Raw genomic sequence first — 279,273 nt, 5'->3', positions numbered from 1 at the left:
AGGGTCTCTTGAAGATGCAGAGCCGCAAGCAGAGTCCTCATGGAGGTCTGAAGCCTGAATTCATGCAAACTGCGTCATCTGAAATACCTCAATCCGAAATGGTAATGTAAAATAGCCCTGGCTGGTGGAGCCACAAGGCTCTTATAGGAAGCAACTAAAATTAAAATTATTCTGGCTGGTCGCAGTGGCTCACGCCTGTAATCCTAGCACTTTGGGAGGCCAAGGTGGGCAGATCATGAGGTCAGGAGTTTAATATCAGTCTGGCCAATATGGTGAAACCCTGTCTCTACTAAAAAATATAAAAATTAGCCAGGCGTGGTGGCACATGCCTGTAGTCCCAGCTTCTTGGGAGGCTGAGGCAGGAGAATCGCTTGAACCCAGGAGGTGGAGGTTTCAGTGAGCTGAGATAATGCCACTGCACTCCAGCCTGGGTGACAGAGCAAGACTCCGCCTCAAAAAAAACTTGTTTTCTGGAGAAATGTATCTTCAATTCAGGCCTCAAAAAATTCCCGCAGATAGCCAGGCACAGTGGTTGACTCCTGTAATCCCAGCACTTTGGGAGGCTGAGTTGGGCAGATCACCTGAGGTCGAGAGTTTGAGACCAGCCTGACCAACATGGAAAAACCTCATCTCTACTAAAAATACAAAATTAGCTGGGCGTGGTGGCACATGCCTGTAATCCCAGCTACTTGGGAGGCTGAGACAGGAGAATCACTTGAACCTAGGAGGCAGATGTTGTGGTGAGCCGAGATCACATCACTGCACTCCAGCCTGGGCAACAAGAGTGAAACTCCGTCTCAAAAAAGAAAAGAAAAAGAAAAAATTCCCATAGATAAAATTCCAAGGATTATAAACCACAATTTTTTTTAATTGAGACAGAGTCTCACTCTCTGTCACCCAAGCTAGAGTGCAGTGGCACAATCTCTGCTCACTGCAATCTCTGCCACCTGGGTTCAAGTGATTCTCCTGCCTCATCCTCCTGAGTAGCTGGGACTGCAGGCACACACCACCACACCCGGCTAATTTTTTTGTGTTTTTAGTAGAGACAGGATTTCACCATGTTGGCCAGGTTGGTCTCGAACTCCTGACCTCAGGTGATCCACCCGCCTTGATCTCCCAAAGTGCTGGGATTAGAGGTGTGAGCCACCTTGCCTGGCTGTTCTGTCACCTTTTGAATGCTTTGCTACTTAGAAATTTCTTCTGCCACATACTCTAGATCATCTTTCTCAAGTTCAAATTTCCATAGATCTCCAGGGCAGGAGCAAAATACCCCCAGTCCCTTTGCTAAAACATAGCAAGAGTCACCTTTATTCTAGTTCCCACGAAGTTCCTCGTCTCCATCCTAGACCACCTCAGCCTGGACTTCATTGTCCATATCACTGTTAGCATTTTGGTCAAAACAATTCAGTAATTGTAATCCACATGTGTTGAAGGAGAGACCTCATGGGAGGTGATTAGATCCTGAGGGCAGTTCCCCCCTGATGTTCTCATGATAATGAGTAAGTTTCATGAGAACTGATGGTTTTATAAGCATTTGACATTTCCCCTGCTGGCACTTCTCTCTCCTGCCATTATGTGAAAAAGCACATGTTTGCTTACCCTCCCACCATGATTGTAAGTTTCCTGAGGCCTCCTAAGCCATGTGAAACCATGAGTCAACTAAACCTCTTTTATTTGTAAATTACCCAGTCTCAGGTAATTCTTCATAGCAGTGTGAAGACAAACTAATACAGGCTGTGAAGAGAGGGCTCTCATGCTTAGATACCTGATAACAAAACTTATCACAAAAGGCTAGAACAAGCTGGATATGGTGGCTCACACCTGTAATCCCAGGGCTTTGGAAGGCTGAGATGGGTGGGTTACTTGAGATCAGGAGTTTGAGACCAGCCTGGCCAACATGGTGAAACCCTGTCTCTACTAAAAACACAAAAATTAGCCAGGTGTGGTGGCATGCACCAAGTAGTCCCTGCTACTTGGGAGGCTGAGATGGGAAAATCATTTGAACCCTGGAGACAGAGGTTGTAGTGAGCTGAGATCGCACCACTGCACTCCAGCCTGAATGACAGACTCTGTCTCAAAAAAAAAAGACTGGAAAAACCAGATTTATGCACAAAGGCCATTGCAGTCTTACACAAAAAGTATTTCTGCAAAGACATCTGCTCAGCAACTGCCTGTCCAACCTCAGGCTGGCATCACCCTTTTTACTAATCTTTGCAGCCAAGGATAATTATCTCGAAACAATTATTCAATCCTCCTTGTTTTTTCTTTAAAAACTATTGTCTTTCTTTACCTTACAGGATATGCACATAGTTTACTATAGCACGCATATTGCCATCATAATGCCCTACTTCTGAATATATATCTTTTTCCTTTAGAGAGCCTCTCTGTTTGATACTTAGTTTGACATAAATGGTGTCAGAGGTGGGAGCTGAAGAAAAATCACTAACAGAAGAATCAGCAGTTCTTGGAACAAGTGTGCAGTGCTCACTTGAACCTTTTGAACTCTGCTCTCACAGCTCACTTTTTCTGCCCTGGTGAGTCTTCTCTTAGGCCAAGCCTCCCTCTTTTCAGTGGAAATCTTTAAAATATTATTCTTGGCCAGGTGCAGTGGCTCACGCCTGAATCCCAACACTTTGGGAGGCCGAGGTGGGCAGATAATTTGAGGTCAGGAGTTCAAGACCAGTTTGACCAACATGGTGAAACCCTATCTCTACTAAAAATACAAAAAAATTAGCCAGATGTGGTGGTGCATGTCTGTAGTCCCAGCTACTCAGGAGGCTGAGGCCAGAGAACTGCTTGAACCTGGGAGGCAGAGATTGCAGTGAGCCGAGATCACACCACTACTCCAGTCTGAGTGACAGAGTGAGACTTCATCTCAAAAAATATATATGTAAAAATCTGGATCAGTTCAGTTATAAGGCTGTCTTTACATCTCTTCTGGAATGATAAAATACTTTTTGTCTTTTCTGGTATAAAGACAAGTGTCTTTCTGAGGTGAGTGCTCTGATTTCTACAGAACTTTCGTTCTATCTATGAGGCACAACTTTTCTGGTGAATTCACTTTGGGTCTGCATATCTTATTTATTTAGGAGACAGGGTCTCACTCTGTCATCCAGGCTAGGATGCAGTGGTGCGATCACAGCTCACCACAACCTCAATCTCCCTGAGTTCAGGTGATCCTTCCACCTCAGCCTCCAGAGTAGCTGGGACCACAGGTGCATACCAACATGCCCAGCTAATTATTTTTGTATTTTTTGTGGAGACAGGATTTCACCATGTTGCCAAGGCTGGTCTCAAACTCCTGGGCTCAAGCAATCTGCCCACCTCAGCCTCCTAATTGATAGGATTTCAGGCATGAGCCATCATACCCAGCTTGCATGTCTGATTTAATAATGTGTATGATCTGCATGTGTGGGTTAAAATTTGTACAAAAAGAGTCTTTTCTTGGTCTTATTTTGGTTATGCCTGTCTAATTTGGCTCTTTTGGTTATTTCTGAAAACCTTCTGAAAGTGAAAATAAACATTTCAAATGGTAGATACAGAGTGGCTAACTAAAACCACCATGGCAGTCACCATCATTTAAAGCATCAGTCCAAACATCTGACCGTCTCTGACAGAATTTATAGGATTTTCTTTGCTCTTGAGGGATTAATAAGAAATGGAATGGGATTCTCAAACATTAGGGCACACCAGCTTTTCTGGGATCCTAGCCAGATACTTTTTACAGCCTGTTCTCTATACATCTTTAAACTGAAGGGCAAAATAATTATATTAAGGAAGATTCACAGTCCAAATGGTCGTTATTCAAACTCTCCAAAAAAAAAAAAAAAAAAAAAAAAAAACCCCTACAACATGTAGCGCCTTCTAAGTTTTCTATCTCCATTTTTTTTCTCCAATTACTTTAAATCTGCTGACTTTTTTACAGGTGATGAGATAAAACTCCCTGCTTACAGCATTTCAGCCAAGATTTTTTTTTAATGTCTTAAAACCTTTCAAATTAATGGCTTTACAAGTTACAACAATAAAAAATAAAATAAAAGAACAAGTTACAACAAATCCACTGATACCAACAACTTAGAAATATTTTGAAAGTATAAATTTAGCTTTGCCTGACCAACAATTCTTTAAAAGGAAAGAATAGATAAAAGCTTATAAAAGGCTATTAGATCAAACAAGTCAAAATACTAAGTACAGATTAAGAATATAGGATACATCTCTCTAGCATAAAAATTTTGCCGTAGGCCGGGCACTGTGGCTCACGCCTGTAATCCTAGCACTTTGGGAGGCCAAGGTGGGCAGATGACCTGAGGTCAGGAGTTTGAGACCAGCCTGGCCAACGTGGTGAAACCCTATCTCTATTAAAAATACAAAAATTAGCCGGGTGTGGTGGTGCACACCTGTAATCCCAGCTACTCAGGAGGCTGAGGCAGCAGAATCACTGGAACCCGGGAGACAGAGGCTGCAGTGAGCCAAGATTACGCCACTACACTCCAGCCTGGGCAACAAAGCAAGACTCCGTCTCAAAAAAAGAAAAAAAAAAATTCACTTTGTCTGCCACATAGAGGCCAAGAAGAAAAAGAAAAAAAAAAACTGCTTGGCAGATTAGTGCCCTCAAAGTAAAAAAAATAAAAATAAGCCTGCTAAAAGCATTAACTAGTTAAGCAAACCAGACCAGCAAGCAAAAGATGGATTCGAGGCTACTTGGAGATATTCTTTTGCTTATACAATACAGCTAATCCTAGTTAAAATGTAAACATTAAAATTTTAACCCTAAACTCATTTGAAACTGAAAAAAGGAAGAAAGGGATGAAAGGGCTTTATTATTGTTATTATTATTATTATTATTATTATTATAAACTGCCATGAATACTGCTTTACCCAGAGTTTTGGGTAAAACAGTTTTCAATAAAGTTTAGTGATGTGAACAGATCCCAATTTTGTCAGAAATAGAATTTGGATTAAACTGTCTATGAGAAACCAGTGAGTTTGAATTACCGCCTCATGACTAAAATTTGAAAATGAAAGCTATAAGATCTTTGTGTGTGTGTGCAAATGTTTAGATGTGTTTATGCATATGCATGTCTATTACTTTGTGTGTTGTATCTAGGTGGTGAAATCTAGCATAGTTAGCCAGAAATCTGTTTAGAAATTCTATTCACTGGCCAGGTGTGGTGGCTCACACCTGTAATCCCAGCACTTTGGGAGACCGAGGCAGGTGGATCACCTGAGGTCAGGAGTTCGAGACCAGCCTGGCCAACGTTGTGAAACCCCGTCTCTACTAAAAATACAAAAATTAACCAGGAGTGGTGGCGGGTGCCTGTACTCCCAGCTGCTCAGGAGGCTGAAGCAGGAGAATTGTAGTGAGCCAAGATTGCGCCACTGCACTCCAGCCTGGGCAACAAGAGCAAAATGCCATCTCAAAAAAAAGAAAAAAGAAATTGGCTTAGGTACATGAGTGCTCATATAAAATATATGTGTGTGTGTGTGTGTGTGTGTGTGTGTGTGTGTGTACATATATATATATATAAGCAAAAAGGTATTTGGGTTAATTACTATATATTTTATATGAGTACTCATTTATCTTAGCCAGTCTGGCCAATATGGCAAAACCCTGCCTAAAATACAAAAATTAGGCCAGGTGCAGTGGCTCACTCCTGTAACCCAGCATTTTGGGAGGCCGAGGCGGATGGATCATGAGGTCAAGAGTTCAAGACCAGCCTGACCAACATGGTGAAACCCCGTCTATACTAAAAATACAAAAATAGCCGAGTGTGGTGGCGCGTGCCTGTAATCCCAGCTACTTGGGAGGCTGAGGCAGGAGAATTGCTTGAACCCAGGATGCAGAGGTTGCAGTGAGTCGAGATCATGCCACTGCACTCCAGGCTGGGTGACAGAGACTGCATCTCAAAAAAAAAAAAAATTAGATATGTGTGGTGGCGCACACCTGTAGTCCCAGCTACTTGTGAGGCTGAGACTAGAGAGTCACTTGAACCTGGGAGGTGGAGGTTTCAGTGAGCTGAGATCACACCACTGCACTCCAGCCTGAGCAACAGAGTGGACTACATCTCAAAACAAAAAAGCATGATGAGCTATCATATACACCTGTTAGAATAGCTAAAAATTCTAACAGGGACAAAACAAAATGCTGAGCATGCAGCATTTTGAAACTGAATGTCTTGTACATTGATGGTGGGACAGTAAAAAAAAAAAAAAAAAAAAAAAAAAAATTCCAAAAGGTTATACACTGTATGATTTTGTTTACAGCAGATCAGTATACCCATCCTTGCAGCTGCTGTGAGTGTTCACAGCTGAAGGCTCACACAGCTTCCCCCTCGTCTGGAAGGATTGCCCTGGGCAGAAAGGAGGCTACCTCTTGTTCCCGAGCTTCATGTTCCAGACCCCACGGGGTCTCCACTGGCGCCCCGGCCCTAGTTCTGTTCTTTTAGAGGCAAATAGTCTGTTGAGTAAATGCATGCCGTTACTTAGATTTCCTGGCTGAAGATGTAGTTAACCTTAAGAAAATCTGACTCCCACTATAACAGGATGTTCTGCAATGACCTTCGAGGAGGAAGTGATTTCTTTCCTACTTTGGTGTCTTCCCTCACACCCTCCCCACCCCGCCAATATTATCCAGCACGAAGAAGCGAAACCAGAAGCTCCTCTTCAACTTGCGGTTCTTCTCTCCACTTGCAGTCCTTCCCACGCTGTGTCCTGATTGTAACAGTTCCCTGGACCTTATTCTATTCTGAATCCCCAGCCCTGAGAGAAGGCCTGGCACTGGGTACCCCGTAGGTACGAGTGACTTTGGGGAAGGTAGGGAGAGTGTGGAAAGGACAGGAGGAGCAGAGCAGGAGGAAGGGAGGGGCCGCGGCTCCCAGCTGCCTAGAAAGTGGCTGGAGTTTCCCTCAGGGAGGGATCGGGGCTCCTCGTGGCGCCAGCCGAGTGCAGGGCGCGGACACCAGGGAAGGGGTCTCAGAAGAACTCCCGTGGGCCTTGCGTTCGCGAACTTCTCCCCTGGGCAGCAGGCGGTCGGGGGAGAGAAGACGGAAGAGACAGCTTTTTGGAACCGTGCACGGGAAAGAGCGTTTTGGAACTGTGCCTCCGGAGGGGTGAAGGTGAGCATGGGGTCTCTCCGGGAGGCGCGTGGCGGGGGAGCGGGGGGCTGCAGCCAGATTCATCCACGGTGTTAGGAAGAACCGTGGATGAGGGTGGCCCCGTCTGAGTTCCTGGAACTCAGGACCGAGTTGGTTTCATTTCCTGGACTCGGATGGTGGAGTCGCCTGCTGGGATCTCGCACTACCCTCTGCCAAAGCCAGACGCCCAGCAGCAGTGGGGGTCGTGGAGGGCAGGGGCACGGGAGCACGTAACCTGATGTCGTCTTAGAAAAAGGAAGCCTTCAGGTTTGCAGGGAGAGAGAGGGAGAGAGGGAGAGAGGGAGAGAGGAAGAAGAGAAAAAGAAAGAAAAGAAAGAGAAAGAAGAGAGCAGGGAGAGGGGAAATGTCTGATAACCTTTATTTATTTATTTATTATTTGGAGGGGAGGAAGAAGTGAATTTGTATTGTTATCACCATTTAAAGATTTTTCACTTTTAATATTAGTACCGGATGTGGTGGTTCAAGCCTGTAATCCCAGCACTTTGGGAGACCGAGGCAGGCGGATTGCCTGAGGTCAGGAGATCGAGACCATCCTGGCTAACACGGTGAAACCTGGTCTCTACTGAAAACACAAAAAAATTAGCTGGGCGTGGTGGCACGCGCCCCTAGTCCCAGCTACAAAGGAGGCTGAGGCAGGAGAATCGCTTCAACCCGGAAGGCGGAGGTTGCAGTGAGCCGAGATCTCACCACTGCCCTCCAGCCTGGGCAACAGAGCGAGACTGTCCCAAAATAATGATAATAATAATAACCTGTTTTCTCATCGTAACATATGAACATAATCCCCTTTTTACTTATTTATTATTAGAGATGGGGTGTTCCTCTGTTGCCCAGGCTAGAGTGCAGTGGCACAATCATAGCTCACAGCAGGAACTCCTGGGCTCAAGTGATCCTCCTGCCAGATCCTCCCAAGTAGCTAGGACTACAAGGCGCACACCACCATGCCCAATTAATTAATTTTTTATTTTTATTTATTTATTTATTTATTTTGTAGATCCAGGATCTTGCTTTGTCACCCAGGCTAGTCCCGAACTCCTGGGCTCAAGTGATCCTCCTACCTTGCCCTCTCAAAGTGCTGGGATTACAGGTGTGAGCCACTGCAGCAGACCTGAACATATTCATAGTTGTTTGTTTTACATATTATAAATAGCACTGCAGTGAACATCTTAGTAGCCATCTATCTACACACAAAAACTTTTCTATAGCCTAAGTTCCTAGAAATTCAAATTGCCCAGTCTAAGTGTGTATATATTTATATTCCCTTTCTTCTCTTAGAGATCATATACTTAATAAGCCCTTAAACAATTTCAGTTATTGTAGAGTGCTTTTTTCCCAATGCTTTGCAGTTTTTAATATATTTTAATATCATACAGGCAAGTCCCCTTTTATTTTTTAAAATCTTGGTTATCCCTACTAATTTCCTGTTTCAAATGAACTTTAAGATCATTTAGTTTTAATGCCAAAATATGTCATTGGATGTTTTATTGGAACTCCATTAATCAGATTTACATTTGGGAGGGATTGCTGGGTTGGTCTGTTTTAGTCTTCCCAGCCAGAAATATAACACTTCTCTTTCTTCAAGCTTTGTTTTGTGCAATTTTCCTTTTCTTTCTTCCTTTCTCTCTCTCTTTCTTCCTTCCTTTCTTTCTTTCCTTTCTCTCTCTCTCTCTCTCTCTCTCTGGATGGAGTTTTGTTCTTTTGCCTAGGCTGGAGCACAGTGGTGAAATCTTGGCTCAGTGCAACCTCCACCTCCCGGGTTCAAGCAGTTCTCCTGCCTCAGCCTCCCAAATAGTTGGGATTACAGATGCCTGCTACCACGCCTGACTAATTTTTGTATTTTTAGTAGAGATGGGGGTTTTACCATGTTGGCCAGGCTGGTCTCGAACTCCTGACCTCAGGTGATCCACCCGCCTTGGCCTCCCAAAGTGCTGGGATTACAGGCGTGAGCCACCGTGCTGGCTGCGATTTTCTTCATACCATGCCACCACTATATAATTTATTATTTTAAATTGTTTGTCACTTCCATGGGTGGGATATTTTCCCCATTTTCCTTTCTGATTAGTTAGTGCTGAGATTTGGCTTTCCGATGAGGCTGGTAGTAAGATAATTGAAACTTGGAGCTGGGAAGCTGAAATCTGCGAGATTCCTTGAACGACATTGTCACATTTGCTTCTGTTTCTGGTGCAACAGAGGAAGTGTAAAACCCTTTGCCCTCACAATTCTCAGGAAACGGCCTGGAAGCTATCTTCTTAGCTTCTCGGAATAGCTGGGTAGTCTGAGATCTGCTCGTCTTTGTAGGAATGCCCTAATAACTATTAGCTCTCTTGCCCGATCACTTATAACTCTCAGGCAACAAAAACCCAAGTATATCGATAGCTCATTTATTTAGTTTCACTTCTGCCACTGCCTTACTCATGTTTTAAAGCCATATTGGGGCTCCAGGACAATTATTTTCTCCAAATCCATAAACTGGTGATAATACTTAACCTACCGATTTCAGTGAACTATTTTAAAAAAACCACTAACTTTGTTTTTTATTGTTGTTGTTATTGGTGGTGGTGGTGGTGGTGGTATTTTTGAGACAGGGTCTCATCCTGTTGCCCAGGCTGGATGGAGTCAGTAGCACAATCATGGCTTGCTGCAGCCTCAACCTCCCAGGCTCAATCAATTCTCCCTCTTCAGGCTCCAGAGTAGCTGGGACTAGAGGCAGGCACCACCACACCCAGCCAATTTTTGTATTTTTTTGTAGAGACAGGGTTTTACCATGTTGCCTAGGCTAGTCTCGAACTCAGGCTTGGGCGGTCCTCTGGCCTCGGCCTCACAAACTGCTAGGATTACAGGTTTGAGCCATCACACCCGACCCTAACTTTATTTTAAATACTTTGAAAACTGGTTCCATGACCTTGTGATTATTTGAATGCAATCTTCCTGAATTGCAGCATCTTCACCTGTTTGTTTTTTCAAGACAGGGTCTCTCTCTGTTTCCCAGGCTGGAGTGCAGTGGTATTATCATAGCTCACTCCAGCCTCGACCTCCCAGGCTCAAGCGTTCTCCCACCTCAGCCTCCTGAGTAGCTGAGGCTACAGATGTGTACCACCACATTCAGCTAATTTTTGTATTTTTAGTAGAGATGGGTCACGCTGTGTTGCCCACACTGGTCTCTAACTCCTGGCCTCAAGCAGTCCTTCCACCTCTACCTCTCAAAATGTTGGGATTACAAGCATGAACTACTGTCCCCAGCCAGTATCTTCATCTGTTAAATGAAAATACCCAAACCTTTGGAGGTTCCAAAGCACTTAGGATGTAGTAGGTGAGAGATCTATTGTCATCATTAGTATCATCATTCATTACTGAACTCCATGGGCTTTAGTTGCAAATAAAGCAAACATGATTCAAACTGCCTTAAACAATCAGGGAGGTTATTTGGTTGATGAAACCTGTAGCTGGGGGATGGGGTACAGTTCAGTGTCAGTTCAAACCAGTGGCTCAGTATTGTCATCAAGCGCTTAGATTCTTTCTCTCTTTCCATTCTACCGTGCTCAGGTTAGCCTCATTCCAAACTTTAGGTCAGGGCTCTGTGCTTCCTCACTCACGTTCAGAGAAGAGAGAGAGAGGTTGAGAATAAGAAGCTGGCATTGCAGCCTCAACCTCCTGGACTAAGGGATCCTCCTATCTCAACTTCCCAGGTAGCTGAGACTACAGGTGTGTGCCACCATGCCAGGCTGACTTATTTAAACATATATATATATATATATTTAGATGGTGCAACCTCTGCCTCCCAGATTCAAACAATTCTCCTGGCTTAGTTTTCTGAGTAGTTGGGATTACAGCTGTGCACCACCACACCCAGCTAAGTTTTGTATTTTTAGCAGAGACAGGATTTCACCATGTTGGCCAGGCTGGTTTCCAACTCCTGACCGCAAGTGATCCGCCCTCCTCGGCCTTTCAAAGTGCTGGGATTACGGGTATGAGCCACCACGCCTGGCCAATTATGTATGTATATATATATATATATATATATATATTTTTTTTTTTTTTTTTTTTTTTTTTTTTGAGACGGAGTTTCGCTCTTGTTACCCGGGCTGGAGTGCAATGGCGCGATCTCGGCTCACCGCAACCTCCGCCTCCTGGCTTCAGGCAATTCTCCTGCCTCAGCCTCCTGAGTAGCTGGGATTACAGGCACGCACCACCATGCCCAGCTAATTTTTTGTATTTTTAGTAGAGACGGGGTTTCACCATGTTGACCAGGATGGTCTCGATCTCTTGACCTCGTGATCCACCCGGCCTCCCAAAGTGCTGGAATTACAGGCGTGAGCCACCGCGCCCGGCCCTTATATTTTATTTATGTTATTTTATTTTATTTTATTTTTTATTTTTGTAGAGAAAGGGTCTCACTTTGCTGTCCAGACTGGTCTAGAACTCCTGGCCTCAAGCAATCCTCCTGCCTCTTCCTCCTGTTGGTGGGCACCACCTCACCCAGCTGCATTTTTCTTAAAGGACTGTTGGAAGAAACTGAACAAGTCTTTGTACTCTTGCCTCTGTCAAAATTGGAAAAATTAAAGATAGTCCACGTTTTAAGAAAAACAGAAGCATATTTATCTGTGGCAGTAAAGACTATTATCCTAGCCCAGCTCACTTCACTCATTTGAGTTACCTGCCTGGCGCCTGAAGTCCCTATGCTTTAGCAGGATATATTTATAATAGGCGAAACTGATGTAAACATATTGACCAGAAAATACAATGGTTTGCATGCAATACAAGTTTATTCCTCAATCACTTAACAGTCTATGGCAGATGTTCCAGGTCTGTGGGAAGCTCTCTTCCAAGTGATCCAGGGACCCAGGACCCTTCTTAGGGCTCCACCACCCCTAGACCCACTTCACCCTCAGCATCCAGCCAGCAAAGGGAGAGCTTGTGAAGGTGGCAAAGCTGCCCCAGTCCAAAGTAAAGCCGGTCACATGCACTCACACCCCATTGGTGAGAACTAGTCACATGGCCGCATCACGCTGCAAAGAAGGCTGGGAGATGTAGTCCTGGCTGTACCAGCTCTTCTCAGCTACAAGTCTATTATTATGGAAGGGCAGAACAGATTTTGGTGGGCAGCAAACCATCTCTATCTTGCATAAAAACGGTGAGGAGACCTCCTCAGGCATTTAAATCACAGATCCCTTTGATTCTTTCTTAGCCAAGTAGTGAATATGCAGGAAATTTGGGGATTTCACCAAATTCCATTTGTTTATTCCAGGTATGGAAAATTTGAAGCATATCATCACCATTGGCCAGGTCATCTACAAACGGTGTGAAGAGATGAAATTCTGCAAGAAACAGTGCCGGCGCCTGGGCAACCGTGTCCTCAGCCTGGTCCAGTCTCTGGAGATGCTCCAGGACCAAGGAAAGAGGAGGGTGCCCTCTGAGAAGTTAACCACAGCCATGAACCGCTTCAAGACTGCCCTAGAGGAGGCTGACAGGGAGATAGAAAGGTTCAGCAATAAATCCAATATCTTGAGGTTTCTAACAACAAGCCAGGACAAAATACTCTTCAAAGACGTCAACAAGAACCTGAATGATGTCTCGAAGGAGCTATCGCTGTTACTTCAGGTTGAGCAACACCTGTCTGTTTCACACATAAGCCAAGGAGAGTCCTGGGCACAGGAAGATCAGCAGGATGCAGCCGAAGACAGGCGAGCCTTCCAGATGCTGAGAAGGGGTAAGTTGGGTTTTTGGTGAGGAGTGGAAGTACAGCCGAACGCATTTTAGTCTCACTTTAATTCACTAAAGGAGCAGCAAGGATGAAGTTTGAGCGGTTGTAACATACTTGTAGCTCAAAACCTCTAAGATTCTTTGGCCCAGATATATGGTGGTGGCTGGTGAAATTTGGGCAAGCCAGCATTGGGGAGGTGTTTTGTTTTGCTTTGTTTTTTGAGATAGGGCCTCTATCATATGGGCTGGAGGACAGTGGCACGATCAGAGCTCAATGCAGCCTCAGGCTCAAGTGATCCTCCCACCTCAGCCTCCTGAGTAGCTGAGTATATAGGTGTACCCACCACCGTGCCTAGCTCATTTTTATTTTATTTTTTGTAGATAGGGAGTCTTGCTATGTTGCCCAGGCTGGTGTAAAACTCCTGGCCTCAAGTGATCTTCTTGCCTCAGCCTTCCAAAGTGCTGGGATTACAGGCACCCAAGAGGTCAAGGCTGTGGTGAGCCATGATTATTCCACTAAACTGAAGCCTGGGCAACAGAGCGAGATCCTGTCTCCAAAAACAAAGGGCGTGGGGGCCAGCATGAGAAGTAAATCTCCCTCCTTGACCTCAGGGCGCCCTGTTTCCCTTTCTGAGGACATGAGATCTTCCGTACTAAAACTGGGAAAGTCTAATGGAAAAAGATAGACAAACTGATAATCTCATCCATTGTTGATAGAAGGATATTTGTGCAACCTTTATCAAAATGTGAGATACAATCACACAATCTACCAGTTTCTTGAATACCCTTCTGGAAATTTAAGTATATATATTTTATTGTTGTCACACAATCAGCATGATACCAAACACATTGTTCTATTTCTTCTTTTCTCATTAAATAATCTCAAATATCCTCCCATATAAATATCCTCCCATGTAAATATCTCCCATGTAAATATCCATAGAGTTGGCCAGGCACAGTGGCTCACGCCTGTAATCCCAGCACTTTGGGAGGACAGGGCGGGCAGATCATGAGATCAGGAGATCAAGACCATCCTAACTAACATGGTGAAACCCTGCCTCTACTAAAAATACAAAAAAAAAAAAAAAAAAATTAGCCAGGCGTGGTGGCACATGCCTGTAATCCCAGCTACTCAAGAGGCTGAGGCAGAAGAATCCCTTGAACCTGGGAGGCAGAGGTTGCAGTGAGCTGAGATTGTACCACTGCATTCCAGCCCGGACAACAGTGAGACTCCATCTCAAAAAAGAAAAAAAAAATCCATAGAGTTCTATAGCTTGTTTTCCTACTTGGCATCTACCATACTGTTTTGTTTTGTTTTATTATCATACCAGCAGCATAAAAATACATACAAATACAAATACATCAAAAACAGCACAATATACCCATCATTTTTTCCCATTTTTTTGTGATAAAATATACATAACGTAAAATTTATCATTTCAACCATTTTTAGATGCCAATTCAGTGGCATCAAGTATATTCAGATGGTTCTGAAACAGTCACCACTATCTATCACCTGAAATTTTTTTTCTTTTTTTGAGACTGAGACTCACTCTATTGCCCAGGCTGGAGTGCAGTGGTATGATCTTGGCTCACTGCAACCTCTGCTTCCTGGGTTCAAGCAATTCTTGTGCCTCAGCCACTCGAGTAGCTGGGATTACAGGCGCATGCCACCACGCCCAACTAATTTTTGTATTTTTAGTAGAGACGGGGTTTCACCATGTTGGCCAGGCTGGTCTCAAACTCCTGACCTCAAGTGATCTGCCTGCCTCAGCCTTCCAAAGTGCTAGGATTACAGGCATGAGCCACCATGCCCAGCCTATTTCAAGATATCTTTATGAGAAATTCCCACAACTGGAATTACTAGGTATAATCACTGCGTCAAAGACTAGAGGCGTTTCAAATGTTGGTAGAAGTTGCACAAATATCACTCCTACCAACAATTCATGAGGTGATCTGTTTCTCTATAGTTTTCCCATAAGAGACTTTCTCACTTTTAGTACTCAAGGTTTCATGTCCCCAGAACTCCTTAGTCCTGGGCAGACAGGGATGACTGACCACTATAAATAGTGTGTTATAAATTTTCACACGTTTCTGAGTATGTAAGTTGTGATAGGTTCAGTTATGCTGTGGTTAAAAAGCAACAGCAACTCAGTGTTCTAAAGAAACAAGTTTAGGTTGGGTGCGGTGGCTCATGCCTGTAATCCCAGCACTTTGGGACACCAAGGTGGGAGGATCACCTGAGGTCAGGAGTTCGCAACTAGCCTGACCAACATGGAGAAACCCCATCTCTACTAAAAATACAAAATTAGCTGGGCATGGTGGTGCATGCCCATAATCCCAGCTACTCGGGAGACTGAAGCAGGAGAATTGCTTGAACCCAGTAGGCAGAGGTTGCAGTGAGCCGACACTGCGCCACTGCACTGCAGCCTGAGTGACAAGAGTGAAACTCTGTCTAAAGAAAAAAAGGAAAGAAAGAAACAAGTTTCCCTTCCCACGGCAGGTAGCATGGGAGCTCTCTTGCTCCTTTCTCTCTCTGCCTAATAAATCGCTCTCTGCTAAAAAAAAAAAAGAAAAAAGAAGAGAAAGAAAGAAAAGAAACAAGTTTATTTTATTTCTCATTCAGGCAAAGTACAGGCGACTCTCCAAGGTGAATGTCCTCCTTCCAAGATACTTTCTTTTTTTTTTTTTTTTTTTATATCCAAACCACCTCCCCTCAGGCCATAATGCCAACAGGTGCTTAAATATATATATGTGCTACAAAACCTAAAATAACCCAATCTTCTTTTCTTTTTTTTTTTTTTTTTTTTTCAGTCATGGATGTGGCAGAGAGGTCAATGATTTTTACTTTTTTTTTTTTTTTTTTTTTTAGAATAGGAAGGAGGAAAAAGGAAGAGAAAGAGAGAGAGAGAATGGGGAGGAGGGAGAAGGAAAAGAAAGAGGGAGAGAGAATGGGAGTATTGCTTTCTTGCCCAGGCTAGAATGCAATTTAGTAATGGGTATTGAAAACCTCTTGTATACTGATAATTATACTTAATGATGTAGTCAGGAAGGAATAAGGGAAGAAGATGACAAACAAACAGCCAACCAATATTTCATTTAAACCTATGAAATGCTATGCGATTACTGAGGAGTGATTTACTTCCAATTATATAGTCACCTTTGGAATAGGTGTGAGGTGGTAATGTATGTTTTGTGTATTTGAAGTGGAGAGTTCTATAAATGTTTATTAAGTTTACTTGTTCCGGGTCTGAGTTCAAGTTCTGAATATCCTTGTTAAATTTCTATCTCGTTGATCTATAGAATCGTTAGCTCTTCTTGTTGCATTGATCCTTTTGCCATTATGTAATGTCATTCCTCACCTCTTTTGATCTTTGTTGCTTTAAAGTCTACTTTATCAGAGGCGAGAATTGCATCTCCTGCTTTTTGTTTATTAGTTTATTTTTACTCTCTGTTTGATTGGTAAATCTTCCTCCTTCTCTCTGAGTCTTTATGTATTGTTGCATGTAAGATGGGCCCGGATGCAGCATACCGATGGGTTTTGGCTTTTTATCCAATTAAAATATATGTAAGTTTAATACCGGCGTTTGATGCTAGCTGGCTGTTTTGCCCATTAGTTGATGTAAATTTTTTATTGTGTTAAAGTTCTTTGCTTTTTGATATATTTTTGGAAAGGCTGATATTGGTTGTTCCTTTATATGTATAGTGCTTCTTTCAGAAGCTCTTGTAAAGCAGGCCTGGTGGTGGTGAACTCTCTAAGTACTTGTTTGTTCGCAAAAGATTTAATTTTTCCTTCGCTCATAAAGCTTAGTTTGGCTGGATAGGAAATTCTGGGTTGAAAGTTCTTTTCTTTAAGGATGTTAAATATTGGTCCCCACTCTCTTCTGGCTTGTAGGGTTTCTGCTGAGAGATCCGCTGTAAGTCTGATAGGTTTCCCTTTATGGGTAACCTGACCTTTCTCTCTGGCTGCCCTTAGTATTTTCTCCTTCATTTCAACCCTAATAAATCTGGCGATTATGTGCCTTGGGGTTGGTCTTCTTGAAGAATATCTTTGTGGTGTTCTCTGTATTACCTGGAGTTGAATATTACCCTGCCTTGCCAGGTTGGGAAAATTTTCCTGAATGATATCCTGAAGAGTATTTTCCAACTTGGATTCATTCTCTTCATCACATTCAGGTACACCTATCAAACGTAAATTAGGTCTTTTCACATAGTCCCATATTTCCTGGAGACTTTGCTTATTCCTTTTCATCCTTTTTTCTGCATTCTTGTCTTCTCGTTTCATTTCATTGAGCTGGTCCTCGACTTCTGATATCCTTCCTTCTGCTTGATCAATTCGACTGTTTAAACTTGTGCATGCTTCGCGAAGTTCTCGTGTTGTGTTTTTCAGCTCCATCAATTCACTTATATTCTTCTCTAAATTGTCCATTCTCGTTAACATTTCGTCAAACCTTTTTTCAAGGTTCTTAGTTTCTTTGCATTGGGTTAGAACAAGTTCTTTTAATTCACAGAAGTTTCTTATCACCCACGTTTTGAAACCTGCTTCTGTTACTGGAACACACGTGTAATCTATTAAGCCTTGTTCCGTTACTGATGAGGAATTGCAATCCCCTGTAGAGGGAGAGGCATTCTGATTTTGAGTATTCTCTACCTTTTTACGCTGGTTTCTTCCCTTCATTATATATTTGTCCGTCTGTCGTCTTTATAATTACCGACTTTCTAACTGGGTCTCTGACGTCCAACTTGTTGATTCCCTGCGCCGAAATCTGAGCAATCCACCGAGCTGGCCAAAACAGCGGTGTTAAGATTGATGGTGCTTTTCTGCCCGGGTATCTCCAGACTCTGCACCAAGAACTGGCGTGCTAAGGCACCAGCAAAACCGCCACGCCGGCCACAAGAGTCGCCCTGGCGACCCGTGGAGCTCCTCCACTGGGAATCTCCTGGTCCGTGAGCAACTAATATTCGTCTGAAAGTGTGGCGTCTTCTCGTTCTTTGCGCTTTCACTGGGAGGTACGTGCCCAAGCTGCTAATCATCAGCCATCTTGGATCTCTCCAGATACTTTCAATAATATAGCACTTTGGTGTTACACAAACTTTCCTCACTTCCAAAGCAGCCAGGTTGGAACCTTGTGCAGAGTCAATTAAATGCTCCCTCTGGGAAGTGACAGACATCTTTTTCCTTCATTTTTTAGCCAAAGCAAGTCACCCAGACACGCTTTAATGCATTTCCTATGTGTTTAGAAGTAGAAATCTGAATATTGGTGATCAATAGTAATCCCTACTATAATGACTCTAAGTAAAAAATGGTATCTCAACAGTTTTAATTAGCATTTTAGTTTTGACTAGCATGTGATTTTAATTTCTATTTTTGAGTATTCACTGCTCTTTTTTCCTGCAGATAATGAAAACATAGAAGCTTTATTGAGACGATTGGAAATCGACATGAAAGAAATCAAGGAAACTTTGAGACAGTGTAAGTTATCATGTGTTCTGCTGCTTCTGATGGCCCCCAAACTAGAAGTCATCAGTTTAGTGGGACCCCAGCCTCTCCCTCCCCCTGCATTTGTCCTTTTTCTGTGCTGGATGGCTGGAAGCAGCCCACAGGTTTGGGGATCCATTCATGGCTAGCCCCCGCTTCTGTCCATGGAATAACATCTGGAGGGGGCTTCTTGACCAGTAAGATATCTTGTAACACCTGTCAAAGTGCATAAAAACCTCTATGAATAACATCAAAGTTTCAGTTCAGTTGCTGAATTTCCAAGAAAAAATTCAAATCAAATTTAAAATGCCCATTCATTCATTATTCAACAAAACTATGAGTATCTGCTTTATGCCAGAAGCCTTGCAAAGAGGAGGACTAAGATGCGGAGGACACTGTCTTCCAGGAGATCATGGGGTGGAGGAGGGAAGTGGAAAGACAGACAGTGAACACACAACAGCAAGGTTACTGAGCTTGAACTGTGTCCCTAACTACTAGATTTGAACTGACTAAACCAGATGCCAGATGCTCAAGTGACAAGCTCTGGGGAACAGGAATAGAGAGACTTCCAGGATGAGAGGGACAGGTCTGGATGAGGGTTAAGTCTGGAGGGACAGGCGAGATTTGAAGAGGAGGGAAAGGAAGTGCATGACACCTTCTGTTAAGTGTCCAGCTGTGTCTCTACCGGTCACTCAGAGGCATTGGAGCCACTCCTCTGGGCTGAGTCCATCAGAAGCCCCAGCCAGGACCAGCTCTGGTTTATGGTGAGGGCTTTCCACTATATCAAAAAGATGCCACCTCCCTTAGTGTCCCTTCCTCTGCTCATTGACTCTTTTGTCTTCCTTCCTCCTGGGGCTGAGGTCAGATTTACCACCAAAACGCATGCAGGAGACCCTGCAAGAGCAAGTCAAGGAGATCAAGAAGGAGCAGCTTTCAGGATCCCCGTGGATTCTGCTAAGCAAAAATAAAGTCAGCACACTTTATAAAGGAGAATACCACAGAGCTCCAGTAGCCATAAAAGTATTCAACAAACCCCAGGCTGGCAGCATTGGGTAAGTTGTTTTATGTGGTTCTCTCGTGCATACCAATACTTAATCTCTATAACTCTCCAAAGAGAAAGGTGTATTGTCTCCATTTTTAGATGAGGAAGCCTGGACCCCAAAGGCTTAAATGACGTGCTCTCCACTATTCTATTAAGGAGCAGAGTCTTGACAAATATATCTTTCCACCTCGGTTCTAGAGTCTTCTTTATTCACATACATGTATTTTTTAAAAACTTCCCTTTTAACCCTGTTTCCCAGTGGCCCATCCCCTCACCAGACAGTAATTCTAGTGTGTTTTGTTTGTGTGTTCTTATAAAATGTATGCATCCATTTTTATGTTCACAACTGATAGAGTTATGTGTATGTTGCCTCCCTTCCTCACTTTTCTCACTCAACATCATGGAACATGTTCCATACTTGGAGTCCTTAATTTCTGTCTGCCATCCATGGTGAAGATCCACATTTTGCCAATTTTTTTTGAGACAAGGCCGCACTCTGTTGTCCAGGCTGGAGTGCACTGGAGTGCAGTGGTGAGATCATACCTCATTGCAGCCTCCACCTCCTGGGCTCCAGCAATCCTCACACCTCAGCCTCCCAAGTAGCTGGGACTGCAGGTGTGCACCACCACACCCAGCCAATTTTTAAATGTTTTGTAGAGAAAGGGTCCCACTGTGCTGCCCAGGCTAGTCTGGAACTCCTAGGCTCAAGCACCTCCTGCCTTAGCTTCCCAAAGAGATGGGATAACAGGCATGAGCCATACATTTTGTCTTTTTTTTTTTTCTGGTGATGGAACCTGGTCAACTTCCAACTTTTTCCCACCAAAAAAATGCCATGCTAAGTATCCCTTTAGGGACCTGTATGAGAGGTCTTTGGGATCTAGCACCAGGAAAGGAAATGATGGGCCATAGGGTATGTGTATATTAAGTGACTAAGTACTACCAGGCAGCTCTTCAGAATAGAGTGTCTATGGCTACACTTCCATGAGCAACCTCACCAACCCTTAATGTTATCCAGCTTTCTAATTATTTTCATCCTTATAGTTATAAAGTGATCAATATCTTGTAGTTATTTTAACTTGCATTTCTTTTTCTAACTAATGAATTCAAACCCTTGTTTACATGCTTTAGCTATTTGGGTTTTCTCTTCCATAAATTGCCTGTTCATATCCTCTGCCCATTTTTCCCTCACAATTGCTGCTTATGTCTTGTCTGTAGATATTTGTTTATTTTGAAAATCAAGCACTTGTCAGCTTTAGATATTGCAAGCTTTTTATTTGTGCTCTGGCGGTGTGCTTCACCATCTCTAGATCTTAAAGGCATTCTATATTTTCTTCTCTTAATTTTAGTTCATTTTTCAGGCCGGGCGTGGTGGCTCACGCCTGTAATCCCAGCACTTTGGGAGGCCGAGGCGGGTGGATCACGAGGTCAAGAGATCGAGACCATCCTGGTCAACATGGTAAAACCCCGTCTCTACTAAAAATACAAAAAATTAGCTGGGCATGGTGGTGCGTGCCTGTAATCCCAGCTACTCAGGAGGCTGAGGCAGGAGAATTGCCTGAACCCAGGAAGCAGAGGTTGCAGTGAGCCGAGATCACGCCATTGCACTCCAGCCTGGGTAACAAGAGCCAAACTCTGTCTCAAAAAAAAAAAATTTAGTTCATTTTTCTTTTTTTTTTTTCTTTTTTTTTTTTTTTTGAGACGGAGTTTCGCTCTTGTTACCCGGACTGGAGTGCAATGGCAGCTCACCGCAACCTCCGCCTCCTGGGTTCAAGCAATTCTCCTGCCTCAGCCTCCTGAGTAGCTGGGACTACAGGCACGCACCACCATGCCCAGCTAATTTTTGTATTTTTAGTAGAGACGGTGTTTCACCATGTTGACCAGGATGGTCTCGATCTCTTGACCTCGTGATCCACCCGCCTCGGCCTCCCAAAGTGCTGGGATTACAGGCGTGAGCCACCGCGCCTGGCAGTTCATTTTTCATATTTAGGTTTTAATCCTACCGGAATCCACCTTTGGATGTGATGTTATATAGGGTCAACTTTTATTTTTAGCCACATAGTCAGTTTTCCCTGTACCATCTATTAAGTGGTCTGTCTTTTCCCTGTTGATTTGTGGAACCATATTTATTGTATATTAAGTTTTTATATAGACATGGATCTGACTCTGATCTCTCTAATCTGTCCCACTGATCAATTTGTCTGCTTTTGTACCAATAACACACTGCTACTGTTTTTTTCATATGACTTTGCAGTAAGTTTCAAAATCTGGTAAAGAATTTCCTCCTCTTGATTCTTCTTTTTCAGGTTGACTTAGCTAAATAGATATCAAAGAAAGTTTTATCACACTTCTCAAAATATGCATCAAGATTTTGATTGAGACTGTATTTTTAACAGCTTTATTGAGATATATTTTACATACCATAAGATTTACCTATTTAAGATGTACAATTTAATGGCTTTAAATGTATTTACAGGCTGGGCACAGTGACTCATGCCTGTAATCCCAGCACTTTGGGAGGCTGAGGTGGGCAGATCACCTGAGGTCAGGAGTTCAAGACCAGCCTGGCCAACATGGTGAAGCCCCGTCTCTATTAAAAAATACAAAAATTATCTGGGTGTGGTAGCAGGTGCCTGTAATCCCAGCTACTTGGGAGGCTGAGGCAGGAGAATCACTTGAACTTGGGAGGTAGAAGTTGCAGTGAGCCAAGATCACGCCATTCCACTATAGCCTGGGCAACAAGAGTGAGACTCCGTCTCAAAAAACAAACAAACAAACAAATTATTTCAACAATATTTTAGGCACAAAATTTTCAGCGTAAGGCTTGTAATTTTTTTGTAAATTTATTCCTATTTTATTATATTTTTGCTATTGGAAATAAAAATTTTTTAATTTAATTTTTGACTGTTAATTGCTAGCAGATAGAAATACAATTGACTTTATAGGCTCTGAACCTGCCCCGATTCTCTGACAGACCTTGGACAAGCCCCCTTTACACTTTGAGTCTAAGAGTAAATGAACAGACTGGATTGAGTTGGTGGTTCCAGTGATCCTCTTTAATAATTTACCTGCCCATATTCCTTAAGGCCCACGTTTTGGAAGGAATTTTGGTTATAATATTTCACTTAATAAATATCCTTATCTTTATTTTATTTTATTTTATTTATTTATTTTTTATAAGACAGAGTTTCGCCATGTTGGTCAGGCTGGTCTTGAACTCCCGACCTCAGGTGATCCGCCCGCCTTGGCTTCCAAAGTGCTTGGATTACAGGTGTGAGCCACCATGCCCGGCCATTTTATTTTATTTTATTTTATTTTATTGTTTTGAGAGGGAATTTCGCTCTTGTTGCCCAGTCTGGAGTGCAATGGCACGATCTCAGCTCCCTGCAACCTCCACCTCCCAGGTTTAAGCGATTCTCCTGCCTCAGTCTCCAGAGTAGCTGGGATTACAGGCATGCACCACCATGCCCAGCTTATTTTGTATTTTTAGTAGAGACGAGGTTTCTCCATGGTGGTCAGGCTGGTCTTGAACTTCCGACCTAAGGTGATCTGCCTGCCTCAGCCTCCCAAAGTGCTGTATGTGGCTTATCCTTATTTTTATTAATCAAAGATACACACCATGGGATAGGCACTGTGACTCACACCTGTAATCTCAGCACTTTGGGAGGCGAGGTAGGCAGATCACTTGAAGCCAGGAGTTTGAGACCAGCCTGCCCAACATGGTAAAACCACATCTCTACAAAAAAAATACAAAAATTAGCCGAGGCTGGGCATGGTGGCTCAAGCCTGCAATCCCAGCACTTTGGGAAGCTGAGGCAGGCGGATCACCTGAGGTTGGGAGTTCGAGACCAGCCTGACCAACATGGAGAAATCTTATCTCTACTAAACATACAAAGTTAGCTGGGCAGGTTGGCGGTTGCCTGCAGTCCCAGCCACCTGGGAGGCTGAGGCAGGAGAATCACTTGAACCCGGGAGGTGGAGGTCGTGGTGAACCTAGATTGCGCCATTACACTGCAGCCTGGGCAACAAGAGTGAAACTTCGTCTCCAAAAAAAATTAGCTGAGCATGGTGCTACATACCTGTAGTTTCAGCTCCTCAGGTGACTGAGGCACGAGAATGGCTTCAACCTGGGAGGTGGAGGTTGCCCTGAGCCAAGATTGCACCACTGCACTCCAGCCTAGGTAACAGAGCAAGACCCTGTCTCTAATTAAAAAAAAAAAAAAAAACATACATCACAATCTGTCAGAGTATGTGCTAAACAACATGTTACAGCCTAAAAATAATAACACTTGACTTTTTAGTTTGCCTAATAAAGCCCTGTAGGTCATAAAAATACAATTCTATCAGACTATTTGAACTGTTGAAAAGATATTAGCAAGCCCCATTAATATCTCACAGATCCCGAGGGACAAATTGTGCTGCTGCAGGCACCCGAGGGGTTCCACGTGTTGTCATCAATAGCTGAGCTCATCCTGGCACCAGTTCTTACCCCCAGGAGATGCTGATACCCCCATGCCCACATACACAGAGCATCACTACACTGAGTGTTCTCTAAGGAGTCTTCCAGTTCTGAAATCCCAATTTCTCCTTTTATCCTCATAGAATGATAAGGCAGATTTTCAATGATGAGATCAAAACTGTGAAGAAATTTGAATCTCCCAACATCCTGCGTATATTTGGGATTTGCATTGATGAAACAGGTAAGGAGTGTTTCTGGGACTGACCAAGCTTTTGACTGCCTGGAATATACCTTCTGTGTTTTAATGTGTTACTTTTTTTTTTTTTAAGAACACCACAAAGGCTGAAATCTACACAGTGTGATTATCAATGTTAATTTTTTTTTAATCCCAGGATGCATGTTCTTATCTTCTTTCAGGAGAGCAGGGCTGAAGCCTGAGGGTTCATTTGCAGTAACATGACCACATCTTCTCCTTTCAGCCCGCTGCAAAACACGGGGTACATGTTTAGATGCCAGTCTGGAGGAGGGGTGCATCTTGTTCCTCTAAAACATTATAAAGCTGCCAGGTGCAGTGGCTCACACCTGTAATCCCAGCACTTTGGGAGGCCAAGATGGGCAGATCACCTGAGGTCAGGAGTTCAAGACCAGCCTGGCCAACATGATGAAACTATTTTTAGTCTCTACTAAAAATAAAAAAAATTAGCCAGACATGGTGGCAGGTGCCTGTAATCCCAGCTACTCGAGAGGCTGAGCTAGACTCTGTCTCGAAAAAATAAAAAAATAAAAAATAAAGGCAAATGTTCAGCAGTGTTTATTCTCCTGGGGGACCGCTGAGGTGCCTGGCTCAGTCATCTGTTAGCTTTGCAACTCAGGTCCATGAACGGGGATGTCAACTTCTTGTCTGAGTCCTCACCTGCCCCTGCCGTGTGTGCCCCACTCATTCCTCCCACACAGATGTACAAAGCTCCTTGTGAGCACCGTGTGAACAAGACAGACACATTTCCTGCCACCTTGGGCTTCCAGCTGAGTGAGGAAGACATTTCCCAAACAACTACTCAAGCAAATATAGAATTATACCAGGAAAGGGAGATGGAAGTAAAAGAAGAAAAAGAACTTTTTTTTTTTTTTTTGAGGGAGAGTCTCGCTCTGTCACCCAGGTTGGAGTGCAGTGGCGCAATCTTGGCTCACTGCAATCTCTGCCTCCCAGGTTCAAGCATTTCTCCTTTCTCAGCCTCCCAAGTAGCTGGGACTACAGGTATGCACCACTACATCTGGCTAGTTTTTGCATTTTTCATAAAGACCAGGTTTCATCATGTTGACCAGGCTGGTCTCAAACTCCTGGCCTCAAGTGATCCATCCACGTCATCTCTCAAAGTGCTGGGATAACAGGCATGAGTCACCATGTCTGGCCGAACATAATTTTTTTTTTAAGGTAGAATTATGACAAGCCAAGTATCATGGAGAAGAGGATGGAAATTCTGGGTGTATTTGGTCCATTCAAGGAGGCCGGGAAGCAAAACTGTAGGATGAGAGCTGGGGAGAAACGGGACTTATAGCAGAGCCAAGTCTGTGTCTGCACAGAGGCCAGGAGAGGCAGGCTGCAGACAGCAGGAGCTCCGAGTAGGGCGGATCCTCATAGTGTCTTGCTCCTTTCCACCAGTGACTCCGACTCAATTCTCCATCGTCATGGAGTACTGTGAACGTGGGACCCTGAGGGAGCTGTTGGATCGCGAAGAAGACCTCACACTCGGCAAGCGCATGGTCCTCGTCCTGGGGGCAGCCCAAGGCCTGTACCGGTATGACGGGGTGGAAAGGTGCCACGAAGGGTTGGATGGGTTTGTCCACACTCCTGATACTCCAAGAGATGGTGAGAGAACAGGCCAGAAGCCCCAGACAGTCCCCTTCCATACAGTTTTACTATTTACTCGGATTACAGATAGGAGGGAGGAAGGAGGCTTAACCCAGGGAACACCAGCTCCCAGAACTGAAGGTTGAATTTAATGTCCACACTGTACTTGTAAAGTTGGATGGGCCCTAATTTTGAAGTGGACAGATTTAGCATAAAAATAAACATATCCAATTAAATTTGAATGTTAGGAAAGTAATGAATAATTTTTAGTATAAGTACATCCTAAATATTGCATGGTATGTACTCATACCTAAATATCAAAAATATCAAATTTTATTTTATTTTTTGAGACAGAATCTCTCTCTCTTTCCCAGGCTGGATGTGATGTGGTCACAGCTCACTCAACCTCCCAAGCACAAGCAATCCTCCCACCTTAGCCTCCTGAGTAGCTGGGACTATAGGTGTGCACCACCACACTCAGCCAATTTTTAAAAATATTTTTTGTAGAGACGAGGTTTTGCCATGCTGCCTAGGCTAGTCTTGAACTCCTGGGATCAAGTGATCCTTCTGCCTCAGCTTTCCAAAGTGCTGGGATGACAGGCATGAGAGTCACTGCATCCAGCCCCAGATTTTGGATAAGCATTTCTTTTTCGTATAACTATCTCCCATACAATTTGTGGGCATGCTTGTACTAATGTATGTGTATATTAACACATGAATATATATATTCATCACTTCTCAGAAACTCAAATTTAATGGAGTGTTTTGTGTTTTATTTGGCAACTCTACCTATTCTCACCTGCAGAATCTATGGATCCTTAGGCTCAAGGTGTCCCTAAAGGTTAGTCACCCACAAACCATCTGCAGGGTTTTAACTGTAATACTACCAGTATTATTTACTCAACATTTTTCACTACATTGATTCACTTTTTAAAAATCTGAATAAAGGCTGGGCATGGTGGCTCACGCCTGTAATCCCAGCACTTTGAGAGACTGAGGTGAGTGGATCACTTAAGGTCAGGAGTTCAAGACCAGCCTGGCCAACATGGTGAAACCCTTTTTCTACTAAAAATACAGAAATTGGCCTGGCATGGTGGCACACACCTGTCTGTAATCCCAGCTACTCAGGAGGCTGAGGCACAAGAATCGCTTGAACCTGGGTGGCGGAGGTTGCAGTAAGCTGATATCACACCATTGCGCTACAGCCTGGGAGACAAAGTGAGACTCCGTCTCAAAAAAAAAAAAAAAAATTGAAATAAAGTTTTTAAGGAGGATACTTTATTTTTTTATTTGTTTATTTTTTTGATACAGAGTCTCACTCTGTCGCCCAGACTGGAGTGCAATGGAGTGATCTTGGCTCACTGCAACCTCTGCCTCCTGGGTTCAAGCCATTTCCTGCCTCAGCCTCCCAAGTAGTTGAGATTACAGGCGCCCACCACCATGCCCAGCTAATTTTTGTCTTTTTAGTAGAAACAGGGTTTCACCATGTTGGTCAGGCTGGTCTCAAACTCCTGACCTCAGGTGATCTGCCTGCCTCAACCTCCCAAAGTGCTGAGATTACCGGTGTGAGCCACCGCGCCTGGCCAAAAAACGACACTTCTATTACTACCATAAATTGAAAACCAGTGTCACTTGCCAAAAATAGGTGATCACAAATGAAACCAAGACAATGTAATTAAATTCTGGCTGGATGAGGCTGCCTGCCAGAAGCTCTGTGATCCAACCCACATTCTCTTTGTACAATGGAAATACTGGCAGAGTTAGAGAAGTTTTAAGGATACCCAACACCAAACGCAGACCTTCTCCTGATGTAGTCAGAAAGACTGGAGTAAATTGAAAGGAGAATAATTTTTTCTTTATATAATCTTGCATATCACCTCATCCCATACTTTTGGAAATATTGTCTCAGCTATTAATTCGAAGTTATCAAGTTTATTATTTCTCAACTCCCTAAACTGATGAGTTTAAGAAGTATTTTTGGTTGTTGTAGGGGACACTGTTAATATCTCTCCAAATGACTTCTGATCCTTTTTACCTGCTCCATATACCCATCCCCCACTCGGCATGTTTTGCTGCTAAAATTTCACAGCTGCAGTCTTCAGAGGATTGCCCAGGGCACTGGAACCCTTTCACCCTTACAGACAGCTGAAAGTGCCCACAAGTTTTATATCCACCTGGCCCTGCCCTCCCTAACACAGTTCATAACTATCGACTGGTGTGAGTACAAAAGGCCAGTTCCTTTGCCTCCTGTGGGACTCACCCTGAGGTGTAAGTGTGCCCCACCAGTGAGACCACCTGAGCCTGGGATTTCACCTAAAATCAACCTCTTGCTTGATTCCTTCTCTTCTCTCTCCCCATCCTGCTTCTTCTACTCCCTCACCCATTCCTTCTGTAAGCACCTTGTTTTCATTTGTTTGGGGGACTTTGGGAGGTTTTTCTGAGACAGTCTCACTTTGTCACCCAGGCTGAAGTGCAGTGGTGTGATCTTGGCTCACTGCAACCTCTACTTCCTGAGTGCAAGCGATTCTCATGCTTCAGCCTCCCAAGTAGCTGGGATTACAGACGTGCACCACCATGCTCAGCTAATTTTTTTGTATTTTTATTAATAGTAGAGACAGGGTTTCACCATGTTAGCCAAGCTGGTCTCAAACTCCTGACCTCGAGGGATCTGCCCACCTGGGCCTCCCAAAGTGCAGGAATTACAGGCATGAGCCACCACACCTGGCCAAGGAAGCACCTCCTTGATACAAATCCCTTTTACCCAAATCCTTGGCTCAGGATCTGCTTCTGGGAGAATCTGAGCTCAGGCAGACACGATGACCACAACACAAGTTGGGACACAGGGGCTTCGTGAAACCAAGGTTCTCTTGTCTGGAAGTCAGCAGGACCCTAGCTTCACATTCTGTTTTGACCTGAAGGGTCCCAACAAGGTCCAGCCAGCCAGCCATGCCTCTGAGCACTTGGATCTGCCCAGCGCTCCCCAGGCAAAGCAACACTGAGGCACCTTTGTCCTTCTCTACCTCAAGGGACCCCTGATGCCAGATTGCACGCACTCCACAAGGGATGCCATGCCTCCTTGTGCTATGAATTTCAGCTCTGCTCCATAGTCACAGCTTGTGGATCTTCAAACTTTGCCTCTGCATTTCAGTTTTTCCTGCCTATCTGTGGACAGGCACCAATGGTACTGTCCAGCCTTATCAGCCCAGTCATGGTTGTCAGTCCCTCCAAGAAAGTTTGTGTAAAGGTCACTAATACTCCCTGCCTTTGTCTGTGTCAGGCTACACCATTCAGAAGCACCTGAACTCCACAGAAAAATCAGAAGCTCAAACTTCCTGGTAACTGAAGGCTACCAAGTGAAGGTGAGTGTGCCTTCCACGGGGCTCTCTGGGTCAAACCTGCATGACTGTTTAGTGCTAGAAGAGGGGCACAGATGTCTCAGAAAGGCTTGATTCTAGCCTTAGTTTTATGTTTTATTTTATTTTATGTTTTTCAAGACAAAGTCTCTTTCTGTTGCCCAGGCTGGAGTGCAGTGGGGTTATCTTGCTCACCACAACCTCCACTTACCTAGTTCAAGTGATTCTCTTGCCTTAGCCTCCCGAGTAGCTGGGATTACAGGCACACACCACCATGCCTGACTAATTTTTGCATTTTTAGTAGAGACAAGGTTTCACCATGTTGGCCAAGCTGGTTTTTAACTCCTGGCCTCAAGTGATCCGCCTGCCTCAGCCTTCCAAAGTGCTGGGATTACAGGTATGAGCCACCACACCCGGCCTTGCCTTAGTTGTAGAACTGAGTTCAATTTTAGTTTTTAGTTTCAGAACTAAGTTTCACTTTCTGTGTGCCCACCATACGACAGACTCCATTCATGCCTCCTGTTCTGATGCCTGCCTTCCCTCACTGCCCATTTAGCAGGGATGGGCTAAAAGTCATTTCCCCTTAGATGCCTGGATACCATATCTGTGTTCCTACAACTCACAACAGAGGATCTTCTTAGGTCTAAGGAGTCAGACTCACAGAACAGGCTTAGGCCACACTTGTCATTCAGTTACTTAGAAGGATGTCCTACAGAAAGCACAGTGGCAGCAGCAGCAAACCGTTCCCTCCAGTGAAAGTCCTCAAGTCATCCAGGAGATACTCTCTTTGTCCGAGTCATAGGTGCTGGAGAAAGAGGCTCCCATTAGGTGAGGTGGGTCATCCAGTCTTAGAAGCCCATGACCTGCAGGAGTCAGCAACTCTGATAACAACCCTGCAGGCATGCCTTCCAGTGTTTCTGCAAGGGACATGTCAGTTGCTGTTTTGAAAGCTGCCACATGGCTGAGCATGGTGGCTCATGCCTGTAATCTCCACACTTTTGGAGGGAAGATAGGAGGATCACTTGAGCCCAGGGGTTCGAGACCAGCCTGGGCAACATAGTGAGACCCCCACCTCTTCAAAAAAATTAAAAATCAGTCATTCACGGTGGTGCCTACCTGTAATCCCAGCTGTTCAGGAGAGCAAGGCAGGAGGAGGATGGCTACAGCCCAGGAGGCCGAGGCTATAGTGAGCTATGTTCATGCAACTGCACCCTAGCCTGGGCAACAGAATGAGATCCTGTCTCAAAAAAGAAAAAATTGCCACAGAGCATTCCCATCAGCTGTTGACTGTGTAATCCACTTACCCCCTCTATCCTGTCCAGAAGAAGTCTAACAATCAGCAGTCATTTCTATCATCACCGGCATTACTAAGGGCCATAGGTGACATATCAGCTTTCCAGGGGAACAGAGCTAAGAAGTTCACTGGAAGTCAGATTTTCATACAGAAGAGGAAAAGATTTTGTGAACTCAATGTCCACAATTCCCAAATGCTAAAAGAATTTTAGCAGTTTTCTTTGTTTTCATCCATAGATGGTTTTCTTTCTTCCAGTGTTACGAGTGTCAGAGACAGCCCTCAATTAACAGCAGACAGGCCTTTTTTGCCTTTCAGATGCCTTTCTCCCTCTGCGATGATGACAGAAGTACTCCCAAAACAGTGTGTCTACTACTCTCATAGTCTTCAGCCTGACTCTAAGATGTGCTATTTCACCTTTCATCCCTGGTATCCCATATGGTGCTAGATGTCAGAGAATGTCAGTGCTCAGGAAACACATGAGTGAATGAATGAATGAATGAATGAATGGGGGATGAGCCATCTAAATGCCTTATCTTATTTCTCACACTGCCGCTAGATTTGGGTACCTGGCTGAGTTTGGGGCTGGCAGCCTTCTGCACACCAATGGTGCCAATGGCAGCTGTGCATGGGACAAGAACATATACTCTCACTGATTGTGCTATGGTTTTAGAACACCACATGTAGCTGGGTGCAGTGGCTCACGCCTATAATCCCAGCACTTAGGGAGGTAGAGGCAGGAGGATCACAAGGTCAGGAGATCGAGACCATCCTGGCCATGGTGAAACCTGTCCCTACTAAAAAATACAAAAAATTAGCCAGGCACAGTGATGCGCGCCTGTAGTCCCAGCTACTCAGGAGGCTGAGGCAGGGGAATTGCTTGAACCCATGAGATAGAGGTTACAGTGAGCTGAGATAGTGCCACTGCACTCCAGGCTGGCAACAGAGCAAGACTCTGTCTCAACAACAACAACAACAAAAAGAACGCCACATGACCATGCAGGGCTAGAGGGATGACTCAGACTTGTCATGTCACACCAAAGCCAAGGGATCAGGCTGACCCCCTATAGGGTCAGATAGCACAGAGGGGATGCCCCCATGACATTTTTCCATCTGCTTCTCTGGGAGAAGGTGAGCTGGGCAGTGGCACTGTGACCCCTCTCCACCCTGAGTGGAGTTCAGTCCTTGATTGAGAAAACCTTACATTTTAACATAGCCATACTGGCAACAACTACAACTTAGCAGGTCTTACCAGTGCTTTATAACCATTATCTCAAGTAATCCCCACTGCTTTCACTCCATTTTATAGAGGAGAAATCTCTTTGTGTTTCTCTTGGTTGCTGCACTAAGATAAGTTGAACCCATAACGTTAACCAAAAGAGTAGCCACAGAGACAGAAGTCACTACAGGAAATAAATCTCTAAGGCAAAAGACAATTCCCTGGCAATTGTGTGTAGCAAGAACCCCTGCCCTTTACTCCTCCACCCAAGATCTTGCTTGTTTCTTTCTGTGTCTAAGTTGCCTCTCTATCTAGCTTGCAGGATTTGAGTTAAGGAAAACACAGACTTCCATCAGTTTGAAAGCTACAAAAGAAGAGACAGAGGCAGTCAAATCTACAGCATATATCTCACCTCAGAAACTGGAAGATGTATATTATCTATATGACATAAAGTGTGAAATATACAGGTACATTCATGTTCTGTGCAGATTCTAACTCAGATGTGCAGGATGGGAAAACCCAAATCAAATTCCTCCAAGGACCATTTAAGCTCAACTCTGTTGAACAAAGTTGAGTAGTAATAAAAAAAAATCACTGAGTTTTCTGGCAGTGGCTAGAGGGACATGGGAAAGAGGGAACTAGTTATGGTTGTTCAGTTTCTTGGTTTTCTTTTAGCTTTGGAATCGTCCTCTGGGAAATTGCCACTGGAAAGATCCCGTTTAAAGGTAAAGAATGTGAAGGCTGGCTCAGCAGGGATTGGGTCCCCGTCCAATAGACCAGAAATTCCCCATCAGTGCTGCCCCTGGCAATTTGTTGTTTCCTGTGGGAACTGCCTGGGCTGGTCAGTGGAATCGTTAGAAGCTCTTGTTGTTTCCATATTCAGAGTCCCTAGTTCTGATGCCAGCCATCAGCATCCAGAGAGATGTACGAGTACCAGAGCAATTTTTTAAGGCTCTCATGTTATCATTTCCAGGCTATGATTCTGATCAGATCCACGATCTGGTGGCTGTGAAGCGGCAGCAGGAGCCACTGGGTGAAGACTGCCCTTCAGAGCTGCGGGAGGTCATTGACAAGTGCCGGGCCCATGAGCCCTCTGCACGGCCCTCTGTGGATGGTAGGGATCTTTCTGGTGTAAACAGCAAGAGCCCCATGTTTATTTCACATTTATGAAAGATTTCCTTTTCACCAGCTCTAAGGCAGCAGTTTACAATGAGGAGTGATTTTATCCAGGGAACATGTAGCAACATCTGAAAGCATTTTTGTTTGTCATAAGGCCACGGAGGTAGGATGGGTTGTGCTCCAGTCATACAGTGAATAAAGGCCAAGGATGCTGCTGGCCGGGTGTGATGGCTCACATCTGTAATTCTAGCACTTTGGGAGGCCAAGGCAGGTGGATCACCTGAGGTGAGGAGTTTGAGACCAGCCAGGCCAACAAGGTGAAACCCTATCACTACTAAAATTAGCTGGGCACAGTGGTACATGCCCATAATCCCAGCTACTCAGGGGGCTGAGGCATGAGAATCTCTTGAACCTGGGAGGCGGAGGTTGTAGTGAGCCAAGATTACGCTACTGCACCACTGCACTCCAGCCTGGGTGACAGAGCAAGACTCCATCTCCAAAAAAAAAAAAAGATGGTTGGCCAGGTACTGTGGCTCACGCCTGTAATCCCAGCACTTTGGGAAGCCAAGGCAGGTGGATCGCCTGAGGTTAGGAGTTGAGACTGGTTTGAGACCAGTCTGATCAGCATGATGAAACCCCATCTCTACTAAAAATACAAAAATTATCCAGGCATGGTGGCATGTGCCTGTAGTTCCAGCTACTTGGGAGGCTGAGGCAGGAGAATCACTTGAACCCAGGAGGCAGAGGTTGCAGTGAGTTAAGATTGCGCCACTGCACTCCAGCCTGGGCAACAGGGTGAGAGTCCATCTCAAAAAAAAAAAAAAAAAAAAAAAAGAATGCTATCAACATCCTACAATTCACAGTACAGCCCTCCACAGCAAAGAACTATCCAGGCAAAATGTCAATAGTGTAAGGACTTCCAAAGGGCATTGTTTTATCCAAAGTGGTTTGGAAAGGCAGATTACTTTGCTCCTGCCTATTTCCTTCCTTTCTTTTTGTCTGTACCTATTTATCTTTAGTCTTTTATCTCTTTTAGAGAAGAGGTCATATTATGTTGGCCAGGCCAGAGTGCAGTGGCTATACAGAGGCAGGATCATGGCGCACTACAGCCTTGAACTCCTGGACTCCAGTGATCCTCCTGCCTCAGTCTCTACAGTAGCTGGGACAACAGGCGCCACCACAGCAGGTGGTGGTATTGACTTTCTGTCTTTCTGTCTCTCTTCTTTTTCTTCTCTTTTGCTTTCTTTTTGTCTCTCTTTCTCCTCTTTTCCTCCTTCCCTGTCTGCCTTCCTTCCTTTTTTCAGCATCCTTGGGATTATTTCCTTGATGCAGACTTTTATCTCACCATGTCATCAGCTGCTCTCCTTACACTGTCCCCCTCTCTGGGAGCCTCTCTCTCTCCTACGTTAGACCTAAATCTCCCAGACTTCCCACAAAGCCCCGACAAAAGAGAGAAGGGGCCAGGCGCGGTGGCTTATGCCTGTAATCTCACCACTTTGGAAGGCCAAGGCGTGTGGATCACTTGAGGTTGGGAGTTCAACACCAGCCTGGCCAACATGGTGAAACCCCATCTCTACTAAAAATACAAAAATTAGTTAGGCATGGTGGCACATGCCTGTAATCCCAGCTACTCAGGAAGCTGAAGCAGGAGAATTGCTGGAACCCCAGAGGCAGAGGTTGCAGTGAGCTGAGATCACACCACTGCACTCCAGTCTGGGCTACAGAGTGAGACTCCATCTTGAAAGGAAAGGGAAGGGGGAAGGGGGAAGGGTTAGGGAGAAGAAGAGGAAAAAGGAACTAAAGAGCCATGAGTCCAGACTTTTGAGGCAGCTTCCAAGTATGTTCTCTCTACTTACAGAAGTCTCTAGCATGAGGACTGTTCTTCAAGTCCTTCTCACAGGTGGTTTGTTAGGAAAACCTCTCACACTACCTGAGAGATTGTCTCATCCATCATCTCTCCTCTCCCTTCATCCACATCCCTACCTTTCAGAATGAAAAATCAAAGTCACAGAATAGTTTCTGTCTGAACCTTTCTCTTCACCACCACAGAGCAGAAGCGCAGACTTAATAATGCTTCCTAAAAAATTGGTCTTTGGGGTGGATGGGAAGCCAACAGTGATTTATATGATGCCGTCCTCTGCTTCACGCTTTCCTCTATCTTTCTTCTTCTACCAGGCTCCCTTACAACCTAGGGTCCTCCTGGTATTAAGGAATCTAACAACAGAGACTAATTCACAATAAAATGTGAGTTTACCCCCTCCTATGAGATGTTTGTGTTTCAAAAGTTGATCAGGTACGAGAACTTTATATCACAAAGGCATGAGTGCTGATGGTGGTTTAGGCAACAGCCAGACCAGAGGGAATGCAGTTTCTAAACTATTGTGCAATGTAGAAATGTCTTTGTGTTTCTAACTTGGCTCTCGGCTCCTTGCTCTGGTCTAATTTTCTGTTTATTCATCCACAGAAATCTTAAAGAAACTCTCCATCTTTACTAAGTAGTGTATTGAAATCTAAACCAAGGAGTCCCCGGACAAGAAGCTGGGAGAGGCACAAACTGGACATCTCTCTCTCATATCCTTTGGCATTGAGTTATTTATGGGTGCAAGGAGTGTGCGCACTTCTCTGCTACAAATAGAAAACAATTCCAGTCATACAGGACATATCCACTTCAAATGATATTTCCAAAAATACACCTCTGACAGTAGCTTTGATAGACAGCTTGTCAAATGTATCTTTCTGGGTGTCCATACCTCTTAACAATGTAATTTGCAGCTCCTCCCATCCATAAATGACGTCTGTTTTTCCCACTCTTGAATCTGGGCTGGCATTGTGACTTGATTTATCATTAGAATGTGGAAGAAGTGACTGTGTGCCAGTTCCAAGCCTAGGCTTCAAGAGGCCTTATAAATGTCTGTTGGAACCTTACCCAGCCATGAACATGTCGAGCGAGCATGCTGGAGAATGAGAGACCACATGAAGCAGAAACATGCTTTCCTAGCTGAAGTCATACTAGACCAACCAATATGGGAGCTAACACAGTTACATGAATGAGGTCAATCAAGACCAGAAGAACCACTCAAGCAGAGCCCAGCCCAAATTGCCCATTCAAACAATCAGGAGCTAAATAAATTATTATTGTTTTAACACTAAGTTTTGGGGTGCTTTGTTACACAATAAAAGTTCCGAGCAAACACTGTTTGATTCTTCCTCTTGCCCAAAAAATCAAGTATAAACTTCCTATTCAGATATCTATACCATACCATACTTTCCAGCCTGACTTTCCAATCAGATCCCAGAGTTCTCCTACCAGAGACTGCAAACTCTAATACCTATAGGGCCTAGGAAGGAATCTAAATGGATGACTTGAGCCTGGAAGGGGCTTTAGTGAACAGATGAGCAAGAACAGCCTCTGCTCAACTCTAGTTTATACTTTGTCACATAGAACGGGATCCCAACATTTCTAGAGCTTTCCATTTTGTCAAGAGCTAGAAAATTGGATTTTTCTGTGATGTCCTTATTTTTAAAGGTTAGTATCTCATTAAAAATTATTTTAGGCAGGGCATGGTGGCTCACGCCTGTAATCCCAGCACTTTGGGAGGCCGAGGCAGACGGATCATGAGGTCAAGAGATCGAGACCATCCTGGCCAACATGATGAAACACCGTCTCTACTACAAATACAAAAAAATTAGCTGGGTGTGGTTTTGTGTGCCTGTAGTACCAGCTACTCAGGAGGCTGAGGCAGGAGAATTGCTTGAAACCAGAAAACGTTAAGTTGCAATGAGCCAGGATCATGCCACTGCACTCCAGCCTGGCAATAGAGAGACTCTGTCTCAAAAAAAAAAAAAAATTAGCTGGGCATGTTGGCCATATGCCTGTAATCCCAGCTACTCATGAGGCTGAGGCATGAGAATCGTTTGAACCTGGGAGGCGGAGGTTGCAGTGAGCCCTCACTGCGCCACTGAACTCCAGCCTGGGCAAGAGAGTAAGACTCTGTCTCAAAAAAAAAATTATTTTAATGCTGATAGGACAAACAAAATATGTCCGCATAAGAGCTGCCAGATTTTAATCCCTGCCAGACTCAAACCCACGTTTGTGGTGCTTTCATTCTAGACTTTTTTTTTTTTTGAGATGGAGTTTCACTACTGTTGCCCAGGCTGGAATGCAATGATGCAATCTCAGCTTACTACAACCACTGCTTCCCAGGTTCAAGTGATTCTCCTGCTTCAGCCTCCCAAGTGGCTGGGATTACAAGTGTGCACCACCATGCCCAGCTAATTTTTGTATTTTTAGTAGAGAAAGGGTTTTACCGTGTTGGTCAGGTTAGTCTCAAACTCCTGATCTCAAGGGATCTGACCGCTTCGGCCTCCCAAAGTGCTGGGATTACAGGCATGAGCCACCACGCCTGGCCTCACTCTAGATTTCTTTTTTTGAGACGGAGTTTCGCTCTTGTTACCCAGGCTGGAGTGCAATGGCGTGATCTCGGCTCACCGAAACCTCCACCTCCTGGGTTCAGGCAATTCTCCCGCCTCAGCCTCCTGAGTAGCTGGGATTACAGGCACGAGCCACCATGCCCGGCTAATTTTTTGTATTTTTAGTAGAGACGGGGTTTCACCATGTTGACCAGGATGGTCTTGATCTCTTGACCTTGTGATCCACCCGCCTCGGCCTCCCAAAGTGCTGGGATTACAGGCGTGAGTCACCGCGCCCGGCCCCACTCTAGATTTCTTATACCTTTGTTCCTGATGTGTGCTTTTCCTAGGATAGACTAACCCCTGCCTCTCAAGTTACTTTTTTTTTCCCCAGAAATCATTCTAAATCATTCAACAGCAAATGTGCTAGACATTGTTTCAATCACTGAGAAGACAGCAACAAAAATACATTTAGATCTTGTATTCTAGTAATCATCTCTGGTGAATAAAGTTACGGCTGATTTATTACAAATGATTATTACAATAATATTATTATTATGAGACAGGGTTTCACTGTGTTGCCTAGGCTAGTCTTGAACTTCTGGGCTCAAGTGATCCTCCCACCTTGGCCTCCCAAAGTGCTGGGATTACAGGCATGAGCCACCACACCCGGCCTTACTTTTTCATCTTTTATTTATCCTTGATTTTTTTTAAACCTAGAACATGTTTTTTTTTTTTTTTTTTGTAAATAAAAAATGCAGAATATACATATAATTATTTTGTAGAACTTATTGGTAGGTATTAGTATTTTATTTTCTTCCTTCTTTCTTTTTTCCTATTTCTTTTTCTTTCTTTTTTTTTTTTTCAGAGGCAGGGTCTGCTGTGTTGCCCAGGCTGGTCTGGAACTCCTGTCCTTGAGGCACCCTCCTACTTTGTCCTCCCAAAGAGGCTGGGATTACAGGCGTGAGCCACCATGTCCAGACACTGTTTTCATCTTTAAAATCATTTGTTCTATTTACTGTAGGAGCTACAGTGAAAAATCTCCCTGGTAGATGAATTATTCATACTCTGGCAGACCCACAATTATTATAGGTGAATTTAATGAAAAACTGATAAAGCTTAATCTTCAGGGCCTTTTAATTGCACAAAATGCCTTCCAAGTCCCTGTGCCTGATTTCTCCCAACACTTATTTATGCAAACTTTCAGATACACAGAAAAGTCAGTACAACTGTACTCTGGACAACCATACATCTACCACCTAAACTCTACAACTAACAATTTATTGTATTTGTTTTATCATATACCTATTTATCTACTTGTGCTTCTTTCTATCCATTAATCCATCCTAATTTTTTATACACTTCATTCCTAAACACTTCAGCATTTATGCCATTAACTGGAGTTTCTCTCTCTATGGGCTTTTTTATTTTTTGAGACGGAGTTTCATCCTTGTTGCCCAGGCTGGAGTGCAATGGCTCCATCTTGGCTCACTGCAACCTCCGTCTCCCAGGTTCAAGCAATTCTCCCACCTCAGCCTCCCAAGTAGCTAGGATTATAGGCATGTGCCACCATGCCCGGCTAATTTTGGTTTTTTAGTAGACTTGGGGTTTCCCCATGTTGGCCAGGCTGGTCTCAAGCTCTCAACCTCAGGTGATATGCCCGCCTCAGCCTCTCAAAGTGCTGGGATTACAGGCATGAGCCACCGCACCCGACTCTATGGGCTTTTTTTAGGGGAGTCAGTGGAGACGTACATTTTTGCTATGAAAAATTTGTGTGAAATGCACAAATACTAAAGATAGCATTTGATGAGTTTTGACAAATGCATACATATGAGTAATCCATGCCCTGTCAAGGTAGTGAACATTATGGTCAGGTGTGGTGGCTTATGCCTGTAATCCCAGCACTTTGGGAGGCCAAGGTGGTGAGTGGATCACTTGAGGTCAAGAGTTCAAGACCAGTCTGGCCAACATAGTGAAACCTTGCCTCTACTAAAAATATAAAAATTAGCTGGGCGTGGTGGCACACACCTGTAGTCCCAGCTACTTGGTAGGCTGAGGCAGGAGAATCACTTGAACCCAGGAGGCAGAGGTTGCAGTGAGCCGAGATCACGCCATTGCACTTCAGCCTGGGTGACAGAGGTAGACCTTGTCTCAAAAAAAAAAAAAAAAGTATCCCTTTCTATTTTTCTTTCTGTGTTTTTTCTCCCACTTCACCTGTTGTCCATGGTTTCTTCTCTTTTTTTTTAATGTTTATTATTATATATATATATATTTTTTTTTTAGTAGAGACAGGGTTTCACCATGTTGGCCAGTCTGGTCTTGAACTCCTGACCTCGTGATCCACCTGCCTTGGCCTCCCAAAGTGTTGGGATTACAGGCGTGAGCCACCACGCCTGGCTTGTCCACGGTTTCTTTGGTGTTCTTCTGGGTATGTCTGAGAATTCAGTGATTGGCAGAATAAGAGATGCATGCTTGAAATTTCCAGTCACCCTACTGACAACTAAGGTTTCGTTGTTTGAAGCCATTATAGTTTCAGCTATAGGAATACTCACTGAAATTACTGAATCATCTATATGAAAATGTTCTGAAGTGTCCATCCTTTTCCTTGGAGTTCTTCTTGACTCTTTTGTAGATTCCCTAGTTAACGACTGCAGAAGTCCGCCTTTTGAAGATCCGCTTGTCCACTCAGTCCATTATTCTAGCTTGAGAATAGCTCTAGTTGTGCTCAACTCTTCTTTGCTTGAGGGTTACTGGAGTCTTTGCTTTGCCCTTTAGCGGTTCTCTCTTCCCAAGCTTGAGCTCTATTTTAGAGTCTTCTTCATTGTCACTGTATCTGTTAGAATCATTACTTCCATTCTGCCTTGTATTTTCTGCTGAAGAAGAAATTGTTGACAGAGGGGTAGATCTTGATTCTGTTCCTTGCTGCCTCAGTTTCAAAAGCTTTTTCTCATATAGCTTCCCAGCCCACAATAGAACCAGGATTCACTCTGTATTTTATAAGTTGATCCAAAAGATCTTCATTAGTGAGCTCTGTTACATGCAGATCGTCTTTATCATCTTTCTGGGTTTATCTGTTTTGTGGCTTTCCTGCCACCTGCGGCCCCGGAGCGGAGACCGAGGTGGGCTCGCGCTCCCTGTGGCTGGAGAATTCCAGTGGCCCCTAGCTGTTGGCGCCTGCGGCGAGCAGCGGCCCTGGTAAGTGATTTGAGACTGTTTAGTAGCTCAGATCGACTGCAGCGGTTTGAGATGGAAGAGGTTGTGTAGGCAAAGTCTTTTGCGTGAGCTCCTCAACCTCATGAGAGGATACATATGAAATGGACTGTCTACGCCTCTTTACAGGCTCCAAAATTCAAAATACTGAAATATTTTGAAATTATGCGATTAGGTACTATACTTTGGATACAGATAACTCCTTCACTAAAGCGTTAGGGACAAGAAGCAGGAGTCACAGTTATAATATTTTCATCTCCAAAATGGACCGAGAAATCGTGTAACTTTCTCCCGCCAGAAAGTTCAAATAAAAAGCGCATTAAAAAAAAAAAAAATTCCTTCCCCTTTATTCTTCCGGGGCCGGCGCAAGGTGACTGACTTAGATTCCTGCCAATTGTAGGAGGCTTCCTTGAGCGTGGTCGCGCTTCGTCGGTTTATAAACAATCAGCCAATGAGAGCGCCGCTGCTTCAGCTAGCGGGGAACCCACTGAAGAAGAAGAGTGGGTATTGGCCAAAGCCTGAGGCTTCTGTCCAATAGGAGCATGCCTGCCAGCGGCTCTGGCGCGGAGCTTGAGCGGCTCGGGAAGTGGCAGTTGGCGTTGTGTGTTCGGAGTTCGGCTGAGGTAGCTAGAGTTTTCGGCGGGCTCGCAAGCCCGGCCGCGACCTACTGGCGTCAGGTGAGAAGGGCTCTTGCTTCTCCCCAGGCCTTGGACCTCTAGCTCCTGGATAACTTCCCCACGCCTGATTCCTAGATTGGGGTCCCGGAGACACGAGGTGGGGCTTGCGGGCGGGCTTCGGCGGCCTGAGGTGATTCGGGCCCTATGGGCGGCGCCAACAGTCGGGGCTGAGGAGCCCGAGCCCCGGCATTTTCGCGGTTGCTGAGCGTGGGGACTGGGCAGGGAGGAGCGCGGAGCGATCACGGAACGAGCGGAGTTCGCCGCTGCCGGGTCTTTCCGGGCAGGGCTGTGCGATCGCCCGGCCCCTCCCTCGAGAGCCTCGCCTCTGGCTCCTCAGCTGCGTTACCTGGTGCCAGCTATGAGCGCCGGTTACTTCATCACTTTCGAGTTAACGGAAGAACTTCATTTTTAATTTCATCAGGGAAACTGTGGTGACTTGTATTATCTCCGTTTTACAGGCGAAACAAGTTGAACCGAGAGCTTAGGAAACCCGCCTAAAGTTTCCCATGCAGTAAAAGAGCAGGGATTTGATATTTTTATTTTTTTCTCTTTCCTTTCCTCCTCTTTTCTCTTTTCTTTTCTTTCCTGTTAAAGAAGTCTCCCTGTTGCGCCCAGGCTGGAAGAGCTCACTGCAGTCTCGAACTCCCAGGCCCCAGCGGGCCTGCCGCCTCGGCTTCTTACAGTAGCTGAGACCGCAGGCGTGGCCACCACGCCCAGCTCGTTGTTTTATTTTTCTTCTTTATTTTATTTTTTTGGCCTGTTGCCCAGGCTGGAGTGAAGTGGTGCGATCTCGGCTCACTACAGCCTCCGCCTCCCTTCAACCTCGGCCTCCTGGGTTCAAGCGATTCTCCTGCCTCAGCGTCCCGAGTAGCTGGGATTATAGGCATGTGCCATCACACCCGGGTACTTTTTGTATTTTTAGGAGGGACAGGGTTTCACCATATTAGCCAGGCCGGTCTCAAACTCTGATCTCAATTGGTCTGCCTTTCTCGGCCTCCCAAAGTCCTGGGATTACAGGCGTGAGCGACTGCACATGGCCTGTTTCATTTTTCTTTTTTGGTAGAGACAGGAATCTCACTGTGTTACCCAAACTGGTCTCGAACTACAGAGCGTAAGCGATCGCCCTGCCTCAGCCTCCCAATGTCCAGGGATCACAGGCGGGAGTCTTCGAACCCGCCAGAGCAAAGATTTAAACCAAGGTTAGCCCCACTTCCCCCACCCACCTCCTCTGAACCTGTTAATTGAGGGACTTTTGTCCCCACCTGATGTGGCTTTGATTGAAACCTGAGTAACAAAGATGACAAGTCGGAGTTTAACATGTTAAGCCTCGACACTCACAGCGCACATAAAAAAACAGCATTTGTGTGACATACTCAAGGTTGGGGCGCCCAGCCCATGATCTTGCTCTAGGCACCTCCTACTGGTCCGCAGTGGTTAGGAATCCTCAGCTCCAGAGCTGCACAGTTCCATAGAACTTTCTGTGGCGAGGAAAACGTTCTGTATTTCTGCTGTCCAGTATGGGAGCTACCTGCCCTATGTGGGTTTCTACCTCTTGAAATGTGACCAGCGCAACAGAGGAACTTACTTTTTTTTTTTTTAAGACAGGGTCTCACTCTCTCCCAGTCTGGAGTACAGTGGCACGATCTTGGCGCACTGCCAAGACATCACAGCCTCAAGCGATCCTCCCACCTCAGCCTCCTCAGTAGCTGGGACCACAGCTACTAATGGCTAATTTTTTGTATTTTTTTGTAGAGACGGAGTTCTCCCATGTTGCCCAGGCTGATCTCTAACTCCTGGTCTCAAGCTAACCGCCTCAGTCTTCCAAAGTGCTCGGATCATAGGCATGAGCCACAGCTCCTGGCCGAACTTGATTTTTATTAAATAACCATATGTGAGTAGTAGCTATGAGAGTGGACAGTGCAGCCCCCTAGATTCTGCTCTTTTTGGTCATTTTCTACCCTTTATCTTCACTAAAGCTGAGTTGCTTAATGTCTCTAGAGTACATGTAGAAGTAGCTTGGGCCTTATGTGCTGACACACAATTGTTGGGAAACTGTTGTTGTACCCTAGAAACACATTGAAAGCTTTTATTTAGCTAGCCAGCTGCAGTAGCTCACTCTTATAATCCCAGCATTTTAGGAGGCCCAGGGAGGAGGTTTGCTTGAGGCCAGGAGTTTAGTACCAGCCTGGGCAATGTGGGAAGCCTCATCTCTACAAAAAATGTTTAAAACTTAAAGTATCTCACATTGTTCAGTTTGCAGACTTTGACTTTCCCACTTATTTTCACTGCTGTGCCACTCTCCATCCTGGTCCTAAGACTGTGTAGTTCAAACCTCCAGTTTTCTTCAGCATAGAGGGAGGAGGATTTTGTTTTGTTTCGTTTGGCTGGCTGGTATTTATTTGAGTAGGAGACAGGCTAACTACCTTATTGGCTTTTAACCAACCCCCCTCTTTTATCTCCATCTTTCAATAATGCCTTTTCTGGTACCTGGTTTTTACAATCCCTTTAAGTGGGAATTAGCTTGCTTCTCAATAACACGACCCTTACCCCAACCACTGTGCCCTTTGCAGGCATTTGAGTTTTATCTTTTGGCTCTGCTAAGTAGTCATCGGTCATCAGTTTCTCCTTTATGGCCTCAAAAAACTGGTCTGCATATCATGTCCTGTTTGCATTTGCGTTGTCCTGGTGTATTTATCCTTTGTTTAAAAAATGTCTGCCAGGCATGGTGGCTCACGCCTGTAATCCCAACACTGGGAGGCCGAGGCCAGTGGATTACAAGGTCAAATGTTTGAGACCAGCCTGACCAATATGGTGAGACCCCATCTCTATTAAAAATACAAAAATTTGCCAGGTGTGGTGGTGTGTGCCTGTAGTCCCAGCTACTTGGGAGGCTGAGGCAGGAGAATCGCTTGAACCCAGGAGGCAGAGGTTGCAGTGAGCCAAGATCGAACCACTGCACTCCAGCCTGGGGACAGAGCAAGACTCCATCTCAAAAAATATATATATATATCTCGGGTAGGAGGAGTTATGTTTGTAGGTTTTTAGGAATGACTGGAGTGGAGAGAGAGAGATACATACATGTGGTTTGTATACCATGTTTATTTGAATTCCCTCCATATATTCAGCCTGCTCCATTCTGGCCTCTAACCCCATCACTTCAGGGAAATTGCCTTTTTAGGTCACCTGTCCTTGCCAAATCTAGGGGCCATTCTTTCCCCCTAGTAGCACTTGACACTTAATCGTTCCTTCCTTGAAACATTCTTTTTCCAAGACACTACAGTCCCATGTTTCCTCCTACTTTGTAATCTTCCTTAACTGGCTTCTGTTACTTTGTTGTCCTTTTACCAGTAGTGTCTCTGGCTTTATAGTCCTTGGCCCTCTTCTATCATTGTGTTCCTCTATAGGTGGTTTAATCTGCTTTGGTGATTTTAAGAAGCATGACTATCCTGAAGATTCTTAAAGTTGTCTGTTTCTTTTCATCTACACTGCTACCACTCTTGCCTAAGTCTCTGTGACCTCTGGTCTGGACTCTCACAATAGCCTCTACACTGGTCACCTAGCTTGTCCTCTTGCACCCCTACAGTCTATTCCTAACGCAGAAGAAACTCCTTACCAAGGCCCATAGGCCCTTTAATGATGATGTCCTGCTGATCAGTCAAACCCATGATCATCAGGGACCTAAGAGTTTCCTTCTGAAACTCTTCTTGGCTCTTTGCATAGCCAGCTTTTTTAAATCCTTCATACCTCAGGCCAATTTTAACTCTTTTAAAGAGTACTTCCCTCACAATTGTGTCTTAGTTTGTCCTTCTTGTCTCCTCAACCCCAAATATCATAATCTATAATTTTCTCTTGTATTTGTTTATTAACATCCCACTTGCTAGAATGTAAACTCTGATACACAGGATCTTACCTGTCTTTGCCTCTCTGTCTGCATAACAGATGCTTAATAAATATTAATTGAACACCCATTTCCTCATAAGTCAGATGAAAATAAAAGCATGTGCCTTCACAAAGTAATTGAGGGATAAGTTATACTGATGTACTTTAAAAACTAGATAGTAGGAGCTGGGGGCGGTGGCTCATGCCTGTAATCCTAGCACTCCGGGAGGCCGAGGCAGGCGGATCACGAGGTCAGGAGATCGAGACCATCCTAGCTAACGTGGTAAAACCCTGTCTCTACTAAAAATACCAAAAAAGAAATTAGCCAGGTGTGGTGGCATGCTTCTGTAGTCCCAGATAGTCAGGAGACTGAGGCAGGAGAATCACTTGAACCCATGAGGCAGAGGTTGCAGTGAGCCGAGATCATGCCACTGCACCCCAGCCTGGCAACAGAGCTCGACTCTGTCTCAAAAAGAAAAAAAAAACTAGGTGGTAGGGAGGCACGGTGGCTCAATCCCTTTGTCCTGGCACATGAGGAGGCGAAGCCAGACATTGGAGACCTGTTTGGGCAACATAGGAAGCCCTCATCTGTATCACAAAACCAAAAAAAAAAAATTTTTTTTTTTTTTTTTTTTTTTTTTTAAATTTAAAAACTAGGTGGTAGTTTTCAAACTGTTGTTATGGAATTGAAGATGGGAAACATAATGAAAAGAACATAGGTGCTTAATATTTGTCAAATAGACTAATGATGGAATTAGAAATGGAAAACAAAAATAATGATAGGATAAAGTTTGTGCAGCCTTTTTGGAAAAATTAGGTAGACTTTCATTTTGAGTTAGTAACTCAGTTAAATTTGCACGTGTGAGATTTCTCTCTTTGTCCTTTGTAACTGTTAATGCTGTGAAAGATTTATATTGCCTGCTAAGATTAGATACAGCATTATATGTATTCGATTTTGGTAAATGTCCATATTCAGCTTGAGACAGAGAACTGCAGCGTGTCTGAGAGATTACTTTTAGACCCAGTAGTTTAATCCCCTTGGTTAATTATGACTATCATTACAGGACTTCATGTTTTCTAAGGGCAAACTGGAAAACTGGTTATAAATGCTTGTTGTAGAGAAGAAAGTCAATTACCAAACACTTCTGACTTAAGTAGTTAAAATCCTCTCTTGAAGCTTCTCAGTCTTAGCTAAGAATGATCTTAAACATAAATTCAGAAAGAACTAAATATGATTCTGTCAGCTACATAGCATGTTTTATCTATTTCATTAATACTTTTTACAAATATTGTTTCTCTAGTGATGGCTCAGGAAGCAATGGAATATGATCTTCAGGAACAGTTAAATCATGCTGCAGAACAGCCAGCTCCTGCTGACATGGCCAGCAGCCAAGGGGGACCAGCCCTCCTCCAGCTTGTTCCTGCTAATGTGCTCAGCAGCCAAAGGAGACCACCCATCCTCCAGCCATCTCCTGCTGAAGTGGTCAGTAGCCAAGGGGAACCAGTCACGCTCCAGCCTGCTCCTGCTGAAGTGGCCAATAGCCAAGCAAGAACACCCCCGCTCCATCCTTCTCCTGCTGAAGTAGCCAATAGCCAAGTGAGACCACCCGTGCTCCAGCCTGCTCCACAACTGTCCATTGACCTGACGGAAGAAGTCGAGGTCATGGGAGAAGACAATGTGGAGAACATCAGTCCAGGGGCTTCAGAACAACATAGGCAGGCTTTTGCTGCTAATCACAACATCCGTGCATCTTCATTGCATTCAATGAGCGGCTTCATCAGTGGGCTACAGAGACTTCATAGCATGCTGGAATTCCTGCGACCTGCCTCTTCAAACCACAGTGGAGGGCCAGTAAGAACAAGAAGGAGGATATCTGCTTCACGGAGGACAAGAGCCGGAGGATCTCAGAGGACAGACAGTGCCAGGTAAATAAATACATGGATAAGTTCGTGATCATTGCTGTACTAGCAAATATGAAACTGAGGCTCTGCCATTCAGGGACTGACAGTGTGACTTTTGGCAAGTCAGATAACTTCTGACCCCCATTTTTTCATAAGTCAAATGGAAATAAAAGTGCTTGCCTTATTTCACAAAGTAATGAGGGGATAAGTTAAACTTGTGTCTTGAAAACTAGGTGGTAGTTTGTTGGCAATCTCTGTAGATGAGCTGTTCTTCAGATTGTGTCTTGTACACCACAAATTATTTCTTAATTTGCAAGTCCACTCCACTCACCCAAATTCATTATTCACTGGCACTCCACTTAGAGGCACAGTTAATGTTCTTTCATAGTCTTTGCTGTGAACTTGCCTCTTGAACAGCTTAGCTGTCAAGTGTTGACACAGTTATTATGAAGAATAACAATTGTCTATATCCTGTCTGGTTTTTTGTTTTAAAACTGAGTCTCACTCTGTCACACAGGCTGGAGTGCAATGCCGTGATCTTGGCTCATTGCAACCTCCATCTTTCGGTTCAAGCTATTCTTCTGTCTCAGCCTCCCAAGTTGCTGGGATTACAAGGGTTTGCCATCATGCACAGCTAATTACCCTATCTGTTTTTCCAACTTGTTTATTTTATTTCACATTTGGTCTTCTAAGTGTTTTCAAAATGCTTAGAAATTTAATTCAACCTTTAATTTGTGTGTGAAGGAAACTGGTACCTGAGAGAGGGCTTTGTTCAGGGTCTCATAGCTATAGCGTAGAAGAGTTAGGACTGGTATCGAAACCTGATCTGCCTTGTTTTCTACACAGGCAAATGGAGGCAGCATCGATCAAATCCCTTTGTTTTCTCTTTCTTCTTTTTCTTATTATTTATGTATTTCTTTTCTTTTTTTTTTTTGAGACAGAGTCTCACTGTGCTGTCCAGGCTGGAGTGCGGTGGTGCAATCACAGTTCACTGCAGCCTCAGCTTCCCTGGGCTCAGGTGATCTTCCTACCTCAGCCTCCTAATTAGTGTGTGCCACCATACCCATATTTTCTAACATTGTGAAAATATTGAGATGATACTAAAAAGTAGTAGCTAGGTGATCCATTACTCATGTTTTACAAATGAGGAAGCTGATGGGATAATTTGTGATTTGATTGTGATAAGGCTGGAATTGGAAATGCGCCTTCTAAATCTAGATTCAGCATCCTTTTTCATGGATCCTGCTGATTTTATGTTGGGGCTTGCCATGACTGTAGCTCCAGTCTGTGTGTAGTACCCATGAAGGATGACAGGTGCCCAGTTCTGTGTTGACAAGTATTGCCAAGCATATTACTCTGGATTTTTTTGTTTTTAAGGCAAGAGTCTTGCTCTGGCGCCCAGGCTGGAGTGCAGTGGCGCGATCTCAGCTCACTGCAACCTCTGCCTCCCGGATTCAAGTTATTCTTGTGCCTCAGCCTCCTGAGTAACTAAGATTACCAGTGTGCACCACCAGGCCCGGCTATACTCTTGTTATTTTAAGATGTCTTGACTCACATTATAAAGGCAGGGTAAGATTTCATACATTTGTGTTAGAGGTAAAGGCACCTTATGATGCAGTCTGGGGACCCTGCCAAAGTAAGTGGGCTAACTTTCCATGGCTGAGAATTGTGAGTGGTGTCTCCAGGAACTGGCTCTCAGGAGGCCTCTTGCAGTAGTCCTCAGTCTTGCTTATCCATGCACTCATTCTTGTTGGGGGACACAGAGTGGATTCCTCTTGGTCAGGCACACTGACTTGTATTAACCAACTCATGGGTGATACTTATAAACCAGATGCCGACTTACAAAGGAAAATAGAACCACCAGAGAGCCACACAGAAGCCAGACTCTAGTCAGAAAATTGATTGATGTGGCTGAGCTTGGTGGCTAACACCTATAATCCCAGCATTTTGGGAGGCCAAGTCAGACAGATCCCTTGAGGTCAGGAGTCCAAGGCCAACATGATGAAACCCTATCTGTACTAAAAATATAAAAAATTAACCGGGTGTATTGGCACACACCTGTGGTCCCAGCTACTCGGGAAGTTGAGGCATGAAAATTGCTTGAGCCCAGGAGGTGGAGGTTGCAGTGAGCTAAGATCTTGTTACTGTGTCCAGCCTGGGCGACAGAGTGAGTCTCTGTCTCAAAAAAAAAAAAAAAAAAAAAAATTGCTTGTAGAATCTGCTCAGGGAATGATTTATACAGAATGTAAATGTCGAAAGATGTCAGTCAAGCTATTTGGCAGCCATAAATCTGTCTCCACAAAGGGAATAAACCTAAAGGTCTAAAAGGTCAGGAAATGTGCAATTAATTGGAAAAAACGTGAATTCTGGAGCCAGATAAATGTCATATTAAAACTTTTTTTCCTAAAATATGGGCTTTCCCAGGACTAATTTACTTGTAACTTCTGAATTTCTTGAGATGAATTTCTCAGTGTGATGTTTGACATTTACTCACCTGACACACTGTCCCTTGGCCACGTGTTGAAAGCCTGGGCCAAGGTGAACAACTTTTGACTCAGAGTTGGCCAAGAAGCCAAAGCTACAGAAAGTAGTGAGCTTTTTTTCCCAACAGGCTTAGCTGAGGTCACAAACTCCTTTCTTGTTTGTTTGAGGCAGTTTCATTCTGGCTGCTTGGGTCATTCATCAAATAGTGATAACACTCCTCTGTGTGATAGACTAAAGTTTGCCCTAGATATAGTGGTGAATAACACAGATCACAATACTTGTTGTCATGGAGCGTGTGGAGTCTAGGACTACAGAGGGTAAGGAAGGAGCAAAATATATTTAATTCAAAGGTGATAAGTGCAGGGAAGGAGGAGGATTTCTTGGGTTCTAAATCTGTTCCCAGGGAGAAACCCTAGCACTACTTCCTATTGGTTTTCATAGTTCCCCTTTCCCGTGTTCTTGCCTGACTTTGGAAATTCTTTGCTACATAAAAGCAATATTAAAGTGATTTTTTTTTTTTTAAATCGTCTATCACTTTTTTACTGGGTTCTATGTAGAATGTTATTGATACACATGTCAACAGCCTAACTCTAGTATGTATTCAATTAACTCCTCATAAAAATGCTTTTCTTTTTTTTATTTCTTTTCTTCCTTTTTGTTTAAAATGCTTTTCTTATATGTTTATTCTCATGGTAGCTATAGCTGCTGTTCACTCAGAATCTCAAGAAATGAGTTGGTAAACTTGGTTAGCACCGTTTAAAAAGAAAACCTAGCCGGGCGCAGTGGCTCATGCCTGTAATCCCAGCACTTTGGGAGGCTAAGGCAGGCAAATCACCAGAGGTCATGAGTTCAAGACCAGCTTGGCCAACATGGTGAAACCCTGTCTACTAAAAATACAAAAATTAGCCGGGGGTGATGGCAGGCGCCTGTAATCCCAGCTACTCGGGAGACTGAGGCAGGAGAATCGCTTGAACCCAGGAGGTAGAGGTTGCATTGAGCCGAGATCTCGCCACTGCACTCCAGCCTGGGCCACAGGGCAAGACTTCGTCTCAAAACAAAAAAGAACGCCTGTAATCCCAGCACTTTGGGAGGCCGAGGCGGGTGGATCCACGAGGTCAAGAGATCGAGACCATCCTGGTCAACATGGTGAAACCCCGTTTCTACTAAAAATACAAAAAATTAGCTGGGCGTGGTGACTCGTGCCTGTAATCCCAGCTACTCAGGAGGCTGAGGCAGGAGAATTGCCTGAACCCAGGAGGCGGAGGTTGTGGTGAGCCGAGATCGCGCCATCGCACTCCAGCCTGAGAACAAGAGCGAAACTCCAGAAAACCCAGGTGATGTCAATGAAAATGGTGCAGTAAGGAACACAGAGAATTATCTCCATAAAAGCAGTGAAACAGCTGGCAGAAATTTGTCAGAATCAACTTTTTCGTAATTCGGGAAACCAAATGCTTATAGCAATCCAGGGAATGATTATTAAAGAAAAACAGCTGCATCTCAGTGAGCTCTGTGGCATTCCTTATTCTTGTCCCCTTTTCCAGCTCCTTGGTAGTCTTCAAAACCACCTGCCTGTAATCTTAGTAAAAACCAACAGCCTGGCAGGCACCAGAGGAAGCAAAATGAGATTGGAGCACCTTCAAAGCCTCATTCCCAGAGAATTATCTTTATGTCACCTGTTTGGTGGTTCTTTGGAAAACCCTGCCTGCAAGACTACTCCTGACTCAGAGCAATGCTGAGTGTGAAGTTAAAAGTTAGCTGGGAGTAGTTGTGTGTACTTGTGAGCCTAGGGGCCTTCTTAAAGTTGTCTGTTTCTTTTCATCTACACTGCTACCACTCTTGCCTAAGTCTCTGTGACCTCTGGTCTGGACTCTCACAATAGCCTCTACACTAGTCACCTAGCTTGTCCTCTTGCACCCCTACAGTCTATTCCTAACGCAGAAGAAACTCCTTACCAAGGCCCATAGGCCCTTTAATGATGATGTCCTGCTGATCAGTCAAACCCATGATCAGGCCTTTATCTTCCCTGGGGCCTGCCTGAGACAATGGTTATTCAGTGGGACAAACAATAGACTAACCAATAAGAGGGAAAGGAAAAGCTAGGAATGAGATCAATTCAGTCATATCTTCAGGCTGCACTTCTAAGTCTAGTTCTCTTGCTCTTACATCTGCATTACTTCCTCAACTGAAGTCTTGAGCCCCTCAGTCATCCGTAAGCGTTGACATCACCTTCTTTTAAATTCCTATTAATGGTGATATTTTGGCCTCTTCCCATGAATCATGAAATTTCTCAGGGGCATCAAGGATGTGGGCGCAGTGGCTATAATCCCAGCACTTTGGGAGGTTGAGGTGGGTGGGGCAGATTGCTTGTGCTCAGGAGTTCAAGACCAACCTGGCCAATATGTTGAAACCTTGTCTGTACAAAATATACAAAAATTAGCTGGGCATAGTAGTGCATGCCTGTAGTTCAACTACTTAGGAGATTGAGGTGAAAGGTTCCAGTGAGCCAAAATCATGCCACTGCACTCCAGCCTGGGTGATAGAGCCAGACCGGTGGATCCTTTCAAAGTTTTCAGTTTACTTTGTCCAGATTCAGTTGAGGAATCACTGGCAGCTATCATCTTAAATTTTTTAAAATTTTTTTAACAGATTTCCCCCACAGCTAAGAGTCATACAACAAAATATTCCTTTTTTTTTCTGAGATGGAGTTTCGCTCTTGTTGCCCAGGCTGGAGTGCAATGGTGTGATCTCAGCTCACCACAATCTCTACCTGCCAGGTTCAAGCGATTCGCCTGCTTCCACCTCCTCGCCTCCCAAGTAGCTGGGATTACAGGCATGCACCACCATGCCCAGCTCATTTTGTGTATTTTTTAGTAGAGACGAGGTTTCTCCATGTTGGTCAGGCTGGTCTTGATCTCCCGCCTTCAGGTGATCCACTCACTTCGGCCTCCCAGAGTGCTGGGATTACAGGCATGAGCTACCATGCCCTGCCCAAATTTTTCTTTTCTTTCTTTTTTTTTTTTTTTTTGTTTTTTAATTTGCGAGGCAGGGTCTCACTCTGTTGCCCAGGCTGGAGTACAGTAGTGTAATCATGGCTCACTGCAGCCTGAGCTCCCCAGGCACAGGTGATCCTGCCTCAGCCAAGGAAGTAGCTGGGACTAAAGGCACAAGCCACCACATCCAGCTATTTTTTTGTTTTTTTTTTAGAGATGGTGTTTCATTAAAGTACTGAGATGACAGGCGTGAGCCACTGTGCCCAGCCTTATTTCTTAAATGATAAAACTTGAAAGATGGGCTGCAGAATAGATATTATGTTAACAGACATGAAAATAACAATCACCTTCAGAGCTCTTGGTTTACTGGGTGCATTGTCAATGAGCAGTAAATATGTTTAAAGGAATCCTTTTTTCTGAGTAGTAGGTCTCAACAGTGGGCTTAAAATACTCAATGAATACTCAGAAAGACTTGCTGTAAATAGATAAGCTGTTATCCAGGCTTTGTGGTTCCATTTATAGAGCACAGACAGGAAGTTTAGCATAATTTTCAAGGACCATAGGATTTTTAGAACAGTAAAAGAGCTTTGGCTTCAGCTTACGTCACCAGCAGCGTTAGCCCCTAACAAGAGAGTGGCCTGTCCTTTGAGTCTTGAAGCCAGCCATTAACTTTTCTCTAGCTGTGACAGTTCTAGATGGCATCTTCTTCCGATAGAAGTCTGTTTCATCTACATTGAGAATCTGTTTAGTGTAGACACTTTCATCAGTTGTCTTAGCTAGATCTTCTGGATAACTTGGTACAGTTTCTGTGTCAGCACTTGCTGTTGCTTCTTGTAATTTTATTTTATGGAGACAGTTTCTTTCCTTAAATTTCATGATCCAGGTTCTGCTTGCTTCCAACTTTTCACCTGCAGTTCCTCACTTCTCTCAGCTTTCACAGAATTAAAGATAGTTGGGACCTTGCTCTGGATTGGGGATTGGCTTAAGGGAATGTTGTGGCTGGTTTGATCTTCTATCCAGACCACTAGAACTGTCTCCGTATCAGCAATAAGGCTGTCTTATCCTTCATGTATTCACTGGTGTAACACTTAATTTTCTTCAGGATCTTTTCCTTTGCATTCACAACTTGGCTGTTTGGTGCAAGATGCCCAGCTTCTAGCCTGTCTCAGCTTTTGACATGCCTTCCTCACTAAGCTTAATCACTTCATCTTACTGATTTAAAGTGAGAGATACCTGACTCTTCCCTTAATTTGAACACTTAGAGGCCATTGTAGGGTTATCCATTGGGCTAATTTCAGTATTGTTTTGTCTGAATAGGGAAGCCCAAGGAGAAAGAGAGAGACAGGGAAATGGCTGGTTGGTGGAGCAGTCAGCATACACAACATTTACTGATTAAGTTCATCTTATATGGGTGTGATTCTTGGCACACCAAAATAATTTTACAATAGTAACACAAATAAAATTGACCTCATGTCACCACAACAGATACAATAATTATGCAAAAGTTTGAGGTATTACAGGAATTACCAAAATATGACAGACAAAAGTGAACACATGCTGTTGGAAAAAATGGCATCAATAGATTTGCTCAGTGTAGAATGACCACAAACCTTTAATTTGTATAAAACGCACTATCTGCAGAGTGCAAAATAAAGCACAATAAATTAGGTATGTCTATATACTTTTGAAATACATTAGTATTAATCCAAACTAGATTGTTATAAATGAAAGTATTAATTGTAATCTTAAGGACAATTGCTAAGAAAACTTTAAAATATGTAGCAAAAAATGACAAGATAATTAAAATGGCATACTAGGAAATATTTAACACAAAAAGGCAGTGATGGAAGAATAGAGGAACAACAAACACATAAAACAAAATGGGCCAGGCGCAGAAACGATTATAGGCTCATGCCTGTAATCTCAGCCTTTTGGGAGGCCAAGGTGGGTGGATCACAAGGTCAGGAGTTCGAGACCAGTCTGGCCAACGTAGTGAAATCCTGTCTCTACCAAAAATCCAAATTAACCAGGTGTGGTGGTGTGTGCCTGTAATCCCAGCTACTCAGGAGGCTGAGGCAGGAGAATTACATGAACCCGGGAGCTGGTGGTTGCACTGAGCCAAGATCAAGCCATTGTACTCGAGCCCAGGTGACAGTGCAAGACTCTCCAAAAAAAAAAAAAAACAACGAATAGCAACATGGCAGGCAAATTCTTACCAGTAATTATGTTAAATGTACATGGATAAACATTCTAATCAAAAGGCATAAATCAGCAGCATGATTTTTTTTAAGTGACCCAACTAAATGCTGTCAACAGGACACACTTTATATTCAAAGATATTAATAGGTTGAAAATAAAAGGATAGAATAATATATACTACGCAAACAATAATCAGAAGAGAGCTAGGGTTGTTATACTAATACAGATTTTAGGATAAAAGTTGTTATGAGTCAAAGAAGGACATTATATGGTAAAAGTATCAATCTGTCTACAAGGTATAACAGTTAAAAACCTATGGCTGGACACCGTGGCTCATGCCTGTAATCCCAGCACTTTGGGAGGCTGAGGCAGGTGGATCACTGATGGTCAGGAGTTTGAGGACCAGCCTGGCCAACATGGTAAAACACCATCTCTACTAAAATACAAAAATTTGCTAGGCGTGGTGGCACATGCCTGTAATTCCAGCTACTCAAGAGGCTGAGGCACAAGAATCGCTTGAACCTGGGAGGCGGAGGTTGCAGTGAGCTGAGATCGTGCCACTACACTACAACCTGGGCAACAGAGCAGGACTCTGTCTCAAAAAAATAAATAAATAAACCCTTTAGTGCATCTAACAACAGAGTCCCTAAAGGGGCTGACAAAATTGAAGGGAGAAATGGGAAGTTCACTAATAATACTAGGAGACGTCAGTACTCACTCAATACTCCACTTTTTCCCTTTATTTTATTTATTTATTTTTTTTTGAGACAGAGTCTTGCTCTTGCTCTGTCACCCAGGCTGAAGTACAGTGGCACAGTCTCTGTTCACTGCAACCTCCGTCTCCTGGGTTCAAGCGATTCTCCTGCCTCAACCTCCCGAGTATCTGGGACTACAGGCATGCGCCATCACACCCAGCTATTTTTGTGTTTTTAGTAGAGAGGGGATTTCACCACATTGGCCAGGCTGGTCTCGAACTCCTGGTCTCAAGTGATTCACCTGCCTTGGCCTCCCAAAGTGCTGGCCTTACAGGCATGAGCCACCGGGTCCAGCCAGTACTCCACTGTCAATATTGAGTAGAACACCTAGACAAAAAATTAAGGAACTGGAAGACTTGAGCAATAGTATCAAACTATGAAACCAATTAGGTCTAATAGACATTTATAGAACATTCCACTTAACAACAGCAGAATACACCTACTTCTCAAGTACACGTGAAATGTTCTCCAGGATAGATCATATGTTAGGCCATAAAACAAACCTCAATAAATTTAAAAGGATTGAAGTTATATGAAGTAGGCCGGGCACAGTGGCTCGTGCCTATAATTCTAGCGCTTTAGGAGGCCGAGGCAGGAGGATCACTTGCGCTCAGGTGTTCCGAGACCAGCCTGGGCAACATAGTGAGACCTTATCTCTACTGAAGGAAAAGAAACGCTAGGTATGGCACCACATCCCTGTGGTCTCAGCTACTCAGGAAACTGAGGTGGGAGGATCACTTGAGCCCAGGAGGTTGAGGCTGTAGAGAGCCATGATCTTGTCACTGCACTTCAGCCTAGGCAACAGAGTGAGACCCATTCTCAAAAACAAACAGCAAAAAAGAACTTATATGAAGTATGTCTCTGATCACAGTAGAATAAAATTAGTTATCAGCAACAGAAAGAAATTTAAGGAATTCACAGATAGGTGGAAGTTAAATAACACACTCCTAAATAATCAAAAGAAGAACAAGCAAAACCCAACAGAGGCAGGCAGAAGGAAATAATAAAGATTTACATATAAGTAAATGAAATAGAGAATAGAAAAATGAGAGAAAATGAACTAATCAAAAAGTTGGTTCTTCTAAAAGATCAACAAAATTGACAGACTGACCAAGAAATAGAGAAGACTCAAAGTACTAAAATCAAGAATGAGAGAGAGGACATGACTACCAAATAGAAGAAAACTTTTTTTTTTTTTTTTTTTGAAGACAGGGCGTCACTCTGTCTCCCAGGCTGGAGTGCAGTGTGCAGTGGCATGATCACAGCCCACTGTAGCCTCTATCTCCCAAGCTCAAGCATGCCTCCCCAGTAGCTGGGCTCACAAGTACACACAACTACTCCCAGCTAACTTTTAACTTCTTTTGTAGAGTTAGCATCTCACTTTGTTGCCCAGACTGATCTCGAATTCCTGGGTTCAAGCCATCCCTTCCCAAGTGCTGGAATTACAGATGTGAGCTGCCTTGCCCTCCAAGAAAATAATAAGGGAATATATATATATATTCTAAACAAGGTCACACTCTGTCACCCATGCTAGAATACAGTGGCGTGATCACAACTCACTGCAGCCTCAACCTCTTAGGCTCAGGTGATCTTCTCACATCAGCCTCCTGAGGAGCTTTGACTGCAGGCACACGCCACCACACTCAGCATCCCTTATAAATTCTATCAGACGTTTAAAGAAGTATAATAGTAACACCAATACTTCATAAACTCTCATAAAATATGGAGGGAACTTTTTTTTGTTTTTTTGAGATAGAGTCTCTCTGTTGCCAGACTGGAGTCCAGTGGCGCGATCTCGGCTCACTGCAACCTCTGCCTGCTGGGTTCAAGCTATTCTCCTGCCTCAGCCTCCTGAGTAGCTGAGGGATTACAGGCGCACGCCACCACGCTAATTTTTTTTTTTTTTCAGTAGAGATGGGGTTTCACCATGTTGGTCAGGCTAGTCTCGAACTCCTGACCCCATGATCCACCCTACCTCAGCCTCCCAAAGTGCTGGGATTACAGGCATGAGCCACTACCTGGCCAAGGGAACATTTCTTAACTGATTCTTTGAGGCCAATTTGCTTTAGGAAAGCAAGATTGGTTCAATATACACAAAAACAGTTGAGGAAAATACTAATACAATAAAGGGGGAAAATGAACATTTCAGTAGAAACAGAAAAAGCATTTAACAAAATCTAAAACCTTTTTATGTTGAGTAAAAGCACTCAACAAACTAGAAATAGAAGGGAACTTAACCCTATAAAGGGCATCAGTGAGGAACCTGCAACTAACATAATAAAAGGTCAAAGACTGAAAGCTTTACCCCTAAGATGAGAAACAAGGCAAAGAAGTCTGTTTTCGCCACTTCTACTCAACATTATACTGGAGGTGCTACCCAGGGCTTTTAGGCAAGAAAAAAGACATTCAGAGGGAAGCATTAAAACTATTGTTAAGTGACATTATTTTGTATTTGTCATCAAGTTGTGAAAGAAGCCAGATGCAAAAGGCCACATATATTATACACTGCATATGAAATATCCAGAATAGGCAAATCTATGAGACAGAAAGTAGATTAGTGATTCCCAAGGGCCCGGGGAGAGGAGGAGGGGGAAATGACTGCTTATGGATACAGGGTTCCTTTTATGTGTAACAAAAATGTTTTGGAACCAGATAATGATTATGCTTATGATTACATAACCTAAAACCACTGAACTGTACACTTTTAAATTATGGATTTTATAGTATATTAATTATATCTCAATTTCCAAAAAAGAAAAGCAACTTGATTGTTATTTCTTATTTTGGTTTATTGACATTTCTGTTTTTAAAAGGGCAAAAAAAAAATCTGTGTATTGAGTTGGACACTGAGTAGTGTTTGTTTTGTTCTAGTTAGCATTCAGTCATCTTTTTTTTTTAGTAGAAGTTCCTAATTCATCAATAAATTGCAGCCAAACTATTAGAAATAAAAATTTGTCTGTGTAAGCAGCCCCCAACAATGTTTCTGGGTAATAATCAGTATTTTATTTAGTGTCATAATTATTAAAATTATAGTAGGTCACCTGTCAGTAATTTTTAGCGAGGTGGTATGTTTTAAAGTTTGGAATGCCTTTTTATTAAAAAAAACAAAAATTTTCCCCAAGACAATCTCATTCTGTCGCCCAGGCTGGAGTGCAGTGGTGCCTTTTCAGCTCCCTGCAACCTCCACCTCCTGGGTTCAAGCAATTCTCCTGCCTCATCCTCCTGAGTGGCTGGGATTACAGATGTGTGCCACCATGCCTGGCTAATTTTTATATTTTTAGTAGAGATGGGGTTTCACAATGTTGGCCAGGCTGATCTTGAACTCCTGACCTCATGATCCGCCCACCTTGACCTCCCACAGTGCTTTGATTACAGGGATGAGCCACTGTGCCCAGACTTAAAAACATTTTTTTTAATAGAGATGGTGTCTCGCTATGTTGGCCAAGCTAGTCTCAAACTTCTGGCCTCAAGCAGTCCTCCTGCCTTGGCCTCCCAAAGTGTTGGGATTGCAGGTGTGAGGCACAACACAATTTTTTTTCTTATTTTATTATTTTTTTGAAGATGGAGTCTCACTCTGCTACCCAAGCTGGAGTGCAGTGGCATAGTCATAGCTCACTCACTGTGGCCTCAAACCCCCAGGCTCAAACGATCCTCCTGCCTCAGCCTCCTGAGTTTTTTGGATGTTGTTGTTGTTGTTGTTGTTGTTGTTGAGACAGGGTCTCACTCTGTCACCCAGGCTGGAGTATAGGCACCATCATGACTCATTGCAGCCTTAATCTCCCAGACCCAAGCAGTCCTCCCACCTTGACCTCCCAAGTAGCTGAAACTACAGGTGCACGCCACCATGCCTGGCTATACTGTGTATTTTTTATAGAGATGGGGTTTCACCATGTTGCTCAGGCTAGTCTCAAACTTCTGGGCTCAAGTAATTCACCCACCTTGGCCTCCCAAAGTGCTAGGATTACAGACATGAGCCACTGCATCTGGCCTTGTGTGTGTGTGTGTGTGTGTGTGTGTGTGTGTGTGTGTCCCTATATCCTTCCTCAGGAACTCTTGTGGTTTTTAATATAAAGTTTCATTAATTTGGCTGGGTGTGGTGGCTCATACCTGTAATCCGAGCACTTTGGTAAGCTGAGGCAGGTGGATTATTTGAGGTCAGGAGTTCGAGACCAGCTTGGCTAACAGGGTAAGACCCCGTCTCTACTAAATATAAAGTTTCACTAATTCTGTGACACAAGTGACCTCAAACTCCTTGACTCAAGCTGGAGTGTGATTTGTTATTCCAGGAGTTAGGGAAACTGAGGTACTGCAGTGGTTATTTTAAACTCAGCCAGCCAAGATAGATTTGGAGTGTTAGATTTGGCCCCAGCTCTTCTCATCATCCTAAGTTATTTTTTTGATGTCAAATTATGTTTTTTATCTTAAACTCACATTATTTAAATTTTAAAAGAAAAAGACTGTCCTAAAATGAAAGATGAAGAAATCACAGAATCCAGACCCTGTACTGTATTCCAAAATACCTTGGTCTAGGTGGCTGCAATAGCAAACATGAGGCCATATTTGGGCAACAAGGCCCTTTTTCTTCTTGCTCACCCTCCCTTTTTAGCTACCCAATACCAGCATACAGATTGCTGAGTTGTGTCCTTTAAAGATATTGACAATATGGCCAGATGCCAGTGAATTAGAATTAGCTTTTAACAGAAGGATCAAGCTCCTATGTGGGCTAATGTAGCAGTGGTTGAGTGGTAAAAGATAATATCGAGGAGGCCAGTCTCCCCTTATGTGCTATTCCTGCGTCGGCTTTCAAAGGCACCATTTAATGGCCTGGAGATGGGTTGAAGTGATAGGATTTACTTCAAATCACTGTAGATTGTTTTTGTGATAATAGTTCATTGTACTGTAATTCCATTGTCTTCCTCTGTACATAGGTTGAGAGCACCATTGGATGCTTACTTTCAGGTGAGCAGGACCCAGCCTGACTTGCCAGCTACCACTTCAGAGACTAGGAATCGTTTCTCTGATGATTTGGAGTTGTCTAGTAGTTCTGATTCTGACAGTGACAGCTCTACAGAGTACGGAGAGGTTGTTGACCAGACAGAGGAATCTGGAGCTGTCATTTCAGAAGGTCAGTATTTTATCCAGGTTTGGACTCAGAAGTCTAAAATCCATGAAGCTTAAACTTCAGAAGGCTAGAAGCTCTAGATTTGTGCTTTAACACTTTCCCTTTTCTCCCCTAAATGTTGTGGATTCCCATTTTATAGTATAGAGCCTTCACTGGCCGTAATAGAGAGATGATTTGATCTGACTTACAGCTCAGTGTAATTTGTGACCCAGTGAGTCAGTCACTTTGTGATGGCATTTTATATTCTCTTTCGCTTTTTTAGACATCTGAGAAAATAGATTTCTTTTTTTTCTTTTTCTTTTATTTTTTGACAAGGTCTGGCTCTGTTGCCCAGTGACAACTAGAGTGCGATGACAACAATCTCGGCTTACTGCAACCTCTTCCCTTAGGCTCAAGCCATCCTTCCACCTCAGCCTCCCAAGTAGCTGGGACTACCAGCACACATCACCAGACTGGCTAATTTTTTTAATTTTCTGTAGAGATAGGGCTTTTCCATGTTGCCCCAGCTCTGGTCATAAACTCCTGAGCTCAAGAGATCCACCTGCCTCAGCTTCCCAAAGTGCTGGGATTACAGACGGGAGCCACTGCACCTAGCCTAGATTCTTTATTTTAGAGAAGTTTTGTTAATTCAGCCCCCTGTTTAGACTGACACTTTCAAGTCCGAGTATGTTAGGTGTTATGCAAGTGGAACTTTATTTAACAGTCATAGGCAGAGACCCCCTAAAGTAGATGTCCTGCTTACATTAAAAACTTTCTAATCCCCAGAGGGTGCTCTTTCAGTATATTTTTTCACTGAAAGAATATTCTTCGATTATGAGTTGAAATATAATAAATCTGTAAGTTCGTATTTATATAATTTTCCAAAACCTCATTTGTCACTATCATAAGTTGTTAGAACCTCAACTCATTACTCCAAAAACTAGTAAATAATCAAGAATATGTTAGTATTTTGACTTCCTGTATAAACTGTATTTAGGACAACCAGAGAGTTGATGAAGTGTATGTTTTTTTGTTGTTTATTTATTTGTTTTTCTGAGACAGGGTTTCACTCTGTCCGCCAGGTCTGAGTGCAGTGGCGTGATCACAGCTCACTGCAGCCTTGACCTCCCATGCTGAAGTGATCCTCCCACCTCAGCCACCTGACTAGCTAGGACTACATGTACGTGCAACCATACCTGGCTAAGTTTTTGTAGGGATGGGTTCTCCCTATGTTACCCAGGCTTGAAAGTTTTCTTAAATAAAAAATTTCAGCTGATTGCAGCAGAAGCGATAGAAAAGTCGTCATTTTGTAACTCCTGATTAAATGATATATCTAGGCACAGATCATCAGTGGATCCTAAACCAGTAGGTTGCAGGGTTGATGGGTTTCTTTTTAATACAGGAACCAGGATGATACCACCTGAACCCATTGGTCAATCTTAGCATCTCAAAAAAATAGGACAAGACCATATGTGCCTCTTAATGTGCTGTAATCTGAAATATGCCACTTAGGAAGTACTGTACATACACACATACCAGCCCCCCTCCCCCACTGCCAAAAAAAAGCCCTGAATCTACTCAAGACTCTTTTCTGATAACCAGTTTGCATTGTCTGTAGAAAAAGGGGTAGAGGAACAAGGTAAATAATGCCTCAGAGATGTCATCAATCATTTACATTAAAAATGTAGAATGTTTTACAAATGGAACATCTTTCTAGATCTAAATGTATATGGAAGTTTAACATATTGTAAAGGGAATATCTCAAATCAGTGAGGACAATTTTTAATGTTTTATATAACAGTAAACCAGCATAGTATATGATTCTACTTATATAAAATGTCCAGAAAAGGCAAGTCTAAAGAGACAAGATTAGTGATTTCCTGGGGCTACAGGTGCAAATGTGAAGTGACTAAATGGACATAAAGGATCTTTGTGGGCTGCTAAAAATATTTTAAATTGGGTTATGGTGATGGTTGCACAGTGCTACATATATTGTATGTAAAAGTTAAACAATTTCAGGCCGGGCTTGGTGGCTCACACCTGTAATCCCAGCACTTTAGGAGGCTGAGGCAGGTAGATCACGAGATCAAGAGATCGAGACCATCCTGGCCAACATGGTGAAACCCCATCTGTACTAAAAATACACAAATTAGCTAGGCATGGTATCGTGCGCCTGTAGTCCCAGCTACTCGGGAGGCTGAGGCAGGACAATCACTTGAATCTGGGAAGCAGAGGTTTCAGTGACCCAAGATCGCATCACTGTGCCCCAGCCTGGTGACAGAGTGAGACTGCATCTCAAAATAATAATAAAAAGTTAAACAATTTCATGAAGAAGCAGTCAGCCAAATCCAGGATGTGTAGGACATTTCATTAGACAAATGATCTGACAAATCATTGACAGAGAGGGGAAAAAATGGGTGAGGGGGAGTTGTAATAGAATGAAAAAGACTTAAGAGACATAAGCTCATTATGGATACCTTTTTTGGATTCTGATTGGAATAAATCTGTAGAAAGCAGCTTTAAAACTGTTGGTATGGATGCCTGGGTATTCAGTGGTATTGGAGGACTGTTGTTAGGTATAATAATTATACAGTGTTTATGTTAAGAAAAAGAATTTTTATCAGTGTTTGCAGAACTTTTTGCAAGTGTAATGACATTTTAAGGTTTGTTAAGTATTCCAACCAAAAGAAAATAATGGAATGAGGGCTTAGGTGGAACAAGATTGGCAAAATATTGATTATTTTTTCAATTGAATGATGGGTACTTGTGGCTTACCTATACTGTTCTGTCTACTTTTATGTATGTTTGGAAATATTCAAAATAAATTTTTAAAAATAAATTCACTGACGGTACCTGGAGAAATTGTCATATCTTTTGCAGGAGCACTGTTAGTTAGAAATGGGAAGCTGTAGTGAGTCAGGCTCACTCTTGCTATCTTCTCATACCTGACGTATCTTATTTTGTATTTTCCCTATCCTGTCATTTTTGGAAATGACTTGGCAGAGCAACTAGCAGGTGTCTCAGCAGAGCAAGAAGTTACATCTATCAATGGAGGTGAAACCCTCCCCAAACAGGTAACATGAACATCATTTTACTTTATTTTTTATTTTATTTATTTATTTTTTAATTTTATTTGAGACTGGGTCTTACTCTCACCCAGGCTGGAGTTCAGTGGTGCAGTCATAACTCACTGTAGCCTCAAACTCCTGGGCTCAAAAGATCCTCCCACTTTAGCCACCTGAATAAATGGAATTACAGATAATACCATCATACTCAGCTAAATTTTTTATTTTTTGTAGAGACAGGGTCTCACTATGTTACCCAGCTGGTTTAGAACTCCTGGGCTCAAGGAGTCCACCTGCCTCAGTCTCCCAAAGCATCGAGATTATAGGCATGAGTCACCATGCCCAACCTGAATATCCTTTTAAATAAAAGGTTTGGGTTTTTGGCCAGGTACGGTGGCTCACGCCTGTAATCCCAGCATGGGAGGCCGAGGTGATCACATGAAGTTGGGAGTTCGAGACCAGTCTGGCCAACATGGTGAAACCTTGTCTCTACTATCAGGCAGAATATGATTAGTAGGTGATAATTTTTAGTTTTAAAAATAATGGGCCAGCTGCAGTGGCTCACACCGATAATCCCAGCACTGTGGGAGGCCAAGGCAGGCTTATCATCTGAAATAACAAGTTCAAGACCAGCCCGGTCAACGTGGCAAAACCCCATCTCTACTAAAAATAGAAAAGTTAGCTGGGTGTGGTGGCTGGTGCCTGTAATCCCAGCTACTCAGGAGGCTGAGGTAGGAGAATTGCTTGAACCTGGGAGGCAGAGGTTGCAGTGAGCCAAGATAGCGCCAGTGCACTCCAGCCTGGGAGATTGAGCAAGACATCATCTCAAAATAATAATAATGGCCGGGCGCAGTGGCTCACACCTGTAATCCTAGGACTTTGGGAAGCCAAGGTGGGTGGATCACCTGGGGGTCAGGAGTTCGATACAAGCCTGGCCAACATGGTGAAACCCCGACTCTAGTAAAAATGCCAAAATTAGCTATGTGTGATGGCATGTGCCGGTAGTCCCAGCTACTCAGGAAGCTGAGGCAGAAGAATCACTTGAACCCAGGAAGCAGAGGTTGCAGTCAGCCGAGATCATGCCACTGCACTCCAGCCTGGGTCACAGAGCGAGACTCCATCTCAAAAAAAAAAATAATAATACTTATACATCATTGTCCTCAATATGAGTTATTGACATCTGCTGTGAATTCTGCCAATCTCAAAACATCATTTATCTACTTTTTGCATATTCTGTATGCTCTTTGTGTTTTTATTTGAGTCTGGCTCATTTTTCCCAGCTTTTTACATCTTAGCTTTCTGTTATCAGCACATAAGGTTGTATTTTGTTCTTATTAATAGCTGCATGGCATTCCATCATACAAATAAATTTTGAATTAATTCTTCCCTTATCATGTAAAGCATGGTTGGTGTATGGTGGCACACGCCTGTGTTTTCTTAACTTCTTGGGAGGATAATACTTTTTTTTTTCCCAGATATAAATCATGCTACACTGAACTTTTTTTTTTTTTTTTTTTCTTTCTGAGACAGGGTCTCATTCTGTCCCCCATGCTGGATGCCAGTCATAGTTCACTGCAGCCTCAATCTCCTGGCCTCAGGTGATGCTCTTACCTCAGCCCCCTGACTACTTGGGACTTCAGGCATGTGCCACCACACATGGCTAATTTTTTAAATTTTTAACAGAGACAAGGTCTCACTGTGTTGCCAGGCTGGTTTCAAACTCCTGAGCTCAAGTGATCCTCCTGCCTTGGCCTCTTAAAGTGTTAGGATTGTAGACATGAATCACCACATGTGGACTTCATGGAACAATCTTTTTTTTTTTTTTTTTTTTTTTTTTTTAATAATAGAGATGGGGTCTTGCTATGTTGCCCAGACTGGAGTGCAGTGGCTATTCACAGGCGAGATCCCACTACTGATCAGCACGGGAGTTTTGACCTGATCTGTTTCTGACCTGGGTGGGTTCACCCCTCCTTAGGCAACCTGGTGGTCCACCGCTCCCAGAAGGTCACCATATTGATGCCGAACTTAGTGCAGACACCCGATCAGCATAGCACACTATAGCCTAGAACTCCTAGGCTCAAGCGATCCTCCCACCTCAGCCTCCCGAGTAGCTGGAACTACAGGCATGCGCCACCACACCCGGCGAAACAATCTTAAATAATTGTCTTAGAAAATATTTGTGACTATGATCATGGGATGCATAATAGTTTCAGTCAGTGACAGGCCACATGTATGATGGTTGTCTCTTAAGATTATAATACGAGGCCGGGCACAGTGGCTCATGCCTGTGATCCCAGCACTTTGGGAGGCCAAGGCAGGCAGATCACTTGAGGTCAGGAGTTTGAGACCAGCCTGGCCAACATGGCAAAACCCCATCTCTACTAAAAATACAAAAATTAGCCAGTCATGGTGGTGTGTGCCTATAATTCCAGCTACTTTGGAGGCTAAGGCAGGAGAATCACTTGAATCCAGGAGGCGGACGTTGCAGTGGGTGAAGGTCACACCACTGCACTCCAACCTAGGCGACAAAGTGAGACTCTGTCTCAAAAAATATATATATAATATATATGTATAATAATACCACATTTTTATTGTACCTTTTCTGTGTTTAGAAACACAAATACACTTACCATTGTGCTACAGTTGCCTGCAGTAATTGGTACAGTAACATGCTATACAGGTTTATGGCCTAAGTATATAATAGGCTATACAGTCTAGGTTTGTTTAAATACCTCTGGGATCATTCATTGACAAAATCGCCTAAGGCTGCATTTCTCAGAATGTATTCCCATTGTCAAGCAATGCACGGTTGTATATCCATGAGATATCTCTAGTAGAGAGATTGCTATGCCAAAGGAAAGATATATGTGTTTTAATTTTCATGGATAATACCAAATGGTGCCACTTTATATTTAAGGCAACAGTATATAAACAAGTCCATATCTCATTTACCCTTAACACTGCTTGGTGTCATCAGACATCAATTCGTACCAATCTAATAGATGAAAATGTTCTCTTTAATTTACATTTCTTTTCTTTTTTTTTTTTTTTGAGACGGAGTTTCGCTCTTGTTACCCAGGCTGGAGTGCAATGGCGCGATCTCGGCTCACCGCAACCTCCACCTCCTGGGTTCAGGCAGTTCTCCTGCCTCAGCCTCCTGAGTAGCTGGGATTACAGGCACGCACCACCATGCCCAGCTAATTTTTTTTGTATTTTTAGTAGAGACGGGGTTTCACCATGTTGACCAGGATGGTCTCGATCTCTTGACTTCGTGATCCACCCACCTCGGCCTCCCAAAGTGCTGGGATTACAGGCTTGAGCCACCGCACCCGGCCTAATTTACATTTCTTTATAAGCAAACACTTACCGACCATTGTGTTTTCTTGTAAGCTGTTTATATCCTTTCTTTGTTCTCTTTGTTTTCCTCCGATACACATGAGCTAAATATTTTATAGCTGCTATATCTTTATATGGATAGCTGCTTTTCTTTGTTTGAATGAAGGAAAAAGTATCCAAGAATTTTGTAAGCTCAAAGAGTAGTGTAGTTTTCATAGCTTATATTATATTTTGCCACATTGCATTCTAGAATGACAAGTGATTCATAGGTGTTTCAAGTTTTCTGCAGCCCTTTTAATTACATTTGTATCACCTTTTTGCACTTTTGTTCATTTCTTAGAGTTGCACATCTTCTTCAAGATTGATTTTACATTTTCTCTAATTCGAATATACTCTGATATCCATCTAGCCATCTTCCCAGAAGTCCAAGCCTCTGCCACCTTCTGCTTCTGTGGATGAAGAAGAAGGAGACACTTGCACAATATGTCTGGAACAGTGGACCAGTGCTGGGGACCACCGGCTCTCAGCATTACGCTGTGGGCATCTCTTTGGGTATAAGTGCATTTCCACGTGGCTCAAAGGACAAGTACGAAAATGTCCCCAGGTAAGGACCATAGGTAAGGACACACTAACATGTTAAGTCAGGCAAATTCCTAGAACCACTCTAATTATGTCCTATTGGATTCTTTAGTGCAACAAGAAAGCCAAGCACAGTGACATTGTTGTTCTTTATGCCCGAACCCTACGAGCTTTGGACACCACTGAACAGGAACATATGAAAAGGTAGGTGGTGAGAGTATGCCTGGCTGGAATGTTCCCTTTTGGTTCATTGTAGGTACATCTGAAAAAGGATATACGAGTCACTCGTAGTAAGGTTTTACTTGACCTGTGACTTGGATCTCTGGGGATCCTTGGCAGTCTGTCTTATGTTGTTATTTATAATTCATGTCTGATCATCTTCAGAAGAAAGTCTGCATCATTTGCCTTACATATAGCATTAAACATACAGCATTAAACAAGGATCTGGCACATTACTTAACTGTTGCCATTTTTGCTTCTCATCTCCCTGAGTCCCCCAGCAGTTCTCTATACAGAAAATTCTTTTTTTTTTTTTTTTTTGAGACAGAGTTTTGCTCTGGTTACCCAGGCTGGAGTGCAATGGCGCGATCTCGGCTCACCGCAACCTCCGCCTCCTGGCTTCAGGCAGTTCTCCTGCCTCAGCCTCCTGAGTAGCTGGGATTACAGGCACGCGCCACCATGCCCAGCTAATTTTTTTGAATTAGTAGAGACGGGGTTTCACCATGTTGACCAGGATGGTCTCGATCTCTTGACCTCGTGATCCACCCGCCTCAGCCTCCCAAAGTGCTAGGATTACAGGCTTGAGCCACCGCGCCCAGCCCAGAAAATTCTTTAAGTGAAGCTTTGTACATACAGTGCAATATAAAAAATTACCAGGATTTTGGAAGCACGTAAACAGTTGCTAGTAACACCACTCAGTATATGCTTCAAAAATACTAAAGAATGTACGCACCATTGAGAGAGGTGCAGGGACATGGATTCTCTTACACTTTACTGGTTAGGATGTACACAGGCAAAGTCATTTTGAGACGTCCTTGGAAATGTGTCTCAAAAGCCTTTGATCTAATAATAATTGCTCAGGCAGTTGTTCTAAGGAAGCATTAAAGGGTGTGTACAAAGATTTACTTAATGACACTCCATTTAGCATTGTTGAAAATCCAAGGGAAGAGGATTGCTTAGTTGAGTGAACGGTAGTGTGTGCCTGGACGGAATGCTATACAGTGTTGAAGTGTGTGTGTGTTGTCCTGTGGAAGCATGTTAGTAGTATGATCACATTTTTATGAACTAGAAAAAGAAAACACAGCTGATGCGATGGCTCACTCCTGTAATCCAGCACTTTGGGAGACCAAGATGAAAGGATTGCTTGAGGCCAGGAGTTCGAGACCAAACTGGCCAACATAGCGAGATCCTGTCTCTATTTAAAATTTTTTTTAAAAGAAAGAGAAAAATACTATAGGTAGTCACCGTACAGATTGTTTTAATTTTCTTCCTTGTTTTTACTCATTTATTCCAACCAGTACTCACTTACAGCATTTTTAAATAATGGAAGATGTATACAGAGAGGAATTTCGTTGAATAGGCAAAATCTATAGTTGTGGCTGTTAATGGGTGATTATATTTAAAAACAGTTCACTGATTGCAATAGTCAATTATTGTACTCTCCAGCCTCCTTAGAAAAAGTGAAGAATTTCGAAATGCCAATACAGACTAATAAAACAAACAGCCTTGTACCCAATTTTATCAAATCTTTATATTTGGCCACATTTGCTTTGAGCCTTTTTGAAAAGAAATAGGCTGAGTATAGTGGCTCATGCCTATAATCCCAGCACTTTGGAAGGCTGAGGCAGGAGGATCGTTTGAGACCAGCATGGGCAACATTGTGAGACTTTGTCTTTACCAAAAGTGGAAAGAATTAGCCAGATGTAGTGGTGCATGCCTTTAGTCCCAGCTACTCAGAAGGGAGGATTGCTTGAGCTCAGGAAGTTGCAGCTGCAGTGACCTGTGGTCATGCCACTGCACTCTAGCCTGGGTGACAGAGCAAAAAAAAGTCTAAAAAAAAAAAATAAAGATAAATCCGTTGACCAGGTCAAGAAGGAATAAAAGGAAATAAAATTTTAAAGAAGGAGTAAATTATAGATATAGAAGAGCCAGGCGTAGTGACTCACGCCTGTATCCAGCACTTTGGGAGGCTGAGGCAGGCAGATTGCCTGAGCTCAGGAGTTCAAGACCAGCCTGGGCAACATAATGAAACCCTGTCTCTACTCAAAATACAAAAAATTAGCTGGGCATGAGGGTGCATCATTGCTACCCCAGCTACTCAAGAGGCTGAGGCACGAGAATCACTTGAATCTGGGAGGTGGAGGTTACTGTGAGCCAAGATTGTACCACTGCCCTCCAGCCTGGGCAATAGAGCAAGACTCTGTCTCAGAAAAAGAAGAAGGAACACTAGAAGCCTTCCTGTGAACTAAGTTCTCCTTGATTTCATAGGTAACTGCTTTCGTGAATTAGGTGTTCATTCCCAAGAGTGATTATGTATTTGATCAACTACATATGTATTTGTAAATTATACATAGTATGATTTAGAAAGTTTTTATACTTTATGCAAATGTTACGTTAGATTATAATTTTTTCTTCTGTAGTTTGCCTTTTTGCTTAATATTATGTTTTGGGAGTATATCCTAGTTGATACACGTGGCTCTAGTTTTTTTCATTTCAGTTTCTTGATAGTATTCTAGTTCTCTAGTCAAAATTTATCTATTTGTATTTTATATTGGTAGACATTTAGGTTGTCTCCAGTTTTTGTTAATATCAGCCATGCTGATGAGAGTCAGGTCTAGCAATGGAATTGCTTTATTATAGGGTACATTTATTTCAGCTTTACCTAGATATTGTCGAATTACTCTTGTTTAAAAAAAAAACGAGAGATTTCTCATTTTTCTATACCCTTACCAATTTTATTTGTTTGTTTTTTTGTAAGACAGTTTCTCTCTTATTGCCCAGGCTAGAGTGCAATGGATTGATCTCAGCTCACCACAACCTCTGCCTCTCGGGTTCAAGCAATTCTTCTGCCTCAGCCTCCTGAGTAGCTGGGATTACAGCTGTGCACCACCACACCTGGCTAATTTTGTATTTTTAGTAGAGACGGGTTTCTCCGTGTTCTCAGGCTGGTCTTGAACTCCTGACCTCCGGTGATCCGCCCACCTTGGCCTCCCAAAGTGCTGGGATTACAGGTGTGAGCCACTGCACCCAATCCAATTTTATTTTTATTTATTTATTGAAATAGAGTCTAGCTCTGTTGCCCAGGCTAGAGTGCAGTGGCGCAATCTTGGCTCACTGCAACCTCTGCCTCCCGGGTTCAAGCAGTTCTCCTGCCACAGCTTCCCAAGTACCTGGGACTATAGGTGTGTGCCTCCACGCCTAGCTAATTTTTTGTATTTTTAGTAGAGACAGGGTTTCATCTTGTTAGCCAGGATGGCCTTGATCTCCTAACCTCATGATCCTTAGCCTCCCGAAGTTCTAGGATTACAGGCATGAGCTACCACGCCCAGCCCCCTTGCCCATTTTATATTAGATTTAATATTTTTTCCCAGTCTCATTGCATGAAGTAGTATTTCACCTTAATTTACATTACCTTAATTACAATTGAGGTTGAACGTATTCTTTCGTGAGCAAAAGAATTCATGTATTTTATTCATTTGTATTGGGTTGTTTGTTCCTTACTGATTTGTACGAATGTTTCGGTCAAGAAAAATTTTTTTAAAAAGACAGCGTCTTGCTCTATCACAAAGACAGGGTTTTGCTCTATCATAAAGGTCAGAGTGCAGTGGCACCATCAAACTCCTAGGCTCAAGCAGTTCTCCAAACTCAGCATCCCGAGTACGTGGGTCTACAGGCGCATGGCACCACACCTGACTCATGATTTACTAAACGGTATATTTTTTCTGTACAAGTGTTCATTGCTACTTCTATCCTACATTAAGTTTCCAGCCAGGTACAGTGGCTTACGCCTGTAATCCCAGCACTTTGGGAGGCCAAGGCAGGCAGATCACGAGGTCAGGAGTTTGAGGCCAGCCTGACCAACATGGTGAAACCCCATCTCTACTAAAAATACAAAATTAGCCAGGAGTGGTGGCATGCACCTGTAATCTCAGCTACTCAGGAGGCTGAGACAGGAGAGAATCGCTTTAACACAAGAGGCGGGGGTTTCAGTGAGCCAAGATCGTGTCACTGCACTTCAGCCTGGGCAACAGAGTGAGGCTCTGTCTCCCAAAAAAAAAAAAAAATCAAGTTTTCATGTATGAATGGACTACAATAGTCCCCCGCTTAGCCACAGTAAATATCTTCTAAGAGCCCCCAGTGAATGCCTGAAACTATAGTATTTTTTTTCCTATACATACAAATCTAAAGGTTAATTTATAAATTAGGAACAGTAAGAGATTAACAACAATAACTTATAATAAAATAGAGTGATTATGCCGATATACTGTAATAAAAGTTATGTGAATGTGGAATGTGGTCTCCATCTCTCTCTCACCATATCTCAATATTTGTGGGTTGTGGTTGATAGAAGATAATCGGAAACCATGGGAAATGAAACTAGATAAGGGGCACTACTGTACTCTTGTTCCATGGTCTTTTTGTTAATTCTTGCTCCAATATTCCAAGTTATAATTTATTGTAGCTTTAAAATATGTCCCCCCACCTTGTTCTGCAAAAGTGTCTTTTGCTATTTTTGGCATTGTTCTCCATATTAATTTTTTAAAGTTCATTTCTTAAGTTTCATGAAAAAAGCCTTTGGGATCTTGATTGAAATTGCATCAAATTTATAGAGTAACTTAAGAAGTACCATCTTTGTTGTGGTTAGTCTTTCCAGTCATGAACATTATGTAATATCCTTCCATTTATTCACTATTTTCTTGTGTCTTTCACAAGTATATTTTGCTTCATAAACGTCCTGCCTAGCCTTTTACTTTACAGTCACATGCTGCATAATGACTGTTGGGTCAATGACAGATTGCATATACAATGGTGGCCCCCTAAGATTATAACGGAGCTGAAAAATTCTGTTGTGTAAGTGATGTTGTTTTCACTGAAATGTCTTAGTGCCCCGGTTGTGGTGGCTCATACCTTTGAGACCAGCCTGGGCAACATGGTGAAACCCTGTCTCTACTAAAAATCCAAAAATTAGGTGGGCGTGGTGGCATGCACCTGTAATTTCAGCTACTCAGGAGGCTGAGGCAGGAGAATCTCTTGAACCTGGGGGCAGAGATAGCAGTGAGCCAAGATCATACCACTGTACTCCAGCCTGGGCCACAGAGCGAGACTCAGTCTCAAAAAAAGAAAAGAAAAGAAATGTCTTAACACAATGCATTACCTTTTCTATGTTTAGATACATAAATGCCACTCTATTATAATTCCCTATAGTATTCAGTATGATAACATGCTATACAAGTTTGTAGCCTGGGAGCAACAGTATCCTAGGTACATAGTAGGCTGTACTATATAGGTTTCTGTAAGTACCTTCTGTAATGTTCATATAACAAAATTGTCTAACAACATGTTTGTCAGAACATGCCCATATCATTAAGCCACACATGACTGTATTTCTAGATTGCTGTTAAAATTGTTGTGAATACATTTTTTTTTTTTTTTTTTGAAATGGAGTTTCGCTCTTGTTACCCAGGCTGGAGTGCAATGGCACGATCTCGGCTCACCGCAACCTCCGCCTCCTGGGTTCAGGCAATCCTCCTGCCTCAGCCTCCTGAGTAGCTGGGATTACAGGCATGCGCCACCATGCCTGGCTAATTTTTTTTTTGTATTTTTTAGTAGAGACGGGGTTTCACCATGTTAACCAGGATGGTCTCGATCTCTTGACCTCATGATCCACCCGCCTCAGCCTCCCAAAGTGCTGGGATTACAGGCATGAGCCACCGTACCCGGCCCCCGTTAATACATTTTTAAAATTACATTTCCTAATCAGTTATCTGATATGGAGTCCGCTATTGATCTAATTTTCTTGGTCTTGAGTCCAGCAACCTTGCTAAACTGTAATTGTTTGTGGGTTCTCTTGAATTTGCCATAAACCTAATAAGAACAGCTTTATCGGGCCGGGCGTGGTGGCTCACGCTTGTAATCCCAGCACTTTGGGAGGCCGAGGCGGGTGGATCACGAGGTCAAAAGATTGAGACCATCCTGGTCAACATGGTGAAACCCCGTCTCTACTAAAAATATAAAAAAAGATTAGCTGGGCACGGTGGCGCATGCCTGTAGTCCCAGCTACTCAGGAGGCTGAGGCAGGAGTATTGCTTGAACCCAGGAGGCGGAGGTTGCGGTGAGCAGAGATCACGCCATTGCACTGGGTAACAAAAGCGAAACTCCATCTCAAAACAGCTTTATCTCTTCCAATCTTTATATCTTTTTCTTCCATATCTCATTGGAGTGGAATTCTATCTTTGCATTTCATATTTTGAGCCTGTTTTTAGGTACATACAAAAGTATGATTGTTATTCTTGGTGAATGTGTCCTTATGTTACATTGTCCTCCTTTTGCCTATTTGTGCTTTTTCCTTATTTCTAATTGGTCTTTTGTTAGTGTTTGCTTGATGTATACTTTCACTCTTTTTAACTTCAGATTCTTTTTGGGGTTATGTTATTTGAGTATCTCATGAACAACGAAAGGCTTATTGTTTTCTTTTTAATCCAATAACCTTGGCCTTTTAACCTATCAGTTTAATCTTTTATAATTTGCCTTAGTTAAAGCACTAGATTGGCTCTGTTCTCTTGTTTTGCCTGTGGCATTTTGAGTCTTTGTTTTTTAGTAGTAGTCAAATTCCTGACAATTACTCCCTGCTTACCTCAAAACTTATTTCTGGAGAGATTTTTCTCTTTTTGTATTTTATTCACTGTCATAACATATTTACAGCAAAGTATGTGCATCATAGCATGAACTTAACTCTGCTATCTTGATGGGAAGTCTTCTCTAGCCTTCCTAATCCCCATGTGTTGCTGGCTTTACCCCTCTAGTTCCCTACTGAAGGAGCAGATGCTAAGGAAGAAGGCCGAGTTAGAATCAGCACAGTGCCGGCTCCAACTGCAGGTCCTCACTGATGAGTGCACTAGGCTTCAAAGCCGTGTTGAGGTACGTTTGTCCTTTCTAACCCAAAGAACTTTTGGAATAGGAATGGAAGAAGAATCTAAATGTTACATATATTCATCTCAGAAATAAATAGGATTTGCCAAGTTGTTTAGAAAATAAACATGACCAACTCATTATTTTATTTCTGATTAGGGAATCTGTTCAAAACTTACTACATATTTTATGATACCTATAGTCTGAATTTTATTTTATTTATTTATTTATTTATTTTGAGGCAGAGTCTCACTCTGTCACCTAGGCTGGAGTACAGTGATAATGATCTTGGCTCACTGCAACCTCTGCCTCCTGGGTTCAAGCGATTCTCCTGTCTCAGCCTCTCGAGTAGCTGGGATTACAAGCGCCTGCCACTATGCCCAGCTAATTTTTGTATTTTTAGTAGAAACAGGGTTTCACCCTGTTGGCCAGGCTGATCTCAAACTCCTGACCTCAGGTGAGCCACTGCACCTGGCCTTACAATCTGAATTTTAGAAAAAATTAAATAACCAGCCAAGAATTCCAACTTATATAAATAATTTTACTTTCCTAAATCTACCAGTCATATGAGGGCTTTACTAGGAGTTTGAAGGTTACAGTGAGCTGTGATGGCACCACTGCATTCCAGCGTGGGTGACAGAGTGAGACCCTGTCTTTTTTTTTTTTTTTTTAAAGGACTTCAAACAAAACCAACATTAAGGACTTCTACCACTTGCATTATGATGCTGGGTTCTCTTTATTTCACTTGCTTGTTGAAATACTGTAAAAACTCAGCATTTGTCTAGGATTCATGTTAACGTTTTCGTATAATGGATAAGAAATCTTTCTGTATAAGATCAAGGAATTGTGTTTGAGGGGAATATAAAATTAAAAGCGTTGTATTCATAAAATCTTTTTCATTTTAGGACTTGCAAAAACTTACGTCACATCAAAATCAGAACTTAAAGCAACCCAGGGGCTCCCAAGCATGTGTCCTGAGTGGCTTACCCTCCAGCCAGGGCCAGCACAAGTACCACTTCCAAAAGACCTTCATAGTATCTCAGGCAGGAAACTGCCGGACCATGGCATACTGTGATGCCCTGAGCTGCCTGGTGATATCACAGCCTTCTCCTCAGGCCTCTTTTCTTCCAGGTAAACAGTCTAGAATCCCAGTTTTCATGTTCTTTATTAGACTCCATGTATTTATTTCCTCTCCCTTTTTGAAAGATTCGAGACTCAGTAGTGGGCAAACACTTACCACAGCTCACCAAATTACCTTTCCCTATCAGTCCCTTGTTAATGCAAGTACCCCAGGGTGCTGCAAAGATGTCGTTACTGTCTATTGACTTCATTCTATAAATTTATTAACAAAGAGGGTAGAAATACTGATAACTGCCAGGCGTGGTGGCTCACGCCTTTAATCCTAGCACTTTAGGAGGCTGAGGTGGTGGGCGGATCACCTGAGGTTGGCAGTTCGAGACCAGCCTGACCAACATGGAGAAACCCCATCTCTACTAAAAATACAAAATTAGCCAGGCATAGTGGCGCATGCTTGTAATTCCACCTACTCGGGAGACTGAGACAGGAGAATCGCTTAAACCCAGGAGGCAGAGGTTGTGGCAAGCTGAGATCTCACCATTGCACTCAAACCTGGGTGACAACAGCAAAACTTCGTCTCAAAAAAAAAAAATAGAAATACTGATAACCATGGTAAAGCAGGAGATGGTGAAGTCCTTGATGTAGTCCAAGGAGAAGGACGTATATGTCCTATTCAACTTACAGATTCATTTTAGACTGGAAATGTTTGACAAAGCACTATTCTAAGGGTTAATTCAAGGTGAAACAAAATTTAATACTTACTTTCAGTAGTGTTCAGGTTAACAATTTCCAAATAAGAGAATTTAGGAAGTACACTGATTGTTTTATTAATACTAGGTTAATGTTCTCTCAACATATTTTGTGCTTTTTAAGCTTAATTTTAGATTTTCTAAATGTTGAAAACCAAATCTTTTCAAATGCTCAATTAAATCATTTCTAAATCTTGCGTATGTTTCTTTCTGCTATCTTCAGCATACGATTTCTGCCAACTGTGAGACCCCTTGTCTTTAGTGTGGTTTCTTCTGTTTTCCCACTTAGAGCTTCCATTCAAATGCTTCAAAATTATGTCTACCAAACTTAGGTGTATGAAGGGTTGAGTGGAATCTCTAGATTATCATAAATTTTTCTATTCACTGATACCAGGTCTGAGTTGAGAGGCTCACGCACACATACATATACATAAAGTACTTAATAGTTTTAAAAGGACATATTTTTAGGCTGGGCACAGTGGCTCATACCTGTAATCCCAGCACTTTGGGAGGCCGAGTTCATGAGGTCAGGAGATCTAGACCATCCTGGCCAACATGGAGAAACCCCATTTCTTTAAAAAAAAAAAAAAAAAAGGACATGTTTTTGTTGGTTATTTTCTCCCCCTTCAGGAATGTGAGTTTTGAAATGTCATCTGTTTCGTTTCATTTCACACAGATGTGACATATCTTGACAAATTATTTATTTTCATTCTTTATCGTTCACTCTTCTGCATCTAGAATGTCCGTGGTTCAGATGAAATATTCTGTCTCAACAGCTTTATTGGAGTATAATTGACAGGCAATAAACTGTAAATATTCAACATATACAATTTAATGAGTTTTCACATATGTAATACACCCCTAAAACCATCACTACAATCACAATAACTTTATTTTATTTATTTATACTTTTTTTGACACAAGATCTAGTTCTATCGCCTAGGCTGGAATGCAGGGAGAGGGACGTGATCTCAGCTCATTACAACCTCTACCTCCTGGGCTCTAGCCATCCTTCCCCCTCAACCTGTCAGTTAGCTGGGACCACAGGCTCACAGCACTACGCCCAGCTAATTTTTGTATTTTTTGTAGCAATGGGGTTTCACCATATTGCTCAGGCTGGTCTTGAACTCATGAATTCAAGCAAACCACTCACCTCAGCCTCCCAAAGTGCTGGGATTACAGGCATGAGTTACCACACTCAGCCATGAACATATGTATTACCCCATAAGTTTCCCTATGGCCTTTTGTAATCTCATCTGCCCCACCCTCCTGTTTCTATCCCCACGCAGTCACTGCTTTTTGTCACTGAAGATTAGTTTGCATTTTCTGGAATTTTACCTAAAAGGAATCATACAGTATTATTTTTTGTTCTGACTTCTTTTCTCTCTGCATAATTTTTTATTGTAGTGTATATTAGTAGTTAATTCCTTTTTAATGGGTAGTATTCCATTACATGTGTATACGATAGACTTGTTTATCCATTTACCTGGACATTTGGAATGGAATATACTTTTTCTTTTTTTCTTCTCTTCATGGTTATGAGGCAAGCATGGGTTGTACTTTTTTTCTTTTCTTTTTCTTTTCGTTTTGTTTTGTTTTGTTTGAGACAGAGTTTCACTCTTGTTGCCCAGGCTGGTGTGTAATGGTGCAGTCTCGGCTCATTGCAACCTCTGCCTCCCAGATTCAAGCAATTCTTCTGCCTCAGCCTCCTGAGTAGCTGGGATTACAGGCACCCATCACCTTGCCCAGCTAATTTTTTGTATTTTTAGTAGAGACAGGGTTTCACCATCTTGGCCAGGCTTGTCTCAAAACTCCTGACCTCAGGTGATCCACCTACCCTGGCATCCCAAAGTGCTGGGATTACAGGCATGAGCCACTGTGCCCAGCCTGGGTTGTACTTTTTGAAAGAAATTATAGGCCAGGCATGGTGGTTTAGGCCTATAATCCCAGCACTTTGGAAGGCTGAGATGAGCAGATCACTTGAGGCCAGGAGTTGGAGACCAGCCTGGCCAATATGGTGAAACCCCATCTCTACCAAAAAATACAAAAGTTAGCCGAGCGTGCTGGTACATGCCTGTAGTCCCAGCTACTTGAGAGGCTGAGGCAGGAGAATCGCTTGAACTGGGAGGCGGAGGTTGTAGTGAGCCGAGATTACACCACTGCACTCCAGCCTGGGTGACAGAGTGAGGCCCTATCTCAAAAATAAATAAATAAATTATAACATAGGAGAATTTTTATTTTGTTTGGCCAGGTGATTCCCAAGGACTTGCATGCTAAGAAAGGTGGACAAAGGAGCTACTTGAAAAAGTAGTTTGCATTGCCCTACGTTCACTTTCAGTGATCTGTTTCATACTCTCTTGCCTTTGACAGGCTTTGGTGTTAAGATGTTAAGTACTGCCAACATGAAAAGCAGTCAGTACATTCCGATGCATGGCAAACAGATCCGTGGACTAGCTTTTAACAGTTGCTCCAGAGGCTTACTACTGTCTGCTTCCCTAGACAACACTATTAAACTGACCAGGTGAGTGATTTGGGGAGGAAGGTGGATATTGGGCTGTTTAGTGTTGAGTAGCATGAAATTAATATCAGTGTTATGATGACCTTAGCTCTGTTTTTTTTGGTCTGAGACATTGTCTTCTGAGATCCATTTAAAATATATTGCTTTTAGACGTGTACACAGGAGGTTACAAAACTAAGTGTAGTATCCTGTTTTGTTAAAATTATATATGTTACAAAAGATGTCTAAAGCATATTTTAAGTAGATGAGAATAAAATTCTAAAGTTGGTGGAGGCCAGGCGTGATGGCTCACGCCTGTAATTCCAGCACTGGGGGAGGCCGAGGCAGGCAGATCACCTGAGGTCAGGAGTTCGATACTAGCCTGGCCAACATGGTGAAACCCAGTCTTTGCTAAAAATACAAAGATTAGCTGGGCATGGTGGCAGGCATCTGTAATTCCACCTACCAGGGAGGCTGAGGCAAGAGAATCACTTGAAGAATCACCTGGGAAGTAGAGGTTACAGTGAGCTGAGATCACACTACTGTACTCCAGCCTGGACAACAGAGCAAGGCTCTGTCTCTAAGTAAGTAAATAATTAAAAATAATAAAAAAATAAAGTTTGTGGAATGATAGGATTGAGGGAGCTTTGGTACCTGACATCACAGAGTCACCATACCAGGTTGGGACTGCTTACTCCTGGTCCTGGTCTGTTACCTGGATAATTCCGAGGAACAGAGATGTTCACCAAGCACTCACTGCCTTTGGGTACCATAATTACTTCTTTTATACCCTCACTTACTTGCTTACTTACTTATTTATTTTTGAGAGAGAGAGTCTCGCTCTGTCACTGAGGCTGGAGTATAGTGGCATGGTCTTGGCTCACTGCAGCCTCCACCTCCTGGTTTCAAGTGATTCTCCTATCTCAGCCTCCCAAGTAGTTGGGATTATGGTTGTATGCCACCTGGCTAATTTTTTTTTCTAGATGGAGTCTTGCTCTGTCGCCAGGCTGGAGTGCAGTGGCTCGATCTTGGCTTACTGCAACCTCTGCCTCTGGGTTCAAACAATTCTTGTGTCTCAGCCTCCCAAGTAGATGGGATTACAGGCAAGTGCCACCACACCCAGCTAATTTTTGTATTTTTACTAGAGACGGGGTTTCACCATGTTGGCCAGGATGTTCTCAATCTCTTGACCTCCTGATCCACCCGCCTCAGCCTCCCAAAGTGCTGGGATTACAGGCGTGAACCACTGCGACTGGCCACACCTCGCTAATTTTTGTGTTTTTAGTAGAGGTAGAGTTTTGCCATGTTGGTCAGACTGGTCTCAAAACTCTTGTCCTCAAGTGATCTGCCTGCCTCAGCTTCCCAAAATGCTAGGATTACAGGGGTGTGCCACCATGCCCTGTCCCTTTATTCTTTTACTTCCTTACAACTCAAGAGGAAAACCTGTGGCCCCCAAAACAAATGTTCTAGAATTTAAAGGAGTTACCTGGGCAGATCTTAGAAAAAATAGGGAATCCAGATATTTTGGGCGTGTGAGTGTGTTCTCAGTAAGGATTAAGGATCATATAAATGATACTCTTTACATCTTTGTCATGTATTTGATTTTCTTAATGCAATTGTAAAAGTCTTTTGTAACTCCACAGCCTGGAGACAAACACCGTGGTCCAGACTTACAATGCTGGACGTCCTGTCTGGAGCTGTTGCTGGTGTCTTGATGAGAATAACTACATGTATGCTGGACTGGCCAATGGTTCAATTCTAATATATGACATGCGAAACACAAGCAGTCATGTCCAGGAGTTAGTAGCTCAGAAAGCCAGGTAGGGAGCCACTTACTGTCTTATTATTAGGTTCATTGTTTCTTCAGAGGGTGTTCCACAGTTGGTCAGAAATCCTCACGAGAGTTTTTGAAGATCCACTTGATGTCACTTCAGAATCAATAACATTCTTATTAATAAGAGTTTATATCCATGATATTTCATATGACAGAGAGTTCTGGTACAATTATAGCCAGGTTCATAGTCAGTAATCATCTAACATGGCAAAATAGAGTCAGATCTCTGTTCAGAACCCAGCTCCACTATTTACAAGTTGTGTGACCGTAGTTGTATTTCTTAGCCCATTGAAAGCTTCATCTGTAAAATCTGGTCAACGTAGGCCACTTGCTTTAATAGCCACATGTCTAGCACACAGGAATAGAGCAGTTAAGGCTAGCCTAATAAAAAGTGATTTAAAACTTACCTAATCCAAAGGTAAAACAACTTGTTTGAAGATACTGTATTACTATTTATCATTGAATCCATTTATGAGATTGAGAAGTTTATAAAGTCAGCCCAAGTTCTGAGGATGGATGGCCACCAGCACCACTATGTCTTAGAATGGGTTGAGCCGCCCTATAGGTATAAAGTTCTCAGAAGGGGAGTAGTAGGGTCTGTGACCTGGCCAAAATGAAAAGTATCCTAAGAGATAATTTGTTTCCAACTGGATATGTTAAAAACAGAGAGCTAAACATAAAGATAACAATAAAGTAATAATTATTTACTGAAACCTATGCCCACATAGAGTAGACAGTAAAATACAGCAAGGTTTTTTTTGTTGGTGGCAAGTTTTTATTGTTGTTTTTTTTTCTTAAGACAGCATCTTACTCTTTAAGCCAGGCTGGAGTGCAGTGGCACAGTCTTGGCTCACTGCATCCTCTGCCTCCTGAGTATTTGGGACTACAGGTGTGTGCCACCACACCTGACTAACTTTTGTATCTTTAGCAGAGACAGGGTTTCACCGTGTTGGCCAGGCTGGTCTCAAACCCCTGACCTCAAGTGATTCTCCCACATTAGCTTCCCTAAGTGCTGGGATTACAGGCGTGAGCCACGACGTCCAGTAAGTACCAAACTAAAACCCAACAAGTTTTAAAATGGCAAGGAAAGAGTATTTGTATGTATTGTTCATTTTTATTTTTGTTTACTTTGATTACCTTTATTGTGACAGGGAAAATGAAATAAAATAGGCAAAGTAGACACTTTGGCAACTTTGGCGTGAAGGAGTTCACAGCAGAAATGAGTTCCTAGGAACACGGTTTGAAGGATGATATTTCTGAGAGAATTCTTGGCGTGTAGTCCTGGTCATATGCTTGCAGAAGGAAATTTAGAAAATCTAAAAAGTCCTGTTTCTGAATTTAAATGTAGCTGCTTTTAGCTGTATTTTAATTGTGGAGTCTGTCAGCTACAACTTGGAATCTTTATTTTGTTATATATTTAAGCTTTGTTTCTTTCCTGACTTTTCTTTGTATGTGGCTAACCGCATTTCCACAAACTTCACACCAGTCAAGCTTCCTAGTAAATTGTTATCTTTTTATCCCTTAAATTTCCTAGTTATTTTTCCTTTTTTTTTTTTTTAGACCATCTGGTATCTCCCTTGAAATTAGGTGCAGAATATTATATGTATACTCTTGTTTCTACAGAGAGGGTTGATAATTTTTATCAGATGTCAGAGGATAGTGACTAAAGGTGTTTAACCTCTGTAGAGGTAGGAATGTGCTTGCAGGTTCCTGGTAGAGGGGTCTAGAGCCATCCGAGTTTTGGAATGTAAGATACAGTTTCCGTTCTTTCCCTTCAGATGTCCACTGGTCTCCCTGTCATACATGCCCAGAGCTGCCTCGGCTGCATTTCCATATGGTGGGGTGCTGGCTGGGAACTTGGAGGATGCTTCCTTCTGGGAACGGAAAATGGACTTTACTCATTCGCCTCATGTGCTGCCCTTGGAGCCAGGGGGCTGCACAGACTTTCAGACAGAAAACAACTCCCGGCACTGTCTTGTGACCTACAGGCCTGGTGAGTAGTGGAATGTCCTTGTGGGGCCTCCTTTGGTTTATTTGGGAGCACAATGGTAGAGAAGAGGGAAGGAGAGTTTGATCCTATCCTTTGGGTGGCTGTGGTACCCGTCACAGGCTAACAAGATATGTTGTAGCTCTTGCTACTGTAGGAAGGATGGTGTCTCCAAACTCCCCCACAGAGCCTGCCTTCCTGCTCCTTACATGTGAGGACTGAAGCATATTCTGCCAGGTCCTCCTGGAAGTGAATTAGCCACTCAGGAGCCCCTGCAACTTAGAACAGTAGTGGAATGAGGGGGCCAGCTCATTGAGCCACCTTGAGATCACTTTTTTGTCTTCTGCCTGCCCCTCACTTCCCCTGAGAGAAAAGCCCAGATTAGGGCAGCCATGTAGTACCCGGCGTATTGTTTATTCCTCCTTATTTGGGCTGACAAAGGTAAATAAGGGGAGATGGACAACAGTGGTTGTGTGGGCTCAGCCAGCTGAACATCTCTGTCTTTGGAATCAAAGGTGGAACCCCTAACAGCAGACTATGCTTTATTCACAGCTTCTTTCTAAGCTAAGTGGCACGAATCTAAATTCCTGGTAAACTGTACTGATGGTCAGCGTTGTAAGTTTTTTCTTTCTAATTTGGTCTTGAGGTCTCTGTCAGGAGAGTGGCTATAAACTCTAGCCCTGTTCTGCCAAGCTCAAGGGAGTTGGTTGTGAATGTTCATAGTGTGTCTTTCACAGGATACTCCTTTGTCCTGGTAGATGGCCTAATGCCTGTCTGACGTATGACCAGGTGTCCCTCTCACAGGGAACTTGTTTATACTGGCAGGTACCCTTGTGGCTCTTGTCTAACCTGTGTCCAGTTTATTTCCTTTGAGATAGCGACTCTCCAGGAGAGCCCTGAATAGGAAAGAAGCTAGCTTCAGGTGTGTTGGTCAAGTGAGATGCAAAGGAGGCAGTGCATAAAACACGTGAAATAACGGAAACAGCTTACTTGATAGATCCCAAAGAAAAGAGGGCAAGCATGCTTCAGAGGGCCAATGGGAAGAAGGGGTTAGGCCATCCTAGGGGCGGGGTGGGGGTTGAGGGGAGGGACAAGTGGGCTATATTGTGAATCTCGCTCAGAGAAGAGACGTTGTAACTAGACCAAAGTTGACAGGGTACATCTGGGTTTCAAATAATTTATGCCAGCCTTAAAAACAGATGCTGAGGTAACAACTATATTTAAAAAATTTATAACAGGCAGGTGTTTAGTTAGAGTTAGTCATTAAATGTCCCCACTTCTAGTTGTGGGTAGATCTACTCATGATTTTAAGTTTTATTTGAGCTGAGAAACATCTCAGTAGCACTTCGCTCTAAAGACCCTTGTGCTCTTTGTCATCCCACAGCTCTGCTATCTCCAAGAATGTGATTTTCTGTGACTGGTGTAGAAAGCCTGGGAGTTTTATTTTGTTCTCTGGCTTTTGTTTGCCTCCCAGCAGAATTTCAAATACATGTTTCCCTTTCTGTAATAGCATGCTCTCACTTTATAAAAAAGTGCAGTCCCTAGGGCTAATGAGGTTCTCACTGGGGGAAGGGAAAAACCTTTTACTGAGAATTCTTGAGAGAGAAATCCCTCAGCAGAGGTGTCAGGAGACTGATCTTACTAAAACAGATAAGTCACTCTCAGAATTGTTTTTCTCTTAAGCAAAAAGCTATTGTAGATAACTTGATTTCTAGCCTATGGTTCTGAATTTCATTGATGCTGTGATATTTTGTTCTTGTCCTTTTATTTGTTTTGTAGCTATTTTTGATGGTTTAATGTGTTTATGGCTTTTCCATCCAAGTAGGTTGTAAGTGTCTGAGGTTTGGGTACTTGATTAATTTTTTTTGTAGCATACCCCTGGTGCAGCACTGATTTCTGTGTCCCATAGATAAAAATCATACCACGATACGAAGTGTGCTGATGGAAATGTCCTACAGACTGGATGACACTGGAAATCTGGTCTGCTCCTGCCATCCTGTACACACATTTTTTGGAGGACCCACTTGCAAACTGTTGACCAAAAATGCCATTTTCAAAAGCCCAGAGAATGATGGCAACATCCTGGTCTGTACTGGGGATGAAGCAGCAAATTCTGCCCTGGTGAGCCTGTAATTTTTTACTTTCATATAAAAAGTAGTTTTGCTTAAAATATTGGTAAGGGAAAACTTGAACATTTTTTTACAGAAGCTCATAAAGCAAAAAAGTTCTGCTATGCAATCCCACATATCCACATTTGTGTGTATGTGATATTGCCTGGTTTACATATGAGTTGTGCTTTCCATACTGCTTCGTAGTTTATTCTTTTCCCATTTCACTTCCTATCTTAGAGATGTTTTCATTTCACTATCTGTAAAGTCACCTCATTCTTTTTAACTGAGCCACAGTTCCAGGGGTCATACTGTATGTGAATCTTTAAAGAAAGAAAGTAAAGACAGTACTGACACCTCAATAAAATAATTAATTCAGGCCTCAGCTTCATCAATTCAGGATTAAACAAACAGATGAAAGATTGATGGGGAATTTTACAGTGGAAGAATCAGCCTGTCACCACCTGAACATGTTGATCAATTTTAGCATCACTGTAGGTGGGTCAACCAAAAATAATTGGGTCTTTTTGATGTGATGACAATAGGAAGCACATGGTGCCTCCTATGAGATGTCTTTTTTTTTTTTTTCTTGAGACAGAGTCTCGCTTCGTCGCCAGGTGCCAGGACGGAGGGCAGTGGCCCAGTCTCAGCTTACTGCAACCTCCACCTCCTGGGTTCAAGCAATTCTCCTGCCTCGGCCTCCTGAGTAGCTGGGACTACAGGCATGTGCCACCACGCCCAGCTAATTTTTGTAATTTTAGTAGAGACGGGGTTTCACCATGTTGGCCAGGATGGTCTCGATCTCTTGACCTCGTGAGCCACTGCGCCCAGCCTTTTTTTTTGAAACAATAATCCCTCTGTCACCCAGGCTGGAGTGCAATGGCACGATCTTGGCTCACTGCTGCAACCTCCACCTCCCTAGTTCAAGTGATTCTCCTGCCTCAGCCTCCTGAGTAGCTGAGATTACAGGCACCTGCCACCACCTCTGAATAATTTTTGTATTTTTAGTAGTGACGGGGTTTTACCACGTTGGCCAGGCTGGTCTCGAACTCCTAACCTCAAGTGATCTGCCAGCCTGGGCCTCCCAAAGTGCTGGGATTACAGGTGTGAGTCACTGCACCTGGCCGAGATGTTCATGAACCTGAGTCTAATTAAGGTTTAGAGCAGCATTTTCTAATACAGTCACACTAGCCACATGAGCACTTTAAGTGTGCTTAGTGCCACGGAAGAACTTAATGTTTTACTTTAATCAAGTTAAATTTAAGTAAACTTGTCTGACTAAGGCCACTATATTGTATAGTGCCACTCTAGAAGCTAGCGCTAACTTTCATTGACTGGAGTTGCAGGGAATAGAGGAGAACAAGTTTAATGATAGCACAGAAAGCATATACACCAGTCCAGGTTGGGGGTGTTCTCTAAAACAGCTGATCCAGCTTCCACAACAATAGTCAATGGCAGAAGAAAAAAGGTGGGAAGGTTGGGTCTGATCTAGGTTAAAAGAGACAATTAAAATTTATAAACACCAGATGTAATGTAGACCTTACTTCATCCTGATTCAAATAAACTGGATATAAAAAAAATCAGAAAATGCTGATTATGCACCAGGTATTAGATAATACTGTAGAATTATTATTATTATTATTATTATTTTTTTTTGAGACGGAGTTTCGCTCTTGTTACCCAGGCTGGAGTGCAATGGTGCGATCTCGGCTCACCGCAACCTCCGCCTCCTGGGTTCAGGCAATTCTCCTGCCTCAGCCTCCTGAGTAGCTGGGATTACAGGCACGGGCCACCATGCCCAGCTAATTTTTTGTATTTTTAGTAGAGATGGAGTTTCACCATGTTGACCAGGATGGTCTCGATCTCTTGACCTCGTGATCCACCCGCCTCGGCCTCCCAAAGTGCTGGGATTACAGGCGTGAGCCACCGCGCCCGGCCAACTGTAGAATTATTAATTTTGTTGTACATGATAACATTATGCCTGATATAAGAAAATGTCTTTTTTTTTTTTTTTTTTTTTTTTGAGACAGAGTTTTGCTCTTGTCCAGGCTGGAGTGCAATGGCGCCATCTCAGCTCACCACAACCTCCACCTCTGGATTCAAGCTGTTCTCCTGCCTCAGCCTCCCGAGTAGCTAGGATTACAGGCATGCACCACCACATCCAGCTAATTTTGTATTTTTAGTAGAGACAGGGTTTCTTCATGTTGGTCAGGCTGGTCTTGAACTCCCAACTTCAGGTGATCTCCCCACCTCAGCCTCCCACGTGCTGGGATTACAGGTGTGAGCCATCACGTCCGGCCTGTCTTTTTTTTTTTTCCCCCCCTTGAGACAATCTCACTCTGTTACCCAGGCTGTAGTACAGTAGCACAATCTTGGCTCACTGCAACCTCCGCCTCCTGGGTTCAAGCGATTCTCCTGCTTCAGCCCTCCATGTAGCTATAGAAGTGCACCACGATGCCTGGCTATTTTTTTTGTATTTTTAGTAGAGATGGGGATTCGCCTTGTTGGCCAGGCCGGTCTTGAACCCCGACCTTAAATGATCCCTCTGCCTCAGACTCCCAAAGTGCTGGGATTATAGGCATGAGCCACTGTGCCTGGCCCTCTCTACTTTTTTTTTTTTTTTTTTTTTTGAGAAAGAGTCTCTCTCTGTCATCCAGTCTGGAGTGCAGAGGTGCAATCTTGGCTTACTGCAACCTCCACCTCCTGGCTTCAAGTGATTCTCGTGCTTCAGCCTCCCAAGTAGCTGGGACTACAGGTGTGTTCTGCCATCCTGGCTATCTCTACTTTTTAATACTTTAAAATGTTTTTCTTTGCTTTTTTTTTTTTTTAAAGAAACAGTATCTTGCTCTGTCCTGGCTGGAGTGCAGTGGTGTAATCATGGCTCACTGTAGCCTCCTTAGCTCAAGCAATCCTCTTTCAGCCTCCTGAGTATCTGGAACTGCAGGCATGCACCACCACACCTGGCTAATTTTTAAATTTCTTGTAGAGATGGGAATCTTGCTATGTTGCCCTAGCTGGTCTCAGTCTCCTATCCTCAAGGTATCCTCCCATCTCTGCCTCTCAAAGTGTTGGAATTACAGGTGTGAGCCACCATGCCTGACCAATAATAAATTTTTAGAGGCCAGATGCAGTGGCTCATGCCTGTAATCCTAGCACTTTGGGAGGCCAAGACGGGCGGATCTTCTGAGTTCAGGAGTTCAAGCCCAGCCTGGCCAACATGGTGAAACCCCATCTCTACCAAAAATACAAGAAAATTAGCTGGGTGTGGTGGCAAGCACCTGTAGTCCCAGCTACTTGGGAGGCTGAGGCAGGAGAATCGCTTGAACCTGGGAGGTGGAGGTTGCAATGAGCCAAGATCATGCCAGGGCACTCCAGCCTGGGCAATGAGAGTGAGACTCTAACCCTCCCCCTCCCCGGCAAAAAAAAAAAAAAAAAAAAAAAAGGTGAGTTCCATGAGGCCAAGAGCAGGGACTTTATCTTATTGGCCCATCTGTCCCTAGATGAGCCTGGTACATAGATTGAAGGAATGGAATTTGGGCTCTATTTTCAGATCTACTTACAGGTAGACTAATTGCTGATTACAGTAGGTGAGGCTGTACCTGAACTATGTCAGGTGTGCTGACTTTGAGTAACCTTGCGAAGGTTAGGGATGGCTTGTTTTTCTCTACAGGTAATGTTCTCTCTGCATCCTTTTCTGACTTGTTTGATGATAAAGAAAGCAAGTCCCTTGGGTGAACTGATTGACTTCTGACTCCTCTCTGCTTGCTTTCTTCAGCTGTGGGATGTTGCCAGTGGCTCGTTGCTCCAGGAACTGCAGACTGCTCAGCCTGTCTTGGACATATGCCCATTTGAGGTGAACCATAACAGCTACTTGGCCACCTTAACAGAGAAGATAGTCCACATCTATAAGTGGGAGTGACCATGGTCTTGAAACCTTTCAGGCATGCTGCTGGTTAAGTTTAAATGTTGTTTGCTAGCAGCCCCAAGCAAGATCCCTGTTTACTGTCTGCAGCCTAGAACACTGGGGATCATGGTTTGTTCCATTAGTATGATTCTAGGACTCTGTGTCACTGAGACGCTACAGATTGTGTATCTGTCATGTCCACTAAAAGAGTAATTGATGGGTACTTTATCTACATTATCCATTTCTTGGGTTTAAAGCCTTCATTAACCATTATTGTTTGCGTGAAATTCTTATTTTATTTTCTGTGTGATTTTCTGGACCTTAGAGAGTGTCCTCTCTCAGTCATCTGGATGTGTGTGGGCATTAAGTGTTTTCTGGGGGATATGACACCCCACCTGAGCTGTTTTGTCACTTAGGTATCCTTGAAAGGACTAACCTTCATCTTGATACTGATTTGATGCAACATAGATATAAAAGAGTATTATTCAGTTGAACACACGAGGGCACTGTAGAACCTTATGTCTGGTTTATTTCTGACCTTGAAGGCTGACAATCTTTTAGTAACTTGTCTTATCCCCACAGAAGTATGTGATAGAGCGCATGTGGATGTGCTTTGTGGCAACAACACTTGGTTGTTTTTTTTGTTTTTTGAGATGGAGTCTCACTTTGTTGCCCAGGCTGGAGTGTGGTAATGTCATCTTGGCTCACTGCAACCTCTGCCTCCCGGGTTCAAGTGATTTTCCTGCCTCAGCCTCCGGAGTATCTGGGACTACAGGTATGCATCGCCATGCCCAGCTAAATTTTTGTATTTTTAGTAGAGATGGGGTTTCACCACGTTGGCCAGGGTGGTGTCGATCTCTTGACCTCGTGATCCACCGGCCTCGACCTCCCAAAGTGCTGGGATTACAGGTGTGAGCCACCACACCCGGCAGGAACAACGCTTGTGTTCTAGGTATGAAGTGCTGGAACATTGGCAGACCCAGTGATGGAAGCAGCTAGTGAACTAGTCCCTTTGCTAATGACTTGTGCATTAAGTTCCTAATTCTCCTAAATTGCTTTGTGAGAAGTAAGGAAAGAGGCTGGTTGTTTGAGCAGTGGGGAAGATTTTGCTTTTTCTAGCCAGCCTAGGATCTCAGGATTGATTTTATCCAAGCTAGTGCTTTAAAGAACACTCTCTATCTCTTGCCTGGAAAAGATGAGGGGTATGTCAAAGCTTTTACTTGAGTCTACCCTAGTGTCAGAGATTAGGAGCAATAACATAAAAGAGTTTACAAAATTTATTCAGACTGCTGTTGAAAACATGAGAAGTTCCTGGATGTCAGATAAGCAAAAAAATAATAAAAAGAAAAAAAGAAAACATGAGAAGAACTTGTCTGTCCCATTTTGAAAGAGTTCCTATCTAAATAAAGCCAATCCCTCAGTCTGAAGGGCCATTCATAAGTGTTTTTTATACTTTCCAGATAAAGCTTTCCCTGTATGAAGCTGATGTTTGATTCCAATTTCCTCTGATTTGCCTCCCTAACCTTTTCTTAAAATGTTAATAAAATGGCTATTCTCAGGAATAGTGTTTGGGAAACCTATGTGAATGGCAGGGAGTTACCCACCAACATTCATTCCATACCTGGATTGACCAACTCTGGGAGCGTCACTTTTCTCCAATAGAGGGCTGAGTTTATATTTTATTTTTTTGCTTTGCTCAGACTGCTTTGCCAAACCACTGACCTCAACAGAATATGCTTAAAGATATGGGCAGGTCAGTGTATGCAGTCTTATTTTCTCAAATGATTGGTGAAGAGATGTTATTGTTTTTATTATAAAACACTTCTGACCTGTCAGTTCAAGAGCTATTTTTTTTTTCTCCCCGCCACCCCCAAGATCTTTCTCTCCAACAAGGGGTTATTGCAGTAGATTTCCCCAGAGTTCCAAGTTCTAGTTGTGCCTTTTAATGACCCTTTAGTATTTTAGGACATCATTTTTTCCTTTTTTAAATTTTTTGTAGAAACGGATGTTTTACTATTTTGCCCAAGCTCGTCTTGAACTCCTGGCCTCAAGCAGTCCTCCTGTCTTGGCCTCCTAAAGTACTGAGATGATAGGCATGAGCCAGTGTACCCGGCCCCTATTTGAAGACATCTTTTGTAAAAGCTAGCTTCTTGAACCCGAGAAAAGCTCTTTTCTCAGAGGAGATATTCCTTTTGATATGTTGATGATTAAGAATGGCTGCCCAGGCCTGGAGTTTCAGTGGCAGAATAGGATTGGAGTTAAAAAACAGAACTCACCTGGCTTCAGCAGATGGCCACTGAGAAGATACAGGCGGTCAAGCCCTGGCTGGCTTCCTCTTTGGGCCTGGGTAGGATTAGGATTTGACTTGCTTTGAAGTACACTCAACTGATGCTGATTGATTGCCCTAAGAATAGGAAGCAAGGGACTTACCTATGAGAGACCTTAGGTGAATCCTAAGTCTTGCCAGTCCTTGCAGTTGTACATTAAATTTGGATGTTTTGGAAGCAAATTCATGTGACTGTGACTAATTTCTCCAAAGGAAAAAAATTTTGTCCAGCCTGGCCAACATGGTGAAATTAAAATTTTGTAATAAAAATACAAAAATTAGCTGAACACAGTGGCATGTGCCTGTAGTCCCAGCTACTTGGGAGGTGAGGCAGGGGAATCGCTTAAAACTGGGAGGCAGAGTTTGCAGTAGGCTGAGATTGTGCCACTGCACTCCAGCCTGGGCGACAGCGAGGCTGGCTCTATCTCAGAAAACAAAACTTTGTCCCCATTCCCAATCCCTGTTGCAGGACATCACATAGATGGTAATGGGGACAAGAAGAATAGATGCAGGCTTTAGTCTTCTGGGTTCCACCAGGCTGTCTGCCCCATCATATTCCTTTGCCACTGTATCTATGGTTTTTTCCCCCACTTGAGGATTTGGAGTTAAACAAACTCAAAATATCTTGTCGTTCTATGTATCCTTGCCCCTGCTTTGAAAACAGGGCAGTGAGAACTCTGTTTGTACACTATGTTTTAATGTTTCTGTTTTATGTTTTTTTTTTTTTTTTGAGACGGAGTTTCGCTCTTGATACCCAGGCTGGAGTGCAATGGCGCGATCTCGGCTCACCGCAACCTCCGCCTCCTGGGTTCAGGCAATTCTCCTGCCTCAGCCTCCTGAGTAGCTGGGATTACAGACACGCGCCACCGTGCCCAGCTAATTTTTTGTATTAGTAGAGACGGGGTTTCACCATGTTGACCAGGATGGTCTCGATCTCTTGACCTCGTGATCCACCCGCCTCGGCCTCCCAAAGTCTGTTTTATGTTTTAACGTTAATGTGAAAATAAAGACTTTGCCATGTATAATGGCCTAGTGTCTTTTGTCTCTTTGACTTCTAGAGGCAGGAACATGTCTACTACCTCTTGGGAGGGGGGTATAATCCCAGCCTGGTAGATTTCTCCCTTTTTGAAACTGAGTCTCGTTCTGTTGCCTCAGGCCTGAGTGCAGTGGTACAATCTCAGCTTACTCACTGCAGTCTCTGCCTTCTGGGTTCAAGCGATTCTCCTGCCTCAGCCTCCCGAGTACCTGGGATTACAGGTGCCTGCCCCCATGCCTGGCCTGTTTCCATATTTTCAGTAGAGATGGGGTTTCACCGTGTTGGCCATGCTGGTCTCTACTACCTGACCTCAAGTGATTTGCCCATCTTGACAGCCTCCCAAAGTGCTGGGATTACAGACATGAGCCACCTCACTGGGCCGTAGATTTTCTCTTTTTCAAACTAATGAAGTAGTTGAGGCTTTAACTTGCAGTTCTATTTTGCTGTTGCCAGTGGAAAGCAATGTATTTGCCTCTTAAGAACTATGTGTCCTGTCCAGGTGTGGTGGCTCATGTCTGTAATCCCAGCACTTTGGGAGGCTGAGGTGGGTGGATCACCTGAGGTCAGGAGTTCAAGACCAGCCTGGCCAACATGGCAAAACCCTATCTCTACTAAATAATACAAAAATTAGCCAGGTGTAGTGGCAGGTGCCTGTAATCCCAACTACTCCGGAGGCTGAGGCAGGGAGAATTGCTTTAACCTGGGATGCAGAGGTTGCAGTGAGCTGAGATCACACCCCTGCACTCCAGTCTAGGTGACAAAGTGAGACTGTCTCAAAAAAAAAAAAAAAAAAATGTTGTCCTGGTCATAGGTCTATTTATTCTCAGATCTAGGGATCTACATTTCCCATACTTTCTTGCCTGCTGGCTTCCCGCTAGTTTATTTGAATCCAAGAGACTGTAAAGTGGGAGGAAAAGAAAGAAGGAGAGCACTTGTTCTCCCTTTATTTCTTTTAGTCGTTGGTAGCACTTCTGACAGTGGCAGCAGCAGGGTTCCTGCTCAGCACAGTTCTGGCCACCTGCCTCAATTTCTTTGTTCTGTTTGAATTCAAGAATCTTCATTGCCATAAATCATGGTGCTCTGGAATTAGGCTGGAAAGGCTGAAAATGTTTTCCAGCTGAACAGCAAATGGAGTATACCAGGTTCCAGGAGAACTGAATCCATAGGTATAAGCTTACTAACTTCATGGAGCCTGGTGCTCTAAGTGAAAATGACAGAGGTCCTAGGATAGAAGTAAACCCCAAATTACTACAAAACCCAACACCGTTTTTCGTTTTTCACAGTACCCATGTTTTTGTTTCTCATGTCAGTGATTGACTATAAGTGAAATTCTGAAAGAAAGGAAAAAAAAACTTTTTGAGAGACAGGTCTCACTGTCACCCAGGGTAGAGTGCGGTGGCACTATCCTATCTCAACTGCATCCTCAAACTCCTGGGCTCTGGTTATCCTCTCTCAGCCTCCTAAGTAGCTGGGACTATAGTTGTGGACCACTGTGTCCAGCCAATTTTTTTTTTTTTGGTAGAGATGGGGTCTTGGTTTGTTGCCCAACTGGTCTCAGACTCCTTGTTCAAGCAATCCTCCTGTCTCAGCCTCCCAAAGCATTGGGATTGCAGACATGAGCCACCATACCTGACCAAAATTCTAAAAATAGACATTTGTTTGTCCTTGTCCTTAGTCAACTTATATTTGCGGGTAACGATCTCTGCTGTTTTATCTCTTTATGGTTTACTAATAAGTAATCTATTAGTAAATATATATTACTAATAAGTAATTCTTAATGTTATGGAATACTTACTCTATTTTAAAGGAGAAGAAACAGGTTAAAAATCCTATTAAAAGCCAGGCGCAGTGGCTCATGCCTGTAATCGTAGCACTTTGGGAGGCCAAGGCAGTTGGATAAACTGAGGTCAGGCGTTCAAGACAAGCCTGGTCAATATGGTAAACCCCCGTCTCTACTAGAAATACAAAAATTAGCTGGGCATGGTGGCACATGCCTGTAATCGCACCACTGCACTCCAGCCTATGCGACAAGAGCAGGACTTTATCTCAAAAAAAAAGTATAAAGGAAAATGACAAGTGATACTTAATTGAATTTTATGTGTCTTGGTCTTTCCATTCTATACTCTGTGTTACCAACAGCTAAGCAAGAGTTGAAGAGCCTGGATGAAAGCTCATTTTCACTCTTCATAGCTCTGTCTCCAGAACACCCTAGGCTGAGCCCCCACAAATTATTTCTTCTGCATTGAAAATTAAAGCAGATAGTCATACACATGATGTGGCACTACATTCTTCCAAATAGGTTCCTGGGTGCTGAGGCTGGGAACCCCACTGTCCAGTAGAAGAAAAAAATCGGTTCACAGAAGAGTCCATGATATGGGCTAGAACTGCCCAGCAGTGGTCATCAGAGAGGTCAACTGAAGAGAGGAAGAAGGCAGTGGAACTGTTGGGCTTGCTCTAGAAAGCAGAGTGCAGGGCCAGCTGAATAAGGAGCCTATTGTTGAGATGTGAGGAGTGCCATGAACCCACACTGTCCCTGAGGAGTAACAACAGGTTTATCCAGTTACGGACACCAAGCAGAAAGGCTTCCCTAGAGGTTGCACATAGGCCGCCACTAAAATACCAGGATTTGGATAAAGGGAGGGTTGAACATTGAGAGGGAAACAGGAAGTTCAGGACATCACTGAAGATACGCTTAGGAAAAAAAAAAACCTTGACCAGGCACGGTGGCTCATGTCTGTAATCCCAGCACTTTGGGAGGCCAAGGCACGCAATCGCAAGGCAGAAGTTCCAGACCAGCCTGGCCAACATGGTGAAACCCCACCTCTACTAAAAATACAAAAATTAGCTGGGCATGGTGGCATGCACCTATAATCCCAGCTACTCAGGAGACTGAGGCAGATAATCACTTGAAACTGGAAGGCAGAGGTTGCAGTGAGCCAATATCGTGCCACTGCACTCCAGCCTAGGTGAAAGAGCGAAACACTGTCTCAAAAAAAAAGTTTCTTCCACTCTTTTACCAAGTATTGGTTGAAAGGAGTGCTGCTGAAACTGTAACCAAAGGAAGCATTACGCTTCAGAAAAATCTCAAGGAAAAATACTGCAAGGAACAGTAGTCACTGTTTGATTGGGTTCTAAAGGAAAGGGTGAAGAGATTCAACCTGTTTGTGTGAAAGTTGGAGATAAACGTTCTTCTCTCAGAATATTGAAGGCACCAAAGTAGTTCTTTTTTTTTTTTTATTTCCATAGCACCAAAGTAGTTCTAGATTACAAGGATTGTTTCCTATTGAGAGATGCTGATGTTCTTGGAAAGTACATTGACTGAAATAAGTCACCGTTGAAATGGCATCAACGTGAAGCTGCCCATTCTACTGAAGTTCTGAAATCTTTTGTTATATAAATAATTTCTGTATCTTGCTTTTATAATAAACTAATGATAACTAACAAATACATAAATAAATAAACACAAGGTTCCATTGGGAGGATGGGGATTGGTGAAGATTAGAGCCACCATTAGAGACCTAAAGAACATAAGTGTGGTTCTGGAAGATGGTGGAGAGTGAAAAGTTTTCCCAACAGGTGGAGATGCTGGCTGTGCCCTTAGTCATTTCACTTTGCATGGAAGATGAGAATATATAAAGATTCCTGGACAAGGTCCAGTGGCCTGGCCTGGGGTAGAGGCATAGGGATGAACGTATGGGAGTGGGTACAATATATAAAGATTTTTGTATCTCAGTAATGCCCACCAGAAAGCCTCCACCGTGGAAGAGGCACTGAGCCACCAAGTAAGCAAAATGACTCAGCTAATTGACATGAGCTAGGCTTTAGCTCCTCCAGACCTGACATGCTGGGCACAGGAACAGAGCAGCCACAGTGACAGACATGGAAGTGACATGTGAGCTCAGCAGCATGGAGTCCCACTCACCAAGGCTGATCCAGCTACTGCAGCCTCTGAATGTCCAACTTGTCAGCAGCAGGGAACAACACTGAGACTTGTTTTTTTTTTTTCAAGACGGAGTTTCGCTCATTACCCAGTCTGGAGTGCAATGGCGCGATCTCGGCTCACCGCAACCTCCGCCTCCTGGGTTCAGGCAATTCTCCTGCCTCAGCCTCCCGAGTAGCTGGGACTACAGGCGCGCACCACCATACCCAGCTAATTTTTGTATTTTTAGTAGAGACGGGGTTTCACCTGGTCAACAAGGTGACCAGGATGGTCTCGATCTCTTGACCTTGTGATCCACGCGCCTCAGCCTCGCAAAGTGCAGGGATTATAGGCGTGAGCCACCGTGCCCGGCCAACACTGAGACTTTGATAGGCACTTTTCAGCCAGGCACGGTGGCTTACTCCTGTAATCTCAGCACTTTAGGAGTCCGAGGTGGGCGGATCATGAGGTCAGGAGTTTGAGACCAGCCTGGCTAACATGGTGAAACTCTGTCTCTACCAAAAACACAAAAAAATTAGCCAGGTGTGCTGTAATCCCAGCTACTTAGGAGGCTGAGGCAGGAGAATTGCTTGAACCCAGGAGGTGGAGGTTGCAGTGAGCTGAGATCGAGCCACTACACTCCACCTGGGCAACAGAGTGAGACTTCATCTCAAAAAAACAAAATATATATATATATATACACACACATACATATATACCTTTCAAATCTCCAACTGTGATATATGTAATTGACCAATGGCCCCAACCGCTGTGCTCTGAAACCCATCATTGTGTTCACTGTGAGGCCATACTCCCTAAGGGTTGCTCCCAGGCAATGTGTGAGCTTGGCAGAGATGTTCCCATTTCTGGGAGGGTTTGCTGCTTTTTTTTCTTTTCTTTTTTTTTTTTTTTTGAGACAGAGTCTGGCTCTGTAACCCAGGCTGGAGTGCAGTGGCCTAATCTTGGCTCACTGCAACCTCCGCCTCCTGGGTTCAAGTGATTCTCCTCCCTCAGCCTCTCGAGTAGCTGGGACTACAGGCATGTGCCACCACGGCCAGCTAGTTTTTTGTATTTTTAGTAGAGGCGGAGTTTCACTATGTTAGCTAGGATAGTCTTGATCTCCTGACCTCATGATCCACCCGCCTTGGCCTCCCAAAGCATTGGGATTACAGGCATGAGCCACTGCTCCCAGCCTTCTTTTTTCTTTTTCTTTTGAGACAAGAGTCTTGCTCTGTCACCCAGGCCGCAGTGCAATGGCACCATCTCTATTCATTGCAACCTCCTCCTCCCTGGTTCAAGCAGTTCTCCTGCCTCAGCCTCCCGGGTAGCTGGGATTAGAGGAACGAGCCACCATGCCTGGCTAATTTTTGTATTTTTAGTAGAGGTGGAGTTTTGCCATATTGGCCAGGCTGGTCTCGAACTCATGACCTCAGGTGATCTGCCCGCCTTGACCTCCCAAAGTGCTGGGATTACAGGCATGAGCCACCACACCCAGCCTGGCTTTACTCCTAGTAAGTGTTTTGCATGGCTAATGTTATCTGGAAAGTGCTTCTCAGAGAACCCAGAATGACACACCAGCAGGCAATGTCGGAGCAGACAGTGGAACCTGGCTGGGCTAAGCTGGTTCTCCTAACCACAGTGCTAAGCAGGTGATACATAGGACTGCTCCAAAAATTACTGCTGATTAAGTGAATGAATATAAAAATGACAATATTGACAAGGAGTTAATTTTCCCAGGGGAAACCAGAAATGTTGAGACTTGGGGGAAGGGCATTAACAGATAAGAAAAAAATTTCAGGGTAAAAGTGTTAAAACTTTATGGGTCAATGTTACTCTGTTTGATCTTGAAGTCTTGGATATGGCAAAGGTCAGGAAGTTACCTAAGAGAAAGAACACCACCAGTGCAGTCATGCACTAGACCAATAGTAGCCAAAGAGCAGCAGAGACCAGTGCTGAGTTAGTTGTTAGGGGTGGCTCAGTCCCTTAATCTCAGCACTTTGGGAGGCTGAGGCAGGAGGATTGCTTGAACCTACGAGTTTTAGACCAGCCTGAGCAACAGCAAGACCTTGTCTCTGCTAAAAAAAAAAAAAAAAAAAAAAAAAAAAAAAAAATTAGGCATGGTGGCACATGCCTGTAGTCCCAGGAGGCTGGGACAGGCAAGAGGATCTCTTAAGCCCAGAAAGTCAAGACTGCAGTAAGCTGCGAAGCTCTGACTGTGCCACTGCACTCTAGCCTGGGCAACAGAGCAAGAGTCTGTCTCAAAAAAAAAAAAAAAAAAATGAAAAGCACAAAAAAATTTTTGAAAATTGCTCTTGGTGGCCAGGCGCAGCGGCTCATGCCTGTAATCCCAGCACTTTGGGAGCCTGAGGCGGGCGGATCAGGAGGTCAAGAAATGGAGACCATCCTGGCCAACATGGTGAAACCCCATCACTACTAGAAATGCAAACATTAGTTGGGCATGGTGGCAGGCATCAGCTACTTGGGAGGCTGAGGCAGGAGAATCTCTTGAACCCAGGAGGCGGAGGTTGCAGTGAGCCAAGATTGCTCCACTGCACTCCAATCTGGTGACAGAGCAAGACTCTCGCAAAAAAAAAAGAAAGAAAGAAAATTGCTCCTGGTGATGCGGCTGCATGGTCAAGTTTCAGAAAAGATTCCTCTACTTTGAAAGCTGCCATAACCTTCAAATGAAAAAGATATTAAGAAATGGGAGGCCGGGCGTGGTGGCTCAAGCCTGTAATCCCAGCACTTTGGGAGGCTGAGGCGGGTGGATCACGAGGTCAAGAGATCGAGACCATCCTGGTCAACATGGTGAAACCCCGTCTCTACTAATACAAAAAATTACCTGGGCATGGTGGCGCGTGCCTGTAATCCCAGCTACTCAGGAGGCTGAGGCAGGAGAATTGCCTGAACCCAGGAGGCGGAGGCTGCGGTGAGCCGAGATCGCACCATTGCACTCCAGCCTGGGTAACAAGAGCGAAACTCCGTCTCAAAAAAAAAAAAAAAAGAAATGGGAGAAAGTGGTCTGCCCAACCTCCTCTTTTCACTTGGCACAGTAAGTGAAGGAAAGAGAAGGCTTCAGGGAAGTATGACCCTTTCAGCAACTCTCCAATAGCAAGAGGCAGCGTGACTGATCCAGTATGTCTTCAGTGATGCTCCCTGTGTGCCCAAATCATGCTTACCGCTGGAAAGGCAATTGTGAGGTCGTTGAAGGCCCCACCTCTGTCAGCTTTTGCTTGGGGATTAAATTATACCCTTGCTAAAAACCCTCCAAGAGCTTCCCTTTGCATTTAGCTTTAAGTAGATAATAAGCCTAATGAAATTGTTTTCTATTTATCCCATCTGTTCTTTGTTACTTTACTCCTATCCTTTTTGCCTTATTTTTGATTAATCAAATGCTTTTCATTTCAGTGTTTTTTCTCTTCTTTTATTTGAGACAAGAGTCTCATTCTGTTGCTCAGGTTGGAGTGCAGTGGCACAGTCTCAGCTCACTGCAATCTCTGTCTCCCTGGTTCAAGCAATTCTCATACTTCAGCCTCCCTAATAGCTGGGATTACAGGTGCACACCACCATGCACTGGTAATTTTTGTATTTTTATTATTTTTGTATTTTTATTTTTATTTTTTCAAGACAGAGTCTCACTCTGTCTCCCAGGCTGGAGTGCAGTGGCACAATCTCAGGTCACTGCAACCTCTGCCTCCCAGGTTCCAGAGATTCTCCTGCCTCAGCCTCCCAAGTAGCTGGAACTACAGGCACATGCTACCACACCCAGCTAATTTTTTGTATTTTTAGTAGAGACAGGGTTTCACCATGTTGGCCAGGTCCTGAACTCCTGACCTCAAGCGATCCGCCCACCTCAGCCTCCCAAAGTGCTGGGATTAAAGGCGTGAGCCACCGCGCCCAGCCAATGTTTGTATTTTTAGTAGAAATGGGATTTCTCCATGTTGGCCAGGCTGATCTCGAACTCCTGACTTCAAGTGATCCACCTGCCTCAGCCTCCCAAAATGCTGGGATGACTGGCATGAGCCACTGCACCTGGATTGTTTTTTCTCTTCTTTACACTTACACATTCGTGTGTTGTTTTAGTGTTCACCCTAAATTCTTGAGCCTAGCTAGTATAATCTGCGTCCTTGATTATATGCTATGTGCTATGGGAGTCACATATTTTACTTTTAGGTATGTTCTAAATCTGTCATTATGGTTGTCTAAAATAATAAGTAGTATTAATTGTCGCCATATTGACCCTTCCAGTGCTCCTACTTCTTCCTGAAGTCCTAGGCTACCTACTGGGATCACTTTCCGTCAGCCTAGGTTTGGGAAGCAGAAAAGTTCCTTTTTAAAGTTTCCTGTCTTGTTAAAGAATAAGTGTGCTAATAACTTCGTTAAGCCCTATCCTATGTAGCTGTTAAACATGCTGTGCTTACAGGCATGTAGTACATTCTATGTCCTTATACTTTAACAAAGGTATCAGTGCTGGACGTGCTCACAGGCATGTCCCAGCTCTCCATTGCTTTTACCTGTTTAGAAAAGTTTTAAGTTATTAGCCAATCAGGTTTTAGTTTAGATTGTGAGGTCTGGCTCCAGCTAGCGGAGATCAGACACAGCGATAAGGGACAACCCCAAATTTGTAAGGAATAAATGTGTCTGTTTTTCCTTCATTCAATGTAGGAATTCAATTCAATTCACTTCATTCAATTCACTCTCGTGGCAAGATGGCTAGTAAGAGTACATTTACTGTAGTCCAGGAAGTAAAAATTGCGTTGCTGAAAGATCTTTGTCTCAGTGCCCTGAGCATCTATTTCCAACACTAGGGTAATGCAAGTCAGCTGGCAATGAATTCTCTAGGCTTTTGTATGTCTGAAAATGTCTTTATTTCACCTCCTCAAGAAAAAAATAGACCCTGGCTGTGCTCGGTGGTTCATGCTTGTAATCCCAGCACTTTGGGAGGCTGAGACAGGTGGATCACCTGAGGTCAGGAGTTTGAGACGAGCCTGACCAACATAGAGAAACGCCATCTCTACTAAAAATACAAAATTAGCTGGGTGTGGTGGCAGGTGTCTGTAATCTCAGCTACTTGGGAGGCTGAGGCAGGGGTTGCAGTGAGCCAAGATCGTGCCACTGTACTCCAGCCTGGGTAGTATGAGCAAAACTCTGTATCAAAAAAAAAAAGACCCAATTGTATTTTTAAAAATGTTGTATAAACATAAAAGTCACCATTTTAACTTTTTTCTTTTTTTTTCTTTTTTTTTGAGATGGGGCTCTTTTTTTGTAGATAGGAGCTCTGTCATTCAGGCTGGAGCGCAGTGGCGCAATCATAGCTCACTGCAGCCTCAGACCCTGGGCTGAAGCCATTTCCCCACCTCAGCCTCCTGAGTAGCTGGGACCACAGGAATGTGCCATCACACTCAGCTGATTTTTTATTTTTGGTAGAGATAGAGTCTTACTATATTGCCCAGGCTGGTTTGGAACTCCTGGAGTCAAGTAGTTCTGCCTCAGCCTTCCAAAGTGCTGGAATTACAAACATATGCCACCACATCTGGTCTCATGGAACTTCTTGAATCTATAGGTTGATTTCTTTCATCAATCTGGGAAAACACATGACATTGCCTCCGCAAATATTGAGCCTGCCCTATTCTTTTTCTCCTCTCGTTTTGAGACTCTACATTTTGACCCTGTCCTGCATATCTCTTATTTTTTAAAATTCTTTTCCTAGGGCCAGGCGCAGTGGCTCATGCCTGTAATCCCAGCACTTTGAGAGGCCGAGGCGGGTGGATCACGAGGTCAAGAGATCGAGACCATCCTGGTCAACATGGTGAAACCCCGTCTCTACTAAAAATACAAAAAAATTAGCTGGGCATGGTGGCGCGTGCCTGTAATCCCAGCTACTCAGGAGGCTGAGGCAGGAGAATTGCCTGAACCCAGGAGGCGGAGGTTGCGGTGAGCCGAGATCGCGCCATTGCACTCCAGCCTGGGTAACAAGAGCGAAACTCCGTCTCAAAAAAAAAAATAAATAAATAAAATAAATAAATAAAATTCTTTTCCTTCTGGTTTTGTTTTGTTTAGGTATTTTCTGTTAACCTGTGGCCAGTTCACTAATTCTGTCTTCTGCAATGTCCTGTCTGCTGTTAAAATTATATAATATTTTTTTTTTTTTGCGAGATGGAGTCTCACTCTCTCACCAGGCTGGAGTACAGTGGCACAATCTCAGCTCACTGCATCCTCTGCCTTCCGGGCTCTATTGATTCTTGTGCCTCAGCTTTTCAAGTAGCTGTGACCAAGGCACACACCACCACGCCCAGCTAATTTTTGTATTTTTAGTATAGACAGGGTTTTGACATGTTGGCCAGACTGATCTGGAACTCCTGGGCTCAAGTGATCTGCCTGTCAGCCTCGGCCTCTCAAAGTGCTGAGATTATAGGCCACCGTGACTTGCCATCATATAATAAATTTTGAATTTTAATTTTAATTCATTCTAGAATGTCCATTTGATTTTTTTTTTTTTTTTTGAGATAGACTTTCTCTCTTGTTATCTTTTTATCTGCTTGGTCTAGCAATGAATCAAAAATTATAGAGGCTCTGGATGATGTAATTTTGCTTTCAAAACAGTTGAAGTTTTCTTCTTACAGAGTAGTGGTGGATCACCTTGATCTCATTGAAGCATGTTTTAGGCTTTATTTGGACTGGTCTATTGTAGTTTTGTGCTTTATTCTAGGGCAAGGTCCTTATTCCTAGGGTGTTGTACTTTCTCCTGGGATGTGGCCTTTATTCCTAGGGTGTAGCCCTTTTAAGGCCTCAGTTAAAAGCCCAGAGTGTTTGCCAAGGTTTTTATACGTTGGCAGGGTTTAAACCTTAACACTGATTTCCCCAGCACTTGTGGGGCTGCTGAAGCTTCTGTTCAGTTCTTACTTTCTTAGCTATTGTTTGCTTCTGGCTTTGTTAAAGTCTCATTCTGTGCATGCACAGTTAGGAGTCAGCAAGTGACCTGAGAAACATTTTTTCACCGATTTTTGGCTTTTTGGCTCTATCTCTGTGGTTTCTTAAGGGTCTGCAGTGTTTGGATCCTTATCTCACTTTGGGGCTCTGAACTCTCACCTGTGTATTTTTAGCCCAATAAAGATGGTTACTTTCAGCCGGGCGCAGTTGCTCATGCCTGTAATCCCAGCACTTTGGGAGGCCGCAGGGAGTGGATCAGGAGGTCAAGAGATCAAGATCACCCTTGCCAACGTGGTAAAACCTTGTATCTACTAAAAATACAAAAATTAGCTGGGCGTGATGGCACACGCCTGTAGTCCCAGCTACTCAGGAGGCTGAGACAGGAGACTCACTTGAACCCTGGAGGCAGAGGTTGCGGTAAGCCGAGATTGTGCTACTGCACTCCAGCCTGGCAACAGAGCGAGACTCTGTCTCAACAACAACAAAAAAAGATTATTACTTTCTAGAAGAGCTTGATTCCTCTGAGCCACAAATTGAACAGTATGCTTTAAAAAAAAATGTGAGGCTGGGCATGATGGTTCATGCCTGTAATCTCAGCACTTCAGGAGGCTGAGGCAGGTGGATCACCTAAGGTCAGGAGTTTGAGACCAGTCTGACCAGTACAGTGAAACCCTGTCTCCACTAAAAATACAAAAATAAGTCGGGCTTCATGGGCAGTGCCTGTAATCCCAGCTACTCGGGAGGCTAAGACAGGAGATTGCTTGAACCGGGGACATGGAGGTTGCGGTAAGGCAAGATTGCGCCACTGCACTCCAGCCTGGGTGATGGAGCAAGACTCCATCTCAAAAAAAATAAAGATAAAAATCTTGGCTGGAGCTTCCCTGTGTACACCACTTTTCTCAAGGATGGTAGCCTCTCATTTCCTGACTGCATTGGTTTCTTTTTTATTCCTTCCAAAGATACTTTATATGCTTCATCTAGTTTTTATGGTTTTATTTCTGTGGAAATATAAACCCTTAGTCATGTTTGAAATCAGAAGCATCCTCTATTACATGTATGTATAGGGCCTTATATTGGCCAGGCTTGATGGCTTACACCTGTAATCCCAGTACTTTGAGAGGCTGAGGCAGAAGGATCACTTGAGCTCAGGTTCAAGACCAGCCTGGGCAACAGAGTGAGACTCTTGTCTCTATTAAAAATAAATATAGGCCGGGCGCGGTGGCTCAAGCCTGTAATCCCAGCACTTTGGGAGGCCGAGACGGGTGGATCACGAGGTCAAGAGATCGAGACCGTTCTGGTCAACATGGTGAAACCCCGTCTCTACTAATACAAAAAATTAGCTGGGCACGGTGGCGCGTGCCTGTAATCCCAGCTACTCAGGAGGCTGAGGCAGGAGAATTGCCTGAACCCAGGAGGCGGAGGTTGCGGTGAGCCGTGATCGCGCCATTGCACTCCAGCCTGGGTAACGAGCGAAACTTCGCCTCAAAAAAAAAAAAATAAATAAAAATAAAATAAATATAATAATAATTAAAGAGAAAAGAAAAGACTTTATATGATCTGACTTCTGGCCAGTTCTCTGACTCACCCCACTCACTGCTTCTTCCATTCTTTTTTTTCCTCATTTCAATTCAGCATACAGGCCTTCTTTTTTTTTTTTCTTTTTTTATATTTTGAGACCGAGTTTCACTCTTGTTGCCCAGGCTGGCTGGACTGCAATGCAATCTTGGCTCACCGCAACCTCTGCCTCCTGGGTTCAAGCGATTCTCCTGCCTCAGCCTCCCAAATAGCTGGGATTACAGGCATGCACCATCTTTTTTTTTTTTTTTTTTTTTTCTTGACTGAGTCTCTGTCACCCTGTCACCCAGGTTGGAGTGCAGTGCTGCGATCTCAGCTTGCTGCAACTTCTGCCTCTCAGGTTCAAGTGATTCTCCTGCTTCAGCCTCCTGAGTAACTGGGATTACAAATGCCCACCACCACACCCAGTTAATTTTTGTATTTTTAGTAGAGATTGGGTTTCACCATGTTGGCCAGGCTGGTCTTGATCTCCTGACTTAAAGTGATCTACCCACGTCGGCCTCCCAAAGTGCTGGGATTACAGGCATGAGCCACCTTGCCTGGCCCCACCTTTTTTTTAATTTTTCTGAGACATGGTTTCATTTTGTCACCCAGGCTGGAGTGCCGTGGCACGATCTCAGCTCACTGCAACCTCCACCTGCCGCTTTTTTCTTTTTTTTTTTTTTGAGACGGAGTTTCGCTCTTGTTACCCAGGCTGGAGTACAATGGCGCAATCTCAGCTCACCGCAACCTCTGCCTCCTGGGTTCAGGCAATTCTCCTGCCTCAGCCTCCTGAGTAGCTGGGATTACAGGCACATGCCACCATGCCCAGCTAATTTTTTGTATTTTTAGTAGAGACGGGGTTTTACCATGTTGACCAGGATGGTCTCGATCTCTTGACCTCGTGATCCACCCACCTTGGCCTTCCAAAGTGCTGGGATTACAGGAGTGAGCCACCGCGCCCGGCCACCTGCCACTTTCAAATGATCCTCCCGCCTCAGCCTCCTGAGTAACTGGGACTATAGGCTGCAGCACCATGCCCAGCTAATTTTTGTATTTTTAATAGAGACGGAGTTTCACCATGTTGGCCAGGCTGGTCTTGAACTCCTGACCTCAGGTGATTCACCTGCCTTGGCCTCCCAAAGTGCTGAGATTACAGGTGTGAGCCACTGTGCCTAGCGGGCCTTCATTTTGAATGCTTATTCCCAAGTGGCATAAAGATACAGGAAAAAAGCCAGGTGCAGTAGCTCACGCCTGTAATCCCAGCACTTGGGGAGGCCAAGATGGATGGATCACCTGAGGTCAGGAGTTCGAGATTAGCCTGTCCAAAATGGTGAAACCCATCTCTGCTAAAAATACCAAAATTAGCTGGGTGTGGTGGCAGGCACCTGTAATCCCAGTTACTTAGGAGGTTGAGTTGGGAGAATCACTTGACCCCAGGAGGCAGAGGTTGCAAAGCCAAGATCACATCGCTGCACTCCAGTCTGGGTGACAGAGCAAGACTCCGTCTCAAAAAAAAAAAAGATATAGGGAAAGATAAAGAGATAAAAGATAGGGAAAGGCTCTCTGAGTGATAGCTCAGTTATGACCCCGAGAGCCTTTCCCCAGCTGCCTTTATATAAAGCCTCTCTCCTCCCCAGTCACACCATGTCTTTTATTGTTATTTTCTTCAAAGCATTTATATTATCTGAAATTATCTTGCTCTGTGTTTACTTTTTGTTTCTCATATAATCCATTTGTTTATTTATTGCCTAATACTAATGTTCACAAAATAATCTAGTTCTTGAGCAATGCCTGGCACATTAAACAACAAAATGCAGGACAGGTTCAGTGGCTCATGCCTGTAATCCCAGCACATTGGGAGGCTGAGGTGGTCAGATCACCTGAGGTCGGGAGTTCAAGACCAGCCTGACCAATATAGAGAAACCCTGTCTCTACTAAAAATACAAAATTAGCCAGTCGTAGTGGCACATGCCTGTAATCCCAGGTACTCGGGAGGCTGAGGCAGAAGAATAGCTTGCACTCGGTGAGCTGAGATAGCGCCATTGCACTCCAACCTGGGCAACGAGTGAAACTCTGTCTCAGAAAAAAAAGAAAGAAAGGAAAAAAGCTTAACAGGCTGGGTGCAGGGCTCATACCTGTAATCCCAGGAATTTGGGAGGCCAAGGTGGGAGGACCACTTGAGCTCGGGAGGCTGAGGATGCAGTGAGCCATGATCATGACATTGCACTCTAGTCTGGGTGACAGAGCAAGAATCTGTCTCAAAAAACAAAATACTAAAATTACACAAAAAAATTATAATTAGCTGGGCATGGTGGCACACACTGGTAGTCCCAGCTACTGAGGAGGCTGAAACGGGAAGAGTGCTTGAGCCCAGGAGGTTGAGGCTGCAGTCAGCCATGATCATCATGCCACTGCACTCTAGCCTGGGCAACAGAGGGAGACCCTGTCTCAAAACAAACAAAAAATGCTCATGGCTGAGTGCGGTGGCTCATGCCTGTAATCCCAACACTTTGGGAGGCTGAGGTGGATGGATCACTTGAGGTCAGGAGTTCGAGACCAGCATGGATAACATGATGAAACCCCATCTCTACTAAAAATAAAAAAATTAGCAGGGTATGGTGGTGCACACCTGTAATCCCAGCTACTTGGGAGGCTGAGGCAGGATAATTGAATCACTTGAACCTAGGAGTCGGAGGTTGCAATAAGCTAAGATCGCACCACTGCACTCCAGCCTGGGTGAGGCTCCGTCTTAAAAAAAAAGAAAGAAAATGCTCAACAGATGCCTACTGGATGAATAAGAAAGTGATGATCAGGAAACAAAGGGTACAATAAAGAGTAAAAAGAATTCTCTGTTCCTGATAGAGATAGTATATATATATATATATATATATTTTTTTTTTAGATGGAGTTTCACTCTTGTTACCTAGGCTGGAGTGCAATGATGTGATCTCGGCTCACCACAACCTCCGCCTCCTGGGTTCAAGAAATTCTCCTGCCTCAGCCTCCCGAGTAGCTGGGACTATAGGCGCACGCCACCGTGACCAGCTAATTTTTGTACTTTTAGTAGAGAGAGGGTTTTACCATGTTGACCAGGATGGTCTCAATCTCTTGACCTCGTGATCCACCCGCCTCGGCCTCCCAAAGTGCTGGGATTATAGGCGTGAGCCACGGCGCCCGGCCTAGAGATAGTATATTTTATATTGAAAAGCCAATGACTTCAGGAGACCCGAGATAGGACAACTGTCTCCATTGGTCTGGGGGCTCGTGGCTTCTGTAAGGTCTACGCTTGCCTGACCCAGTCCAAGCTGGCCAGGTTCCCAGATTTATCTCAGTTTCTTGCTTCTTGGTCACTGAGATTTCAAGATAGGCATGTGTACTCCTCCGTATCTATGGCGGCAATCTGTGGCTGCTATTGGGTTTCCTCAGTTCAGGCTGAAAGATAAGCAACTGCTGGCCTAAGATTGTCAATTTCTAGTTAAACTGGCTTAAAATAATCTCCCACTTGTCTAAACAGATGCAGACCCAGCATCGAAAATTAATGGAGTCCAGATGCGGTGGCTCACGCCTGTAATCCCAGCACTTTGGGCGGCTGAGGTGGGCAGATCACCTGAGGTTTGGGGTTCAAGACCAGCTTTGCCAACATGGTGAAACCCCATCTCTACTGAAAATACAAAAATTAGCCAGGTATGGTGGCACATACCAGCTACTTGGGAGGCTGAGGCAGGAGAATTGCTGGACCCCGGGAGGTGGAGGTGTAGTGAGCCGAGATCGTGCCACTGCACTACTCTAGCCTGGGTGACAGAGTGAGACTCCATCTCAAAAAAAAAAAAAAAAAAAAATTAATATACCCTAATGATACCTCAAGGACTTCTGGTGATGTCTCCAGGCTGCTTGACTGAAATTTATCTATGCCATGTGTTTGCTAATGAACATGGGGCTGCCTTAGTCAGGGCTCACGGTTAGCAGCAGCCTCACGATCATTTTATGGCAGTAGCAAGGGTGACTGCTGGTGGAGATGCCAACAAGCTCTCATTCCCCATGATAGAGGCCCAGGGTCAACCACAGTGGGCAATTTGTATTCACAGAACATCTTTACTCTCAGAATCTCTTTTTGGGTTCCCTGAGTTCCTGACTTCTCAGGTTCTATATATGTCTAATCCAGTCTTGACTGCTCAATTGTGGATCAGGACAGCAGAAGCTGCATTTTTGGATACAATGACCAGTGGAGATTACATATCCCAAAAGCCCTCATTCCCCAACATGTGCATAGACAGAGTGGGATAAAAGTGCATCAGGTTGGTGGGAAGACCCAGGGATTCTAGTGGCCAGCCTAGCTGTCTACAGGCTGGCAGAGTTCGTCCTGGCCAGCTCATTTAATGCCTCCTTGCAGAACTGTTAACATCTCTGTGCCATTCTTCAGTTAAATAAGAACCTAAACGCAGGCCTGATGCATGGCTCAGATTACACAGCGGATGTGAAGAGGCTTTGGGAACATATCCTCTCTCCTAAGGACAGGGAAGGGACGCTAGTGTGGGGTGCCTGCAGGTCAATAACGTTACCAACACACTGACTTAACTCGAGTCCTCACAGATGTGTTTCATTATTTTTTCATCCCTTAAACATGAATCTAAATGCTGGCTTAAAATCAGGATTCATGCACCAAGAGCTTCCCAGTTTATTAACAATACTGGCTGTGACTTTTTAATTTCCATATTGTGGGCCAGGCACTTCCCTTATTATTATTTCGAATCTTGTCAATGATACTTTACATTTGAGCTCTTGCCTACTCTGCCAAAGAGCAAGGATTATAACCTTAATTTTTTTTCTTACCCAAGAACCTATGCTCTTAACCCTATTCAATACTGTCTCTCTCTTTGGCTAAGAAAGACTTTTGAGGCAGGTGGAAGGAAGGAAGGAGGGAGCGATGCAAGGAGAGGCTTTCCGATTCCGGAACACACCTGGTCGTGCAAAGTTCACCTTTACATAGAAAGTTTTTGTTTTCCAAGTCATTGAACCGGCAACATATTCTAACGGCCATTTTGGTTGTGGCAATCCTAATTCCCCTGATTTTTTTTTTTTCTGTGACGACAACAAAAGGAATTAGACAAGGCCGCCCTGCCCGGGCTTTTTAAGAAACCCCAGCAACCCCCGGGTAAGGAGTGCCGCTCTCCCGCCCGCCGGTCCAGGGCGTGTGCAGCTCCCAGCCCTGCCTCCTCCTTCACCCCACTCTGGGCTCGCGGGTCGGCGCGGGGAGGGGCGGGGCTCAGCGGGGCCACGCTACCACGCCCAGCGGCTCCGCCCCTCATTTAAATACGCGGCGCCGGCGAGTGCGTCGAGCTCGCCGCGGACCCAAGATGGCGGCGTGTGGACGTGTACCGAGGATGTTCCGCTTGTCGGCGGTGCTGCAGTTGCTGCTGCTCGCTGCGGCCGGGGCCGAGAAACTCCCGGGCCAGGGCGTCCACAGCCAGGGCCAGGGCCCCGGAGCCCACTTCGTGTCGTTCGTAGGGCAGGCTGGAGGCGGCGGCCCGGCGGGTCAGCAGCTGCCCCAGCTGCCTCAGTCATCGCAACTCCAGCAGCAGCAGCAGCAGCAACAGCAGCAGCAACAACAGCAACAGCAGCAGCAACAACAGCAGCAGCAACAGCAACAGCAGCAGCCTCAGCCGCCGCAGCCGCCTTTCCCGGCGGGTGGGCCTCCGGCCCGGCGGGGTGGAGCGGGAGCTGGCGGGGGCTGGAAGCTGGCGGAAGAAGAGTCTTGCAGGGAGGACGTCACCCGCGTGTGCCCCAAGCACACCTGGAGCAACAACCTGGCGGTGCTCGAGTGTCTGCAGGATGTGAGGGAGGTGAGGAGGTGGGGCCGGGAGGGCAGGGCCTGGTGCGGGCTCGAGGTGTTGCCGGCCTTGGAAGCCGCTAACGCCGGTCTGCTGCTTTCCCCGCTTCCTCCGTGCTGCACTCGCTCCTTCCCTCTTCGTTCCTCAGTCCCAGGCGCATTCAGGGAACAGGACCCCACCCCCACCCCTTCCTTCCCCCCTTTTATTTTCCTCCCTGTTGCCGGGGTCTGGGACGAAGACCTGGGCTCCTGGCCGCAATCCGCCGAGGCCGAGAGCGTGTCTGTTCTTTTCTGTCTTTTGTGTGATGCTCCATGCAGAGTGTCTTCTCGCCGAAGACCAGTTTAGGATTTTGCCATCAGTTTCGACTAGGACAATTTGTGGCTAGCCATTTAAACATTTAAAAAAAAAAAATGCCTGGCGTACTTAGGTTGTAAAGAATGATCTGTTTATTAGCAGTAGATATTTGATCTGCTGTTTACTACAGTAGATGTAATTCCCAAATCCGTATTCTTGGTGCTGAAATTAATATATGCTTTGTTTTCTTCACTTCCTTTGGTCAGTTTGCATTGAACCCCATGTTTTAGCTGCTAACTCCCAGTGACTTGGCGTCCCAAAGCTTGAAAAGTTGAGGAAGCATTTGAAGCTGTGTTTGTGACTGGGTTATGGGGTCTTGCCCTTCTGAAGTCTGAATGTGCTTTTAACAGTATCTCTTAATGAAATCAAGTTTGCCATTGCTTGGTGTAATTCAGTTAAGTGACATTGATAATTTATAATCTAGGTTTAATGCTTCAGACTACAAGTGTATATTTGACAATTCTCAAAGTTTGGGAGCTTTTTCCAGACCTGTAGGTATATGGAATTAGCCCCAAAGGTTGACAAATATAATGAAGCTGCTGCTTGAAACTGGTTTTGGTTCTTTTGTATTACCAGATTTGTTTTAGGCGTACAAGCTCTAGGAAGACCACTGGTTTGTAGAAATTTGCTAGTCTTGGCATTCTCCCCTCCCCCCTTCATCTCATCCTCTATTGTTCTATACAAAAGTAATTCAGATAGAGGAAAAGACATACATAAGCAGGAGACAGAAAGAAAGGTTTCCAGAAACACTAGAAATGTGAGGCCTTACCTAACTTCTCATCTTCGGCTTGAAGACTAGAAGGATAGGTACAGCTAAGATTTCTAACTCTGTCAAACTTTTTGGAATTTCCTTTTTGCTCTTTGAGGACACATAATAGATGTCGTTTCCTCAAACTAAGATCCTAATAGTGGCAACTAAACACATATTAGTGGTTTGTGGGTAGAAGCAGAACATTGTTAGGGAAAGTGGCAAAAAGTGGCCTCTTCAAGGAGTGTATCTATCCTTCTACATGTGTATTCCAGACGTTTGGAAACCTCCATTTAAAGGAGGCAGTTTTATGCTGCAGAGGAGAAAAGGTGTCATGTAAATTGGAAATGGGGATTTTGGGAGACTGAGGGGAGGTGGAAGGGCTAGATTTCCAATTTGATGTTTTTTCCTCCAATTTTTATACACAGAAATAATGAAAGAAGAGTACTGTGAATACCTATGTATATTCTTCAGGAGGTGGAGTTATTTTTAAATATATTTTCTTTTTCTTTTTCTTTTTCTTTTTTTAGACTAGTCTCGCTCTGTTGCCAGGCTGGAGTGCAGTGGTGCAATCTGGTCTCACTGCAACCTCCACCTCCCAGGTTCAATCGATTCTCCAACCTCAGCCTCCTGAGTAGCTGAGTTTGCAGGGTGTGCCACCACGCCCAGCTAATTTTATTTTCAGTAGAGACAGGGTCTCACCATGTTGGCCAGGATGGTCTCGATCTCTTGACCTTGTGATCTGCCTGCCTTGGCCTCGCAGAGTGCTAGGATTACAGGCAAGAGCCACCGAGCCCGGCCTATTTTTTTTTTTTTAAAGACAGCCAAAGGAAATTTCATTCTGCTTAATCTGGGAGTTGATTGAATCTGATCTATGTGTTTGAAAGAGCATTACTTAAAGAAGTAAACCAGCTAGGCACATTTGAAGAAATATGTGTGAAATATGTTTTGTATTTGCTGTTCAGTAAGTAGAACTATTTGATAGTGAAATAGATAGATATCCTTTTCTATCTCTTTGAATACAAATGCAGGGAACATTGTCCTATCTGTACCCATTATTGGAATTATGAAAAAGCAGGGCATATGAATACAGTTGTTCCTTGGTATCACTGGAGGATGGTTGCAGGCCCCCTGCAGATACTGAAATCTGAAAATACCCAAGTACCTTACACTGTATAAAATGATATCGTATTTCCATATGATCTGTGCACACCCTTCTCAATTCTTGTCATCTCTAAAATACTTAAGGTATCTCGTACAGTGCCTACATGTCACTTCATTCGTGTGGATTCAGTGTAGTACTTGGCATGTGTCAAACTTAACTTTTGCTTTTTGGAAACTTGTGGAACTTTTTTTCTGTTTTTTTTTTTTTTTTTCTTTTTTAAGATGGAGTTTCACCATGTTGGTCAGGCTGGTCTTGAACTCCCAACCTTAGGTGATCCTCCCGCCTTGGCCTCCAAAGTGCTTGGATTATAGGCGTGAGCCACCACGCCTGTCTGGAACTTTTTTTCTGAAAAATTTTTTTTTTTTGAAAACCTGGGCTGGAGTGCAGTCATAGCTCACTGCAGCCTCATTCAGCCTTCTGGGTTCAAGAGCTCACTGCAGCCTCAACCTTCCTGGTTCAAGTGATCCTCCCACCTGGGCTTTCCAAAGTGCTGGGATTAGAGGTGTGAGCCACTGTGCCTGGTGTTGTGATTCTTTTTTTTTTTTAATGCTCTCAGTTGAGTCATGCTTTTAAGAAGTCCTAGTATTCCGTGGGTCCACTATTAAATAGTAGATGTAACAGCTAGTAATGGTGTGTTAGTAGTCCTGGTTGTGTGTGTATAATTAGTAGTCGTTTAAGTTATTTACAAAGAAAGAAAGAAAACTAGAAAGTATAGAGCAAAAAAGAAAAAAATATTCCCTGGGCTGTTGTAGTAGGTGGAGTAGTAATACCAAAGGAAGAGAAGATACTGCTGCCTAGCATGTGATAAAGAAGACATGCTTGATGTTGAGTCATTTTAAAATACTTTGTATTCTTGGTTGAAATAGCCAATAGCACCTTTTTTTCCCCCCCAGTAGTGTCTTGTATTTAGAAGTTTCAGGTGGAGACCTTGGTTCCTTAGAAGTTTGTGGTGTTCCACCAGGTACAGTGGCGCACACCTGAAATCCTAGCACTTTAGGAGGCCGAGGCTGGAGGATTGCTTGAGCTCAGGAATTCAGTACCAGCCAGGGCAACATAGTGAGATACTGTCTCTAAAAAAAGAATTTCATGATGTTCATAGATTAGATTTTCTTTCTTTCTTTTTTTTTTTGAAACGAAGTCTTAGTGTCGTTCAGGCCAAAGTGTAGTGGCACAGTCTTGGCTCATTGCAACCTCCGCCTCCTGGATTTAGGTGATTCTCCTGCCTCAGCCTCCTCACCACCTTGGCCAGGCTAGTCTCGAACTCCTGACCTCCACCTGCCTCCATCTCTCAGTGCTGGGATTACATGCATGAGCCACTGGGCTCGGCCCGTAGATTTTCTTACACAGTAGTAGAGACAATAGTGTTGTGAGTCCCCAGATATACAATATACATCACCTAGCTTCAAGTATTCCCACCTTTTTTTTTTTGAGATGGAGTCTCACTCTGTTATCCAGGCTGTAGCACAGGCATGATCTCGGCTCACTGCAACCTCTACCTCCTGGGTTCAAGCGATTCTCCTGCCTCATCCTCCCAAGTAGCTGGAACTACAGGCATGCACCACCACACCGGGCTAATTTTTGTATTTTTTAGTAGAGACAGAGTTTCACCATATTGGCCAGGCTGGTCTTGAACTCTGATCTTGTGTTCTACCCGCCTTGGCCTCACAACATTTTGGGATTACAGGCGTGAGCTACCTTGCCTGGCCCCACCCTTTTATTTTTAGGGCACAGGGTTGGAAGACTGTCATATTTTAAAGCAAATCCCAGATACTATGTCATTTCAAATACTTTGATGTATATCTGTGATACTTTTTAAAAACTAGAAGCTGGTTTTTTTTTGTATTTAAATATGTAATGAAAGCATTCTTTTGCAAGTAATTCTGACGCTAAAAAAAAGAAAAACATAAAAAAAAATCTTCTGACCCTCTCGTAACCTTTTCTTGATATATCAGTCTCAGATTATAAATTTCCTCCTAAGCTTTGCACAGAGTGAATGCTTTGTAAATGTTAACGTTTCAGTGTTGGTTCAGTGTTGGAAACCGTAAACCCTCTTTCAGACTCATTGGTAAACAGTTTTGTTAGTCTGTACTTAACCTTTCACTTAACTGTATGCTTGCGATAGTGGAATACACCATCTCTGTTGTCTCACTGTTGATAGTCATGTGAGGTGGTTAGGGCTAGTATTACCCTTTTAGCAGAGAAATAGGCTCAAAGAGCTAAAGTAACTTCTCTGATGTTATATCCTAAGTTGTAGAGCTGGTATTCATCAAGTCCTTTTTGACTTAAAAGACAATAGTCTTTCTAATCTACCATGGGTGGTTGTGGTTAAGGAAATGAGTATGTGACTGTTGAGAATGTCACAGGTTTATAAATGTATGCTGAATGGGACACAAGAACAATTGAGTTTTAACAGTGCTTTGAAGTATGTGTAGATTTCTCAGGTAAACAGATCAGCATTATCACCCACAGCTAATTTAATTAGTGTGAGTGTATCATGCACAGAATGAAAAGAGTTTAATGAAAAGAGTTTCAAATCCGGGCTGGGCGCGGTGGCTCACGCCTGTAATCCCAGCACTTTGGGAGGCCAAGGCGGGTGGATCACGAGGTCAAGAGATCGAGACCATCCTGGTCAACATGGTGAAACCTCATCTCTACTAAAAATACAAAAAATTAGCTGGGCATGGTGGTGCGTGCCTGTAGTCCCAGCTACTCAGGAGGCTGAGGCAGGAGAATTGCCTGAACCCAGGAGGCGGAGGTTGCGGTGAGCCGAGATCACGCCATTGCACTCCAGACTGGGTAACAAGAGCGAACCTCTGTCTCAAAAAAAAAAAAAAAAAAAAAAAAAAAGAGTTTCAAATCCCAACTCACCTTAAGCAGGATTGGTACTGGAACATTGGAAGCATTTAGTTGTATTTCCTTGATATTTATATTGAATCCATGGAACATCACAAAAAGTGAACTGAGACAAGAGCTGTCAGTGCCATTAACTAACAAAAGACTGTAAGCAAGTCATTATATCTTTCTCTGTTTCCTGATATGCTAAATGAGTAGTTGGGGTATACGATGTGATTTCTAAGATCTCTGCCATCTAATCTACATGAGACATTTCCTGTATATATTCTCTATATGTATATATTAAAAAGTTCCTAGGATTATATATGTAGCAGTTCCTGATTCCATATTCATTCATGGAGGGAATCAGTGATAATAATCCAAACAGCAATTAATCCAAACATTGTTTGGCTTTCGGGTATATTATGATTGTTTTGTTTGAGCTAATAAGGCAATTTCCTCCTATACTGTCTCTCAGTGGTTGGAAACAATCTAACCACATAATCAAGTCATTATTGATCTTCTATTATATGTCCGTCATTATGGAAGGGCACTAGTACTTTAAGACACCACCATTGCTTACAGTTGATTTGATAAATGAGATTGTTGTGATCAAGAAGCAGTTATATAAGAGAGTGTTAATCACTTGATGTCATACAGATAGTAAATTATTTTAGGACAGTGAAATAAGCACAAAATTAGGATTTAGATTTGGGTGAAACCCAGCTCTGCTATTCTTAGCTTAAAATTTCTATCACTTTTTTTTTGAGATTCTATCTGTCACCCAGACTGGAGTGCAGTGGTGCATTCTTGGCTCACTGCAACCTCTGCCTCCAGGTTCAAGTGATTCTCCTGTCTCAGCCTCTGGAGTAGCTGGGTCTACAGATAGGTGCCATTACACCCGGGTAATTTTTGTATTTTTCTTTTTTTCATGACACACTCCTCAGTTACAAGCAAATTTTTGTATTTTTAATAAAGATGAGGGTTTTGCCATGCTGGCCAGGCTGGTCTTGAACTCCTGACCTCAAGTGATATGCCTGCCTTGGCCTCCCAAAGTGCCAGGATTACAGGTGCGAGGCACCACAATGGGCCTTTTTTCTTTTTCTTTTTCTTTTTTTTTTCTTTTGAGATGGAGTCTCTTACTGTCACTCAGGCTGGAGTGCAGTGGCATGATTTTGGCTTACTGCAACCTCCACCTCTCAGGTTCAAGGGATTCTTCTGACTCAGCCTCTCAAGTAGCTGAGATTACAAGCACCTGCTACCACGCCCAGCTAATTTTTTGTATTTTTAGTAGAGAGAGGGTTTCACTATGTTGGCCAGGCTGGTCTCAAACTCTTGACCCCGTGTTACACCCAGCCTAGCCTCTCAAAGTACTGGGATTACAGGTGGGAGCCACCATGTCCAGCTTCTGGTCTTTTTTCTTACTCGGGGACTGTCGACTTTAGCTCTGTCCTTGTTCTTTTTCTTTGAGAGTCTTGCTCTATCTCCCAGGCTGGTTGGAGTGCAGTGGCATGATCATGGCTCCCTGCAACCTCGAACTCCTAGGCTGAAGCAGTCGTCCTATTTCAGCCTCCCAAGTAGCTGGGACTAGGGACTACAGGTGCACACTGCCACTTAGCCTTGTTCTAAGTGGAAATATACACGAACTCATGAATTTGAAGTGCTAGGTATACTTTTCTAATATTTATGAAACTAAATATATGACTATAAAATAAATATACAGTACAACACCACCTGGAATCATCTTGCATATCACCAATAGCACATGCTTCGGAAAACACTAACACTGGATTATCTATCTCTTTTTTTTTTTTTTTTTTTTGAGACAGAGTTTCTCTCTGTCGCCCAAGCTGGAGTGCAGTGGTGCGATCTCGGCTCATTGCAACCTTTGCCTCCCAGATTCAAGTGATTCTCCTGCCTCACCTTCTCCTCTTGAGTAGCTGGGATTACAGGCACCCACCACCACACCCAGCTAATTTTTGTATTTTTAGTAGAGATGGGGTTTCATTTTACCATGTTGGCCAGGCTGGTCTTGAACTCCTGACCTCAGGTGATCTGCCCACCTCAGCCTTCTAAAGTGCGGGATTTACAGGCATGACAAACGCTCCCAGCCTTGGATTAGCTCTTTTTTTTTCTTTTTTTTTTTGAGTTGAAATCTCACTTTTTGTTGCACAGGCTGGAGTGCAGAGGCGCGATCTCGGCTCACTGCAACCTCCACCTCGTGGTTGAAGCGATTCTCTCACCTCAGCCTCCCAAGTAGCTGGGATTACAGGCGCCTGCCACTATACCTGGCTAATTTTTGTTTGTTTTGAGACAGAGTCTTGATCTGTCTTCCAGGCTGGAGTGCAGTGGTGCGATTTCAGCTCACTGCAACCTCCACCTCCCGGGTTCAAGCACTAGGTGAGATTACAGATGCCCACCACCATGCCTGGCTCATTTTTGTAATTTTAATAGAGAAGGGGTTTCACCATCTTGGCCAGGCTGATCTTGAACTCCTGACCTCGTGATCCACCCGCCTTCGCCTCCTGAAGTGCTAGGATTACAGGTGTGAGCCACTGCAAAGATTCTTCCAGCTCTGGTGCTTCCTGATTTTGTGATCTGTGGGAATACAAAACATGTGCAAGAGAGTCGTAGCACAGGTGAAAAGGGGAGATGCTTTGAGGAATTATTAAAGGGGCTGTCTTGACTGAAATAGACAGCTTGAGAATGTTTTCAGTCCAGGTAAAGTCCGGAAGCAGGATGCTTTTATCCCTACCTGAGATAAAAACATTCCAGTAGATAGTTGAGAATTACCTGTAAAGTAGCATTGTCATTTATGGCAGATGCTTTTTAAGAAGTCTCTTGATGACCATTCTTTATGGTATATAGTTGTTTAATAATTTATTGTTCTTAGAAGGAAATAAAATACTTGAACAGTCCAAAAGATGAAATGCTATATTTCTCTTTTGTACATTTCTCCTAATGTGTCCAAAATAAATTTAATCAGCAGCAATAACAAAAATCTCCTCCTTATATAAATTATTTATGTATTTTATTTATTTTTATTTATTTATTTTTTTTGAGACGGAGTTTCGCTCTTGTTACCCAGGCTGGAGTGCAATGGCGCGATCTCGGCTCACCGCAACCTTCGCCTCCTGGGTTCGGGCAATTCTCCTGCCTCAGCCTCCTGAGTAGCTGGGATTACAGGCGCACGCCACCATGCCCAGCTTTGTATTTTTAGTAGAGACAGGGTTTCACCATGTTGACCAGGATGGTCTCGATCTCTTGACCTCGTGATCCACCCGCCTCGGCCTCCCAAAGTGCTGGGATTACAGGCATGAGCCACCGCGCCCGGCCCAAGTTATTTATATATTTTAAAAAGCAGCAATTAAAATGGCTTATAGGGTATCATGCAAATTAACTTTTCTTCTTTCAGCAACCTGTGTGCAAGGCACTGTGCTCAGTTTTCAAGGATACTACTACTAATAATCTTCCTTTCTTTCCTCCTCTTGTTTCTTCTTTCTTCTTCTTTCTTCTTCTTCTTCCTTTCTTCTTCTTCCCCTTTCTTCTTCTTCTTTTTTTTTTTTTTGAGACAGAGTTTCTCTCTTGTTACCCAGGCTGGAGTGCAATGGCATGATCTCGGCTCACCACAACCTCCGCCTCCTGGGTTCAGGCAATTCTCCTGCCTCAGCCTCCTGAGTAGCTGGGATTACAGGCACGCGCCACCATGCCCAGCTAATTTTTTGTATTTTTAGTAGAGACGGGGTTTCACCATGTTGACCAGGATGGTCTCGATTTCTTGACCTCGTGATCCACCCGCCTCAGCCTCCCAAAGTGCTGGGATTACAGGCGTGAGCCACCGCGCCCGGCTCTTCTTTTTTTGAGACTCAGTCTTGCTCTGCTGCTAGGCTGTAGTTTGGTGGCACGATCTCGGCTTACTGAAACCTCCCCCTTCTGGGTTGAAGCAATTCTCCTCCCTCAGGCTCCTGAGTAGCTAGAACTACAGGCACCCACCACCAAGCATACCTTGTTTTTGTATTTTTAGTAGAGAGGGGGTTTTACCATCTTGGCCAGAATGGTGTTGATCTCTTGACTTCGTGATCTGCCCGTGTCACCCTCCCAAAGTTCTGGGATTACAGGTATGAGACACTGCACCCAACCTAATTTTTATATTTTTAGTAGCGACTGGGTTTCACCATGTTGGCCAGGTTGGTCTCGAACTCCTGACCTCAGGTGATACACGTGTCTCAGCCTCCCAAAGTGCTGGGATCACAGACATGAGCTACTGTGCCTGGTGATTTTTTTTTTTTTTTTTTTTTTGAGGCAAGGTCTCACTCTGTTGCCCAGGCTCGAGTGCAGTGGCATGATCATGACTGCAGCCTCTGCTTCCTGGACGCAAGTGATCCTCCCACCTCAGCCTCCTCAGTATCTGAGTAGTAACCATGCTCAGTTAATTTTAAAAGCTTTTTTTTAGAGATGAGATCTCACTATTTTGCCCAGGCTGGTCTCTAACTCCTGAGTTGAAGCAGTCCTCCTGCCTTGGCTTTCCAGAGTGCTAGGATTATAGGCATGTGCCACTGTGCCCCGCCTATTATGGCCTATTATTTTTAATGAGAAAACTGGCTCAAAATAGCTTGCCTCAGGGCTTGTAAGTAGTATAATCAAGATTTGAAAGCAAGTCAGTCCAGCTGTATGATAGCTGTTTTTTCCTCACTGTTCCTAAGGCAAAAGTAAGCTAGGACTGCACCGTCTACTGTGGCAGTCACCAGCCACATGCAGCTAGTGAACAGTTGAAACACAGCCTGTTTGAATTGAGATGTGCTGTAAGTGTAAAATACACAGTTGGTTTTGAAGATTTAGTACCAAAAGGATATAACATATCCCAATCTTTTTTTTTTTTTTTTTTTTTTTTTGAGACAAAGTCTTACTCTTGTCACCCAGGCTGGAGTGCAATGGCACGATCTCGGCTCATTGCAACCTCTGCCTCCCAAGTTCAATTGATTCTCCTGCCTCAGCCTTCTGAGTAGCTTGGTTTACAGGTGCATACCACCAAGGCCGACTAATTTTTGTGTGTGTGTTTTTTAATAGAGACGGGGTTTCACCATGTTGGCCAGGATGATCTCGGTCTCCTGACCTCGTGATCCGCCCACCTTGGCCTCCCAAAGAGCTGGGATTACGGGCATGAGCCACCATGCCCATCCCTCAGTAATTTTTTTTTATTTTTTTGAGACAAGAGTCTCACTCTGTTGCCAGGCTGTTTAGTGGAGTAATCTTGGCTCACTGCAACCTCTGCCTCCCAGGTTCAAGTGATTCTCCTGCCTTAGCCTCCTGAGTAGCTAGGATTACATGTATACACCACCATGCCTGCCTAATTTTGCCTCTTTAATAGAGATTGGGTTTTGCCGGGCACCTTGGCTCACGCCTGTATTCCTAGCACTTTGGGAGGCTGAGGTGGGTGGATCACCTGAGGTCAGGAGTTCAAGACCAGCCTGGCCAACATGGTGAAACCCCATCTTTAGGAAAAAAGAAAAAGAAAAGAGATTGGGTTTCACCGTGGCATGGTGGCTCACACCTGTGATCAATCCCAGCACTTTGGGAGGCCGAGGTGGGTCGATCACAAGTTCAAAAGATTGAGACCATCCTGGTCAACGTGGTGAAATCCTGTCTCTACTAAAAATACAAAAATTAGCTGGGCATGATGGCGCATGCCTGTAATCCCAGCTGCTCGCTAGACTGAGGCAGGAGAATTGCTTGAACGGGGACCCACTAGGCAGAGGTGGCAGTGAGCTGAGATCGTGCCACTGCGCTCCAGCCTGGGCTACAGCACGAGATTCCATCTGAAAAAAAAATCAGATATATTGGGTTAAATAATAAATTATAAAATCAATCTTACTTTTTTTTCTCTTTTTTTTTTGAGATGGAGTTTCGCTCTTGTTACCCATGCTGGAGTGCAATGGCACGATCTCGGCTCACCACAACCTCTGCCTCCTGGGTTCAAGCAATTCTCCTGCCTCAACCTCCCAAGTAGCTGGGACTACAGGCATGCGCCACCACACCCAGCTAATTTTTTTGTATTTTTAGTAGAGACGGGGTTTCACCATGTTGACCAGTATGGTCTCGATCTCTCAACCTCGTGATCCACCCGCCTCGGCCTCCCAAAGTGCTGGGATTATAGGTGTGAGCCACCGCGCCCAGCCTAAAATCAATATTACTTTTTAAAAATAGATATGCCTACTAGAAAACATAAAATTATGTACGTGTCTCACATTATACTTCTGATGGGCAGCACTGATCTGGAAGAAAAATATGTCTTTACTAAAAACCATAATACGTGTTTTAAAGTTGTAAGTGTCTTAAGAGAAGGATAAATTACATGCTGTAGGCATATGGTAGAGGAAGTGGTTGAGAGAATCAGAAAAAAGCCCTTCAGTACTTTTTAATTCTTCTTAAATTGGTGGTTCATATTGATTAAATTCTTAATTCAGCTGCTTAAAAATGCCTTCTAGGCTGGGAGCAGTGGCTCACACCTGTAATCTCAGCACTTTGGAAACCAGAGGTGGGCAGATCCCTTGAGGTCCTGAGTTCGAAACCAGCCTGGCCAACGTGGTGAAACCCCTCTCTATTAAAAATACAAAAATTAGCAGGTGTGGTGGCACACACCTGTAGTCCCAGCTATTAAGGAGGCTGAGGCTGGAGGATCACTTGAACCAGGGAGGCAGAGGTTGCAGTGAGTGAAAATTGCGCCACTGCAGTCCAGCTTGGGCAACAGAGTGAGAGCCCATCTCAAAAAAAAAAAAGCCTCCTAATGAATGGATTTCATCTTCAGTATGCCTAATTTGTGAGTTTTAAGGGGCGCTTTAGCTCCTTCAACTTGAGAACAATACTCTGATAAAACTGGAAGTCAGTCAGTGACTCATCTTTACTTGGTTGCGTTAGATAAATTTGAAACTTAAGAAAGAATTCTAAGTGATGGCCCTCAGAACTGTGCCAGTACTACCCTTCGTATCTGCATTAAAATAGACTGTGAAGGAACAAGGAGTGTGGACTGGAATCTAAAAACAATGACTGAAGAGAACCAGGCATCTGTATTCATTCAGCTTTAATAATTTTACTGAAATCAGAAAATTTTGTTTGACTGAATGTGTGGTATTTACAGGACCTGTACATTTTTCTTGAATAACACCTATAATTCTTTATACAGTGAATCATAGTTAACATGGGTATTGACTTGAATCCTGGATCTGTACACTTGTAAAATGGAATGAATTCTTAAAATGTTACTGTGTTTCTTTTAAAAATAAAAGTGATACGCTGGGCGCAGTGGCTCACGCCTGTAATCCCAGCATTTGGGAGGGTAATCCCAGCATTTGGGAGGTTGAGGTGGGTGACCTGAGGTCAGGAGTTCGAGACCAGCCTGGCCAAAGTGGTGAAACCCTGTCTCTACTAAAAATACAAAAATTAGCCAGGCATGGTGGTGGACACCTGTAATCCCACTTACTGGAGAGGCTTAGGCCAGAGAATTGCTTGAACCTGGAGACAGAGTTTGCAGTGATCCGAGACTGTGCCACTGCACTCCAGCCCAGGCGACAAGGGAGAAACTCTATCTCAAAAAAAAACCAAACTTAATGCTCTGGTACCTAGGAAGGTTTCACTTGTAATTTAAGTTTAAACTAGAAAGACAGCGCTGCAAGTCACTGAACGGAATTCTCAAAACTCTTGCTCTGTCCAGATCAGCTCTGTAATGTGACAAACAGCATGAAGTGGACGGTACCTTCAACGATGAAGAAAGGAGTATAATGGAGAGTTTTAATCGTGAGCAAATATCATGCCATCTGATAATTAGTACCATTGTCTCAGTCCATTTTGTGTTGCTATAACAGAATACCCAAGACTGGGTAATTTTTAAAGAAATAGTTGTTTGGCTCATGGTTCTGGAGTTTGGGAAATTCGAAACTGAGAGGCGATATGTGGTGAGGGCTGGCTTGCTGCATCATCCCATGGCAGAAGGTTGAAGGGCAAGAGAATGCAAGAGGAAGGGTGGGCTTGCACAAGGAATGTGTAGAACTTGTCCTTTTATCAGAACCCCACTCCCAGGCAATGGAGGTAAGGGCATTAATCCATCCATGAAGCCAGTGCTCTCATGACCTAGTCACCTCTTAGAAGTCCACCTCTCAACACTTGCATTGGGGAGTAAGTTTTCAACACATGAACTTTGGGGGACATATTCAAACCATAGCAGCCATTTACTGAGCATTCACCTATTATATATGAAATAAAAATCAGAAGAGATAAGGTCCTGTAGTCATGTGGAGCTTGTGATAAGAGGAAAAGCATTGTGGTAAATGGAAAAATAGAATGGGTTTTAGAGCTGCAGTCCTGGATTCAAATCCTAGCTCACCAGTTACTATGACCTTTGGCAAACTGATCGCTCAGACCTTCAGTTTACTTACTTATAAATAGTCTTTCCTTTTCCCTTTGTTGTTTTAGGTGAGATCATTAAAGATAATTCTTTTTGTTCACTGTCTTAAGAGAAATGTAAAATAAACTGAAATGCTTCACACCTTTCATATAATTCTTCCAAAGCTTGTATAATAAAGCTTTGGAATAAGGTCAAGAACATTTATATAAGCAGGCCGGGCATGGTAGCTCACGCTTGTAATCCCAGCACTTTGGGAGGCCTAGGTGTGTGGATCACCTGACATCAGGAATTCAAGACCAGCCTGGCCAACATGGTGAAACCCCATCTCTACTAAAAATACAAAAATCAGCCAGGCGTGGTGGTGTGCATCTGTAGTCCCAGCTACTTGGGAGGCTGAGGCAGGAGAATCGCTTGAACCCAGAAGGCAGAGGTTGCAGTGAGCCCAGATTGTGCCATTGCACTCCTGCCTGGGTGACAGAGCAAGACTGTCTCAAAAAGTAAAGAAAGAAAATACAGAAGGCCAGGCACAGTGGCCCTCGCCTGTAATCCAGCACTTTGGGAGGCCAAGATGTGGGAAATCGTGTAAGCCAGAATTTTGAGCCCAGTTTGGCAATATGGTGAGACCCCATCTCTACATACATGCATACATACATGCATGGTGTTTAAATGTGTACACTTTGAAGGGGTAAATATTCCGGGTAAAGGAATTAAGTTCTGCCAAATTTGGAATACTGCCTATCAAAGGAAAACTCTGTTCTCACGTGTAAGAGGAAAAAAGATAGTTCTGAAGACTACTTTTTTCCCTGTATAAAACCAGATAAATTTTGCTGGGTGTGGTGGTTCACACCTGTAATCCCAGCACTTTGGGAAGCTGAGGCGGGCAGATCACCTGAGGTCAGGAGTTTGAGACCAGCCTGACCAATATGGCGAAACCACATCTGTACTTAAAATTCAAAAATTATTCAGGTGTGGTGGTGGGTGCCTGTAATCCCAACTACTTGGGAGGCTGAGGCAGGAGAATCGCTTGTACCTGGGAGGTGGAGGTTGCAGTGAGCCGAGATCGCACCATTGCACTCCAGTATGAGTGACAGAGTAAGACTTCGTCTCAAAAAAAAAAAAAAAAAAGATAAATTCAAAAATTACTGAAATTTTTCTGAAAGGTAGTGACTTTTCAGAGGGAAAGTAATATATAAGGCCTTTTGCTCTCATATTGCCAAAACTGGAACATTTCTCTGGACTGTGAAACAGTCTGTAATACTAAGATATGAATACTATACTTAGCCATACATTAAGGACAGTGCAAATAATTTTCAGTATGTAAGTCTTCTTTCAGAAGTAACTAGGCAAGAGAGTTTTGAAATTGTTGAAATTCCACAATTTCATTTTTGTATTTTTTATTTTTGTATTTTAATTTTTTTTAAGAAAGGCCCACCTTTGACACAATTTCATTTTAAAACTCTGAGTTTGGTAGGTTTATTAGAACCTGACTATTATGTGTATGAATAGCAGCTTTTAGTGTGTCTGGTGGTTGTGGTTTTTCTTTTTTAACTATTAAAAGAAGTTTCAAGAATTTGTACTATTGGTATACTTTTTTTTTCTTTGAAAGTAATCAATTCGGTTCTGATTACAAAATACAGGTGAGAAGCACAGGCAATGCCTGTAACCCCTCTGCTGCACATCTCCCCAGTATGTGCTTCTATAAATACCCTTTGTACAACAGCAAGCTCAGGCTGTCTCCAAGCGCTTGCACATTCTAACAGCTGCAGAGTATAGTGTATAGTGCATGACCAGGTGGAAAGTTAGATAGAAGTCCCACTCAAAAGGTAGGGCCCCTCCAATTAGTCTTCCAGCTCCCTTTTGCTAATAGTAACTGGTTGCTCTTCCTATTGGTCATAGATAAATTACACCTGCACAATTCTCCGAGTGCTTTCAGGTAACCTCAGAAGGCAGTGACTAAGACCCTTTCCTTCCTCCCAGCTTCCTATGTCTCTGGCTGCCTGTGGCACCTGCACTGCTGCTGCCCCTGGGTCCTGCACATTCCAGGGCGACAATGGAGGAAGGGCAGGCCAAGCATGAGGAATTAACAGTCTTCACTGGGCTCAGACCAGGAGTCTGTGGGTCTGGAGGACTTCTGTGTATTTGTCAGTTTCCTTCTGCACATTATTCTCGGCCTGTTTCTGTAGCCTCATGACCTGTTTCTTCTTGCGGTAGTGGATCTTGGCTTTCTCCTTCCTCTTCTCCTCCAGGGTGGCTGTCACTGCCTGGTACTTCCAGCTAACCTCGTGAGCCAGGTGCCCCAGATATGCAGACTTTCTTGTATGCTTCAGGTGTACAACCTTGAGGGCAGCAGTAACCACCATCCGCTTTTTCTTGTCATGGGATGGTGGGATGCTGTCAAAACACCTTGAGGCAGTCCAGGGCGGCCTGGCCTTGCTTGGTCTTGTGGGGCAGCTTGCCTCGCACACTCTGCTAGAGAGGGTGCTGGCCCGGAAGTGATAGGGGCCTCGGGAAGGGTTGGTGTTCATCCGCTTGCGGAGGAAAGCCAGGTACTTCAACTCGTTTCTGTAGAAATTGCCAGAAATGTTGATGCCTTCACAGCATGTGACCACCACCTTCAGCCCAGCAGTACCTGCTTAGCCACAGTGGCCACCAGGCGACCCAGGAGATGGCCTGGACCATCAAGCACCAGGACCTGCAACTTTGCCATCTTCGGCAGCCACCTGGGAAAAAAGCTATTAGTATACTTTCATTATTTATTTATTTATTTTTGAGGCAGAATCTCACTGTCACCGAGGCTGGAGTGCAGTGGCTGGATCTCGGCTCACTGCAACCTCTGCCTCCTGGGTTCAAGCAGTTCTCCTGCTTCAGCCTCCTGAACAGCTGGGACCACAGGTGCCCACCACCATGCCTGGCCAAGAATTTGTACTATTGGTGTACTTTCATTTTCAACTTGAAAGTGTATCTGAAGTAGGAGAAATTAGGTTACTGAAAGCAGAAGTCACAAGAAATCGGTGTGCTTCCCTTCCTCTTGTGGAACTTCTCATTCTTTAGCCTGGATTCTCAGCGTGCTTGCCCATCCTTCACACTGGTTCCCTACACATCTTGCTGCCCCACACCCACAAATAGATAGTGTAGTGGTGTGGGCTTCTGGAGAGTACAGACTTACAGCTTCAACACTTGCAGGACTTACATGTAAATGTTATTTGTGGGAAAATATTTTGTATTCAAATATTTTTCTGCACTAAAATCTTTCCCAGTTCCCTTCCCTCTGTATAGCCCACTGCTTCTCTTCCCCCGCCAGCTAGTTCTCCTTGAAGCAATGTTTTCTTCCTTTGTTTTTGTTAGATTGAACCATAAGAAATTACCAACATTTCATCATATTTGACTTATAAAAACATTTTCATATGGTTTAACCTAATTTTTTTTTTTTTTTTTTTTTTTGAGACAGGGTTTCACTCTGTCATCCAGGCTGGAGTGCAGTGGCCCGATCTGGGTTCACTGCAACCTCCACCTCCTGTGTTCAAGCGATTCTCCTGCCTCAGCCTCCCAAGTAGCTGAGATTACAGGTGCGTGCCACCACACCCGACTAATTTTTTTTGTTTGTTTTGTATTTTTAGTAGAGACAGGGTTTTGCCGTGTTGGCCAGGCTGGCCTGGAACTCCTGACCTCGCTTACCTTGGCCTCCCAAAGTGCTGGGATTAGAAGCTTGAGCCACCACACCCAGCCACTCACCAAATACTCCTGATTTTTTTTAAAAAATGGATATTTGTCTAATAACCTTTTCCCTAAATATTTAATTATTGTTAGTCAAGTTGCTATTTGGTTTTCAGTTTATGGAACCCTTTTCATCTCATTTGCGGTTCTTGATAACCATGTGTGGGTAGATATGACAGATATCAGCCTTGTTTTACAGATAAAAAGCCATGAATCAGATAGATTTTGATTTGTCCAAGTCACATAATATTAAGAAACAGGCTGAGCGTGGTGGCTCATGTCTGTAATCCTGGCACTTTGGGAGGCTAAGGTGGGTGGATTTCCTGAGTGTAGGAGTTTGAGACCAGCCTGGGCAACATGGCGAAACCCCTTCTCTACGCAAACAGTAACAATTAGTGGGAGGTGGTGGTGAGAGCCTGTAGTCCCAGCTACTCATGACGTTGAGGTGGGAGCATCACCTGAGCCTGGGAGGTTAAGGCTGCAGTGGCCAAAGACTGGGTAACCTGGACATCAGAGCAAGACCCTGTCTCAAAAAAAAAAAAAAGAAAGAAACAGAGCTTAAATTCTAATCCAAGTCTTTTTTAATTCAAAGCCTCTGTCTTTCCATGTTACCACATTGCTTCTCTGCTATTTTTCATATTTACATAGATAACATATTTTCATACTGTATTTTATATTTTTATGCCTCTACCATTTTTATTTAAATACATCAACAAATATTTGAACAGATACTATGTGCCCACTATTTCTTCAAGTAGATTTTTGTCCCTCTTTCTCTCCTGAGCTCTAATCTTATGTAGGTTAAATTGATTGCTATTGTTCCACAAGTGGCCTCTATTTTTAATCCCCCCATCAACCCTCCCTGTTTTTCTTCTTTCTGTGTTTCATTTTGGATAATTACTATTGCTGTATCTTCAGGATCACCATTGTTTTCTTCTGTAGTTTTCAGTCAGCTATTAATACTATCCCAGTGTATTTTGTATTTCAGATACTACATTTCACCTATAGAAGTTTGATTTGGGTCTTTTACCTACATATTTCATTCTCCATTATGTCATGTTTTCTTTTACACCCTTTAGTGTACTTGTAATAGCTGTTTTGTTTTTGTTTTTGTTTTGAGATGGAGTCTGCTCTGTCGCCAGGCTGGAGTGCAGTGGCACAATCTTGGCTCACCGTAACCTCTGCCTCCCGGGTTCAAGCAATTCTCCTGTCTCAGCTTCTTGAAAAGCTGGGACTACAAGCATGCACCACCATGATCAGCTAATTTTTTATTTTTAGTAGAGATGGTGTTTTACGATGTTGGCCAGGGTGGTCTCGATCTCTTGACCTCGTGATCTGCCCGCCTCAGCCTCCCAAAGTGCTGGGATTACAGGCATGAGCCACTGAGCCTGGCTGTAATAGCTGTTTTAAGGTCCTGATGTGCTAATTCCATCATCTCTGTCATTTCTTGGTCTTTTTCTTTTGATTAATTTTTGTTATTAGTCATATTCCTGCTTCTTTGCAAGTGTGGTTTTGTTTTTTGTTTTTTGTTTTTTGTTTTTAAAAAGACGGGGGTTTCACCATGTTGGTCAGGCTGGTCTTGAACTCCCGACCTCGGGTGATCCGCCCACCTTGGCCTACAAAGTGCTTGGATTACAGGCATGAGCCACCACGCCCGGCCTAAGTGGTGATTTTTTATTGGACTCAAGGGGATCCCTCTGTGGATCTCCTGTGACCATTCTCAGTGCAGAACTCTTTCTCTGTTCTCTGTTCTCACTTTTTCTTGGTTCCAGTATTCAAATCTTGCAAATTCTAGCTGCTTTAGATCTCCTAAAGTTTAATTTCTCTCCTCCACTTAGCAAGACCATCCGATTTTGTTTGGGTTCCCTCTCCCTGTGTTGCAGCCTGGAAGCCACTTACATGCAGTAAGCTGGGGTAGTCACTGGCTCACCTGGTTTGCTTCCTTCTGTTTCCATTAAACAGGTTTAATGCTGCCTGTTGTCCAGTAACCGAAGGTTACTTCATATATTGTGTCTTGTTTACAATGGGAGTAAGGGTGATAGTTTCTATAGTAGTTAATCCTCATGAGTGGAAGTAGAAATCATTACTTTCTGGATTTAACGTCTGACATATTAAATGTGGGAAGAAATGGGGAGAATTTGTTAGAAAGGGAGATTAATAAAGCCGGGCGTGGTGGTGACTCACGGCTGTAATCTCAGCATTTTGGGAGGTCAAGATGGGCAGATCACCTGAGATCAGGAGTTTAAGACTAGGCTGGCCAACATGGTGAAACCCTATGCCTACTAAAAATACAAAAAAAACTAGCCAGGTGTGGTGGTGGGCATGTGTGATCCCAGCACTGCTATAGTTTTGAAATTTTTGTTGGCTCTGAGATCTGCCTGACCAACATAGTGAAACCCCGTCTCTACTAAAAATACAAAAATTAGTTGGGAGTGGTGGCAGGCGCCTGTAATCCCAGCTACTTTGGAGGCTGCAGCAGGAGAATCACTTGAATCCAGGAAGTGGAGGTGGCAGTGAGCCGAGATCGTACCACTGCACTCTAGCCTGGGCGACGATAGCGAGAGTCTGTCTCAAAAAAAAATTATTAGAAATACAAATGTGTGTGTGTGTGTCTGTGTGTGTATTTTGATCCAAAGTTCTGACTAACTTAAAAAAAAAAAAAAAAAAAAAAAATTAGCCGGGCCTGGTGGTAGGCTCCTTTTGTCCCAGTTGCTCTGGGACTAGAGACTGAGGTGAGGTGAGAAGATTGCTTGATCAGAGGAGATTGACGCTGCTGTGAGTTGTGATTGTGCCACTGCACTCCAGTTTGGGCAGCAGAGCAAGACCCTGTCTCAAAAAAAAAAAGAATACTTTTTCCATTGCTTCGTGGAAAAATATTTTAGCATAATATAATTTCATTGTGTGTCAGGAAGGTCAACTTGTCTTGTAACTGAGTTGAGCTAATAATAAGCCCTTTACCAGTGTACAAGATAAAATTTCCTTTCAGTTCATGTATTAATTAGGACAAAACTAACTTCCATAAGAAAACCAAAAATATCTGTGGTTGAACACAAGAGAAATTGTGGGGGACTGTCAGCCATCTGGTGAATCCAGAAACCCAGGTTCCTCTTATCTTGTGGTTCCATTCATTTCCTAGGGCCCTGCCCTTTTTAATTGTTTTCCTTATTACTTCTCTCTTTCTCACTCATTGAGATGAAATTCATATACCATAAGGTTCACCCTGTTAATTACCTGTTCTTTTTTTTTTTTTCCCCCTGAGACTGAGTCTCCCTCTGTTGCCCAGCCTGGAGTGCAGTGGGGTGATCTTGGCTCACTACAACCTCTGCCTCCGGGTTCAAGCAATTCTCCTGCCTCAGCCTCCTGAGTAGCTGGGATTACAGGTGCCTACTACCCTGCCTGGCTAATTTTTTTGTATTTTTAATAGAGATAGGGTTTTACCATGTCAGCCAGGCTGGTCTTGAACTCCGGACTTCGGGTGATCTGCCCACCTTGGCCTCCCAAAGAGGTGGGATTACAGGCGTGAGCCACTGCACCTGGCCTAACCACATGTTCTTAAAAGCCCTGCCCGGGAGGTGATCAGTTCTGCTCATGTTCATGCTCCAGTGGTGAGAACTTTTCACGTGGTTAATGCACTCCAAGTGAGAACTCTGCTCTATGAAAGAGGAACACAAAAGTTTTAGCAGATAGCTAGCAAGCTCTGTCATAGGTCAGGTTTATGTACTAGCCTTTGATTTGTCATATTGAGAAGTTTATGTTCTTCCTCTTTTCTGTTAAGAAAGTGATTTTTGTTAACCAGTGAAATTTTAATATTTTCTGCTTTAAATGTTGGAAAAAGAGATGCTTTCTTGTGATCAATTTTCAGTGTTAGAATTTTTAAAAATTTCGAGTGTGGAAGTAGTTCCAGCTTTGTGTGGTGATCTTAGTTCCACTTTTATACTTGCTGAAGGGTCAAGGCCTGTGTCTTGTCCCTGGTCATTAAAGCCCAAGCCCTAGGTTAATGAGATAGACTCCTTTTCCTTCCTTCCTTCCTTGGAGCCATGTTTTTTGTTTTTTGTTTTTGTTTTATTTATTTTTTTTATTTTTTATTTTTTATTTTTATTGCATTTTAGGTTTTGGGGTACATGTGAAAAACATGCAAGGTTGTTGCATAGGTGCATACGTGGCAGTGTGATTTGCTGCCTTCCTCCCCTTCACCTATATTATTTTGTTTTTTTTTGAGATGGAGTTTCCCTCTTATTGCCCAGGCGGGAGTGCGCAATCATGGCTCACTTCAGTCTCCGCCTCCCGGATTCAAGAGATTCTCCTGCCTCAGCCTCCCAAGTAGCTAGAACTACAGGCACACGCCACCCCACCCAGCTAATTTTTTGTGTTTTAGTAGAGTTAGGGTTTCACCATTTTGGCCAGGATGGTCTCAATCTCCTAATCTTGTGACCCGCCCACCTCAGCCTCCCTGCTGGGATTACAGGTGGTGCCATGATTTTTAATCCTACTTTCCTCCTTTTCCTGGCATTTTGGGATTATCCTCTCTTCTTTGTTCATCTGTCTCTTTAAAAGAACTTCTTTTGGCCAGGCTCAGTGGCTCACACCTGTAATCCCAGCACTTTGGGAGGCCAAGGTGGGCAGATCACGAGGTCAAGAGATCAAGATCATCCTGGCCAACATGGTGAAACCCCATCTCTACTAAAAATACAAAAATTAGCTGGGCAGTGGTGTGTGCCTGTAGTCCCAGCTACTAGGGAGGCTGAGGCAGGAGAATTGCTTGAACCCGGAAGGCAGAGGTTGCAGCAAGCTGAGATCACACCACTGCACTCCCGCCTCGGTGGCAGAGCAAGATACCGTCTCAAAAATAAAATAAAGTAAAATATAATATAAAATAACTTTTTTTGATCACTTGAGGCCAAGAGTTCAAGAACTATGTGAGACCCTGTTTCTACAAAAAATTTAAAAATTAGCCAGACACAGTGGCATGTGCCTGTAGTCGCAACTTCTCAGGTGACTGAGGCCAGGAGGACTGCTTGAGCCCAGGAGTTTGAGGATGTGTAACTCTGATCATGCCACTGCATCTCAGCCTGGGCAACAGAGCAAGATCCTGTCTCTAAAACAATTTATAGGCCAGGCAGGTGGCTCACGCCTATAATCCCAGCACTTTGGGAGACTGAGGCAGACAGATCACCTGAGCTTAGGAGTTCAAGACCAGCCTGACAAATATGGAGAAACCCTTTTCTACTAAAAGAGACAAAATTCGCCAGCCGTGGTAGCACATACCTGATCCCAGCTACTTGGGAGGCTGAGGCAGGAGAACTGCTTGAATCTGGGAGGTGGAGGTTGCAGTGAGCCGAGATGGCGCCATTGTACTCCAACCTGGGCAACAAGAGCAAAAACTCCATCTCAGAAAACAAACAAATACCACAACAGTTTATAAATAAGAGAATCTCTTTTATATTTCACAGTATTTATAGTTAAAGGCTTTTCAAGTTATTATGTTCTTTGCTGGTTAACATATATGTTGCCAGAACCTGTAGTTCCTGACTTTTGAGGCAGCCTATTTGGACTTTACCCACACAAGGGACAAGAATTATATAAACGTTTATTGGGCAACCGCTGTGTGTTTGTGTACATCATCATATTTAATCGCAACTCACTCTAAGCGATAAGTGGCCTTATGCATAAGAGTGTATCCTGTGATCCCTACCAGCTCGCCTCTGCCAGGAGTGACCTTTTCCTTCTTGTCTGCCTGGTAGAGCCCTGTTCATCCTTCATAACCTTAATTTTTTGTCATATCATTAAGTTTTTTCTTGCCATTGCCTTTCTCTTCCTCAAGTTCGCACCCTTCTTTGTGCTGCCTGCTGTACTTTGCATTTAATTTTGTTGTTGCTTAGATCACCCTGTATTGCAACTTCTTGTTTGTATGCCTGTCTTTCCATTAAGTGTGGGTCCTGATTTTGTATCCTGTGATTAGGCCTTTCATGTAGAAGGTGCTTAATATAATAGACATTTGAATGTCTTCTTCCCTGGCCTTCAGTCTCTTTGTTACTAGATAAAAGCTCATCTTTACCAATATTCTTGTTTATAAAAGTCAAAGATTTAGTTTTAGCCCCCATTTCTTTATGAAAATCTTTATTTTTATTTTCATTTATTTTTATTTCTTTTTGAGGCGAATTCTCACTGTGTTTCCCAGGTTGGAGCATAGTGATGCAATCTTCGCTCAGTGTAACCTCTGCCTCTTGGGCTCGAGTGATCCTCCCACCTCAGCCTCCCAAGTAGCTGAGACGACAGGCGTGTGCTACTTCACCTAGCTGATTTTTGTATTTTTAGTAAAGACAGGGTTTCACTATTTTGGCCAGGCTGGTCTTGAACTCCTGGACTCAAATGATCCACCTATCTTGGCCTCCAAAAGTGCTGGGATTACAGGCGTGAGCTACCGCACCTGGCCATGAAAATTTTAAAACATACCGAAAAGTTATTTTAAAAATCTCACATTGAGAATACTCATATACCTAACCACTGAAATTCCACCACTAACATTTTACTATGCTTGCTTTATTACGTAAAGATGTTGTAAGCATTGGCCAGGCACAGTAGCTCATGCCTGCAATCCCTGCACTTTGGGAGGCCAAGGCAGGTGGATCACCTGAGATCAGGAGTTTGAGCCCAGCCTGGCCAGCATGATGAACCCTTGTCTCTACTAAAAATACAAAAATTGGCTGGGTGTGGTGGCTTACACTTGTAATTCCAGCTACTGAGGAGGCTGAGGCACGAGAATTGCTTGAACCCAGGAGGTGGAGGTTACAGTGAGCTGAGATTATGCCACTGTACTCCAGCCTGGGCAACAGAATGAGACTCTCAAAAAAAAAAAGAGAGAGAGATGGGTTCTCATGATGTTGCCCAGGCTGGTCTCAAACTCTTGGGTTCAAGTGATCTTCCCACCTCAGCATCCTAAATATCAGTGGGACTACCACTGCCATAGCTAGCTTGTTAATTTTATTTTGTGCAGAAACAGTCTCTTGAAGACAAAACTTGCAGTTTCTTAATGGTGTATATTGCATTAATTTTTCTGATGTTGAACTAATCTTATTTTTATTTATTCATTTATTTGGAGACAGCATCTCGCTTTGTTGCCCAGTCTGGGGGGCAGTGGCGTGATCTTGGTTCACTGCAACCTCTGCCTCACGGGTTCAAGTGATTCTCTTGCCTCAGCCTCCCGTGTAACTGGGATTACAGGGCCCCACCACCATGGCTGGCTAATTTTTGTGTTTTTAGTAGGAACAGCATTTCACCATGTTGGCCAAACTGGTCTCGAACTCCTGACCCCAAGTTATCTGCCCACCTTTGCCTCCTAAATTGTTGGTATTACAGGCGTGAGCCACCACTCCCAGCCAAATCTTATTTTAGATAGCTAAACTTTGTCATAGTTTTGCTTTGAGGTTTTATTTGTTTTTTGTTTTTTTGAGACAGAGTCTCACTTTGTTGACCAGGCTGGAGTACACTGGTGCAATCTCGGTTCACTGCAACCTCTGCCTCCCGGGTTCAAGTGATTCTCCTGCCTCAGCCTCCCAAGTAGCTGGGACTACAGATGCGCACCACCACACCCAGCTAATTTTTTTGTATTTTTAGTAGAGATGGGTTTCACCATGTTGGCCAGGCTGGTCTCGAACTCCTGACCTAGGGTGATCCACCTTCCTTGGCCTTCCAGAGTGCTGGTATTACAGACATGATGAACCACTGCACCTGGCCAGTTTTACTTAGAGTTTTTGAATCTGTGATTCGAATTTAAGGATAGGTTTTTGTTTTTTTTTTTAATTTTTAAAATTTATTTCAGTAGATATTTGGGGAACATGTGTGGTGTTTGGGTAAATGAATAAATCCTTTTTTTCGTTTTTTTTTTTTTGTTTTCTTTTTTCATATGAATAAATTCTTTAGTGGTGATTTCTGAGATTTTGGTGCAACATTACACAAGCAGTGTACACTGTTCCCAATGTGTAGTTTTTTATCCCTCAGCCCCCTCCCACCCTCTCCCCCAAGTCCCCCGAGTTCATTGTATCATTCTTACGCCTTTGCCTCTTCATAGCTTACTTAGCTCCCTAGAATTTAAGGATAGATTTCTAAAGCGAAACTGACTGAAACTAATTGGTAAGAATGTTATAAATAATATTAATCATGCTTTATAAGAAACACACCCTAAGAGATGGTTTATAAATGTATTGCTAACAAAACTTGGTTAATTAATGTTAGGCATTGATGATCCAATTAATAGTAACATTTACAAGTTCATATTATTGTCTACAAGGAGAATAAAGGAGAGTCAAAGAAAAGAGTCAGTGTTTTTCAAAGCCATGGCTAGTGGGAAGGGTCCTAAGCAATTGGCATTAATTGTTCTTGTCAAATCTGGCCCTTTCTTGAAATATCTGTATTAATTTTGTTTTGTTTTTGAGGGACCTAGGAGGTCTATAAAGATTTTTGGATAGGAGAACGTCATGGTAAAATAGTTATGGAAATTACTCAGGGCACTTTTAACTGAAGTGATGAAAATTGTGAAGGTACTGAGAAAACTGCTGTTACAATGAGATCTCAAAGTAAAGACTTGGGCCAAAGAAGATAAAAGTGGGATTGATGGTGACCCATACCAAGGAAAAATTTACAGTACTTTTGTTGATTTGTTTGAGAAATTTGGATAAATATTATTTACTATATGCCAGCAACTTAATTGTAGCTGCTGGGAATGTGGTGATGATGATACCCTCAGTTCCTCGTAAAAGACATGGTCCTTGCTCCTATGGAGCTTACTGTCAAGTGGAGGACGTAGCCATGGTGAGAACTGTAAAAGGGAGATGCTTGGACGTTATTGGCTAATCGGGGAGTCTGGAAATGTCTTCCTGAGAAGATGATGATGGAGCTGAAGAATGGTAGAATTTAACCAGGTGAAGAGAAGTCAAGGTTTAGGCAGGGTGCTGTGGCTTATGCCTGTAATCCCAGCACTTTGAGGGGCCGAGGCGGGTGGATCACCTGAGGTGAGGAGTTCAGGACCAGCCTGGCCAACATAGTGAAACCCGTCTCTACTAAAAATACAATAATTGGCTGGACGTGGTGGTGCACGCCTGCGATTCTAGCTACTAGGGAGGCTGAGGCATGAGAATCGCTTGAACCGGGGAAGTGAAGTTTGTAGTGAGCCAAGATCATGCCATTTCACTCCAGCTTGGGCAACAAGAGCGAAACTCCCTGTCCCACCCCACCCTCCCAAAAAAGAAGTCAAAGTTTAACTGTTAGGCTATCTCCAAAAATATATACTTTGTGCTGAATTTGAAATGACAGCTAGGCATTTCAAGCAATTTCCAGTAAGAGGATGTAAACTTGGAACAAACTCTTGAACTGAGTCTAAATTTTAGAGTCATCCAGCTTAAAAGGCTGTGGTTGGGGCTATGAAAATGGCCGAGCCCTCTTAAAGAATGTGTAAATGGAAGAGTATGATTTCAAGGACTGAGCCCTGGGGAAAACTTGCAATGAAGGGTTGGAAAGAGGCTTGTGGAGGGAATTACAGGGAACTAGGAGGAGTGGTTGGGAGTTAAAAGAAGATTTACAAGAGTTTAGTTGTAGAAGCCAAGGAAAGGGAAATTTAAGTTGTGAGAGTCAAGAAAACAAATTTAAAAGGTAGTAAACCCTTGGGTAAATAGAGTAACACAGCTAAAGTGACTAAGAAAAGAGCATGGTTTTTGCTAACAGAGATAGAATACCTTCTTTAGAACCCAGATTTTGACTATTAGAAAAATTTGATAGTGAGAAGAAGTGAGACTAAAAGGGAGGACATTCCTGTTAACAAAGATCTTTCAAGATTAAGGAAATCCTAGCACCTCGGGATGTTGAGGTGGGCGGATCACCTGAGGTCAGGAGTTGGAGACAAGCCTGACCAACATGATGAAACCCAATCTCTTCTAAAAATACAAAGTTAGCTGGGCATGGTGGCACATGCCTGTAATCCCAGCTACTCAGGAGGCTGAGGCAGGAGAATTGCCTGAACCCAGGAGGCGGAGGTTGCGGTGAGCTGAGATCGCGCCATTGCACTCCAGCCTGGGTAACAAGAGCGAAACTCCGTCTCAAAAAAAAAAAAAAAAAAAAAATTAAGGATATCTATTTTTTTATTTATTCAATTTTTTTCACCCCAATCTTATTATCTGGGAAAATCTATTTTAAAGGCAAAGAAAAAGGGAACCAATAGAGAGGGCGAGAGATTGGAAATGCTGGAGGAAGAGGGTGCATATAAAATGCTACTCAAGAAGGGAAGGAGGAGAGTGTTCATGTCAGCGTGGTGTTACAGAACATGATTTGTATTTTTTTTTTTTTTTTTTGAGATGGATTCTCGCCCTGTCGTCAGGCTGGAGTGCAGTGGTGCAATCTCGGCTCACTGCAGCTTCCACCTCCCGGGTTCAAGTGGTTCTCCTGCCTCAGCCTCCCAAATACCTGAGACTATGGGTGTGTGCCACCATGCCCAGCTAATTTTGTTTCACCATATTGGCCAGGATGATCTCCATCTCTTGAACTCATAATCCACCCACCTCCACCTCCCGAAGTGCTGGGATTACAGGCATGAGCCACTGCACCCGGCTTTTTTTTTTTTTTTTTTAGATACAGTCTCCTTCTGTCTCCCAGGCTCGAGTGCAGTGGTGTGATCTCAGCTCACTGTAACCTCCGCCTCCCAGGTTCAAGCGATTATCCTGTCAACCTCTGGAGTAGCTGAGATTACAGGTGCCTGCCACTATGCCCAGCTAATTTTTTGTATTTTTAGTAAAGACGGTTTCACCATGTTGACCAGGTTGGTCTTGAACTCCTGACCTCATGATCCACCTGCCTCAGCCTCCCAAAGTGCTGGGATTACAGGCGTAAGGCACCTCCTGACCTTTTTTTTTTTTTAAATCTTAAATTGAATCTCCATACTCGTTAAATAATAACTCCCCATTCCTGAGTCCCTGGCAGCCACCATTCTATTTTTATCTCTCTGAATTTGACTACTCTAGATATTTCATATAAGTGGAATCATGATGTTTGTCCTTTTGTGTCTGGCTTATTTCACTTAGCATCATGTCTTTAATGTTCATCCATGTTGTGGCATGTGTCAGAATTTCCTTCCTTTTTAGGGGTGAATAACATTCTGTCATGTGTATATACTACATTTTGTTTATCTGTTCATCTGTTGATGGACACTTGAATTGCTTCTACCTTTTGGCTTTTGTGAATAATGCTGCTGTGAATGTGGGTATACAAATACCTCTTCAGGACCCTCTCTTCAGTTCTTTTCGGTATATACCGAGTAGTGGAATTAATAGGTCATATGGCGATTCTATTTTTAAGTTTTTGAGAATTGGGCATACTGTTTTTCACAGTAGCTGCATCATATTACATTCCCACCAAGGGTACACAGAGTTCTGATTTCTTCACATCCTCACCAACACTTATTTTCTGTTTGTTTTTGAGACAGAGTCTCACTCTGTTGCCCAGGCTGGAGTGCAGTGATGCAGTCTTGGCTCACTGCATCCTCCACCTACTGAGTTCAAGCGATTCTCCTGCTTCAGCCTTGCAAGTAGCTAGGATTACAGGTGCCCACCACCACGCTTGGCTAATCTTTTGTATTTTTAGTAGAGATGCGAGTTTTGCCATGTTGATCAGGCTGGTCTCAAACTCCTGACCTCAGGTGATCCTTGCCCACTTATTAATCAGGCTGTTTGTTTTTTGTTGTTGAGTTTTTTTTTTCTTCGGAAGACCTAACACAATTATGTTGTTGAGTTTTAAGAGTTTATTATATATTATGGGTATTAACCTTTATCAGATAGAGGAACTGCAAATATTTTCTTCCTTTTCGTGGCTTGCCTTTTCTTTTTCTTCTTCTTCTTTTTTTTTTTGAGACTGAGTCTCACTCTGTCACCAGGCTGGAGTGCAATGGCACAATCTTGGCTCACTGCAGCCACTGCCTCCCAGGTTCAAGTAATTCCCCTGCCTCAGCCTCAGGACTAGCTGAGACTACAGGTGTGCACCACCACGCCCAGCTAATTTTTGTATTTTTAGTAGAGACAGGATTTCACCATGTTGGCCAGGATGGTCTCGATCTCTTGACTTTGTGATCTGCCCGCTCCAGCTTCCCAAAGTGCTGGGATTACAAGCATGAGCCACTGTGTCCAGCCCTGGGTTGTCTCTTCACTGTATTGATTTTTTCTTCAACTCTGATGTAGTTTACTTTATTATTTTCTTTTATTGTCTGTGCTTTTAGTGTTGTATCCAATAAATTATTGCAAATTCAGTGTCATGAAGCTTTTCTCCTATGCTTTCTTCATAGTGTTTTATAGTTTTAAATCTTACATTTAGGGCTTTGATTCATTTTGAGGTAATTTAAAATTTTTTTTTTTTTTTTTTGGAGACAGAGTTTTGCTCTTGTTACCCAGGCTGGAGTGCAATGGCACAATCTTGGCTCACCGCAACCTCCGCCTCCTGGGTTCAGGCAATTCTCCTGCCTCAGCCTCCTGAGTAGCTGGGATTACAGGTATGCGCCACCATGCCCAGCTAATTTTTTGTATTTTTAGTAGAGACAGGGTTTCACCATGTTGACCAGGATGGTCTCAATCTCTTGACCTCGTGATCCACCCTCCTCGGCCTCCCAAAGTGCTGGGATTACAGGCATGAGCCACCGCGTCCGGCAATTTTGTTTTTTAAATAGGGTCTCTCTCTATTTCCTAGGTGGGGCTGTAGTGGCGTGAATATGGCTCACTGCAGCCTTGACCTCTTGGGCTTAAGCACTCCTCTTGGTCTCTCAAGTAGCAGGGATGACAGGAAGGTGCCATCAGGCTTGGTTAAGTTTTTTTTGTGTAGAGATGGGGGTTGTGCCATGTTGCTCAATTTGATCTCAAACTCCTGGACTCAAGTGATCCTCCCACCTCAGCCTCCCATGGTGCTGGGATTACAGATGTGCGCCACTGCACCAGGCCTAAAATTTGTGTTTTTGATTTAGCATCTTTTATACGTGATAAATAGCCTTTAGGATTTAGACCTGTGTTTTAAAAAATGGTACAACATGAGATTCAGCTCTTCTGGAAAAGTCATGCTAAGGTCTTTATATGAAGATCTCTTGAGGTTTTTTTGATTTGTTTTGAGACACGGTCTCATTTTGTCATCTAGGCTGGAGTGCACTGGTGCAGTCACGGCTCGCTGCAGTCTTAACCTCCCAAGTCTCAGGTAATCCTCCTGCCTCAGCCCCCACCACCCCAGGAGTTGGGACTATAGGCACACGCCACCACACCTGGCTTATTTTTGTGTTTTTAATATAGATGAGTTCTCACCATGTTGCCCAGGCTGTTTTTTTTTGTTTGTTTGTTTGTTTGTATTTTTAAGAGACAGGGTCTTGCTCTGTCTCACGGCTGGAGTGCAGTGACACAGTCATAGCTTACTGAAGCCTTGAAATCCTGTGTTGAATTTTAAAAGCAACTTACGAATTTAACTTCTCAAATTGTGCACGTTATTGCAACTCAGCATTCCTAGGGCAAACCTGAACCCTGTTGTTCAGGATTCCAACCCATTCATATGGGTCAATAAGAGCTGGCTCTTAATAAACACAGACATAAATGTAGAACTCTCAGGACACATTTACCTACTTTAATCTTGTTAAAGATTACTTAAATGCTTCATGAGACCATGTCATTTTGGAGAAAAATATTGTTTCATAAACCTCTTTTTAAATTTTGTTTTAACAGAATGACTCATGATATTCCATGTAAATTGTATGGGGAGGATTTTTAAAAAACACAGAACCAGTATATCTATATCAGATAGCTTTTTTTGTGCATTAGGTCTTCAGAACATACTCCTGTACTCTGAGGCGGCCTGTGTTCCGGCAGGCATGTGGATTTATCTCTTCCTTTCTCTTTAAACCAAGTGATGCATCTTCATAGTTTTAAGTCAGAGCACTATCAGGTTTATAATAAATGATTGCAGTCAGTCTTAGTTCTCTCCAATTTCAACTCTTTTAGCGCTTTATTCTTATTTACCTAATTTTTAAATACAATGTGTGAGCTTTCCTCTTGGTTTTTTAAGTATTAGACGTTATCTGTTGACTTCTTACAAGCTGCATTTAGTTCTCATAAAACACATTTCACAGTATTTACTCTGAAATTGAAATTTATGAAGTAAGACATCCTACAAAGCTAGAGGATGAAATGAACTGTGTGGTGCCACGAAGTGTATTTAGACAAGGCAGTAGCTGCAGAAGATGGCATTAGTTGGCTGAATTCTACAGAAAGCTTTTATCTACTTTAATGAGATCAATTTTAGTCCATTTCCATCTTGTCTCCATCTTATTCATCAGTCATGAGTCATCACATACTCATAATAAACAGTTTTTCAAAAAGAGATCAAATGTATTGCAACTTAGGTCTTATTAGTTAAACAAAAACAAAAAAATACCTCAAACAACCAAAATTGTATCTTACTTATTCTTTTAGTTTCAACAGAGAACAAGGAGCAAATCCAAATGATTGCTCTTAGAATGTGTTTGTTTAGTTTTGTTTTTAAGAGACAAAGTTTTGCTCTCTTGTCCAGGCTGGTCTTGAACTTCTGGCCTCAAGCAATCCTCCTACCTTGGCCTCCCAGAGTGCTGTCATTAGAGGCATGAGCCACTGCACACTTTCAGTCCCAGCACTTTGGTGAGCCAAGGAAGAAGGATCGCTTGAGCTCAGGAGTTTGAGACCAGCCCGAGCAACATTCTGAAGCGTCATCTTTACAAAAAATAAAAAGAAATATAAAATTAAAAAATAATAAAATAAATAAATAAAAAGAAAATTAGCCGGGCATGGTGGCTGGTGGTGCCTGTGGTCCCAGTTACTCAGGAGGATTGCTTGAGCCCGGAGGTCAAGCTTGCAGTGAACTGTGATGGTGCCATTACCCTCCATCCTGGGTGACAGAATGAGACGATGTCTGCAAAAAATAAAAATAAAAATAACGTTTTTGTGTGGAGTCAGAATACTTCCCCCGTCCTGTTTTACAATTTTTCATTATTATATTTGGGATTTTTTTTTTTTTTTTTTGAGATAGAGTTTCACTCTTGTTTACCAGGCTGGTTGGAGTACAGTGGTGCCATTGCTGCTCACTGCAACTTCCGCCTCCCTGGTTCAAGCGATTCTCCTGCTTCAGCTTCCCAAGTAGCTGGGATTACTCGGGCCTGCCACCACGCCTAGCTACTTATTGTATTTTTAGTAGAGACAGGGTTTCACCATGTTGATCAGCCTGATCTTGAACTCCTAACTTCAGGTGATCTACCCCCTTGGCCTCCCAAAGTGCTGGGATTACAGGTGTGAGCCACCGGGCCCAGCCCAGTGGGATTCTTGTTACAGGTTAAAGTTACTCTCTTTTTTTTTCCTTTGAGACGGAGTCTCACTGTGTCACCCAGGCTGGAGTGCAATGGTGCCATCTCTACTCACCACAACTTTTGTCTCCCGGGTTCAAGCCATTCTCCTGCCTCAGCCTCCCAAGTAACTGGGATTGTAGGTGCATGCCACCATGCTTGGCTAATTTTTTTGTTGTCATTTTTGTAGGGATGGGGTTTCATTATGTTGGTAAGACTGATCTCAAACTCCTAATCTTAGGTGATCTGTCCACCTCAGCTTCCCAACGTGCTGGTATTATAGGCAGGAGCCACCACACCTACCTCTCAATGTCTATTTTTTAAAATAAGAAATGAGCTTACACCAATAATGATAGGTGGCTCGCACCTGTAATTGCAGCATTCTGGGAGGCCAAAGTGGGAGGATCGCTTGGTCCAGGAGTTTGAGATCAGCCTGGGTAACATGGAGAGAGACTCCTGTCTCTACAAAAGAATTAAAAACAATTAGCCAGGCATGTTGACACACACCTGTGGTCCTAGCTGCTTGGTAGGCTGAGGCAGGAAGATTGTTTGAGTCCAGGAAGTTGAGGCTGCAGTGAGCTATGTTCCTGCCACTGCACTTCAGCCTGGAAGACTGACAAAGTGACACCCTGTCCCTTTAAAAAAAAAAAAAAAAAAGAGTTGTTAAAATTTATATGCAGGATACATGGTTTCCTCCAGAAGGTAAAAATAAAAGTATTTCTTCAGCTACTCAATTCAGTATCTATGCATAGTAAAGAAAATATACTCAGATTATATTTAAAATGAAAACAAAATTTTTTTCTTCAGCAAGCTTCATTTTTTTTTTTTTTAGCAATTTTTATACCTTAAAAAAAAAAAAAACTAGAATAGATTTGTTCTCTAATTTCTCCAGCAACCTTATTTTATGAAGTGCTCATTTATGCCCCATTTATGTCTCAGACCAGAGGTTGCAAACTATAGTCCAGGGCACAGATCCAGCCTAACAACCTGTTTTTGTATGGCTCTGGAGTTAAGAATGGTTTTTATAATTTTTAAAGTTTATTGAAAGAAGGTGATGCCATAGAGACCACAAGAGATTGTATGTGTCCTACAAAGCCTAAAATAATTACGGTATGTCTCTTTACTGAAAAAATTTGCTGACACCTGTCTTAGACTATAATATATAGTATCATAAGTACATACAGCTCATTTAAAATGCTCTATGTTCCATCCAAATGAATCGTGGTGTCATTTTAAGTTAGAAAAATGTTTTGCTGTGTTCTCTTTACATGTCTTGCATTTTTATAGAAATTCACTGAATTTGTCAGTCTTTATAGTTAGTGTGTTCATTAACTAGGGCCAAATGTGTATGTATACACCACAGACTTAAATTAGTTTGATTTTTTTTTTTTTTTTTTTTTTTGAGAAGGAGTCACTGTCACCCAGTCTGTAGTGCAGTGATGCAATCTCATCTCACTGCAGCCTCCGCCTCCCGGGTTCAAGCAATTCTGCCTCAGCCTCCCGAGTAGCTGGGATTATAGGCAACTGCTACCACGCCCGGCTAATTTTTGTATTTTTAATAGAGACGAGGTTTTGCCATGTTGCAGAGAGAGAGCTCGAGCATGTGAATGAGCGCGTGCACAAGCATCAGAGCACACTGTTCTTGTGTGCTTACTCTTACGTTTTGTGATACTGCTTTTTTGTTGGTGATGAATTTGAATATGAAATCAGTATTTTCTCATTGATATCTATACAGCATAAACATACAGTTATCTTTGGGGCTGTATTTTGATAATATAGTTGATGGTATGGTTGGTTTTGTTGAGTTCTAATATGGTAGTTAGCTTCCAGCAAAAGTCCCCTAGTTACCTGGTCATAATATTTTGTTATTTATAATATTTTATCGATTCTAAAACATGTTTTTAATTTTTCATCTTGTCTTTGAAATCAGAATGCATCTTAAATTTATGGCATCTTATGATTGTAGAATATTTCTCCCCTAGTGGTACATCAAATAATGGGGCATCTTGAAATGAATGTATGATTCAGACCATCTACTCATTTGTATTACCTGTTAGGTGCAGTGTTTTCTTGTTCTTTATATGGATTCCTCCTCTCTTTTTTTAAATTTTTTTTGAGACAGAGTCTTGCCCTGTCACCCAGACCGGAGTGTAGTTGCATGATCTTGGCTCACTGCAACCTCCACCTCATGGATTCAAGAGATTCTTGTGCCTCAACCTTTCAAGCAACTGGTACTACAGGTATACACCACCACGCCCAGCTAATTTTTTGTATTTTTAGTAGAAATGGCATTTCACCTTGTCAGCCAGGCAGATCTCAAACTCCTGGCCTCAAATGATCCTCCCTCCTCGGCCTCCCAAAGTGCTGGGATTACAGGTGTGAGCCACTGCACTGACCTAGATTCCACCTTTTGTTTTTTATTTTGATTTTGTGGCCAAAATTTATTGTTTTGGAAATCTTTAATCATTCAGAGGCTTGCTTTGGGGGTTAATTCTGATATTTGCATTTTGAATTAGATGATAAGCACCATCTTTCTTAGCTAGTCAGTCGAACAGTTTAGGAAAATGAACAGTTAACATAGTGTTTTGAGTAGTGCAGTATCCTGATCTGTTACTGTTAACAGATGGTCTGCAGCCTGGTCTTTTATATTAGATAGTATTTTGCTGAATATACTGTAGAAGAACATTAACCAGAAAACCTGTTCAGCGTTAACTTTAGCTGAGATTTTCTTGGATGCTTGCAACTGTGAACACCCTCTGAATTTAAATAGTCATATCCTGTTGATGGGAAAGAATTAGAAATTACAATGTGATTGTTTTTCCACTTGATCTTCACCAAAGACTGAGAAGCTTAGTGTTTTTTAGACCTTTAGTATCGCTCAGGCTGAGCTGCACAATAACACTGTGTGTGTATGTGTGTGTGTGCGTGTGCGCGTGCGTGTGCATGTTGCTTATTTCCATGGAGAATCACAAGTCTGTAGCTTAAAAAGAGGCGAGACAGCCTGGGCAACATGGAGAAATCCTGTCTCTACAAAAAATTAGCAGGGTATGGGGGAGTGTGCTTGTAATCCCAGCTACTTGGGAGACCGAGGTGGGAGAATCACTTTAGCTTGGGATGCAGAGGTTGCAGTGAGCCGAGATTGCATCACTGCACTCCAGTCTGGGTGACAGAGCTAGACCCCATTTCTTTTTTTTTTTTTTTTTGAGACAGAGTTTCGCTTTTGTTACCCAGGCTGGAGTGCAATGGCGCGATCTCCGCTCACCGCAACCTCCGCCTCCTGGGTTCAGGCAATTCTCCTGCCTCAGCCTCCTGAGTAGCTGGGATTACAGGCACGCGCCACCATGCCCAGCTAATTTTTTGTATTTTTAGTAGAGACGGGGTTTCACCATGTTGACCAGGATGGTCTTGATCTCTTGACCTCGTGATCCACCCACCTCAGCCTCCCAAAGTGCTGGGATTACAGGCATGAGCCACCGCGCCCGGCCTGACCCCATTTCAAAAAAAAAAAAAACAGAAGTAAGATAGGGAAAAACAGAGTCAAGATAGGCTGGGCCAAGTGGCTGTAATCCCAGCATTTGGGATGCCAGGGTGGGAGGATCACTTGAACCCAGGAGGGCTAATTAGCCAGGCCTGGTAGTGCATGACTAGAGTCCCAGCTACTCAGGAAACTGAGATAGGAGGATTGCTTGAGCCCAGGAGGTTGAGTCTGCAGTGAGTTTGATGGTGCCACTGTACCCAGCCTGGGCAGCAGGGTGAGACTCTGTCTCTGTTTAAAAAAATAAAATAAAAGGGCTGAGCCTGGTGGCTCATGCCTGTAATCCCAGCACTTTGGGAGGCTGTGGCGGGCAGATCATGAGGTCAAGAGTTTGAGAACAGCCTGGCCAATATGGTGAAATCTTGTCTCTACTAAAAATACAAAAATTAGCTGGGTGTGCTGGTGGATGCCTATAGTCCCAGCTGCTTGGGAGGCTGAGGCGGGAGAATCGCTTTAACTGGGAGGCAGAGGTTGGAGTGAGCTGAGATTGTGCCACTGCACTCCATCCTGGACAATAGAGCAAGACTCCATCTCAAAAGAAAAGGTGGGGGCAAGATAAAAGGAGGAGGAGGAGGAGGATTAATGCCAACTTTAGTTATATAGGCATAAGTTTTTCAATTTAAGTCACTGGTTCTTAATCCTAGTTACATCTAGGATGATTTTTAATATAGCATTACCCAGATGTTTCAGGCAAATTAAATCAGAATGTCTGAGAGTGGATGCCAGCATTGAATTTTCAGAATCATTTTAGATAAAATTATTATTGTACTTAAAAAGCAGCATTTAAAAAAAAATAGGTTTACCCAGATATTTAGCACTTTCTTTGCGCCCTGTACCTTCTTGTATCTCACCTGCCTTCAATACATTCTTCAGAATTCTTGTAGTGAAGATCCTCTGAGGGCTAACTGTCTGGGTTTTTTGTCTGGAAATGTTTTTATTCTACCCTATTCTTAAAAGGTATTTTTGCTGGGCTTATGTGTCAATTATCTATTTCTGGGTCTGAGGATATGTGAAAAACCAAAGAGTTTTTTTTACTGTCTACTCTCAATAGTCACTCAACACTTCTGCCACCAGAGGTATGGATTTTTACCCCCCAACAACCAATTCTGCAGATAATTCTGCAGTGTATACCAGGTGGGTGTCCTCTAAGTCATTCAATCCTCGACACTGTATATACGTGGAAATAGCATCAGATCCAAACAGGTTGAGAGCTCAGTCCCATAAGACAGCCCCTCACTTCAGACACCAGTTCCAAACACAGGTTTGACCTGTGCTTTCGACCAACTTGCTGTAAGTTGGGCTTCCCACGACCAACATCCCCCCCGCCCCCACCCCACCGTCCTTGGGTTCAGTGAATTTGCTGGAGCAGGTCACAGAACTCAAGGAAACACTTTTATTTACACATACCCATTTATTTTAAGGAATATTATGAAGGACACAGATGAACAGCCAGATGGGAGAGGTGTATAGGGTGAGGTATGGGAGAAGGGGCAAGGAGCTTCCATGCCCTCTCTGGGCAGACCACTCTCTAGGAACCTGTGTCCATTATCTGGAAGCCCTCAGAACCAGTCCTTCGGGGTTTGTAGGAGTCTTCATTACTTAGGCATGATTGATTACATCACTGGCCTTTGGTGATCAACTTAACCTTCAGCCCCTTACCCCTCCCTGGAGGGTGGGGGTGGGCCTGAAAGTCCCAACCCTCCAGTCATGCCTTGGTTTTTCCAGTAACCAGACCCATCCTAAATTAGCTCCTTAAGGGCCCCCAGACATCATTCATTCATTAGCATACAGAAGACACTGTTCTCTCTCCAGAGACTCCAAGGCTTTTAGTTAGATCTATTTGTCAGGAAACAGGGACAGACCCAAGTATCTATTCCACAGTATCACAGGCTGGGAACACACCACCCCAAACATCTTTTTTATTTTTATTTACTTTCAATTTGTTTTCTAATCTTTTTAGTAGTTTTAAAATTATTATTATATTTTTTGAGACAGGATCTTTCTGTCACCCAGGCTGCAGTGCAGTGGTGCAGTCACACCTCGACCTTCTGGGCTTAGGCTATTCCACCTCAGCCTTCCAAATAGCTGCAACCACAGGTGTGCGCCACTGCGCCTGGCTAATTTTATTATTATTATTTGTAAAGACAGGGTCTCCGAATGTTGCCCAGTCTGGATAACTCCTGGACTGAAGTGATCTTCCCACCTCAGCTGCCCAAAACGCTGGGATTACTGGCGTGAGCCACTGCACACGGTCCCAAACTTAATGACTCAAGAACAACAACCGCTTATTTGCTCCTGAATCTGTGGGTCAGATTTTTGGGCAGGACTGAATGGGATCTCTTGTCTCTCTGGTCTGCATGGTTATAGCTGGGCTCATTCATGTACCTGTAGTCACTTGGCGGGTCAGCTGTGGGCTGGACAGACCCAGATGGCCTCACTTACATGTCTGGTAGTTTGCTGGGGTGAAAAAAGCAACTGGGCTCTGTGTCTCACCATCTAGCTCGCTATCTCACTCCTTCACATGGCTGGATTCAATAATCAATATGGAAAGGACAAGCTCCAGTGCACGAGCACTTTGCAGTCCTCTGCTGTTAGATTTGCTTATGTTTCATTGACCAAAGCAAGTCAGGTAGCCAAGCCCAGATTCAAAAGGGTAAAGGTTCCAAGTGAGGTATGGTTAAACAACAACAACAAAAATGCTGGGGTCCATCCCACAGACCCCAGCTGAACGAAGGATGAATAAATTCGCTCACACACAAAATACAGTGAACAAATGGGCTAAGGGGTCATGAGCCACTCAAAGAGAGAGATCGTAGCTACACAACACTGACTAGATCACCCTCTCCCCATTTATTCAGTATAGATTCAATAACAGAGGTTCTAAGTCAACACACTTGTAGAGAAAGATTAAAGGACAGGTTCTGATGCCCAAAACAAACACCATTAGAGGGTAATCCCCCGATTGACCTCCCCCTGAGAGGGCCTTCTGGCTCAAAGTTTAGTTTTAAGACCACGTGAGTTAAACAAGCTAGCTAGGTAAACTACTCACATTCCTTTGTATTTGCGCCTCTCTGGCTCCTTCAAAGAGACGCTGGCTGCCTTCAACCAAGAACTATGGAGAAAACTGTTAGGCCTTCCAAAAGGGTTTGAGACTATATTTTATAACTTTCTGTAATATTTTTCCCTAAATATTTTTGCCACCACTCTGAGTGAATTCCCACAAAAAACTCTCCCCCACAAAGAGTGAAGGAATTATAAGCTGTCTCTTTTTTGGGGGGCTGAAGGGTAGCAGGAGGACAGGATCTTATGCTGTCACCCAAGCTGGAGTGCAGTGGTACGATCGTAGCTCACTGCAACCTCAAACTCCTGGGCTCAAGCCATCCTCCTACTTCAGCCTCCCAAGTACTTGTGTCTGTAGGTGCGTTCCACCACACCTGGCTGATTTTCTATAAAGACAGGGTCCCACTATGTTGACCAAGCTGGTCTTGAACTCCAGATCTCAAGTCATGCTCCTGCCTTGGCCTCCCAAAGTGTTGGGATTACAGATGTGAGCCATTGTGCCCGGCCTGACTCCATCTCTTGATGGCGTGAGCAGTAATGTCACATTCAAAGGGCTGTGCTTTCAGAAAGAGGGACAGGCAGGATTTGTGGCCTTGAAAAAAATCTATCACAGTATAAAATTTTAGGTTGCAAGTCTTTTTTTATTCCATTGTTTTTTGGCTTTCATTTTTGCTATTGAGCAGTTTATTCCTGTGGCTTCTTTTAAGATTTTCTGAGGCAAGGAAATGCTTCACAATTATTATGTGAATTAAAAGATAAATGTAAAGAGACAAATAACTGGTAGTTTGCTGATACCAGTAGAGAGACAAATAGCTGGTGGTTTTAGGATGTTTTTGCACCAAAGTTTATTAGACAGCTGGACAAATGCTTAAGTCAGGTGTGTGTACAGAGGCAACTAGAAGGAAATAGGTGATGTAGAAGTGCAAATATTTCGTGGATTTATTATTTTGATTGATTTTTATTAATACAAAAATGAAAATATTTTGTAATTATAGAGCAGAAAACAGTTCTCTTTTCAATAAAACTATGAACCATCAAAAATTTCCTTTTTTTTTTTGGAGACAAGTCTCGCTCTGTCACCCAGTCTCGGCTCACTGCAGCCTCCACCTCTCAGGTTCAAGAGATTCTCCTGCCTCAGCCTCCCAAGTAGCTGGGACTACAGGTGCCCACCACTATGCCCAGCTAATTTTTGTATTTTTAGTAGAGACAGGGTTTCACCTTGTTGGCCAGGCAGATCTCAGAGCCAACAAAAATTTCAAAACTATTGCAGTTTTTTTTTTGTTTTTGTTTTTGTTTTTTTGAGGCAGGGTCTGCTGTGTTGCCCAGACTGGTCTCAAACTCCTGGGCTCAAGTGATCTGCTGGCCTCAGCCTCCCAAAGTGCTGGGATTATAGGCTTGAGCCACTGTGCCCTGCCAAATCCACTCCTTTTTTTTTTATTTTTAAAATGGAATCTCACTCTGTTGCCCAGGCTAGAGTACAGTGGCATTGACTCACTGCAACGTCCGCCCCCCAGGTTCAAGCAATTCTCTTGCCTCAGCTTCCCAAGTAGCTGGGATTACAGGTGTGCCCCACCATGTCCGGCTAATTTTTTTGTATTTTTAGTAGAGATGGGTTTTTGCCATGTTGGCCAGGCTGGTCTTGAACTTCTGACGTCAGGTGATCCTCCCACCTCGGCTTCCCAAGGTGCTGGGATTACAGCTGCGAGCTACTGGGCCTGGCACGGTTTAATTTTATTGATGCAAGTGCAAATAGAAGAACCAGAAATAATGATAAGCTAGACTCTGTTAGGGATGTATTTGAAATCTGGAAGCAGTATTTATGAGGTAGATAGATTCCAGGTTTGTGAATGGCAGTTGATAAGCAGCTGGACATTGTTCAGTTCAGGTGTATATACCTTCAAACACAGGGAAACATAGAATAAATACTTGGGTGTACTGTGTTTAAATGTCTATTAAGATTTCTTTGCCTTTCTGCTGATTCTTATTTATGGTGTCTTGTTTCAGAAAGGATTTTTATTTGCTTCTGCTAGGGATTTCTGACCACTCCCTTCTAAGACCATCTTACATCATTCTCACAGTTTGAGGTTTTCTGAAACACCCACACAGTACAAATCTGTGCTCAGATCTGTGGAAAGGCTGGTTTACTTCTGGTTCACCCCTGCCTCAAGAGTGTAGCCTTTTGAGATGCCAGCTTAAAGTGAGGACTATCTCAGTAGATTTCCTACCTTGGGCAGGTCTTAGGCTTGGTTTCTGCCCACACGGCCCTTCAAAAAGGAGGGTTCCTCCCTTTTTAGCAAGTACCTTGAAGGCAAAAGTTAGCTTTTGAGCGCTCCTGTGTTCCTGGGTATGTACCCCCTTTTTCTTCAGCTCTGGCTTAAGAGTAGTTTACAGTATTTTTGGCTCTTTGTTGCTTTTAAGAAGAGTTTTATCTTCCAACATTTTTAGTTGTTTATAGTTAGAGGGTTATTCCAAATAACCATTTCAAGAAGTGGATAACTACATTTATTTTTAAGCTTCCCTGTTACTTTGCATGTTTACCTGATTTAGGATACTATTTTTTAAGCACTTTTCAAATAGAAAATATATGTACAGGCTGGGCGCAGTGGCTCATTCCTGTAATCCCAGCCCTTTGGGAGGCCGAGGTGGGCGGATCACGTGAGGTCAGGAGTTCTAGACCAGCCTGGCCAATATGGTGAAACCCCCTGCTCTACTAAAATCATAAAATTAGCCAGGCATGGTGGCGTGTGCCTGTAATCCCAGCCACTCAGGAGGCTGAGGCAGAACAATCACTTAAATCCAGGAGGCGGAGGTTGCAGTGAACCGAGATGGCACCACCTCTTTTCCAGCCTGGGTGACAGAGTGAGACTTGTCTTAGGAAAAAAGAAAAAAAAAAAGCAGTAAAATTACTATGATACTTCTTTCTGCTTTATCAGAATAAGAGTTACGTAAAAAGTTCATGTTCCTCACTGTATCAGTTAGGAGTTATGATTCTTTTGTAGTAACATGACGTCCTTTCAAACTAGCTTCAGCTAAAAAGAGAATTTGCCTCATATTACTGTAAAGACAAGGTTTAGCGCAGGCTTCAGGCTTAGATAGGTATTGGTACTTGGCATCTTAGCAGGACTGGTTTCTTTTTTACCATCTGCTTCTGGGCTGGCTTCCTTCACAGTCTGCACATTGTAGCAACGTGGCCAAAGTAGCTTTTATTCTTCTTCCTCCAGCATTATTGCAAATGTTGTATTGTTTGTCATTGTCTGAGTCCCTGAACTGGTTACGAATGTTTTGTGCATAGTCTTGGATTATTTGGACTCATTTGCACTATCTCTGTCAGGAATGAGGCCCTACCTGGAGCTCTCGGACTGAGATTGACAGAGTAGGGTGAATTCCCGAAAGAAAGCCAGGAGGCTGGAGAAGCAGCCAATGAAAGTGTACCATATATAGTAAGGTTTCAGCACAGGAAGCAGTGATTTTTATCTTTGGGAGTTTTACTTCTGATGTGACCCAAATGAAGAACAATTCTGTGTCCTAGGAAACCCCAGTGCTTTGTATTTGCTTCTGTCATTAGAAAAAAGAGATACCTGTCAATTTTTCATTTCAAATTCTAAAGAGCTGGCATTGCAAATTTCAGTGAAACTACTGTGAGCCAGGCTAGAGCTAAGGGAAGTGTTGTTATAACACTGGTAATTGAACTTACTCTGTTCCTCCCACCAGCAAAACAAAAGAAACAGCTAACTCCTCTCTCTCTCTTCCTGCCCCCACACACACCCCACACAACACACACACAGACACACACACACACACGTGTAATCATGTAATTTTATTCAAGATTTTCTCCTGTAGAAAATTCAAAAACACCAGATTTAAGGAGACCAAGTGGCTTTAAAGATTTCCTTAGATTCTTTTTCTGGGTAAAGACAATTTTCTTTTTCTTAGCTTCCTAGTTATAGTTTTGAAACATCTTAAACATTTTCTTCTCTGATACCTGTATTCTTTCCATGACTAAATATACTTTTCATTCACATCTTAGCAATATGTGTCAGGTTTAAAATAATTAATGTTTAAATATTTCTGTTGTTTATTTAAGGTTTTCTGCAGGGTATTATTATTTTCCTAGTATGGAGAATAATTTGTGGTGGGAAAAAATTTGTTGTATCTTCTACCTCCCATCAAATATCTATTATTAAGCACTTTTTTCCTTTCTGAGTTCTAGGGTTGAGAATAGTTTTGTCTCTGTAATGCTACTAAAATTACACTTTTGAAAGTATGAGAATAATAATCTAATATTATGACTGTAGGATATGAAAGGCAGGTTACAACAGAATAGGCATGGAGGGGGAAACAAAGAGACCTGCTCAGAGGTTATTTAACTCATTTAGAGAATGAAGATGGTGGTCTGGATTAAAATTATGACAGAGGAAAAGAGATAGACTAAATCTAAACAACACTAAAGAAAGATGACAGTGGAGAGCTCTTAAAGGATTAAAGTATGGGACATACTGGAGAAAAATCGAAGATAAACCAAAAGTTTCATTGGGTATGTGGGGATTGCTCCCTGGGGGAAAGGTGAAGCCATGGTAGAAAGAGAACTGGCTTGTGGACAAAAATAAATTATGTTAAATAAATAAATAGGAAGAAGAGACAAATCTCCTGTAGAGAAAAATCACGAATAATTTATGTAGATAATTTCCCTTTCCAGGAGGTGGAACTGCATTTCTTTCTTGAATGTGCTGAGCTTGGTGAATTGCTTCCAAAGAGTAGCCTATGGAAGGGTGGAGGGGGAATCATTTTACAGTGAAGAAACCTTGGCCAAGTGATCAAGGTGAATGTTATCAGTGAGGTCATACTTGTAGCACGTATGCCCTTGATATGATGTGTTGAGAATGGCACTTCGCCTATGTGGTCTTCCTCCAAAAAGCCTATAACCCATGAGGAAAACGTCACACAAACCCAAATTGAAGGACCTTCTACAAAATATCTGACAAGGCTTCCTCAAAACTCTCAAGATCATCAGAACAAGGAGGCTGAGGAGGCATGGCGACTAAATCCTGGATGGGATCCTGAAATAAAGAAGGAACATTAGAAAACACTGCTTTAAACAAAACCAAATCTAAATCAAGCTTTTTACATGGGGAAAAATTCTGGATAAGATACCTACTGTTTTACCTAGTGTATTAGGTGGTATTCTCCAGAGAAATAGAATCAATAAGATTTGTTAAAAGAATAAGTTCAGACAAATTTAACAGAATTTAACTGTGAAAAGAATGATTTGTGAATCAGGCAGCCTCTCGAACCAGAATAGGTTGAGAACTACTCTGGTGCTGCTATATGGTTGGAGAGGATTTATAGACAGAAAAAGGAAAGTGACATACAGAAAATGGAAGTGAGGTATAGAAACGGCTGGATTGGTTACAGCTGGGTCTCGTCTTTATCTGAGCACAGTTTAAGCAGTTGGCCGTCTGCCGGTGGTTGAAGTGTGGCTGCTGTGATTGGCCGAGACTCAGCTACTTGTTACACGAGTGAGTTGCAGTTTGTTTCCTCTTCTAGTCAGGTTACAGTTCCCTGTGCACCGAGAGATCTTTAGGCCCAAACTTAAAATACGTAAGAAGGCAGCTTTAGGCTAAACTTAACTTTAGCCTAAAGTTTATTCCCCACTTTAATCAACCTTCAGATTGTTGTTGTTGTTGTTGTTGTTGTTGTTGTTGTTGTTGTTGAGATGGAGTTTGGCTCTGTAGCCTAGGCTGGAGTGCAGTCATGAAATCTTGGGTCACTGCAACTCTTGCCCCTACCCCTACCCCAGTTCAAGTGAGTCTCCTGCCTCAGCCTCCCAAGTACTGGCGATTACAGTCATGCACCACCACACCTGGCTAATTTCTGTATTTTTAGTAGAGGTGGGGTTTCACCATGTTGGCCAAGCTGGTCTTGAACTCTGACCTCCAGTGATTTGCCTGTCTCAGCCTCCAGAAGTGTTGGGGTTACAGGTATGAGCCACCACGCCCGGCCTGAATTTTGTATTGTTTGTCAATTTGAGAGGCTGACAAAACTTTAGCATGGATGTGACTGTGTCACTATCATAAATGTACTTATTTGGTCTTAAAGCCCACTGGGAAGTAACAAACTGGGTTTTGTGAGGTGGAGAACAAGGACTTTAGGTTAGTTTTCTATAGAGATTAGAGCAGAGACAACGTCCTTATGCTGGAATCTCATGTTTTCAAGAAAGGAATAAAAATCCTGGGCTGTTGTGGGATCTTTCTAGTTCCTTAAAGTTTCAGTTTGATTATGTCGCATTTAGCATGAGTGACTCCATTTAGGTTTGATCTGGTCTCATCTGTTGACACCTAGTGAATAAGTTTAGTCCAAAACAGTGGGTTCTCATAATTTTGTTTAACAGCTTCGTCTTTCTGATCAACTGTTCTCACTTAGGTGTGAGTGTTACAAAACTTAGGACTTTAGTGCTACTCAGTTACTATCCTTCAGAGTTTCCAGTCCCAGCACTCTATTCATAGGTTTCGGTGTCCTCATGATCACGACCCTGTCTTTGAGTGTTGATCATTCCTGTTGAAGAGAGACCAGTTGACTTTATATAGATGGCTGCATGCAAACCTTTATAACTTTTGAGAGAATACAGCTCACCAGGAAGACTACTAGACTGTTAGGAGGATAATACCAATAGTTTGGAGTGTGCTCCTTGGCCAGAGTTCGCATGAACCAAACCAACTAAATCAAATAGCTCAAAGAATGAGCAAGATAAACAGTCTACTCGTTTGAACCAAGCAGCCAGTTCATTAATCCCCTGCAGCTGAATCTCTGTAATATCCAATATGTTCATCCACATGCAACAAGAAGTGTCAGCAAGGCCTGCTGTGGTGGCCCACACCTGTAATCCCAGGATTTTGGGAGGCCAAAGCAGGAGGATCACCTGAGGCCAGGAGTTCGAGACCAGCCTCGGCAACATAGCAAGACCCTGTCTTTAGAGAAAATACAAAAATTAGCTGGGCCTAGTGGTAAGTGCTGGTAGTCCCAGCCACTCCGGAGGCTGAGGTGGGAGGATCACTTGAGCCCAGGAGGTTGAGGCTAAATGAGCCGTGATTGAGCTGCTGCACTCACTTCTGGGTGACAGAGTGAGACCCTCTCTCAAAGAAAAGAAAATTAAAGCATCAGCACCTGCACAGATACTTGCCTGATTAGCCAGTAGGCAACCTTGAGCCATTCCGTTATCCAGTAGACCTTTAGCAAGAGAATTTAAAGAAGGTTACTGTTTGGTAACCATAGCCTTTGCAGTAGAATCTGCTATAGAGCATATCATGAGGAACAAATTTCTTTTTTTTTCTTTTTTTTTTGAGACAGGGTCGCACTCTGTCGCCCAGGCTGGAGTGCAGTAGTGGCACTATCTCCACTCACTGAAACCTCCGCCTTCCAGTTGAGGCAATTCTGCCTCAGCCTCCTGAGTAGCTGGGACTACAGGTGCATGCCACCATGCCTGGCTAATTTTTGTATTTTTTCTAGAGACGGGGTTTCCCCATGTTGACCAGGCTGATCTTGAACTCCTGACCTCAAGTGATTCACCCACCTCCGCCTCCCAAAATGCTGAAATTACAGGCATGAGCCACTGCGCCCAGCCCACGAGGGACAAATTTGTAGTTTTTTTTTCTCATAATGGAGTAAATGATGTAGGACTGCATCATTTACTCCAAACTATGGAAAAAGTAACCTAACAATGATGACCATCCAGAATGATAAGGGCTTCCTAGCAGTGTTCTTTGTAATCTCTGATGTAGGTTAAAAGGTGAGAACCAGTATTCTGTTTCTGACAGAACCATTAAAATTCCTAGCCCACATTCAACTTTCATCTTTCATCCATTAAGACATAATCCTGCCTATGGATAAGGTTGGGTGTAAAACTTTCCACAAATAAAAGTGTGCCCCATGGGTGCACCACAGGACCCATTTTCTGTTGTTCATGGAGGCATAAACAAGGAAAACATCGAGAGACAGGAGTCTCATGATGGCAGAGAAGTCTTTGTCCATGCTCTTGGGAATGCTATCCGTGTCTAGGGTGCTGTCTGCTTCTGGGGAAGACCTTTCCTGGTTAGCTTTACCTTAAAGTTTCCAATGGGTGGACAATTCCAAGGGTCTGGAAGGGCCCTTCTGCATTGTGATATCAATTGACCCAGTGTTCAAGGCCCCAAAGTTTTGCTTCATTGTGGATAACAAGGACAGTCTTTTCCTGATTTTGTTTCCAGAAGAACCAACCTCCAGGTTCTAGATTGTGAAGGATTTGATTGTCCTCAGTGGGAGGATCATGAAAAACTTCCTTTGTATCCAGCACGGTAGCTCTCGCCTGTAATCCCTGTGGTTTGGGAGGCCAAGGTGGGTGGATCACTTGAGGTCAGGTCTCTGGAAGCCAGGAGGTCAAGACCAGCCTGACCAACATGGTAAAACCCTCTATCTACTAACAGTACAAAAATTAAGCCGCGCATGGTGGCATGTGCCTGTAATTCCAGCCACTTGAGAGGCTGAGGCACAAGAATGGCTTGAACCAGGAGGTGGAGGTTGCAGAGAACCGAGATTGCGCCACTGCTCTGCAGCTTGGGTGATGAATCAAGACTGTCTACAAAAAATAAAAATCAAAAAGAAAAGCTTCCTTTAGCTGGTGGAAATACTTTTTCATATAATGCGTTAAAGACTTGCAACATTTATTCATATCAGAGTTCAGGAGAGGAAGATACATGAGGTTCTATTATTAGCGGCATAGGCCTTCCAGTGACTATTTAATAATGACTCAACTTACATTTTCTTTTTTTTGAAAAAAGTTAAAATCAGTAATAGTAGCATATCAACTTATATTGTCTACTGGAAGTAGATGTGATTGTTATCAATCCACTATACCTTTGACCAGGGCAACCAGTCAATTGAGTTAGCTTTGCCTGAAGCTATTATGTCTGTAGTACCTTACTTAACTCAAGTTTTACAACTTCTCTAGTGAGTCAAGTACCATTATCACTGGAGATTTCTCCAGGAATACCCCATGAGGGAAACAGATTTTCTGACAACCTTTTACCTACTGTTGTAGCATCAGCCTTCTTTCATGGGAAAGCTTTTACCAGAAAACATGTGTTGAAAATGACAGTTGAGCCGGGCGCGGTGGCTCACACCTGTAATCCCAGCACTTTGGGAGGCCAAGGTGGGTGGATCACGAGGTCAAGAGATCGAGACCATCCTGGTCAACATGGTAAAACCTCGTCTCTACTAAAAATACAAAAAATTAGCTGAGCATGGTGGCGCATGCCTGTAATCCCAGCTACTCAGGAGGCTGAGGCAGGAGAATTGCCTGAACCCAGGAGGCGGAGGTTGCAGTGAGCCGAGATCGCGCCATTGTACTCCAGCCTGTGTAACAAGAGCGAAACTCCGTCTCAAATAAAAATTTAAAAAAAAAAAAAAGAAAGAAAGAAAATGACAGTTGAATGAAATTCCTCTATAAATGTTCAAATGGCCCATCAGGTACCTGAAGTTTTACTGATCTTCCCAGGTGTTAAAGGTTTGATAAACCAAACATTGGTCGTAAACCATTTTTAGCAATTTAGAGCAATCACCATGCCAATATATATGTTTTCTATTTGGATCATTTTCTCTCTTCCATGACAAGTCATGGAGTGCAGAGCTTTTAGTAATGGAAGCTTTATGGACTCAGGAAGGACCAGGTGGCTGTGCAGGCTCTCTGTGAATCCAAGCTTAACATTGGATTTATAGCCTTTTAAATACCAATTTTATTTCTCCAATTCAGGTGCATAGCACTCTTCATTAAGTGGATTATCATAGGTAATTTGACTTGGAACATGGAGTTCATTCAAATTGCATATCTTAACAGTTTTAGTACTGGCTGATTTAGCATGAAAATCTCTCAGAATATTTTCTTGGTATTCAGTTAATTTTTGTCCTGCTTGGGTTAGCAGTTTTACAAACCAGTCTCTTTATTAAAGGTTTGGGAATTCTTACCCAGTCCAAATTAGATGAGCCTAAAGTTATCAGAAACCTTTATTCAGTAGTTCTTATTAGGATCCTTTCCATGAATTTTCTTGAAGACAAATTGCTCTAGGATTTTACTTGCTTGTGAAGAGCCTTCAGAAAATGCATCAGTATTAAGCAATTAACTGTGAAAACAACTTAAAATGATCAGGGTTAAAGACATAATTGACAAGAAAGTTTGTTTATGGCCATGAAGAATGTGAGGGTGCAGGCCTGGCTGCCAGTGTTGAGGGCGGGGACCTCAGCCTTCTCAGGCTCCTCACAGGCATGCTGCCCCCCATGCCCAGCTCTGGCACCAGCAGAAGGAATGCGCTGGCTGCTGCAGGATCCTGCCTTGCTGCCTGTTGGCCCAGAGCCTGCCCCATCCCTCCAGCTGGGGACCCCCAGATGCTGTCATGTGACCAAGCAGGACTGTGCAGGACCGCATGGTGACAGAATGTTATCTTTTCTAAAAATTCAATCAATTTGAAATAACCTTTAAATAACTTCTATTTTTTCTCAGCAAACACATATTTTTATGCCTTTATAGCTTTCCTTACAAAAATATATCTTACTTTCTTTACATATTCTATAGACAGAATTGCTTCTTTCCTTCCTTCATTCCCTCCTTCCTTTCTCCCTGTCCTGTCCTGTCTTGTCCTGTCCTGTTGCCCAGGTTGATCTCAAACTCCTGGCTTCCAGAGATCCTCCTGCTTCAGCCTCTAAGTAGCTGGGATTACAGACCTGAGCCATCATGCCCAGCTCAGGTTTAATTTTTCTTACAAGTAGTTCCTTAAGCTGTGCCTTCTATAAAGAGTTTTTAGGGCCAGGCATGGTGGCTCACACCTGTAATCTCAACATTTTGGGAAGTCGAGGCAGACAGATCATTTGAGGTCAGGAGTTTGAGACCAGCCTGACCATGGTGAAACCCTGTCTCTACTAAAATAGAAAAATTAGCTGAGTGTGCTGGTAGGCGCCTGTAATCTCAGCTACTCAGGAGGCTGAGTCAGGAGAATTGCTTGAAGCCAGGAGGCGGAGGTTGCAATGAGCCGAGATTGTGCCACTGCACTCCAGACTGGGCAGCAGAGCGAGACTCTAACCTATTCAAAAAAAAAAAAAAAAAAAAAAGGTGATAAAAATATTGAATCTTTTTAGAAGCTCCTGTACATTAGTAGGCATCCCTAGGTAAGCCTAATTTGGGAGTCCTCATTTTAAAATTCACTATTTAAAGTGCACTGTTGTTAATTTGGATTATTCCACTGTAATTTTAAATTACCTTTAGTAAGATTTACCATTTCTGTAAGCATTTGTTGCTTTTGGGGCCTAATACTTCATACATTTATAGGTAGGCAGAACTGAAAGGTAGAGTACTCAGTTCTTCAGAAATTAAGGATCTTGGCCAGGCGTGGTGGCTCACTCCTATAATCCCAACACTTTGGGAGGCCGAGGCGGGTGGGTCACCTGAGGTCAGGAGTTCGAGACCAGCCTGGCCAATATGGTGAGAACCCATTTTTACTAAAAAACAAAAAATTAGCTGGGCACGGTGGCAGGCGCCTGTAACCTCAGCTTCTCAGGAGGCTGAGGCAGGAGAATCACTTGAACCCGGGAGGCAGAGGTTGCGGTGAGCTGAGGTCGCACCATTGCACTTCAGCCTGGACAATAAGAGTGAAACTCCATCAAAGAAAGACAGAGGGGTGTGGGGTGCGGGGGAAGAGAGAGAAAGAAAGAGAGGAGAGAGAGAAAGAAGTTAAGGATCTTATGTTTACATTGAATCTTGGCTTTGGCTCACAGATTTCCTTGATCAACTTAACCAATGACTATTTCCTACCAAAAGAAGCAAAGGGAATAGAACATCAACAAAAAAAACCCTGCAAATTTTTGAAAGCCATAGTTCATACTCCTTAGAGCATTGCCATTTGTGGCCAGTTTCTGTCTTCCCAGTCAAACATCTGAAGCCCCTAACTGGATCCAAGCCAGTTAATTACCAGTGCCAATCCCATCCTCAGCCCAGTCCAGTTTCTGTCACAATTTCTGAAATCAGTTCGAATAAAAAAATTTGCTCAAACTTGAATAACCCAAAATCCAAATCCTTGGAGTTTTCTAAGAGAAAACTTACCTGCTCTTCGCAGTTGCTGCATGAGAGTAGTGGGCACAGTGGGCCTTGTGGGTCCCTTGCTTAGTCACTTGGTGCTCCTGGCGGGGGGGGTCTCTGGAAGCTCTGCTTCAAATCCCACTTCTGACACCATCCGTTAAAAGAAAAACTTTGGACACATTAAACTTAACCAGTTTAACTGAGCAAACAATGCATAAATCAGTCAGCCCATGAGCCAGAATAGGTTCAGAGCAACTCATGCTGCCACAAAATCAGAAGGATTTATGGACAGAAAAAAAGAAAGTGACACAGAAAATGAAAATGAGGTTCAGAAACAGCTGGATTGGTTCTAGCATGGTGGCGTTTGCCTTACCTGAACATAGGTTAAGCAGTTGGTCTGAGTGGTTGAAGTATGGCTGCTGTGATTGGTTTAGACTAGTTTGCTTGTTACAAGAGTAGGTTGCAGTGTACACATCTAGTTAGGTTACATTTCCCTGTGTACTGAGAAACTGTTAGGCCCAACTTAAAATATGTAAGGAGGCAGCTTTAGGCTAAACCTAATTTTTTTTTTTCTATTTTAAATAGAGACCAGGTCTCACCATGTTATCCGGGCTAATTTGGAACTCTTGAGCTCAAGTATTCCTCCCACCTCACCCCCCAAAGTGCTAGGATTATAGGCATGAGCTACCACGCCTAGGCTACACTTAATTAAATAGATGTATAATATCTCTATAGAGATAGCAGTTTGTTATAAGGAATTGGCTTATGCTGTTATGGGGCTGACGGGTCCCAATATCTGCAGTCCGCAGGCTGGAGAGTCAGAAGAGTTGATGGTGTGGTTCTAGTCCAAATGCTGGCAGGCTCAAGACCCAGTGTTTCAGTTCAAGTTTAAAGCTAGGAAAAAACTGAGGTCCCAGGCTGGGCGCAGTGGTTCATGCCTGTAATCCCAGCACTTTGGGAGGCCAAGGTGGGCAGGTCACCTGAGGTCAGGAGTTCAAGACCAGCCTGGCCAACATGGTGAAACTCGTCTCTACAAAAATTAGCTGGGCTTGATGGTGGGTGCCTGTAATCCCAGCTACTCAGGAGGCTGAGGTGGGAGAATTGCTTGAACCCGGGAGGCGGAGGTTGCAGTGAGCTGAGATCCTGCCATTGCACTGCAGCCTGGGTGACACAGTGAGACTCCGTCTCAAAAAAAACCCCACAAAAACTGAGATCCCAATTCAAAGCAGTTAGGAGGAAATTCCCTCTTTCTTGGAGTCTTGAGTCCTGGGGGAGATTAAGCCTCTTTGTTCTATTCAGGCCTTCAGCTGTTGCGATGGGACCCACCCACGTTGGGAAGGACAGTCTGCTTTGCTAGTCTACCCGTCCAAATGCTAATTTCATCCAAAAACAGCACTGTAGACACACCCAGAACAATGTTTGGCCAAATGCCTGTGGCCCAGTCAAGTTGACACGAAAAATTAACCGTCATGCCTGGTAAAATAGCTAGTACAAACTGAATAAAATGTGTGCCATTGTTGGTTCTTTAGTTGTGAGATTGCACTATGTAAAAGTAAGCTCTTAACAACAGGGGAAAAGGAGAAGGCATACAGGAACTCTATGTACTTTTTCAATTTTTCCATAAATTGAAATTCTCCAGTGTTTTTTTTTTTTCAAATAATAAATTCAAAATAAAATTATATTTTAGGCATGTTACATTCTAGGTGACAGTGGACAAAGTGGATACACCAAGAAACTGAAAATCTATATGTCAGAGGCTGAAGATGAAAAATGAAGTCTTCATCAATAGAGACATGATATGAAGATGTAATGTCTGTGGGAATGAGTAATGCAAAAAAAGCAGGCGAAGAATTAAGTTCTAGGGATGTCTAGAATTAGTGGGGAAGAAGAGATCCAAGACTATCTGGATATTTCACTATATAAAATGAAGATGAGAGAGGTTTTAAGGAGGAGAGAGCCTGGCCTGAAAAGAACAGAGGATTAAGGAAGAGTCATATTTTTATTTAACTGTATTTGTGACCCCCAACATTGCCCCTCCCCCCCTTTTCTAGAGATAGAATCTTGCTCTGTCACCTAGGCTGGAGTGCAGTGCTCTGATCCTAGCTTGCTGCAGCTTCTAACTCCTGGGCTCAAACGATCCTCCTGCTCTTAGCCTCCTGAGTAGCTTAGACTACAGCTGCACACCGCGATGCCCAGATAAGTTATTTTTTTAAATGGCAGAAAGCCTAAAGATGGGGTAGAAAGCATTATTTTTGACAGTAAAAGTCATGTGAAGCAGGGAATAAGGAAATGTACTCAGATACCTCGTTTAAAAAGTAAAAGGGCAGGCACAGTGGCTCATGCCTGTAATCCTTGTACTTAAGAAGTCTGTAAGACTGCTTGAAGCCAGGAGTTCATGACCAGCCTGGGCAACATAATGAAGCCCTTCATTACAAAAAATTTTTAAATGAGCCAGACATAGTGGGGCACACCTGTAGTCCCAGCTACTCAGGAGGCTGAGGTGGAAGGATTGCTTGAGCCCAGAAGTTCTGGGATGCAGTAAGCTGTGTCTGTGCGACTGCATTCCAGCCTGGTGACAGAGTGAGATCCCCTCTCTCAGAAAAAGTAAAAAGTGAAAAGAAGATGTACAGTCTGTGACAAAATAGATAATAGAATTAGGTTAAAATTTTATTTTATCGTAGGCCATAATTAAATGTTTGAAGATAGATTGAAACATTTATCTGCCCTTCTTTTTTCTTCTGACTATTCTAATCCACCATGAAACTTGTAGGGTAAAAATAGTTAATATAGCAAACTTTCCCCAACTTTTGGTAGTAAGAAACAAGTTACAAAAAATTTTAAAGCCAAAAATAAAATTGGAGATTCTTCACATTTTCTCAAAATGTCTTAAGGTTCTCAAGTCTTGAAATTTATTAATGCATATCCATGGAAACACGGGTGAAAGCCGTGCAGGTTAAAGTCAGACTCAAATGTTGGAAAGCAGGTGCTCAGCGAGTTAACAAATATTATAAAATCCTAAGTTATACTTAACCTTTTTGGTATAATCTTCAATAATATAGTTCAAACATTTGTGCACGCACTTTCATTTTATTATCCATTATTCATAATTGAGCACATGGAAGGCTGGCTTAACACCTGAAAGCAATCTGTTACATTGAGATGCTACTTTTTGCTGATACTAGTAACACTTGAATTTTCCCCCTTGTCCCCTAAACCCAATAAAATTAATCCTTTCACAGATAAGCATCAAAGTGGTGATACTGCCAAAAGTGAAATGTTGGTGAGCTAGTACTACCTTCACTCAATAGCTCAAAAGATTGTCAGCTAGTGAACACATATGCTGTTCAGCATAAAATCAGCATCAAAAAAGCTCTTAGGTACATAAGTATACAATATATGAAAATCAGACTGTGGAAGTTGAAGACCGTCTGTGAATAAACATGCAAATATTTAAAATTCTTAACTACCTACAGTTTCAGGGTTTTACTGCTTTCCTTATGTTAGTGTGTGTCTAGCATTTAAAATTTTTCTATTTTGTTTAGCATATGTTCTTCACAAATGACTAGTGTATTCTATAAGAAGGACTCATTTTTTTATCCCCTCAGCATGGAGAAACTGATTAAAGGCCTACAATCTTAAAGACAGGACACTTTCTATGGCCGGGCATGGTGGCTCACGCCTGTAATCCTAGCACTTTGGGAGCTGAGGTGATGAATCATTTGAGTCCAGGAGTTCAAGACCAGCCTAGGAAACATGGTGAACCCGGCTCTACCAAAAAAAAAAAAAAAAAAAAAAAAAACACACAAGACACTTTCTACCAAGGAACCAGCTAACAGCATCCACATAGCTGTACCAGACTTCTCTCAGATGTGTGGGAAGTAGAAGAGTTCCTTTTTAAAGTTTCCTTTCTTGTTAAGGAATAAGTGTGCTAATAACTTTGTTAAGCCCTATCCTATGTAACTGTTAAACAGTAACTGTTAAACACGCCATGCTTACAGGCATGTAGTACATTGTATGTCCTTGTACTTTAACCAAGATATCTGTGTTGGACGTGCTAACAGGCGTGTCGCAGCTCTCCATTGCTTTTACCTGTTTAGAAAAGTTTTAAGTTGTCAGTCGGGTTTTAGATTGTGAGGTCTGGCTCCAGCCAGTGGAGATCAGACACAGAACTAAGAACAACTGCAAATGCGTAAGGAATAAATTTGTGTGTTTTTCTTTGTTCTTTGTACTCTTGTGGCAAGATAGCTAGTGAGAGTACCCTTCCTGCAGTCCAGGAAGTAAAAATTGCATTGCTGAAAGATCCTTTGTCTCAGTGCTGATTTTTCTTTGCGGCACTGAGCATCTATTTCCAACAAGATGCTTCTGGGATATAGTCTTCTGACCATGATCTTCAGCCTTCTTTGCTTCCTGTTGCTTGCTCAGTCTCAAAGCTCCTGACTCAGGCTTTTGGTCTGTTTTCCTGAAATCTGCAGCTGGACTAGTATCTGAATTAACCATGGCCAGTTTTGGCCTACTAGTATCTACAAATTAGACTCAATTCCACCTACTCACACTCTTAGGCTAAGTGGTCACCCATAAATCAGCCTATACTCTGGTCCTTCCCCAGACCCAAAGAGAATTTCTTGCCTATTTTGCTATCTAAAGACATCTATGATTAAAAATTTCCTTTGAGTCTTACAGCTTTACTTAAGCACACTTACTTTTATATAGTAATGGATAAGCATGAAATAAAAATCTACAAAAATCAAACAAATCATATGCAGTTACAGAAAAATTTTTAATATTCGAGGTAAGGATTTACAAAGCTATGGAATCAAAGGTCCTGGGTTTCTTCTAGTTTGCTCAGCTCTTTATACAATGATTGTAACAACCACATAAACTTTTTGCTAACCCCACACCAATTAGGGGTGCTGTTGAAACTGGTCAGTTGCAAAAATACAAAGACTCTTTTTACTGATAATCTTTAACATATGGGGAGTAATCTTCCTCCTTCGAAATTATGAAGTACTTTCCTATTCCTGAGCACTGAAAATCAGAATACATTTTGTTTATGAGATGGCAGTTAAATAATTGCCATATTAATTCTTTAAAAGCTATATTATTAGCATTGTTTTTATCTGTCTACATTTGGAAATAACCTGTAAACAGACTGTTACACAGTTTCAGCTGTGCTTTTACTTCCTAGCTTAAAGACTGTTAGGTTGTAATAATAATATTTTATTATTTATTAGTAGTAAATAAATTATATATATTTGAGACAGAGCAAGACCCTGTCTCAAAATTATGTATATATAAAATAATAATAATAATGGAGTAATAATGGAATTGTTGGAATAATAATAATGAACCTGTAGCCTCCACCTCCCAGGTTCAATATTATTATTCCAACCTACTGCCCAGTTTGGAATGCAGTGGCATAATCCTAGCTCACTGCCAGCCTCTGATGCTGGGCTTAAGCAATCCTCCCGCCTTAGTCTCCCCAGTAGCTGTGACTGCAGGCGTGAACCACCACCCCCAGGTAACTATTTTAATTTATTTGCAGAAGCACAGTCTCAGCAGGTTGCCCAAGAGTGTATTAGATTATTTTGTGTATCTTCTGTATACTTCATACAAAAGCTGATTTAAATAAAAGTGTTTGGGTAGCCCCAAACAAAACCAAATTTTTTTTTTTTTTGAGATGGAGTTTTGATCTTGTTGCCCAGGCTGAAGTGCAGTGGCACAATCTCGGCTCACCACAACCTCTGCTTCCCGGATTCAAGTGATTCTTCTGCCTCAGCTTCCTGAGTAGCTGGGATTAAAGGCATGTGCCACCATGCCTGGCTAATTTTGTATGTTTAGTAGAGATGGATTTCTCCATGTTGGTCAGGCTGGTCTCGAACTCCCAACTTCAGATGATCCGCCCACCTCGGCCTCCCAAAATGCTGGGGTTACAGGCATGAGCCACTGCAACTGGCCCAAAACCAAAAATTGTATGGAAAGAGGTCAGTTTATCCTAGTCAAAGAACTTTAACTTTCTAGTAAAGTCACAATTTATTATATAATGGTAAGAGGTAAGATGATCATTAGATACTTACTGTTGGTTGTAATTAACTGTTAACTGTAGTATAAAGTAGATGAATTATCCTCACCAGCTGGCTGCACATGGTGGCTTCATGCCTGTAATCTCAGCACTTTGAGAGGCTGAGGTGGGAGGATTGCTTGAGCCCAGGAGTTGGAGACCAGCTCGGGCACCACAGTGAGACCCTTCTCTACAAAAAATTTAAAAATTGGCCTGGTGTGGTGGCATGTGCCTAAAGTCCCAGAGATTCAGGAGGCTGAGGCAGGAGGATTACTTGAGCCTGGGAGGGTGAGGCTGCAGTGAGCCATGATCTTGCCACTGCAGTTCAGCCTGGGTGATAGATCGAGACTGTCTTAAAAGAAAAAAAAGTTGAATTATCACCAGCTATAACTGTCTTTGTGTGACTTAGTGACTTGATTTTTCCACAGAGATCTTTTAAATCTTAGGGTAATTATTCCTGAAACTCAGCATATTTCTTTTCTTTCTTTGCCTTTTCTTTTTTTCTTTAGAGGCAGGGATCTTTCTCTCTGTTGCCCAGGCTGGAGCACAGCGGTGCAGTCACAGCTCACTTGCAGCCTTGAACTCCTGTCTCAAGTGATCCTCCTGCCCCAGCCTCCCCAGCTTCCTCAGCAGCTAGGACTGCAGGCACACACCACGATGCCTGGCCCATCTTTTAATATTTTTTGTAGAGACGAGGTCTCTCTGTGTTGCCCAGGTCTTCAACTTCTGGGCTCAAGCAGTCATCTTGCCTCAAGCTCCCAAAATGCTGGGATTACAGGTGTGAGCCACTACACTCAGCCTGGAATCCCATTTTAAATGTACTGGTGGGGACTTGCTTTAAGTTTTGTTTTTGTACAGTGGATCCTTTCACAGCATGAATAATAGCCCAATTTTATGTTTTGTCAATCTGGGACAGACCACTAGACAAAGACAAGATTATAATTTGGGGAGTTTGCTTTCTTAATCCAGTTTTCAATGAAGGAAAAGTCATGATTTGTAAACTTATTTTTAAAACCACCATAGTGATCATTTGATCAGTTTGTGAGAATGGCCCATTTGGTTGGTATCTCAAAGTACAATTATAACTGTTTTTTTTTTTCACCACAAAGTCTTATAAAATAAATTGAAGGTAATTATATCTTTTTATTATTTATTTTAGAGACCAGAATTTGCCTAGTCATCCAGGCTGGAGTGCAGTGGTGCCATTGTAGCTCATAGCAGCCTCAAACTCCTGGGTTCTGGTGATCCTCACGCTTCAGTCTCCCAAAGCACTGGGACTATAAGTGCATGCCACCACGTCTGGCTGCAGTTACATCTTTTTATATTAGTGTGTGATCTTTACTTGGGCATGTCAGTAGGTCCACTGTTGAACAGAGAGCTAAAGTGACAAACAATGATGTCATTTGCTTTGCAAGTTGAGGAAATGAATATTAATAAGACATTTTTTTTTAAGCTCAAAGTTTTACCTGTTTGTTGTTAAAGAATATTAATAAGATACAGCCACCAAAATGTAATCATGTACTTTACCAAAGTTCCTTTCTCTACAATTGTTGTTTTCTTGACTGTTCATTTTCTTTTTTTTTTTAAAGATGGGGTTTCACCATGATGGCCAGGCTGGTCTTGAACTCCTGACCTCAGGTGATCCACCTACCTCGGTCTCCCAAAGTGCTAGGATTACAGGCGTGAGCCACCACACCTGGCGACTGTTCCTTTTCATCATGATTTAATGAAGTCCCATCTGCTCAGTTTAAGTGACCATTTTACATTTAGCCAGACTATATTGAGAAAAGTGCTGGAATCTCTCCCATTTATTTTTTTAATTTTTATTTTTTGAGATGGAGTCTCATTCTGTCGCTTAGGCTGGAGTGCAGTGGTGTAATCTCTGCTCACTGCAACCTATGATTCCCGGGATCAGTTGATTCTCCTGCCTCAGCCTCCTGAGTAGCTGGGATTACAGGTGTGAGTCACCCCACCCGGCTCTCTTCCCATTTATTGAGGAAATCCTGTCTTAAATCATTTTGTAACAAAGTAAGGTTTAAATAATTCTGAGGAACTGTATACATTGTCATGTGTCTGCAGACAATACTGCAGCCTGATTTTGTGCAAACGGTAATTCCCTCGTGATCTCCCATAGATGACTATATTTTATGATGTACCTGGTTCTAAAATACTCTGTCACTGAAATTTACTTAGGCCTTGGTTGAGAATGTTGAATGCCTACACTTTGGTTGAGAATTTTATTTTTTATTTGTTTATTTTTTTCAAGATGGAGTTTTGTTCTTGTTGTCCAGGCTGGAGTTTAATGGCGTGATCTTGGCTCCCTGTAACCTCCGCCTCCCAGTTTCAAGCAGTTCTCATGCTTCAGCCTCCCAGGTAGCTGGGATTACAAGCACGTGCCACCATGCCCAGAGAATTTTTGTATTTTTAGTAGAGATGGGGTTTCTCCATGTTGCTCAGGCTAGTCTCAAACTCCCAACCTCAGGTGATCCACCCACCTTGGCTCCCAAAGTACTGGGATTATAGACATCAGCCACAGCGCCCAGCCGAGAATTTTAAATAATCTCATAAATCTAGACTGATAAATTGTATCTTTGTATATCTGAGTTGTGCTATTGTCAGATAGTTATCTTTGTATATGTGCGTTTTGCTGTTGCTGGATAGTTACTTCTATTTAAGAACTGTTTACCAAATTATGGAATTTGGATATGTAGTGAAAATTCAGCTTTTAGAAGCCACAAGAAGACCAAAATGATAGCAGAATATAATAACTGAAGTTGCAATTGCTGTGAAGTCTATACTGTTTTAAAGAATGTTCCAGAAAATTGCCATTTATTTATCTAATATGTACTGTTAAGCTAGAATCTGTTAGAATAATCAAATTTTGAAGAAAGTAGTAGCCGTGTGTGGTGGTGCACACCCGTGATTCCAGCTACTTCGGAGGCTAAAGCCAGGCGTATCCCTTGAGCTCAGGAATTCAAAACCATCTTGGGCAACATAGTGAGATCCTGTCTTTAAAAACAACTTTTTGGTTTTTGAGACAGAGTTTTGCTCCTGTTGCCCAGGTTGGAGTGCAGTGGTGCAATCTCAGTTCATTGCAACCTTTGCTTCCCAGATTCAAGAGATTCTTCCAACTCAGCCTCCCAAGTAGCTGGGATTACAGGCACCTGCCACCACACCCAACTAATTTTTTGTATTTTTAGTAGAGACAGGGTTTCACCGTGTTGGCCACGCTGGTCTCAAACTCCTGACCTCAAGTGATCCACCTGCTTCGGCCTCCCAAAGTACAGGGATTATAAGTGTGAGCCACTGCATCCAGCCAAAAACAATTTTTTTTTTTTTAAAGAAGTAAAACAAGGACCTATGACCCAACTGTGAACTTAAATATAAATTGTTTCCAAAAGAAGTGAAGACAGTCAGAATCAAAGCACAGGTTGAACATTGGCTTAAGCAAAAAGACCTGCATCTTTTTTTCCCCGTCTATAAGTTTATCCAATGCAAAGTAATCCTCTCCAATTTTACTGAGGTCCCTGACCACGTCCATGACTAAATCCGCCACTAGACTGGAATTTGGTTGCTGATCCAGCCCCAGCCTCGGCTTTCTTATCGGACCAGAGGGCACAGCACTCCATCCGTGGGTGTCGTTTGGCTTCCCTTCTTGTGAGTCTCACGGGTCACTCACCCTCCAGATATTTAGGCCAAAGCCTGCCAGTCTCTGGACGGCTGTGGTGTAGGGTGGCAGGCACAGTCTAGCTGGGCAGATGGAGGTAATCACAGAGATACTGGATACCCTTGTTGGTAAGGTACCAGTAGAATATCTCCAGGCAAACTTCCTTCATGTAGCCTCAGGACTTGAGAGACTGCATGGCCTTCATGGTGTGAAGGTTGGGCACATTCTTATCTGCCAGCTCCGGGTGCTTAGGCAGGTGGACATCCTTCTTGGGCCACCATGACTCCCGTCTTAAAAAGGAGTTCATAGATGGCAATCCCGTTTTTCTTAGGCATTAGCATCTTGGTGGCTGCAGGGCCCAGGGGTGGGGCTGGAGGAACCTGCAACGTAATAGAGATTGCATCTTCCCAGTCAAGACACTTGAAGGAAGAGATACTAATCCATCCCATAGAAGACAATATTGTTTTTCAAATAAATGCTGAATGTGCTTTTGATTACTCAGAAAACATTTATATAACCTATTTTCCACATCCCCCAAACTAGGTCATAGCAGTGGCTTAAACTGTATACAAACTTCAAACTTTTTAGATAAAACTTAACTCCTCAGTAGGAAAGGTCAAGGACTGGTAGCAAAAGGAAAACTAGGAAGATGTTTGCCGTTTTCTCCTCTTTATAATTAACTCCCTGTTCTAGAATACCTTCTGTTGTGTCTACTTGGACTACTGGGGGAGATGTTTAAGGATCTGCAGGTACAAAAAGTATCTGTAAAAATATACCTTCCCACCGGGCGCGGTGGCTCAAGCCTGTAATCCCAGCACTTTGGGAGGCCGAGGCGGGTGGATCACAAGGTCAAGAGATCGAGACCATCCTGGTCAACATGGTGAAACCCCATCTCTACTAAAAATACAAAAAATTAACTGGGCATAGTGGCGCGTGCCTGTAATCCTGGCTATTCAGGAGGCTGAGGCAGGAGAATTGCCTGAACGCAGGAAGCAGAGGTTGCGGTGAGCCGAGATCGTGCCATTGCACTCCAGCCTGGGTAACAAGAGCGAAACTCCGTCTCAAAAAAAAAAAAAAAAATATATATATATATATATATATATATATACCTTCCCCACTTCCCTTTTCTTTTTTCTTCCCAGTAATTCTCCTGGTACATTTGAAATGGGCTGTATGATATCATCATAGCCTTTGGTAATGACATGTAAAGGCAGATCCCCTTCCCCCCATACATAAACACCCACACCTGTACACAAACTAGCCAACTAACACTTTAAAGTTGTATTTTCTTTTATTAAAAAAAAAAAAGGGCTGGGCATGGTGGCTCATCCCAGCACTTTGGGAGGCCGAGGTAGATGGATTGCTTGAGCTGAGGAGCTCAAGATCAGCATGGGCAACGTGGCAAGGCCTCCATCTCTATTAAAAAATTAAAAAAAAAAAAAAAGAAAAGAAAAGTAGCCAGAATGGTGGTATGCACCTAGGGTCCAAAGCTATTTGGCAGACTGAGATAGGAGGATTGCTTGAGCTGGGGCATGGGGGGGTTGGTGGTAAGGTTGCAGTGAGCTGAAATCACACCCCTGTACTCCACCCTGGGTGACAGAGCAAGACCTTGTCTCAAAAAAAAAATAAATAAAATAAATTATAGCACTTGAAGGAATGAGAAGATACAATTCTCTAAGACCCCAAAAGCATTTCTCATTTCCTTCTGTCATGGGTCTATGATTAATTTATAACTTTATTTAGTATTCCAGAAAATGACAGCAGAATGTAAGACAGAAACAATTGTTAAATTGCTTTTCAGTAGTAATCATCTATATTTTGGCATACTTTGGCTTTCTCAAATCAGAAGCCCAAGTAATCTTACCCCAGTGGTTCTTAAACTTGAGCAAGCATCAGATCACCTGGAAGCCTGGTTAAAATGCAGATTGTTTGGTCCCACATACAGTTTTTGATTCAGGTAGGTCTGGGGTGGGGCCCATAAATTGACATTTCAGACAAAGGATGCTGATACTGATGCATTCTGAAAGCCACAGTAGCTCTTATGGATGTTTTTCATTAATTTGGGTTGGCCAGGCCAAAGCCCTCTAAGTGAATATTACTTGTTTACAGTTCACCTTGCTTTAAGTAATTTGTATATATTGTTGTGCAGGGTACTGGAGGGCAAGGCCAATGGAGTTTTCACTTGTGATTTGAGGTTCGACCTAGTCCTTATCTTAAAAACTTACTGCTTTATATGAAGCAGTTCATAAAACCCATTTTGCCAGCTCAGGACTAATGAAAAACTATTTTTATTACCTATAATTAACCTAATTCAGGAAAAAGAAGCAGACTTGGGGGAAAGGCTAGCCCTGAGACAAGTAAGGAAGCTCAAAAATTGCTTTCCTGAGATTAGTATTACCACCCCAGTATAGCATTTGAAATTGTTACTAGAATTCTTGAACCTAGTTGCTCAAATCTAGGGCTGAGTTTGTAGGTGTTAAGTAAGTTGTCTGTTAGATTCAACATGGATACTTCCAGGGTTGCTCTAACTTCAAACATTAGATTAGCTTATTTGATAGGCTGGAGTGTGTTGTGCAAAACTTGGAATGGTGGCTACAGAGGAATGAGAGATTCCATCCCACTGGTACTGCCTCTCAGTTTCTCACATCTACTTTCCTTGTTCTGCATTATCACAATACAGTATTCCAAAGCCATTTCTATACAATTCACCTTTGTAGTATCACTAAACAAAATTCCATTTAAATCTCTAAAATTTTTTTTTTTTTCCAGAAGATTGCTGCCAAGCTTATCCCTTTGTTGACTCTTGTTTGAGTGTTTGTCTTCTTTCTTTCTTTCTTTTTTTGAGATGGAGTCTTGCTCTGTTGCCCAGGCTGGAGTGCAGTGTTGCAATCTCAGCTCATTGCAACCTCCACCTCACAGGTTTGAGTGATTCTCCTGCCTCAGCCTCCTGAGTTGCTGGGATTACAGGTGCATGCCACCACATCTGGCTAATTTGTAACCTTCTTTTCTCTTTTTACGAACAAGTCTCCAAGTAATGGCTAATTTTTATATGAGTCTTTGTCTTATTTCAAACCCTGAGAACAGTTACCTAATTGAGTCTTAGATTATAAAATCTAGTATTTAAAAAATCTTAAAACTAAAAAATATTAATTTTAAAAATTATGTTTTAAATTTGGAGTTTATCACGTTTCATGGCCCAAAATAGCACATCGTGTTTTTGGCATCTTCTGTCCTGCCCGTGCCAGTGAGAAACTACACCATATGGTATGACTGCTGTTACTCTAGGAAACCCACACATGGCGGAGACATTGCCAGGCATGAAGCCGAGGCGCTGTTCCCATATGCTTCTCTTTGTAAGCCAACATATTGACCAGGATATATTAGGATTCCAGTACATCATGGTATCCTATCAATTGAGACTTAGAGCTCTTTCTCCAACAGCTTCAACGTTTGGCCACATTATGAAAACACATACTCCAAACAAAATGGACTCTCTTACTCAACTTCAGGAAGAAGCTTTTGAATGACTACTGCCAGAAAGGAAATTACCTTTTAAATATAATCAATAAGTATTTTAGTGCCCCTTAAGTTCTAGCACCCCTCCACCACTCTGTCCTTTTAAAATTATTTTTATTTTAGAGATGGGATCTTGCTCTTTTGCTCAGCCTGGAGTGCAATGGTGTGATCACGGCTCATTGCAGCCTCAACTTTCCCCTACTCAAGCAGTCTTTTCATCTCAGTCTCCCAAGTAGCTGGGAGTACAGGTGCTCACTAACATGCCTGTCTAACTTTTTTTGGGGGGTAGGGGGCTCAGACAGGATTTTGCTGTGTTGTCCAGGCTGGTCTTGAACTCCTGGGCTTGATCCTCCTGCCTTGGCCTCCCACAGTGGTGGGATTACAGGCGTGAGCCACCACGCTTGGCCCCTTTTCCTGTTGTTTATTGTCCGTTTTATAGAGTAGTCATTTAGTTCATTGTGGACTTCATCCAAGCATTTCTTAATGTTATAAAATTATTAGTAGGGCTTTTTAGTATAAAATTAGCAAATTCTCCTGAAAATAAAAGGCACACAAATATTGTTCACCAACTTTGTCCAGTCATACTTGAAATGAATATTGAACATGCTATGCTAGCTGTGCTAGGCACTGTGTGTAGAAAGATGGGAAAGACAAAATTCCATCTGCAAGGAACATGTAAAAAGGTTATAATACAGTACAGTACTGTCCTAAAGAGACAGAAAGTACACTATGGTCATATCTTGAGTTGACTCATAAAATTAAACTTTGCAAAGACTCAAAGGAAAATATTAAATTTTTGCAGTAGGAAAAGTGCTTATTAGTGTTATTGCTTGATGGATCAAAAACTGCTTAAAGCTCAGAGAGAAGTTTGTAAGATTGGTTCATTTGCTGATTGGCAAATAACTGAAAAATTAAATGTCGTTTGGTTTTCTTTTCCCCTCCCTTCCTTTCTTCCTTCCTTCCTTCCTGTCTCACTCTGTCACCCAGGCTGGAATGCAGTTATTCGGTATCGGCTCACTGCAACCTCTGCTTCCTGGGTTCCAGTGATTCTCCTGCCTCAACCTCCCAAGTAGCTGGGATTTTAGGTGCCTGCCACCACGCCCAGCTAATTTTTCTATTTTTAGTAGAGATGAGATTTCACCATGTTGACCAGGCTGGTCTTGAACTCCTGACCTCAAGTGATCCGCCTGCCTCTCCCCCCCTGCCCCACACACAAAGTGCTGGGATTACAAGTGTGAGCCACAGTGCCCAGCCCCGTTTGGTATTATTTCCAAGAACTGATCATCCAATAGTCTTGTGCGAATGTTTAGAGAAATGAAATTTAAATTGAGGCTAAAAGGCCTGAAAAATTGTCCACAAAGCAAGTTGTTTGGGAGAAGCCGTTGATGTCAGTTTGACCCTGTAAGCTGTTTTTGGAAGCCTAGGGGTCAGATTTCTGTCAGCCAAATAACATACATGGAATGCCAGTGAATACCTAGAATTGTGTGGTAGGCCACGCTGTGATTACTGTCTTCATATAACTTTCTTAAATACAAATATCTGGGCTGTTAAGAAAACTGCCAGAGACTGCAGAGGTTTTGTGATCAACCAAGGATTTATTTCATTTGTATTCAGATATTTTCAGGAAGAATTTAAAGATAGACATAATTTGGAGCCAAATTTATGCCAGCAAAATCATTAATGCCGTTGCCTGCTTTGTGATGTTATGGTTGTACCAAGTAAGAATTGGAACACAGGTTCAGAATACTTACTTTCTGGCGTCCTATGAGAGATATTTTTAGAATGCAGAGCAGCTAAAGTGCTCGCTGTAAGTCAGGTTCTTACTCAGAAATAGATATTGACTACTGACTTTACAAAAATAAAAATAAGCTGGGCATGGTGGCTCATGCCTGTAATCCCAGCTATTCGGAAGGCTGAGGCAGGAGAATTGCTTGAACCCAGAGGTAGAGGTTGCAGTGACCTGAGATCATGCCACTACACTCCAGCCTGGGTGACAGAGTGAAACTCCAACTCAAAAAAAAAATTATTTTTTAAGTTTTTCTTTCTCAGTTATTCTTCTGTCTTGAAAATACGGTTTTGAGCCATCATCAGTAGATTAAATGAATACTTTATATCAAAAGGATACAACTTTTGGTATCGGAGATAATTGAAATGATCCCTCTATGGAAGTGGAACTTTTTCACAGATATCAACTGTTGTGATTTGGTGATCATGCTATCAGTTTGTCAGAGGGTTTTGGAAAGATAGGACTCTAATTTTTATGGGAGAAGGGTTGAAAAAATGTATTTTTTCTCTCTTCATCATAGCTCAGATTCAAAGCATTTTTATTCAGAACATTTTCATGCAATTAATGATTGGCTTCTCCCAAAACGTAGTACTAATTAACTAGTAGAATAGGCATTGAAATGAACAATTTCATAGTCTTACCCTATGAGTTGCTTTCCTCACTGTGCCAAAAGAACACTAAATGTGAAAAAAAAATTATTTTGTCATAAATAGAAACTGAGCCTTAAGCCAATACACAGATGCAAGACACTTTTGTTGTGTCTGATCTATTTTGGAGGCAATTACTTATGTAAGCTGGATCTGCTTAATCTTAAATTCTAAAGTGAAATGTGATTAGTCATATTTGAAAAAAGGATCTTCTCTTCATTTTTTCTGTTTTTGTTTTTCTGGGGCTTTAAAGAGACGATGTATAATTGTATTTAAATTAGCTATTGGTGAAGTAAGGAAAAGAGTGATGAGGTGATTTACATTTATAGAAATGGTTTTTGTTTTTAATTGAGGCACTACTTCTACATCCCCCTTGGAGGCAAGGGAACACAACAAAACTAGAAAAGTTCAGGAATTTGTAATGGCCCCAAAATAACATTATTAGACGCTGTCTTAAACCAGGGAAGTCAACTTCCTATTCTTATTCACCATTTTTTTATGCCCCCTGGAAGCAGGGGCAGTTCTAGCAGCCAGTTGAGTAAATTATTTTGCTAGGTTTGGTGTTGTGATGCTTTGCTCCATGGTAAGCCTTTGGGGAAAGAAGACTTCTCTGTCTTTTCAAACTACATTAACATGATGGGTCCAAATTATCCATGTTACCCACTTCTAGTCATGAATCCTTCTCTTTTTTTTTTTTTTTTTTTTGAGATGGAGTCTCAGTCTGTCGCCCAGGATGGAGTTCAGTGACACTATGTCAGCTCACTGCAACCTCTGCTCCCGGGTTCAAGCGATTTTCCTACCTCAGCCTCCCCATTAGCTGGGACTACAGGCGTGCGCCACCAAGCCCAGCTAATTTTTGTACTTTTTTTAGTAGAGATGAGTCAGGATGGTCTTGATCTCTTGACCTCGTGATCCACCCACCTTGGCCTCCCAGAGTGCTGGGATTACAGGCATGAGCCACCGCACCCAGACCTGAAGTTGAGGCTTTAATAGAACACTTCTTTTGTATTTTTTCTTATTTTTGAGGTTGATTTATTTTGGAATTGGGGCAGTACATAATTAACACTCTTCTAGAAGTATACAATAATTAATGTTACAAGTATAGATAATATTTATTACATACTTATAGTGAGCGTTGCACTAGGTGCTTTACATATTTTGCTCCACTTATGCTTACAAATGAAATACTCTTATTCCCATTTATAGATAGGGAAATTTAAGCTTACAAATGTTAAATAATGACCGAGCATGGTGGCTCATGCCTGTAATCCCAGCACTTTGGGAGGCCGAGGCAGGTGGATCACCTGAGGTAGGGAGGTCGAGACCAGTCTGACCAACATGGAGAAACCCTGTCTCCACTAACAATACAAAATTAGGCCTGTGCGGTGACTCACACCTGTAATCCCAGCACTTTGGGATGCTGAGACGGGCGGATCACCTGAGGTCAGGAGTTCGAGACCTGCCTGGCTAAAACGCTGAAATCCCGTCTGTACTAAAAATACAAAGGCTATCCTGGTGTGGTGGTGTGCGCCTGTAGTCCCAGCTACTCAGGAGGCTTAGGCAGGAGGATTGCTTAAACCCAAGAGGTGGAAGTTGCAGTGAGCCAAGATCACGCCATTGCACTCTAGGCTGGGTGACAGAGTGAGACTTTGTCTCAAAAAAAATACAAAATTAGCCGGATGTGGTGGCAGATGTCTATAATCCCAGCTTCTCAGGAAGCTGAGGCAGGAGAATCGCTTGAACCAGGGAGGTGGAGGTTGTGGTGAGCTGAGATTGCGCCGTTGCACTGCATGCAGCCTGGGCAACAAGAGCAAAACTCTGTCTCAAAAAAAAAAAGGTTAAGTAATTTGTCCAAGATCTTGCAGCTAGTACCTGGAAGAACCCAAATTTGATCCCAGATCTCTCTTTCCAAAGTTTATGCTGCATACCCGTATCTATAGGTTGTATGGTAATGAATGCTTAGAAATACTTAAGAGTCTTCTTTGTTGTTTGATTAATGGAGATAAACATTCTTTATTAGGGAGGAAATGCATTTTTCAACCACTGACATACTTAATGAGATGTTTTAAAACTGTAATTCTAAGAGGATCTGCATCTATTCTGTCCCTTTCCATTTGCTTCTCCAAACCATTTCTGTAACAATATTTCCCCTTCCTCGGAAAGGTTGTCATCTGTTTTTCTGGAATTATATTAGATTTGCAATCAAATGGGGTCAAGCTGTCTTGCATTTTATCCCATCTCCTCCTATTGGAACTGAAGCACAGGGAATTAGAATTTGTTCAGGTCATGCAGTGATCACTGGCTCAGGTGGAGTACCATCAGCAGGATTCTCCTAGTCTTTTGTGCTGTGCACTTGGTTTCAAAATCAATTAATTTCATAATAGAAAATTAGCACTTTAAAAGGCACAGATGTGATTTGGAAATTATGGATAATTCTTAGATTGCATCTTTATTAATGTTTTACATTAGCTTATCAGTATTCCCCAAACTATAATATATTTTGATATAGTAGTAATTATTAATGTGTAACTTTTTTCTACCAGCTCTAAAATGATGTTATCTAAGTGAGAAGAAATGTAGGGACCTTTTGAGGATTTTATCAGATTTTTATGCACATTACTAATGTTTGGAAACCCAGAAGATTCCATTTTTTTGTTTGTTTGTGTTTTGTTTTAGAGATGACTTCTCACTGTTTTGTCCAGGCTGGAGTGTAGTAGCTATTCACAGGCTCTAACATAGCACAGTACTGCCTCGAACTCCTGGTCTCAAGACAGCTTTTCACCTCAACCTCCCAAGTAGCTGGGACTGCAGGCATGTGCCACTGAGTCTGGCCTGATTCTGTTTTTTTAAATATTTTTTTTTTCTCCCAGTTTAGCCCTGGACTCTTTCTTTGAGCTATGTGTCTTTCAGAATTGTGCAGTGAAGTGTGCTGTGTTAATTCAGATGGAAGTCCAGTTCCTGAATCCAAGCTGTACTCTTGACAGAAGCACCAGTAATTTGCACTGGGTTATACAGAAAGAGTTCTGCACATTCTGGTAGCTCAGCCCTATTTGCTGTTGCTTAGGCCAGTTCAAATAAACAATGCACCCACCGGGGGTCAGTATGGAAGAATGTGGCATGTGCAGGTACTTGGGTCTGGGGGCATGAGAAATTATATTTAATTTCAGGGCTTTTTTGTATCCTGTAATCTTATATCCCTGTTTTGTATTTAATTTTCTGTATTACAGAAGTAACATAGTTGGATTGGTGGTATGAACTGCATTGACAAAATCATTCCAGATTTACTGGGTATAAACATTAATGATGTCAGATGTCTGGAAATTTTTTCTTTTAGTCTAGTTTCCTATTTTGCATTTGGTTTAGTAGCTACTGATTTGACAAATTTGTACCTTTGTTCAGCTGTCCTAAATCATGTGACAGTGCAAAGGAGGAAAGAATGTAAAGGGTGCCATATCAAAATTGGTAATTCTGTTCACTATTCATACAGTGCCCTTCAGAGAATTTTTTCACCCTGCTTTCTAAAACTCCCATGTAAAAATTGGCTATACTATTCATACCATATAATCAAATAGTTAATGTGCTTTTCTTAGAGTAGAGCTGTCAGTCTAGGACTCTAAGAGGGCAGATGGCTACTTGCTATGTGCCAGAGGATGTAAATATATCATATCCGCCCCCCACCCCTTTGAAATAGACAATGGAAGGGGAAAAAATAGGAAAATATGAACTGGGAAAGCATATTATTCAACTTCCTTGCTGTCCCAGTCATCAAGATGTATTCTAAATATTTTCTGAGGTGTGTATGTATATCCTAAACTGGAATGACCTTTAATTTTTTTTTTGAACGAATGACGGCTTTTATTGAAAATGAAAATACACTCCACAGTGTGGGCCTGAGCATAGGGCCTGTTACACAGTTTTTGTAAGTTTAAATACTCTCTACTTGGGGTATACCCTATGTAAATGAAGTAAAGTTACAAAGTCATTTACTCGGTGTCTACCCTATGGAGAGGATAGTTTCTGTTATAGCTGAAGTGTTAATCAGCCATATGTTCCCTGCTTCCAGACTCTATTTTCCTGCCTCATCTTCCCACTTAGAGAAGTGATTGTCATAATTCTTCATGGGAGGCAGAGCGACCAATGGTCTTTTTTTTCTGTAATTACTTCATGCTGACTTAGAGTGTACCTATTGGGGATCACAGAACTCTTGCCCTGTTCTATCTAGTGGAGTCTGGGTAGTCTCTTGATGGCCCAGGGTGGTGTCTTCATCTGGAACTGGCTGGAGCCCTTGTTGCATGACCATCTGAAGCTTGATGGTCTCTCCAGGGTTCCAGTGGGTACATTGAACCCAAAAGTTCAAGGTCCCAAAGTTTTGTTGTAGTGTGGATGGCAAGGACAGTCTTTCTCTGATATTTCCAGAAGATTCACACCATGAAAAGTTTCTCTACCTCTTCCTCTTGGCTGGCTCACCAAAATATGTTAATGGTGGAGGGTGTCCAAGTTCTTGGCATCTCGAACAAAGCATTTGACAAAATGCACAAACAAAGCAAGGAAGGAATGAAGAGTTTTATTGAAAATGAAAGTACACCCCACAGTCTGGGAGTGGGCCTGAGCAGAGGGGCTCAAAGGCCTTTTTTTCCTTTTTTTACACATGGTATAAAAATTTAAACGTGCAAAGAGAATGTAGTAAAAATAAATATTTTTTTATGTGTCCTTTCAGAAATGATCTGTACACATACAATAAAAGATGTATGTCATGTATTTTGAATTTTTATTCTTTGCCTGTAGGAAGCCTGGCTTCTTAATGTTTTTGTTGTTTAAAATGGTCAGATTTTATACAGCAGATGAAAGGCCAGTTGGTAGCACATATTTGCAAGGCCTTCTGTAATTTTTGAAGGCCTTCTACATAACTTTTCTCCTGATGCTCATAACAGCCCCATGAGGTAGGTAAAGCAGGATTTACCTTTTTTATCTACACGAAATTTGAAGCTTAAAGAATTACGTGATTTCATCAAGGTTGTTACACGATACATGTGCAATGGAACTGGAATCAGAGCCCAAGTCTTACGGCTGTTCGTCCAGAATTCTTGTTTCCATTTTGCCTCTCAAACGTGATGGCTTGAGGGGATCTACTATCCTGTATCTTCTTTTATGAGATGTCAGAAATACTGTGAGTAGCTAATTGTGGAAGAATTTTTATGCTGTATTTTGGTAGTAGTGGTGTGGTAGTTATATGACCTGTTTGATGTATTTCCTACAAAGTAGTTTATAAACATCAGTGCCACTTTCATTACATGTGGACACCATAACTGACTTTATTCAGGCAATTGAGTGTTGAAAACAAGGCCTTTTATCCCTTGATAGCTGTGTGCCTGCCATGGCTAGGAACCAAGGGGATAAACCTGTCCAAGGGTTTTCCCCTTGATGCCAAAGTAGAATCTGAACAAGCATTTGAAAGAGTGCCTGACTCTGTTTCCTTCCCCCATAATTGAGGTAAAAATGCTTAACACCAGCACCAAACTCTTTTCTAGATTTCTAAGTCATCTCCTAGGGGGAAAAATGAGTGGGTGAGAGGGAACGTTTCAGATAGTAGGCTCTCATGGGGCCGATTTGTTTGTTTGTTTGTTTGTTTGTTTGTTTTGAGACAGAGTATTGCTCTGTTGCCAGGCTGGAGTGCAGTGGCGTAATCTCAGCTCATTGCAACCTCCTCCTCCCAGGTTCAAGCAATTCTCCTGCCTCAGCCTCCCTAGTAGCTGGGACTACAGGCATGCACCACCACACCCAGCTAATTTTTTGTATTTTAGTAGAGATGAAGTTTCACCATGTTGGCCAGGATGGTCTTGATCTCCTGACCTCGTGATCCTCCCGCCTCGCCCTCCCAAAGTGATGAATTTGCAGGTGTGAGCCACCGCACCTGGCCTGGGGATGATTTTTCAGTCCCAGAATAACTTAATCATTCACAATGGAGAAATGTACCAGAGAGTCCTTGCATAATCAGACTTTAAAACTCTTGTCATTGCAAAATAATCCTTACATTTCTTAAATGTTAGGCAGTCCAGATGGGAAGTTGATGAAAAGATCGGCTGAGCTCTGTGTATGAAAAGAAAATCTCTAAATGTTCCTCTGAAGGGATGGCCTATCTCCTATAGTTATATGCATCTTGCTTCTAGTTCCTGATAGTAAAATGAAGGGGAAGCATGAGGAAAGAGTTTACATTTTTTTCTTACACAGCAGAATTTGCATTTTATAAACTTTATAAAATTTACTATTTATACTTATAACATGTACATTTAATACTTTATAAAATTTGTATTTTATAATAAGATATATTTTTATATCTATGGGTTAATAAAGATTATAATCCAATATAAAAGTCATTATATTTGCCATACTGTAATAATTCAGTTTTTGTTCAGTAACTAGATTGCTATATTTATATATATCTGTATGCATTTTTTTTCACTCACAGGTCAGCTGTGAACTATATTCTTATTTGTTACTTTTTGTTTCCTGCTCTGGGCATAGAAAATGAGAAATTATACTAATTTGAGTATTTCCATTTGGTCAGTTTAGTGTTACAGTGTTCTTAAACAAAAATAAGATGTAATTTGACTTCTCGAAGTAAAGTTTGGGACAGAGCATCTACTCTACAGAGATGAGAAACCATTATTGGACCAATGTTGGGATTTTTACTAAAGCCTTGTAGACATCCTAGCATGTATTAGGAAATGCCAAATGAATAAGCCTAAGAATGGTTGCCATGGGGTCCCTCACTTTCTCTGCATCGGCACAGAATGTGCCTTTCCAACGCCACCCACAGCCTACCGCTCCACCCTGCACAGCTACCTCTCAATTGCCTCAACCTGCACACAGCATCCTTAACCAAACCATAAGCACCTTTGAGACCTAATTCAAATCACCCTCCTCCATGAAACTTTCTCTGACTGACTTTATTGCCATACTCATCTCTTAGGGTTGGCAGTGCTTTTTACCTTCTTTAAAATATCAGGACCCCTTTTCCCCGTAAAAACTCCACATTCAGCCTTGTATGATGATTACATAGATGTGGACTCAAATTTCATCTCCTCTACCACACTAATGTACTTGAGAGTCAGCTTCTGTATCTCATGCCTTTTTAAGAAAAAAGAAATCTCCCATTGGTCCTGGACAGGAACTCCTTTTTGAAAAAGTGGTTGAACGTTAAAGACTTATATAAAAGCAGCTACAACTCTTTAGTAAATCAGAATGTTGTTGGAAAGCATAAAGCCTGTGCTAATCAGTGTCCTTTTGGAAAAACAATACTCAGCCACTATCCCTGGGGACAAATAAGAAACATAAATTCCAGTAGAGCCAGAAAAGACACTAAGAAGAAAGTAGTTCTAAACCTGAGGGTTAAGATTCCATTTAGACTTGCTTAGGAAAGTTTCCCAGGACTGAAAGATGGGTTTATTTTGTTAGATGCCAGCTACATTATCTTCATTTTCTTTGGGGCTTCGGAACAGGTTAATAAATGAATTGTTCATGTGATGGGAAGTGACTGGGTTCTTAATGAATAAACTCCCAGAAGACTTACTTACTACTGCAGCAGAATGTCTCCAATCGAAAGGAGGCTTTCGGTTATTGCCTGCCTTCAGATTTTTCTCAGGCCATAAAAGCACTGATACTGTTGGTATCTTTTGTTTGTTTTCTCCTGGGGGATTCATAAACAAAGTCTATTGTCACTTAATTTAGTCCCAGGCATCTTAGAAAAAGGACCCTATTCTTTTATGTGATCTGTTGGATAGTTGAACTTCAATGGAAACTGTAGAATGTTCCATATTTTAGACAACAGCCAACTCCCAAGCATTTCTGTTTCAAAAACTGGGACACCTTCCAAGATAGGTTTATGAATCCTTTAATTTCTCCTGCCAGACTCATTAACTCAGCCTGTTCGCCTTGGGGAAATAATAGTTCCAGACTTTCTGTAAAAATCTTCCTCCTAAGTGAATGTGGTAGTTGATTTGAGAACATTCAGACTCAAGTAGTTTATTCTGAAACCTGTTTGTTGTGACTTTGACTAGCAGAGAATAATTAAGGTGAAACAGTAGTGTGACCATAATATAGATAATATACAAATATAGATAACATACAAATTATCTACATTTAAAAACTTGAAATTTAGTAAGTAAATTTTTAAATTTCACATCTCAGATTTTATTGACTCATAAAGCTGGGAAGAACCTCAGCCAATGTTTGACCAGTATTTCTTAATTTTTTCTTGTCTTGTGGATCTTTTTGAGATTGTGATGGCTGTTATGGATATTCTTCTCAGAAAAATGTGCATACACACAAATACTTGCTTTCAATTTCAAGATGATCTCAGACTCCCAAAGCCTGTTCATGGAGCCTAGGGGAAGAAATTCCCATTCTAGTTCAAAGTCTGTCTTTAGGGGTTGAGAGAAGTTAAGTGATACCACCTAAAGTCACACAGCTTCTATAGCTAAATGCTGTAGAAAAGTGGCAGGGTTCTTTTTTATTTTTTGTGGGCTTTTTTCCCCCCATTTCCTGCTACACTCATCATATTCTTTTATTTTATTTTTTTATTTTTGGAGATGGAATTTCACTCTGTCACCCAAGCTGGAGTACAGTGGTGTGATCTTGGTTCACTGCAACCTCCATCTCCCAGGTTCAAGCAGTTCTTATGCTTCAGCCTCCTGAGTAGCTGGGACTACAGGTACGCACCACCATGCCCGGCTAATTTTTTTTGTATTTTTAGTTGTGACAGAGTTTCACCATACTGGCCAGGCTGGTCTGGAACTCTTGACCTCGTGATCCACCTGCCTCGGCCTCCCGAAGTGCTGGGATTACAGGCATGAGCTACTGCACCCGGCCCCATCATGTTCTTTATGGAAGTCAAGCAGGTGTCTCCAAGTACTTGGTGCTTATCCCTTTTCCTGCCTTTGTTTGCTATATCATTTATACAGCATTACCCAAGTTCCTTCTCTGTTTTAGTCACTGATGCATTAGGATGAGGGATATGCTAAATCCTCTTTCATTTTCTCATTCTTCTGTTTATAATAGTTTATTGATACTAATATGTATAGCATCAGCAGTGTCTTCTCTAAAATTTGGTCATTAAATTTGCAGCTATTTATGATGCTTTTCATAACTTTTTCTCTTACAGTTTTCCATTGTAAGAGGACAGTTTTATTTCCAATGAGTAAACACTTGATATAAGAGACCCTTCTTTTCGAAGTCCAGATTTCTATCTTCAGAATAAGGAGTAGCTGATAATGTGGTATAGCTCAGCTTCTAATTTAATGCCTCCACAGGCTAGGAGCCAGCACTTGGCCCCTGATTTGAAGAGTGCAGGTAGAGGTAGGAATCATAATGATGAGAAGACGTTCACTTCTTTTTTCTCTATCTTGGTCATGTTCTTTCTAATGTATGAAAAATTAGTAAGCATCCCCCCAGTAGATACATACTCATAAAATATTAGTTATACCAATGTTAAATGCATTATAAAAATACATTAAAACATAAAGGATGAGATTTTTTAAAAACAGAAGCTCTGTTATGTTCTTCCTGAGCCCCAAGGGATGATGTAATTTCTTTGAGGAATCGCTTCACTCCTTTTTGGAGATCACTCTTCTAATTCTTTAGGCCTGTCTCAAGTTCCTCCTCTTGCTTGTTTGATTTCACTATTTTAACTGTACAACTGGATTGTAAACAACTTGAGGTTAGAGACCAGATGGAGTCTTATCTTTGTATCCTGCAACAATGCCTAGCACAATTTCAAGTTCGTCATCATTATTCAGTATATACTTGTTGGTTAATTTTTGGAATCATCTCAGAGCATTATCACTAATTATTACTAAAAAGGAAAAAAATCTTCAGTTTTATTTTAGTAATTCTGGGTATTATTCCTCAAGCTATTTATCTTCTAGGATTAAAGACAAGTGAGCCTATCTGTACTTACAGTTTTGTGGAAATAGATGTATTATATCTGATGAAGTGGTTTAATTGGACATAATCAGAATGGTGCAGTGTGAGAACCGAACCTGAATCAGCACCCACATCTGTTTTCTTTCCTTGAGATTTCTGTTAATTGGTTCTTCATCAAATGACTGAGTGCCAAAGCATAGTGTTTTCTTTTTTTTTTTTAATTTACTTTATCGAGTTCATTTATGCTGACATTATTGATGCTCCCACTATTCCCAGGGTAGTATAAAGTACTACTTTGTGTTTTATATTTTGCAGTCTCTGTTATGTTCCTCCAAACCACCACTATGTTCTTGGATTCTAAAAACCCTTCTAAATTTCTGAAATTAATTGTTCACAGTTATGCTTAACAATTCTTCATAGGGATTGGTTCCATGAATCTCAGAGACCTAACATCATTACCTTGTTCTTAGGCATTTCTATTTTTTATCTTTTCTTTCTGGGTAGAGAAACTAAATCTAGGCAAAGGCTGAGCATACTGGCTCACGCCTGTAGTCCCAGCACTGGGAGGCTGAGTCAGGAGGATCACTTGAGCCCAGAAGTTTGAGATCAGCTTAGGCAACATAGGGAGATTTGGTCTGTACAATAAAATTCTAAAAACTTTGCCAGGCTTCATGGCACATGCTTTTAGTCTCAGCTACTGGGAAGGCTAAAGCAGGAGGATGACTTAAGTCCAAGAGGTGGAGACTGTATTGAGCCATGACGGTACCACTGCCCTTTAGCCTGGCAACAGAACAAGACTCCATCTCCAAATTAAATCAATGAATGACTGCAGAAATAAGACCCATTTATAGTCATCTGCAATCAAGAATCGAGATAGCAAAAGAGATGAAAAGCAAGCCCTGGTGCCCAGATTTGCACTTTTTGGTTTTTTTTTTTTGAAACAGAGTTTTGCTCTTGTTGCCCAGGCTGGAGTGTAATGGCGTGATCTCAGCTCACCGCAACCTCTGCCTCCTGGGTTCAAGCAGTTATCCTGCCTTGGCCTCCAGAGTAGCTGGGATTACAGGCATGCACCATCATACCCTGCTAATTTTTGGTATTTTTAGTAGAGACAGGGTTTCTCCATGTTAGTCAGGCTGGTCTCAAACTCCTGACCTCAGGTGATCCACCCACCTTGGCCTCTCAAGGTGCTGGGATTACAGGTGTGAGCCACCATGCCCGGCCCACATTTGTGCTTTGTATCTCCATGGATTATGTCATTTCTTCATGAAAGGTACAGTAGTGCTCTTTGCTTTCCAATGTAATTGACTAATTTCAGATCATAGCTGTTACAGATTCTGATTTAAAGGCTTTGAGATTTTTAATTTATTTGTTTGATAGATGTATCAGTCATTTTTTCTTCATAACAGACACCCTAAAAGTGTCATGGGCTTAAAATGACTTGAGGCTTATTTTTCTTGCCCATGGGTTGTTTGAGATGACTTTGCTTCAGGCTGCAGGTTGAGGGTTAAGTTCAGGTCTGCTTCGCATGTCTCTCCTTTTTGTACTACCATGGTCTCATGGGGAATGTCAAGGGTGCAGGCCAAACCACCCAGGCACATTTAAAAGCCTCTGTTCATATTGTGTCTCTTAAAACTCCATTGGCCCAAGCATGTCAGTGGCCTGTGTTACATTATGTTACATTAACAGTATTAGCAAGCACACAGTACTGCACCTCTTAGAAAGGAATGACATAATCCATGGAGACTCAATTAACTGCAAATGTGGACTCCAGTGCTTGTTTTTCGTCTCTTTTGCCATCTTGACTTGCTCAAGGTTAGCAGAGCTGGGTGTATACTCAGTTTATAGCAGGAGGCAGTACAGACTTAAAAGATAGAGGATCTGGATGTGAAATCCTATGCAAGTGAAAAATTGAGATAAATAATTCAATCTCCTGCTATAGGGAAGCAAGCCATTAAAACAGTAATTTGCTGATATAGTCCTGTGGACTGTAAACGTGACAATACTTTTCTTTTTATGGGGAGCTTGCATCTTATTTGACTACATTATTTTGAAAGTTCTCCAATGCTCTGAATTTCTTTTAAGAATGCTGCTTTAATCGAAAATTGTTGTTTAGTAGAATAAGTGTAAGTAGAGAAGATTGTGATATTAATTGCTTTCCATGCCTTGTTTGAGAAAGAACTGGAATTGCTAATTGATTGGGAAAACTTAAAGGACAGATTTTAAAAGGGTGGCATAGAAAACTGCCTAAGTCTTGTAAATAAACTATTAAGAGATACAAGTTAAACTTCAAATTAAGGTGAGGGGAACAGAGTTAAGCTAGGTTAACTCAGTGTGGAAGCTGATTTCTGCGACTCAGAAAGGCACCTCAAAAAGGCATTAAAGTATCTGCTCTTAGACAAGTAGGGAGAAAGTTCAGAAGTACTGTGTTATATAATATCATCTTACGATTACCTAGCAACCTAATTGAAGTCAATTTTAATATATATTGTAACTATAAATATGAGTTTGTATGTTGTTAATGCCTACTGTATTCTACAGTGGAATTAATAGTTCCATAGGGAAAAGCTTTTTCTTTTTGAAGTAATGCTGGGTGTCTCTACTTGAATTGTTCTATTTTCTTTATTGCCTTATCTTTATCCTTGAATAGAAGACATCTTTTTATCTTTAAAATAGCATGTTTTACTACCTAAATTGATAATATTTAGGTTATTATAGGCACACAGAATTCACTTCATTTAGACAGGTTAGAATACTATGGAAACTCAAAGGAAATGGTGCCTTTTTTTTTTTTTTTTTTTGAGATGGAGTCTCACTCTGTTGCCCAGGCTGAAGTGCAATGATGCAATCTCAGATCACTGTAACCTCTGCTTCGTGGCTTCAAGCAATTCTCCCGCTTCAGCCTCATGAGTAGGTGGGACTTCAGGTGCATGCCACCATGCCCAGCTGATATTTATATTTTTACTAGAGACGGAGTTTCACCATGTTGGCCAGGCTAGTCTTGAACTCCTGACCTCAAGTAATCTGCCCGCCTCAGCCTCCCAAAGTGCTGGGATTACAGGCGTGAGCCACTGCGTCTAACTAAGAAATGGTGCTTTATTACAGTGTGCTTTATTGCAGTCGTGTCTCCTTTGAAGGCACAAACAAGGAAACTAAAGGAGATATGTATTGCAGAGCTATGTAATATTATGTAAAACCTAGTCCACTCTTTTTTGTTTCATGGAATTCAAAGTTCATTTTATCCCTGGTATGTGTATCTGGCTTTACAAAACAAATGTATCTATAGGAATGTGTTTCTAAATGTTTTTTAAAACTTTTTGTTTTTAATTACAGAATCACAGGAGGTTTCAAAAACAGTACCTAGAGGTCTTATGTACCTATCATGTAGCTTCCCCAGTGGTGACATTAGGCCAATTTAAAAATCATTGATGGGGCTGGGCACAGTAATTCATGCCTGTAATCCCAGCTGTTTGGAAAGCTGAGGTGGGTGGATCACTTGAGCCCAGAGTTTGACACCAGCTTGGGCAACATGGTGAAACTCCATCTCTATAAATAATGCCAAAAATACTAGCTGGGCGTAGTGGCATTGTGCCTGTAGTCCCAGCTACTCAGAAGGCTGAGGCCAGAGGATCACCTGCGCCTTGGAGGTTGAGGCTGCAGTGAGCAATGATCACACCACTGCATGGCAGCCTGGTTGACAGAATGAGACCCTGTCCCCACCCAAAAAAAAATTTGAGAGACCATCTGTGCGTTCTTTAATAAACCTGAATTATAAAGTATCCTGTAGGGATCCTTATGTCATTGTTGCTTTATTTATTGCTTTAGCACATTCTGCTCCATTCTCCCTATCTTCACGTTGCACCATTGATTGGGAGGGGATTAAGTCTCATGTACTTTTCTGGTAATTTTTCCTCAACAGCCTGAAAGATGTGGAAGCTCCATTTTACTGCTTACGTTGAAGAAACATTTGGTTGAATATTCAGATTTCTTGTTTTGAGTTTATTTTGGTGGTGTTTGAAAACTTGAAAGGTTCTATATATTTTTTTACATCATCTCTCTCTTTTTTTTTTTTTCTAGCCTGAAAATGAAATTTCTTCAGACTGCAATCATGTAAGTATGGATTTTCTGTGATGCACCATATGTGCTTTATAGACAGATTTCGGGCTGCTCTTCCTCTTGTTCTGGGAAGTGCTATGTTTTCTTACAGTCTCTTAATCTTAAAAGGACAACAAACTTTAAGAACCTTGGTAAAATCAACAAATAATCCTTCATTGTAGAAGCCTGCAGTTTCTCCTAAATAATATTTATGTACTTAAAGTTAAATTTTTCTTCAGTTACAGCTACTGTGTGAAAGTAATTGTCTGCTTATCAAGTCTACAACTTTAGAATTTCCTATTTTAAAGCTCTCTCATTTAGTTATCACACAGTCATCTTCTATTTGCCAGACAATATGGTAGCACATTAAAAGGAGACTGATGTGAAATCAAGTCTGTGCAAAAAGTATTGAGTGCTTTGGTAGAAGTTTATACAGAAGACATTGGAGACACAAATATGAATTTTGTCCAGGTGAGTTGATGTTAGGAAAGGCTTAATAATGGACATGAGGCCAGGCGTGGTGGTTCACACCTGTAATCCCCGCTCTTTGGGAGGCTGAGGCAGGTGGATCACTTGAGACCAGGAGTTTGAGAACAGCGCAGCCAACATGGCGAAACCACGTCTCCACTAAAAAATAAAAATTAGCTGGGCGTGGTGGTGCGTGCCTGTAATCCCAGCTACTCCTGAGGCTGAGGCAGGAGAATTGTTTGAAGCCAGGAGGCAGAGGTTTCAGTGAGCCGAGATGGTGCCACTGCACTCCAGCCTGGGCAACAGAGCGAGAGTCTGTCATTCATTCATTCATAAATAAATAAATAAATGAGATAACACTTGATCTGGGTCTTAGAAGAGGCATAAATATATATGTGGCTAGTCACTTTATCCCATTGTAGAAGGTAGATTGGACTGGAGGCTGTATAAGCAGAGACAGGTTGGCTGTTTAGATTACAACTTATTCCTTTTTTTTTTTTTTTGAGACGGAGTTTCACTCTTGTTGCCCAGGCTGGAATGCAGTGGTGCAGTCTCGGCTTACCATAACCTCAGTCTCCTGGGTTCAAGCTATTCTCCTACCTAAGCCTCTCGAGTAGCTGGGATCATAGGCATGCGCTGCCATGCCTGGCTAATTTTGTATTTTTAGTAGAGGTGGGGTTTCTCCATGTTGATCAGGGTGATCTCAAACTCCTGACGTCAGGTGATTCTCCCAAAGTTCTGGGGTTACAAGTGTGAGCCACCATGCCCAGCCTAGGTTACTACTTATTCTAATGAAAACCTGGGTAAATCAGAGATTTGAAGTAGAAAATAAAACCAGAAGAGTAGTAGAAGAATAGAGGGAAGGCTTTTCTAAACATGAAACAACCCCAAAAGATGTTTTAAAAATATGTATCTGCATCTGTATCTCATTACATTAAAAGCTTTATTCCCAAAAAATGCTTTGTAAAAATGTATTTGCAATGCAGATGAAAAGGACTATATTTGTTAATAGAAAGTGATATTAATAAACATAACAGATATGAATAGACTGTTCACAGGAAAACAAATAGATGTCCAATAAACAATAAAAAGTTTACTCTCAGCCAGCCGCGATGGCTTACGCCTACAATCTCAGCAATTTGGGAGGCCGAGACTAGTGGATCACCTGAGGTCAGGAGTTCGAGACCAGCCTGGCCAACATGGTAAAACCTGTTTCTACTAAAAATACAAACAATGAGCTGGGCATGGCAGCGCATGCCTGTAATCTCAGCTACTCGGGAGGCTGAGGTGGGAGAATTGCTTGAACCCAGGAGGCAGAGGTTGCAGTGAGCCAAAATCACACCATCTCATTCCAGCTTGAGCAACAGGAGTGAAACTCTGTCTCAAAAAAATTTATTCTCCCTCATAATCAAAAACAAAAATTCAACAAAAAGCGAGTATACTGTTGTCATCCATTTGATTAGCAAATATCAAAGATTTGAAAAATGATGCACACCTATAGTTCCAACGGTAGTTCCAACTGACCCTTGAGCTTGGAGTTCAAGGCAGCAGTGACCTATGACTGCAATACTGCACTGCAGCCTGGGTAACAAAGTGAGACCCCCGTCTCTTAACAAGAAAAACGAAAGGATAAATACACAGTATTAATAAGGATGTGTGTATTTAAGCATTCTCTAACCTATAGATCAACAAACCACAACACATGGGCCAAATCCAGTCTACTCTTTGTATTTATACATAAAGTTTTATTGAAACAGACACACCATTTATTCATGTATTGCCAGTGGCTGCTTTTCACACTAGGATGGCAAAGTTGAATAATTGCAACAGGGACTATAGGTCCCTCTAAACCTTTACTTTCTGGCCCTCTGTAGAAGTTGTTTGCTGAACCCTCTTCAAGCCTATGGATGGGAATATAAACAAGCTATAAAACAGTCAACCTAAAATGCATATGTTTTGACCCAGCATTTCTACTTCTATGAATTTATGGATAGTTATGCTTAAAAGAATGGACAGGGATGTGTCTGTAAAAGGATATTAGTTGTGGCATTATTTATAAAACTAAAGATGAAGGGAAAACCTCAAAAATCCATCGATAGACTGAATCGGACAGAAGAGAAACCCAGAAAAAAAGTTGATTTGTGCTTTAGAATTCTCAAAGAGCCAGCCAGGTGTGGTGGCCCACGCCTATAATCCCAGCACTTGGGAGGCTAAAGTAGTCGGATCACTATAGGTCGGGAGTTCGAGACCAGCCTGGCCAACATGGTGAAACCCCTCTCTACTAAAAATACAAAAATTAGCCAGGAGTGGTGGAGCACCCCTGTAATCCCAGCTACTCAGGAGGCTGAAACAGGAGAATTGCTTGAACCGGGGAGGTGGAAGTTGCAGTGAGCTGAGATCATGCCACTACACTCCAGCCTAGGTGACAGAGTAAAACTCCATCTCAAAAACAAACAAACAAACAAACAAAAACCTCTCAAAGAGCTGAGGAATAGGAAGGATATAATCCTGCTGAAAATGGGGGACAAATACTATCCGTAAAACAGGAGACTTGGTTGAAGGTTTATGTAATACGTAAGAAGCAGTCAGGACTCTTTAGAGAACAATTATATAACCCAGAAATTCTTTTTTTTTTTTTTGGAGACAGAGTCTCACTCTGTCCCCCAGACTGTAGTACAGTGGTACGATCTCAGCTCACTGCAACCTCTATCTCCTGGGTTCAAGCAATCCTCCTGCCTCAGCCTCCTGAGTAGCTGAGATTACAGGCACATGCCACCACACCTGGCTAATTTTTGTATATTTAGTAGAGTCGGAGTTTCACCATGTTGGTCAGGCTAGCCTTGAACTCCTGACCTTGTGATCCGCCTGCCTCAGCCTCCCAGAGTGCTGGGATTACAAGCGTGAGCCACCGCGCCTGGCCCAGAAATTCTATACTATAGCATTTGTAATGTCCAGCATGCTATCAGAAATGGCTGGATATGAGACGAAGCAGGAAGATATGAATGATAATCAAGAGATAAAGTAGCCAATAGAGATTCAGAGAAGAGATAGTTCATATATTGGAATTAATAACAATAGACAAGGACTTCAAATAGCTAATAAAATAGAGGAAAATAAAATATTTTTCTATAAATAAAATAGACGAAAATTATAGAGGGAAGACAAAATGGGATAGAAGCAATCTTTGAAGAAATAATGCCCAAGATATTTTTCCAAATCAAATGAGAGGCATTAACCCACAAATTCAGCAAGCTTAGTGAACCTCAAGAGAGATCCATCTACACTTAGACAATTTTTTTTTTTTTTTGAGATGGAGTCTCACTCTGTCGCTCAGGCTGGAGTGCAATGGTGCGATCTCAGCTCACTGCAACCTCTGCCTCCGCCTCCCAGGTTCAAGCAATTATCCTGCCTCAGTCTCCTGAGTAGCTGCAATTACAGGCACCCACCACCATGCCCAGCCAGTTTTTGTCTTTTTGATAGGGACAGGATTACACCATGTTGGTCAGGCTGGTCTTGAACTACTGACCTCAGTTGGTCCACCCCCCTCAGCTTCCCAAAGTGCTGAGATTATAAGCGTGAGCCACTATGCCCAGCCTAGACACATTATTAACAATCTGCCAAAATGAAAAGATAAAAAGAAAATCCAACAAGCAAGCAGAGAAAAAGAGACATTCTCTTGAGGGAAGAAAAATGACAGCTGGCTTCTCAACAAAGCAAGCAGTAGAAACTAGAGGACAATTGAAACAACAAATGTAAAAGGTTGAGAGAAAATGCCAACATAGGATTCTATACCCAGCAAAAAATATACCTTTAAAAAATGAAAATAGGCCAGGCACTGTAGCTCACGCCTGTAACTGGAGCATTTTGGGAGGCCGAGGCGGGCAGATCGCCTGAGGCCAGGAGTTGAAGACCAGCCTGGCCAACATGGTGAAATCCCTCTCTACTAAAAATACAAAAGGTTAACCAGGCATGGTGGTGTGCGTCTGAAATCCCACTATTTGGGAGGCTGAGGCATGAGAATCACTTGAACCAGGGAGGCAGAGGTTGCAGTGAGCTGAGATCCTGCCACCGCACTCACCTTTGGCCAACAGAATGAGACTCTCTCTCAAAAATAAAATAAAATAAAAACAAGGCCAGGCACTGTGACTCACGCCTGTAATCCCAGCAATTTGGGAGGCTGAGGCGGGCAGATCACGAGGTCAGGAGTTTGAGACCAGCCTGGCCAATATGATGAAACCCCGTCACTACTAAAAATACGAAAATTAGCTGGGCATGTTGGCACACACCTGTAGTCCCAGTTACTTGGGATGCTGAGGCAGGAGAATCGCTTGAACCCAGGAGCAGAGGTTGCAGTGAACTGAGATCATGCCACTGAATTCCAGCCTGGGTGACAGAGCGAAACTCCATCTCAAAATAAATACATCCATGAATACCCTGGTTCAAGTTATTCTCGTGCCTCAGCCTCCCAAATAGTGGGATTTCAGATGCATACGACTACACCTGGTTAACTTTTTGTATTTTTAGTAGAGAGAGGTTTCACCATGTTGGCCAGGCTGGTATTCAACTATGTATCTATTTACTTATGTATTTTTCCAGACAACCAGAAAGCTGAGAATATTTATTTCCCACATTCCCACGCTATGAGAAATCCTAAATTCTTGAAGCTGAAAGGATTACAAATCCAAACAGAAATAGCAGCACTAGAAGAGAGAAATAATTAATAAATATGACTATTATTTCATTCTTTAAGAGAACTGACTTGACTGTGCATGGTGGCTGATGCCTGTAATCCTGGCACTTTGGGAGGCCCAAGTAGGCGGATCACCTGAGGTCAGGAGTTCAAGACCAGCCTGGCCAACATGGTGAAATCCCATCTTTACTAAAAATACAAAAAATAGCCAGGCATGGTGGTGCACACCTGTAATTCCAGCTACTCGAAGGCTGAGGCAGGCGAATCACTTGAACCCAGGAGGCAGAGGTTGCAGTGAACCTGGATAAAAAGAGTGAAACTCTGTCTCAAATTAAAAAAAAAAAAAGAATAAGAATATAATTTTACTTTGGAATATTCTTATATTGCATATTAGGTAGCATAATATCAATTCAGTTTGGACTGTGACCAAGTTAAGGATGCATAATCAGGATACAGATTTGTTTCACATGATGATTGTTCAGTTAATGATACTTAGCCATTGTGACTTAAAAGTTTATAGAACTTTATCCAAAACACAAAATATTCCCTGTGACATTATTGTTTTAGGCAAATTTGCATGGAGTGACTTACTCAGCACTAATCGGACTATCACTTGGAACAAATGTGAATTCTGCCTCATAGTTATGAGTGATAAAAAGGAGTGATAGCAGGGAGTGATAAAGAAGCATCTTTTGTTCCTCTTCAGTGTCTTGCACATACAATATTTCTCCATGTCAAAAGTGGTTTTTGGTGTTGGTTTTGTTTTGCTTTTTGAGACAGGGTTTTGGTCTGTCACCCAGGCTGGAGTGTAGTGGCATGATCACAGATCACTGCACCCTCAACCCCCTGGGCTCAAGTGATCCTCCCACTCAGCCCCCTGAGTAGTTTGGACTACAAGTACGCACCACCATGCCTGGCTAATTTATGTGTATTTTTTTTTTTTTTTGATATGAGGTTTCACCATGTTGCCCAGGCTGACCTCTAACTCCTGGGCTCGAGCAATCCGCCCTCCTTAGCCTCCCAAAGTGTTTAGGACTACAAGTGTAAGTGCTATACCCAGCCAAAAGTGTATTTTTTAAATCTCAAAGATTCTTCTACAGGTAATATCATGAATCCTTCCACATCAGGAGTTGGTTCTAAGTACCAAAGTTCTAAGGAAAAGAATTATAAAATGTGTCTTCATACTGATATTGAATGCTTGTCTCATAGTCAGTCCTCTGATTTTACATTACTTTCCAGAGAATGATTCCCTCATACCCTCCCTTTTACCAACCATCACCAACTCTCAAGTCTTCTCTCTCTCCTTTGGAGAGTGCAATGAACTTTCATTATTTATATTTAATGTACAATTTATATTTTACTTTAAAATTGTTGTTTGTTATTTATATACTATTTTCATTTTTCAGTTGGTATTTCTCTCTTTGAAAATTGTGTGGGTATCTGACAAACCTGAATAACTTCTATTTATTTTATTTATTTTGAGATGCGGGTCTTGCTCTGTGGCCCAGGCTGGTCTCCATCTCCTGGCCTCAGGTGATCTGCCTGCCTCAGACTCCCAAAGTTCTGGGATTACAGGCATGAGCCACTGCGCCTGACCAGATAACTTGAACTTCATCAAAATAGAAAACTTTCGTGCATCAGACACTGTAAAAAAAGTTGATTGGGAACCTATACAATGAAAGAAAATATTTACAAATCATGTGTCTGGTAAAGGATCTAGTTTTGAGATCATACAAAAACTTTTCCAACTCTAGAATAAAAAGCAGATTTTAAAATGAGCAATGGATTTGAATAGGCATTTCTCAGAAGAAGACATACAGATGGCCAGTTGCACATGAAAAGATGCTCAACATCACTGTCATTAGGAAATGCAGGGCTGGGTTGGGTGGCTCATGCCTTTAATCCCAGCAGTTTGGGAGGTTAATACCAGAGGATAGTTTAAGGCCAGGAGTTCAAGACCAACCTGTGCAAGACCAACCTGGGCAACATACAGAGACCCCTGTCTCTACAAAGAAGAATTTTAAAAATGGAGCCAGGCATGGTGGTATGATCATGCCACACAGCTTGGGCAACAGAGTGAGACCTTGTCTCTTTAAAAAACAAACAACAAAAGGAAATGCATATCCCAACCACAATGAGATATTACTTCGCACTCATTAGGAAGGATGGCTGTAATCAAAAAGGTGGACAATAACAAATGTTGGCGTGGTTCTAGAGAAATTGTTGTTGGAATGTCAAATAGTGTAGCCACTGTAGAAGACAAGTTAGCTGTTCTTCAGAAAGTTAAACAGAGTTACTGTATGACCCATGAGTTCCACTGTTGGATATATACCCAAGAGAGTTGAAAACATGTGTTCACACAAAAATGTGAACATAAGTGTTCATAGCAGCATTATTAGTAAAAGCTGAAAAGTGGAAACAGTCCAAATGTCCATTAACTGGCTAATGGAGAAATAAAACATGATGTATCCATACAGTGAAATATCACTTTGCAAAAATATGAAACACTGACACATGCTACAACATGGATGAACCTCAAGAACTGGACTCAAAAGATCACAAAAAGGATACAAAGAAAGAAGATTAGCAGTTTCCAGGGGCTTGGAGAAGTGGGAAATGGGAAATGACTGCCAATAGATAGAGTTTGTTTTGGGGGAATATTCTGGACTTAGTGGTGATGATTGCACAACCATAACCTGTGAGTTGTACTCTGGAAGGGTGAATTTTACAATGTGGATTCTATCTCAACAGAGTAGTATATAGTCAGCCCCCATGGAATCACCATACAGCTTCAGATATTCATTCAGATTGATACTGTGTCATTTATATCCCCGTATGCTTCCTCTCCTTTTGTATTCATTTGAAGCATAACCTAGATGTTATATCGTGTTATCTGTTAATATTTCAGTAAATACTCTAAAGGATAAGGACCGCCTGGCATGGGGGAAAAGGATAAAGACTTTTTAAAAAAAAGGATAAGGACTTTAAAAAAAAAAACGAGATTATAGTACCATTGTCATATCTTAAAATGCCATAATTCTTTAACATCATCAAATATCCAGTTAGCATTCAAATTTCCAATTCTAGCATCCACCCTAGAAAGGAATTTATTTAATCTGATAAAACGTGGCTATAAAAAGGCCTACAGCCTCATACTTAGTGGTGAAATAATACTTAAGCATCATACTTAATGGTGGAAATAATAACAGCTTTCTACCCAAGATTGGCAACAAGACATAATTACTCATTATCAGAGAAGTCCTAGCCGGTGCAGTATGGCAAGTAAAAGGAAATAAAACCGGTAATAATTGAAAAAAATTAAGCTGTCATTATTACTATTATTATTATTATTATTATTATTATTATTTTTGAGATGGGGTCTCGCTCTGTCACCCAGGCTGGAGTGCAGTGGCTCGATCTTGGCTTACTGCAGCCTCTGCCTCCTGGGTTCACGCAGTTCTCCTGCCTCAGCTTCCCAAGCAGCTGGGACTATAGGCATACCACGCCCGGCTAGTTTTTATATTTTTAGTAGAGATAGGGTTTCACCATGTTGGCCAGGCTGACCTCAGGTGATGCACCCACCTTGGCCTCCCAAAATTCTGGGATTACAGGCATGAGCCACCGAGCCCTACCTGTTATTTTTTTAAGTGCACTATCAGTAGAATCATAAACTGTCATTATTTACAGATGACATGATTGTATAAATAGATAATCCAAAATAATTTATAAATGGACTAGCACATAATTTATAGATGAAATTATTATTAGTAGTAAATTCACATGATAGATAGTCAGTATGTAAAATTTAATTGTATTTTTATATATTAGTAACAAGTAAACTTTTTAAATGTATTACAAATAATATTTTAAAGTAACATATAAAGCATCAAATACTTAAGAATAAATCTTACAAAAATGTGTAAGATTCCTCTGCAGATAACTGTAAAATATTATTAAGAGAAATTTGGAGACCTAAATAAATAAATGAGCAATTGGTGCTCATGAGTTGGAAGACTTGATGTTACAAAAATGTGAATTCTCATTATATTGACTATAGATTCTGTGCAATCCCATATTTATTGTTATCAAAATGGCCAGGTGATTTTAAAATTTATTTGGAAACTCAGAGTACCTGTTAACAGCCAGAGCGATCTTGAAGAACTAGGCAGAGAGACTCTATCTACTACCTGATGGAAGAGTGAGTGTAAAGCAATGGTAATTAAGGCAGTGTGGTAGAAGCAGACTCATACATAAATGGATACTTGAATAAAGAATCTCAACCCTTAACTATATGCCATTCGTGCAAAATCCATTCTGAATGCCTTGCAGATCCAAATGTGAAAAGTAAAACAGTAAAGTTTCTAAATAGGAAAATATCTTCATGACTTGGAGATTGTCAAAGATTTCTTGAATGGTTGTATGAAAGTATTTCATGTACTCTATAAGTATATACACCTACTATGTACCCACAAAAATTAAAAATTAAAAAAATATTTCTTAAATGGGAAACAAAAAGCACTAAGTGTAAAGCAAAAAGACTGATAAATAGGATTACGTAAAAATTTGTTTTATTTTTATTTTTTAAATTTTATTTTTTAATATAGAGATGGGGTTTCACCATGTTGGCCAGGCTGGTCTTGAACTCCTGGCCTCAAGTGATCTGCCCTCCTAGGCCTCCCAAAGTGTTGGGATTACAGGTGTGAGCCACTATACCCGGCCAGAATTTGTTTTATTAAAGACAATATTGCTGGGTGCAGTGGCTCTGCCCTGTAATCCCATCACTTTGGGAGGCCAGAGTGAGAAGACTGCCTCAGCCCAGAGTTTAAGACCAGCCTGAGCAACATGGCAGAACTCTGTCTCTACAAAAATGTATGAAAAATTAGAGTGTGGTGATGCAGGCCTGTGGTACTAGCTACTGTGGAGACTGAAGTGAGAGGATCACTTGAGCCCAGGAGGTTGAGGCTGCAGTGAGCTGTGTTTGTGCCACTGCACTCCAGGCCAGGTGACAGAGTGAGGTCCTGTCTCAAATAAATACATAAGCATCCAATATTAAGAGTATGAACAGGCAAGCCATAGAGAAGGAAAAATTTGGTAATACATACATCCGACAGTGTATCCAGAATTTATCAGGAAATCACACAGAGCAATAAAGAAAAGCCAATGGAATAAAAAAATATGTAAGATATGTAATCTGCCATGTCTCAAAGATGATGTCTGAATGACCTAAAAACAATGAAAAGGTGCTTAACCTCGATTAGTAATCAGAGACATGGAAATTAAAACCTCAGCGACATACCAGTACCTATACCACTAGAATTACTGAAATTAAAAAGACTGGCAGTGCCAATACCAAGTATCTTTGTGAATGTGGAACAATAGTGATAATGTTAATTAGCACAGCTAGTGCTTTCAAAGCCATTTGGCATTATTAACTAAAGCTAAACTTAAGTGTAGCAAATGATACAGCCATTTTACTTCTAGGTATTTACCCAACACAGATACTTGCTTATCCAAAAGGGCTAGCGCATTTATAGCAGCTCACCACAGCCCTACGAGTAGAGGGTTAGCAAAGCCCTTTCCCCTTTTTCATGAGAGTTTGAATTCTGTTAAGTTCTTAATTTCCCTTTCCTTTAACCTAATAAGAGTAAAATGTCAACTAAGTGCCTAGGCGGCATTATTTTAGTTAAAAGGACCCTGACTGGTAAATTTTAGATGGGCTATGAAGAGCTATAAATGAATTATAAATGCCAAATCGGAATGCCATACTTTCAGGCTTCGCTGGAATGTGGTGACTCTTAGCCTGGATGTATCCTTTGCAGGGACCCTGGAGACTATGCCAGAGGGTTGTTACAAAGGATATTGGTTCCCATGGGGCCTGAGGCTTCTGAGCCAAGACACTTCCTTTCCATGCCCCTGTGACTAGACAATAGTCACAACGGCCATGGGGAGAAAATGCCTCCAGATGGCTCTATGAGCTGCTGCCAGGATTCACATTGAGGAGGGACAGTTGATGGCTGCCCTCCTGGCAGTTTGTTGTTACTGTCTTTTTTCAGCCCAGACCCTTCCACAGAACCTCAGACTTTAGCTACTGCTTCCACATTTCTACTTTGTCTAATAGTCATTTCCAGAGTGAAACTCTTGATTTTCTGCCCCTAAACCTTCTCTTCCTGTAATCTTCCCCATCTCCACTAGTGGCTCCTCTATTCTTCTGGTTGCTCGAATGAAAAACCTTGATTCTTCTCCTCCTCTTACACTTCACGTTCAATTCATTAGTAACCTTCTGGCTGCTCCTTGAACTAGATTCTGAATTTGACCATTTTCACTGCTATTGCCCTGATCCAAGCCATCATCAGTTCTCTCCAGGACTTCTGTGATGGCCTCCTAAGTAGTCTCCCTCCTGCTTAGTCTATACTCCATGCTACAACTGGAATGATCCCTTTAACATGTCAGTTCATATTACTGTTCTGTCCAGAAATACTGATTAAACTCCTAAATCTTGATGTCCTGCAAAACATGCAGAGTACCAGCTCTCTGACCTCTTCTGCTATGACTGTTGCCCCTTGCCAACTCTACTTAAGTCACAGTAGCCTTCTTGCTATTCTTCAGATACTCAGAAAATGTTCCTGACTCAGGACTTTGGCATTTGCTATTCTTTCCACATGGAACATTCACCTTTTGTGGCTGTTCATTTTCCTTGTGTTCCTCTCTCATGGAAAATAGCACTCCCTTCCCTCACTTGCAATTTGCTTTGCTCTAGCTTATCACCAGACACATTTACTTTATTATTTGCACCTTATCTTTCTCTCCTTCATAGAATGTAAACTCCTTGAAGGCTTTGCCCTTTTTGCTCACCGCAGCCTGTCAGTGAAATTTCACCATCCTGGGAATAAACAAAATACCTTAAAGCTTTCAGAGAAGAAAAACCCAGGTCAAAATCAAAGTAGTGGCAATTTGAGTAATACACATTTTTTCATCAGCATTCCTAGAAGCTAGAAGACAGTAGACCAGTGCTATAAAACTCTACCAAAAAATGATATCCAGTTAAAGTAATATAAATATCTTTCTGTCATGCAGTTCTTCCACACATTTACGACTCATTAATTTTTTCTTTTTCTTTTGAGATGGAGTTTCACACTTGTTGCCCCAGCTGGAGTGCAGTGGTGCCATCTTGGATCACTGCAACCTCTGCCTCCTGGGTTCAAGCAGTTCTCCTGCTTCAGCCTCTCAAGTAGCTGGGATTACAGGCATGCGCCACCACACCTGGCTAATTTTGTATTTTTAGTAGAGACGGGTTTCTCCATGTTGGTCAAGCTGGTCTTGAACTCCCAACCTCGGGTGATCCCTCTCCCCCACCAGCCTCCCAAAGTGCTGAGATTACAGGTGTGAGCCGCCGTGTCTAGCCGCATGTTTTTTAATAAAGCCCTTGGAGATGTGCTTCAACAAAATGAGAGAATACACCAAGACAGAGAAAGATAAAGAACCCAGTGACTAGTGAATCAGCTTAAGAAAAAAGCAAAGGACATTCTGAGGATGATACATGTACAGAGAAAACAGCCAGACCTTGGTGGAAGCAGGAAAATGAAAAAACTGCAAGAGGAATGTCTCACTGGACAGACTACAACATTTTGAGGAGATTTACATTTCTAGTAAAGAGATTGAGGATATAAATAATGGGTATATAGGAAAACAGACCTAAGAAATAAATGACTGTTAACTATAGAGCAAACTAAAAGTCATGCAGGAAAATAAATACCATATTCTGTGTGTCTCAGTATATATAGCTTTTTACATAGTCAATAATGTGAATACCGAATATCTAATAACATTATGATTTAACTGTATTGGGAGAACTGGGACCAGGAAGAAGGATATGAGAGTTCATCCCTCTTCTATAGTGTAAGTTACTATAGAATATCTAAAAGTGACAAGTCAAGAAATGACAACTTAAGCATGTAGTTTAAAAATATGGAGGTAATTAACATAAGCAAAAAGAATTGAAAGTGTCTGCTTCTGGAGAGTCAGTGGGACTTTGAACAGGGAATTTTTTTTTTTTTTTTTTTTTTTTTTTAAGACAGAGTCTCGCTCTGTCGCCAGGCTGGAGTGCAGTGGTGCGACATTGACTCACTGCAACCGCCACCTCCCAGGTTCAAGCAGTTCTCCTGCCTCAGCCTCTCAAGTAGCTGGGACTACAGGCGCACGCCACCACACCCAGCTAATTTTTATGTTTTTAGTAGAGACTGGGTTTCACCATGTTGGCCAGGTCTCGATCTCCTGACCTCGTGATCCACCCGCCTCAGCCTCCCAAAGTGCTGGTATTACAGGCGTGAGCCATCATGCCTGGCTGTTTGTTTTGATTTTTAAACTAACTTTATAGAACTGTTTGACTGAACAGATAGCTTTAACTTACAATTTTAAGGGTCAATAAAAGAGGAAGTAGAAAAAAGAATTTTTTAAAAAAAGGAGTAGATTAAATGAGCTGTAGACCGACTGTATTTTCAAGGAGTTTGACTGAAGAAAAATTACCCTTCACTCCCTACCCCACACCCTGATCCTGTAATTATTACTTTATTCTAAATATTTCAAGTATATCTCATCTGTTTTCATTCAAATAACTTACTGCCTCTTGATCTACTAACCTCCCTAAATCCTGCCCTTCTCCAGTGTAATTAGATGTGATCTTTTGATTTCTCTGGTCAAAATTACCCATTAACCTTCCCTTTTCTTTAAGATAAAATTCAAAATCTGTAAAATGAACTGCAGTACTCAGTGTGATCTGACCCCTGTGCCCCGTGTCATCTTTCATACCTTCAACTCCAGCTATTCTGAACTCTGTTTCCATAGGTTATCATTTACTCTCTGTGTCCTTTCTAACTTTGTACACTTAGAACCCTAGTCTCCCTCAGTTCATCTGACCAAATTGTTTCTTATCCCTGAGGATCAAGCAAAGGATGACTACACTGCTCCCATGACCACCTGTTCCTCCTCTTACCACTCAATGAAATGTGTTCTTCCTTTGTATTCTTTAAAATCTTCTGCATGCTTCTGTTATCACATTTATCACACTTTGTTTTTATTTTTTTTCCAACCTGATTCTTCCTTCTTTTGTCTTCCTGTGGTTGATCTTGAAGTGCTAAATAGCCTTTTTTTCCCTTCCTTCACCTTTCTCATCCCCATTACCTAGAAGGATGTCCAGATTATAGTAGTTACTCATTACACGTTTGGGATGGGTGAATAGATAGATTAATGGATGAATAATTTAAGGAAATATATATATATTTTTTTGAGATGTAGTCTCATTCTGTCGCCTAGGCTGGAGTGCAGTGGCGCAGTCTCAGCTCACTGCAGCCTCTGCCTCCCAGGCTCAAGCACTTCTGCCTCAGCCTCCCTAGTAGCTGGGATTACAGGCGTGCGCCACCACACCCGGGTAATTTTTGTATTTTTAGTAGAGACAGGGTTTTATTTACCATGTTAGCCAGGCTGGTCTTGAACTCCTGACCTCAAGTGATCTGCCCACCTCAGCTTCCCAAAGTGTTGGGTTTACACGCGTGAGCCACCGCCCAGCCTGATTTAAGGAAATTGAAGGAAAAGTACATCATACTAACAATAGTTGTTATCGTCCCACTGCAGTTATTTTTCTTGTTTGATTATAACCACTCAGGGGAAAGGACACTACCAAACACGGTATAAGTAGTCAGCTCTGAGTAATCAAGTGTAATGTGTGCTTACCTGTTTTCTAAGGGAAAATGCATTTTTGGCAGCCTATGTTAGATTCCCTTTTTACTTAATTCCTGAGAGAATAATAATGCATTAATGGCTCATATTAAAAACAAAAGACCAATCCCAGCACTTTGGGAGGCTGAGGCAGGCAGATCACAAGGTCAGAAGTTCGGGACCAGCCTGACCAACATGGTGAAACCCTGTCTCTACTAAAAATGCAAAAATTAGCTGGGCATGGTGGTGTGCAACTGTAATCCCAGCTACTCTGGAGGCTGAGGCAGGACAATCACTTGAACCTGGGAGGCAGAGGTTGCAGTGAGCCAAGATCACGCCATTGCACTCCAGCCTGGGCAACAAGAACAAAACTTGGTCTCAAATAAATAAATAAATAACCATTAACCAGGCATGGTAGCGGGCGCCTGCAATCTCAGCTACTTGGGAGGCTAAGGCAGAAGAATCACTTAAACTCAGAGATGGAGGCTGGAATGAGTCGAGATCTCGCCACTGCACTCCAACCTGGGTGACAGAATGAGACTCCTTCTGAAATAAAGTAAAATAAAAGACTAGAAAGTAGATTGACAGTTGCCGGATGATGAAGATAGAGAGGATAAGGAGTAACAGAATGGGTATGAGTTTCTGTTTAGGGTAAGGAGAATGTTCTAGAATTAGGCCGTAGTGGTAGTTGCACAACCTTGCGAATATACTAAAAAAAAACACTGAATTGTACACTTAAAAGAGGTAAATTTTATGGTATATGAATTATGTCTCAATTTGAAATGGAAAAAAAAGATGAGATAGAGTAAAATGTTTAGCATTTGACAATACTGTCATGGTTATTTGGGAAGAGACTTGTTTATAAGGAAATGTATACCTGGCAGAACTAATAAGTTTTCAAATAAAAGTTAAAGACATTCAAAAGATCTAAATGGTTATCTGAGCATCTTTTGGCAGAAAATCTATTTCTTGCTCAATTGTGGGACATCTCACTTTGCATTAGATAAAGTAAGGAAATATTCTGCAGCTTGTATTTATAATTTTTCTGGCTTTTGTTACTGTTTGTCCTAAGCTTTTGAGATACCAAAAAGCTTTTCTTTTTCTTTCTTTTTTTAAAAAAAGAAAGAAATGGCTGAGCATGATGGCTCATGCCTATAATCCCAGCACTTTGGGAGGCCAAAGCAGGTGGACCACCTGAGTTCAGGAGTTCAAGACCACCCTGGCCAACATGGCAAAACCCCGTCTCTATTAAAAATATAAAAATTAGCCGGGTGTGGTGGCACACGCCTGTAATTGTATCTACTAGGGAGACTGAGGCAGGAGAATCACTTGAACCTGGGAAGCAGAGGTTGCAGTGAGCCAAGACTATGCCACTACAGTCCAGCTTGGGCAACGGAGTGAGACTTAGTCTCAATTTAAAAAAAAAAAAAAGGAAGAAAGAAATGGCAAATCAGCTACAAGGGGGTCAGTAAGGAGACATTCTTTCATTGGTTTGATGTACACATAGAATAAAGTGTTGTTTTAATTTTAGAATACAAAATTTAATGACCAAGCAATAGTGACTTAATTCATAAAAACAGTGATAATGTATTTGCCTAGATTCTAACATTGTCTTTTGAATCCCTGGGTCCATTTGTGCTTCTAAGGAGCCAGGTGGCCCGTGATTCCTTCAGTCAGAACTAAGCTTTTTGTATCTACTTTCAGTTTGGCCTCATGTGTTTCATTGGTTGAATTTGTCATTCATCATGGTGTAAGTTTATTCAGCAAATATTAATTAGTGCCTGCTGTGTTCCATACACTCTTCTAGACAATTAGGATACTGTGGTAAGCAAGGCAATATTCCCAGTGCTGTTGGAGCTTTATGATACATGGTGGCCAGGTTCCACTTCTTTTTTCTAAAAAACTGTTGTTGTTGTTTGAGGTGGAATGTCACTCTGTTTCCCAGGCTGGAGTACAGTGTGGCATGATCTCGGCTCCTGGGTTCAAGTGTAGTGTCCTACAACCTCCGCCTCCTGGGTTCAAGTGATTCTCCTGTCTCAGCCTCCGGAGAAGCTGGGATTACAGGTGTGCATCACCACGTCTGGCTAATTCTTGTATTTTTAGTAGAGACAGGGTTTCGCCATGTTAGCCATGCCAGTCTCAAACTCCTGACCTCAGGTGATTCCCCAGCCTTGGCCTCCCAAAGTGCTGCGATTACAGGCGTGAGCCACTGCACCCAGCCTAAAAACTCACTTATTGTTGGTAGCTGAGAGATCAGAGCTTTTACTTATGTTTTTGTTTTTGAGGAGGGAGGAGAAGAAATCCTGCTTATCCTTCCTATTTTCTTCAGATCTTCCTCACTGCTTGTTTCCATGTCATTCCTAATCCACTTTTTATGTGTCTCTGTCTTCCTTCTAAAAGGTAGATCTGGTCGTGTCACCCCTAGTTTCTCATCATCGACTTCCCATTATTCTTAGGTTAATGTTCAGTCGTGGCTTACAAAGGCTTTCTGATCTGGCTTGGCTCGAGGCTCCTGGGTCTGTCCTCCATTGGACTTCTGGTTCCCTCCACCCCTTGCTTCCATGCATGCAGTATCATTTGCCTAAAACAGTCTTCAGTGTACCCTTGAATCTGTCTAACTGCTGCTAGCCTTTCAGGTTTCATGTTCCCTGACCAAACTTCCCATCCCTCCCCAGTTTGGGGTACTCCTCCCCTATACTGCTATGGTACCCAGTGATGCCATTAGCCAGTTACTTGATCATACTCCCTGCCATTGACTGTGGCTACCACTGGGTAGTCTTTGTCCTCCTTATGTTATCCCCCAGTTCTTAACTCTGTCTGGAACATAGTACGTACTGAGTAAATGTTTGCTTGCTTCCTCTAATAGCCTATCTGCGAAATGCTTTGCCAAGCAGATATTTAACTGAATCAGTGACTGATTGACTGATTTTTTTTCATCTTGGAGTATATACCAGTCAGAGAGGAATGTACCCCCCTTCAAAAATATGTATATACATATGTCTTGATGTTCTACATCATCTACATTTTCGGTTTGGCCTCATGTGTTTCATTGGTTGAATTTGTCATTCATCATGGTGTAAGTTTATTCAGCAAATATTAATTAGTGCCTGCTGTGTTCCATATACTCTTCTAGACACTCAGGATACTGTGGTAAGCAAGGCAAGATTCCCAGTGCTCTTGGAGCTTTATGATACATGGTGGCCAGGTTCCACTTCTTTTTTCTAAAAAAACTGTTGTTGTTGTTTTTGAGGTGGAGTGTCACTCTTTTGCCCAGGCTGGAGCACAGTGGCATGATCTCAGCTCAAAAACTACAACCTCTGCCTCCTGGGTTCAAGTGATTCTCCTGCCTCAGCCTCCGGAGTAGCTGGGGTTACAGGTGTGCATCACCACGTCTGGCTAATTCTTGTATTTTTAGTAGAGACAGGGTCTCTCCTCTGCAGAGTCTACCGAGTCTCTGCTTTGTCTCTCCAACTGAACAATTTAAAGGCTCATTTTTGCTACTTTTCAGAAATTGAATCACTTATCAAAATCTTTTTTTGGAAGCTTTGAAGGTAAAGTAATATTTAGTCATTACCTGTGAGTAATAATGGCTTTAGATATTTTCTAGTGTAAGAGGTGTTAAAACAGTTGTATAAAGTGGACCTTATGGTGTATGTGTCAGATGTTTTAAGGGAATGAAGAGGCTGGGCACACTGGCTCATGCTTGTAATCCCAGCACTTTGGGAGGCCAAGGCAGGGGAATTGCTTGAGGCCAGGAGTTCAAGACCAGCCTGCAATATAGTGAGATCCCATCTCTACAAACATTTTTTAAATGAATAAATGAAGATAAATATGCCTAGAAACTAGAGCCTTTTCGACTCCTCTGGGAAAACTGATCTATGAAAGCACTGATGCTTGTGAGATCTGAGACTAAATCCACCAAATCTGAGCTTCTGGATTAGACTTTTTGGTTTAAGCAGAATTAAGTTTATACAGCCTATTTATATTTTCCTTGAAAACCTTACCAAGGATCTTAATTTTTCATTTTTTTCTTGACTGTTTAATGATTTCTAATTTATAGCTTTAAAAAGTTGTCCTTTTGTAAAAATGACAAAAGTATATCTGAATAGTCATTGTTTTATTTTGCTTTTCTCCCCTTTAATCTAGGAATGTAATGGCATTTTATCCTACTTTCTGTTTGTTATCTGACGTGAATATGCTTTGTCTGGTTCTGTGTAATTGGCTTTTGTCATTTCAAGTAATACTGATAATAAATTTCATATTATTCTAACTGGAGTTTTGTTTTGTTTTGTTTTTCCTCTTTTATCTAGTTGTTGTGGAATTATAAGCTGAACCTAACTACAGATCCCAAATTTGAATCTGTGGCCAGAGAGGTTTGCAAATCTACCATAACAGAGGTAAGTTGTGAACGAATTTTGGAGGTAGCTAATGGCTTAGAAGAGAAAATTACATGTGTTGACCAGACCAGCCCTTATAAGAAGAATGACTCATTTACTTTTCTTAGAATTCACATCTGTCTTGGTTGAAAGTTAGGAAGTTGGGGGGTGTAATTAGACTCTTTTTGTTAATGTCCACCTACACTTACATTAGGATACTATTGATTAAGGCAGTTAGAAATCAGGTTCTATTGGTCTCCAAACAGCAAATGAAAGTGCTGAGGTAGTAAGTGCTGCTCTCACACGTGGGACAACTTGTTATGTCTGAAGCATATCAGCACGGTTAAAAGAGGCCTGTCAGCATTCCTGTTTTGACTGTGCAGTTGGATCAGTTGAACCACAGAGGTATATACTTAAAATAATAGGAATTAGTGTCAAAAAGGTTAAGATTTTTTAAATCATTTAAAAATAATTGGCCCAGTGTAAACAACAATATTAACAATAAAAATGAAAGTTGTGGTACTTGAAATGTCTTTTTTTAGGGTTTTGGTTTTTTTAAATCAGTAATAGAAACTCCAGCAAGCGAGAGTTTCTGAATACTGAAATATGAGAATCACAGAGAAAACAGTTGCTATTTTTCCACCCCGGAATTAATAGTCATAGATCTCGCACCATATTAATCTGTCCCTCAAGCTGGTTCTGTTGATGAATTAAGTCAGGGCCACATTCTTCAGAGCTCTTAAACATGACCCTGTCTCATCCAGATAAGCCATCAGCCTATTTTCCTCATGTCATTATGGAGTCTCATAGCACCTGTTTTCTCAAATCTTCTAATACTGGATCAGAGATGTTTTATTCTTTTAAAGCAGTGACCCTTCATGTTTACCCTGGGGCTTCCGAGCAGAAAGGCATATCTTTGGAAAATTGATCTTTAGCTCCTAGCTTTAATATTCTACATCTCAAACTCCCTTAGCTAGCTATACAACTAAACCTCTACCTTTAAAATATCGAGGGCAAAAGTGTTTGCTTAATAACAAAACTCAATACAAAGAAATTAGTCCCAGGCTTGAACTTTAAATGTCTGTATTTTCCCTCTGTATTGTGGTACTATACAATTATTAGTTTTTTTATGTTTTTGAGACAGAGTCTCACTCTGTAGTCCATGTTGGAGTGCAGTGGTGCCATCTTGGCTCACTGCAACCTCTGCCTCCTGGGTTCCAGCAATTCTCCTGCCCCAGCCTCCCAAGTAGCTGGGATTACAGGTGTGTGCCACCACAGCTGGCTGATTTTTGTATTTTTAGTAGAGACAGGGTTTTGCCAAGTTGGCCAGGCTGGTCTTGAACTCCTGACCTCATGTGATCCATCATGCCTGGCCATAAGTAGTTTTTTTTGAGAGACACATTGGGAGAGATACATAGACACACACACATGTATGTTTGTTTTGCCCCATTTTGTGTCACCATTAAATGCATACCAGCTTGATTGCCCTGGGGAAATTTAGTTGAATAAAATTATATATATATATATTTATTTTATATATATATTTATATATATAATATATATATAAAATATATATAAATATATTTTATATATATAAATAAAATATATATATAAATATATATATTCACTAGAATAATTTCAGTCTTTGCATTAGGCTGACTTCCATATAATGTGTCTATCATGATTGTCCTCTGTGACCTTTTTGGGTGTTTTGGTTTTGTAAAAGATTAGCGTTAACAAGGCTGCTTCTCTCTCTCAAAGGAAGATTATACTGGAGTCAGCGAAATTAAATATCAGGAAGAAAACAGTTGCCAACAAGATATTTCATTCTAGATTTTCCTTTTATCGTCTTTCTTAAATTTGGAATCCTACTCCCAGGGAGAAAAACAACATCACAGGAATACATGCAAACTATTAATACAAGCCAAACTTAATCTCCAGGATTGAGCTAAATCCTACCTGCTTTCCTCCTGGCTCTTGTCAAAAAATAGAGGGACCGCAGCATTTTGCTGATGGTACCGTGTCAATCTGCTCCCCAGCCACTTTAGAGTTTACTTGTATTCTTAAATATGTTGATGATGATTTAGTGCCCCTTTTTGCTGTTAATCTTAGAAGTTTAATAAGATAGAAGGAAAAAGTACTATCCAACAGAATGAAGAAAGATGCAGACTTCTCGTTCAAACACCACACCCTGTTATAATAGGAGTAGGTGCCACATCTCTGTGTTTCAGTGAAATCTCAAGTGATTGTAGCTAAAATTTACATTTAGCTTCTTATTGAGGCTGCAGTTCAAAATGTGCTCTTGGTTTTCTTAGAGGTGTTTTAAAACTTTTGGTTGCCCAGTATTAGGGCTTGGAAAAATATTTCTCTGTTTCATTAAGTGGGTGCCTGCCCCTAGTCCTGTTTTTTATCCAGTGTTTTTTCTGTGATTGAATTACAAGTGCTGGGATTTTCAAGCATCTATTCCTCTTTCAGTTTTCAAACTTAACTCTGTTTTTTTAGGGGAAAAAAAAACTTTTCCAGGAAATAGAGTCCTGGCCCTCTTTTTTTTGTTGTTGTTTTTTAATTTTGAGACCATGTCTTGCTCTGTCACTCAGGCTGAAGTGCAGTGGCGTAATTTTGGCTCATTGCAGCCTCTGCCTTCTAGGTTCAAGTGATTCTCCTGCCTCAGCCTCTTAAGTACCTGGGACTACAGATGTGCACCACCACACCCGGCTAATTTTTGTATTTTTAGTAGACAGACACGGAGTTTCCCCATTTTCGCCAGGCTGGTCTCAAACTCCTAACTTCAACTGATCCACCCACCTTGGGCTCCCAAAGTGCTAATCACAGACATGAGCCACCGCACCCAGCCATGGCCTTCTTTTTAGGCATCACAAAAACTTACTTGGCGTTAAACTAAAAGAATTGCATTCATCTTAACTGTTGAAAATCTCTACTGCCTCTGAAGCCAGTGTGAGACCGTTTACTAAATTCTCAAGTTTGCTTCTTTAAAAGTAAACACAACTGGCCGGGCACAGTGGCTTATGCCTGTAATCCCAGCACTTTGGAAGTCCGAGACAGGTGGATCATGAGGTCAGGAGATCAAGACCATCCTGGCCAACATGGTGAAACCCCGTCTCTACTAAAATACAAAAAAAATTAGCCAGGCATGGTAGTGCACAGCTACTGCAGAGGCTGTAGTCCCAGCTACTGTGGAGGCTGAGGCAGGGGAATCACTTGAACCCAGGAGGCAGAGGTTGCAGTGAGCCGAGATCACGCCACTGCGCTCTAGCCTGGCGACAGAGTGAGATTTGGTCTTAAAAAAATAAAAATAAAAAAAGTAAACACAACTTTCTGTTTTGAACTGAGTTATTTTTGTGGTCTGGGTTTGATACTGGAGTTAGAGGTGAAGAGACTCATTTTCCTGTAGGATATAATTCATCTGTGGTGTGTCCTTTGTGCAGCACCTTTTGGAAGAGGAGATTGTTTTGCCCTATGGACATGCTTATGATAGATAGCCTAATGGGGAGAATGGTCTCTGTTGGTTTTAAAGTACAAATAAAACATTCTTTCTTGTTTATATTCAAAATAAACATTCCCATTTAACTCCTTCCTCTTGTCAGAATTGCCACTTCAATTTGTTTTAATTTCCCCACATGCAATAGGCTTTTTTCCAAACAACCTTCTCTGTTTTATAATTCAAGCTTATAATTCTGTTAGTAGGTTTAGTAGGTTTTACTTTTGCCTGAATCTCAGCATCTTGGGACTAGTTTGATTTATTAGCATTTTGTGGTTTGGAATGCACTTTGCAGGAACACTACCATGCGGAATCACTCTGTGCCTGTTCTACTAGATCATATGTCTAAACCACCCAAACTAGGTTTGCAGTGGCCTTCCCAGACTTCTTGCTCAACTGCACTGAACATTGTTTTAAACATGTTTCTGTCCCAGACCACAGCGGTTTCGGATTCTACTAATTTCAAAAACACATGTTCAATCCATAGTTAATTCAGAACACATTAATGTGACGTCAGGAAGTAGGCCTGGTGTGGTGGCTCACGCCTGTAATCCCAGCACTTTGGGAGGCCAAGACGGGCAGATCACCTGAGGTGAAGAGTTTGAGACCAGCCTGGTCAACACGACAAAACCCCAGCTCTACTAAAAATACAAAAATTAGCCAGATGTGGTGGCACGAGCCTGTAGTCCCATCTACTTGGGAGGCTGAGGCAGGAGAATCACTTGAACCCAGGAGGCAGAGGTTGCAGAGAACCCAGATCATGTCATTGCACTCCAGCCTGGGTGACAGAGCAAGACTCCGTCTCAAAAGATAAAAAATAAAAATAATATCATGTCAAGAAGTAATACTACACCTTCCCTCCTGTCTCTCTCTGGCCATTAGGTTTACCTAACAATAATAGTTTGCTGTGTAGCTTGGTTTGGGATGTGCAGCTAGACTTCACTTCTGCACCTGTTTGTCAGACCTTCCTCCCTAGATTCATCCCCTCACTATCCATTGCATTCTTTGCGTGGTTACAAGGACTTCTCCATAGGATCATGCCAAAGCTGTAGATGTTAACAGCTCTTTTCACTCCATTTAGAAGTGAGCGTTACCTAAGCATTTGGATATGTATGTAATTTTTTTTTTTTTTTTTTTTTTTGAGACGGAGTTTCGCTCGTTACCCAGGCTGGAGTGCAATGGCGCAATCTCGGCTCACCGCAACCTCCGCCTCCTGGGTTCAGGCAATTCTCCTGCCTCAGCCTCCTGAGTAGCTGGGATTACAGGCACGCGCCACCATGCCCAGCTAGTTTTTTTTTTGTATTAGTAGAGACGGGGTTTCACCATGTTGACCAGGATGGTCTCGATCTCTTGACCTCGTGATCCACCCGCCTCGGCCTCCCAAAGTGCTGGGATTACAGGCTTGAGCCACCGCGCCCGGCCTGTAATTTCTTGGAAAACACATTAATCAGGTTTTTCTAGAAGGCACAACAATCTGAGTAGTGATGACACAGTATTTTTCTTTAAAATGATTGTATATATTTCCTTGGATATATTCCTAAGAATTTTTCTTTATTTTCTCCGAAGTAAAGAATTAGGAAATCAACAGGAAAATGTCAGCCATTTTTCTCTTTCATAAATATTGTTTGATACAAGCACAGAACACTTTTGTAAAACAGCCACTTTATTTTGAGCAGATTAAAGAATGTGCTGATGAACCAGTTGGAAAAGGGTACATGGTTTCCTGCTTGGTGGATCACCGAGGCAACATCACTGAGTATCAGTGTCACCAATACATTACCAAGATGACGGCCATCATTTTTAGTGATTACCGTTTAATCTGTGGCTTCATGGATGACTGCAAAAATGACATCAACATCCTGAAATGTGGCAGTATTCGGCTTGGAGAAAAGGTATCTAATACTACATTGGCTTCAACAAAAGGTCTTAAAATTTTGGTATGTGAAAAGCTTTTATAACTGACATGGAAAAAAATTAGGACTGGAGTGACCTTAAGTTGAAATTAAAGAAACTTGTCCAGACAACCTAAAAGCTAAGGCTGGTTGACAGTGCATTTCATGTGTTTGTAGTGAAATATTTCAGTACTATATGAGAAGCAGAGGAATTAATACCTGCAAAGAGTGGTGTTATTTTCACAATATTAGACTAATTGCTGGTTACCTATAATATGTCTCTGGCAATGGGGGACACCTGAGTTCTTTTTTTTTTTTTTTGAGACAGAGTCTCCCTCTGTTGCCCAGGCTGTAGTGCAGTGGTAGGATTTCCGTTCACTGCAGCCTCCGCCTCCTGGGTTCAAGCGATTCTCCTGCCTCGGCCTCTTGAGTAGCTGGAACTACGGGAATGCGCTACCATGCCTGGCTAATTTTTGTATTTTTAGTAGAGATGGGGTTTCACTATGTTGGCCAGGCTGGTCTCGAACTCTTGACCTGAAGTGATCTGCCCGCCTCAGCCTCCGAAAGTTCTGGGATTACAGGTGTGAGAGCTACCCCACCCAGCCAAGTTTCTAATCTTTCCCTGCATATACCTCGTGGTTACTATAAAAAACAATTACTTAGCATACTGGCTGCTGTCCATCTATAAAATATTAGAAAATTTTAAGATATGTGAAGATACTTCTAGTTTGTTGGGAGAAAGGTCCTCTCTGAATGGGATGTATTATTAACTTTAATCTCAGAGGAACTGATTTTAGTAAAGACAGAAAGAATATAACTGCCTAGCTAGTTTCTTCCACAGTTATATCTGATCTTATTTTTGAACTTAGTCTGCTGAACAGAAGGTCACAATAGAGATTTGGCCAGGTTTATTCTGAATTTGTTTGCTCACCAAAAGTGAAAAAAACTCCTGAAAAGTAATGGATGCCAGTGGGAGAGGGAGTCTGAGACCTCTGGCATCAGCTATTAATTGCTGCTGCTCATTAATCTGCTGTTCAGGAAGTATGATGGAAAATAAAACCCATTCATCCCTTTGCTGTCTATTTGTTCATAGTTGGCAGGCATCACTCATAAAGGGGACATGGTGTTAGGATCCTGGAACTGAGCACACAGTTCAAATGCGGAGTTTCTTGCTGTGTATTGTCTGGCTGTCACCGAAGCCTTGATGCCCTTTGCTTATTATCAGCACAGGGCCTGGTCCCTTATCAGAGGGTGCTGCTGAGTTGGTCTTGACAACTCTGTAAGCTTGGCATAAATCTTTCAGGCAAGTAAAAGAAAGGGCAGCTTTAATAAAGAACACAGTGTTTTCTTTCCCAGCAGACTCTAAAAATGGCACAAAAGCACTTAAGTCATTCTGATGATTCAGGAAGCTCCTCTGACTTTTTTTAGGATGTTGAAAATTATACCCAATTCCAAACCTGACTCCTTTTAAAATCTCCACATGGTGTTCCAAACATACTTTTCAGGAATCAGCGATGAGGCTTTTTCATCCTCGTGATGAGTGCTCCATGCAGTAAAGCCAAGAGTTTCAGTCCCTCTGTGGAGTATTTCTTGCCTGGTAACCACCAAGGTAGCAGCCCATTAGCCTCCCTCTAACTCTCTAAATTGTCACCTGCGTACATGAGTTAGTAAGTCTGTAGTGACTGAAACAATTGCAGAAAATAGTACTGCTGGAGCCAAAAGCATGGCAGAATTGTTTATTCAACTTAGATAAAATAGCAAAGATTGTTTCTATGGACCAAAGATAGAAATGACACTTTTGTCATTTAATCTTTCAGTATGGCTACTAGTTAGGTGAAATTTCAGTTTATACCAGGTCACTATGCCAGTATCAAAGGCTTTCTTATATTTGGGGAACAGTGAGATGGACTCGCACTTGAACTTGAAAAAGCCTCTTCCTTCATGTCTTTTACTCTGTGCTACAACCAAGTTTAAAAAAAGAGGAAGGCATGTGCTCAGCTCTTCTGTTCCTTTTCTAACTGTAGTTTCTTCTCTGAAGCCAGTTATTTAGATAGAAAAATTATCCTGAAAATTAACGAAGTGGCTTCTGAACACAGAAAACAACAGGCTTGTCAGTTTCAAATTTGCTGCCACTGAAGCTTGAAACTCTTCTATGACTAGTTGTGACCTCACCTCCTCCATAGGTCAGAGGAGAGGAGTCATGGTTAATCTTTTTGTACCTTGCCTTTGTATGAACACATAAATGTAATGATTTCAAAACTATGATTTTTTCAAAATGTTAAATTTTAGAGCGAAGAAGATATATTAATAAAGCCTTTAGCATTTGCTATAGTAATAAATGCTGTTAAAATGAAAGGACCCAAAAGTAAAGGTTTAAATAATTTACGTCATCTGAAGAAAAAGAATGTGGCTTCCAACAAAGGAACTTCACTGCGGACATGTGCAACAGGATTAGTGCTTTTATGCCTCAGTAACTGTATCGTTTTTTATTTCCTGCTTCTAACCAGTTAGTTTGAGTAATTCTGATAATCCTTTTTCCTTTATCCACTGAGGTAGATCAGAGAAGACAGCAGAAGCATTGTAATAGAGAATGGTTTATAGCAGAGTTGAAAACCGAGTTCTTGCCTACTATTGAGAAGTTAGTGTTAGCCTCTGTTGTAGTTTGAGTTTTTTTGTTTTTGTGTTTTTTCGTGGGGGCCGTTGTTGTTAAAGGACAAGGAGTATGGGGAAGAAAAAATACTGCCTATCAAACTTCTAAAAATGGATCAAGGCATTGGCAGTTTTTAGGCAGATGTTTTTCTACCATAATAAAATTAACAAACATTTATCTTAAGTTCATTTATAGGATAATTTATTACTCATATGCCAAGCCTGTGTATAAATAACTTTTAAACCTAAGTGGTCTTATTTTCTCATAATGTGCAGGTGTGTAGTTCACCTCACTTACTTTATCCATGCAGTCTTCGTTGTCGGATATTTGTATACATTTCAGTTACAAACTCAAATGGGATGCACTAAAAAGCTCAGAGACTCTGAGGAACTCCTGAAATACCATTATTTGAAAAAAGTATCTATCTGAAAGTTACAATGAATGGAAACATCTAGTAGAAGTATTTTTATGAACTAATACCAGTGTGTGGTGCTACACACATTCACACATTGCTTATCGATGAGGATACAATGAGGATACAAGGACACGTTCTGAGAAATGTGTTGTTAGGCATTTCATCACTGCGTGAATATCATAGAGTACACTTACACAGACCTAGATGGTGTAGCCTACTACACACCTAGGCTATGTAGTGTAGCCTATTGCTCCTAGGCTACAAACCTGTACAGCATGTGGCTGTGCTGAAAAACTAGAGGTATTTATAACACAATTATAGTATTTATGTATACAAATACATATAAACATAGGAAAGGCACAGTAAAAAATACAGTATTCCATTGTTGGGTGTAGTGGTGCATGCCTCTAGTCCCAGCTACTCGGGAGGCTGAGGCAGGAGGATCACTTGAGCCCAGGACTTTGGGACTGCAGTGAACTGTGATCCCCTCCTCTGCCCTCCAGCCTGGGCGACAGGGCAAGACCTTGTCTCTTAAATAAATAAATAAATAAATAAATAAATAGAGTTAAAAAAAAAACAAGTTTTAGGAGTTTTATAGACTCTACCCACTCACCCAGATTAACCCCAGGTCTAGATAAATAAATGATAACTGTTAGCTAGGCACTTTATGTTCTACAACTCAAATAAGTTAGTTAACTCCTGTGAGCCTCTGTTCATTCATGTACCCAGTAGATATCAGAGCTGTATTCTTTCTTCATATGTATGTTAGGAGATAAAATGAAAGTTTTTATGGAAACACTTGGAAATTAAGGTGCTATAGAACATATCCTATTATAATAAAATAGGAAAAAGATACATTCTTTGATTAATTTGAAATTTTGTCTGAAGTAGATGTTATCCCTACTTGGTTTTAGGAATAATCTTCTTCTCCTTCTCCTCCTCCTCTTCCTCCTCCTCCTCCTCCTCCTTCTACTACTACTACTACTACTACTTCTCCTCCTTCTTCTTCTTCTTTCTTCTTTTTTTTTTTCTTTTTTGAGACTGTGTCTCACTCTATCGCCTAGGCTGGAGTGCACTGGCGCGAACTTGGTTCACTGCAAGCTCCACCTCACAGGGTCAAGCAATTCTCTCGACTCAGCTTCCTGAGTAGCTGGGGTTACAGGCACGTGCCACCATGCCCAGCTAATTTTTGTATTTTTAGTAGAGATGGGGTTTCACCATGTTGGACAGGCTGGTCTCAAACTCCCAACCTCAGATGATCCACCTGCTTTGGCAACCCTAAGTGCTGGGATTACAGGCATGAGCCACCACGCCTGGCCAAAATCTTTTTATTAAACACAGAGTATTTCATAGATAGGTATTTTATTCTAACAAGATTTTGAGTGCATGTGTATAAATAAGTGATAGCACTATATTTTAAGATGCTTTGGTTTGCTATGTTAGTGGTTATACCTTAAATTGTTGAACCATATCTTATGAGTATAGATTAGGATTCTTGAATGGAAAATATTTAGGGGAGCTATCTCGTATTTTGCATGAATGAATGTTTGTGGTTGCTATGTCGGTGATGAAATGTACAATTAAAGATAATTGGATGGTTTTTAGGAAAACTCTCAAGAGCAGTTTGTGTAAACAGTGGTAATCTTGTTAAATCCCGCTAAGATAAATCCAAAACATCAACATGAGTATTAAACTACAGATGGTGCATGTTGGGGTATTTGTGGACACTACAGAGTAGGAAAAGGAGAAAGAAGGTCTCTGTAACTTCTTAGTAGATTTTGTGGTTTGTTGGTTTTTAACTTGACTGAAAGCAGTTATTTGGGAAATGCCTAGTTTTTAGAGACAAATGAACAGAGATTTCAGCAGTGTAATTTCAGTGTTGACATGAACTATGACCAGAACATTGAGCTGATGTGTTTCTTAAGAATTTTTGGCATTTTAAATTTTTGTAAATTCAGGTTCTTATTTCTAGTGCTAACTAAACTATAGTAGTTAAACTTCCCAGGATCTTTGTTTCCATTTGTAGCATGCATTTATTATATTCTAACTGAAGGTCATTGAGGGCATTTTCTTTAACTTCCACAGTGTGGTTGGTTCTGACTTGATTTTTCAATAGCACATTAATGATCTAACTCCATGTTGGTGTTTTGTAACTCTGTGTGTGTGTGTGTGTGTGTGTGTGTGTGTGTGTGTGTGTGTGTGTGTTTAGCCAAATGTTTATTTGAAACCTATGGGTGAAAGTTTTAAAATATTAATATCCTCACTATTTTAGGATGCACATTCACAAGGTGAGGTGGTTTCATGCTTGGAGAAAGGCCTGGTGAAAGAAGCAGAAGAAAGAGAACCCAAGATTCAAGTTTCTGAACTCTGCAAGAAAGCCATTCTCCGGGTGGCTGAGCTGTCCTCGGATGACTTTCATTTAGACCGGCATTTATATTTCGCTTGCCGAGATGATCGGGAGCGTTTTTGTGAAAACGTGAGTCAGCTCAGAAACTGTTCTGTTCTTCCTTTTATTTTCACATATAGATAATTTTGTTTTAATTAATTTAATTGTACTGTTTTTTGAGAGGCTGAGTCTCACTATGTTGCCCAGGCTGATCTTGAACTTCCAGCCTCAAGCAATTCTCCCACCTCAGCCTCCCCAGTTTTTGAGACAGGATCTTGCTGTGTTACCCAGGCTAGAGTGCAGTGGTGTGATCATGTCTCACTGCAGCCTCCAACTCCTGGGTTCAAGTGATTCTTCTGCCTCACCCTGCCAAGTAAACTTTTAAGCGGATGTTGCTGTGTTGCCCAGACTGGTCTTGAACCCTTGTCCTAAGATGATGCTTCTACCTCTGTCTCTGAAAGTGCTAGGATTATAGGCATGAGCCACTGCAACTAGTCATAAAATATTTTTTAATACTCTAATATAAAATAAGCCATCAAGAAACCTCACATGTAGAAAAACTGCAGAAATGAAAGATGAACTTGGTCCCAGTATAACAGAAAGTGGTAACTAGATATTCAACCTTGATAATTTAACATTTAGTTAAGAGTTGACTTCTGATGATCTCCACATAGTGTTTTTTCTGCTTTATCTCACTTCTCAATTTCAGTTCTTGGAAATCTATTTTATCTATATGAATTTTATTTTACCCACGATCCTACCTATTCACATCCATTCAGTGGCTAAAACTTTAACACACATTTATATGTTTTTGGCTAAGGTGAAGAAAACAGCAGGTGGCTAATTTTTAAAACCAAATCCTTGATTACCACCTCCTGACTCTATAGAACAGCTTTCTAGCACTTTAAATAGAATGGTCTCTCCATCCTTACAACAAAGGACTGAAAGTAACTTGTGTATACTTCCACTCTGCCTGCTGGTTGGAATTAACAGCTTTAACCATCAGAGCCACTGATGTAAGAGTTTTATTAATTCTAGCATACGCCTGTAAGAAACAAGACTCAGAGGCTGGGCACGGTGGCTCCCACCACTTTGGGAGGCTGAGGCGGGCAGGTCACTTGAGGCCAGGATTTCGAGACCAGCCTGGCCAACATGGTGAAACTCTGTCTCTACTAAAAATACAAAAATTAGCTGGGCGTGGTGGTGGGTGTCTATAATCTCAGCTACTCAGGAGGCTGAGACAGGGGAATCACTTGAACCTGTGAGGCGGAGGTTGCACTGAGCTAAGATCATGCCACTGCACTCTAGCCTGGGCAACAGAGCAAAGCTGTCTCAAAAAAAAAGAAGACTCAGACTCTGACTCTTCTCTTGGTTCCCTAATTAACAAAATATATCTGAGAACAGATGACAAATGCCAGATATCATGGGAATATTTTTTTCATCTTTACTGCAGTCACTGTTTTTGTTTAAAGTCTAGTAAATTTTATAAATTTTATAAATGTTTATCCAAAGGTGCTTACTGTTGTAATCATTTAATAGAAAGCTCTGTATGAGATTGTGGATAATGTTCATCATAACTACTTAGCTAAAGTAGTGTATGTTCCATCTTACAGACACAGGCTGGTGAGGGCAGAGTGTACAAGTGCCTCTTTAATCATAAATTTGAAGAATCCATGAGTGAAAAGGTAAGTATTACTTTGAAACTAATGAATATTTTGATTTTTTAAAAGCTTTCTCAAATTCTCTCAATACTTATAATCTTATACAAAAATGTAAATGACTGATAAAGCTCACTCCTTTCAAAGGTGAGGTGCTTGGGTTTAAGCTGAAATCAAGCTTAAACCCAAGCTTGGCTGAAACCAAAAAAATGAAGCCCTGATTGTGATATAGATAGTGAGAAGCCAAGTGAGGTTCTCACTGTGGTTGTTTTTTCAGTTTTTTTGTTTTTTCCTGATACGGAGTCTTGCTCTGTCACCCAGGCTGGAGTGCAGTTGCATGATCTTGGCTCACTATAGCCTCTGCCTCCCAGGTTCAAGCGATTCTCCTGCCTCAGCGTCCCTAGTAGCTAGGACTACAGGTGCCTGCCAGCACACTTGGCTAATTTTTGTATTTTTGGTAGAGACAGGATTTCACTATGTTGGCCAGGCTGGTCTCGAACTCGTAACTTCAGGTGATCGGCCTGCCTCTCACTGGTTTTATGTACAATGCTCAGTGTGATTTTATATAAAACCACACTGAGTCCAGCCCTGCCTATTCAAGAAGTTTAAGTTAGCCAAATCAATGTGCTTTGTACATAATTAATTATCTAATTTTTTAGCAGCTGTATTATTAAGCATCCTCTTTTAGTTCTCTGTCCCTGGATGAATGCAGGAATCATTGATGACTTTTGAAACAATTAATTTTGCTATCTTGTCATTTATTTTCCAGTGTAGCTGAAGAAATATTATTTCTGTTTTCTTATGTCATTTGAATAATCTTATTCAAATCTTATATCATTATTCACATGATATAGAATAAATGAATAATCGTAATTTGAAGTATAGACTAGAATATCCCAAGTGTTAATGTTAGTTGCCAGTTTGATGCTGGTGAAATTTATGTTAGGAATATTGTTAAAGTGGAAAAGAATGCTGTGTGTCAAGTTAATGTATTGGGATCTGTTCTGGACACTGCTATTGCAGCAACACTTCGCAAGTGACTACAGAATTTCTAGGTTCCCCACCCTCTTACCCCTGTCTCACGCCATACTAGTTTAGCTCAGTTGTGCAAATTTTAACCAAACTTAGATATGTTGGTAATAACCGCAGTTGTTGACATGTACTTGACTGAGTTGACATGCTCATCTTAGAGGTACACCTCAACAGCAAAACCACATGAGTGGTCTAACGGCTCTTGCTGTACTCTTTCCTCAGTGCCGAGAAGCACTCACGACCCGCCAAAAGCTGATTGCCCAGGATTATAAAGTCAGTTATTCATTGGCCAAATCCTGTAAAAGTGACTTGAAGAAATACCGGTGCAATGTGGAAAACCTTCCACGATCCCGCGAAGCCAGGCTATCCTACCTGCTCATGTGCCTGGAGTCAGCTGTACACAGAGGTAGTGTTCATTTCTTTTTATCATATCTGTTCCTTTTGGGATTCATACTCTAAAGTTTTTTATATGTAAATGTTAGTTTCCTCCCATATTTGCTTTTTTTATTTTCCATGTTTTTAAATTAATTATTACTATTTTTTTTTAATAGAGATGGAGTTTCACCGTGTTGGCCGGCCTGGTCTCGAACTCCTGGCCTCAAGCGATCCTCCCACCTTGGTGTCCCTGAGTGCTGGAATTACAGGCGTGAGCCACCATGCCCAGCTGAATATTTTTCATTTTTGAAAATTGTGCGGCATTTTGGGGAGACTCAGGGTAGAACATTGTGCAGCATTTTGGGGAGACTCAGGGTAGCATGATTTAGCGCACGGGGCAGACTTGGCTTCGATTTTTGACTCTATCACTAAACCAACTGGGTGACCATTTTTTGTTTTGTTTTGTTTTAATCTTTTTATTTTAAGTTCTCCCCATTGGCATTTACAGATCAAAGAAGTTGGGGGAGCCTGTAGTGAATATCTGAAGTGTAGTCTTTTCCAAAAGTTTTAAATGTGTAGGCCAGTGGAGATTGTTCTTTGGCTTTCATTTTTACCTCAACAGTTATTGATAAGAATTTCATGGGCAAAGTATTTGCATTATTAGTGCAGTTCTAACACCTGCTTCATGCAGAACACTGACAGGAGAAGCCTGAATATCTGGAGTCTAAGCCTATGTTATGCTACTAAAGCTTTTGCTAATTCTTTAGTATGACTGGTAGGTATATTGTATTACAGATAGAAATCTGTACTCTTAATAGGTGGTGATTTGTAATGCTAATGCATACCATTACCCTCCGTAATGTTACGACTTACATCCTTACTTAGGGCGACAAGTGAGCAGCGAGTGCCAGGGGGAGATGTTGGATTACCGACGCATGTTGATGGAAGACTTTTCTCTGAGCCCTGAGATCATCCTAAGCTGTCGGGGGGAGATTGAACACCATTGTTCCGGATTACATCGAAAAGGACGGACCCTACATTGTCTGATGAAAGTAGTTCGGGGGGAGAAGGGGAACCTTGGAATGAACTGCCAGCAGGCGGTAAGGAGACTTTTGCCATTGCCATTTTGAATGTCACATTTATCAGCTGAGGAGCCTCTTCCTAATGCTGTCCCACCTTGGTTTATCTGGATCGTTTGTGATATCACATTGAAAATTGGGTACTAAATACCAGAGACAGAAAGAACGTTGTTTCTTCAGGCATATCTTAGTAAGAATGTGGCATTTGCTACAGAGCAAAAGTTTGAGCTCATAATCAATAAAAAGAATTATCTTCTTAGATAGAAAGCATTATTTGCTAAGAGTTCCTAACGAAAGGGCAGCTTGCTAGACTGGATTTCCTAAACTCAGAATCAAGGCAAACCAGGTTCTGATCCATGAGGACGGGCCCTCTACCAAGAGAGAATTTGCCTGTCTAAATAGGCTTGATTGAGTTGAGGCTGAAAGAGAGTTGATATAAATTGAATTTTTTTCTAAGAGTTTATTTTTGTTACTGCTTTGCAGCATGGCATGAATTCCTGGCCTGAAGGATCAAGAGAGCATGTTGTTTTTGAAATCACACTGTCTTTTCCTCATACACTAGGACAACTATGCATGGAAGAGTCATTTTCTTTTTAATTTAATTTAGGTTCCAGGATACATGTGCAGGATGTACAGGTTTGTTACATAGGTAAACATGTGCCCTGGTGGGGGTCTTTCTTTTTCTAGCCCTAAACCTCACAGTTAGCATACTTTGCTGGGGAAGATAAAGTTCTTCTTGATCTAGCATCTTATAAACAGTTGAATAACTACAGGTCAAGTATGAAATGCAAAGTTAAAGTATTGGAGATTTAGTGCATCTGTTTCATTCCTGTTGTCCATGTTGATTGCTCTTTACTGGACAGGAGTCTTAGAGCAACTTAACATACCATGTGCACTAGTGTGCCCTGTGCAGTGAACTTTCCTTTAGGGAGCACAAGAGTTAGTTTCACTTTATATCCTAGAATAGAAAGTTGAGGCTCTCTCGTTAGTTAAACTTTAGAAAACCACAGTCAGTCTTATTATTTTGTAGTTGGCATTTTATTAAAAACTATATATCAGTCTGAATTTTATTTTCCTGATAATCAGGTAAAATCAGAATTTTACAGTCTGAAACAAAACTTTGAAGACTGAAACACAACAGTTTTATACAATTTGGATGTGGAGTATAATTTCATATTAACTTTTGTTACTCACCTTGACCTAAAGTAGACACCAGTGCGTGTATGCATGTGTGTGCATGCATATGTGTGTGCGCATGCGTGCCTATGCTTCCCATAGGGGGAAAATAGGCAAATGTAGCTTCTTCTCTAAAATACCAAGCTGGTGCAGGAGGGAAGGCTTCTGTGGTATCCTGGTGGCCTGGGCTACTGACCAGAGCCCAACACCCTCACCAAGGCCTGTTCTTAAGTCAGAGCCGCTAGTGTGTTGACACGGGCTTCAGAAGTGAAGTAATCTGCTGTTTCAGTTTGCCACAGTGTTGTTCCTAAGGTGCAGTTCTTGCTGGCGACTGTCCTGGGAAACCTGTTTGCCTGTGTAGGTCCTGGGACCCAGACCAAAAATCAGTCAGGAGACAGCCTGTATTTGCATTTCATCCTTAAAGCAATATGGAAAGTTTGGAGGAGGGTCAGGAATGAACTTACCTTTTTTTTTTTTTTGAGACAGAGTTTCACTCTTGTCACCCAGGCTGGAGTACAATGGCGCAATCTCGGCTCACTGCAACTTCCGCCTCCCGTCTTCAAATGATTTTCCTGCCTCAGCATCCTGAGTAGCTGGGATTACAGATGTGCACCACCATGCCCAGTTAATTTTTGTATTTTTAGTAGAGATTGAGTTTCACCTTGTTGGTCAGGCTGGTCTCAAACTCGCGACCTCAGGTGATCCGCCTGCCTCAACCTCCCAGAGTGCTGGGATTACAGGTGTGAGCCACCATGCCTGACCTAAACCTTTTTATTGAGGCTATGCTTATAGTAAAGGATACAGAAAAAAGAAAATAGACTGGTTTGACTTGAGGCACCTAATTCACACCCAAGGCTTTTTAAAATCTAGCTGGTTGAAAGAACCAATAATTCAGCTTGAAAGATACATAAGTACTGCCCACATCACCTTTTGTGCCCAAAAGAAGGGTACTTTCCAAATCTAGAGAGGGTGGCTTCAAGTAGTGAAACATATGATTTTGCTCATCTTAAATTTAGCCAAGTGGGGCCAGGTGCAGTGGCTCACCCCTATAATTCGAGCATTTGGGGAGGCCAAGGCGGGCAGATCTTGTGAGGTCAGGAGTTCATGACCAGCCTGACCACCATGGGGAAACCCCATCTCTATGAGAAATACGAAATTAACCTGTGGTGGTATGTACTTATAGTCTAGCTACTCAGGAAGCTGAGGCAGGAGAATCACTTGAACCTGGGAGGCATAGGTTGCAGTGAGTTGAGATCGCACCACTGCACTCCAGCCTGGGCCACAGAGTGAGACTCCATCTCAAAAAGTAAAAAATTTTTAAATAAAAATAAATTTAGTCAACTGGAAAAGAAGTGTTTTGATTTTTATAGACCCAGGGTTTTCAGCTTTTGCCCACAAAAACTGAAGGCCTAAATGATCCAAAGGGAGAAAACTGTCCTTAGTCTTCTACAGTATCCGTCCCCAGTCAAATTGATGAATGTTTTAAAATAATTCATTTTGGGGGAGTTTCTTTTTATTTCTTTTTTGTTGTTGTTGTTTTGTTTTTTAAGTGATGAGGTCTTGCCATGATCGCCAGGTTGGTCTCAAACTACTGGGCTCAAGCAGTCCGCCTGCTTTGGGCTCCCAAACTACTGGGATTACAGGCATGAGCCACTATGCCTGGACTTTTTTTTTTTTTTTCTTTTTCTTTTTCAACGTTTTCTTCCTAATACAGCAGACTTCAATACCTGTTCTGTGGTTGACCATTTAGTTGTCCCTGTTGTCTCCTTGGTGATTGATTTAGTGATTTCTCAGCAGGTAGTGAGCTGTAAAACATAAGAATAATTATTATCTTGTTGAGTACATACTGTCTCAAATGCACCATAATTGTGAGCTGTGAAATTCTCTTCATTGATGGCTCAATAAGTCTGGGCCTAGGCTCTCCTAAGCCAAAGAAAACTGCCAGTCTATTCTCTAGTCATCTCTCTAAAGCATTTTCCCAGATTTTCCTAAGCATGCCAGGGGCTAGAATAGGTGTATAATCATGTAGCAATTCACATTTTCAGTGTTTATTTCACATGCTACTGTTACTAAATTCCAGAGTGGCAATGATCCCCGGAGCCGTTAGCCCATTAGGCTCTAGAGGGCATTCATTTTCGCCTGTAAATAACTTCAGTCCAGTGCATTTATTGTTTCTTAAAGTTTGCCTGTCAGTCATGGATATTTAACTGATACAATTCTTGCAGAGACTTTCAGACTCCCATGGTGCTTCCAACTTTTCTCATAAAAAGATGTATATACTTTGGTTTTTGTCAACAAATGTCATAAGTAACATTGGTAATCATTCAATAGTGATTTTCCTACCAGTTAACTACAGCATTTTGTAGCTTTTCTAAACTGCCACCAGGAATTTTTGGTGTAAATAACTTCTATCCTAGAATATTGGAAATCTTTCATGTTTCTCTCATCTAGATTAGCAGCTTTTTTTTTAGGATAATAGAAGTTTGTGGTTTTTTTCCTTTATTTCCTTTTGATTATGGCTCTCTGATAAATTTGTGATGAGGTCATACATCTAACCTATGATCCCACAGGTGTTCCAGTGAAGACCCTGTGGGATCATAGGTTAGCTATATAAGGATGAGAGGACAAATCAGTGACACAAAATGATTCCAGTTCTTTAACTTGGCAAAAGGGAACCCAAACCAGTAAGGATTATAGTTTTCAAATGTGCTTTCTGTTACTAAAGATTTCTACCCCAAGACTGGGTGTGGTGGCTCACACCTGTAATCCTAGCACTTTTGGATGTTGAGGTGGGTAGACCACTTGAGTTCAAGACCAGCCTGGCCAACATGGCAAAACCTTGTCTCTACTAAAAATATAAAAATTCAGCTGGGTACCATGACTCACGCCTATAATCCCAGCACTTTGGGAGGCTGAGGCGGGTGAATCACGAGGTCAGGAGTTCAAGACCAGCCTGGCCAACATAGCAAAACCCCTTCTCTACTAAAAATACAAAAATTTAGCCGGGTGTGGTGGCGGGCACCTGTAATCCTACCTACTCTGGAGTCTGAGGCAGGAGAATGGCTTGAACCCGGGAGGTTTCATGGTTACAGTGAGCCAAGATTGCACCATTGCACTCCAGCCTGGGTGACAGAGCAAGACTCAGACACACACACACACACACACACACACACACACAGAGCAAGACTCAGACACACACACACACACACACACACACACACACACGAGGCCGGGTGCAGTAGCTCATACCTGTAACCCCAGCACTTTGGGAGGCCAAGGCTGCCGGATCACAAGGTCAAGAGATTGAGATCATCCTGTCCAACATGGTGAAACCCCATCTCTATTAAAAATACAAAAAAATTTATCCAGGCATGGTGGCAGGTGCCTGTAATCCCAGCTAATTGGGAGGCTGAGGCAAGAAGAATTGCTTGAACCTGGGAAGTGGAGGTTGCAGTGAGGCAAGATCGCACCACTGCACTGCAGCCTGTCAACAGAGCAAGACTCCATCTCAAAAAAAAAATTAGGAGTGCTGGCACATGCCTTTAGTCCCAGCTACTCAGGAGGCTGAGGCAGAAGAAACTCTTGAACCTGGGAGGTGGAGATGGTAGTGAGTGGAGATCATGCCACTGCACTCCAGCCTAGGTGACCTCTGTCTCAGGAAAAAACAAAAAAATGATTTCTACTCCAAAATACCATCTGCTACTTATTTGTAGTAATAATGATCTTTCACGTCTATAAAATGCTTTGCAGTTTACCCAATATTCTCCTGTATATTATTTTTTTTTTCTTTTCTATACCACCTCAGAACATGACACATTAATATTATTATTTCTTACAATTTTTTGCAGTTAGAGAAACTGAAACTTAAAGGTAATCAACACGTCCATGTTCTCAAAGCTAATCTGTCATAGCCAGAACTATTAATAGAACTTATTTCTTTTGATTTTTTTTTGAGACGGAGTTTCGCTGTCGTTACCCAGGCTGGAGTGCAATGGCGCGATCTCGGCTCACCGCAACCTCCGCCTCCTGGGTTCAGGCAATTCTCCTGCCTCAGCCTCCTGAGTAGCTGGGATTACAGGCACGCGCCACCATGCCCAGCTAATTTTTTGTGTTAGTAGAGACGGGGTTTCACCATGTTGACCAGGATGGTCTCGATCTCTTGACCTTGTGATCCACCCGCCTCGGCCTCCCAAAGTGCTGGGATTACAGGCTTGAACCACAGCGCCCGGCCTCTTTTGATTTTAATTTAGAGCCTTTTCATCTACTCCCCTCCTTAAAGGTAGGGAAAAAAAATACATGAAGCACCTATTCTCATGTCTTTCCTTTATTCCATGGTAAGACAGAAAAGTAAATGATAAAGAATATAGTCTCATTTCTAGCTGCATAATGACAAGTATTTTTCTATATACTTATAATGTGCAAGCTCGAGTTTGCTTACCTCTTGGTTGTAGAAAAATAGTTGAGGAAAATGGGAAATTATTAGTACCGTAATCTTGTTTTTTGCAATTGATATTTCTTCAAGTTAAATGAAATTGCACATGTGCTTTTAATAAAGCACAGCACACTTGACTTAATACCATTGTCTTTGCAGGAAAATTCAAATTCCAGATTCCTATGACCAAATTAGGTCTCTCGTTGAAAATGTTCTTTATTTACTCTTTTCCACTCAATTCTGACTTTGCTATGAGCACCACATTTAGTAATCTGATTAACATGTAGGCAGATAAAAGCAAAGATGCAGGCTTCACAGTCATGTTGTAAAGACCTCCAAGGATTAAGCCAGGCGCGGTGGCTTAAGCCTATAATCCCAGCACTCTGGGAGGCTAAGGCAGGTGGATCACGAGGTCAAGAGATGGAGACCATCCTGACCAACTGGTGAAAACCCCTCTCTACTGAAAATACAAAAAAACTAGCCGGTGTGGTGGTGCGTGCCTGTAGTCCCAGCTACTCGGGAGGCTGAGGCAGGAGAATCGCTTGAACCCGGGAGGCAGAGGTTGCAGTGAGCTGAGATCGAGCCACTACACTGCAGCCTGGTGACAGAGCGAGACTGTCTTTAAAAAAAAAAAAAAAAAAAGCCGATCACGGTGGCTCACGCCTGTAATCCCAGCACTTTGGGAGGCCGAGGCGGGTGGATCACGAGGTAAGAGATCAAGACCATCCTGGTCAATATGGTGAAACCCTGTCTCTACTAAAAATACAAAAAATTAGCTGGGCATGGTGGCGCGTGCCTGTAATCCCAGCTACTCAGGAGGCTGAGACAGGAGAATTGCCTGAACCCAGGAGGCGGAGGTTGTGGTGAGCCGAGATCGTGCCATTGCACTCCAGCCTGGGTAACAAGGGCGAAACTCCGTCTCAAAAAAAAAAAAAAAGACCTCTAAGGATTAGTAAGCAGTCCCCACAGTGACTCAAATAGAAAAGTCTGCAATCAAGGTGGAGAAACCAGTTGGAAAAGTATTTGCCAAGAGCTCTTGAGTTTGGCTAGTGACAACTGTTGACAACTTTTTTGAAGTACATTGTGGTAAATAAGACTGAGGAACTGATTGTATGAAGAAGACACTGCTCTTCCCTAGCACCTAAGTGACTTACTTTCTTCCTTCTTAATTTGTTTTAATCCAGCTTCAAACACTGATTCAGGAGACTGACCCTGGTGCAGATTATCGCATTGATCGAGCTTTGAATGAAGCTTGTGAATCTGTAATCCAGACAGCCTGCAAACACATAAGATCCGGAGACCCAATGTAGGTTATCTTATCCATGGTATTTATCCATATTGTATTTTACTTGGCAGCACAAGGAACATTCCTTCAAATGACTTTTGGGTGGTTTGAGATCTTAACTGAAATTTTGTTGAACAGGTTGAACATAGACCAGCTTTTAGTAAAACTAGTATTGGAATTGAAACCTAGGATCTGCCTCATCCATGATATAGAGACCCTAGACCCAGTATTGTGATGGTGTTTATTGACAATGACTGAGCATATATGGACTTGTTTATTAGGTTACTGAATAATTTTATATAATGATCAAATAAATACGGGAGAGAGAAACACTCAGGATAAGTGACACATACTTTGGCACCTGTAGTTTTCAACCTAGTTGTATATTGACTCATTGTGTACATTAGCTACTTGGTAATCATCAGAAAATACTTGAAGTTGGACGCGTGGCTCCTGCCTGTTATCCCAGCACTTTTAGAGACTGAGGCAGGCAGATCACGAGGTCAAGAGATCAAGACCATCCTCACCAATATGGTGAAATCCATCTCTACTAAAACTACAAAAATTAGCTGGGTGGGGTAGCCTGTGCCTGTAGTCCTAGCTACTTGGGAGTCTGAGGCAGGAGAATCACTTGAACCTGGGAGGTAGAAGTTGCAGTGAGCTGAGATCGCCATTGCACTGCAGAAAACAAAATGTGGTAGTTGGAGGGAGTGGTGATAGACAAAATGAATACTAGAGTTGCATCCAAGATCTAGAAAAGCTGAATAAATACTATATTAAAGTATTAATTCTTATACTTTAGTTTTATTTTTTATTATGTAAAAACAGCTCTTAAACCATGGCTGGGTGCAATAACTCATGCCTGTAATTCCAGTGTTTTGGGAGGCCGAGGTGAGAGGATCACTTGAAGGCATGAGTTTGAAACCAGCCTGGGCAGTATAGCCGGGCAACATAAAAGTTTTTAAAATTAGCTGGCATGGCAGCATATGCCTGTAGTCCCCTCTACTTAAGAGGTTGAGGTGGGAGGATTGCTTGAGCCCAGGAGTTCAAGGTCACAATGAGCTGTGATCTACCACTGCACTCCAGCCCAGATGACAGAGTAAAACCCTGTCTCAGAAAACCAAACCAAAACAAAACCAGCTGCAAAATAAGAACAGCTTCCGGCGGGTGGAGAGGGGGGAAAAAAAAGAACAGCTTCCTTATTCTGCAAAAATTTTTGTAGACAGCAGTTGGCCATACCCAGTAACAAAGTGAATATAGTCCATGTTTACCTCATTCTGCTGTGCAAGAACTCCTGTTGTTCATGCTGTGCTAGAGAATTACAAAATTAGATTCTTCTTTTACAGCTTTCTGTGTGGTTAAACACACTTAAAACTAATTAAGAATATTTACCGGCTGGGCGCAGTGGCTCACGCCTGTAATCCTAACACTTTGGGAGGCCGAGGCAGGCACATCACCTGAGGTTGGGAGTTTGAGACCAGCCTGACCAACATGAAGAAACCCCATCTCTACTTTAAAAATGCGAAATTAGCCTGGCGTGGTGGCACATGGTTGTAATCTCAGCCACTTGGGTGGCTGAGGCAGGAGAATCACTTGAACCTGGGAAGCGGAGGTTGCAGTGAGCTGAGATTGCGCCATTACACTCCAGCCTGGACAACAAGAGCGAAACTCCGTCTAAAAAAAAAAAAGGAATATTTACCAATGTAAAAATAACTACATCAACCAAAGAGGGGGTTGGGGAGAGGGAAAAAGGAAGGAAGAACTGCTGCAGTTGAAAATAAATTAAGATACTCATCAGTTGTCCGGGCGCTGTGGCTTACGCCTGTAATCCCAGCACTTTGGGAGGCCGAGACAGGTGGATCACGAGGTCAAGAGATCAAGACCATCCTGGTCAACATGGTGAAACCCCGTCTCTACTAAAAATACAAAAAATTAGCTGGGCATGGTGGCACGTGCCTGTAATCCCAGCTACTCAGGAGGCTGAGGCAGGAGAATTGCTTGAACCCAGGAGACGGAGGTTGCGGTGAGCCGAGATCGCGCCATTGCACTCCAGCCTGGGTAACAAGAGCGAAACTCTGTCTCAAAAAAAGAAAAAAAAAGATACTTATCAGTTAACCTTTTCTGGGTCCTGATTTGAACAAACTTGTAAAAATAATAATAATAATTGAAATAATTTGAAAACTAACAGAATGTTACATGATAGCAAGGTTTTTAAAATAGTTTCTTGGTGGTGTGATAATGGTGTTAAGTCCTTATATTTTAAAGAAACATGTTGAAATATTTACAAATGAAATGATAAAAGTATCTGGGATTTTGCTAGAAAATATCAGCAAAGGGGCCTAGAGTTGAAACAGACCTGGCTATAGATTGATAAAGTAATGGGGAGTGAACGTGGCTGTTACATGATTCTCTACTTTTGTGTGTGTTGGAAAGTTTTCATAACCAGTTAAAAATACAGCAGCTGCACACTGCCCCTGTGCATGCAGCGTCTTAAGTGCTGAGTGGCTCTGAAGTTGATAGAAGGCATAATCACTGTCAGGTTGAGTTGATTTGAGTGATTGTCAGAAAAATAAATCCGATTGCCCTAAGAAAATAGCTAAAAGGCTTTTTCTACAGACCAGGGAAATAATATGTAGACATCGAGTTCTGAAAACTTCTCTCCTGTTACAATTTTACTCATTTTATTGCTAGGATTTTGTCATGCTTGATGGAACATTTATACACAGAGAAGATGGTGGAAGATTGTGAACACCGTCTCTTAGAGCTGCAATATTTCATCTCCCGGGATTGGAAGTGAGTATTTTGAAGCTAAAGTAAATGTATTGCCTCAGCCTGTTCTCCTGTGTAGTCATAATTACCTGTATTTATTAAAATAATCATTTGGAAACTCTTTTTGTTCAGTTTTGGGACAGGTAACACACTCCAGTCTCCTGAAAAAGACTATGTTTATCACTTTCAGAACATAATCTAAAAGCAGAGTGAGCCTGCTCCCAATCTATACCACACATCCTTGTTCACCGCTAGTTGGAAGTCAGGGTCAAAATGTTGCTGATACCACAAAGATCTGTCTAGAAAGAATGATGGCACCTGTGGGGGTGGCAGAAGCACCTTCAGATATGTCTCTAAGAAGATAATAGTGCACTTGTATTTTTATTGATTTGCAGTGGATATGGGAATTTGTTTTTATTTCTTTAACTATTCAAAGTTATTAAGTCTATCTTAAGAAGTTTTTGTCAATAAGTGACAACTTGATTCTCCAATTTCCTTCTCATTCTGTTAACACAAAGTGATGGGGATGGGAGGACGAAATAGAAGGATCTGTATTACAGCCAGAATCACTGAATTCATTGGCTGTCATTCCGCCCTCTTTCCTTGTCTCACTTTCTCACCCCACCTCCAAAGCAGCCAGTACTGGATCCGACTGCTTCTCTAGCTTTTCATGTTCAGTGGCTTCTCCATTCAGTTGTTAAGCCACCATGGTGTGGTAGTTAACTTTTTTTGGTGATTAATATATATTTTGGCCAGGCACGGTGGCTCATACCTATAATCCCAGCACTTTGAGAGACCTAAGCAGGAGGAAAGCTTGCAGAAGTTTAAGGCCAGCCTGGTCAACATAGCTAGACCTTGTTTCTACAAAAACTGACAATAATTAGCCAGGTATGGCAGTGTGCGCCTATAGTCCTGGCTACTCAGGAGGCTGAAGCAGGAGGATCACCCTAGGTTACAGTGAGCTGTGATTATGCCACTGCATGCCGACAGTGAGACCCTATCTCAAAAAATGTGTGTGTGTGTGTGTGTGTGTGTGTTTTGCCCTCACACTTTACTAGAAAGAGATTACCTGAAGATTCAATGTATTCTCGTTTCTGTTTCTTCAAATTAGCTCTGGAAAGGACCACAGAAAGCTGGGCTGTAATTTCCCTTTGCTTACTCAGGCCATCTAAACCTAAATAGTCTACTGAGTGTATTGCCTTAATCAAAATAGCATTTTCTCGTCTTCTTTAATTCCTTCCCCCCTAATAAAAAAAAAGTGCTGCATAGTTACTCATTAAATATTAGCTCTTCATGGTTACTCATTAAATATTAGCTTTTTTCTTCCATTAAATAGCCCTCTACCAAAGTTGACAATATAATATGGACAGAATTAAGCATGCCCTGGTCGATTTGGAGAAGAAGCAGGCTCACTGTCTAATCCACTGTGTCCAGATTCAGAGTGAAATGTCAAGGCTTATACATTGATAAGCACCCTCAAGTAAACCAAAAAGATAACCACCTTACCTTGCACGGGAAGAAGAGAGAAAACTGAGTAGGAGACTATCTTGCCATTTCCTGATCATACTGAGTCTAATATATTCCATAGGATTGAACTTCATTCATACTTAGAAAAAGGTATTTAGTAAAAAGTTATGAATTGCCTGGTGTTGGCTACAACCCTAGTTTTCTGTTTTCAACCAGGACATGTGAATGCTAAGTCTGTTCTTAAAATGTTAGGTATCTAACATAGCCAAGATAACATCTTTGAAGGAGAATTTAAATCTTCTGTAGAAGGTTAACAAACCTGTAGAAGTTTATCCTCCTCCCTAGGTCTCCTACAGTGCTGACTAGTGTGTGTTCATTAAGAACAGAATTCATGGCGGGGTGCGGTGGCTTATGCCTGTAATCCCAGCACTTGGGGAAGCCAAGGCAGGCTGATTGCTTGAGCTCAGGAGTTTGAGACCTGCCTGGGCAACATGGTGAGACCCTGTCTCTACCAAAAATACCAAAAAGTAGCTGGGTGTGTTCCTGTTGCTCCAGCTACTTGGGCAGCTGAGGTGGGAGGATTGCTTTCAAGCCTGTGGGGCAGAGATTACAGTGAGCCAAGATAGCAACACTGCCCTCCAGCCTGGGTGACAGAGAAGGAGACCCTGTCTCAGAAAAAAAAAACAACGAAGAATATACTTTGACATATCTTCTGTCTCCACAACCCTGGAAGTGATTATCAGTGAGTATACAAGCAAGCACCTCGTAAAAACCCTTAGCCTGTGTTAGAAGGAAATGTCTATTAATTAGTGGTTATCTTTTAACTCTTAACCTTATAGGCTGGACCCTGTCCTGTACCGCAAGTGTCAGGGAGATGCTTCTCGTCTTTGCCACACCCACGGTTGGAATGAGACCAGTGAACTTATGCCTCCTGGAGCTGTGTTCTCTTGTTTATACAGACATGCCTACCGCACTGAGGAACAGGGAAGGAGGGTATGCAGTCAATATTGACTTCATTTCTTCTTACTGTCATTTGTTTTTTTACTTGTTTGCTGTATATTCTTCTGATTTCAGTCATCTTAGGAAAACTTTTTTAGACTATTTTGTGGGGAAAAGGTTCTACACTTCTAGAAACTTCTTCATTCTATGAGTGTACCTAAAGTTGCCCTCCCAGCTTCTATCATCTGATTTTACGTTTTTAACAAAGTGGGTGGGGGAAGATTTCCGGATTTTTTTCTTTAAATTCTCAAAATCTCAATCACAAATGGACAATTAAATTCTGCCGTCCTAAGTTTATTTAGCTTCAAGGATCCATTGGAAGCTTTTAGCCAGGACACAAATGGCTTTTACGCTGTTCTTGGCAGCTGAACACATTCGCATTGTCCGCCCATGAACTGGTTGGAGCAGAAACCTCCATACCTCAGTCTCCTGGTATTTGTCTGCCCCAACTGCTGCCTTTTATTGGGTTGTTTGTGTGGGAGCATTGGCTGCTTCCCCGGGTACACTGACATGTGCTTGTTCTCTAGGATGGCTTTCTCTACCTTCTGAGACACTCCATTGTCAGTCCTCCCTTTGTTCCAGAGAATAGAGATGGTATCACTTCTCATCCATCCTTAGAAATACCCCTTCTGAGCTTAATGCAAAAGCCTGGCTATCTCTAATTCAGAATGAGGGGACTCAGAAGGAAATGGCATACTTCAGTTGCTGCACCCTAACCCAGTGTTTATACTGCTGTGTAAGAAAACGTGGCAATTTGTTGTTATTGTTTTTTTTCTCTGTCTCTCGTATAATGAGCCTCTCATTAACCATGGGGACTTCCAAATCCTGACATCTTTCTAGTCACTATAGTGACTGGAAAGTGGGAGGTTTCTTCTCTTTTAAATAAGAAAGAATTGGAGTCTGGGGTGTTCGTTTTCTTTTCTTTTTTTTAATTGAGGTGAAATTCACAGAACATAAAAGTAACTTTTTATTTATTTATTTATTTTTTGAGACAGAGTCTTGCTCTGTCGCCGAGCCTGGAGTGTGCTGGTGCGATCTTGGCTCAGTGCAACCTCTGCCTCCTGGGTTCAAGCAATTCTCCTGCCCTAGCCTCTAGAGTAGCTGGGATTAAAGGAGCCTGCTATCATGTCTGGCTAATTTTTTTTTTCTTTTTGTGTTTTTAGTAGAGATGGGGTTTCACTATGTTGGCCAAGTTGGTCTCGAACTCCTGACCCCAGGTGATCCTCCCACCTCAGCCTCCCGAAGGGCTGGCATTACAGGCGTGAGCCACCGCACGCAGCCAAATTAACCATTTTAAAAAGAAAAATTCAGTGGCATGTAGTACATTTACAGTGTTGTATGGTCATCATATCTATCTAGTTTCAAAACATTCCATGACTACAAAAGGAAACACCATGTCCATTAAACAGTAACTCTCCATCCCTCCTGTCCCAGGTATGCTGCCCTTTTTTTTTTTCTTTTTTGCACGAGAGACTGTACCTGTCAATAACAGCTTTCTCATGGCCCTTGGAAAAAATACTAGTTTTCCCCTGTGCTAATTCTGCATCGCTCATCTAGAAGAGTCCAGTCTTGTCTTATGATAACTGTTGTGTCTACATTTGCCTGCCTTTTGTGATTTAGGTCAGTTTGAACTCAGTTCTCCTAAGTCAAGTATATATGCTCTCTTGAATTGGATCTGACCTTCTACTTGGCATTCATAGACTGGCAAATTAGTTTTGCTAAACAAACCAACAAACACAAAACTTTCAACTAACCTAGTCTGAATGAAGCCAGTTCACTTTTATCAGGATACTCTCATAAAATAATGTTTTTTATATGGTATATTAGAAACTGCTGAATATATATAATTGCATTCCTAAAGATAAGGCCTTTTTTTTTTTCTTGCCAAGATAAGGCCTTTTTGAAGCCTCCTGCAACATTTTATTCTGGGAGATATTTGAGGTATAAAATTTGGGAGATAAAATACAGGATTATTTGTTAGTTTCCTCATAACAGGCTTATCTCATATCTTTGTGTTTTTGTTTCGTTACCTTTCAAGTATTTAGCTCATTTTTTCTCATGCAGCTCTCACGGGAGTGCCGAGCTGAAGTCCAAAGGATCCTACACCAGCGTGCCATGGATGTCAAGCTGGATCCTGCCCTCCAGGATAAGTGCCTGATTGATCTGGGAAAATGGTGCAGTGAGAAAACAGAGACTGGACAGGTAGGTGACATCACTTTCTGTTTATCTTACAGTATTGATGATCTTAATGTTTAATGTTTTATCCAAACCCCAGAAAATCCATCTCTCTTTACCTTACAGACATGATTTGTTGTATTAGTCAGTATTTTCTGTAGAAGAAATTCTCAGGAAAATTTTCTCTTTGGTCTGTGTATCAGGAATAGTTGTCAGCTAGTTTGTCTTTGCATTATGATTATTGTATTTTTTAATTGATTATTTTCCCTCCTCCTGTTGCTTCTTAAAATGTCTAGAGCCAAAGATGTGGCCTGCCTCTTACAGGTATATAAGATTTCACAGTAGGCATTTTTGTAGTAAGCTTACTACTGGCTCCATTTCACATCCTCTTAACATGTTTTCCTTTCCTTTTTGTTCCTCATCTTTACTCATTTCACTCATTTTTTTTTCATTTCACTCATTTTTAATTCATTTTCTCTGTTAAGTTCTTTTGAGATAAGCAGGGTGGAAATCTATGTGTATGTGAGTACTGGTCTGCATGAAGAGTGGGCATGCCCTGGAACAGGCCCACAAAATACGTAGAAATGGATTTTTTTCTCATCTGGTTGGCAAAATTGAAGCTTAGAAAAGCTAAATGTATGTATTTCCTTATCTAAAATTCAATTCATTTCATTATATAGCTTCTCTATGTAGGAGCAGGCCCTAAGAATTACCTGCCTGCTGTGATTGGCTCCTTAGTACTATGTCCTAGTTTAAGGGAAAGAAGGAAAGATGCATGACTACAGGTTACATGGGAAGCTAGCATGTCTTCCATCTGAAAGCAGGATACTCAGCAGTAGAATAGCTGCATGTTTAAAGCCACATAAATACTCAAGGAACTCAGGTTTCCAGGTTCCATTTGTACCACTACAAAACCTCTTCTGGAAGTACAGTGTGAAAAAGTCACACATACTGGAGTTGGACGTTGTAAAGAAGAAACGTGGTTGCCCACTCAGGTTTGTTGAGCATAGGAGTATCATTTTCAGCAGTCTGTTTCCTGAGCTTGCTACAATTCTGTTGGGTTTATTATTAGAAAATGCCAATAGTTGAGCTTTCTGTTTTCCTCTGTCCAATGAAGCAAGGGATATGATGATTTGGAATCCCAGAAAACAGTTTCCTTTAGAACTCCCAGTAAAGTAAACTTTAGAAAGCTACCCTACATTACAGCCTATCGTGGAGAAGCTAAACTTAAGGATTTTTTTCTTTTTTTGACAGAGTTTCACTTTGTCACCCAGGCTGGAGTGTAGTGGCATGATCTCGGCTCACTGCCCGCTCTGCCTCCTGGTTTCAAGCAATGCTCTTGCCTCAGCCTCCTGAGTGGCTGGGATTACAGCACCGGCCACAACGCCCAGCTAATTTTTGTATTTTAGTAGAGATGGGGTTCCACCATGTTACCCAGGCTGGTCTCCAACTCCTGAGCTCAGGCAGCCTGTGCATCTGGTCTCCCAAAGTACTAGGATTACAGGCGTGAGCCACTGCGCCCAGCCAGGATTCAGATTCCATTAATAGGATCTTTCTCTTAGCTATTTATTTTACCCCCAAAAGTTCAGTGCGTTTTCCTTTAGTTTTTTTTTCTTCTTCTTCCATTCTGGCTGTTCTATAATTCCCACAACTCTTTCCATCTCATTCTGATTCTGATTCTGAAACAGAGCGATTCTTGCAGAATAGTCAGTAAGTTAAACTTGATCCTTTAACAGAGCACTTTGCTGAGAAATAGCTGTTGATATGCTTTGGAAAAGTGAGCTGATGTTATACTTGAAACCTCTAAACCTCTAAAAGGAATAGTAATAGACTAGTGCTACAGATAGTTCCAGCTCGGTTTCCAAAGCCCAGACAAGATAGCTTTTAGGTACCTAAACCCTAGTGTGTTCACTTGTTTTCCTTCAGAGGATCCTTTTGATTTGTACTGGAGTTAGAATCCCAGATCTGACTTACAGGAGTTATCAATTCTATCCTGTGTTCCGGACCCCCGGTCCCCAACTACTTTGCCAATAAAGAGTCTTAAAATAATCTGTGCTCTTCACTGTGAATTTGTCTGATGATCATTAATAAAGTGCGCATTTAAAATGTGAGGTAAAAAGTTATCAAAGCACAGATTCAAAATGGAATCAAGACCTGATAAGGTTTTTAGACTTTGATTCTCCTTGCACTTGTAAATTTGGCCTTCTGAGGGATTTGCATGGTTCTTTTCTTTTTCTTTTGAGATGGAGTTTTACTCTCGTCGCCCAGGCTGGAATGCAGTGGCATGAACTTGGCTCACTGCAACCTCCACCTCCTAGGTTCAAACCATTCTACTGCCTCAGCCTCCCAAGTAGCTGGGATTACAAGCACCCGTCACCACGTTAGCCTAATTTTTTTATTTTTAGTAGAGACGGGGTTTCGCCATGTTGACCAAGCAGGTCTCTCAAACTCTTGACCTTAGGTGATTGGCCCACTTCGACCTCCCAAAGTGCTGGGATCACAAGTGTGAGTCACCATGCCTGGGCTTTGCGTGGCTCTTGTACCCACCTGGCCCTCATAACCACCCTGCTACATCAAGTAATTATCTTTCCAACATTCTTAGTCTAGAGGATTAAACAAAGCTTTTGTGTTCTGTTCACTGAAGTAGTTTTTAAAAGAAGAGAAAGGTCCAGGTGCAGTGTCTCACACCTGTAATCCCAGCACTTTGGGAGGCTGAGGTAGGCAGATCACGAGGTCAGTTCCAGACTAGCCTGGGCCAAAATGGCGAAACCCCATCTCTACTAAAAATAGAAAAAAATTAGCTGGTCATGGTAGCAGGTGCCTGTAATCCCAGCTACTCAGGAGGCTGAGGCAGGAGAACAGCTTGAACCCTGGAAGCGAAGGTTGCAGTGAGCTGAGATAGTGCCATTGCACTCCAGCCTGGGCAACAGAGCAAGACTCCATCCCAAAAAAAAAAAGAGAAAGGACCACTGAAAAGGGAAGTGTCATGAAACTACTGGTATCTATACTTACATTTCCCTTATTCATGTATGCGACTAATAAATGCCAGTGGCTTGCCTTTATATTTGTAGGAGCTTGAGTGCCTCCAGGACCATCTGGATGACTTGGTGGTGGAGTGCAGGGATATAGTTGGCAACCTCACCGAGTTAGAATCAGAGGTAAGTGATATGCAGCTTACTCATTGGAGGAGAGTGGTTGCCAGCAGCCTGGCCTTTTGTGCTTGATTCTACTGTTTCTAGATTCCTGAGAGTGCAGATTCTCTGTCAATCGAAAGAAACCTATCAGATTCTCCCTATTTGCTTTATAAAGAAGTATATTGTGTTGCTTTGTGAACGCCTTCCCTCATTTCTCTAGAACAACATTCTATACAGCCCTTTTCCTTCATAAATTAGATTTATCACAGTCATTAGACCTGCCTTTGTTTCCCCCTTAAGATAGCAGCTGTACTTCAAATCACTTAATCACATTCAAGAGCAATCTACAGATTCCCATTCTCTTATCCTGTGCTCTTTTAGTTAGGTCATTTGGTAGTATTTGTGTGTTTCAGAACATAAAAGCTGGGGACTTCCAGTAAACATGAAGATTGAATACATATGTTTATCCCTGTTCCATCCTGAAACTCCCTAAAATATTAAAAATGGGATTAGAAACCCTCATAAAGCACTAGCACATTATTTAGAAATTCAGAAGAGGGCAGCTAAAAATGTTAAAGTTGTTTTATGGGGGCAGAAGTCAGACGTGGGGAACTACCATTTTGTTGTAAACCTTTTAGTACTCTTTGAATTGTCATAATTGGCGTTATGTAAAATTACATTTCTCAACCAATTCCTTTTTGCTTTCTAGTTTTCAGAAGTTGGTTGCCTTCTCTCATTTCGTCATCTCTCACGTTATCATTGTCATCATGGACTTACGAGAGCAGTCTGGGGTGTATAGCTCTTTAAAGGAAGGTGTTCTTTCAGGAGCTAGTGCTACATGGGTTTTTCTGCTTAAAGGCATTATTAGTCTGTGTTCAGCAGAAACAGTGGTTTGGCATCTGCTTTGAGGGCAGTGCTCTGGCTTATGAGCTTATAAACTGAAGATGGATATCAGTTACCACTATTTTCATTTTGAACTGCTTAGCATTTTGGAAAAATCCCCAAAAGCTTTGCATACTCTAATGTCATTACTAAATTTTACCTCACTTTTCTTAATTCTGCCTTCTCATTTGTTCAGGCAGAAAGGGAATATGCCTCTAAAAATTTGCCTTTCAAAGTATAACAGAGGAGCAGTTCTTTATTTATTCTGGGGCTGTCTACCTCAAATACTAGAATTGTTTCCAAAAGTACGTATTAGATTATTTGCCCATCAAATATTACTGATTCAGAAAGAAAAATTGCTCCTCCTCCATCCTGGCTCTTTCTAAAGCAGAATTATTAATATATTTAATCTTCTACAGGATATTCAAATAGAAGCCTTGCTGATGAGAGCCTGTGAGCCCATAATTCAGAACTTTTGCCACGTAAGTGATGTCTGGAGGAACAAGGGTTAAAAACAGAAATAGAATCACAGGGACTCTGCCCTGAGTATCTTAGACTCATCTCTGTCTTCAGCATATATTACTCTTGAATGATAGCCAGCTTTGACAAGTTAAAATTTAAAATGTAAACAGGCCAGGTGTGGTGGCCAAAACCTGTAATCCCAGCACTTTGAATCTAAGGAGAGTGGATCACTTGAGCCCAGGATTTCAAGACCAGCCTGGGCAACCTCGCAAAACTCCATTTCTACAAAAAATTAGCTGGGCGTGGTGGCACGCGCCTATAGTTCCAGTTAACCGGGGGGCAGAGGTAAAAGAATCACTTGAGCCCAGGAAGTCAAGGCTGCAGTAAGCCTTAAATGCACCACTGCACTCCAGCCTAGGCAACAGAGTGAGACCCTGTCTCAAAAAAAAAAAAAAAAAAAAAAAAAGTGAACAAGATCAAGAGAGAGGTGCCACCATCCTGGAGCCATATTTGATTAGCCTTTGCAGGTTAAGCAGGTATGTGACTTACAGCAGTTATTGAGATGCCTTTTTTTAAGAAGAGATGGAACAGCGAAGCCCCCATTAGTATGGCAGAGTTGTTTCCAATGCATCAGCCTAGGAACTATTAGCATCAGCCCAGGAATTGTTAGCAGTAATAGTGGCTCTTCCTTCCAGTTGTCTCCTAGTACCTCAATATTGGCTGAATTCTGATTATTTCATATTTATTTATTGAACTGCTTAAATTATGGGAGTGAAACATACCCAGGAACCATTGGGATCGGACAGTTGGGAGGCTATATTAGAGATTATCTCAAAAGCTAGCTGCTGACATCATACAAAGAAAGTTTAAAAAAAAAAAAAAAAGCATATAGTCTTGTCTCATGCAGAACATGCCACTGAATGTATACCTTTGTGATTTCTCAGGCTTATTTTGATACAAGTTATGGTGTGTCTTTTTTTTTTTTTTTTTTTTTTTTTTGTGAGGGCCACTAGAATCAACCCTGCTTGCATTTGTTTAGGACTGGGCTAAATAAACTTTTGTTCATTAATTGTTACCAATGAAGTGTAAATGTGTGCTGTCTTCCCCAGGATGTGGCAGATAACCAGATAGACTCTGGGGACCTGATGGAGTGTCTGATACAGAACAAACACCAGAAGGACATGAACGAGAAGTGTGCCATCGGAGTCACCCACTTCCAGCTGGTCAGTGACACCTAGCTGCTGATCTCCCATCATAGCTGCCTGGATGAATCTCTTGACTGAATCTCTTCCTTTTTTGGAACATCAGAGGACATCTGATGTTCTGTTAAAAACCACTTTTTCCAGCTGAGTGTGGTGGCTCACACCTGTAATCTCAGCACTTTGGGAGGCCAACGTGGATGGATCACTTGAGGTCAGGACTAGCCTGCCTAACATGGTGAAACCCCATCTCTACTTAAAATACAAAAAAATTAGCCAGACGTGGTAGCGCGTGCCTGTAATCCCAGCTACTGGGAAGGCTGAGGCAAGAGAATCACTTGAACCTGGGAGGCAGAGGTTGCAGTGAGCTGTTCACACCTCGCTGCACTCCAGCCTGGGCGACAGAGCAAGACTCTGTAGGTAGGTAGGTAGGTAGATAGATAGATAGTTAGATGGCAAGACTCTGTCTCCGGATGGATGGATGGATGGACGGACGGACGGACGGATTCTGTCTCCAGATAGATAGAAAGATACATATATATATATATAGAGAGAGAGAGAGAGAAAACGCACTCAAGACTCTGCAGATGGATGGATGGAGGATGGACACATGGAGAGAGAGATGGCGAGGCTTTGTCTCCAGAAAGAGAGAGAGAGATAGCGAGACTCTGTCGATCGATCGATCGATCGATAGATAGATAGATTAGATTGTTGGATATATATAGAGAGATCAATAGCCGGCCAGCCCACCCACCTAGAACTGACATTTGAGTAAGATAGTTTGAGCTTTTTATAATTACCACATGTAACTATAGGAAGCGTTTCTGGTATAGCAAGGGCTTCCTTCTGAGGAAGATGAAATCTGGTCAGCTGTGTTAATTGACCCCTTGTTAGGGCACACAGCCTGCCTGACTGTGCATTCGGCAAGTGTTGTTGAACGCCTCTGAAGTCGAGGCACTGGGGGACAGTGGTGAGATGGATAAACCCCTTGCCCTTGTGGACTCTAGATTCTAGTAAGAGAAGATGCAAAAACAAGTGTGCAAATAAATGGATAGTCTTAGGTGGTTCTAGAAAGAAAAAGCAAAGCAGAATAAGGGGCTGGAGGGTGAAGAAGAAAGGGGGCTCCATAAAGAGGTACTTGAATAGAAACCTCAAAGAATAGCAGAGCAAACCATGCAAAGGACTGAGAGAAGAGTAATTTAGACAGAGGGAACAGCATGCGTGTGATTGGAATGACCGTGAAGCCAGTGTGCCTGTTTTGGGGGAATACTGGAGAGATCAGCAGGTCGTGGTGTCTCAGGTGTGGAGCAAGCCACACAGGGTCTTGTAAACAGACTTGTGAGAGCTATATGAAACATGTCCCCTACCACTACTGACTACAACTTGCCACAGAACTTCCAACTTTCTTTTCACCCTTCAGGTGCAGATGAAGGATTTTCGGTTTTCTTACAAGTTTAAAATGGCCTGCAAGGAGGACGTGTTGAAGCTTTGCCCAAACATAAAAAAGAAGTATGTAGATTTTAATTGTTTCATTCCACTTTCCCAAAGTCCCTCTTAGCTCCTGAATGAATATGTGAGATGTCAGGCAGCCCTCCTGCTGCCTGATGGGGTTGGCTCTGGAGGCCTCCTGCTCTCTCCTTTGATACTATGGCAAACACTTGGACTGTCTGGACAGAGCATCTGGCAGTGGTAGGTGTCACATGGAGATCCCATAGGCTAAAGGAGCATTTTTAATTGTTCCAGGTAAGGCCATCTGACTGATGAAGCAGGGATGGATTGTGTGCTTAGAGAAGCAGGGTGCAGTGTGAGTGAAAGAGGCGAATTGACTTCTTCCCTGCATCGTCCCATTATGTTATCTCTTCTAAGATGCAGCAATTTTTGTACTTGATTAGATACTTACTGAAGACACAGAATCTTTATTCATTTAAGAATTAGGTCTTGGCCAGGCACGGTGGCTCACACCTGTAATCCCAGCACTTTGGGAGGCCGAGGCAGGCAGATCATGAGGTCAAGAGATCAAGACCATCCTGGCCAACGTGGTGAAACCCCGCCTCTTAAAAAAAATTTTGTACCAGTGGATGAATGCTTTGTTTAAAAAAAAAAAATTAGGCCTTAATGAGGAAATTGATAAGCTTTTTCAGCATGGCTGCCCAAATTCTTCCACGTTGATCTTTGAAAGGCACATTTCTAGAACACTTGCCCTCATATAAACCAAGTTCCTAGTTTGCTCAGGTTTCTCTACCTTCCAGGAGCAAGTTTCATAGCAGGTCAAAGGCACAGTCCTGGAGTTAAGAGCAGCATTCCTCTGTGGTAAGATGTATTTAACAGAAGTGTTGAACCATCCTTGCACACATGTGCCCTCTCTGGCTTCTCCTCCAGTCAGGAATGTAGTCAGTGTTCAGGCTGCTGCCTGCCTTTTGTGACACCCACAGTCAAATTGCACCTTTTAGCACCCTGAAAAAAACATGCACACAGCAAAGACATTCCCCAAAAGGGCATCCTGAATTCTTAGTTAATGGCGTGACCCCTGCCCCAGCGAGGCTATCAGGTCATCTGCCCTTGTGTGGCTTCAGCTAGCTTCAAGCTTCTCCTTTCACTCACAGGGTGGACGTAGTGATCTGCCTGAGCACAACCGTGCGAAACGACACTCTGCAGGAAGCCAAGGAGCACAGGGTGTCCCTGAAGTGCCGCAGGCAGCTCCGCGTGGAGGAGCTGGAGATGGTAATGTCTCCCAACCTCTGCTCCCAGAAACCACAGTGGGCCAGGGCTTGGAAAGCTGGGGAGAGGCTAGGACAAGGGGGAGGCTTTTTAGCCACTACTGTGAGGGTTAATACTTGAAGTCTTGTGCTAAAGTTTTACCATATGACCATTAGCTTGCTGTGTCATTCTTTTTATTTTGATTGATAAAACCTTTCTTACCACACATGACAGGAAGTCCAACTGTAAGACAGGCTCTAATTAAGCATGTGATCCAGTCATTGGATCAATAATGTCCTTGGGGGCTGGGCACAGGTGACTCATGCAGGTAATCCCAGCACTTTAGGAGGCCAAGGCAGGTGGATTGCTTAAGGTCAGGAGTTCGAAACCAGCTTGGCCAACATGATGAAACCCTGTCTTTAACTAAAGGAGATTTGGGCCAGCATGGTGTGGCTCATGCCTGTAATCCCAGCATTTTGGGAGGCTGATGCGGTCGAATCACTTGAGGTCAGGAGTTCAAGACTAGCCTGGCCAACATGGCAAAACCCCAACTCTACCAAAAAGACAAAACTTAGCCAGGTATGGTGGCACACACCTATCATGCCAGCTACTCAAGAGACTGAGGCAGGAGAATTGCTTGAACCCAGGAAACAGAGGTTGCAGAGAGCCAAGACCATGCCACTGTACTCCATCCTGGGTGACAGAGCAAGACTCTGTCTCAAAAAAAAAAAAAAAAACTTATTTCAAGCTGGAAGGTTTGGTTCTCTAACTTTGAGTCTAGCTCTTTAATTAAAGTAATAATAAAAGTAGAACCCTATGTTTATATAGTGGTTTTGACTTTCCAAGTGATTTTCACGTCTCGCAGCAATCCTTTGAAGGACTACATATGGTGTTTCAGGGTAGACGTGGCATTCTATTTTGCAAAGAAGGTCCAAGACCATGCAGCTAGTTGGTGACAGAATTGAAAGTAAAGCCTGATTCTCTTGCTGCAAGGCCACTTTCCTGTGTAGAAGCCAGGGTCACTAGACAAGATGCAGTCACCAAATAAGTCTATAGAACATTTGACATCTTCACCCTAAACCAAGCTCACCTTCCCATGCTGGCTCCCTCATGCAGACAGAGGACATCCGCCTGGAGCCAGATCTGTATGAAGCCTGCAAGAGTGACATCAAAAACTACTGTTCCACTGTGCAGTATGGCAATGCTCAGGTAACTTTTTGCTTTTGTTTATTTATTTATTTATTTTCTTTTAAATTTTTTTCTTTTTTTTGTTCTTTTTTTTCTTTTTTTTTTTTTTTTGCTTTTATTTTTTAATTGTAAAATAATTTGAAGGTAACATTTAATCTTTTCTCAAAAGCTGGTGCCCAAAAGAGGGTTACTTTATAGTCATTAAGTTTTTGCTATTAAGACAGGACCTGTCTCATCCCATCCAACCTAATCATCCATTCTTAAGCTACACCAGGCTGCTTTTTCCAGAGTTCTTCACCTTCACTCCTCTCTAATTCATTTTCTTCCCTTTTCCAGATTACCTCATCCTTCTCTACCTTGTCCGCCTAGTAACTCTTAATGATCCTTCAGATGCCTCCTCCTCTGTAGCATTCCCAGTGCTCTGCACCTCCAAAATTAACCATTTTCTCATTGTGTTCCCATTGCACAGAAGTTCTTAATTAGAGGTCACATCAGAATCACCTAGGACACTTCTTTTTAATACACAGAAACAGAACCCTATCCAGAATTGCCAGGAGTGAAATACAAACAAGTGATTTTTTAAAAAATGTTCTCCTTATGACTCAGCTACCTCTTCTAGTCAAGGGCCATGGGGCTCTAGCCTTTGAGATAATTACTTCATTGTTCTCTTGTATCTCCTGTTGCCAATGCAAAGTCTGATGTCAGTTTGTGTCTCATTGCTTTGTAGTTAATCTATTTCTGATAGGTTTTAGAGTCTTTGCTTTATCTGTAGTGATCTGTAATTTCATTGTGATGTGATTAGGTATGGTTTTTGTTTTGTTGTGTTCATCCTGGTTGGCACTTTCAGTCTCACAATCTATGTCTTCTTTCGTTTCTGGAATAGTCTCAATCATTGATCTGTCACATGTTGCTTTCCCTTTCCTTCCTTCTGGAACTCCTGTTTTAAACAATTGGAGCATCTGAGTCCATCTTCCATGTCTCTCTCTCTTTTTTTTTTTTTTTTTGAGACAGAGTCTTGCTTTGTTGCCAGGCACCAGGCTAGAGTGCAGTGGTGCAATCTCGGCTCACTGCAATCTCCGACTCCTGGGTTCAAGCAATTCTCCTGCCTCAGTCTCCCGAGTAGCTGGGACTACAGGCACGCGCCACCATGCCCAGCTAATTTTTGTATTTTTTAGTATAGACGGGGTTTCACCATGTTGACCAGGATGGTCTCGATCTCTTGACCTTGTGATCCATCCACCTCGACCTCCCAAAGAGCTGGGATTACAGGCGTGTGCCACCGCGCCCAGCCCCCCGTCTCTTTAACTTTTTCTTTGGTACTTTTCATTTCTTTGGTACTACATTTTAGGTAATTATTTGATTCTCTTTCCCACCTTATAATTTATTCTTCAGTTCTGTCTATTCTGACACCACCAATCAGGTTTTGTTTTCCATTTCCTAGATTTCTCATTGCTTATTTTCATAACCACCTGTTCTTGATTCTTACTTACTGTTGACTTCTGTGTTGTTCTGAGGATTTTAAATGTATTTTAAAATTCTTGTTTTGATTGCTCTATCACACCTTTCCCTCAGTTTTTGAGTCCTTGGTTCATTTTATTTATGACCTTTCTTATGATATTAGCGTTCCTCAACTAGTTAGTGATTCCTGGTCGTGTCTTGAGGATTTCCCAGATGTCTGATGGTTTCCTGCTATAGCCCAGCTGCTGCGCCTTCCCATCTACTCTCCTTCTTTCTTTTCATAATATCTAAAGGTTTAGTGTAGGGAAGGGAAAATTTCAGGATATACTTAATTCACTATCTTAAAATTCATCTCACAACAATTTATGCTTTTGTATTTTGAGTGATAACTCATCTTTTTTTAAATTATACTTGTTTACATAAGTTTGCCATGTGCAGCTCTGAATTTATGAGGCTAAGAATTGGGTCTGATTCATAACTAGCATCCAGTAGTCTTTCTCAGGTGATAAATAGTGGGTTGAATTGAACCTCTTGGCTTGTGCCTGCTGTCTAGTTGGGGCTTTTGGCTCCGGGAAAATGCAGATAACCTATTGTGTGCTCCAGAAGGAATCTGGACAAGAAGCAGCTCTGGAAGGTGGAAGAAACCAGATTCCTTGGGCGTGTTTCTTTCCTGTTAGACTCCAGTGCACCCTGCCAGTCATACTGAGTTTTTATCCAGTTGAGTTTGCTGTTAGCTCTAAAGTTGTAAATCTCTAAACATAATTCTCCTTGGTGAGAAAATCCAGATTCCTGTTGCCCGGGAATTAGAAATGGATAGAGAAATGGGAGGCACACTGGAACCAAATGCTTCAGTCAAACACATGGATAATCAGTCCCTAACATCGCTCAACTTGACTGTAACTCTTATGCCGTAGATTATTGAATGTCTGAAAGAAAACAAGAAGCAACTAAGTACCCGCTGCCACCAGAAAGTATTTAAGCTGCAGGAGACAGAGATGATGGACCCAGAGCTAGACTACACCCTCATGAGGGTCTGCAAGCAGATGATAAAGGTGAGGGGCCGACACCAAAGACTGGGCACGGGGGAACAACAAAACAACAAAGCACAAACAACCACAGCAACTTCCTCAGTCCCAGCTTTCTCTCAGCGTGGTCCCTAGACCAGCAGCAGTGGCCGCAGCACCCCTGGGAACCTGCCGATTCCTGGGCCCCTTCCAGATCTGCTAAATTAGAAGCTCTGGGAGTAGAGCACAAAGCTTGTCTTAATAGCCTCCCCAGGGGATTCTGATGCAGGCTCAAGTTTGGAAACCACAGAGCTGAGAAAACTGACCTCGCTTTGACCTGAGGCACAAGTAAATAGATGTGCAATAAATAAATGATTGGTTTTGAGGACAACTTATGGTAGCTATACTGAGAAAGTGACCATCTAGTGTTCTGATCATCCATCTGCCACACTCAGAAGATTTTTCTGTTCTACAGATTGTTTTGCGTCATTCCCTCCTTCACCAGATGTTCTCTGCGTCAGGGCTGAGCTGAGTACCTAGATGTCAGTTCCTTGATCTAGCCACACACATAGGGAGATTCAACTCAAGGTTCCGATAGGCAAGGTGGCTCACGCCTATAATCTCAGCACTTTGGGAGGCCAAGGCGGGAGAATCACCTGAGGTCAGGAGTTAGAGAGAGCAGCCTGGCCAACATGGTGAAACCCCGTCTCAACTAAAAATACAAAAATTAGCCTGGTGTGGTGGTGCGCGCCTGTAGTCCCAGCTACTCAGGAGGCTGAGGCAGGAGAATTGCTCGAACCCCAGAAGCGGAGGCTGAGGCTGCGGCTGCAGTGAGCTGAGATCACACGCTGCACTCCAGCCTGAGCAACAGAGCAGCATTCTGTCTCAAAAAAGAAAAAAATTTTTTAATTTAAACTCAAGGTTCTAGCTCCTTTATTTCAGCTTTCCTTTAAATTAAAATGCTACTTTTTACACTCAAATAAATTCCAGAGAGAATTTGGAATTTTCAATGTTAATCTTTTTAACTGGCCTGTTGAAATTGAGTTATATGGAAATATCAGGCTCTGATCTAAGAGAGCTTTGTAAGATTTTCTAAAAGTCAGTGAGCTATCCCTGTCCCCGTAACAAGATGTCAGCAGATTATAATCACATGCTTTAGAGAACTAGAAACAGAACCAGGAAGAGAGGTTCAATGCTCTAGTGTCTCAACTAGGGTGTATCAGACACTGTGACACTTGAAGACTTGTGGATTTGCAGAACAGAGATGGAGTTTATTACAAGTCCAAAACTAATCCCTGATTTAAAGGACAGCAGTAAGTGTACAGGGCCCTAGTTCTTTACTGCTTGGTAGGATTATAGCCCTTTAGTTAAGATGAACCAGTGAGTCCTTACCCCACATCCTTATTCATATTGGTTAGTGGAGAATTCCTAGGTTTTCCCACAGGACTTGGGTAGTTAGGGCTTGAGGGCTACACAGCCACCTAGTACAGTGTTACATTCATGCTTAAACAATAAGTAGGTTCCTGAGATGCCATTTAACTTAACATCGCCTTCTAGATAGGAAACCAGTCCCGTGCCAAAGTAAGAACCAGTGAGAGGTAGTAAAAAGAAATGTGAGAAATACAGTAGAGAATAAGAAAGGGAAAGTTGGGGTGGGGTGCTTGTTCAGTCTTAGCTGCTCCTCTTGTACCATGTGATGCCTTTAGGCTGCTGCTTTCATCAGCTTTCTGATAGATGTTAAGGGTAATCACAGGCTAGTCCAAGTGCAGTGGTGTTTACAACTAATTGATCACAGCCAGTTACAGATTTATTTGTTCCTTCTACACCCATGTTGCTTCACTTGATCAGCCTTTAAAAAAAAAAAAGTGACAAGGAAATGGTGGCTCACGCCTATATCCCAGCACTTTGGGTGGCAGAGGCCGGCAGATCACCTGAAGTCAATAGTTGAAGACCAGCCTGGCCAATATGGTAAAACCCCATCTCCACTAAAAAAAACATAGAAAAATTAGCTGAGCATGGTGACGCACACCTGTAATCCCAGCTACTCGGGAGGCTGAGGCAGGAGAATCACCTGAACCCAGGAGGTGGAGGTTTCAGTGAGCCAAGATCGCGCCCCTGCACTCCAGCCTGGGTGACAGAGCAAGACTCCGTCTCCCAGAAAAAAAAAAAAAAAAGTCGTCGCAAATGGAGTTAATTGCCATATTTGGATAGCTGTTTTTATAAAACTGTTTCTTTGCAGAGGTTCTGTCCAGAAGCAGATTCTAAAACCATGTTGCAGTGCTTGAAGCAAAATAAAAACAGTGAATTGATGGATCCCAAATGCAAACAAATGATAACCAAGCGCCAAATCACCCAGAACACAGGTAAGAGATTAGCTTGGCTCTCCTGGCCCCGTTGAGTATCTTAAAAGGAATTCAGTGGCTGTAGCGTGACCTGATCAAACTGGGAATTTGAAGGGAGGAGTCTGAGTGTAAGCAGGAGACTTCCTTTTCTGAGGAGCATCCAGAAAAACAGAGGGAGAGTCAGGGGAGAGAGGAGGCCAGAAGAACCAGAAAACTGCTCTTCAAGAACGTTCAGAAGGAATCAGGGCCAGCATTCCTTGGAAAGAGAAATCTAGAAATTCAATAAAACTTGATGAGTGTGGCAGGAAAATGTATGGGTAACCTAGTTCGGAACAGAGACATTTCAACTCTGGGCTGGAAGACCTCGTAACTTCATGGGCACAGTGAGTTGGATATTGTATTTCCTTCTCAGTGTTCTCAAAAATATCTGTTACGGAGAAGGTTGCTGATGTCTGCTTGATTTTTCTGAGGACTCCTTAGACTGTTGGAATCCCCATAAAACCCCTCAAAGTAGATAGATTCCTGAGGACCTCCAGAAGTACTCATTAACTAAATCATATTGCGATTAAAAACAGTGTAGTGAGAGCTCAGTAAACGTTTATTGAATAGACAAATTCATGGTTGTAGTCATGGTCATTGATATAATATGCTCCCTTTAGGAAGGTGGATATCTAAAAATGTGTGAATCCAGGTGGGATGTTTGTCACACACTCACTGCTTTCTGCTCTAGATTACCGCTTAAACCCCATGCTAAGAAAAGCCTGTAAAGCTGACATTCCTAAATTCTGTCATGGTATCCTGACTAAAGCCAAGGATGATTCAGAATTAGAAGGACAAGTCATATCCTGCCTCAAGCTGAGATATGCTGACCAGGTAAACTGGCCTGGGCTCTCTACAAAGGTATATTTATGGAGCCTCTATCCCTGGGAATTTTCTCTTTTGAAATCCCTAGCTTGTTCTGGTTTTCCAAAAACCTTTTTCATATCTTCCCCAAGCTGGGGGGCTAAGGGCTCAGATCAAAAGCAGACGTTTTGTTTTTTTTCTTCTTTTTATTTTATTTTTTTCATGTCCTGCTTTTGCATTTTCTGATCAGCCGATGTATCTTCCCTTTGTCACATGCAGCGCCTGTCGTCAGACTGCGAAGACCAGATCCGGATCATTATCCAGGAGTCCGCCCTGGACTACCGCCTGGATCCTCAGCTGCAGCTGCACTGCTCAGACGAGGTGGGATTTGCTGCAAAGTTGGTTGCACACGGAGCCGCTCAGAGTTTTCACTGGAGAAAAGTTGTTTACTTTCTCTCCCTTCAGTCCTGAATAATCTGTGGTGAATTGAAGGCCGTCTTCTAGGCTCTCCATGATCTACGTTCCTGTTCTCTGTAACACTGAATTCAATTTGGTGTTAGTCCTGACACTGTACAGCATTGGTTGCATATTTCTCTGTTAAACGAGGGTATTCTTTCATTATAGCTCTCCTTGTAAATTTGTTCTTCTCTTCTCCTTATTCTGTATGGTCAACTCAGAATACCCCAAGACTTCCCAGAAAGATAAAAGTGCTTCCAGCTGGGCACAGTGGCTCATGCCTATAATCCAGCACTTTGGGAGACTGAGACGGGTAGATCTCTTCGGGTCAGGAGTTTGAGAACAGCCTGGCCAACATGGTGAAACTTCGTGTCTACTAAAAATACAAAATTAGCCTGGCATGGTGGTACACACCTGTAATACTAGCTTCTTGGGAAACTGAGGCAGGAAAACCACTTGAACCCAGGAGGTGGAGGTTACAGTAAGCTAAGATGACACCACTGCACCCCAGCAACAAAGCAAGACTCTTGTCTCAAAAAAAAAAAAAAGGGTACTTCTATATAATGGCTGTAAGGAAGTGCCCATCCTTGGAAATTATTGGACTTCTTAGCTAGAAGAAAAAGGCCATGTGTACAGCCCTGTTCAACATATGTCAGTTTCAGGAGCTCATAGCAAAAGCTGTTACAAAAAAGCTTGCTCATAAAACTGTCCAAAGAAAGGTAAGGTTTTTGACCGGCACAGTGGCTCACACCTGTAATCCCAGCACTTTGGGATGCCAAGGTGGGCGGATCATGAGGTCAGGAGATTGAGACCATCCTGGCCATAGTGAAAACCCATCTCTACTAAAATACAAAACATTAGCTAGGCATGGTGGCATTGCACGCCAGCCTAGCAACAGAGCAAGACTGTCTCAAAAAAAAAAAAAAAAAAAAGGTCAAGGTTTTTGTCTTTGCTGTGGGCTATGGGCTGTGTTTCTCAACCTGTGTGTATGTGGGTGTGTGCATGTGCACACTTTCTCAAGTTGTGAATTTGGGTTAACCCTGAACCTATGTGAATGTCAAATGTTTGCTTTTCATATATTACTTGGTTATATAACCTTGCTTCTATGGAATCAAGTAGCTGCCTTCTTTTTGACAAGTCCTGAGATCTGACTCCAGTCTCAGTGTTGACAGCATAGATACAGCATTTATTGATTTTCCATTCGGTGTGCCAGTCCTTGTGAAGAATGAAGCCTGGCATCCAATACAGGAGAAGGGGCACGAAACCCACCAGGAAGCTGTTTGAGATGAGGTCTGGTACAGGTGTGGGAGGATCATCAAACTGACATGTTTAGAGACCAAGGGTTCTGGTGATAGCAGTGCTACCACCCCTGGCTTGTAAAACAGCAGTGGACCACTCAAGAGGGGGCACAGATTCCTCAGTGTCCAGTGCTGATTGGAATCACTGGACCCATCTGCTTTTGAGACTGTTGGTTCAGGCTGGGTGTGGCGGCTCACATCTGTAATTCCAGCAATTTGGGAGGCCAAGGTGGGAGGATCACCTGAGGTCAGGAGTTTGAGACCAGCCTGGCCAACATGGCAAACCCCCATCTCTACTAAAAATAAAAAAGTCTGTCAGGCGTGGTGGCACACGCCTGTAGTCCCAGCTGCTTGGGAGGCTGAGCGGGGAGAATCACTTGAACCTGAGAGGCAGAGGTTGCAGTGAGCCCAGGTCGCACCACTGCCCTCCAGCCTGGGCAAGAGAGCTTGACTCTGTCTCAAAAAACAAAAACAAAAACAAAACTTGGTTCATTTCTGTGCTCAGTGGGGTGGCCTTGTGTTTTGTGTCTCCTGAACAGATCTCTAGTCTGTGTGCTGAAGAAGCAGCAGCCCAAGAGCAGACTGGTCAGGTGGAGGAGTGCCTTAAGGTCAACCTGCTCAAGATCAAAACAGAATTGTGTAAAAAGGTAACCACCATCACCTTGTTTTCCTCACTACGTTTTATTTTTTTCTTCTTCTTCTTCCTTTTAATACTATAGTCTGCCTACTTTGGTAATAAAACCAAAAATCTAAACCTTCTGCCCACCACTCTTTTCTTGCTGTTCCTTCTTACCAAATTTTCATTTGGTTCTTGACTGCTCATCTCCTATAATATGAATATTCTTTTCACATGTACTAATTACACATGACTGTGTGTCATCCCCATGACTAGATCATTGTTTAAAGATACTGTGAGTGTATACCAAAGCCAAGTGCCAGTACCAATATGTCAGTAAATGTACCACATTCATAGAAATCAATGAAAGTAGTTCATTTCGGAAATGTCATATAAAAACATGTGTCAAAATATGACCACTAAGCATACATTATCTTGCAAAATTGAAGGTGAAATAATGTACTTGATCTTTTTTTTAAAAAATAGCCTTTTATAAAAGAGTTTCGTTGATGTCATTATGGAATCATTGAATATTGTATGCAGATTTTTTCATCTGCTAAAAATGTTTCTGATTCCACATTGTCTGAGGAATGGTGGGAGTGGGTGAAAGCTAGATCCATACATTGTCCTCTTCCTCCTTTATCATCACATGTTCCCATATAACTGTGGGGAGGATTTCGGAATATTATTTGGCTTTTGGTTTTCTGTTTTGATTTCTGTTATTGCTGTTTTATAGGGACTAGTCTTGAATGGAGCACAGTAACTTTTATATATGGCAACATTTCCAACCTGTCTTTATTCTCATAGTTCCCTTATGTATAAATGGAGAGTCTGCAGAGTTGATTTCAGTTCCATCATGTTGATATTCCTCTCATTCAAAATTATCTGTAAGCACAAATAAGAATTGCTCTTGTAGTAGATGTTATGCTCTGTCCATTCTACTTTTCTTTCTGAGGATGACAGAGGTAAAGTAGAACATTTTGTAAACAAATATGCCTTTATCTAATTGAGTTTTTTTTTTTTTTTTTTTGAGATAGGGTCTCACTCTGTCTCCCAGGATGGGTGCAGTGGTGCAGTCATAGCTTACTGAACCTCAAACTGGGCTCAAGCGATCCTCCCACCTCCACTTCCCAAGTGGCTAGGACCACGGGGCCCACAACTATGCCCAGCTAATTTTTTTTTTTTTAGTTTTCTGTAGAGATAGAGTCTTGCTGTGTTACCCACACTGGTCTCAAACTCCTGGCCTCAAGTGATCTTCCTATCTTGTCCTCCCAAAGTGCTGGGATTACAGGCGTGAGCCACCACTCCCAGTCCTGATTAAGAATTTTAATATAGCATATTATAGCATATTACTCTGATTTTAAGATTTCATATGTTTTCATATTTCTTTTTTTTTTTTTTTTTTTTTGAGACGGAGTCATCCACTGTTGCCCAGGCTGTAATGCAGTGGTGCAATCTTGGCTCACTGCAACCTCCGTCTCCCAGGTTCAAGTGATTCTCCTGCATCAGCCTCCTGAGTAGCTGGGATTACAGGTGCACACCACCATGCCCAGCTAATTTTTGTATTTTTAGTAAAGACGGCTTTTTACCATGTTGGTCAGGCTGGACTCAAATGCCTGTGTAATCCACCCGCCTCGGCCTCCCAGAGTGCTGGGATTACAGGCGTGAGCCACCATGCCCGGCGTTTTCATATTTCTTTATGTAACACAATAGTTGTATCACACCAATAAAAATATTAACATTTAGGTATATTAAAACAATATGACATGACATATGGGAATGCCAGAAACCCAGATCTGATCTTAGGGTCACTTACAGTCCACTGGTTTTTTTAAACACACAGTTTTATATCCCTAAAAAGGTAGTTATTCAATTAAATTGGGTGCTAAAGATCTGCATTCTGTACATCATCATCACCTTGCCACCTGTCCCAAAGTGGTCTCTGTTGTTAGCCCTCAACTTTCCCCGATTGACTTGTTGATTTGATTTACAAACAATAGATCTGATGCATTTCCCCTGCAAAAGCTCTTTCTGCAATGACCCTCCTTTTCCAGGAAGTGTTAAACATGCTGAAGGAAAGCAAAGCAGACATCTTTGTTGACCCGGTTCTTCATACAGCTTGTGCCCTGGACATTAAACACCATTGCGCAGCCATCACCCCTGGCCGCGGGCGTCGTAAGTCTCTGTGTTCACTCTGATTCTGTCTGAACTCTCTTGGGAAGAGCAAAGACTCCCTCTTAGACATCAGTTGCAGCTACTGTGGTCTGTAGCTATAACCCAGTCACAGACAGCATTCCCAGGGGACCTGAGTGATGCCAAAACTAGGCGTTTGTGGCATCATGAAATTAGGAATAAGCCTGCAGGTTTGAACTGACCTCGTCATGACCAGAGCTCGAGATTTGATGAGAAAAGAGAGTTGAGGTATTTATCAGGCAAGCAGGAGTTAAATCATCATCATGGTCCTTTTCCCTGTACCCAAACCAAAAACTACTTCATACACTTCCCCAGTGGCCACAGTGGACTCAGTACATCAGTTCTCTGAGGAGGAAGCCAAAGCAGATGTGAAAGTTCTTTCTGAACCACATATGCCCAAATAAAACTAAGAGAAGTTATTTGGTTTTATTTTTATTTATTTATTTTTTTGAGACAGTGTCTCTCTGTTGCCCAGGTTGGCATGTGGTGGCATGATCTCAGCTCACTGCAGCCTCCGCCTGCTGGGTTCAAGTGATTTTTCCCATCTCACCCTCCTGAGTAGCTGAGACTGCAGGCACCTGCCACCATGCCTAGCTAATTTTTGTGCATATATATATATATATATATATATATATTTTTTTTTTTTTTTGAGATCGAGTTTTACTCTTGTTACCCAGGCTGGAGTGCAGTGGTGCGATCTCTGCTCACTGCAACCTCCGCCTCCTGGGTTCAGGCAATTCTCCTGCCTCAGCTTCCTGAGTAGCTGGGATTACAGGCATGCACCACCATGCCCAGCTAATTTTTTTTGTATTTTTAGTAGAGACGGGGTTTCACCATGTTGACCAGGATGGTCTCGATCTCTTGACCTCGTGATCCACCCGCCTCGGCCTCCCAAAGCATTGGGATTACAGGCGTGAGCCACCACACCTGGCCCTAATTTTTGTATTTTTTAGTAGAGACAGGGTTTTGCCATGTTGGCCATGGTACTGTCAAACTCCTGACCACAAGTGATCTACCCACCTCTGCCTCCCAAAGTGCTGGGATTACAGCCATGAGCCACTGAGCCCAGCCTGTTTTTGTTTTAATTTTTTTTTTTTTTTTTTTTGAGACGGAGTTTCACTCTTGTTACCCAGGCTGGAGTGCAATGGCGCAATCTCAGCTCACCGCAACCTCCGCCTCCTGGGTTCAAGCAATTCTCCTGCCTCAGCCTCCTGAGTAGCTGGGATTACAGGCACGCGCCACTATGCCCAGCTAATTTTTTTTGTATTTTTAGTAGAGACGGGGTTTCACCATGTTGACCAGGATGGTCTTGATCTCTTGACCTTGTGATCCACCTGCCTCGGCCTCCTAAAGTGCTGGGATTACAGGCTTGAGCCACCGCGCCCGGCCCTTGTTTTAATTTTTTGAGACAAGGTCTTACCATATTGTAGTCTCAAACTCCTGGGCTCAAGGGACCCTCCTGCCTCAGTCTTCTGAGTATTGTTTGCCACCACATCTGGCTCTTAAAAATAAGGAGGTTTGGCCGGGCGCAGTGGATCATGCCTGTAATCCCAGCACTCTGGGAGGCTGAGACGGGTGGATCACGAGGTCAAGAGATCGAGACCATCCTGGTCAACATCGTGAAACCCCGTCTCTATTAAAAATACAAAAATTAGCTGGGCATGGTGGCGCACGCCTGTAGTCCCAGCTACTCGGGAGGCTGAGGCAGGAGAATTGCTTGAACCCAGGAGGCGGAGGTTGCGGTGAGCCGAGATCACGCCATTGCACTCCAGCCTGGGTAACAAGAGCGAAACTCCGTCTCAAAAAAAAGGAGGTTTTAAGAGAGACTTTGGATGCCAACCCTGGAGGTTACATGTCATTTCTCTCCCTTGTTGGATCCTGGGTCAAGTTTCCTAGTATGTCTTTAACTTTGTTGAACCTACAGATCTGAATCTGGTAGTTGTGGACCCTTTTCCCCAACTTTACAGGGATTTCTCTATTCTGCAGTTTCAGGTCCTTCCTATTACTTGTTTCCTCCCACAGAAATGTCCTGTCTCATGGAAGCACTGGAGGATAAGCGGGTGAGGCTACAACCTGAGTGCAAAAAACGCCTCAATGACCGGATTGAAATGTGGAGTTATGCAGCAAAGGTAAGGACCAAAAAAAACTCCTCTTTTTTTTTTAAATAAAAATATATGAACACTTGAATTTGCATGTCATCCTTGAGCAGAGGCCATGCTGCTCTTCTCACCGTGGTTGTCCAGTCTCTTTTAGATACTGTACTGGCCTTATCCGTATCATGAGACTATCAGTAAGTGTGTTTGAAAACGTGGTTGGTGTGTTTCTAAAATTCCTTGGCTGTCCATGAGCCTGGAGCCGTCTCCCTGTAGGTCGGGCTGTCTGCAAGGCTTTGCCAGGGCCACCCGTTTCTCACTTAGCCCACGATTCATAACTGAAAAGTGAGTCACCCAAAGAGAAAAGAGATGTCACACCCATGCAAAAGAAAGAAATCCAGCCTCGCCTGTCTTGAAGCTTGTTTTTATCATTTTACACAGTCTTTAGGAGAAAAATATGTATGTGAGGCCAGTACTCATCTGGTCTGGAATATGGAGAAGAAGGGGATGAAGAGACTGCAGAACACTCATGAATGTGTGTGATACGCAGGCTCTTGGGCTAGGGGAAGTTTTTCCTATAGAGGTTCAGCCTCAGTGGGAAGAATAACACATCTTCTTGTGTATACATTGCTTTGTAGTTTATGTAACACTTTAGTGGACATTTTATCTCATTTGAAACTTGAAACCCTGTGAGGTAAGTAGAATGCCTGTTTCCTCACTTTACGGTGAAGGAAACTGACTTCAGAGGTCATGACTTGCCCAAAGTCCCTCAGGTTTTTAGATCCATGCTTTTGTATCAACTAACATTGGGATAGACATTTGCAGTGACCTAAGATCAAGAGAGTAACTCCAGGACTGCCCCTACTTCCTGGGCATTTCTTTTATCACCCATGTACTTCCAAGTCCAGGGTAACAAGGCAAGAGGAACAATCAGAGAAAGTCTTCATAGCTAGACAGCAGGAAGCTACAGGGGAGGGCTCCTGTATATCACAATAGTCAGCACTCCCCTCACCCTTCTCTCAAGGGAAGAAAGCCGCCTTTGAAGCCCATGGCTCAGCAAAGCAGCAGGAGGAGATGCTGTGTTAGTTCATTCTCCCTCATTATGTCCACTCCTTTGAGCTGCGTGTTACTGCTTCAGAGTGACTCAGAGTAACTCACAGCTTGTTTTGTGTTGGCAGCTATTGGAGCTCAAGTCTCATTCATCTCACTCTTCCCTGCTCTGTCTGTGTATATGATATGAGCATAGAAACAGCCCAGATGCCTCTGGGCCACACCATCTCAGCAGCCAGGATTGGATGCAAAAGAATGGGGCATGTGCACCTGGGGACCCTTTCGGTCCTGATTCTGCCATAGTGGGCTACCATTGAGGTCTACTGGGGAAAGCAGTGGAAAACTGGGGGTGAAAACTAGCTGAGGTTAAAGTATAAATGTCCACAAGTAGAGGGCAAGTAACTATATTCTGTCAATGTAAGTTATGTTTATGGTGTAGTGGCATGAACATGGCTCACTGCAGCCTCGAACTCCTGGGGTCAAGTGATCATTTTTGAGTAGCTGGGACCACAGGCCATGCCACCACACTCAGCTACTTTTTAAATTTTTTGTGGAGACGAGATCTTGTTTGTGGTCTAGGTGAGTCTCTGCCTGTACGTTTTTGTTGTGGGAAGTGCTTATGATATAATGGTGAGTGAAAAAAGTCAAAATACAGGCTGGGTATGGTGGCTCACCCCTCTTATCCCAGCACCTTGGGAGACTGAGGCAGGAGGATCGCTTGAGCCCAAGAGTTTGAGACCAACTTGGGCAACATAGGGAAACTACATCTCTATAGAATTTTTTTTTTTGATATGGAGTTTCACTTTGTTGCCCAGGCTGGAGTACAGTGGTGCAATCTCAGCTCACTGCAACCTCCACCTCCCGGGTTCAAATTATTCTCCTACCTCAGACTCCCAAGTAGCTGGGATTACAGGTGTGTGTCACTATACTTGGCTAATTTTTGTATTTTTAGGAGATGGGGGTTTTGCCATGTTGACCAGGCTGGTCCCGAACTCCTGACCTCATGTGATCTGCCTCTGTGGCCTCCCAAAGTGCTGGGATTACAGGCGTAAGCCACCATGCTTGGCCAGAAAAAAAATTGTTTTAATTAGCTAGGCATGGTGGTGTACTTGTAGGCTGAGGTAGAAGGATCCCTTGAGCCCAGGAGTTTGAGGCTGCAGTGAGCTGTGATCACACCACTGTATGCCAACCTGGGTAATAGAGCGAGACCCCAACTCACTAAAAAAAAAGCCAAAATATAGAATTTACAAAACGTAGAATATACAAAGCAATCTCATCTTTTCTCTTTGTTTTTTAAAGAAAGGCAGCAAACGAAGTTAAAGAACATAAATCAAAAGATAGAAGAACCCATGGCCTTATAGAAGTCATTTAACCACGTTCATCCCTGGGCCAGTGCCTCTCCATCCAGAGTATAGGAGTGGTAAAAATTGCCTGCTAGGCTTGGTGTGAGCACTAAATGAGTGAGGGCAGGGGGAGCCCTTTGTCCAGGGCCCAACACATCTTCAGTGTTGTGATGTTAGTGGAGATCACTGTGATGGAATTGTGGGTGACTGCACTACTTTGTATCTTTCTGTATTTCTACTTTTGTGCAGTAGACATGTATATAGTTTTATGATTAGGAAAAAGTTGTAGCTTTGTGTTGATTTTTCTTTTCTTTTTTTTTTTTTTGAGACAAAGTCTCACTCTGTTGCCCAAGCTGAGTGCAGTGATGTGATCTCGGCTAACTTCAACTTCCACCTCTCGGGTTAAAGCAATTCTCCTGCCTCAGCCTCCCGAGTGACTGGGACTACAGGCACGCACCACCATGCCCAGCTAATTTTTTGTATTTTTAGAAGAGATGGGGCTTTACTGTGTTGGCCAGACTGCTCTTGAACTCCTGACCTCATGATCCGCCCGCCTCAGCCTCCCAAAGTGCTGGGATTACAGATGTGAGCCACTGCACCTGGTTGTGTTGATTTTTCTTATCTCCTGCCCTCCCTCTCCAAAAGAAAAGACATAAATTAAGCTAGGAACTGAGAGGGTAAGTTAGACCTAGCATTGCCACTAGCCCAGTGCTCTTTGAGAGAATCACATTGCTCTGTGTCATTCTAGGTGGCCCCAGCAGATGGCTTCTCTGATCTTGCCATGCAAGTAATGACATCTCCGTCTAAGAACTACATTCTCTCTGTGATCAGTGGGAGCATCTGTATATTGTTCCTGATTGGCCTGATGTGTGGACGGATCACCAAGCGAGTGACACGAGAGCTCAAGGACAGGTAGAGCCACCTTGACCACCAAAGGAACTACCTATCCAGTGCCCAGTTTGTACAGCCCTCCTGTATAGCGTCCCCACTCACCTCGCTCTTCTCAGAGGTGACACCAACACCCGTGTTAGAGCATCAGCAGGTATCCACTGCGTTGTCCCGTCCAGCCTCCACTCATGTCCATGGTGTCCTCCTCCTCCTCACCGTTCGTGCAGCAGCAGCAGCTGGCCGCTGGGGTTCCTGCCTTTGTTGGCAAACTTGGGTTTACCTGCCTGTAGACAAGTCTCTCTCATACCAACAGAACTACCGGTACTTCCAGAAACAACTCACCTGACCTGCAACTCAAAAGACTTTTTTTAAGAAAACTACCAAAAAAAATTTTTTTTAAAGAAAAAAACGTATATAGTAGCGCATCTCCTCCAGGCTTCATTTGGGCAATGGGGTTATTTCTTTCATATGACTGTGTAAAACCAAGACAGAACTTGGAGGGGAAGCACACCACCCAGTGTGCCATGACTGAGGTGTCTTGTTCCTCTCTCAGTAGCACCTTGGGACCAAGCCAGGGCTATGGTCTTCACCAAGGAGTGAGTGGGCAACCGCTCCCCAGGCTGTGTGGGGTCCTGCTTTCTTCTGCTGAGAAGGTGACACTTTCCAGTTTCTACCCTAATCAGCCATTGCCGGCCACAGCCCCAAGGCCATGGGTATTCTATGGTCTCCTCACCTCATTAAAGCAAAGCATGAGCCTCCCTAGACAAGGGCAGCTGGGGAGGGGAAGGGACCGGAAGTTTGTGAAGTTGGACAGTCCACGCATCTGCACAGAGAGGCTGGATTCCGAGTCCCCGAGTCCCTGGGCAGCAGGATCCCAGGAACCTTCCTCCTCCAGGGCAGCACAGGACTCAGCTGCCTCTGGACTGGCCCTGCTCAGGCTGCAGTCACTCCGGAAGCTCTGTCTTTCACCGAGAGGCTGGACTGTGGCGGGAGGGGTCCTTGAAGACAGGTGTGGGGAGCAGCAGGGCAGGAAGCAGGAGCCAGGAGTTTGATTCATGTTGCTTTATTTCTCAGGCTACAATACCGGTCAGAGACAATGGCTTAGAAAGGTTTAGTGTGGTCTCACGATGTGACTGGTAGTCCAGCCTGACCTTTCTACACACTCCAGACAAACTTCCCAGACAAGCTCCTTTGTGCCTCCGCGTGGAGAGGGTGTGGAAAGTTATTACATTAAAAGATGGAGGATTTGCTCCGTTTTTTTTCTTTCTGTCTGTTTGCTGCATGTACCCACTCTAGTAGGCATTGGCTAAATGTTGTCTTTTGGTGATTCATCAACCTTTGCAGAATATGGGCTTTATAGAAGCAGTATTCTTGGCCTTATTCCTCCAGTGTGGAGATGCCAAGTCTGGGGTATGAGAGGGAAGAATCCAGGCATCATGGTTCAGCCTGGCACACCTTTGGTTGAGTTTGGGGTGTGAAATCACAGTGGCTGCACAAGAAAGCAGTGTGTACAGTAGGAGATATATTTATATAATATATATTTTATTAACCTGTTAGATGTCCACAAAGTATTATAAATCACGTGCCTAAAACTGTCCACGTAGACCAAGGCCCACCCTTGGCGCCCTCCCCTCCCCGCCTCTGCTCTGCACGGTCGGCGCACGCTGCAGGACCCGAGCGACACTCACCTTCCCCAAAGGGTGTTCAGTACAAAGTGTGTCAGTTTGTGGATGCGTTGATCCAAGTTACTCCTTGTCTAACCTGACTGACATATATTTGAATACTGTGGTTTTCTTTCTTTTTTTCCTATTTTGCTGCCCTTCCTGGAGGCAGTGGGTTCCAGAAGCCAACTGTCTGTCCTCCTGCCAAGTCATCAAGGGAAGCTGCAAAGCTGCTTAGTCTCCTCAGTCCTGCTCGTAGGGTCTTCCTGATTGTCCACAGCTGTCTGGGATGCTTCAGCCTCCTAAAACTGGAAACGTGGGGTGCGATCAGCACACCCCTTCTCCCACCACTGCCAGCCGGAGTGAGCGGCCAAGAGTTCTCTACAGGTTCCCCTGGGGGCTGGGGGCTGCTGAGGCTAATACCAAGAACCAAGAATGTCATGTATATGCAGGTTCCCACGGATGTGTCTGGTGTGGTGTGCAGGTAGGATGAATGTCCACCGTTTGACCGGGTGGGGTATCCAGCTCTGCACTCTCCTTTCCAGTGTGCGTAAACCCTTATACTTCTCATCGTCTTTATATTTGTGTTCTTTCCAAATTGAGAGAAAATCCCATTTGTCATCTGCAGATTTGGAAGTTTGATGAGGAATTTGGTTCTTGAAACATTTGTCATCTTTAGAAATGGTCAGAATAGAAAAGATAGCTCTGCCAGTATCTTCAGTTGCTTATTACAAGAAAGTCTCTCATCATTCTACTTGGAGCGTTTTCTGGTGACTGGCTCTTGAGAGGCCCAGGCAGGACCCTGAGCAAGTTCTTCTAAGTTCCAAAGCCAGCAAAATCTGAACTGGCCACGCTCATTGAGTCCCTCATTTGGCAAAACAAAACAGGAGTGGGGCACCCCTGGTTCCTGGCTTCATAGGTCGGTTAGTTGGCTGAGACTGCTCAAGAAGAGTGACCATGATCTTTCTGTGGATGAGAGTGGGTGATGGACTCTGGCCTGTATCTCCTCTCCTGATGTTGAGCCCATGAGGTGTTGCCAAGGCTAAGCCTTCCGGTACTTGCTGACAGTTACAGCAGCTGGGTCGCTGTCATCTGGACTTGCCAGTTCATGCCAGTGTCTCAGCAACTCTTATACACAGTGTGCTCCCAAGCCCTCTAGAGGCACCTGGAGCCTGGGCTGCCTGGCCAGAGGCACTGGAGTACTGAAGGTGAGCTGTGTGGGCAAACTATTAAGAACAAGATGAACTGTTCCCAGTGGAGCTTCTCCCACAGAAGGGGAGCTGTGTGGGGCCTTCACCTGGGTACATGCTGGACTTCTGCTGCTGTTGCTGCTGTCCCTAGACAAGCCTGCTAGCAAGCAGCGCCAGCAGGGGACATGCATGCCGTAGGCTTGGGATCACTCCAGGGAAAGTGATCTTCCCCGCGGCTACCACTCCCAGCTCTAGTTCTGAGCCAGTACATCCTTGGAAGGTAGGAGGATTCTAGGGTGGCCAGTCAGCTAGTCTTTAGTGAGCAGGTGTTGACTTGAACACATTGCAGGCCTTTGGCTGTCTCATGCTGTGCTTACTCTTCTTGGGAACAGTGAGCCACTCAGCTGGCCGGGGTGGGGACGCATCCTGGTGAAGGGACAGCTTTCCCTGAAGATGCCACAGAAAGTTACTGTCTGATTTTATTTGTTTCTGTTTCCTGAGATCAGGAAACAGAATTCCTCCTAACAGAGGAATCCAGTGGTGAGGGTGTCTACATTCATATTTTACGTTTTATCAAGGCAGATTGGAAAGGGAATTATGTGGCTGACTTCTGTTGGGCTTCCCAAGAGAAGATTCTCTTCTTAGGTCATTGTGGCTCCTAGAAGTGTCTCCTGTCCTCCCAGCCTCCAGGCCTGTGGTGTGACTTCTGCCCCGAAGTTTCTACTACAGTGAGTCATCTGGGGAGAGGAGGTTGCTTCACTGAAAAGATGCCTTCCCTTCCCGTTTCCTCCCCTACCTCCTTAGAACATACTGTAAGTCAGAACTTAATCTAAGGAGAAAGAAGCTGGACCAGGAACCTTGGAAGTCAGCCACAGTCAGCCTAAATTTTGGCTATAAAAGCAAAAGAAAAATATGGGTGGGTGTTTTTTGTTTTTGTTTTTGTTTTTGAGATGGAGTTTTTGCTCTGTCTCCAGGCTGGAGTGCAGTGGTACAATTTTAGCTCACTGCAACCTCCGCCTCCTGGGTTCAAGTGATTTTCCTGCCTCAGTCCCTAGAGTAGCTAGAATTACAGGCGCGCGTCACCACGTCCAGCTAATTTTTGTATTTTTAGTAGAGACGGGGTGTCACCATGTTGGCCAGGATGGTCTCGATATCCTGACCTCGTGATCCACCTGCCTTGGCCTCCTAAAGTGCTGGAATTACAGGCATGAGCCACTGAGCTCGGCTTTCCTTTTTTTTTTTTTAGGTGGAGTTTCACTCTTCTTGCCCAGGCTGGAGTGCAGAGGCACAATCTCAGCTCACTGCAACCTCTGCCTCCCAGGTTCAAGTGATTTTCCTGCCTCAGCCTCCCAGGTAGCTGAAATCACAGGTATGCACCACCATGCCGGGCTAATTTTTTTGTATTTTTGTAGAGACAGGGTTTCACCATGTGGCCACGCTGGTTTCAAACTCCTAACCAGATGTGATCCACCCACCTGGGCCTCAGTTATGTGCATTTTGGTATATTGTATGTCAGTGTCTTGTGAGTTTGGAAAACCTGAAAGATCACAATGCTTCCTTTTATTTCTCACCATGTGGGCAGCGCCTGAGCAGTTTTGTAAAATACAGCCACTGGTGCTGTGGGTGTCTCTGGGGCCTTGAGGGACACTTGCTTCCTCCCCACTCTCCTTCTCTCCACTAGACTTTGGTTCCCAGAAGGCCTGGGGCCAGGTCTGAGGTTCCTGCCTGCCTTCCCTCCCCTCCCATTGGTCTTTGCTTGTTCATCCCTCTAACTGCACCCCCTCTTGGTCCTTTCTCCAAGACTTCAAATAATAGATAAGTTATTAGCAAACCAGACTGAATCTTCAGAGTGAAGAGCTCCCCAAAGCCATCTGGTGAGATGATTGTGGGGACCCAGGGACTGTTTGTCACCTGGATCATGAAGATAGGGCTGTTTCCTCAGGCTGGTGGTGACAGGATCCTAACGGGTGGTCCTCTCCCTCTCTGCTCTAGCACAACACACATGTAGGAGGCTGTGCTGTGTGCAGTGGAGAAATCTCCCTGGGCCAGGAGAAAGTTCAGACAGTGCCTCTAGATTGTGTTTTTTCTTCCCCCAATGTAGAGTTGACATCTGGACCCCAGAGCCCAGCAGGGCCTTCTGTCAGACATGCTAGGGTAATGTAAACTGCCTCCAGGTACCCCTGTGGTGTGCTGGGTGGAGGCCCCCGGAGAGCCGGCAGCGGGAGAGCTTCCCGGGTAGCTTCCCCCAGCACAGTGTTCCCAAGCCAGTCCAGCCGGAAAACAGACTGTACAGCAAATGCTGTGTGAGATCTTAGGCCTTTCACTTTTTTTTTTTTTTAAAGAAAGAAAAAAAGTACAATTAACAAGCCTCTTTTGTAAATGGGTTTCCTTTCTATGTATAAAATCCTGGTGGTCCCTTGTTTTTACATGTCCATGCTGTGTAATTTTGAGATGTTACTGAGATATGTTCTGAACATAATGTGCATTTTTTTCTGTACAGATGAAATGGGAGAATTTAATAAAGAGTTTGCAGGTTTTTACTTGTTAAATCTTCTCTGTGGTAACTGGGAGGAACCTCTGCCACCTCTCTGCTAGTGGAAGCAGTGACCATGACCTTGCCAGCTGATGCTCACAAACCTTGCTGATCAGGTCTTTCATTCTTGGCCATTTAGATCCAGCAGAATAGCATTGGAGGACTGTTGGAGGACAGGGGACCTTGATCCCCTTGGTTTCTGTATGCTAGTGGCAGAGCTGGAAGTCACATCGGGGTTTTCTGACTCTTGAGCCAGTGTGTCCAGAATTAATCATTCTGCTGATGTGTTTAAGCCCACGTCATGAGGCTCTTTCCTGGAGAGAGCAGAACCTGGCAGCTCTGCCTACAGATCTGACATGTGGATGGCTGGTCGTGAGAAGCGCCTGGTCTTCACTGGCCACTCTTCCCCCTCATCCCCTTGTCAGTCCTCTCCCTCAAATCCCAGCAGCCCAGTCCCTGCGTCAGTAGCTGTCACTAGACCCCCTCCCTGAGCCTTTTCTGCGCTGCTTCTGCTCTCAGCAAAGTTAATTTGCATTTGCGTGTTAAAAATGAACGGCTTCAGGAATGTGCATGGTAGCAGGGGTTCCTTGAAGTAGTAATAATACTATGATTTGAGGAATGGGATGTGCTGCGAGAGGAGGCAGTTACTTGGGTCCCAGGGTTTGTTCTCAGAACTCACCCCCGTCATAGGCAGCTGCCACCTAGGAGGTGGTGGGCCCAGACACAGAGGAGAGGTTGGGAGAAGGTGAAGCGTAGAGGAGGAAGGAGAAAGAGGAACTTGGGGGCCTTGTGAGTCCTCACTGCAAATCTCACTCTGTCTAGGGAGCCCAAAGCAGCCATCAGTCTCTGCATGCGGGGAGCCTATGTGAGTGTCTTGGAGAGGCTGCCTGCTTTGTTCTAAGCTCAGGAACGTGGGCTCCATGGTTCAGGCTCCTGTTACCAGTGCACCCTACAAGGAAGATTTTGGTTCCCCTACCCACTTCCCCAGCTCCTCTCTGCCCCATAAGTGGATGCCACAGCCCCAAAGGCCCTGGCAGCTGGTGATGGAGACAGCTGCCCAGCTGAAGCCTCAGCAGCCTGAATGTATCACCCCACCCTGACATTTTATGTGTGAAGATGTTTCTGGTAAAGACTCTGTGGCCAGCATAATCCTCAGAGGCATTTGGCATTTGTCCTCAAAGAGGGCTAGGAATTAAAGAGTTGTAGCCAAAATGAGAACCTTAGACATCTGGCTCTCACTTGATGAAAGAATGAGGTACAGAAAAAGGAGGCCCTTCTCAGACAGCTGACCAGCAGTGCCCAGGAGTACCTGCCCACCAGGTACTGTCCCTCTCACTGGCCAAATTGGCTTGGGGATCTGGATGACCAAACTAAAACCCCAGCCTCCATCAGGTTGCAGGGGAAGATAAGAACATCACCAACCCAGGAGCCTGTACACTCCCTGGACAGGCCTTCCCTGGGAGCTCTCGGCCTCGGCCCTAGAGTCCCACCTTCCTTGCCCACAGCAACCCACAGCACAACTGTGTCTCCTCGAACACCATGTACTTGGGGAGACACTTGGACGATGTGGAAGAGAAAAGTGGGGAGGAGAGGGGCAACGCCTCCCAGGCAGCAGACTAGGAGGAAGCTGGCTCAAACGAGGAGGTAGAGGCTGGAGCACAGGCAGCTCTTCTAAGGACTAGGCCGTTGCTAATGCTTGGCTGTCATACACCAGGGCCCTGGCAGGAGTATGCCTTTCTCCTGCCTGGGTCCTGGAGCCATGACCTCTCCTTGACGCTTTTAGCTGAGAGACCCCTTAGGGTGGGCCAGATAGCAACAATTTCTCCAGAGAGCAACCAGTATCAGGCCATAGAACTGAGCTGCACCCAACAGCCCCAGGTAGCAGTAGGTGACGGCAGTGAAGGTCTATTCAAGTTTCACTGTGGGACACACAGGTCCAGGTGAAAGGTTGGGCAGGCCTCTGACGTTGCATTTTCATGGTATTTTCCTGTATGCCACTGCCACCTTCCAAAGAGCCAGCTCTCTGGCTCACTTATTCTCTGGGAGGTTGTAATAACCCCATTTTATAGATGGAAAAGTTAGGCTTAAGTTCTGTAAGGACAGCGGTGATCTCTTTTTCACTCTGTAGCCTTATAACTGGGTGTAATAGGTAGGCGGTGGATCTGAGGCCCAGAGAAGGTAAAAGACTCACCAGAGAGGCCCCAGAGAGCTGGAGAGAGAACCAGAGACTGGGTCTAATACTTTCTCAGATGTTTCTTTTGGTTTGAGACAGAGTCTCGCTCTGTCGCCGAACTTGGAGTGCAGTGGTGTGATCTCGGCTCACTGCAACCTCCACCTCCCAGATTCAAGCGATTCTCCTGCCTCAGCCTCCCAAGCTGGAATTACAGGCACATGCCACCATGCCCAGCTAATTTTTTTATTTTTTGTTGAATCGGGGTTTCTCCATGTTGGCCATGTTGGTCTCAAACTCCTAACCTCAAGTGATACACCCACCTCGGCCTCCCAAAATGCTGGAATTACAGGCTTGGGTTTTTTTTTGTTGTTGTTGTTCTGTTTGTTTGTTTTTGAGACAGAGTCTCTGTCACCTAGGCTAGAGTGCAGTGACACAATCTCAGCTCACTGCAACCTGTCCCTCCCAGGTTCAAGCAATTCTCCTGCCTCAGCCTCCCTAGTAGCTGGGATTACAGGCGCCCACTACCATTCCTGGATAATTTCTGTATTTTTAGTAGAGACAGGGTTTTGCCATGTTGGCCAGGCTGGTCTCAACCTCCTGACCTCAGGTGATCCTCCCCACTTTGGTCTCCCAAAGTTGCAGAGATTACAGACGTGAACCACCTTGCCTAGCCTGTGAAGTTCTTAAGATAGAAATTTACAAAGGAAAATGAAAGCCAGAGGTGAGGTTTTGGTTTAAGTGCGTTGCAGAGGCAACAATAACTGAAGGGTCAGGATTGTGGAGAGGAGAGCTGACTGCAGCCACTTGCATTTGCCAACTCTGGCCAGAGGCTGACGATACAGGTTTTTTGTGTTTTTATAGTCTCAACAACTGGAGTGACAAAATTTAGAGGCTTGAATGGCTTCAAATAGATGACTAGGTCTCAGGCCCTTTGGGGAAATCTGAATATGTACAAGATGGGAACCTAAAACACCAAGCTCAGGCGTCTCTAAAGCAGAGCAGTATTTTGCCAAGTCACAGTGTTGAAGTAGATAGTTTTCAAGATCTCTCAAAAGGAGGGAACCTGGTGAATACAACGGGATTTCAGTTGAAAGACTTGGAGAGCTAGGCCCTGGGAACAGAAGCAAGTGAGAAGTAGATAGAACCCTGTCAACACTACATCCCATAGACCTCAAACTAAAAACACAAAAGGAATTACAGAATTAGAAAGTCAGCATTTGATCACCACCATAGTAAAATTGTCTCAAGCAAGTCACATCAGTGAATAAAAACTAGTGGGGCTTGGCATGGTGGCTTATGCCTGTAATCCCAGCACTTTGGGAGGCCAAAGCAGGTGGGTCTTTTGAGGTCAGGAGTTCAAGACAAGCCTGGCCAATATGGTGAAACCCCATCTCTTCTAAAAATACAAAAATTAGCTGGGTGTGGTGGTGCACGCCTGTAATCCCAGCTACTCAGGAGGCTGAGGCAGAAGAATCGCTTGAACCAGGGAGGTAGATGTTGCAGTGAGCCAAGATCATACCATTGTACTCCAGCCTGGGCAGCAGTGAGACCCCGTCTTAATTTAAAAAAAATTTTAAAGGCCGGGCGCGGTGGCTCACGCCTATAATCCTAGCACTTTGGAAGGCCAAGATGAGTGAATCACCTGAGGTCAGGAGTTCGAGACCAGCCTGGCCATCGTGGAGAAACCCCATCTTTAAAAAATAATAATAATAAAATAAAATAAAATAAAAATGTTTTAAAAAGATATCAGTTGATATAGCTATACTTTATCAGACAAAGTAGACTTTAAGAGCAGAAAACATTATTTGAGATAAAGATGTACACTTAATAATGTAAAGGAGTCAATCCATCAGAAATGCATAGACCCAACCATGTCATTCATTGTATTTTAAATGTTCTAAACGCCTTTATATGGTTTGGCTCTGTATTTCCACCCAAATCTCATGTCGAATTATAATCCCCAGTATTGGAGGCGGGCCCAGGAGAAGATGATTGGATCCTGATGGCAGACTTCCCCCTTCTCTCTCTCCTGCCCTGCCATGGAAGATTTCCCTACTTTCCCTTCACCCTCCCCCATGATTGTAAGCTTCCTGAGGCTTCTCCAGCCATGCTTCCTGTAGAGCCTGCAGAACTGTGAGTCAATTAAACCTCTTTTCTTCATAAATTACCCAGTCTCAGCTAGTTCCTTATAGCAAAACAAGAACAGACTAATAATTAAAAGTCAGATTGGATTTTTAAAAATAAAACACCAGCGGCCGAGCGCGGTGGCTCACGCCTGTAATCCCAGCACTTTGGGAGGCCGAGACCATCCTGGTGAAACCCCGTCTCTACTAAAAAATACAAAAATTAGCTGGGCATGGTGGCGCGCACCTGTAGTCCCAGCTTCTCAGGAGGCTGAGGCAGGAGAATTGCTTGAACCTGGGAGGTGGAGGTTGCAGTGAGCTGAGATCGTGCCACTGCACTCCAGCCTGGCGCCTGGCAACAGAGCAAGATTCTGTCTCAAAAAAAAAAAAAAAAAAAACACCAGCCTAGGTAACACAGCGAAACCCCCCATCTCTATAAAATTTATTTTTTTAGTTAACTGGGTGTGGTGGTTTGCACCTGTAGTCCCAGCTACTCAGGAAGCTGAGGTGGGAGCATAGCTGGAGGCTGGGGAGGTTGAGGCTGCAGTGTTCCATGATCACACTGCCCTCCAGCCTGGGGGTGACAGTGAAAGCTTCTCTCAAATCAATTATTTAAAAAAACTGCACAGCCTGGGCAACATGGTGAAACCTCATCTCTACAAAAAATACAAAAATTAGCCAGATGTGGTGGTACATGCCTATAGTCCAAGCTACTTGGGAGACTGAGGTGGGAGGATCACCTGAGCCTGGAGTGAGCTGTGATCATGCTACTGCCTACTGGAGCTCCAGCCTGGGTGACAGAGACCTGAGACCCTGTCTAAAAGAAACAACAACAAAAACATTGCAGAAAAGCTTTTATAATAATTTTTTTTTTTTTGGCTGGCCATGGTGGCTCATGCCTATAATCCTTGTACTTTGGGAGGCCTAGGCAGGCAGATTGCTTGAGCGCAGGAGTTCAACACCAGCCTGGGCAACATGGTGAAACCCTGTCTCTACCAAAAGAGATAAAAAAGTTAGCCAGGTGTGGTGGCATACACCTGTAGTCCCAGCTACTCCAGAGGCTGAGGCAGGAGGATCACTTGAGCCCAGGAGGTGGAGGTTGTAGTGAGCCGAGATCTGACACTGCACTCCAGCCTGCATGACAAAATGAGACCTGTCTCAAAAAACAAACCAAAGCATGAGGATTGGAAAGGTAGAAAGAAAACTTTTATTATTTGCAGACAACTCGATGGTATATACAGTAAATTTTTTAATGTAGAAACCATTAGAATTAATAAGTTAGTTTAGCAAGGTCACTGAATATCAGGTGAACACAGAAAAATAAACTATACATAACAGCTACAAATAGAAAATGAAATTGACAAAACAATACCATTTATGATAGCATCAAAAGCATCAAATACTTAGAAATAAGTGTAACAAAATTTAACTAAATGGAGGGATATACCATGTATGTGCATTGGAAGACTCGGTATTATAAGGTTTTCAGTTCTTCCCAAACTGATGTGTAGTGTCAAAGTCATTTCAACCAAATCCCAGCATTGTTTTTTTTGTTGTTTTTGTGTTTTGTTTTGGTTTTTGTGTGTGTGTGTGTTAAAAAATGGCAAGCTGATTCTAAAATGTATATGGAAATGTAAAGAACCTAGAATACCCAAGGTGATCTTGAAGAACAAGAAACCTATTTATACTACCAGGAACCAAGACTAAAAAGTTACTATGTAATACGAAGACAGTGGAGTGTTGGTACAAGGATAGATAAATGGACCAGTGGAACAGAATCCAAACAACAACAGAAACAAAAACACTGCCTCTGGCTCTTACGAATGTCACTCGCAAGAGGATCGGGAGCAGAGCATTAGATTCGTGTCAAAAAATCAGGGAACCCAAGGTTATCTCATACAAAGTCCTCCGGGTCTCACCATCTCCAGCAGTGTTCTTTTGCTTTCACTCCACCTTGGAGAAGAAGGAAAACTGTAAAATAGTTTGTAGGCAGATCCCAACTTTGGTTTGAACTTCAGAGAGCCTCTGTCAGTAGTAATTGGTATGAAATCTACATGCAAATCCTGGGCACCTGCCATACCAAAGATGATCAGGATGCCCACAGAGCAGGATCGTTGTGTGCCACTCTCGGGTCAGAAACCTGGCATCTAACTTTTTAAAAAGATGTATCACATATAATACATACCATTCAATTCAGCCATTTAAAGTATACCCCCAGGCCGGACACGGTGGCTCACAACTGTAATCCCAGCACTTTAGGGGGCCAAGGCGGGCTGATCACTTGAGGTCAGGAGTTCGAGACTACCCTGGCTAATACAGCGAAACCCTGTCTCTATTTTTCTATATTTTCTATTTTCTCTATATTTCTATTTTCTACCAAAAATAGAAAAATTAGGCCGGCGTGGTGGTGCCCACCTCCAATTGCAGCTACTCAGGAGGCTGAGGCAGGAGAATCACTTGACCCAGGAGGTGAAGGTTGCAGTGAACCAAGGTTGCACCAATGCATTCCAGCCTGGACAACAGAGTGAGACTCTGTCTCAAAAAAATAAAGTGTACCCCCCATCCACCCCATCTCCTTTTGTACCCATGAAACTTTCTTTCTCTGTGGATTTGTCTATTCTGACCACTTTGAATAATTGGAACCACACAATATGTCACCTTTTGTGGCTGGATTCTTTCACTTCACATAATGTTTTCAAGGTTCATTCAGGGTGTAGCATGTATCAGAAATTTATTCCTTTTCGTTGCAGATAATCGTCCATTGTGTGGATGTACTGTGTTTTTTTAATCCACTCGTCAGTTGATAGATGTTTGCATTGTTTCCACCGTGGCTGTTAGAAGTAATGCTGCTGTGAACATTCCTTGTACACGTTTTTGGCCCTTAATTTTCAAAACACATTACAGCAGCTCAGTTCCCTAACAGGGGCCACTGATGCAATCGCTGTTCTTGGACAGGAAAGTGGGAAGTCCTGGATGGCACTGAAGCGAAGCACTTCCGTTGGAGGCCAACATGGTGCAGCACTCGCCCGGTGTATGGGTCACTTCTCCAAGCAGCAGAGAATTCACTGAGAGGGGTTCACTGACACCAACAATGGAGAGTTTTCTGTTGCTTTCACTCTGCTGCCGAGAATGAACACTGTAAAACAATTTGTAGGTGGATCCCAAACTTTTTTTTTTTTTTTTGACAGAGTCTTTCTTAATCACCCAGGCTGGAATGCAATGGTGCGATTTCGACTCACTGCAATCTCCACTCCTGGGTTCAAACCATTCTCTTGTCTCAGCCTCGAGTAGCTGGAATTACAGGCACCGGACATCATGCCCGGTTAATTTTTTGTATTTTTTTAGAGATTGGGTTTCACCATGTTGGTCAGGCTGGTCTCAAACTCCTGACCTTAAACAATCCACCTGCCTCGGCCTCCCAAAGTGCTGGGGTTACAGGTGTGAGCTACCACATCCAGCCAAGTGGATCCCAACTTTGGATGAACTTCAAAGATCCTCCATCAGTAACTTTCCAGAAGTTGCTGGTTACAGGTTGCCAAGATGTCTGTCCGTTTGGCCCTTTAATCAGCTGCTTCCTAGGGAGGACTCCATTGTCATTCCTTTCATTCGGTTACATTTGTTTCACTCAGCTATCATTGCAACCCACAGGGGAAAAAAAAGGCTGAGGTGGGAGGATGACTTGAGGCCAGGAGTTTGAGACTAGCCTGGGCAACATAGTGAAACCCCATCTCTAAAAAAGAAAAAAAAAATGTAGCTGGATGTGGTGGTACACATCTGTAGTCCCTGCTACTTAGGAGGCTGAGGCAGGAAGATAGCTTAAGCTGGCAGATCAAGACTACAGTGATGGTGATTGCATTACTGGACTCAGCTTGGGTGCCTGAGTGAGACCCTGTCTTAAAAAAAACCTATACATCAAGTCTTCTAACTGAAGAACAAGTTACTAAGCATTAATTGACCTATGGGAAGACTGACATGAGAGTCTGTAGTATGAGAAGTCAACTCAAGGACCGACTATGCCTTCATGGGGGGTGGGGTAAGAGAGGGAAAAGCATTTGAGTGTTGCTGAGAAGGTTAGGTCTAGTCACTTGGCAGTGCCTAGTAAGAAACGCAGGAAACAATTCAAAACACTCCCATAACCCTGAGGGAGGAGCTTCTCGATGTGGAGTATCAGATCATCTGATGAGCACAGGCAACTTCAAAATAAAGGCAAAGGAGATTTTGCTCAATTATACATCAGTATAACTGTCAAAGTGTCCAAAAGTGTTCACAGAAAGGATTTAATTATGGCGGGGTAAAGCGGTGGCTCATGCCTATAATCCCAGCACTTTGGGAGGCCGAGGCGGGCAGATCAGAAGGTCAAGAGATTGAGACCATCCTGGCTAACATGGCGAAACCCCGTCTCTACTAAAAATACAAAAAATTAGCCGGGCATAATGGCACACGCCTGTAGTCCCAGCTACTCAGGAGGCTGAGGGTGCAGTGAGCCAAGATCATGCTACTGCTTTCCAGCCTTGGCGACAGAGCAGGACTCCGTCTCAAAAAAAAAAAAAAGGGGGGGATTTCATTACATGTTGACAGAAAAATTATATTCTGAGAGCCGGGCACGGTGGCTCATGCCTGTAATCCCAGCACTTTGGGAGGCAGAGGCAGGTGGATCACGAGGTCAAGAGATCGAGACCATCCTGGTCAACATGGTGAAACCCCGTCTCTACTAAAAATACAAAAAATTAGCTGGGCATGGTGGCGCGTGCCTGTAATCCCAGCTACTCAGGAGGCTGAGGCAGGAGAATTGCCTGAACCCAGGAGGTGGAGGTTGCGGTGAGCCGA

The 279,273-nt window shown here is 42.7% G+C and overlaps 3 protein-coding genes and 2 pseudogenes across 3 annotated transcripts; 3 read left to right on the top strand and 2 right to left on the bottom strand.

The window, feature by feature from the left end:
• Positions 1-6,611: 6,611 nt before the first annotated feature.
• MLKL (mixed lineage kinase domain like pseudokinase) lies at positions 6,612-35,809 on the top strand. The gene is made up of 11 exons (XM_012437528.2): positions 6,612-7,115; positions 12,397-12,858; positions 18,250-18,324; positions 19,196-19,382; positions 23,972-24,069; positions 25,489-25,624; positions 28,955-29,036; positions 31,856-32,007; positions 32,216-32,265; positions 32,514-32,654; positions 35,124-35,809. The coding sequence occupies exons 2-11, from the start codon at positions 12,399-12,401 to the stop codon at positions 35,156-35,158; spliced, it is 1,416 nt and encodes a 471-aa protein (XP_012292951.2). The 5' UTR covers positions 6,612-7,115; positions 12,397-12,398; the 3' UTR covers positions 35,159-35,809.
• A 3,975-nt stretch (positions 35,810-39,784) lies between these two features.
• LOC105706746 (lamina-associated polypeptide 2, isoforms beta/gamma-like) lies at positions 39,785-44,621 on the bottom strand (annotated as a pseudogene).
• RFWD3 (ring finger and WD repeat domain 3) lies at positions 40,856-91,568 on the top strand. Its single transcript, XM_012437519.2, has 13 exons — positions 40,856-40,956; positions 46,137-46,761; positions 60,094-60,290; positions 63,270-63,340; positions 67,077-67,271; positions 67,359-67,450; positions 74,269-74,383; positions 75,280-75,505; positions 78,571-78,721; positions 80,341-80,517; positions 82,310-82,524; positions 84,428-84,639; positions 88,402-91,568. Exons 2-13 carry the CDS (start codon positions 46,139-46,141, stop codon positions 88,543-88,545), a joined length of 2,418 nt encoding a protein of 805 aa, XP_012292942.2. The 5' UTR covers positions 40,856-40,956; positions 46,137-46,138; the 3' UTR covers positions 88,546-91,568.
• An 18,084-nt stretch (positions 91,569-109,652) lies between these two features.
• On the top strand, positions 109,653-265,202 carry GLG1 (golgi glycoprotein 1). The gene is made up of 26 exons (XM_012437442.3): positions 109,653-110,138; positions 191,069-191,101; positions 210,266-210,352; positions 215,507-215,722; positions 221,060-221,263; positions 222,787-222,858; positions 224,086-224,269; positions 225,124-225,338; positions 232,110-232,231; positions 234,902-235,003; positions 237,286-237,439; positions 239,510-239,647; positions 242,692-242,778; positions 244,056-244,118; positions 245,208-245,321; positions 246,718-246,806; positions 247,901-248,018; positions 249,111-249,203; positions 251,555-251,692; positions 253,884-254,007; positions 254,717-254,859; positions 255,109-255,210; positions 257,123-257,230; positions 259,254-259,374; positions 261,415-261,521; positions 264,627-265,202. Exons 1-26 carry the CDS (start codon positions 109,653-109,655, stop codon positions 264,792-264,794), a joined length of 3,588 nt encoding a protein of 1,195 aa, XP_012292865.2. The 3' UTR covers positions 264,795-265,202.
• On the bottom strand, positions 125,723-126,330 carry LOC105706823 (large ribosomal subunit protein uL13-like; annotated as a pseudogene).
• Positions 265,203-279,273: the final 14,071 nt, after the last annotated feature.

This window comes from Aotus nancymaae, unplaced genomic scaffold (genome assembly GCF_030222135.1).
Source record: "Aotus nancymaae isolate 86718 unplaced genomic scaffold, 86718_ANA_hifiasm-v0.15.2.pri h1tg000030l, whole genome shotgun sequence".
Lineage (NCBI taxonomy): Eukaryota > Metazoa > Chordata > Mammalia > Primates > Aotidae > Aotus > Aotus nancymaae.
The sequence above is the reverse complement of the archived record's forward strand: the minus strand, read 5'-3'. Positions and strand labels throughout refer to the sequence as shown.

Excerpts from the sequence above, each read along its gene's own strand:
- RFWD3 (XM_012437519.2), top strand. The coding sequence starts at position 46,139 with ATGGCTCAGGAAGCAATGGAATATGATCTTCAGGAACAGTTAAATCAT. Across the intron at positions 46,762-60,093 it reads CAGAGGACAGACAGTGCCAG|GTTGAGAGCACCATTGGATG; the intron begins GTAAATAAATAC and ends CTCTGTACATAG. Across the intron at positions 67,272-67,358 it reads AAGTACGAAAATGTCCCCAG|TGCAACAAGAAAGCCAAGCA; the intron begins GTAAGGACCATA and ends TGGATTCTTTAG.
- GLG1 (XM_012437442.3), top strand. The coding sequence starts at position 109,653 with ATGGCGGCGTGTGGACGTGTACCGAGGATGTTCCGCTTGTCGGCGGTG. Across the intron at positions 222,859-224,085 it reads AAGAATCCATGAGTGAAAAG|TGCCGAGAAGCACTCACGAC; the intron begins GTAAGTATTACT and ends CTCTTTCCTCAG. Across the intron at positions 248,019-249,110 it reads GCGTGGAGGAGCTGGAGATG|ACAGAGGACATCCGCCTGGA; the intron begins GTAATGTCTCCC and ends TCCCTCATGCAG.
- MLKL (XM_012437528.2), top strand. The coding sequence starts at position 12,399 with ATGGAAAATTTGAAGCATATCATCACCATTGGCCAGGTCATCTACAAA. Across the intron at positions 18,325-19,195 it reads CAAGGAAACTTTGAGACAGT|ATTTACCACCAAAACGCATG; the intron begins GTAAGTTATCAT and ends GGCTGAGGTCAG. Across the intron at positions 32,266-32,513 it reads TGGAAAGATCCCGTTTAAAG|GCTATGATTCTGATCAGATC; the intron begins GTAAAGAATGTG and ends TATCATTTCCAG.